This window comes from Haliotis rubra, unplaced genomic scaffold, assembly GCF_003918875.1.
Source record: "Haliotis rubra isolate DU_JTF1 unplaced genomic scaffold, ASM391887v1 Scf8, whole genome shotgun sequence".
In the NCBI taxonomy this organism is placed as follows: Eukaryota; Metazoa; Mollusca; class Gastropoda; order Lepetellida; family Haliotidae; genus Haliotis; species Haliotis rubra.
This window is the reverse complement of record NW_025767523.1, coordinates 1976109-2264466: the sequence shown is the minus strand read 5'-3', so window position 1 is coordinate 2264466 and position 288358 is coordinate 1976109. Positions and strand designations below refer to the sequence as shown.

The 288358-nt window shown below is 40.9% G+C and overlaps 4 protein-coding genes across 7 annotated transcripts; 2 read left to right on the top strand and 2 right to left on the bottom strand.

Moving 5' to 3' along the window:
• The first annotated feature begins 53440 nt into the window (after positions 1-53440).
• Positions 53441-87181, top strand: LOC124261468 (guanylate cyclase 32E-like). Its single transcript, XM_046695785.1, is given in 22 exon segments — positions 53441-53870; positions 59761-60064; positions 61110-61262; positions 62140-62333; positions 63045-63180; positions 63841-63989; positions 64861-64957; positions 65263-65341; positions 65894-66008; positions 67855-68013; positions 68500-68604; positions 69847-69918; positions 71367-71532; positions 72082-72207; positions 72210-72230; positions 77018-77201; positions 78509-78649; positions 79839-79962; positions 81709-81952; positions 83390-83488; positions 84636-84727; positions 85481-87181. Coding segments are annotated over 22 exon segments (3819 nt in total). The 5' UTR covers positions 53441-53504; the 3' UTR covers positions 86174-87181.
• Positions 87182-92276: 5095 nt separating this feature from the next.
• LOC124261469 (guanylate cyclase 32E-like) lies at positions 92277-240838 on the bottom strand. 3 transcript variants are annotated; one of them, XM_046695786.1, is made up of 22 exons: positions 240477-240838; positions 146029-146467; positions 139453-139756; positions 135092-135253; positions 133780-133958; positions 129483-129624; positions 128808-128959; positions 126890-126989; positions 125901-125970; positions 121457-121559; positions 118652-118923; positions 118596-118620; positions 112682-112753; positions 110723-110885; positions 108357-108506; positions 105809-105986; positions 103563-103703; positions 102514-102637; positions 99596-99839; positions 98059-98157; positions 96651-96742; positions 92277-94671 (listed from the first exon to the last, which is right to left on the bottom strand). In XM_046695786.1, exons 2-22 carry the CDS (start codon positions 146440-146442, stop codon positions 94210-94212), a joined length of 3648 nt encoding a protein of 1215 aa, XP_046551742.1. In that variant the 5' UTR covers positions 146443-146467; positions 240477-240838; the 3' UTR covers positions 92277-94209. The 3 variants fall into 3 exon arrangements, with proteins under 3 accessions (XP_046551742.1, XP_046551744.1, XP_046551743.1); XM_046695788.1 differs by lacking the exon at positions 240477-240838 and adding an exon at positions 173305-173511; XM_046695787.1 differs by lacking the exon at positions 240477-240838 and adding an exon at positions 153227-153348.
• Positions 240839-241567: 729 nt separating this feature from the next.
• On the top strand, positions 241568-254747 carry LOC124261472 (nucleolar protein 12-like). Of its 2 annotated transcripts, XM_046695790.1 has the most exons (7): positions 241568-241662; positions 246399-246582; positions 248965-249072; positions 251576-251681; positions 252983-253156; positions 253819-253910; positions 254589-254747. In XM_046695790.1, the coding sequence occupies exons 3-7, from the start codon at positions 248990-248992 to the stop codon at positions 254710-254712; spliced, it is 579 nt and encodes a 192-aa protein (XP_046551746.1). In that variant the 5' UTR covers positions 241568-241662; positions 246399-246582; positions 248965-248989; the 3' UTR covers positions 254713-254747. The 2 variants fall into 2 exon arrangements, with proteins under 2 accessions (XP_046551746.1, XP_046551747.1); XM_046695791.1 differs by lacking the exon at positions 248965-249072.
• Positions 254748-264180: 9433 nt separating this feature from the next.
• LOC124261471 (growth factor receptor-bound protein 2-like) lies at positions 264181-282215 on the bottom strand. Its single transcript, XM_046695789.1, has 5 exons — positions 282132-282215; positions 275482-275579; positions 272501-272626; positions 269939-270113; positions 264181-269449 (listed from the first exon to the last, which is right to left on the bottom strand). The coding sequence occupies exons 1-5, from the start codon at positions 282207-282209 to the stop codon at positions 269324-269326; spliced, it is 603 nt and encodes a 200-aa protein (XP_046551745.1). The 5' UTR covers positions 282210-282215; the 3' UTR covers positions 264181-269323.
• Positions 282216-288358: the final 6143 nt, after the last annotated feature.

Here is a 288358-nt window from a genome sequence, read left to right as displayed (position 1 = left end):
TAGTTTTACGCCGCACTCAGCAATATTCCAGCTATATGGTGGCGGTCTGTAAATAATTGGGTCTGGACCAGGCAATCCAGTGATCAACAGCATGAGCATCGATCTGCGCAATTTGGAACCGATGACATGTGTCAACCAAGTCAGCGAGCCTGACCACCCGATCCCGTTAGTCGCCTTTTACGACAAGCATAGTCGCCTTTTGTGGCAAGCATGGGTTGCTGAGGACCTATTCTACCTCGGAACTTCACGGGTCTCAACTGTTAAGTAGCGGCGGTGACGTAACCTAGTGGTTAAAGTGTTCGCTCGTCACGCCGAAAACCCGGGTTCGATTCCCAAAACGGATACAACATATGAAGCCAATATGGTGTCCCCCGCCGTAATATTGCTGGAATATTGCTAAAACGGCGTAAAACTGAAGTCACTCACTCAACTGTTAAGTCAGCTTACTCACTTACACGTCGGCGTGATATACAAACGGGGACCATTTAAACATCTGAACAGCTAATTTACCCTATCGAACCTGATGACGCAGAATATCCATGTAAGGAATAGAACCCGGGACGAAAGAACGTGTTAACCACTGGACTACCCTACCGTCCCCATCGACCCTAACAAAATACGACATCTGAATGGGACAATGTGGCCTAATGCCCCGGATAAACGATGTCGATTTGCCGTGATATTTATGTTTGTTGTGATCAATATACACGCCAAGTGGTAACAGTCTACTTTTTCTGAATCCATATATTTTCCTTGATGTCATCTGCGCTGAAGTTAACGATGTAAAAACAAAACAATTTGAAGTTCAAACGCATACAACCTCCAAACAAGTTTGTAACCTGATTTTCCGTTAAGTGTTAAATTATGTCACTCAATCAAAAAATAACAAACCGAAGTGAAAGGGCATCACTTCTATGTTTGTTTTGGTTTAAAGCCAGCGGCAATATCGACGGTCGTTATTCAGTGGTTACTCAAGTGTGTTGTGTAGTCAGGCCATGCGCTCACATATACATGTAAGCGCGATGGTGCCCGCATCTACAGCAACATCATAGCGACGTTACGTGGAGGCAATTTGTCCACGTGTTGTCGTTGCTCACACAGCGACGTGGACGACGGTGGTGTAGCAACGAGCCCGAGTAATGGGAGATGTTTGTTTGGTCGGCAATTGATTTACGACTTAACCTGAGATCTGTGGTATGGCTGAATCGAGGTTTGATCCACCTTGACGTGTTGCGGAGACGTGATCAAAGATGATATAGTGTGTGGTTACTGATGTTATCGGGGATAGAGATGTTTGTGTTGTGTGTTGAAGAGTGCTGACAACGTTGTGGGAGAGTTGAGAGGGAAATGACTCGGCGGTAGGAGGTTGGTGAGGAATTAGAGGGAGAGTGGTCATACAGAGTTGGGAAGTGGAATAGTTGTGGGAGACTGGTGTTTGAGCGGCGTAGAGAGTGGATGAGTGATGGAAGCGGCGGTGGAAGAGTGGTGGAGAGCGGCGGCGAGTAGAGAGAGGTGGAAGAGAGGTGAGGTCAGTAGAGTGGCGGAAGTGAGGTGATAGAGAAGTGGGAGAGCGGCGGTAGAGAAGTAGGAAGGGAGAGTGGTGAGAGAGTTGGGCAAGAGCGGCGGTAGAGAAGTGGGAGAGAGGTGATAGAGAAGTGGAGTAGAGGTGGTAGAGAAGTGATAGGAGAGGTGATAGAGAAGTGGAGAGGAGCGGTAGAGAAGTGGGAGAGCGGCGGTAGAGAAGTGGGAGAAGCGGGAGAGTGGGAGAGGTGATAGATGCGGTGAAGATAGGTGCAGAGAAGGTGGGTGGGATAGAGAGAGTGGTGGGAGGCAGTTGCGCGATGGGAAAGTGATGGGAAGGCGGTTGGATAGCTGTGTTGGAGAGTGGAGGCGGCGGCAGAGAACCAGGTGGGAAAAGCGATACAGAAGAGCGGGAGAAGCTGTGGGAGAGTCAGGATGGTGGGAAGGCAGAGAGAATGCGTTGGGGAAAGTGATGGAACGGTTGGATAACTGCTGGAGAGTGGGTGGGAAGGCCGTGAAAGCGGTGGGAAAGTGACGCGGGAAGGCGGTGATAGCTGTCGGAGAGTGGTGGGTAGTCAGGAGAGAATGCGCGGTGGGAAAGTGATGGTAAGGCGTTGATAGCCATTGATGGAAGGCAAGGCGGTGGAAAGTGACGGGAAGATGGTGAGAAAGCTGATGGAGAAGGTTGAAGGGCAGTGAGATCGCTGTCGGAAGGTGGTAAATTGAGAGTGGTGGAAGGCAGTGAGAAAGCGGTGGGGAAAGCGATGGGAAGGCGGTTGGATGGCCGTCGGAGAGTGGTGGGCCGGGCAGTGAGAAAGCGGTGGGGAAAGTGATGGGAAGGCGTGGATAAGCTGTCGGAGAACGGTGGAAGGCAGTAAAAGAGCGGAGTGGGAAGCGGTGGAAAGTGGGTGGGAAGGCGTTTGAAGAAGTGCAGTCGGAGAGTGATGGAATGGTGGGATAGCTGTTTGAAAGCGGGTATGTGTTGGAAGTGGCGGGAAGGCAGCTTGAAAGCCGTGGAAAGTGATGGAAGGGTGGTGGGATAGCTGTTGGAAGTAGAAGGCGGTGGGAAGCGCCGGGAAAGTGCGATAGCAGGTGGTGGAAGAGTTGGATGGTGGAAGGCGTTGTGAGAAGCGGTGGAAAGTGAGAAGGCGTTTGAAAGGTCGGATAGCGGGCCGGTGGAGGCAGTGGAAGGTGTTGGAAGTGGTGGGAAGGCAGTTTGAAAGCTGTGGGAAAGTGATGGGAAGGCGGTGGAGAACTGTTGGAGTGGTGGGAAGGCGGGTAGAGAGTGATGGGCTAAGAGAGCGGCCGTTGGGTAACGCGGTGGGAAAGTGAAGCGTTGGAAAAGCTGTTGGAGAGTGGTGAAGGCACAGATAGCGGTGCGGAAAGTGAGAGGCGGTTTGGAAAGCCGTTGGATGGTGGGGAAGGCATAGAGAAAGCGGTGGAAAGTGATGGGAAGGAGAGGATAGCGGAGAGTGAATAGGGAGAGAATGCAGTGAGAGAACGCGGGGAGAGTGACGTGTGGGAAAGTGATGGGAAGATGGTGAGAAAGCTGTCGGAGAGTGGTTGGAAGGCAGTGAGAATGCGGTGGGAAAGTGATGGGAAGGTGGTGGGATAGCTGTTGGAGAGTGGTGGGAAGGCAGTGAGAAAGCGGTGGGAAAGTGATGGGAAGGCGGTGGGATAGCTGTTGGAGAGTGGTGGGAAGGCAGTGAGAAAGCTGTGGGAAAGTGATGGGAAGGCGGTTGGATAACTGTTGGAGAGTGGTGGGAAGGCAGTGAGAAAGCGGTGGGAAAGTGATGGGAAGGCGTTTGGAAAGCTGTCGGAGAGTGGTTGGAAGGCAGTAAGAAGGCAGTGGGAAGGTGTTGAGAAGGCGATGGGAAAGCAGTCAGAGAGTGGTGGGAAGGCGGTGAGAAAGCTGTGGGACTGTGGCGGGTGACCGGTGGGACTGTAGTTGTAAAGATCTAGGAGACGCGTTAAATGGGAGTAGAGTTCTGGGATAGTGGTTGTAAAGTTCTGGGATAGTGGTAGTAGAGATCTCGGATAGTGGTAATGGAGAGGTTGGTGGGAGAGTAGTGGGAGCTTGATATCAGAGTCATGGAAGAGTAGGGTGAGTAATGAGAAACTTAGGTAGAGAATTGGCTGGTCGGTCTTGGAGAAGGGGAGTGTGTGTGGGTGGGGGTGGGGCGGGGTAGAGGGAGCTTGGCGTGTGTATGTGTGTCTGTGCGTGTAGGGAAATGTGTGGCTTAACAGGGGTGTATATTTGGGTCAAGGACATATCTAATGAGGTCATAGCTTAATAGCATTTGAAGTCAAGGAACTCCTACCAAAAGAGCTCTATTTATGACATTCAGCATACCCTCTTGAGTTCCACGATAGTGCTTCGGTGACTTTACAATATTAATCAAAAACGATCTTCTGAAAACATCATTTGGGTGTAATAAACAATAATAGCAGAGCGTGAATATAAAACTTGTGATTGACTGTTTAGTAGCAGGAGCAATGATTAAAACGTCAAGTGACACAAAAACGCCATTACTTGTCATTAACGTAAACGTATTTCAGTTCTATTTCAGTGTCAATCAATGCAGCTATTTCCAGCAACAAGACCACGCCGTTGTCAAACGCCGCACACTTCATTGCCCGAAAACATTAACCCAGTACATTAAAAACAAAACAGCCGTAACATTAGAACATAATTATAAATCATGGCCTACCTGAGCTTGGTCACGACTGACACCAATGTCCAGCGACAGCCCGGCGTGTTGACCGGTGTCCGTTGGTATGCGTTACCCCGAGACTGCGCTGACGGTGTGTTTTGCCTACAGCTCAGACATACCAAGACATGCCTTGTCAGTGATCGTCTCAATAATTACCGTTATCTGTTGATCGTTACCTAGATTATTATCATAATCCCAAAGGAACATGTCAGCCTGACACACAGTCTTTGTTTCGTCAACCTCTGTCACGGTCTTTACCCATGGATATACAACCTATTATTGATTTACCTACATGCATGGAAACACAGATCGTGTAACTGTTGCATTGTGACCAGACAGCGGGAGATGGCCTTCACAAACTGGCTCTTCGAACCTTGAACAACCCCAGCCCTAGCAGGATGTGTCCTTGTTGCATTCACACATAGTTTCCATGTGTAATACAATTCCAAATCACGACATAAACCCGTGTGTGCAACTGTATCAAAGTTAACAAGCAGGACAGTCTTCTTAAAGGGGTCCTTCCTCGAACTCGGTCAATTTTTAATCGTTTAGTGTCTAGTGTCCCGCTTACAAATCTATGAGATATATTATCATTATATTATTATGTGCCACATTTCTATAGCGCCATAATTGAACTACTTCTAGATCACTCTAAGGCGCTTCACAAGTTGTTTATCCCTCGATCATTGGATGGCAATCTCAAACGGCACATTGTGTTATCACTCTCAACTCCCTGGGGATTATGCAACTCGTGCAGCAACTGGGCTCACCGAGTTAACGTGCCTTTCCCATCCTTGCGAAGATATATATCACAGCAGCTATGAACGAACGAATTTACAAGTTTAACGTCGGCTTCTGGCTGTAGCCAATGTCGCCGAAGCAGCTATGAGATATCCTGTTGGTATATGTATAATATTTTACGTATTAATACACATCGATCACTCTCACCTTGGAAAGAGCCCTGTACTTTATGACATTATGTAAACGCAATTAAAATGTCATTTAAACAGATGTTGTTTTCTCACTGTTAGGGCGTTTTCAATAACAAACATCTTTAGTGAAGACGAATCAATTCCATGGGACTATTGAGGACATTGTGTTGTACTCTGGAATTGATTACCTGAAAATGTCAGAAAATCGGAAAATATCAACAGTTTCCGATCTTGTCTCAAAACCATCCTCTTCAAACGAGCATTCGACTAAGGGCACATGAGCAGGACTCTGGATATGTAGCGCTATACAAATGTCTAATTTGATTTGATTTTGATTTGATTGTGCGATACACTTAATGCGAGATCTTGCCCTCTTGACATTTATACACCGGGCACATCAAAACAAAATTAAACTCATCGTGTTGCCAAATTAAATATTAATTACACAGGACACATTAGGGCTGATTTTAATTACACCAGCATAGCTAAGTATCTTGTCCCACAGTTTAGACTTACCTGCACGGAACGTTGTCAATATAGACCAAACGAGGAATAATATAAACTCAGCTTCTAACTTAAATGTTAACGTATAAAACATAATTACTAGGAGAATGTAGACGACGTAAGCAACCTTGCGTCAACATATCTTCAAATGTTTGTTGTTTGTGTAACCTTATGATGTATTCAATGCATCCGTCATTCCCATCGGTGCATCGGGAGATATGCTTTCAGGTTCCACTACACTAAATCAGAATCACATGCTCCCTGAGCGAGCACCGTAAACAACTGAAGAGACAGAGATTTCTGACAGCTGTAATTGGATGAAATAGTGTAAGATGTTAATGCTTTTTAAAAGCACATCCATCTAGTAATTAAAACTGACCACAATTTTAAGTATTTAGTGCTGTCATTTGTATCACCATGGCTTATGCATGTTGTGTGCACAGATATTTTCCAGTAGGTGACATTTGGTGCGGAACTGGGGTTGATGTGTTCCGCTTCCTGTGCTCGGAAAATGAGCCGGACAATTTGGTCAGAAATTGTGTTTTATTGTAGTTTAAAGGACTGACTGTACCCATGTGTATATGGAATGGCTGTTGACAGCCTGGATGATTTTAAAAAAAATATAAGGTTACTATAGAAGTCTATGGGAAAACATTTGGTGCTGTGTAACCTTCATGCATACATCACTCCCATCATTCCTGTACTAAGATCACTTTAATATAGTGCATTCATGCATTTAGCATACCTAACCAAAGGTTTACAATAGTAAATATTAATACATATAGCCATATTTACAGGGATCCCCATACATTCAGTATGAAATATGCACTTAAGGAGTAATGGGTTTTGACATATACATGTAGATAACTCTCCAGACAACATCAAATACACGTTGCATACCCACGATGAATTTCATCCGATACACGCTATCCAGAGAGTTCGGGTGATTCATCCAATACACAAATCACCCTAGATACCAATATCAGTGAGTGAGTTTAGTTTAGTTTTACGCCGCTTTCAGCAATATTCCAGCAATATCACGATGGGGGACACCAGAAATGGGCTTCACACATTGTACCCACGTGGGGAATCGAACCCGGCGTGACGAGCGAACGCCTTAACTGCTAGGTTACCCCACCGCCCCGAATCAATATCAAAAGTGTAACTCATCGCTGAAGGGGTACCTGGTACCTGGTAACTGCGAATTTGACTGTTAACCTTCTAGCGCCTCTCAGCTTGGCACGTATACCTTTCAGGGAGTTGAGAATGAAAATCGAGCAATCACTGATCTACTGGCCTGGGTAATAATCAAACGGTTGAGCATGAGTGACGTTCGTAGATTATGCGCATTGTACACATCATCATCATCATCATCATCATCATCATCATCATCATAACCACAAACCACCACCGTTACTACTACCTACGTTTAGTAATAGCAGGAGCAACAACAATTGTTGTGGTAGTCGTAGTAGTGGGTGGTAGTTACATCGTCGTCATTATCATCCGGAAATATTTCTTTCTGTGTGGTAGCCTTTCTGAATGCCACGACAATTGACAATCAGTTCGTGCAAAGCAAAAAGACGTACAGTGTTTCAAAGGCGTAACACATGCATTGTGTAGAGGGGGTAATCATATCGTGAAGCTAATAACAAGGTATGCAGCATTGTTCGCCGTGCTTGCATCAATCTGACAGCGGGCTCATTGATACATCTATCCATGTGAATTACGTCTTCGAAATGTCACCCAATCCTCAGGACGAAGTGTTCTGTCGTATGCACTGGACGTGTGATATCTTTGTACTTTAATTTTTATTGTCGTGAATATATGCATGAGCTAAGCGGTAATGAAACATTCCCTTTCCTGCGCGTTGAATATCAGGAAGTGTTTCGATTAACTTGCTGAGCATTTGGAGTGTGTTGAAGGAAGTTGTAACCTTGCATATACATCATTGCTCGACGAGTAGCTCATCTGCAGATTACAAATATGAGCAAGTGGTGAAGCGACCACCGAAAGAGCAGCTCACTGAATCATCGCCCAGCCTCATCCCATGACGGAGGCTATCAAAGCTATATACTATATGGTGATGTTTTGAGAATGTGAAATCTATTGTGTATAGGGACGCAGGAGACAGAATATGAAACAATGGAGATTCAGAGAGAGTGAATGAGAATAGCCGCCACACGCACATTCTCAAGGACGAATAGATGGACAAGGAACAGACACAGAAAGACCTATAGAAAGAAATATAAACTTAGTAAGATTCCAAGTTAAAGAAGAGAAATGGATTGGGAGTATGTTTGATATACAAGACTGTCCTGCTTGGTCAATGATACAGTTGAATAGCTTCTGTGATGTTATATTTAGTTTCAAATGAATGACACCTGTAGAGAATATTATTCATTAATGAAGACATTGAAGACACATCATACAAGTTCTGGTGTGTGTTTAACGCTAGGAGAACCATTTGTGAATGTCATCTCCCACTGTCTGACCATAATGAAACAGTTACATGAATGTTACTGTGTTTCCGAGCATGTACCTAAATCGTGAGTGAGTGAGTTTAATTTTACGCCGCACTCAGCAATATTCGAGTTATATGGCGGCGGTCTGTAAATAATCGAGACTGGACCAGACAATCCAGTGATCAACATCATGAGCATCGATCTGCGCAATTGGGAACCGGTGACATGTGTCAACCAAGTCAGCAAGCCTGACCACCCGATTCCGTTAGTCGCCTCTTACGACAAGCATAGGTTACTGAAGGTTCATTCTAACCCGGACCTTCATGGGTCTGTGCCTAAATCATTAAGGTGGACATAGGAGAATTACGCCCCTTGGTTATGATAGGATCGGCACCAGAGGTCAGATTATGACCGGAGTATCGATCGCGTTTGCGTGTGAGACTATGAGAGAGAGAGAGAGAGAGAGAGAGAGAGAGAGAGAGAGAGAGAGAGAGAGGGAGACAGAAATATGTATATATATATATAGCTATACATACATAATGGTATTACATAAGGAGAGAGAGGAGGAGAGAGAAGTGGTGGCGATGAGTGATAATTATTTAATATAACGTAAGGATGATACAGCTCGAAATAGTCAGTTCATTGCACACTGTTAACAGTTGAGAGAGTCTTTTATTTTGATAGAGTATGCAGATACCCCCTGTGGTTTTCCTTGTAAAGCAGTGTTCAATATGTTACCTGGATATATTGACCAAGCAACACCTGCAGCGTCCGCTCCGTTACTATTGGTATGTATGATTATTGTATTTCCTTTATCACCGTCATTGTCATGTTTGCAAAACCGATGTGCCACTTTGATTAAATCCACGAGCATAGGTATGGTGAACTTCAATTCGAGCCATCAAACACTGCCCAGATAGCATTCGGACGTTGGCCGAACGTTGGCAATGTTGGCAAAACCATTGCCAACGTTAGACTAACGTCAGCTATCTGGTGTGATTCCCGGCGTGCACCAAGGGCAGCAACTCTGCACTGCAAATTAGACGACGTGACCACCCTTGTTCCATGTTCTTCTTATCCCCAAATGCACGGAATATTACATGGCACCTTCCCTCATGAAACAAATAGTATGCAGAAATTGATTATTTGATCCCCTCTCCCATTTACGAGCTTTACTTAGTTTATTACACTAAATATAAAATAAAGCATTAAATTTAACAATGTGCCTGTTTTGCTACGCTGTGTCTGACGTGACTCGGATTCTAGGCGTTTAACATTTCGGACCCGTTCATCAATGCAATCTGTGGTTAGAGAACAACGAAAGAATGAAGAAAGAGCGGTGGGAGAACAACGACAGAGCAACGAAAGAGTAACGATTTAGTGTAAAGGCAGCCACAGTTAAGCGGTGAAAGCATAAAGAAGGAATGTTGGGAAAGCAGCTGTTAGAGGTGAAAGACTGAAGGTAGATTGGCGAAAGAGTAACAGAGCTGAGGAGGTCACTTGAGCAGTAAAAGAGTGAAGAAAGAGCTGTGGTAGAGCAACAGTGAAGCAGTAAAAGTGTGAAGAAAGAGCTGTGGTAGAGCAACAGTGAAGCAGTAAAAGTGTGAAGAAAGAACGGTGGTAGAACACCAGTGAAGCAGTAAAAGAGTGAAGAAAGAGCTGTGGTAGAGCAACGGTGAAGCAGTAAAAATGTGAAGAAAGAGCTGTGGTAGAGCAACAGTGAAGCAGTAAAATTGTGAAGAAAGAGCTGAGGTAGAGCAACAGTGAAGCAGTAAAAGAGTGAAGAAAGAGCTGTGGTAGAGCAACAGTGAAGCAGTAAAAGTGTGAAGAAAGAGCTGTGGTAGAGCAACAGTGAAGCAGTAAAAGTGTGAAGAAAGAACGGTGGTAGAACACCAGTGAAGCAGTAAAAGTGTGAAGAAAGAGTTGTGGTAGAGCAACAGTGAAGCAGTAAAAGTGTGAAGAAATGAGTTGTGGTAGAGCAACAGTGAAGCAGTAAAAGTGTGAAGAAAGAACGGTTGTGGTAGAGAAACAGTGAAGCAGTAAAAGTGTGAAGAAAGAGTTGTGGTAGAAAGGTAAAGTGTGAAGAAAGCAGTAAAAAGTAGTGAAAGATAAAAGAAAGGTGTGGTAGAGCAACAGTGGAAGCAGTAAAAGTGTGAAGAAAGAACGGTGGTAGAGAAACAGTGAAGCAGTAAAAGTGTGAAGAAAGAACGGTGGTAGAACACCAGTGAAGCAGTAAAAGTGTGAAGAAAGAACGGTGGTAGAACACCAGTGAAGCAGTAAAAGTGTGAAGAAAGAACGGTGGTAGAACAACAGTGAAGCAGTAAAAGTGTGAAGAAAGAACGGTGGTAGAAAACACAGTGAAGCGGTAAAAAGTGTGAAGAAGAAAGAGTGGTAGAGACACCAGTGAAGCAGTAAAACGTGTGAAGAAAGAACTGTGATAGAGCAACAGTGAAGCGAAGTAAGAGTGTGAAGAAAGAACGGTGGTAGAGAACACCAGTGAAGCAGTAAAAGTGTGAAGAAGAAAGAGTTGTGATAGAGCAACAGTGTGAAACAGAAAAAGTGTGAAGAAAGAACGGTGGTGAAAGGTGAGAAGAACAACAGTGAAGCAGTAAAAGTGTGAAAAAGAACGGTGGTAGAACAACAGTGAAGCAGTGAAAGAGTAAAAGTGTGAAGAAAGAGTTGTGGTAGAGAAACGGTGGAAAGCAGTAAAAGTGTGAAGAAAGAACGGTTGTGGTAGAAAGAAACGGTAAACGGTGAAAGTGAAGTTAAAAAAGTGTGAAGAAATGAAGTTGTGTGGAAAGGTGAAGAAACGGTGGAAACAGTGAAATGAGCAGTAAAAGTGTGAAGAAAGAGTTGTGGTAGAGAAACAGTGAAGCAGTAAAAGTGTGAAGAAAGAACGGTGGTAGAGCAACGGTGAAGCAGTAAAAGTGTGAAGAATGAGTTGTGGTAGAGAAACAGTGAAGCAGTAAAAGTGTGAAGAATGAGTTGTGGTAGAGAAACAGTGAAGCAGTAAAAGTGTGAAGAATGAGTTGTGGTAGAGAAACAGTGAAGCAGTAAAAGTGTGAAGAAAGAGTTGTGGTAGAGCAACGGTAGAGCAGTAAATGAGTGATGAAAGAGAGACGGCAGATGAACAATTGAGCTTTACGAGGGTGGAGAAAAAAGGATGGCAGAGCAATGGTGAAGCAGTAAAAAGTGAAGAAAGAGCCATGGTACAACAACAGTTGAACAGTCAAACTTGGTTGAGAAAAGAAAGGGTAAAAAAAGAGCGGCTGAAGACCAGCAGTTGAGCAGTGAAAGCGTAAAAAGAGATCAGTGGAAGAGCAACGGTTCAACGGTGATAGAGTAAAGAGTGATTAGTGGAGAACAGCGGTTGAGTAGTGAAACAGTGGAGAAAGAATGGTTGGAGAATTACGGTTGAGAATTAAATGAGTGAAGAAAGATTGGTGGAAGAACGGAAAGAACGGAACGGTGAAAGAGTAACGAAAGAACGGTGAAGAAGCAGAATTGAAGAAAGAGCCGTGGGAGAGCTGCGGTTGAGCAGTAAAAGAGTGACGAAAGAATGGTAGGAGAACAACGGTTGAGCAGTAAAGGAGTGAAGAAAGAATGGTAGGAGAACAACGGTTGAGCAGTAAAGGAGTGAGGAAAGATTGGTGGAAGAACAGCGGTTGAGCAGTGAAAGACCTAAGAAGGAATGGTAGGAGAACAACGGTTGAGCAGTGAAAGAGTGAAGAAAGAGCAGCGGGTCAGCACTGGTTGAACAGTGAAAGGGTAAACAGAAGGGCGGGGACGAGCACCGGTTGAGTAGTGAAAGGGTCGATAAAAGAGCAGTGGGAGAGCAATGGTTGAGCAGTAAAAGAGTGAAAAAAGACCGGTTGGAGAACAAGGGTTGAGAAAAGATGACAGAGCGGCTGAAGGGCAAAAGGGTGAAGACAAAATATTGGGAAAACGGTTAATGATCATTGAGGCTGGTTGACCGAGTATTTGATGTCAGACTGATCAGAGTGAAGTGTTAAGTGTTCAAACCAACCTATTTTTCAATCACCTAAGACAGAAACGCATTCATCATATCTCCAGACACGATATTCCTGTTATATCCCATCACACATGGAACCACTGACCGACAATCCGCCATCATGGTCTGTTGTTTGTGTTGCACATTCACTGCCACCCTGTAACCCAAGCCACAGTCTGACTGCAGCGTTTGCTGGCTCTATTAAATAACTATTAGATGTCTATCGGAACCTTGACTGGACCCAAACAAGCAATTGATATACAAAGCTGACATCCTCACGAGACATTGACGTACAGTAACCTCATTGATTTGCTGTCATCGAACTTCGATTTATGGTTAAGGTACACGCGACCTGTCCAGTTGAGTTCTGGACTGACAGGATTGAACGAGCATGATGATCATCGATCATCATCATCATCATCATCGTCGTCGTCGTCGTCGTCGTCGTCGTCATCGTCACGGTCGTCGTCGTCATCACTTTACCTTTTAGCCCCAAATAACATATTATTTTGGATAATCGATTCTGGGGTTGACTATTTGAATGATGTTCTTTTGGGTTAATTTTCTGAATGACTAGGGGCGGTGGGTTAGCCAAGTGGGTAAAGCGTTGGCTCGTCACGCCGAAGACCCGGTTTCGATTCCCCACATGGGTACAATGTGTGCAGCCCATTTCTGGTGTCCCCCTCCTTGATATTGCTGGAATATTGCTAAAAGCGGCGTAAAACCAAACTCGCTCGCTCTGAATGACTAACCGACTGTTACCGATGTGTGCCGAGTGTTTCTTCCGCTAAAATCAGTCGATCAAACAATTCCCGTTAAAATGTTAAGTGCCAGAGGTCATGAGTATGGAGGTGTGAACACGCCAAATAAAGGGTCGAGAATAGGAGAGCGCATCATGTTGACATGTGACGTGTTTCATTAAGTAGATCCCTCTGAAAGCCTGCAATACAAACCCTTGATTCACCTCAGGGCCTTTGATGGTGAAACCTTGATTGATAAGCTCAGTTGTAAGCAAAATGCGCTGAGGTATCTAATCAGCCGGGAAATGTGGACACCGTTAAGAATGGGCTTATAGCATATAGCTTGACATGAAGGGGAAATACATGATTGGAAAATCGAAATAATCCCTCATGTTGTAGAGTTGGGAAACGTCGCCACATTTTGCATTACTATGCATTATCCAGATAAAACACTGAATACGGTTTGTCAGCTGTTTCTTTGATTGTCAACGCTGGTGGATAGATGAGGTGACGAGACTCATTTATCTTGACGTTGTTGAAAGACATGAGGTCACTCATATGATTGAAATTGTCTTTGGAATTTCTATGAGCCAAAACAGGCTCGTTGTAACGCTCGTTAAATCTCGATCTTCACCTTCATCAGCCTGTTGGATTCAGCCGAGTGTTGAAAAAGAAGAGCCATTTGTTTTCTGACAATTCCACAAAAGCAAGAAAGGGTGGTGTCACATTCATTCATTCGTTCGTTCGTTCGTTCCTTCCTTCCTTCCTTCCTTTCTCCATTCATTCATTCATTCCTCAATTCATTCATTCATTCATTCACTCAACTCTGTTCAAGCAGACAACAGTGTATGTATACACATGATCTTACTAACGGGACGGTATGATTTAAAGAAACCTGACAGTAACTTTCTTTATGTGCAAACTGCCATTAACACGTTAAATTTCTGTTGAATATTTCGAAATATATCATAAAAAGACGATGCATTGATGCAAGTCCTAAAGTAATCAACACTGAAATTATTTTCACATCCATTTTCACGATGAAAAGCACTCCAGCTCCTTCGCGCTAAATGACATCAAAAGAAAAGATTAAAATAGTTTATATTTTATGGAGTGTCGTTGTAAATATCACACTAACTATTTTCTTATCGCATCCCTTCAGTACATACATACGTTACACTTTGTTCAAATTATCAATTAAAATTAAACAAAATGCCCCATGAGCACAGAGGAAATCACAAGTTTTACTGTCAAGCAATAAAATGATAAAAGCTTCTGGTTTGTCATGACCACCGCTTACCCAATGTGTATATTATTCTGTAGTTTCTGACATACATTTCTCGTACAAGCCTGATAATATTCCAGCTTTGCAAGTGTTGGCGAGGTAAATGTTCTGAGCAAAAAACTAATTCAGTCCAAAAATGTAAATTTATCCAGTAAAATTGGCAAATTTTATCTAACACTTCATCTCTGTTCATTTCTCCCAGTTTGTTCCATTCGTGTGTGCTGTACAGATCTGTACTGCAACAGCCCTGAATCCATAGCGTACGTCAGTGATGTACGTCAGCGGTGTACACCAATAGGTTAGGGTGTGTTCCAGCGTGCTGAGACACATGACTTTGGACAAAGGCTCCTTCGGGAAATAAGTGTAGATGTATTTGTCAAGGTGCTAACGATTCTTCAGATTGTTTGTACTGAGATCAATCTGCAGATCATTAACTTGCTGTCGTGACTTCAAGATTGCGATTGTGTTTGATCAACACACTTTATTAGGAAACATCAACATATTATCGATATCGGCCACACAAGACATACAAATATGTGAAACATGCACTAGGTTGAACATAAAAGAAATGCCATCAATCTGAATCGTCTAACAAAAACAAATAATATCAATACTGGATTCTATTTTGCTTTAAAAATCCATCGTGCCCTATTGATTGTCTGTGTTTCAAGTCTATTTTTGTGTTTTCTTTATGTTCTATTCATATTGATATTACTTTTAAGGACATTTTTATTTGACAAAAATCGAGGTATAGATCACTGGATGTGTATTTGAGTGCGAGTGTTCAATACGTTTTTTTGTTTTCATAGAGGACACACATATTTATACACCATTAAGAGTGGATTGACTGCTTGCAAAGAGAAGCACGTTCAGATCTCTTTCCGATTTGATGTCTCACGATCAGTTTGTTCTTAGGCGCATGGTAGGGACAGACTATATGAATCCTTGTTACTTCGGACCCTGTTCTTCCAGAAACCGCCATTTTCAGACGGTACTGCGCTGGAATTAAGTGGGACTATGCGCCATGTACGCAGTATATCATCTCTATAGCTCCAGGTCCACCTTTAAAAAACCTAAGTCATCCCTGTCCCTTCAACGCCTCTGACAATGTAGTGGTTAAAGCATTTGCTCCACAAGCAGATGGTGAGACGAGCGGACGTGTGTCCACTAGGCTACCCAACCGCACACCCCGCACGCAACCTCAACCTTAATTTCTGTATGGGAGATCCACCCGAGTTCAACGGTTTCTATTCCGTAAAAATGATTCATTAATCCGTATAATTAATGTATATTTCGATATCTTAAGGATCTATATCTTCGTACTTGAACACATTTAATGGACAAAGTATTTTCAGAACGGATAAAAAGGTTATTCAAAGGAACTTGTGCCTAAATATTTTGAAAATAGGCGCCAAACAATTCTTTCACAAATGCATTTTGTGGAATGCCCCGTTTGCCACGCAGTCAAGTACTTTCAGGGGTAAGAACCTGGGTAAAGTTACATTTTCCCCAGTATTCTTCAACCCACCCTGTCAAACTGTTCGTAATGTACAACAGATATAGATGGGCCAGATGAAACGTTCTGATTCAGAAAACAATAATGGACGACGTTAATGGAGCTGGTTGAGAAATCTTTCAACAAAATGTCATCCTAGGTCCTCACAATTCTACCAAAATATGCGAGTGCGAGTATGGTTTAACGCCGCTTGTAGCAATATTCCAGCAATTCCATGGCGGGGGACACCAGATATACCAAAATATGCTGAAGTGCCTAAGATCCCAATTACGAAGAAGGCATCCTCCTGGTGCTATGAAGGTCATGACTTCATAACCATTGGCATAAAGTTTCGCAAAAGGTTTATTGTTCAAGTGTCGGCACAGATGGAAATCTGATGGTGCAAAACTGGCCATTACGAAGGATGTTCTAAAGGTTCAAAGCCACTGTCATGCATTGCAGTTATGTCGACAACAGACTTTTGCACATGTATATTGCCCTTATGGAACCACACCACGATGTTTAACCATCATTCAATATTCATCAAGCAGTTGCCTTTCGGATGACGTTGCCAGAAAACCGAACCAGCATTGTGTCAGCTGACAATCTTTGCTTTTTTCGAAGAAGCCCAAATTTATGTATGGTGCCGGCCAAAATAATTATACAATGAGTGAGTGAGTTTTTTTAAAGTCAAACCGACATTGTTTCAGCCAAAGTATATTGATTAAGTTGTACAGTTAAACAACAATTTTAAATAATATATTTCAAACTAAAACCTCTCAACAAAGGACGGTAAAATAACCAGATGAACACAGATAAAGAATTAGCACTTATGGCATGTATCAATGAAACATATCGTCATTTTTATTAATATCATACAATGAAACATGTATAATGATGTGAATATAAATGGCTATATAGGGGTTAAAACGCATACTTTTTGTGTACATATGAAAACGTTTTTATGCCGTATTGTAAACCCTTCATGGTTGGTCTCACGACCAGACTTCTTCCTTACCTTGTAAAGAGAAGCTAGCATGCATCGATTATTGGCTTACAACAAATACAGGCCAATTGGTCCAGGTATCGGTCAGGACAAGTGTTAGGTCAACCGCCAAGTGACCAGACAACAATCATTGGGTCTGAACCAAATGACTACCATTGGTATTTGGGTCGCGAAGAAGCGAACAGATTAATAGAATACAAATCTGTAAATAACATCCCCGAAGCGCACAGACAGTCATGAATAAACCAGAGGGTAATTTTGCTCAAACGGTAAACGGTTGCGACAAAGATTCGTTCCGTCTCGCAATTGGAACGGTTGGAAGTTATGTATGAGTAAAATAATCCCCAAACAACGCACCAATTTGTGCCGAGATTATCTCGATCACTGTAGATATGAGAAACTGTCATTTAGACAGTTAGCGGAACAGATTCCTTAAGATAACTGATACATATATATATTATACATTGTGCATGTATATAATATATATATATATATATAATACAGTAACTCCAAACCCTTCTTAACTAGCCCAGAGGACATTACCCCCAGGCCCATATCCTTTCTATAATTATACCTCCAGGTATATGCCTTCTTCTTCACATATACCCAAGGCACACACTCTACACCACACGAACACCCATGGCAGACCTTTGCTCGGCGGTTCTATGTATTACGTGTGCACAGACGAGGTCACAGGGATATATTTCTTTGCGGGAAACAGTCGTAAGTCACGCCAGTCCCCAGGACTGTCACGAAGGGTCATGATACATATAGTGTTTCTCGCCAGGCCCTGTCCGCACTGTGTTGTGTTCTGAACACACCTATATCAATCCCAACCTGGCTTTGTTTCATAACATGATCTGATTGATAGCAGAAGGTGATTGTTGTCTGTCGCCATTATCTCCCACAAGGGTAACTCCATCTCTTCTTATTAAGTCATTTGGATTAATATCAAAATAATTCACAGGAAAGGTGTTTAAGTTGACATTAATGAAAAATCAATAGAAATGGTTGACATTTGAGGAATATAATTTTTAATGGATTTCATACTTGATATCTTAACACGTTATAGTTTATGGTGCACTTGTGACTGAAGTTTCTCTCCGTTATATTACACGCACGGACAATGCGTGATGCAACCTAGCTGTGTGAGTCGTTTGTCACTCGTGTGGAACTCGTGCGCTTCGTGTGGTGCACGTGTGTAACACGTTAAACACAGGTATGCTCCACGTCACACACGCATTTCGGTGGTACACCCTTTGGAACGAAGTTGAACCCATGGTGATTTGAAGTAGGAGGTCAACCTGTTTCCTGTTTACAAATGTTAAAACGCATTTTATGCTTATAGATCAAGATATGTTCCTTTTTCATATTTCATTGTGTGATTTTGGAGGAAACTATGAACACTGTTTTCACCAAATAGATCCATATCATTCTTAAGACCATGTTCTTTTACATGATATTTCTCGAGGGTGTAAATGATATCCGGGAAACTGTTGTTGTTTTTAGAGATTGGCGTGATTTACATTAACAGGCTCAGAACGACTTCCAGTAAATATGTTGAAGATGTTTGGCGGGCCGAGTATATTGGACGCTGCTTACTTTATGATGGCCTTGGCGACTCTGTCGCAGATACGTGTCGCCTGGAAAGTCAGCATTTAATAAATGAGATCAGGTTATACCATGGGTGTTTCAATAGAGAAGATGCCTCTACTTTGACCATAGGAAGAGTCCAACTGACGTGAGTGCGGGGTGGCATAGTGGCGAGTCCCACTAAAGATATTTAAAATTAAACTTTCAGGGACATGTTGAGTAAAGTTCAATCGCCCCTGTCAATATATTTTCTACTCGGTTTATATGAAACATCAGTTCAAAATCATAACATCTTTGACATTTCAGTGTATATTTCTTCTACCGTCATGTGTTTCCGAGACCAGCTATTGTGCGAAGATCACTTTCACCCAAGATTCCACGCCTAGGCCTGTTTTGGAAGCTTGGACGCTGTTGCAGGATGGGGAATATCACGGTCTCTGTCGCTCTAATGACTGCATTTTTGTATGATATTTCCATTGTATTTTGTAATGTCTTTGAGTTTATACTGTGACTTACTTTTGTTCTGTTACTGTTATTCCTTGGAAGCAATTTGTATTTGTGTTGTTTGTTGCTTTCCCATCTCATTCTTTTAACTGATGATCACGAAATTTGTTCTTTCAGCAAACACCGGACATGATCACGCAGACAGGTTCTGTTTGAGGTAAATCCAACCCACACACCCCATACCATTATCTCCTCCTTCCATCACCCAAAAGCAGCTCAACGAAACTTTCTTAAATGCATATCGGCACAGAGTATCATGGAACGCCGTAGCTCCAATATACGTGTATGTTGATGCTCGGTAAGAAAGCAACCATTCCCGGTCGCCTGTACATGCAGTTTGAAGATGTGGGGAGGTTCGCGAATAGGTTGCTTATTTTTCTGTCATATTCGTACATGATGTCGCAGAATATTACTAATGGTAACTGCTTCATCATAATAGTGTCATTCTAAACATAGAGTATAAGCTGAGGTATTATATTTTCAATTACCGGGAATGACTCATATTGGCAAACACTGGAACTAGACTGTCGGCACTCAACAAACAGAATCGCTTGATTAATATAAAATAGTGGTCATTTGCGTATAAGTCGAACGAGTGAAAACTAATTAAGACGGGTCGACCTTGGGTTTATGGGCACAGGTCAGTGACCTCTCACGAACTCAAAATTCTCATCTTGTTGTTTTCCTTCAGCTCACTATTAATTTGATCTTGTTGTCAAATTCAACTGGTTACATGCAAGACACACGCTTGCTTAACGGTTCCACACTCCTGCCACTCGCTGTTGTCGCCGTGACCTTGGGTTTATGGCCACAGGTCAATGACCTCTCACGAACTCAAAATTCTCATCTTGTTGTTTTCTTTTAGCTCACTATTAATTTGATCTTATTGTCAAATTCAACTGGTTACATGCAAGACACACGCTTGCTCAACGGTTCCACACTCTGTCCACTCGCTGTTGTCGCCGTGACGGTGTTGTTTCCGCTTTCCCGAATTTCCGACGAAACTGGTTCCACAAAACCGTTCCATAGCAACCAAATGACAACCAAACTTAGCTGTTATATTTCCGTATCTACGACTAGATGTGTACATTCTGGGTTCTCTTTTAATTACCATCTGATAACACAACACTGCCACAAGAAACAGACGTTCATTATTGGGTTAACCCAAGTGTACACATTTTTACCATCTAATCAGGGACGACGGTAACAACATCAACAAATGTCAGTACAGCAATCAACGTCTTCAGACCGTCAGCAATGCACCGGAATCTGATTTATCCACTGAACCCGCGATGCCTCTGAGAATGTCAAAGAGGTAATTAAATATCACTTGCTGATCATATGCATTAATTACAGCTATATATAAGCACGAGATTAATTTGACCGATATCGAGAAAGGTTAAAGTTAACTCGGTGTATGCGTGCTGTTGTCAGTGCCATTACGCATGGCCACACACATGCCGATCGTAAAATCAGCTTCAGAGAGAAGATCGCCACCATTATCCGACGAAGATGATTAATCTTCTCAGAGTTCTGCCACTAATTTGATAACGAGATGGACATGTGTTATACTGCGGAACTGTCAAGTGTACGGTTGTCTCACTGGTGGTATCGGGGCGGTGGGGTAGCCTAGTGGTTGAAGCGTTCACTCGTCTGGCCGAAGACCCGGGTTCGATTCTCTACATGGGTACAATGTGTAAAGCCCATTTCTGGTGTCCCCCACCGTGATAATGTTGGAATATTGCTGAAAGTGGCAAAACTAAACTCACTCACTACCTTACAATAGAATTTGTTTCGGAGGATAATGGAGACTGGTTATTCTCTGGCGTTGACATCCACTACTGTTGAACCAGGTTGTCGAGACGGTCTGGCATCGAGTGTACATCGCTTATTCTCGAGTCAGGTTATGAACCACACGTCCCCAGACAAATCATGTGGCATCATTTGGAAGACATTTATCAAAACTAAATATCACTTGTCAGTATTGGTTTATCTATTACAAACTAATATCCCTGATCGAGAAGAGAATAAACGCGAAGAAACGAAACGCTGCCAAACAGAACGTAGGTTCAACGTGTACGTTTACAAACTGAATATTATACATCTTCTTAACGCATTTATTCATCTTCCACTTGCCTAAGCTGACATTGATCGATTGATTATTGTTTAACGTCGCACTCAGCAATATTCCAGCTATATGGCGGCGGTCTGTAAAAAATCGAATCTGGACCAGACAATCTGGTGATCAACATAATGAGCATCAATCTACGCAATTGGGATACAATGGCATGTGTCAACCAAGTCAGCCAGCCTGACCACCCGATCCCGTTAGTCGCCTCTAACACGCGTTGGTTTATGAAGACCAATTCTAACCCGGATCTTCACGTGTCTCCCAAGGTGACACCACGTGTGCTGACACCGTTGTTTTGTTCGAGTAATCGTATTCGTGGTATCCCCATTTTGAAGCGGATAAGCTATTAGTTTTCATGTCAGTAAATAAGGTCTTCTTTGTCACCGTTGCACAATGCTGTTAGCAGTGGGTTCGAATCCTGATTGCTACCACGTATTTGTTGTGAATTTGTTTATTGTCCAGGTTTGTTTAACACCACGCTGAGCAGTTTTCTAGCTGATGGCGACTGTCTGTAAATAATCGAGTCTGCGCCTGACAATCCAGTGATTGGCATCGCAACATCGATCTACACGAGAAGCGTGGTTTTCTGAAAACCAATTCTAACATTCTAGATGAAGAGTGTTAAAGCCTGGTTCGACTCGATTCACATTACCATCACAGTATTATGTGTAATTTTCTTCAAGCAAGAAAAGAATATTTCATAAATTCTTGTACAAATTTTCAGTTTTATACCTCAGGACCGCTGGCATTATCCTTGGAGTTCTTTTTGTATGTTAGTCAACACGTGAATTGTCCCCTCATGTCGTGCTTGAGACCTGAGCCTAAAGTTGATTTCATTTCAGCAGTTAAGTCAAACCTAAGGCATATCATAACCAAACGCAATGGAACCAAATTTTGTACGCAATGCTTACCAGAACGTAACAAAATGTGTGCTGTGTTGATTGTGGCGCATCGCATATAGAATCGCGTAGGTAAATCCATTCCTAACCAGGTAAACCAAGGATGTCGATGGTAATGTATGTGAACGCATGTATCAGTGTACGCATCGAAGTATGCATCTTTGCTAATCCCTCGCTATATGGAGATGCTTACTGTCCTTAATGTTTCAGTACTTTTTTTCAGTGTACTTTTAATTGATGATACCATGTTCTTGTCCGTATATTATTTCTACTACATAAGCACTTGAATATTTATGGATAAAGCTCCTTTTTGTCCCCCTCCGCAACGCGGAACGGGGAACTATGTACTCAGCGGCGTCCGTACGTACGTCTGGATGCTTGTTAACGCGATATCTCATGAACCGCGTTGTACCCAATGTCTTCAAATTTGGTGGCAGCCTATACTGGGAGATTACGCAGACACCAGTTGATTTTGGTGGCCTTGACCTTAATTTCAAGGTCACCACATCACTTTGACCATTTTTCAAACTCTTGTTAATGCGATATCTCATGAACTGTTGTGCCCAATGTCTTCAAATTTGGTAACAGCCTACATTGGGGGATTACACAGACACCAGTCGGTATTGTTGACCTTGACCATAATTTCAAGGTCACCACGACACTTTGACCACTTTTCAACCTCTTCTTAACGCAATATCTCATGAACTAGTGTGTCAAATGTGTCTAAAATTGGTGACAGTCTACACTGGAGTATTAAGCAGACTCCAGTCGATGTTGGTGACCTTGGCCTTATTTCTTATGTTCAAGGTCACCACGACACTTTGACCACTTTTCAAACTCTTGTTAACGCAATATCTCATGCACTGTTGTACCCAATATCTTCAAATTTGGTGACAGCCTACATAGGGGGATTACACAGACACCATTGGATTCGGGTGACCTTGACCTTATCTTCAAGGTCACCACGACACTTTGACCACTTTTCAAACTTATGTAAACGCGATATCTCATAAAACATTGCTCCCAATGTCTTCAATTATGTCGACAGCCTACAGCATTATGCAGACACCAGTCATTTCTTGTATGTGACCAAAAATAAGAAGTAGTAAATATGTTATAAATATTTTACTCTTCTTTAGCGGCCGGGGACATTGCAATATTAGTGGCAAACACTTGTTATTCTTTATAAGGCGTTTCAAGCTAATTCTTGATCCTTCGTCGTATAAAGTATAAAAAGAAGTTATTATCCATAGAAACGTGTCATCTATTCATGTTCATCCAGCATCTATATGTCTTTCAAGAACTATATATGCACGTCCTTTTAAAAGAACAGAATATTCCATTTGTTTGTCTGTGTTCTTATGTCAAAGTCGCCGAACATGTTGACCACATCGCATATAGTGTGCTCCTGTAGTCCACTTTGCAGCACACTAAATTAAGGGTCAGTCAGATTAAGTAGTCTTAAGTAGGCAGGAGATGATACCACTTTTCGCTAACATCTGTTGTCATCACTGTGACTCAGTAATTCATTCCTGTAATTCTCACCCTTATTTCGCCTATTACGCACCGTGGAATCGATTTTGTCGGATACTCAAGGTTCTTCTCTGACGTTTTATATTTACATGGAAAAACTTTCTTTCTTGCCGCGTGAGATTGGTCTAAGAAATAAATTCATCTGTCTATAACGTCTTTTAAAACAAAATGAAAAAATATTGATCGATCTGGAGAACAGCACTTAGGCTGTTCTCATCGACCTAAAATAGGAATCGTTTTACAACATACCATTGTCTGGAATTGCTCAGTGGGAAATGGTATATATCACTTCAGAATGGCTATGTTTTCTTGATCAGACAGTTATTCAATTTTCAGAAGTTGTTTCCAAGGTCACGCATTCTCGATCCATATCCCACATAGTGTTTTTTGTGATGTTTTCAAAGTATTTATGTTTTGGTAAAGTGTTCGTGTTCACTTCATGTCAGTTCAGATTATCAGCATCACTGGACAGACATAGGCCTTGGGTCGAAGAGCACAGAGCAGACTTCTTTGACATTGATGGTTGTTGTAAAATGATGTCTTTTTAGTCACGGGTCGTAAGTAAAGCCATGGCGTTTGTGGCATTGGTCAATGTTTCTCCTGGTGGGCTGAAGACCCCGACTTTGATCATCAGATCTGTAGTGATCATCAGATCTGAAACATAAAATTATCAGATCTGTAGCAGTTATCATTTATGCCGGGTAACACGCAAAGGAAATGTTTGGGCTGAAACATACAAATTACCACCAACCAAAACTCGCCACACCTCAAAGACCACCACAGAGCTGAAAAACGAACATGCGTGGAAACCGTTTTAAATCGTGTTCCTGAACTTCCATCACTTGATTGTCCGGTTAGTTTCATCGCTCTCTTGCCTTTTGTGCCCGAAAGAATCTGTTTCGTCGGATGTATTAATATCTATGACTGATGTAGTGGTCCTGTATCCTGTGTTGTCTTATTGTTATTGGAGACTGTCCACGGGTAAAGACACATTGCAGTTTGAATGTGAATCGTTTCTGTTGTCTATTTGTATGTTTCCGGTAGTTTGCCTCTTGGCAATATTCATTATCCCCACCTTTCCGTACACATTTTGCATAACTGGAGACGTTTTTGAAACGGAGACCTCTTGAACAAATTTTGGGATTTTTTGACAAAAAGAAAACTATTTTGGTGTGTTGAACAGAACATTAGCGTGCATGGAATGTGTGTTCCTTGCAGTCTCACGCTTCGATTCGCAGACTATAATATTTTTAGACCATTCACAGAAGGTCGGGTAGCGTTAGTGTCCCAGTCGTCCGTGTTTTGAGTTATGCCTCTTTGCCATGCCAGGAACCTGTGATCGAATTTTTCAGATCAGTATGATTGTGATTTTGATTTGTCAGAATGTTATCCATGACTATGCCCGTTGGATTCAAACAAGCGTCACGTCACACCTTCCTCTCACAGAAAGCAGACTCGAAATGATATATCTGAAGTACTATAATCAAAGCTCAAGACACAACTACCTCACTCATCCATCAAGCTTGACAGTTACACCCGCACTATTACGACATAATTTACCTGTAGGTCTCCTCAACCTTCTGAGTTGTGCACTCACTTACTTTGTCTGTTAGTAATAACATGTACCGTGATGTTATTACCTAGTTAAAACCTAATGGGTAGCTAAATATCTTGCCGCATCCCCAGACAAGGGGAATTCACGCGCCAACGTAATGTCCATTATGACGTTAGGATAACTATTACGTCTGAGATAAGCTGCCATTATCGTATAATAATGAACCCTTGGCGCCTGTGATCTCTGTATTATGGGGTAACAAACGAGGAGAGGACCGGACTATGTCCCGAGTGAATGTGTAGTTTAAACCCTGAACCGTTGATGAGTACGTTGACAACGTTCCTTCCGGAGTGACTGATAGTCAACATTTATGTTACTGCCGATGTTTCAGTACATAAATCGTTAAAGAAAGAAAGTTAACATCTGTTCCATCATCGTTTTGTGGCAGAACGCATTATTTCAATTTTTAATGACACAAACATTATTTCATACATGCCAATCAAAATGCAGATTGTCATATAGTTAGTTTTCAGTTAACATTTTACCTGCAGGTAGCAATGTAATATTAAAAACTGATGTACTTCCGCTAAGTCAACATTGAAGGAATTATACTACTTCAATTCGTTTTTGTGTATTTCGTAAATAATTTTATTGACATGTTTAATTCATACTAAGAAAGTATCATTATGCACAACTGCTTAAGGGAATTTTAAATAGGACACTCAATTTCCTTTTACGGTACAGTTTAGAACATTAAAAACATTGTAGTTGTAATGCAGTTGCGAATTCACTTCTTGTCCAATCGGCATTGAGCCTATGTATTTATACTCAGAATAAACCAATTGTTTAAAGTTAAATAACATTTTTTTAAAACTCGGTATACTTTCTTTTTCTCCTCAAGTTAATTGAAATTCCACCGAAGGCGACATCAAACAGCTCTGATTACAGGGTTGAATTGATTTGAGAAATGTAGTTGGATTATTTCAAAAGAATTTATGCATCACTTTCATGTTGACAAACAATTTATTGTATGATGAAATGGAACAATCTTCTTCAGAGGAGGCGATTGTGTGGCGGTAGTATTGCTGGATGTCGCGAATAGATTATTAAAGTCCCTCATACTTTGAGACACACGACACTTAATTCCACGACGGCTATTCAATATTGAGTAAATGGGATATGTTAGGTACGAAAATAGCCGAGAAATGGGTAATCGAATTGCTAAGTTTGATAAACCTCGGAAATATGATCGTATTTACTGGTGGTAGTATTCGATGTGAGTGACCCAGTTAGACTCGCCTTGGCTGATAACTGTGTTGGGGTAGGACTTACCTGGGGTTGGGAGATGAAGGGGGGGGGATGATGGCAGTGGAGGGATCTGTGGGAGAATAATGTGAGATCTAATGGGAGGTAGAAAAGCAGGGAAGAGGGTAGGGATGGGGATTCGGGTGGATGGAGTTCGTAAATAAGTGTGTATGTATGAATGTATGTATGTATGTGTGTGCGTGCGTATGTATGTATGTCCTATCAGAATAAAACTTAACAAAAACATGATTTATCTGTATTTAAGTATAACATACCAGTAACGAGCATGCGGCGTATGGCTTTATTTCCCTGTAACGTGTCTGTAACTTTGAGTAAAATGCATGTAACTAATCTCTGTAATTAAGTGTAACATGTAAATGACGTATCACTGTAATTATATGTGACATGTATGGGATGTATCAAAAGCTGACCTCAATGTGACGTTTCTGTGTAATTGGGTGTGTAGGAACATGTGACATTTCGCTGGAAATTGGTGAACCTTTCAAACAAACTTTGAGTTTCACAACTCAATTAATTTTCGTTGGTTTCCTTAAATACAGTAAAACATATTGAAATATCTAAGAAGATCCCGCCTGTGAAACCTGTCGCCATTTACAAAACGACATCGCTGTCCCAAACAGCACGAAGAAAAAGCACACGACGTCACGATGAAGCCCCGCATGCTCCGACCTGGTGAAGTGTCGGACCGAAGGGCTTCTCTCCTCAAGGCTGGCCAACATCCGGGTTACAACATGCATGAAGCCCGTGTTGCCATGATTCCATGTCATACACAACAGATGCGTTGTGCGTCGATGTCGTACTGTTGTTGTTTTGTGAGAATCTCATCAACACGATGAGAGCATGGTAATTTAACTCTGACGAACACATGTTTGACAAAAACATGCCATGTACTTGAAGAAACTATTTGTTTACATCATTTGAACGAACCGACCAGTTCTTTAAACCAGAGAAACCCTGATAATCCAGACCCTGATTTTACAGGACCTTATCCTAAGGGACGTTAGTAAGGCAGGGTCCCGTTTCACTGGACTCCCGACACACTGAACGATACGGAACCTTAGTAAAACAAACACGTATTACTTCCTTCCTGGGCAAGAACCGTTACGTGAGAAGTGTGAGCGTGAGTGACTTTGGTTTTACGCAACCTTTAGCAATATTTCCGCAATATCAGCGGTGGACACTCGAAATGGGCTTTACACATTGTACCACCCATGAGGGGAATGGAACCCGGGTCTTCAGAGTGACGAGCGAACGCCTCAACCACTAGGCTACCCCACTGCACTTGTTACCTGGGAAAAAGCATGTAGAGGTGTGTATTAGGACGATTTTACCGTTACAATCCATACACTCTGAACTCGTTTGTCCGGAAACCTGTCTTTCGAGCGATTAGTGGCGGGTACGTCAGGGCTATTATAGAAGTAGGAGAATACATGACACGTGAATATGGATATCAACTTCTTTTTATTCTTTTAATGACGACAGAGCAAGAATTAGCTCTGAAACGTCGTATACAGAATGAAAAAAGTTGGTCATCTATTGGACCAACTTCTACATGTCTTTAAAGAACTATATAAGTACGTCTTTCTTTTTACGATCAAAATATTCTATTGGTTTGTCTGTGTTCTTATGTTAAAGTCGCCGAACATATCGCATATAGTGTGCTCCTGTAGTCCAATATGCACCACACTAAATTAACGGTCAGATTGTAGTCTTAAGCAGAGCAGAAAATGGTAACCCTTTTCGCAAACATCTGTTGTCATCACTGAGACTTAGTAATCCATTCCTGTAATTCTCACTCCTATTTCGCCTATTTCCCCAAATGGAATCGATTTTGTCGGATACCCGAGGTTTATTCTCTGACGTTTTGCATTTACATGGAAGGTTTTTTTCTTGCCGCGTGAGACCCGTATGAGGAATTATTCCATTTGTCTGTTACGTCTTTAAAAAACTGAAAACATATTGATCGATCTGAGAACACCACTTAGGCTGTTGTAATATTAGTGATTGGTTTGAGCAATCAATTCATCGACCTAAAATAGGAATCGCTTTCTACGTACCTATTGTCTAGAATTGCTCAGTGGGCAATGGTATGTATCACGTCAGAATGGCTGTGTTTGCTTGATCAGACAGGGTATTTAATTTTGAGAAGTTGTTTCCAAGGTCACGCATTCTCCATCCATATCCCACATAGTGCTTTTTTGGTGGTATTTTCAAAGTATTTATGTTTTGGTAAAGTGTTCGTGTTCACTTCATGTCAGTGCGGATTATCAGCATCACTGGACAGACATAGGCCTTGGGTCGAAGAGCACAGAGCAGACTTCTTTGACATTGATGGTTGTTGCAAAATAATGACTTTTTTTGTCATGGGTCGTTTGTAAAACCATGGAAAAAGTACAAACAACCAAAACTCCCCGAAAGACCACCACCGAGCTGCAAATTGAACACCTGCAGAAAACTTTCTATATCGTGTTCCTGAACTTCCATCACTTCATTGTCTGGTTAGTTTTCAAGAATTTGTTTCGTTGGATGACTGTTTATTCTTTCCAGTTGATGTATCAATGTCTATGGCTGATGTATTGGTTCTATACATTGTAGTGTGTTATTGTTTTTGGGGCCAGTAATAAAAATCCATCACCGATTGAATGTGATTCACACATTAACACCACGCCCATACTCATTCCCATGTCCACGACCACGACCACGACTTTGACCACCACCACCACGCGAACACTTATACCCCCCCAGCAACCGGCTCCACACCAATCTCCAGCAACACCTTCCACCCCTCCACCAAATTGTGCCGATCCCATATATGATAACCGACATGGGATGCCTTAAATATCTTGTGATACGAAAACAAGCACCTGCCTTAATATCAACACTGGTGTCAAACGATTTCCCTGATCGTTCAAAACAGCTGTAATTACCCTTCGGCTAAGACAGACACGGTCAGCTCTCTGACCAGGATGTAACCGTGTTTGCAGAATGGAACCAATGTCACAAGAAGACGTACAACGGTCAATTGTTCCCGTCATATCACAACACGAAGACATCGATGTACTAAACTCTATGCTGAATAACTTGCAAGGGAAATGTGTGGGCTAAAGTTACCACCAATCAAAACTCCCCACACCTCCAAGACCGCCACAGAGCTGAAAAACAAACATGTGTAGAAACCGTTTTTCGCTGTGTTCCTGAAATTCCATCACTCGATCGTTTGGTTAGTTTTCATCGCTCTCTTGCCTTTTGCGCCCTAAAGAATCTGTTTCGTCAGATTACCGGGACTGGTTATTGTTTCCAGTTGATGTATTAATGTCGAAGACTGATGTATTGATCCTGTATCTTGTATTGTGTTGTTGTTATTGAAGTCTGTCCACGCGTAAAGATCCATCGCCGTTTGAATGTGATCATGTTCTGGTGTGTATTTCCATGCTTCTGGTAGTTTGCCTCTTGGCAATAAATCGTTTATCGTCCACCATTCCGGACACATTTTCTATTACCGGAGACGTGTTTGGCCGGATTTTGGGATGTTTTACAAGAGAAAACTATTTGGTGTGTTCTCACTGGGAAGTGTGTTTTCACTCTTCCATTTCCAAACATCGATAAAGTATCTTTATTCAAATTACAGCGAATCATGATGGCACTGGTGTCCCAGTCGTCGGTGTTTGGAGTTATGTCCCTTTGTCATGACAGGATCCCTTGTTTCGGATTACTATGATCAAAAACTTTACTCGTGGTTATGTCCGTTGGATTCAGATACGTGTTAAACACCTGGAACAAGAGTCACGCCACACCTTCCTCCCACAGGAAGCAGACTCGATATGATATATCTGAAGTACTATAACCAAAGCACAAGACACAGCTACCTCACTCACCCATCTAGCGTGGCCGTTACTCCCACGCTATTGCGTCGTAATTTTACCTGTAGGTCTCCTCAACCTTCTGAGTTGTGCACTCACTTACTTTGTCTGTTAGTAATAACATGTACCGTGATGTTATTACCTATTACCTAGTTAAAACCGAAAGGGTAACTAAATAGCTTGCCGTATCCCCAGACAAGGGAATTCACGCGCCAACGTAATGCCCATTATGACGTTAAGATAACTATGACGTCTGAGATAAGCGGCCATTATCGTATAATAATGAACCCTTGGCGCCTGTGATCTCTGTATTATAGGGTAACAAACGAGGAGAGGACCGGACCATGTCCCGAGTGAATGTGTAGTGTAAACCCTGAACCGTTGATGAGTACGTTGACAACGTTCCTTCCGACGTGACTGATAGTCAACATTTATGTTACTGCCGATATTTCTGTACATAAATCATTAAAGAAAGAAAGTTCACATCAGTTCCATCATCTTTTGCAGCAGAACCCAATATCTCAATTTATAATGACACTAGGGGCGGAGGGGAAGCCTTGTGGGTGAAGCGTTCGCCCGTCATGCTGTAAGCTCGGGTTCGATTTCCCACATGGGCACAATGTGTGAAGCTCATTTCCGGTGTCCCCTGCCGTGATATTGCTGGAATATTGCGGTGTCTCCGCCTTGATATTGCTGGAAATAAAGCCAACAGTCGCGCAAACTAAATTCACTCACTCACTATAATGACACAAATATTTATTTCATACATGTCAATCAAAATACAGACTGATGTCTTATATGGAGCAACATGTCTCTGAAATGAACATATTTTAGAGAGAATTTCTTCGTTTTGAAACTGTGGTAATCTAGACTTGCCAGATACTCTAGATCTGCATGGGCTGCACTGTGTATATTTGATCCTGGATCTGTCTGAGAGACAAGATGTCCTACTTTGATATGATACATGGTGCCACTGGTAACTTATTATCATCAGAAAGAGAATATTAATCCCTTTCAACGCAACGTTTTATGCAACATGAGCGTCACAGGTGCATCACCTCTATGTTCACTGCAGACTTCAACGTCATTGACAATATTGGACATCTGTCTCCATAGAGCCACAATGGCCACAATAACAAAGTAACTTCACAATAGTACACAATAGTTGTTGTAACGAATTTTTTTGTGCAAAAGATTTGATGACATATAACGTTTTAGTAAAATGATCTTAAAAAATCTAAATTGTTATTGCCTCCTATTCATGTTATACGTATACTCTAGCAAACACGTCTCTCTCTGTGGCTCTCTCTCTCTCTCTCATACACATACTCTCTCTCTCTCACACACACACACACACACTCTCTCTCTCTGTCTATCTCTCTCATACACATACTCTCTCTCATACTCACACACATACTCTCTCTCTCACACACACGCACTGTCTCTCTCTCTGTGTCTATCTCTCTCATACACATACTCTTTCTCTCACTCTCTCTCTCTCTGTGTCTATCTCTCTCTCATGCACATACTCTCTCTCTCACTCTCAAACACACTCTCACTCTCTCTCATACGCACACTCGCTGTCTCTCACTCTCAAACACACTCTCTCTCATACACACACTCGCTGTCTCTCTCCCTCATTCACACACACTCTCTCTCTCACTCTCATACACACACACACACTCTCTCTCTCTCTCTCTCTCTCTCTCATACACAAACGCGATCATCTGCTCATTATGGTTTCCATCCTATTATAATTAAAAGACGTGATTCCCAACAAGGGACCTTCGACTTTTTAACGGAAGTATTTCGAGTTAATTTTAAACATGTTATTGTAGATATATACAAACAATCGATCATGGGGACACTGTAACACCAATATTACGCCGATGGACATCTCAACAGGCATTACACATGTTGGGAATCGAACCAGGGCATCGAAACTAGCGAACGCTTTAACCACTACACTACCCCACCGCCACAGTACACTACATAGGTGACATGGGAACATGACAATGACGGAAACACAATAATCATACATACCAATGGTAACGGAGCAGACGCTACAGGTGTAGCTTGATCAAGATATCAGGTAACATATTGACACTTCACAAGTAAGACCCCAGGCGGTATATGAATACTCTATCAAAACAAAAGACTGTCAACTGTCAACAGTGTGCAATAAGCAAATAACTGTGGAGAGTTATATCATCATAACACTATATCGCATAATTATTAGACAGTATATGACGAAGGTGAGACCTGTGAAACGACTCAATCTGCTGAATCTCTCACAACTTGATTTCGGAGTGAATATGGCCATGGAACCAAACATTCGAAAGAACATATGCGTTTGCAATCACGGAGTTCAGCAGAATTTCACAGATGTACACTGAATTTATGGGATACATCGTGTTTGCTTCTATCATGTACTAAACATATGCTGCTATGTTTAAGTGTGAAGTCCCATGCATCTGTTTATCTGACAGCATTCTCAAAACTAACGATCTACACGGAAAGATATATGATGAAAAAAAGAATGAATGCAATAAAATGTGATTTCTAAAAGAAATGCCTTTAACTGAGATTTGAATGTTGAATGTTTTCAACATTCATTAGTCGCTCTTGAAGTTCTAGCAACTCATTGAAACCAGTTACCAGTTACTAGTTAAACAGATTTCTAAATCTTGGAACATCTAACAGTTTATTTGAGCCTAATCTGTCAAACATACCTGGCTGATGTTGGACACAGTCTCAAGCAGGTATAGCGGGGTTGTTCTATACATTTATACACTCGTAGGATGGACAAATATTCGTTCATCTACGCAGGCCATTGAGGACTTTCTTTGACTTAGAATATCAGCAAAGTGAGAAAGAAATGAAAAGGCAGGAGGGCGTGGGGAGAAAAAAGAAAAAAAGGCTTTCTTGCAAGGCAGGGGTTTAAGTGTTGTTTTCACAACTTGCGTGTTGCGGTAAACGTAAAAGCAGACTAACTGGGTTTTAAAAGGGATTTGAGTGCTCTTCAGAGGCCATGTACCTATATTTGATTATCAGAAAGACACTGGAACCAAAACAATCCATCACAAGAAGCTGGTAAAAATGTATGGCGTACCGTTGAGATTTTGAATTATTGTGGACGTAGGAGTAGTGAATTATTTGTGTGGAGATCTGTTGAGGTCTGCAGTGAGGGGCTTTAGTTTTATGTCGCTGTTAGCAATATTCTAGCAATTCAGCGAAATCACAGGGGAATAGACCCGTCATTTGTCATTTCAAAACAGGCAATCAATCTGCATATTGATTTACATGTATATAATACTCTATGTGTCTATCAGTATACAGCAATATAATATGTACTGCCATAAAATGCATTGCAATTAGATGTGCGTTGTCTTGTTTTTTCGCTGATGGAACTATATTGTCTCAAACCAATTTATTTTATTAATTATTAATATACCGAAACACTAACGAGTAAGTCGGATGCTGATTTTTAATCCATTATTATGATTCTGTCTGTGTACTAGAGGGGCTAGAGATACTGTTTAGTAAATTAACACCAGAATAGCTTTGTGATATGACGGGAACAATTTACCCTTGTAGTCTTCTTGTGACATGGATTATTTTAAGTTACATCCTGGTCAGAGAGCTGACCTGGTCTGTCAGTAGGGTAATTACAGCTGTTTTAAACTATGGTCGTCTTGTGCTGTCTGAGACCAGTGTTGGTGGTGTGCTTGTTTTCGTATCACAAGATATTTGGTCGGATCATATGAAGGATGGCACAGTTGGGTGGATGAAGAGTGTGGACGGTGTTGCTGGGTGGTGGATCGGGTGTAGGGATGGATATGATGGTCGTGGTCGAAGTCGTGGTGATTGAGGTGGTGGTGGTGGTGATCGAAGTTGTGATCGTGGTGGTGGTGGTGGTCGTCGTCGTGATGGTAGTCGTGGTGGTTGTTCGTGGTTGTGGTGGTGGTCGTGGTTGAGCTCGTGTACATGGGCATGAGTATGAGCATGGTGTTGTCAATTTCCTTTTACGGCACAGTTTAGAACATTAAAAACATTGTAGTTGTAATGCAGTTCATTTCTTATCCAGTCGTCATTGAGCCGATCTATTTTTACTCAGAATAAACTAGTTTTTAAAATTCAAATTACATTTTTTAAAACTCGGTATGATTTCTTTTTCTCCTTAGGTTAATTGAAAATCCACCGAAAGCTGCATCAAACACAGCTCTAATTACAGGGTTGAATTGATTTGAGAAATGTAGTTGGATTAATTCAAAAGAATTTATGCATCACTTTCATGTGGACAAACAATTTATAGAATGATGAAATGGAACAATGTTCTTCAGAGGAGGCGATTGTGTGGCGGTAGTATTGCTGGATGTCGCGGATAGATTATTAAAGTCCCTCATACTTTGAGACACACGACACTTAATTCCACGACAGCTATTCAATATTGAGTAAATGGGATATGTTAGGTACGAAAATAGCTGAGAAACGGGTAATCGAATTGCTAAGTTTGATAAACCTCGGAAATATGATCGTATTTACTGGTGGTAGTGTTCGATGTGAGTGACACGGTGGACTCGCCTTGGCTGATAACTGTGTCGGGGTAGGAATGGGAGATGAAGGGAGCGGTGATGGCAGTTGGGGGATGATGTGTTGTGTGGGATAATAATGGAAGGTAGGAAAGCAGGGAAGAGGGCAGGGATGCGGGTTTGGGTGGATGGAGTTTGTAAATAAGTGTGTATGTGGTTGAAATGACTTCTCGGGGGAGAAATGAAACAATATCGGGATGTGAGAGGAGAGCACGGGGTGGTGTGGGCAGAGGATGTATGTGTACATATTTACAAAGTCCACGTAATTAATTCAAACATATTCCGTGTTTCTCTCTGCAAGGGCGGATGCAGCGTAACTTGTAGGGCAAAAAAAATGGGGGAGGTGCATAACTTTCAGGGCTAAAAAAAAGGGGGGGACTGCGCACTCCTGCACCCCCCTCTGGATCCGCCTATGCTCTGTAATTGAGCGCCCTGTGACAAACACATGATTTATCTATTTAAGTATAACATACGAGTAACGAGCATGCGGCGTATCTCTTTAATTCCCTGTAACATGTCTGTAACTGAGTGTAACATGCATGTAACTAAAGTTTGTAATTAAATGTAGCATGTATATGACGTATCACTGTAATAAAATGTGACATGCATGGGGTGTGTATCTGTAAGGAAAGCTGACATTATCGTGACGTTTCTGTGTAATTGGGTGTGAACTTTTCAAACAAGCTTTGAGTTTCACAACTCAATTAATTTTCTTTGGTTTCCTTAAATACAGCAAAACATATTGAAATGTCTAAGAAGATCCCGCCTGTGAAACCTGTCGCCATTTACAAAACGACATCGCTGTCCCAAACAGCACGAAGAAAAAGCACATGACGTCACGATGAAGCCCCGCATGCTCCGACCTGGTGAAGTGTCGGACCGAAGGGCTTCTCTCCTCAAGGCTGGCCATCTTCCGGGTTACAACACACATGAAGCCCGTGTTGCCATGATTCCATGCCATACACAACAGATGCGTTGTGCGTCGATGTCGTACTGTTGTTGTTTTGTGAGAATCTCATCAACACGATGAGAGCATGGTAATTTAACTCTGACGAACACATGTTTGACAAAAACATGCCATGTACTTGAAGAAACTAATTGTTTACACCACGTGAACGACCTGATGCGTTGCTGGAGACGTTTCTTTAAACCAGAGAAACTCTGATTTTACAGGACATCATCGTACAGGGCGACACGGGTTGTTAATAATACAAACGTGTATTTCCTGCTAGTGGATCAATAGTCAGGGCTACTATATTAGCACGTGAATACATGACACGTTTTTATGAATAACAACTTTTATTTATTCTTTTTACCACGTTTCAGAGCTAATAAAGAATAAAAAGAAATTGTTATCCATAAAAGACGTGCTACGTATTCATGTTCGTACAAATTCTAAATGCCTTTCAAGAACTATATAAGCACGTGTTTCTTTTTAACATCAACATATTCAGTTGTTTGTCAGTGTCCTTATGTTAAAGTCGCCGAACATGAAGACTGCATTGCATATAGTGCGCTCTTGTCGCTGTCCAATATGTACCACACTAAATTAAGGGTCAGATTGTAGTATTAAGTAAGGCAGGACATGGTAACCCTTTTCGCAAACATCTGCAGTCATGACTGAGACTCAGTAATCCATTTATGTAATTCTCAGCACTAGTTCGCCTATTACGCAGCATGGAATCGATTTTGTCGGATACTCGAGGTAATTCTCTGACGTTTAATATTTACATGGAAAAACGTTCTTTCTTGCCGCGTGAGATTGGTCTAAGAAATCATGAATCTGTCTATTACGTCTTTTAAAAAAATGAAAAAATATTGATTGATCTGGTGAACAGCACTTAGGCTGATCTAGTATTAGTGATTGGTCTGAGTAATCAATTCATCGATCCTAAAATAGGAATCGCTTTCTACGTACCTATTGTCTAGAATTGCTCAGTGGGCAATGGTATATATCACGTCAGAATGGCTGTGTTTGCTTGATCAGACAGGGTATTCAATTTTGAAAAGTTGTTTCCAAGGTCACGCATTCTCGATCCACATCCCACATAGTGCTTTTTTGGTGGTATTTTCAAAGTATTTATGTTTTGGTAAAGTGTTCGTGTTCACTTCATGTCAGTTCGGATTATCAGCATCACTGGACAGACATAGGCCTTGGGTCGAAGAGCACAGAGCAGACTTCTTTGACATTGATGGTTGTTGCAAAATGATGTCTTTTTTGTCATGGGTCGTTTGTAAAACCATGGCGTTTGTGACATCGGTCAATGTTTCTTCTGGTAGGCTAAAGACCCCGAATTTGATCATTAGATCTTTAGCAGTTATCAATTATGCTTAGTAACCTGCAGAAGAAATGTTTGGACTGAAACATAAAATTCATCACCAATCAAACTCCCCACACCTACAAGACCATCAAAGAGCTGAAAAATGAACATGTGTGGAAACCTTTTTCCTGAACTTCCATCACTTGATTGTCTGGTTAGTTTTCATCGCTCTTTTGGCTTTTGCACCCGAAAAAATGTATTTCGTCGGATGACTGGTTATTCTTTCCAGTTGATGTATCAATGTCGAAGACTGATGTATTGGTCCTGTATCTTGTATTGTGTTATTGTTATTGGAGTCTGTCCACGAGTAAAGATTTATCGCCGTCTGAATGTGATTCTGTTCTGGTGTGTATTTGTATGTTTCCGGTAGTTTGCCTCTTGGCAATAAATCGTTTATCGTCCACCATATACCGGACACATTTTGTATTACTGGAGACGTTTTTGAATAGATTATGGGATGTTTTTACAAGAAAAAACTATTTGTTGTTTTCTCTCTTCGATTTCCAAACATCGATGAAGTATCTTTATTCAATTTACAGCGAATCATGATGGCACTGATGCCCCAGTCGTCAGTGTTTAGAGTTATGTCCCTTTGTCATGACAGGATCCCTTCGTTTCGGATTACCATAATTATGATTTTAGGTTTGCAAGAACTATACTCATGGTTATGTCCATTGGATTCAGATACGTGTTAAACGTCTGGGACAAGTGTCACGTCGGATCGTCCTCCCATAGTATATATCTGAAGTACTATAATCAAAGCACAAGACACAACTACCTCACTCACCCATCTAGCGTGGCAGTTACTACCACACAACTTCTGAATACCAGTCCGCCTCCTTGGTGTAGTGGTTAGAGCGTCCGCCCGGAGAGCGGAAGGTCGCGGGTTCGATCCCCGATCGCGTCATACCAAAAGACGTTAAAATACGGTACTTGTTGGTCCCTTCCTGGCTCTCGGCATTAATGGGTACAACAAGGACTGGTCGGCTCGGAGTCAGTATAATGTGTCTGAGTGGGGTATTCATGCTTCACTGCGGCATGGTATCTCAGTGGGCTAGCACTATAAAACCAGCTTAAGTCTGGGCTAGTACAAGCAGCCGCACATACACATACACACGCATGCACGTCGTCATATGAGCGAAATATTCTCAAGCACGACGTAAAACCCAATTTCACCTCACCTCACCTCTGAATACCTAACTGACTGAAGGTCTCGTCAACCTTCTCATTAGTGCACTCACTTCCTTTGTGTGTTAGTAATAACATATACCGTGATGTTATTACTTAATGGATAACAAAAAATATCTTGCCACATCCCCAGACAAGGGGAATTCACGCGCCATCGTACTGTCCATTATGACGTTAGGATAACTATGACGTCTGAGATAAGCGGCCATTATCGTGTATTAATGAACCCTTGGCGCCTGTGATCTCTGTATTATAGGGTAACAAACGAGGAGAGGACCGGACTATGTCCCGAGTGAATGTGTAGTGTAAACCCTGAACCGTTGATGAGTACGTTGACAACGTTCCTTCCGGAGTGACTGATAGTCAACATTTATGTTACTGCCGATGATTCTGTACATAAATCATTGATGAAAGAAAGTTCACATCAGTTCCATCATTGTTTGTGGCAGAACCCATTATTTCAATTTATAATACTTTAGTATTTATTTTGTACATGTCAATCAAAATGCAGATTGATGTCCTATATGGAAAAATATATCTTTGAAATGAACATATTTTAGAAATAAAACAAATGTCACAAAAACTGAAAAACTGTGGTTATCTAGACTTGTCAGATGTCCTACTTTGATATGATACATGGTGCCACCGATAATTTATTATCAGCATACAAAGGGAATATTATTCCTTTTCAACACAATGTTTTATGCAACATGAGCGTCACAGGTGCATCACCTCTATGTTCACTGCAGACTTCAACGTCATTGACAACACAAAACATTTGAAAAAACATATGCGTTTGCAATTATGGAGTTCAGCAGAATTTCACAGACGTACACTGAATTTTTGGGATCCATCTGTTTGCTTCTATCATGTACTGAACATATGCTGCTATGTTTAAGTGTGAAGTCATATATCGCATAATTATTACACAGTATATGACGAAGGGGAGACCTGTGAAACGACTCAATCTGCTGAATCTCTCACAACTTGATTTCGGAGTGAATATGACCATGGAACCAAACATTCGAAAGAACATATGCGTTTTCAATTACGGAGTTCAGCAGAATTTCACAGATGTACACTGAATTTATCGGAAACATCGTGTTTGCTTCTATCATGTACTAAACATATGCTGCTATGTTTAAGTTTGGGTCCCATGCATCTGTTTATCTGCCAGCATTCTCAAAACTAACGATCTACACGGAAAGATATATGATGAAAAAAAGAATGAATGCAATACAATATGATTTCTAAAAGGAATGCCTTTAACTGAGATTTGAATGTCAAATGTTTTCAACATTCATTAGTCGCTCTTGAAGTTCAAGCAACTCATTGAAACCAGTTACTAGTTAAACATATTTTTAAATCTTGGAACATCTAACAGTTTATTTGAGCCTAATCTGTGACACATCCCTGGCTGATGTTTGACACAGTCTCAAGCAGGTATAGCGGGGTTGTTCTATACATTTATACACTCGTAGGATGGACAAATATTCGTTCATCTACGCAGGCCATTGAGGACTTTCTTTGACTTAGAATATCAGCAAAGTGAGAGAGAAATGAAAAGGCAGGAGGGCGTGGGGAGAAAAAAGAACCTTGCATGTTGCGGTAAACGTAAAAGAAGACTAATTGGGTTTTAAAAGGGATTTGAGTGCTCTTCAGAGGCCATGTACCTATATTTGATTATCAGAAGGACACTGGAACCAAAACAATCCATAACAAGAAGCTGGTAAAAATATATGACGTACCATTGAGATTTTGCATTATTGTGGACGTAGGAGTAGTGAATTATTTGTGTGGAGATCTGTTGAGGTCTACAGTGAGGGGCTCTAGTTTTACGTCGCTGTTAGCAATATTCTAGCAATTCAGCGAAATCACAGGGGAATAGACCCGCCATTTGTCATTTCAAAACAGGCAATCAATCTGCATATTGATTTACATGTACATAATACTCTATGTGTCTATCAGTATACAGCAATATAATATGTACTGCCATAAAATGCATTGCCATTAAATGTGCGTTGTATTGTTTTTTCGCTGATGGAACTATATTGTCTCAAACCAATTTATTTTATTAATTATTAATATACCGAAACACTAACGAGTAAGTCGGATGATGATTTTTAATCCATTATTATGATTGCTGTCTGTGTACTCGTCAAGGGCTCGGGAGAGATACTGTTTAGTACATTAACACCAGAATAGCTTTGTGATATGACGGGAACAATTTACCCTTGTACGTCTTCTTGTGACATTGATTCCATTTTGCCAACACGGTTACATCCTGGTCAGAGAGCTGACCGGGTCTGTCCAAGCAGTAGGGTAATTACAGCTGTTTAGAACGACCAGGGATATCGTCTTGACGCAAAGCTGTCTGAGACCAGTGTTGATATTAAAGCAGGTGCTTGTTTTCGTATCACAAGATATTTAAGGTATCTCATGTCGGTTATCATATGTGGGATCGGCACAGATGGGTGGAGCTGGTTGTGGAGGGTTGAGGGTGTTCCTGGAGATAGGACTGGATCGGGTTGTAGGGATGGATATAAGTTTTGGCGTGGTCGTGGTCGAAGTAGTGGTGGTGGAGGTGGTGGTGGTGATCGAAGTTGTGATCGTGGTGGTGGTGGTCGTCGTCGTGATGTCGAAGTCGTGGTGGTTTTCGTGGTTGTGATGGTCGTGGTGGTGGTTTTTGTGGTTGTGATGGTCGTCGTTGTGGTGGTCGCTGTTGAGCTCGTGCACATGGGCCTGAGTATGCGCATGGTGTTGTCAATTTCCTTTTACGGCACAGTTTAGAACATTAAAAACATTGTAGTCGTAATGCAGTTCATTTCTTATCCAGTCGTCATTGAGCCGATCTATTTGATCTATTTATACTCAGAATAAACTAGTTTTTAAAATTCAAATTACATTTTTTAAAACTCAGTATGATTTCTTTTTCTCCTCAGGTTAATTGAAATTCCACCGAAAGCGGCATCAAACACAGCTCTAATTACAGGGTTGAATTGATTTGAGAAATGTAGTTGGATTAATTCAAAAGAATTTATGCAGCACTTTCATGTTGACAAACAATTTATATTTAAATATGAAATGGAACAATCTTCTTCAGAGGAGGCGATTGTGTGGCACAAATATGCTGGATGTCGCGGATTGATTATTAAAGTCCCTCATACTTTGAGACACACGACACTTAATTCCACGACGGCTATTCAATATTGAGTAAATGGGATATGTTAGGTACGAAAATAGCTGAGAAACGGGTAATCGAATTGGTAAGTTTGATAAACCTCGGAAATATGATCGTATTTACTGGTGGTAGTGTTCGATGTAAGTGACACGGTGGACTCGCCTTGGCTGATAACTGTGTTGGGGAGGGGTGATGGCAGTGGGGGGATGATGTGTGGTGTGTGGGAGAATAATGGAAGGTAGGAAAGCGGGGAAGAGGTCAGGGATGCGGGTTCGGATGGATGGAATGTAAATAAGTGTGTATGTGGTTGAAATGACTTCTAGGGGAGAAATAAAACAAGATCGGGATGTGAGAGGAGAGCATGGGGGTGGTCAGGGCAGAGGATGTATGTGCGTGCGTGCGTGCTGCGTGTATATGTAGACGTACTGATCCGTGTTTCTCTCTGCAGGGGCGGATGCAGCTTTTTGAGAAGGGGGTGGGGGTGCACATTTCATTTTCACCCGAGTTTCAATGGTCATTTAGTAAACCTTCAGGGCAAAAATAAAGAAGGGGGCGGGGGTTGTGTGCGCATATATACTTCCTGCTAACGGATCAATAGTCAGGGACCCGTTCACCCCTTCCTTGCCAAGAACCGTTACCTGGGAAGAAGCATGTTCAGGTGTGTAAATTAGGACAACTTTACTGTTACAATTCATCCACTCTGACCTCGTTAACCCGGAAAACCGCCTTTCGATGTATGGTTTTAAGTCGCTTTCAACAGTACTTTCTCAACATCACAGAGGATAGCATAAAAAAATAGCTTCCCGACCTTCTGTGTAAGTAATAGCAGCTGTACCCACGAGCCTTATTACGATTACCGCTGTGTTACGATTATTGTGAACATCTAGGAAGACCATTCCTTTTGTCTGGATTTGTCTGGATTCCGCGTTATATCCGGTTTTCTCAACGCCTTATGATGATTTTATAGAAAAAAGAAATAAGAAAAACACAATCATATTAGACTTTCGTTGTTGTATGTGATAGCAATACACATGGCGGTTGTGTTTTTCCTTCTTTATACCTAATCTTTATACTTAAGCTCGCACCTTACACACACAAATGACCATTTACATACCACGTACAAATAATACAATAATTGGTTGGAATATATTCAAAGATGTCAGTTGTATATTTAATATAAAAACATTCTGGAAGTCATAAAAAATCATTGGAACAATAAATGACATAAAAAACCTGAATGTCACAAAGGATGTGTGTTTGCAAATCGTTTGTAGAGTCAAATCTATCCAAACTCTGCAGTTATCATTTTGAATGTTTAATGTGAGGTTGTTTCCTAACCGGGTCTTCAGTACATCATTCCTTTTGTCTAACTTTCGAAATCTCATTATCTTAGCCTTATCCACTTTGAATTGCGTGGGACCCGTGAAGGTCCGGGTTAGAATTGCTCTTCAGTAACCCATGCTTGTCGTAAGAGGCGACTAACAGGATCGGGTGTTCAGGCTCGCTGACTTGGTTGACACATGTCATCGTATCCAAATTGCGTACATCGATGTTCATGCTGTTGATCACTGGATTGTCTTGTACAGACTCGATTATTTACAGACCGCCGCCATATAGCTGGAATATTGCTGGGCGCAGCGTAAAACTAAACTCACTCACTCGAATTGCGTTGGTGTTTTCTCGGGTTGAATCTTGTGAAGCCTGGTCGCCAGACGTGGTAACCTCGGTTGACTGTATTCACTGAAATGCTAAAATACCAAATAGCTCAAGGACAAATTCCAGACAACAAACCTTCAGTGATGGGTAGACTACTGCTCTAAACATCTGAAGGAAACATTATCAAAGACCTGATTTTCTGCTAATCTTGAGTTTTAAGACAGGCAAATTGTTGTCATACCAACCAAATATATGAAGCGATTGTTCGGGAAAACTTACGCAAAATAGAATCCTCCTCCATACTTCTTGCCTGTCAATCACTGAGGCAATTACATCAAATGATCTAACATTTTGAAAACCAATTACGGCAGTCAGATGTGAAGTCAAGCCTTTCTCCAGTCTGCTATTTGGTACAAGTCTCTTTGAGACCTGTTTCCTGGCTCTAACCCTGGTACAATAACCGATTGATTGATCAATAGCACTAACCTCGTACTAGTAATGTTGAGAGTAATATATTTTTTTATTGCTCCTTGAATAATTTACGTTTTTAATTCAACAATAACTGAAAGAATTTATTTTTAGAAAAACTTTTAGTACTGGCTGAGACGTTTGTAGATATTTTTAAAAACGTTCTTTACAAACAAATTGCAGTAATGAAGAGAAATGCTTAAATCAGCTTAAATCACTAGAGGATGGGTTATGGGAGGAATGAAATGAAGTGAGTGAGGGGAGTATGTTTTCACGCCGCTTTTAGCAACATTCAAGCAATATCACGACGGGGGACACGAGAAATGGACTTCACACCGGAGTACCCATGTGGGGAATCGAACCCGGGTCTTCGGAGTGACGAGGGAACACTATAACCACTAGGCTACCCCACCACCCCTGAATGGGGAGCTGGAAACGGGAGCGTAAAGCGTAAAGTAATTTCTAAATGAATCAGTATCAACCATAATAAACCTTAGCATTAATGATCACTAACATTGTTAAATGTACAACTTTAATGAGACACAAGCTTTAAGGTACCACAGCCCCATGGTAATTTCAGTGGAGGTCTAGACAGTGTAATTGGTGCCTTGTCTGAAACTGAGAATTTGTCTCATGATAATTACAGTATTTATGTATTGCAAGATTGAACCTGATCACATACCTGACATCCCAGGCGATGTGGGTGTTGAGTGACCTACAATCGACGTGCTCGGACCTGGGTACAGCATATGGTTCCCTTTGAAGTTCAGATCAATTCATCAAACAGATTGGAAACAATCCCCGGTTTAAAACATAAATATAAATGTGACATTAAACGTCGAGATATATTTTTTCTCGCCCCTCATTTGTTCTGAATGCATAATGCCTTATGAGTGAGTGAGTGAATGAGTAAGTTTAGTTTTACGCCGCACTCAGCAATATTCCAGCTGTATGTCGGCGGTCTGTAAATAATGGAGTCTGGGCAAGACAATCCAGGGATCAACATCATGAGCATCGATCTGCGCAATTGGGAACCGATGACATGTGTCAACCAAGTCAGCGAGCCTCAACACCCGATCCCGTTAGTCGCCCCTTTCGACAAGCATGGGTTACTGAAGATCAGTATTCTAACCCGGACCTTCACGGGTTTAACACCTTATGAAGTAGAGACGCTGTTTTATGAAGTTATGTGTAACCAGTCGTACATGTATGTATACATCTCAGGGTATTGCAGATGAACAACTGTGACAGTTGTACGCAGTAGTCGACTCTAGAGCGGATATATTTTCAGCGTATTCTCATATTAACGTACATCCATCAGTGCAGATCGAAATAATGACATACTGATTCATCTTGGATAGGTATATTCTGCATGGACTAGCAGTTGACGGAAGTGACAAATATCATGCAGAAATTATCATATCCTTCAATCCAACCTTTGAAACATACTTCAACTCACCCTTGAACACATCCTTCGATCCATTTGTGACACAACCCTCTACTTACCTTTTAACCTCATCCTTCCATCCATCATTTGACGCATATTTCAGCTCACCCTTTAACAAATCCTTCAATTCATTTATCGACACATACTTCTATACGCACACTTTAACACATATTTTGATTCATCATTTGGCCCATACTTCAACTCACCTTTTAATACATCCTTCAACCATCCATTGACACTTACTTCAACTCACCCTTCACCCTTCAGCAAATCATTCAATTAAGTTTTTGACACATAATTTAACTCACTCTTTCACACATCCTTCAATCCATCTTTCAGCACGTACTTAAGCTCACCCGTTAACACATCCTTTGAGACATACTTCAACTCACCTTTTAACAAATCCTTCAATTCATTTTTGACACATAATTTAACTCACTCTTTCACACATCCTCCAATCCATCTTTTGGCATGTACTTAAGCTTACCCGTTAACACATCCTTTAACACATCCTTCGATACATACTTTAACTCAATCTTTAACACATTTTTCAATTCATTTTTGACACGCACTTAAGCTCACCCTTTAACACATCCTTTAATTAATCCTTTAATACATCAACTCACCCTTTAACACACCTTTTTGCTAAAAGCGGCGTAAAACCAAGCTCAGTCAGTTTAACACACCTTTTAATCCACCTTTTTAAACATTGAAATTAAACGTTTAACATTGTGGCTGTTACGGCTTACTCGCTACATCCAAAAGGTATCAACCTCATCTATGGTGTAGTGGCTTCAGCGTTTGTCTGAAGAGCGGAATGGCAGTGGTTCGATCCCAAGTCTGAAACACCATATTCACCCTGCATAACGCTCAGGGTAGAAGATAAAACAAGGGCTTCAGTATCTCAGAACTACCAAACCCGTATAATTCCGGACTACTCCAAACGCACATACACACACGCACGCACGCACGCACACACAGAGAGTGAAAGATTCTTATACGCGACGTAAAGACAAATTCCACTACTCCTCGCCTTTTAGACGGACTTTATTTTATGAACGCTTCAAATAACATTACAAGACAAATCGTATGGATAACAACTTCTTGATTTATTTTTCACAACGTTTCCGGGCTAGTTCTTGTCCCTTCTTCAGGTGAACTAGCCCAGAAACGTTGTGAAAAATAAATCAAGAAGTCGTTATCCATACGATTTGTCTTGTATTACTACACCAACTTCTAAATGCCTTTGAACAATTTCAAATAACAAGTAATCAAAAACACATATACATTTATATTTTTATCTATTGTTTTCAACCCGCCCGATCTCCTTCTGGCTAAGGATGGAGACCAGAAACACACATAAACACTCGAAGAGACTAAACGTATCCATGCACAAACGTCGTGGGTAACAGTGGAATGGCATTTCTACATGCCATGTCTTCAGCAGCTGTTCCCTCAGTTGATTCCTTGTAATAATCACCTTAACTGTCAAAGTCCTGGGAACTATATAGATAAAAATTATCTCGATTCTCGTTCTTTTACTGCATATTTAATTACTTATCTCCAAGAATATAAAGGGCGGTCGAATAACCGAATGGTCAAAGTGTTCGCGACTCTTAATCCTCAAGATCGAGGTCTGCATCCCAACATGGGCACAAGGCGTGAAGCGTCGTTTTTAAAAAAGTGGAAGAAAAATTGCCAAAAGTGGCTTAAATCAACACTCACTCACTCACATATGTACAATGTGTGAAGCCCATTTCTGGTGTCGCCCGCCGTGATATTGCATGAATATTGATAAAAGCGGGGTAAAACTAAACTCACTCATATCCCTGAAAGTAGACATTGAACGATTCACGAATTGTTTGAACTGTTCACAAACTGAACAAAGCGCACATACAATCATCTCGATCGTCTTGTTCCAGCCTATCCATCACACGTCAGTACAGGCTTTTCCAAAGAATATTCTCGTCTTGAAGACCAAGCTGTTTAGGTTTCATTACATCTTTTCTGTTTCTGATGAACTGATTTATTCATCATCTTTGTCAAGACGTTTTTATAGAAGTGATCAATCAGCCTGGCTCCGACTTTAATCAATTTATACGATTGATTCAGATAAAACCTGGACGTTTCTCATTCTGGGAATTGGAAAACATTCCAAAATCGGTAAACCTGTTTTCTTCCTTTACCTGAAAACGACACACAAATATGGGCCTGAGAGCATTTTATTTAGATTAATCACTGTATTTTTAGACACATTAACCAAGAAGGATGAAAAACGCCTTTGTGTGTGAATGTTTTAGACATACTCTTTTCCCAGGCAAAGAACCATGTTTCACTGCAACTTGGGAATAGTCTTTAGCCTTCAAGAAAGAAGTTGATTGGTGGCATTTGGTACAGTGTATTCCATCCTCGCCGAATTCCCTACTGTACAATAGATTCCGTCGTTGTTTAATAGGATCTTTAATTTGAATAGAAAACGTTTCGTTAAAAGCATGGCCGATAGGGGTTGAGTTCCCGTTGATGTGTCAGTCAACTTCAGGCGTGAAAACTTCTTTTTCTAAAATTTCTATTTATTGGTTCTGCAAAGGGAAATGGCTTTGCTGGGAGTCTCAAAGCTACTATGATATGCCATACAAGACATGTCCCTCCTAATTCTCATCTACCACCTGACCCGTCTGTTCCGGCTTCCCCGACCCACATTTGTCTCTCCATTCCACTAACAAAGACCTCCCCACCTCGTCCTCTTTATCCCTACCCATTTGTCACATTTACTCGAACTGTATATCTTCCAGATCAAATTGCCCTTGTCACTAATACATTCTGCTAATCAACATATGAAACGCTCTCATCGATATCAGTTCCATCTTGACCAACCAGTGTCCCTTTTCCAAGGATCGAGGGCGTCATTAACGGGTCCGCAAGTTTTCATAGGTTACTGGCGTTCAAAAGGGAGGTAACTCACGCAGAAAATCGCAGTGCCTCAATCGACTGAGCACGCAAGGCCGATATTTTTAAATCAACATTATCACTGGTGAGAGAAATAAGGTATACTAGGTATTACGAGTATAAATACAAACAAGGTAAATGCTAAAACATGATGTAAATGTAAAAACAATGTGGATTGGTATTAATTTTCAAAGAAAGTTTTTTGGGGAGTAAACGAGAAAAACATTTATCCAGCAAAGAACTTTCAAGGGCTCCCTTGTTCATCGATTGTGACGAAAAGCACACAGAAATAATCATGCAAAATAAATATTTCACTTTGATGTTGATAACAGTACAGGCGCACAACTAGCCGACTTAGGTAGTTCACGTTATATAGATACACAAGATGTCAAAGGAGTATGTCACATACTATCAAAGGGACGTCACTGCTGAAAGAACAATAACAATGATTTTGCCACATTCGACTGGCGACGTCCCGGGCGTGAGACGAGGGACAGTTAATGAAGCGGGAAATTATGGGCGAAATAGGTAGCACAGGTGAGTCCCGACCTCATTTGTTGGAGATAAACAGTTTGTTTATTGCTCACAAATCCTGTGTTAATACTGCCTAGATATACATATACCTATGTCTACATACCCACATATACTACCTATATTCACGACTACCCTTGTTACAACAATAACAACAAAACAGCAATAATAATAATAATAATAATAATAATAATGTGTCCATTTATATAGCGCCAAACTCCACACTATGTATGCTCATAGCGCTAACAATCAAGGCCATAACATGATAACGATGATAATAATGACTTCGATGATTATGATGATGATGATGATGATGATGATGATGATGATGATGATGATGATGATGAAATAATAGTGTTGTGATATCATTTTAATCATTAAACTTTCACGAATATTCGCATCTTCACCAATTTGAACACTACATCCGAGGTTATATTTGTTTTGATAATAAATGGTGTATTTTCTATTTACGTCAGGATAAGCACTGCTTATTTATTCCTTCTGCTTTCTTCGTACAGTCACCATCAGTGACTCCCTGCAGTTGCTTCCGTTGGTGTTTTGTTGTTGTCTTATGTTTTTTGTAGGGTTTTTCATCTTTGTGAATACATGGTCACTGACAGACATCTTCCAGTATTTCGAGGAAGCTGTAAACCCCCTTAACCCCCTTAATTCGTGTTTATCCATAGCATCCATCTGTTTCACCATCTCACGTTCCATTAACATTATAAACATGATTAGCCAAGCACGCGAAAGCAAGAGGGGTCATGTGGCTTGTGAGTCAGTGGATGCAATGTCCGACAGCCTTGACCCGCGGACAGTCCGGGGAGCGACTCGTCCACACAAACTATGATTTTCTGAAGCTGGTGGATCGGGTTGCCAAACTCGTGTCAAGGTTTGATTCCTGAAATACAACAGAACATACAGAATCCTTTATGTTGCCAGCATATATAATCCTTCATATCGCCAGCATGTAAGATTCTTCAGGTTGCCAGCGTACAGGATCCTTTACGTTTCCAGCATATGGAATCCATCACGTTGCCAGCATATTATAATCCTTCAAGTTGCCAGCATACAGTAGCATTCATGTTGCCAGCATTCAGAAACATTCATGTTGCCAGTATGCAGAATCCTTTATGTTGCCAACATACAGATTATTTTATCTTGCCAGCATACAGAATTCTTTATGTTGCCAACATATAGAATCATATATGTTGCCAGCATACAGAATCCTATAGATTACCTGCATTCAGAATCCTTTATGATGTCAGCATTCAGAATCTTTCATGTTGCCAGCATACAGAATCTTTCACGTTGACAGCATTTAGAATCCTTTATATTGTCAGCAGTCAGAATCCTTTGTGATGTCAGCATTCAGAAACATTCATGTTGCCAGCATACAGAATCTTTCATGTTGCAAGCATTCAGAATACCTCACGTTGCCAGCATACAGAATCCTTCAAGTTGTCAGCATACATAATCTTTCATGTTGCAAGCATTCAGAATACCTCACGTTGCCAGCATACAGAATCCTTCATGTTGCAATCATATGTGATCCGTCACGTTGCCAGCATAATATACAATCAGTCACGTTGCCAGCATATTATAATCCTTCACGTTGCAAGATATGTTGTTATCCTTTATATTGTCAGCATACAGAATTCTTCATGTAGCAAGTGTTACCTGCATTCAGAATCCTTCATGTTGCCAGCATACATAATCCTTTATGTTGCGATCTTACAGAAACACTCATGATGTCACACACACACACGCACGCACACACACGCACGCACACGCACGCACACACACACACACACACACACACACACACACACACGTTAGATGAATGTTTTGCGTGTTGTATTTAAGTGACTGAATTATGTACTCTGAGTCACAAGTATCTGAATCTGAAATCTCTATAAACTATGGTAGGACACTGTGATAGCCGAGTGGCTAAAGTGTTTACTCGTCCCGGTTCGATACCCACTCAGAACCATTCATGGTGATCTCCACCGTAACACCCTAGGTTGAAATAATGCTAACAAAACGCAAAACTATATTCAATCACTCATCTACAATCATTCTTTTAAAAGTAATGTTTTCATGAACAGTTAGTTGACCTTGAAGGTTCATATGAAAGTCTTGTGTCCACAAAATGAACCAAGGATTGAGCTGAGGGGACACCATTAAGCTAAGCCAGTACATATATAATCTTGATGGTTGTCCACCGTGATGGCGGGGAATACCGTTCTGTCTGTCCCCTTAGCACAAGGCCTGGGTATGTCCTTGGGCCTCGCGAAACACCAACAGTTATGGGACAACATTAATACGTAGAAAGTGAATGAAACTGAAAAGAAATCTCAAGGATCTTTGGTGTCTCATTCTGAGGCAGTCAACTGTGTCATCTGATGTCTGGGGTATTTTTAATTCATTTCATTCGCTTTTCCTGTCTTTTGTCACTGCAGGTGTTATGAAATGTGTTAGCGTGTCGAGATTTTGTGGGTATATTGCAAGATCGATATCATGCTTGTATGAAAAAACAGATCCTTAAGGGATGTCATCGGTTGTGGATAACAATAGCGCCGCTTGATGTTTTACCGGTTAGACTGAACATATGATACTCGCTATCCGGTGTCTGACCTCGACTACCCCTCCCTCGCCATGATACCATGCAACACTACCCCCTTCCCTCTGTTTCCTTTCATTCTAGTACAACACTCTGGCCACCGATCCTCAATAGCCAAATCCCATCACCTCCCTATAATCCTGTAACCCTTGTTACTACTGCCTTCTTTCACACCCCGCACCCCCTGCCAGTACTCGACCCCACACCCTTCCCTTGTAACGGTACTTAATTTCCAGCACCCTCCCTCAACCTTTACTCGGCATGCGCACTCACACACGCCCGCAGACCCGTCCCTTATCCTATTACTGATTTTCCACCCCACCGCCTTACCTAAACCCTTACCCCAGTACGTGATATCCACCCCCTTCCCTCAACACATACTCGACCCCCATACGCGCCTGTACACCCCTCTCTTACCCCAGTACCTGATATCCACCCCCTTCCCTCAACCCATACTCGACCCCCATACGCGGCTGTACACCCCTCCCTTACCCCAGTACTTGACATCCACCCCTCCTTCAACACATACTCGACCCCCAAACACACCTGTACACCCTCCCTCATCCCAGTACGTGATATCCATCCCCTCCCTCAACACATACTCGACTCCCCATACGCGCGGCTGTACACCCCTCTCTTACCCCAGTACTTGATATCCACCCCCTTCCCTCAACACATACTCGACCCCCATACGCGGCTGTACACCCCTCCCTTACCCCAGTACTTGACATCCACCCCTTCCTTCAACACATACTCGACCCCCAAACACACCTGTACACCCCTCCCTCATCCCAGTACGTGATATCCATCCCCTCCCTCAACACATACTCGACCCCCATACGCGGCTGTACACCCCTCCCTTACCCCAGTACCTGATATCCACCCCCTTCCCTCAACACATACTGACCCCCATACGCGGTTGTACACCCTCCCTTACCCCAGTACCTGATATCCACCCCTTCCCTCAACCCATACTCGACCCCCATACGCGGCTGTACACCCCTCTCTTACCCCAGTACTTGATATCCACCTGTTTCCCTCAACCCATACTCGACCCCCATACGCGGCTGTACACCCTATCTCTCTTACCCCAGTACGTGATATCCACCCCTTTCTCTCAACCCATACTGACCCCCATACGCGGCTGTACACCCTCTCTTACCCCAGTACTTGATATCAACCCATTTCTCTCAACACATACTCGACCTGACTCTTTCCCAGTAACTTGATATCAACCCCATTTCTCTCGAACCCATACTCGACCCCCATACGCGGCTGCACATATCTCTCTTACCCCAGTACTTGATATCAACCCATTTCTCTCAACCCATACTCGACCCCCATACGCGGCTGCACATATCTCTCCTACCCCAGTACTTGATATCAACCCATTTCTCTCAACCCATACTCGACCCCCATACGCGGCTGCACACCCCTCCATTATCCCCGGATCTGACCCCCACGTTCTTCCCTCATCTTATACCCAACACCTCACTCTTTACATCTTTACTCACCTGCACCCGACCCTCTCTCCATTCACCCCGTATTCAACCCGGACACTTCCCATACCCAGTGAATGCCCTATCACAAACCCCGAGTGGTAATTTCCTAGAGGCGGTAGAGAGGTAAGCGATACAATCAGTAACACGCCATCTCATGGTTGACTTGGCTCATTTCACCTGAAGGAACTTCGTCGTCGTATCTCACGTCTCCCTACGGGGCACGGCAGCGTTACAACACACTCCGAGTCCTACCTGTGTACACCCGAAACGTTGAAACACAACACCTCACCAACTTCCTCAACAGCACTGGTCACCACACGGATTATAGAGTACATACAGATTCTTGTGAGCTTCACGCGATGACACCGTTGGACACCAAGGACACCTGTGACACCATGGTGGATGTATCACAACAAATGATTCAATAATTACACCAGCCGAGTCATCCTGTACAGAGAGTCCGTCTCTTCTGACGACACTCCTATCACTCGGGTTCTAGCAAAGAAGTATGTACAGTGTTAATACTTTATATACCTGTATATGTTTTGTGGATTTTTTTGTGGACACACTTCACAACATGTTTATGATCCATTGACCGCATTTGTTAATTCATCTGTGTTGTCATGGTGATATTCGCTGATGGGTACGTGTATGCTAGAAGTGAACAATAAGCATTATTTAAGAAGGGTGTTAAGGAGTACGACGAGCATAAAGGCCTTTTTAAACACACTGAGGTCGGCGAAAACAGGCTATATTTGTTATACAACAACATGAAGGATTGTCAACGTGGTTATGTGTTTTGAGATTTCACGACAGCTGTTTTTTGGATACCGGAATACTCCTCTGGATTTACCATACATGGACGAAAAGGTCGTGTATCTGAACTAAACAAGCTGCATCTTAAGACAGACCTGTGTCATATAGATTAATAGATTTGATTAAACATGTGCATTTAGTAGCGTTGCCGACTGACAATGTATCCTCAGTGGAAGGGACTGTTGATACTGCTGACGGTGTTCGTCTACGGCTCTCTGGCCCAGGACGTCATCAAGGTCGGGTTCATCACCACCATTGACAGCCCCGAACCCAACAAAGCCGAGGGGAGGAGGATTGCTGGTGCCATGGCCCATGCCGTGAACACCGTCAACAACGACCCCGACATCCTCCCCAACCACACTCTTGAGTACGTCTTCGCCGACAACAAAGATAATGAGTTCGTCAGCATCAATGAACTGACCGAACAATGGCGGAATGGAGCGATCGCTTTCTTTGGACCGGAAGACTTTTGTGAAACCGAGGCTAAGGTGGCAGCGTCATGGAATCTTCCGGTTATATCCTATGTGAGTACCACCCTTAGAACGCAGTAGATAAAATAAGTGTATAAAATAAGCCCAAAACCCAGTCAGACATCTGGGCTGGTAGAGATTAAACCAGTCATTCTTAATACTAAACAGACAGTGCCAGTGGACACGTTATCTGAATATTTTTGTCACCCGTCCACCGGGCTGGTTAGCTGTAAAATTAGACCGTCGGGCAGAAATTTGGCCCGTCTCGGGCGGTCGGACGGGCCTTATTTCATACACTGATGTACCATCAAACTGGCCTACTGGTTCGGAAATTGTCAATCTCAATTTTTGTGCTACGTTAACATTTCTTAAAAGCGGAGTAGAACACTACTCGCTTTCATTAACATGTGTTTGTTTGCTGATTAACGCCAAACTTGTTATGATTTAATCTTAATATGATGAATAATAAGAAAGGCATGATGCTATATGGATGACGACTTCTTAACTGTATTATGATGAGACGTTTCGGTATAGATTCTACATATTATCGTAGTCAAGCAAAGGTTATCATCCATAAAGTATCACACCTTTCTCAAACATGAACATTTGGTTTGCTGGATTTTTTGTTGTTGTTTTTGTTGGTGGGGTTTTGTTTGTTTGGTTTTTTTTCGTTTTTTTCTGTTTTTTTGTTTGTTTGTTTTTTTGTGGTGTGTGTGTGTGTTTTTGTTTGTTTAATTTTTTGTTTTGTTATTTTGGTGCTTATATTGTTGTTTAACGCACTCCACTCAGCATTTTGCCAGCTATATGACGGCGATCTGTAAACTATCGAATCTAGACCAAACAATCAGTGATTGACATCATGAGCATCGATCTACCTGTGGATGACATGCATCACCCAAGTCAGTGAGCCTGACCACCCGATCCCGTTAGTCGCCTCACACCACAGCAACTGGTAGCTGAAGACCAGTTATAGCCCGGATCTTCACAGTTCGCATGTATGTGACGGGCATTAACTATAATGGGGGCCAAACCCTTACTAATCCCAAAGATATCCCTGCTAAAAGCAGTGTCGATTGTAAAATTCCGACGATGTCTGAGAGTGTTTGGTTGTTAAACGCTGCACTGAGTAGCATCCTTTGTTATCACCATTATCACATGAACAATTGTAAAACATGCCCCTAAACTATTAAAGTGAGTGAGTGAGTATGGTTTTACGCCGCTTTAAGCAATATTCCAGCAATATCACGACGGGGGACACCAGAAATGGGCTTCACACATTGTACCCATGTAGGGAATCGAACCCGGGCCTTCGGCGTGACGAGCGAACGCTTAATCACTAAGTTACCCCACCGCCCTAACCTATCAAAGTAAACTTTATCTTAAACACAAACCATCATCGTGGTATTTGCAATGTCTGTTTGACACAACCCGCCTCGTTATAGTGCGAATATACACTGCCGTGTGACGTCCGAAATTCTGTAATCTGACGATGCATAATGGGCGGCGAGGTGAGCTAGTGGTTAAAGCGTCTCGCCGGAGACCCAGGTTCGATTCCCCTCCTTGGTGAGATATGTAAAACCGATTACTAGCCTCACCAGCCATTGTATTGCTGGAATATTGCTGAAAGCGGCGTAAAACCACATTCATTCAAGCGGCGTAAAACCACATTCACTCATCACTCACTGTAATACAGAAAGCTAAATCTATCATGCAATATTTTAACCGCTACGTGGTAATATAAACTGAACGCCAAAAGAAATGTTACACCTCTGAACATTAGAATATCCAATGGGCATTTCTTTTGGCCTTCAGTTTATATTAGACATTGAGATTGCTTCGCCATCGTGAGTCAGCGCTATGGCCTCCCTAACAAACATAATGTGTGACTGATTCCAGTTACAATACCTATTGTCAATTAATTGTAACCGACGAATGAGGATTAAGTGGCCCAAATCTCCATCAGAGTGTGTGATTATACCCCGATGGCATCTGGTCGTTACTGTGCCACGTTACTGTGGCAGTCTGCAGAACAGAAATATCTTACATCACCATGCAACCCACCCCACCCCCCACCCCGCACCCACCCATCTCCCTTCTTCCTCAAACCCTACTCGACACACACAGTCATCACCCGGTGGTATCCAACCCCCACACTCCGACCGAGCCCGACCGTCACCTCCTTGCCCCACCTCCGTATATGACCCACACTCTTCTCTCGCCCTGTACCCACACCCCCACCCAGCCCCGACTGTCTCCGTACCTGACCCTAATGTAATTTCCCCGAAAACATTTATAACCTGTTTGGAACATAAAACAACATAAAGTCATTCATTTGACAAGGTAACACTTGAAAACAATTTTACATAAATGTCTCTCGCAAAACTGGTTAACTTGGTCTCCGGACCCAGCTCCACGCCTTAACATCCCACCACTCCCCTAAATCCAAAGCGTTCTTAAGGGGTAACTAGAAAAGATTCTGAATCAAATAACACAGCATGATGTCTCATGCATCCAGACGGCCGTTTGCCTTCCGTTAATATCAAAGCATTATTTTGTATCGCGCTGAACAATCAGAAGAAAAAAGAAAGATGAAAGTGAAACACTATAAATACACAGTACTTAAACCGTCGCACGGCTTAAGGGCAGATTTCCTCCTGATATAATATTATCACCTATTCAGATTTTTCACACTTCCTCAAATCAACTGAATATATAATCGCCGACATGGCTGATATTTTTTTACTGACGCGGAAGCGATTTAATGAGCTAAAAAATGGTTGATAGAAAAACTGAATGTAGGGTAAACTCTTAGTATACACGTAGTCATAAATAACTCTCTTGCAAAAGAGTAGGCAAAACCTGTAAGTCTGTGTACAGTACCTGGTGAAAGAAAGTACACCTTTGAAAGATTGATTCGACAAGACATACAAACTTTACTGAAAACAGTCCCCGAAACACTGCTCAGGCCGAAACCGAACTTTGATACCCTTTATCATTGAAGAACCATTTCCGGTAGTCACGAGGTGTTGAACGTCAGCTGGTGATCTAACAGAGTCGACACACATACCCTGAGGTAACGAGTTGTAGAGATAGTTGGACTGGCCTGTATCCAATACTGCCACAGATGCCAGTGGCAAACTCTCTGAGTGTTCATATCTTTATGGTGTTTTCTTACGGGACATTGGAGATTTTTCTCTGAAAAATATATCCATGCCCGTGGATACAAAACTCTCAGAAGTCGGTTTAATGGCATTGTAATATCTGATGAATGAATTGGCAAAATCCAGGAATCGCATCTCGACCTAGAATCTATTTTCAGAAAGTGTTTATACTTTTAAATTCACACCGCGAGTTGTGACAGAATCCTGGAAAGGCCACTGGTCTTATTGGAATATCCGGGTTTAGCGAACTATCTCGAAACATTCAAATCAACAACAAAAACAAACAAACAAACAAAACAAAACAATAATTTTTACAAATAAAAAACCAAAAAAAGCCCAACACTTTTTCATTCCAAAACCGCCGACTCGAACCTAAAACGTACCGCCTCGTTATATATAATGTTTATCTATCTAATATGTTTTAATAAGTCGCTGCCACAAGTCAAAAGAACGCGAGAAATTGTAATAAGAATTACAATAAATTAGAAGGAAGAACATTATTTGGATAAATTTGTCTCTATTAATTTATATTGTTTAGTTGTATTTCCCCGACCGACAGACCCATGTTCAGAATTTGGTGGCTAGGTGAAACACATAAAAAAATGATGCCCTGTGTTTCCGTCTTTCCGTTGACACAGATTGATGAGGGTCGCCTGCGGGTCACAAGGACGAGGGAAGATATGGGCCGTTATCAGATTGAGTCAAATATTAGAAAAACAATGTACCGTTACCCTTTTGTTTATGGTTTTCAAAATAAAATACTGTTGAACTGAATCAAGTCTTATTCTTTTTCATACCAGTTCATTTGAAACCTTTTTCTTGAATATTAATTATTTGTAATACACTTCTTAATTAGTTATACATGGTACCAGCAAGGCATATTTTTTACCTTGTCCTGATAAATTTAGGGAGAATGAGACGTGAGTTTGATAACATTAAAAGAAAGCGTTCAAAGAAATTTAAGTTTGTTTGTATCTAGCATGAGAATGTTTCATCAGATAAAATTCCAATTTAGCGGTATCTTCAAAATTGACGGAAAACGATTTCGAGGTTTTCAGGGAGCAAATTTAAGAACATTTCATTTTCTTAGAATGCTATACATGGATCAGGAACGCCATACAGCTGTAATATTGCTGAGTGCGGCGTTAAACAACAAACAAACAAACAAACATTATTTTGAAAGGAACTAAAGCTAGAGCGAACACCTCATCGATAAATTAGTATGATATTGTATACATATTATGTTTTGTTTGACAAATATGCAATTTATTTTCCGTATAGAAACGTCCAGCGTATGTCATATCAAAACTTATAACTGTTTGTCAGTAGAACAGTTTGTAATAAATATCATAACAATAGTAATATGTCAAATGTCCTTTCAACATAAAATTATCAAAATTAGAAGTCGTAAATGATAAACTATAGAGTTACGACAGGTCGTAACGTTACAAACACTTTGTTGATCGAAACCCTGGCACGTTACTTTTTCCCCATACTGATTCAATGAATACATATTGCGTCTTACAACGTAATTCAGACACCGTGTAAACACCCGCAGAATAATCCAGTGTCATGTCGTGAGCAGGGACCTAGTGAGGCAGTTTGGAAAAATATTACATCAAATATTACAATGGTGTGAGAACTCGTGACGTTTAAAGCCACCGTGATAGAGAAGATATGAACGTAAGTAGCCTGCAGATACCGAAGCTCATGAAGTGAAGCCTCGGGCAACGTGCTGTATTCTCACGAGATGTATGACTGATCGTCAATTACATTGTCCCCCCTCGTTATCCATGCTTTACTTACAGCTGTTGCGTTATCTATATCACCATCTTCATCCTGCGTAGGGAATGCGCTTTGATACATAATAAAAAAGTTTCCCTTTGATCATAGTGACGATCTTTCGAGAGCGAAGTGATTGTGCAAATATAGTGTTGGTGTATGCGGTCTCTAAGTGGATTTGATTGAATGCTTCCTACATCTTTGGTATGCGGTTTGTAGAGGGATATCATTCGTGGTTTGTGGTTGACGTAGAATACACCCTCGTATTGAATAAACATGTGTTGTAAACGTGATTGAGTTTAAGAAAATGTTATAAGTATAAAAACTTTATTATCCATATATTTTAAGATACCAGAGATAATATAAATCTTCACGAAGCGAATCATGGTTTTCGGAAATTGTTGACCACATCCTACTGTACCGAACATTGTTGACTCGTATTTGTTGTTGGTGCTTGTTGAACCTGTGGTACTCATTACAATTCCAGTTAAATGACGAAGATCTGTAATTGAGTCCGGCCAAACACATTCAGTGATTGACATAATTAGCATCAATCTACGCAATACGATGATACGATGACATACATCAACAGTCACCGAAACATGAAAATATATTTTAAATCATCTACGATACGATAGTAACACGAAAATATATTTTAAATCATCTACGATACGATAGTAACACGAGAATATATTTTAAATTATCTACGATACGATAGTAACACGAGAATATATTTTAAATCATCTACGATACGATAGTAACACGAAATTATATTTTAAATCATCTACGATACGATAGTAACACGAAAATATATTTTAAATTATCTCGGCGCCTCATAAGGCAGCTACGGATGTATACTCCCCAGGTGGCTGAGAAAAGCATGATCCTTCGACGATGATGATGATAGTCACCATCATCGTCGCCGTCATCGTCTTTGACATCTTAATGATCATTTTCATTGTTGTTATCGTTATTAGTTTTATAATCATTGTTTCATCCAGAAATGCGACGACGCAGTTGTGTCGGACAAGAAGGAGTTCCCCACGTTTGCGAGGACGCAGCCCCCTAGCTCGCATTCTGCTACTCAGGTGATGGCGCTCATGCGTTACTACGGCTGGAGCAAGTTCTCCATCGTTGTGGAGAAGATTGACCTCATGGTGCGGGCTGCCGAGAACCTCAAGTACCTTGCTGAGTTCAACAACATGACCGTCAACGACCTCGTCAACTTCACCGGCCCCTACAGCAGCAACAACAACATGCAGGAAATCAACGCAATAGTCATGAGGACGTATCTGAGGACACGGGGTAGGTATTCCTCCTATATGGAGCAGTTGTATTAGTAGTAGTAGTAGTAGTAGTAGTAGTAGAGGAGTAGGTGTAGGGGTAGAAGTAGTAGTAGCAGTAGTAGTAGAGACGTTGTGGCAGTAAATGTAGTTGTTTCAGTAGTTGTTGGGGTCGTTGAAGTAGTGACAACAGCAGCGACACTAGTCGTCGTCGTAGTAGTAGTAGTTGTAGTAGTAGTTGTAGTTTTCCTGATTCGTTCATTCGTAAACATCTGTGTTGTAGTAGGCACACTAGTTTATACAACATGCATTCGCTGAAATTGAACGGCAAACGGTTTATCATTACGTTTTTACTTGGTGAAGTCTCCTCTTTATGATGTGATATACGGATATTCGTCGAAATACACAACTTGTAATGGACGATAATCAAAATAAATACAACATTATTTGAGAAGAGTTATCGTCTAAGTGATTCCTAAAAACATTGGGTCGAGAGATTTTAATGAAAAATTGAACCGTTACGTAATTTTTAAAAATTTGTGTGTGTGTGTGTGTGTGTGTGATCGATTTCCTTTTTTCCCATCCTTTGGGCCTTACTTTGAAGTTGCTTTCATTCATAATTATAGTTCAACCCGGCGGAAAAGATTTCTTCTTCACTTTTTGTCTTGAATATCTTATAAAGACTCGTAGGGTAAAACTTAATACGACATATTTTATTAGTAGATTTGTAGACTCTGCTGTGTGGCGCTGTTGGATAGTATCAGTTATACCACCGGGTGTCAGCTTAATGTCGGAGGAAGCCATGAACTGATGCAGATTTAGTTAACCGGGTACCAAAAATACTGACGGACTATGGTTCATGATAAGGAAGAATTTGGAATTCGAACTGATGGTCATAGAATCCCGGCATGTCAAAGGGATGTCACTCTGTACAACCATCTCCAGTGTCCAAGGCGACTGGACTTTTAATTCAAATACTGAAAAATATTAAATAATCTTGATACTGTTGGTTTTATGTATATATATATATATATCATTTGTCTAATTCCGTCCTGACGTCATCTCAGTGTACGTGCTGTACTCCCGCATCCCCGCCTTCATCGACTTCGTCCGCTTCCTCAACCGCCTCGGACTCACGGACACCGGCGAATACGTTGTCATCGGCATCAGGGACGACGAAACTTACAACACCGACACCAACATCGACTTCATATTTAAAGGTTTGTCAAATTCATGAGCTCTTCGAATTCAGTTATCGTTCCTTGTATGCCCCTCCTTCTGACCAATCAGATTCCACTTCCCAGATCACGTGTCATTGCTTCAAACAAAATGGCTGCACCCAGTCAAGATCTGATGGGCAATCACGATCAGTACTGGACTGAAGCGAATTTCACCTCGCAATGTGTAACAATCACTACAGCGATTGATTAAACTATGAAAAGATGATCTTCGACGTTCAGATGAGGGTACCAGTGGTTTGCAATTCTTGCAAAATATGAAAAACAGTGACCATATTTTATGAACTTGATGTCAGTTTCTTTACACGATTTCGATTGGACAAAGCAGAGAATCGTCAGGCCGGGTAACTCAGAAATTCCACCCCAGCTCGGCAAGGATGGTAACTAGACTTCTGAAGTCTGCTAACTCCCATTCCTCGCCAAGATGTGCAGCTGCTGGAGAGCGTTCTCCAGTAATTACACGTTATTGAGTGAGTGAGTGGGTGAGTATGGCTTTATGCGACTCCGGGGGTGAATGATTGAAGGATGAGGGTATGGGAGGTGGTGGTGAAGGTGCCACAGACAGATCTGGTGTGGGTGAGACAAGCAGTGGGCCGGATCATTGATGGTGTAGTATTGGAGTGAGTGAGTATGGTTTTACGCCGCTTTAAGCAATACTCCAGCAATATCACGGCGGGGAACACCAGAAATGGGCTTCACACATTGTACCCATGTGAGGAATCCAACCCGGGTCTTCTAAATGACTCGCAACGCTTTAACCACTAGGCTACCCCACTGCCCCTACACGTAACTGTAATTAAAACCACCAGCATATAATAACGTCTAGACGTTTAGCCAACTTTGCGATGGAATCTTACAGAAACAGAGTACGAGTCTGAGAGAAGTGTTGATTCTGTTATGGCGTTCAAGCCGGTCCTCCAGCTTCAGTCTCGTTCCCCCACCAACCCCGACTACAAACAGTGGCGGGACAAGGTCCGGAGCCTCCTGTACCAACCTCCCATCAGCCTCCCCCCGCCGCCGCCACTACACGTGCTGCTTGACATCAAGGTCAAGGTGAGTTAGTAGGAATCCAGAAAGGAGGAAGTTGGGGATGTCATTTTTCAATATAAGAAAATCAGTGTTTCGGAGTATATTCTGACTCACCACCTTCATCGCCCGATGAGGGGCGGTGGGGTAGCCTTGTGGTCTAAGCGTTCGCTCAACCCAGGTTAGATTCCCCACATGGGTACAATATGTGAAGCCCATTTCTGGTGTTCCTCGCCATGATATTGCTGGAATATTTCTTAAAAGCAGCGTAAAAACATACTCACTCTCTCATCGCCCGATGAAGGAACACAATGTTTCAAGGGATGACGGAGTAAGAATGTACTCTGAAACGTTGTGTTCCTTAGAATAAAGAATTTGACATCCATCATTATAAAGTTAATTTTCCCTTTATATGATTGACTTCCAAATGTCATTCAAAGACATTAATAGGAGTCCAGCTAATGGATGCACCCGGTACTCAGACGGTCAGAACCTTTGCCAAGCATTGATTGCTCTTCTCGATACAATTGAACTTCAATATGTGTTTAATTATCGGTTGCGTCTAAGTCATTGTTCAATTCTGGACACGGAATCTGATAATTGGAATCAGATGTGTCAAATGACCCCTGAGGTCGAATCTATTTTGTAGTCGGGAATTCGATGGCAAATACAAGAACTAAATTGTCTTTGTTCTATCTTAGTGCTCGCTAATTGCTAATCTTCGTTCCGTGCTTCCAGGTCACCATTTTCGCTGCCTACCTGTATGACGCTGTCCTGGTGTACGCACGTGCTATACACGAACTGCTCAACGAAGGGGGTGATCCGAAAAATGGGACTGCTGTGTTTGAAAAGATCCGGAACAGGACTTACGAAAGTGCGTCAAATACGTTCGTACTATGTGCTGTGTATTATAAGTGGCATATAACCCATAAATATCAAGTATGATACAAGGATCAAGTAATTGACTCGGCACTGTCTTAAACACCAAGACTTTGGACCCGTGGAGATCTGGGTTAGAATTTGTCTATAGTAACTCATACTTATCATAATATTCGACAAATGGGATCGGCGGTCATTGTATCCCAGTTGCGTAGATCGATGCTCATGATGTTGATCACTGGATTGTCTTGTCCAGACTCGATTCTTTACAGACACCGCCATATAGATTGACTATTGCAGAGTGCGGCTTTAAACAACAGGTGATTGATTTGTGCATGTCATCGTGTACCTATTTTTGAGATCGATGGTCATGATATCAGTCACAGGACTGGCTGGTCCAGACTTGCTTGTTTACATACTGCCGTCGGTACGATTCGGTAGCCTAGTGGTTAAAGCGTTCGCTTGTCACGCCGAAGACCCAGGTTCCATTCCCCACATGGGTACAATGTGTGAAGACCATTTCTGGTGTCCCCCGAGGTGATTTTGCTGAAATATCGCTAAAAACTACACTCACTCATTACATACCGCCGTCATATAACACGAATAGTACTGAATGCGACGTTAAGCAGATAAAGAAACTACATATATGTCACAGGTATAGAGGGTCATCAGATTTACATTGACGAGAAGGGGGATGCCGAGGCCAACTACACCGTCCTGGCGTTACGGAGGGACAACAACACCTTCGGCTACGACCTGAAACCCGTGGGCTGGTTCTTCAGAGACTCGTCCAATAAATACATCGTAGGTTCTGTCTGTTTGTTTACGTGCATACGAAAGTGTATATTTGTGGTAAAAGTAAACCGAAAGGCAATGTATGAAATAAGGCGTCCTACCGCCCGATACGGGCTTGATTTCTGACGGACGGTCTAAATTTACAGCTTGCCAGCCGGATGGTGTGGTAATTTTTTAAAATGTTCCATACATCTGAGTAAATTCACCCGTGAAGGTCCGGGTCAGAATAAACCTTCAGTAATCCATGCTTGTCGTAAGAGGCGACTAACGGGATTGGGTGGTCAGGCTCGCTGGCTTGGTTGACACATGTCATCGGTTCCCAATTGCGCAGATCGATGCTCATGCTGTTGATCACTGGATTGTCTGGTCCAGACTCGATTATTTACAGATCGCCGCCATATAGCTGGAATATTGCTGAGTGCGGCGTAAAACTAACTCACTCACCGTATCTTGCTGTCTGGTCTGGTTAAATCCATTTTGGGCTAGTAACATTTTGAAGTTACCAGTGCTGAGGTCTGGCTGCGTTTTTGGCTTATTTCATACACTGCTGAAGGCAACGGATAGTGTGACATACAAGAAGCAGAGTTAAACTGTTACTGCCGCGAATGAAATATCATTACATGGAAAGGCAAACGTTTCAAGGTAACGATCAACAGTCCGTAAGAACAGCGCAAGTGGCATATGCAAATAAGCCAAAACACAGAACTAGGTTCACAAGCAAGTTCACACGATCAGTAGCGAGTGTGCCATCAGGTACCTTCTCATTGAGGCCACCAAACGTCACTCACTCACTCACTCACTCCCACTCACTCACTCACTCACTCACTCACTCACTCACTCACTCACCCACCCACACTTACTCACTCAATTGTCCATACAGGAGTTTGTTGAGGACCTCCCCGTCTACAACACCGGATCAGTCCCCCTTGATGAGCCACTGTGCGGGTACGGTGGAGAAAGGTGCAAACCTATAGATAGTGAGTTGATTCAATGTTTATAACGTATATAATACTTTATGTGTTCTCATGTTGTTGATCACTGGATTGTCTTATTCAGATCTGGGTTCGATTCCGCATGGGTATAATGTGTGAAGCCCATTTCTGATGTCAAATACCTTGATATTGCTGAAATATTGCTAAAAGCGGCGTAAAACTATACCCACTCACTTACTCATCCTCTGTTGACAAAATGGCGTCAACGGCCATGCATTATCTGAGAGATGCAATCAAAGCGTTTTGTCTGTTGTCTGTACAATTCAATACATATATTTGTGTCGTTGCAGATTATGTCGGATTTATTGTCGGCGGATGTTTGGGAAGTCTGACACTGATTGCCGCCATCATCCTGCTCGTCGTATACAGGTAGGTTCACGCTTACAGAATAACAAGGATGCTCAAGCAAAGATTTAATGTTCTCAGATTATTTTTAAACTTGCCATGCAGCAAGCCGTCTTCCTTAGACGGTAGAAACCCTGAAGCAAAATCGAGGAAAAAACGACTCTCATGTTAAGTTCCGGACAATGTATTCGTTCAGAAGCATGTGTTTAAGAGAACTCATTCATGAAAAAGACTAAACATTATTCATCGCCTTGAAAATATGACGATCAAGAGAACAATAACATTTCGAATTTGTCCATGTTTTCGTGAAAACCAAGATCACATATTATAATTCATAGCTGATAATTCAGCCCAATGAGAATTGTTGGATTTGCTTGTATGTTTATCAAAAATGTCGGATAGTTATTCAGTCCGGGACCTATTCAAATGTAAATGGTAAACCAAAAGTTAAACTCAATAAAACGAAAAAACGTCCGTTTTAAAGAGGAACTATTGCGTTATACAAGCAGTCAACAGCTGTCCCAGCCTATCGCTGTACTGACTGCGGCATAAAACATCATTCACTCTATTTGTAAGGAACTGGCGTTATGAGCAGGAGTTGGCGAGTCTCATCTGGAAGATAGACCTGAAGGACATTCAGCAGCAACCGGGGGCGGCTCTCTCCGTCCTCTCCTTCGTCAGCAACACCGTGGTAAGTGCCAACCTTGTACTATATGTTATAGGGTACAGTTGCGTCCCTTGATCGTGCTAGGATCCTATGGTCGTGTGTTCGATTCGAACTTTCGCCCTGATTTTGATCAAACATTTGTCTCAGCAGTAACTAATTTCGTGGGTTTCATCAGTGTAGAACGTTTCTAAAATCGTCATTACTGTGGGCTTCCACACGTGTTATAACTGAAGTACTGACTGTTCAAAGCAAAGTACAGTATTGTTTGACCTCATTCACTGTATGTAATTCTGAAATAAATCCCAATGTCTGCCGAGGATAGTGTGTATGGCCTACAACAACGACACGAATAACGATATTTACCTTTACTGTGTAATTTTTAATCTATGACATAAATCGTAGAGAGAGCAAGAACTTTTTTTACGATGAGTGAGTGAGTGAGTTTAGTTTTACGCCGCACTCAGCAGTATTCCAGCTATACGGCGGCGGTCTGTAAATAATCGAGTCTGGACCAGACAATTCAGTGATCAACAGCATGAGCATCGATCTACGCAATTGGGAATCGATGACATGTGTCAACCAAGTCAGCGAGCCTGACCACCCGAACCCGTCAGTCGCCTCTTACGACAAGCATGGCTTACTGATGATCAATATGTTTTTACAATATGTGGAGATATTGTAATTACAGCTGAAGAACAAACGTAAACACGGATCTTGATATATCTAACATGACCCTTACCTAAACAGTTAAATTATTAACATATACATCTCATCTGGAAGCTAGAGGATTATATGTATACGTGAGAAGTGTAAGGGCTGATTGGTCCTTTGTATACAGTTCATAAGTTACACGTGCGTGCGTGTGCGCGTGAGGTAGGAGTGAGTGAGTGATAGTACGTGACCCTAAATATGACGTTTGCCAATATTTGTACTGACGTTATGTATATCTGTTGAGATAATTGGATCAGAGCAAAATTCTCATTTTAGCAGCCCTAATGTCTGAACCACTAAACATGAAAGTGCTCATTGTATCACGTTTTCCTCTCATTCATATGAAAATAAGGGATAACTTAATGTTGTAGTATAACAGTGCCAAAATTTACCTTTTTGGCACTGTTATATAAGGTATAACATGGCATTCTAAATATATATATTTCTTAAAGTGATGCTTTGTGATACTTATACTTTAAGGGTTGATATTTATAACAAATATCCTAAACCACAAAGCCTTTGGCACCGTTTACGGGGAAATGAAACACCAATAAAATCATCGCGCCTTGGTTGTTTTAACGTGTAATCTATGTTGGATTTTTGCTTGTTGTTTAACGCCGGATTCAGCATTATAGCAGTTTTATGACGGCGGTCTGTAAGCAATCGAGGCTGGATCAGACAGTCCGGACGACTCCAGTGATTGATAGTAAGAACACAGGTCTACATTAACTAACGGTATTTAAGGTCTACACTAAACATGACCAGTCAATCCTGTGATTGGCTGCTATTGTGACTAATTTTGGATACGAAGGTATTTATCAACCATGCATGTGTGCGTGATCTACATGCCTATTGGAAAAGTCAGTGAAAAACACACCTATGATCTTAAGACTACTCCAGACCCGTGAAGATCCGGGTTAGAATTGATCTTCAGTAGCCCATGCTTGTCGTAAGAGGCGACTAACGGGATCGGGTGGTCAGGCTCGCTGGCTTAGATGACACATGTCAGCGGTTCCCAATTGCGTAGATCGATGCTCATGCTGTTGATCATTGGATTGTCTTGTCGAGACTCGGTTATTTACAGACCGCCGCCATATAGTTGGAATATTGCTGAGTGCGGCGGAAAACTAAACTCACTTTGCCACTATGACTACTCCAGGGTCTACAGAAGAGTCAGAAAAGTCTAAGCTTCGTGCAGGATCGCAGTGAGCAGAAGTTTACCAAGGCTGGCGTCTACAGAGGCACGTTGGTCGCCATGAAGCTGGTGAAGAAGCGACAGCCAGACCTCACAAGGGACGTCAAATTGGAGCTCAAGCAGGTCAGTACAGGTTATCATGGTGGCTCAAACAGGTCATTGATGGTCATCATGGTGGCTCAAACAGGTCATTGATGGTCATCGTGGTTAAAAAAATAAGTCAGTGTTGGTTATCGTAGTGGAAAAAACGGGAAGGGTGTGAGCGGAGAGTACACCTCTAATTTACTTGGTTGCGACAACAAATTCAATGATATGGGTGTTCCTTGATATTGAACCAACACGCCAGCGAGGGTGGTCTTGCCATCAATGGCGACATATATCGTTCTGCAGAATTGTCTCCCTTAGGTACACCAGAAACCTGTGATTGATGGTCCGAATCCCGATCTGTCCTGATGATGTTTCATGGTTTTGTCGTGTTTTTCACCAAAATGGTAAACGTTTATGATCTACACAATTATCCGCCCACAAGCTGACAATAACTCAAGTACAAATATAAGTAGTCAACCTGTAATAAAACTATTATATTCAACTCACTTTATCATGTCCTAGATGAGAGACCTGCGTCACGACAACATCGTGCAGTTCATTGGCGCATGCGTGGAACCCAGTGAGGTCTACGTCATCACGGAGTATTGTCCTAAAGGAAGTCTGGAGGTAACTGTTTCTCTACAAAATCAGCTTGAGCCAAGATGGAGATTTATAAGTTTAATTGTTAAATATACCATATTATGCATAGGTCAAATTTGATGTATAAACTCCTCAGTAACTTATTAATAGCATCAATGTTGGTGAATGCTAAGTTTTGAATACATAAGTGCAAAAATGCACAGTTTAAGTTTGTGACGATCCGCGGTTGTCTTATTCGGGATAAGAATAAATATATCCCATTATTCACATGACGTCATCACCGCTATGACACTATGTCATATGATGTCATCAAGACATGTTTAATCCACGTTTAATCCCGCTTTTATTACTTTGCGTGTATAATCCCAAGGGCCAGTAATCGTTTCAGTGTAGGGATAATGATATTTATTCTAAATTATTTTCACATTACCTGTGACCCGTGATTTCCGGGTTAGATTTGATCTTCAGTAACCCATGCTTGTCGTAAGAGGCGACTCACGGGATCGGGTGGTCAGGCTCGCTGACAGGGTTGGCACATGTCATCGGTTCCCAAATGCGCAGATCGATACTCATGCTGTTGATCCTAGGATTGTCTGGTCCAGACTCGATTATTTCAGACCGCCGCCATATAGCTGGAATACTGCTGAGTGCGGCCTCAAACTAAACTCACTCACTCACTCATGTTACCCGTGAGGCCGTGCCATAGAGAAATATCCACCATGCATAGTTAACATGGCAACGATTCGGAATCTGCCACTGAATCCAAAAGATTCCTGAGTATGACATCCATGATTTCTATTACTTGAATGTAACAACACACGTTCATTAATCCGAGTCGTTTGAAACGCCATTATAGTGTGTGAAGAGTTGCCTCCCTTAGACGTTTCCGACGTCAGTGACAGATTCACCCATGATTATGTTTGAGGTCTATTAGCACAGTATTTGTGAGTCAGTGAGTTTAGTTTTACGTCGCTTTTAGCAATATTTCAGCAAAATCACGGCGGGGGACACAAGGAATGGTCTTCACACATTGCACACATGTGGGGAATCGAATCCAGGTCTTCAGCGTGACGAGCGAACGCTTTAACCACTAGCCTATCCCACCGCCCTTGTGACTGAGGGTTTCACCAACATAGTAACGCCTAAGACCTAATCACTTTGTGCTTATACCGTCATTATGTTGACAGTTCGTGATATGACTGGAATCTCTCTAAATCACTGTAAAATGAAAACTGTTGAAGATGCTGAACCATTTTAATTCTTCTTTAGGACATTCTGGAGAACGACGACGTCAAACTCGACACCATGTTCATTGCCTCCATCGTCGCCGACATACTCAAGGTGATTGAACGTGTAGGATTATTTCGACAGCAGATAATCTCTTGCTCCCTATTAATTGATCAACCTAATTTTCACCATAACATAGAGTAATGCATTAGCTAATGGTTTTCCAAAAAACCTTGGATGAAGCAGGCGTGGTGCTTTAACAGGTCGTCTTACAGGCTGTGTTATAGACTTGGGAAAATAGTTCGGGTTTTCAGTAATGGTGTAATAACTGTCTGGGGATCATATGATTGGAACTTATGTGAGATGTCATTTTATATTTTAACAAGCCGTATTGCTTTGACTTTGGAAAATAGTGTAGTTCGGGTTTTCAATAATGGTGTTTTTTGTTTTAAAAATCAATAACTGTCTGGGGATCATATGATTGGAACTTATGTGAGATGTCATATTATATTTTAACAAGCCGTATTGCTTTGACTTTGGAAAATAGTGTAGTTCGGGTTTTCAATAATGGTGTTTTTTTAAAAAAAAAAATCAATAACTGTCTGGGGATCATATGATTGGAACTTATGTGAGATATCAATTATATTTTAACAAGCCGTATTGTTTTGCTGCATCAGGTTTGAACGTAAAAACTCAGTTGATACCATTTCTGTGTATGATACACACTAACGTTTCGTGCTTGTCACAGTTTACGAGCTAGTGATGTATATGTAACTCCACTGATCCCAAACACCTCACTGTTTTTATGTTTGTCTACGTATGTTTTTCAAACACTGCTATTTTATCTGTTATTACACATCAAGAACTCGATGTACCCTGTTGTTTTACTTGTCATAGTTTAGCAATATCTTATGTTAGTTTATTGGTAAGCAGCGCGGATGACAAAAAGCACAATGTACCTTATTAACGTGTTAGTGACAGCAGTGTTTCCCAAATAGTGCTAGTCTGTTGTACGCTGATAGTAAACACCTCAATGTACCCAGTTTTCGTGTTGTCAGGGCATGGTAGTGTTTCTCAAATAGTGCTAGTCTGTTGTACGCTGATAGTAAACACCTCAATGTACCCAGTTTTCGTGTTGTCAGGGCATGGTAGTGTTTCTCAAATAGTGCTAGTCTGTTGTACACCGATAGTAAACACCTCAATGTACCCAGTTTTCGTATTGTCAGGGCATGGTAGTGTTTCTCAAATAGTGCTAGTCTGTTGTACGCTGATAGTAAACACCTCAATGTACCCAGTTTTCGTATTGTCAGGGCATGGTAGTGTTTCTCAAATAGTGCTAGTCTGTTGTACACCGATAGTAAACACCTCAATGTACCCAGTTTTCGTGTTGTCAGGGCATGGTAGTGTTTCCCAAATAGTGCTAGTCTGTTGTACGCTGATAGTAAACACCTCAATGTACCCAGTTTTCGTATTGTCAGGGCATGGTAGTGTTTCTCAAATAGTGCTAGTCTGTTGTACGCTGATAGTAAACACCTCAATGTACCCAGTTTTCGTGTTGTCAGGGCATGGTATACGTACACCAGAGTGACGTGGGGAGCCATGGTGACCTCAAGTCCTCCAACTGCCTTGTGGACAGTCGGTGGGTGGTCAAGATCAGCGACTTTGGCCTGAACAAGTTCAAGAGTGGACAGGAGATACCGTATCATGGCGAGCATGCTCTATATAAACGTAAGTTGTGCTATCAGAGGAAGCGTACATATAATCATGCATTTCACGCTCTTCTGTTGGAATATTGAATGAGAAAAAAAGAACTATCACATAAACAAATATATGCAATATTCCAGAGATACCGTATTGAATAGCACTTTGGTCAGATTAGTGGTTAATATCATGAGCAACACGGCCTGTATTGAGCAGCACCTTGGTCAGACAACTGGTTAATAGCATGAGCATCAGTAGCACCTTGGTCAGACCAGTGTTTAATATCATGAGCATCGAGGCCCGTATTGAACATCACCTTGGTCAGACCAGTGGTTAATAGCATGAGCAACCATGAAGGTGCCAATATCATTTCATAATTTCGATTGAGAGCATTACATTTTATAAAAAAAAATCGACATACGGTTCGAACATATAACATAAACCGATTTTGTTTAAGTGAAAGGAATGTCTTTGGGAGTTTCTGTGAGTCCAGTACAGAGCCACGGTGTCAAATACTGCTCGTAATCCCCCCAAAACAGTAGATCGCGGGGTAACAATGCGTCACTTTATTGACAGGTAATCTGTGGATGGCTCCTGAACTCCTTCGTCTGTCTAAACCCCTCCGAGGGGGGACACAAAAAGGGGACGTCTATTCCTTTGGTATAGTCCTGTACGAGATCCTGCTCCGGTCCGGCCCATGGGGGAGTGTCATCTCACGCCAAAAGGTACGTGTTTGTTATAAGTCATACTAAATACAGTTGTAAGTGAGTGTCCTGTTACGCTGATTTAAGCACTATTTCAGCAATATCTCGGCAAGGAACACTGGTAACATTCTACACACTTCTGCGTGACAAGGGATGGATTCAACCGCTGGACAATTCCACCGCAACAAGGCAGCTTTTAACAGTCACAGAAATGTACCGTTTTGTTGAATCTCACAGGATGGTGCCAGACCAATTATTACTGAGGTAAACCTGTGATACGAACCCATGATCGGCGGATCCTGGAACGGCTAAGGGGCGGAACTCGGCAGAGTTCTTGCCCTCTTATACCACTTGGGCCTAATCTAAAGATGTTCTGAAACCAAAGTTTTAATGGATACTATATAACTTTATGGTGGATAAGGGACACAGTATGGCTGAGAGGTTTTCAAAAGATCTTTCTTTTAAATGTCTGTATAAGATATATAGGCCGTACATCGTACAGAACAATGGACATTGGTTTATATAACAGTATCACGGTTCTGTCATGACGTCATATCCGCATCTTCAAACATTCGCTCGCAACTTGAAGACTTTGTTAATTGGACGATATTGTCCTTAAGAAGGTAGTGGCTTGATCCCCACAGATGTGAGTGAGCCGTACGGATAAAGGCAGTGGCAGAACGGTTGGTTCTAAAGTAATCGAGATATGGCAATCGTTATAGGGAAGATAGGTAACGGTAATCACTGTGAGAATTGTGAGAATATTTACGGACATACCAGACTTAACACTCTATGCATAAAACTGAGCGTCTCATATTGTTGCAGTGTGATTGTCTTCATCGAGTCGACAATCTATAAATATGGGTTCTTATGTTTTAAAGTTACGTTTTATTAACATCTTTTAATAGGCTGTACATAATGTTGATATCTCATATACAAAATGAACGACTCTTGGTCTTTGTTTATCGTACAATAAAACGCTTCAGGGAGAGTAGAGCATTCGGGTCTGCGTCAGTCGTGGATTATTCTGTCTGCAGTATTTTATTGTACGATAAACAACTCCCCATTGTCGTTTTGTCTTAAATATACGGTCTTGAAGCAATAATGGTTATGTGTCTAACAGCTTAATGTTCTTCGGTTGAAAGCCCTGGTTCAAATCAATGTGATAAATTCTATTAAACTAGGAAAGGATATTCAAGTAAAAGTTGTCACAACTATTGATATTATATACAGTACACCCTGGTTATAATGACACCGTTTGTCCAGGAGAAAATATGGCATTATATCCAGGGTGACATTATAACCAGGTACGACCGTTGAGGCCCTATGCAATCAACGAGGTGATTGAGCTGATGTCTCCTGTAATGAGCCTTGAATGACGGGATAAACCCAGTGTCTAGGGACTGCGGGTGACTTGTTCAAGGTGACAGGAAATGTATTGTCACATGTGTTATCCTATCTGGCATTACAAGACTACTTAAAGCATTATACTGAGTTTTAGCAATTAATTCTAGTCATGTTAATTAACCAATTAAGATATGTATACTACATGCAGCCAGTGTAATTGGCATTATAACCAGGGGAAAATGACTTATTGTTCCAAAAAACCAATGGCAAATGGCATTACATCCAGTTTGGCATTATAACCAGGGTATCATATCGGCATCTTTTTAATAGTATATATGTAAAGGTAGCAATCTTTGAACAGTGGAAACAACATTTGAAGTCCATAAAGTACTAAAACTTATAAAATGGTGTTGCAAACAGAAGCTTCGTGCTATGTATACTTTTCTCAAATGGTGACAATGGTTTAAAATTATAACTAAATGATCTCATCTTCTGCAAAGCGTCCGCTCACCACGCCGAAGACCCGGGTTCGATTCCCCACATGGGTACAATTTGTGAAGCCCGTTTCTGGTGTCCCCCGCCGTGATATCACTCACTTTACTGAAGTTGTTCTGATACCTATATTAATCAATCTACGATTAGTGCGGTGTTCATATTGCCAAGTCCAATTCGATGCTTTGGAAATATGGGGTTCAAAAGAAACATCCTGATTCCTATCCCATTTTATAGCCCGTTAGATTAAATTGCTCATTTTTTCATTTGTACGAACCATTAAGATGGAGCGAAAGACCTCTTTGAAAGTCAGAAAACATATCTGTGTCAGGAATTCACGTCGAGATTAAACTTGAAATCCTTCATACTGTATTTCCAAAGCAGGCTGTGCTTCAATCTGAACGGTAAATTGCTCCTGTTTAAAAAATCATTATACAGTTAATTCTATATCAGTACGCGGATCTCGTCCTTTTTCTGCTGACCTATTGAACGAGGGTCATTTCATGAATAAATATCAAATCTGTCATTCATCCTCCCTGTGTCACAGAACAAAGACACGACTCGGGCCCCGTTTCGCTCAGATGCAATAATTACTGTCAGTCTTTGTGAATGGTGGTTTCGTATTAAAACATGACTAGATTTTCCTTTCGTTAAACTCCCCTCGTGAATACATGTACTGTGCGTGCATATGGTGCTGTGAATCAAGTAGTTTTTTAAGCGAAAATGAAGATTTTTTTCGCGTAAAGAACCGACTTTGATGTTTTTTTGACTGGAGAGATCCAGCGTTGCCTGGGTTTAGTATCTGTGGAACAGAGTGTAATCGGCTACTGTGGTGCACTGTGGTATTTATCTGGAAACCGAGTCCTCAGCATCAGACACACAGTCTCTAAAAGCCCTGTATTTAAAAAAACGTAACTTGTTTTTGCTTTGGGATATGCAGATCTATTTCAGTGGTTTACAGAATTTAAAGGAAGGTCTTTACGATGAACCTATACACTTTTTAATCGTTTCTCCTCTGTGTATTCCTGCAAGTTGTGCTGATTGTAAGAGTGATAGAGTGAATGTGGTTTTACGCCGTTTTTAGCAATATTCCAGCAATATCACGGCGGGGTACACCAGAAATGGGTTTTACACATTGTACCCATGTGGAGAATCGAACCCGGGTCTTCAGCGTGACGAGCGGACGCTTTAACCACTAGGCTACCCTTACCACCCCGCTGGTTGTAAGAGGTGACTTAACGGATCGTGTGGTCAGTCTCGGTGTGACTTGGTTGATACAACGTCGTCGTAATCTGACGGCATGGGTCGTTGCTTATGTCACAGCTTTGTCTCGCTTTTAACAGATTCCATTATGTACAGTGAGTGAGTTTAGTTTTACGCCGCACTCGGCAACATTACAGCTATATGGTGGCGGTCTGTAAATAATCGAATCTGGACCAGACAATCCAGTGATCAACAGCATGAACATCGATCTGCGTATTAGGGATACGATGACATGTGTCAACCGAGTCAGCGAGCCTGACCACCCGATCCCGTTAGTCGCCTGTTATGACAAGCATTGGTTACTGAAGATCAAATCTTACCCGGATCTTCACGGGTTCATTATGTACAGACCGCCTTCATATTCATGAATGTGTCATGAACATGAACATGAACATGAACATGAACAACATCAAATGCTACCCTGTGTTATAACTGTACGGGATGGGTAAACTGACAAACAAAAGAAAGTATACACCTGCAATTTTGATTTAATCCAAACATTCCAAAGCGTTATATGAAGCTTACTAACCGGAAAACTGCCAAAACACTGGAAAAGTAAGGTCCAAAACACAAGCATAAGAAATTAATCTCCATCAAATAACAATTTACTGGCAGTATAAAAATCGAAGATTAAGAATATCGTTACCCAGATGATTGTCGACATTTCGTTACTCGATGTGACAGGGCTCTGTAGGCTTATAATTGCAGTCAAAATCTGTAATTACAGTTGCATGCAGCAGAGCTTGGTGGTCGTGTGGTAAATGGACACGCTCGTCATGCCAAAGATACGGTTTCGATTACCCATATGGATATAATGTATAAGATGGATCCCCGCCTCAATAATGTTGGAATAATGCTGAAAACGGCGTTAAACCATTTTCACTCAATACACTGTCAGATTTCCTGTTAATGCCTTGTTTGTGTATTTGCTTCGTGTTCAGTAACGCACAGTCTGCAATGTTCAAGTTACATGACGACGACCTGTAAATAATTGAGTCTGGATCAGATAACGGATCAGTGATTGTAATACTAAGAGTGTGAGTGAGTTTTACGCTGCTTTTAGCAATATTACAGCAATATCACGGCGGGGACACCAGAAATGAGCTTGACATGATGTACTCATGTGGGGAATCGAACCTTGGTCTTCGGCGTGACGACCGAACGCTTTAACCACTAGGCTACCCCACCGCCCCCTCATCTGAGACTTAAAATGCTGTTCAAAGCCAAGACATTTACTCACACGTATGGGCGGCGGGGTAGCCTAGCCTACTCCAATTCCGGGGTTCGATCTTCACATGGTTACAATAAGAGAAGATCATACCTTGTCTTCACTGCAGTGATGTTGTTGGAATATTACTAAAAGCATTGTAGGACCCGTGAAGATCCGGGTTAGAATTGGTCTTCGGCAGCCCATGCTTGTAAGAGGCGACAAACGGATCGGGTGGTTAGGTTCGTTGAGTTGGTTGACACATGTCATCATATCCCAATTGCGTAGATCGATGCTCATGCTGTTGATCATTGGATTGTCTGGTCCCGCCATATAGTTTGAATATTGCTTAGTGCAGCGTAAATCTAAACTCACTCACTCACTCACTCACTCATTGTCACCCTTACGATCAACATTGGAATAAAATGGTTTTGTGTTGACATAGAATTTACCTGGTATCTGTCGTGAATGCACCTTGTGTTTACCTTGTGTTTACCAGAGATTGTGGCAAAGGTTAAAGTTGGCACTGACGAATCTGGCATCTACTTCCGTCCTAACCTGGCCCGCATTACATGGGACAGTTACGTCATCGACGTCATCAAAGACTGCTGGGACGAGGATCCGGAACAGCGACCCGACTTTAAGACGGTCAGGAAGATGCTCCGACCTATGCAGAAAGGGATGTGAGTTATTTATGTGTTTGCTGTGCAGCACTTATCAGTATACCGGCTGTGTTACGGGGCCTGTCCAAGCCTAAACTTGACAATCCAGTGACTGACATCAAGAGCAACAATCTACGCCGTCAATGTACGCTTCCAAAGCGACCGATCCGTGTTGTCGGCTCTTACGACATGTATAGGTTGGTGACGACATGATTGAACCCGGAATCCGCTCGAAGGTCTTGTATTTAGCAGACCAAAGGAAATGCTACCTCTGCTACTATCGGTGTATGTGGTCGCTCGTCCGAGTCGATTCCCGCTGTGGGTCGAGTGTGTGAGGCCCATTTGTGTAACCCCCTTCGTGATACTTTGGAATACTGCTAAAAGCGGTAGTAGACCCAACTGTGATACTTCCTAACCTATCACTCTCACATTGAATATTGTGCAATTGGATTCTTGTATTTCACAATTTGTTAAATTAACTGTTTCAATATATGCAGTTCTTTCAGTCTCAGTGGAAGGAGTTTCCTCCCTTTGTTGTTCAGGAATCGCGCCCTAATTGTGACCCGTATTTTGTCAGCACCATATCAGTGCTCTGTGGTTTTATTCAAATTGTAAACAGTCTGGGTCACAATGGGGGATCTTCACATTTAGCGGAATACGTGTAGGATAAAGCACGACTCCGAGGTTATGGTTGGGAAAGTAAGACCTGAGACCGGAGGGTGGGGAGAAGTAAGACCGGGAGCGCGTAGCGCTCGTGGTCTTACTTCTCTTCACCCGATGGTCGAGGGCTTACTTTCCCAACCATAACCGAGGAGGAGTGCTTTATTATACATATAAACCGTCAATGATGGATAATTAGATGATCATGTAATGAAGCTACATAACAGTAGCTGATGCGCTAGTAAGATCAATTTAATGACAGTAGACCTAACTATAAATAGATAATTCAACCCAAGCTTCTTTGTCGGCCCGGTGGCCGTGAGGTTGGGCGTCCGTTTAAGAACCTGATAGAAGCTGTTCCAATCATGCTAGGTAAACCATTTGCACATTAAAGTTGATCATTTACGATATATTTCAATTGATTTCAAACACTGACATATCATCTGAATTTGAATGATGATGTTAATTTAGAGTTAGGAAAAAGTAAAACCTGGGAAGAGGTCTTACTTGCAAAAAGTAAAACCTGGGAGCAAACAAAAACCTCAAATGCGGTTATTCCGGGAAAAGAAGCCATGTCAAATATACAGTGAGAAGCACCCTTCAGGTTTACAAAAGTCATGTTTGTCAGGGCGGAGTTTAACTAAACGTATTATTACGTTTTGAAACAGGAAGTCCAACATCTTCGACAACATGATGATCATCATGGAGAGGTACGCCAATAATCTGGAAGCAGTAGTCGCGGAGAGGACGGTGGAGTTGGCGGAGGAGAAGAAGAAGACGGATCTGTTGCTGTACAGGATGTTGCCGAAGTGAGTTAGGGGATCGTGGATTCTGGGGATTAGTGTTGGGAATTGGTTAAAATCTCATAATTGATGATTGGCTTATTACAACCGATCAATCATCGAAAAAAATTGGTTAGCGTCATTAATGAAATTTGTTAATGCACATAAAAATAAGGAATAAACATGTAGTTCTTTTGGGTGTTTTTGGCAAAATTTCACATCTTTAAAGGATGACTAGTATGTCAGGAACATAAATATCTTGGAGTCCTTAAGATAAATTCAATCATGACATGAAACGAGCTTGTAGTGCTTATGAAATGTAACAGACAAAACCAACCTTGTGAAAAATATTGTTTATGAAAACAAGTGTTCCAGAATTGTTTGTGTTCGAGTATGAGAAAACATGATCGATTGCTTGGTCGTTTAGTCACTGCGACCAATCTTCGATTATTTCAATTAATCGGATCACCACTACTGGGGATGAATATATTTGGCGGTTTAGGGACCTGTCATTTTCGATTTTGGCCGTGATGCGCTGCGTTGATGATTATGCTGGTTTGGGACGGGTAACAGTTAGGGATGCTTTGGGTGGGGACGGTTAGGGTTCGGGTGGTAAGGGGCAACGTTGGTTGAGAGGATGAGCGGACAGGGCTCGCTGTGTCGCTCGACTTTGTTGGTTGTATGGCGATTGATGAAGGTTTGGGGGTAACCTGCTGGTTACCGATTGGGCTGGTGATAACGGTTTGGGTGCGTGGGATTCGTGTAATTAGGGAAAGGATGTTTGAGGGATGACACGACCTGTCTTGCTTTGTTGGAAACCGTTAGTGTGCGCGGATTTGTGGGAAGGGTTTGAGAGGATGAGGATAGTAGAGATGGGAACATGTGGGCGAGCTGAGTGTAGTGTCACACGGGATGGGTGAGGCGAGAACGATCGGAGGTTCTGGCCGGGTTATGTTATTGGTAAAGAACTCACTCACTCACTCACTTAAATCCCACTTTCTCTCTAACTCACTCACTCACCCGCTCAACCACATACACACCTACAACCACCCACTCACTCACTTAAATCCCACTTTCTCTCTAACTCACTCACTCACCCGCTCAACCACATACACAACTTCAACCACCCACCCTCTCACTCATCCACTCACTCACTCACACGCTCACTCACCCACTCACTCACCCACTCACTCTCTCCAATGATATACCCCTCCAGGAGTGTAGCTGCCCAACTGGTCCGCGGACAACCTGTCATACCTGAGGCCTTCGACCTCGTCACCATCTACTTCAGCGACATCTGCGGCTTCACAGCGTTGTCGGCTGAGAGCACACCTTTACAGGTAAGTGTTGAGTCTATTTAATCTCTCAGTCGCTATTTCATATTTGTCCAAAACGGGCGCATTCAAAACCTCACCCTCGTTTTTTGTAGGAATATAGAAATCATCTTTTTACCGTTATAATAAAACCAACGCGATTTTACGATTATACTACTTTACATATCATTTAATCATCCGTTTTTATAGCTTTTACAATATTACAAATCATTTCTTATATCCTACCGTTAATAAAACCTTTATAAAAAGGAAATGTTGAAGCTGATGAAACTGAACGTTGTCGTCAATCATCATTTAAGGCTCACAGCTTGCTCAAAAATGTCAATACGACTTATACTCCTAAAAACTTTATATTCTATATTTCAAATGGCAAACACGTTTCGTCGTACAGCAATGATGATTGAGGGGACGTTTACATCCACGCTCTTATAATGCTGCTGAAATAATCATCGATTTCTGAAAATACCATATTCTTTGGAAAGGAAGTTTATGGATACAATTATGCACTATATCCAATGCGAAATGGGAATTTGATTTTTTTTAAATTGTACAACGTTGCAATTTCTGAGGTCTGCTTGACAATCTTGTAGCTGTGTCAGTCTGACCTCGTTCATTCCTTTGTGCAGCATCCTACAAAAACTGACCACGGAGATATGTTTTCAATCCCTTCAGTTTTTATTAATTTCTACGTGAAATCCATTACGCGTATAATTGAAAATTAAAATAAAATTATATCGCCTTTAAGCCGTTTCATATGAGGATTCGAACGTCATTGCAAATCTAGATCTTGGTTTCTAGATCACATTTGCGATTTGTTGTTTATTCAATTGCATATATTCGTTGTTATAACAGCAAGTATGCGTGTGGCATGCAATTTATGCGTGAATGACCAGTCGAAGAAATTACATTATGATCTCACATACACCACTTAAAAACTGAACGACCATCCGATTCTTTAATATTCCTGGCTACTGTAAATCTGTTTTAGCAAGTGAGTGAGTGAGTTTTGTTTTACGCCGCTTTTAGCAATATTCCAGCAATATCACGGCAGGGGACACCAGAAATGGCTTTCACATTGTACCCATGTGGGGAATCGAATACGGGTCTTCGGCGTGACGAGCGAACGCCTTAACCACTAGGCTACCCCACGGCCCCTTGTTGTAGCAAGACGTACATAATACTAACAGTCATGGTGCTAATTCATCTCTTTATGGGCCCATGGCCCATTTCTGCATGATGGTTGGTCTGTTGTTTAACGCCGGACTCAGAAATATTCCAGCTATATGGCGGCGGTCTGTAAATAATCGAGTCTGGACCAGACAATTCAGTGATCAACAGCATGAGCATCGATCTACGCAATTGGGATACGATGACATGTGTCAACCAAGTCGGCGAGCCTGACCACCCGATCCCGTTAGTCGCGTCTTACGACAAGCATTGGTTGCATAGGACCAATTCTTACCCGAATCTTCAAAGTATTTCTGCATTTACCCTTATATCAAATCTCTACATGCACCTATATAAAATATCTCTACTGCACTTTATATGAAATACCATAAAATACCACCGACTATCGCGTTACTTGGTAATAATAGATAGTGTCATTGTGAGTCATCGTTCCCTACTGGCAAGGGTTGATGCTCATGCTGTCAGTCACTTGTTGCCATACAGCTGGAAAATTGCTTACTGGGTAGTAAACAGCAAGTAACGCCGTGTTTAATCCTATTTAATCCTGTTGTGTGTTTGTGTCAGGTGGTCGACCTCCTGAACGACCTGTATACGTTGTTCGACTCCATCATCAAACACTACGACGTGTACAAGGTGGAGACTATCGGAGACGCCTACATGGTGGTCAGTGGACTGCCCAACAGGAACGGGGACAACCACGCAGGAGAGATCGCCTCTATGTCCCTCCATTTGCTGACCGCAATCAAACAGTTCAAGATGAGGCACAAACCGGATCATATTCTCAAACTCAGGATAGGACTTCACAGTGGTAAGTCGTTTTCACAGTTCTCACACACTGGACTTCACAGTGGTAAGTCGTTTTCACAGTTCTCACACATTGGCCTTTACAGTGGTACGTCGTTTCCACAGTTCTCAGACACTGACTTTACAGTGGTACGTCGTTTTCACAGTTCTCACACATGGGCCTTTACAGTGGTGCGTCGTTTTCACAGTTCTCACACACTGGCCTTTACAGTGGTACGTCGTTTTCACAGTTGTCACACACTGGCCTTTACAGCGGTACGTAGTTTTCACAGTTCTCACACACTGGTTATTACGGTAATACGTCGTTTTCACATTTCTCACACGCTGGCCTTTACAGCGGTACGTAGTTTTCACAGTTCTCACACACTGGTTATTACGGTAATACGTCGTTTTCACAGTTCTCACACATTGGCCTTTACAGTGGTACGTCGTTTTCATAGTTCTCACACAGTTGCAGGGGCCGTCCTATATTACAATAGATGAAGTTTATTTGTCTCACACAGTCCTCACACAGTCACACGTGTCTTCATAATTGTACGTCACTCTCACAGTTCCCATACAGTTCTCGCACAGTTACATGGGCCTTCATAGATGTTCAGTTGATGCACATTTGCCTTACCTCTCACAGTTAGAAGGGCTTTCGTGGTAGTACGTCGATCTCACATTTATCGTAGTTAGCATGCTGTTTTCGTACTCTTTCATAGCAATTCTCATACAACTCTCACAGTTCTCAACAGTTTTCACCCAAATTCACTTGTCAATCATCTCCTCACTCTCTCTCGCTTTCTCGCGCCCTCATATAATTACATAGACCTCCCCAGGAGTTGCTGGTTATATATCGTTCAGCATCTACATCTGATAGCTGAAAGATGGTTATGCCTTAATGTCGGGAATGTATGTCAGAGATTCTCCCAAACGCCAAACAAACTCACGAAGAAACCTTGATCAATTCCCCAAAACCTCGTGTGACTCTTTCTGTCTACCTATCCCAAAACACACATACAAACACTTCCCCTCCTCCGATACTACACGGAGCGGTGGGGTAGCCTAGTGGTTAAAGCGTCCGCTCGTCACGCTGAAGGCCCGGGTTCAATTCCCCACATGGGTACAATGTGTGAAGCCCATTCTGGTGTCCCCAGCCGTGATATTGCTGGAATATTGCTAAAAGCGGCGTAAAACCATACTCACTCCAGTACTACACCATCAATGATCCGGCCCACTGCTTGTCTCACCCACACCAGATCTGTCTGTGGCACCTTCACCACCATCTCCCCTACCCTCCTCCTTCAATCATTCACCTCCGGAATCGCATGTGACCTCTGGGTATGACGAAGTGTTGCTTGTTCGAAGACCCGGGATACCCCCGTTCTCTTCCTGTATCTCTACCCCCTGCCCCTCCCTCCCTCCTTCCTCACTTACCCACTACTTGTCTCACCCCCAGGTCCATGTGTCGCCGGTGTCGTGGGGCTGACCATGCCGAGGTACTGCCTGTTTGGAGACACGGTCAACACGTCGTCCAGGATGGAATCTAACGGTGAAGGTGAGCCTTATCTTATCATCTCTGCCAATGTCACCATGCCTTTCCTTCTGACATACACGCATAAATATCAACTGTTTTAAACATACCACCACGAGCCAAGTTCCTCATAATAAACTACATCAGTAGCAGTTGATTATATACGTGAACTTACTTAGCATAATACCCACCTGCCTACATACAGATGGTGCGCGCTTTTATGACATGAGTCATGCTGTTGCTTAATTGGAAAACAGAGATGTTTCCATACATTTAAAGAACCTGGAAAGGGCAACCATAGAAGGTGGTGATCGCAGCTTGACTGGCCTGTCTCACAGTCCCTGAACCATATTATTTTCCCTTCCGCCCAGCCCTATCTGTAACGCAAATGTACATAGTGAAGCAAGTCCAGATTTTTAACAGGTTCTCAATCTCCAATTTCGGTTGGGTTTCTTTTCATTATAAAAAGAGTTAATTGTTTCTATCAAAACAGAGCACATTGACTTGCGAAATAAGAGAGTGAATGAGGATAGTTTTACGCCTCCAGTACCAACATTCGTGCAGAGGGACACAAGAATTGGACTTCACACATTTCTGGGTGTTTTTTCGTTTTAAATAAATTAAGCGACAAACCCCTTTCCATGATCGAAAAACATATTTGTATAGTTCGATTTCTACCTTACTATTAAATAGTGACTATGATACCATGTGTTTTCGAGAAAGAGGGTCCTGTGCAATGTTGGTAGCGGGAACAAACACGTGGAAAGGCATGACAATCGTTCAATGGAACAAACATGTTGCATGCAAAAACAGAGACATTGCATTGGACAGACATTCCATGACGTGATAAGGAATTATAGGGAGTGAGTGAGTGAGCTATTACACCGCTTTGAACAGAATTTCACATTGTGTCAGCACAACGCGAACACTAGACGTTTAACAGTCACGAGTATCTTAATCTGAGAATCATCATCATCATCATTATCATTGTCGTCGTCATCATCACCACCAAATCACCACTTTATCCATCATTATTGTACATTAAGTCTTTATCCATCATTATTGTACCTGCAGTCTCTACATAACTGGATTGTGCTGTCTGCGACGGAAAATAACATTCTCTCACTCATTTAATTACACATACCCACTCACATGCTGCTCTCTGTCTCAGCCCTGAAGGTCCACGTGAGTCCAACTACCCGGGGGATATTGCAGAAGCTAGGCGGTTACTACTTGGAGGAACGGGGGCTTATCGCCATGAAGGTACCGTATTCCTGGGACATTTGATAAACACCAAGCTAAACAGAGGTTGGATGAGTTGTTTTCGAGCCGTAAATGTCATATATCAAATTATGCACGTTTTTTAATGAATTTACTTTTGGTTGTTTAATGTACACCATTGAACGTACAAAAATAGCTTAACGATGTTATTCATGTATATGTCTTGTGATACAATATTTACTTTGGAAACTATCTGTGAAGGAAAGTCGATTTCAGGGCAACCATAGGTTCAAACTAAATCAAATATCAAATATTTAATTACAAAGTACATGTACCATAGGTTTTTATCACCATTCTACCATGATGATATTCTTTTAACATTAGTATGTGTTATGAATATAGATTTCAGCATGTTAGGTAAGCTGTTTAAACAAAGTACTTAAGTGCAGTGCAGCAGCGTAAGACCAATCCATCGGATAATATTCTGTCATCAAATGGATGCAATTCGAACGGGTTATCGACAGGTAGTGTTTCAAACATCGATATGTGGGCTATCGGTAGGTCACATGTTCACGTGCAAGTCCTTTTGTGAAAAGCTTGTTACTGTTAAGGTATCTAACTGACCTAGATGCCTGATATGAATGTTTTTGAAACAATTAAAACAAGCATTCTTCAGTGTCTTGGTAAAACGCGTGTAACAATATTTGTCCTGAAGTACACCATACTTTACATGTCAACATGACATAATAAATTCTATAATATGAGGTGTCCCCATTATCCGGGTTCTGTTTACAGGGTAAAGGCGAGATGAGAACATACTGGCTGCACGGCGAAGACAAGAAGGTTCGGGAAAAGCGAACCCGGAATTCGGATGACAGTGGTGTTCACCTAGATGCCCCGGACACCTCCGACAGCCAGACCACCCCTCAGCCAGCCGAGAGCATTGCTGCTTTCAATACCAAGTCCTTCAACCCCTGTCTCAGACCGTCTCTCATATTCGAGAAGAAGAAACCCCAGTTCCCAACCCCTACCAACCTCCCAGGACAGGTGGACGGAGGGATGAGAAGCGAGCCTTCAGCGAAAGCCGAGGCGACCACTTCCGGTCGCAATCACCTCATAACTGTCTCAGAATATGATCCATATTTCGACCAAGCGGAAATCAAACCTGTTAACAAGCTTCTACCAATTTTGAGGACGAACGGTTCTAATTCCTCGAAAGAGTCTGGTAGTCTCAAAGCAAATGGTTCCAATAATTCCAGGGTTTCGTACCTCCTGAAAACAAACGGTTCCTCCCATTCGTCACGTGGTTCTTCGTCAGCGGACATCGGGAGCTCAGACCGGAAATGCACCGCAGTCCCCCTGGTTCAGATCGACATGGGAAGGTTTAAAGAGGAGGAGTCCTTGGATTCAAGCACGAATGGGGACACAAACTCCTCCGGGTCAAGGCAGCCGAACACGGTCAAATTTTCAGATGACGCAATTCTTTGATAAAATTCTATTTTAATGTTTGGTTATTTTTAAATCATGCGTGCAGGACTTTGTTGGCAGAGGTTGAGGCTGCTACGACAAAGAACTTAAACTTGATTCTATGTTCAACACATTCTTGGATTTTGTCTGTGGTTGTCTGCACGTTGAATGACAACATAACGTCACAGAAGACTTTCATGGATGTACAGTAGATGAATTCGATGCTTTCTATTTGTATTGGGGCCACAGTATGACTTGAACTGATGACCTGAGATTACACTGTGCCTGTCAGGCTTAGAAACTGACGTTAACTCCTCAACAAAAACACGAGGTCATACTGGAACTTCACGGATGTACGGAGGTTATACTGTATTTGTCTCAGATGAAATGAGGTCTTACTGTTTGTGTCACGGATGAACTGAGCTCGGCCTGAACTTGTCACGAATGAAATAGAACGCTTGCACTTGTCATGGATACAATGAGGACATACGGCATTTGTGAGCAGTGAACTGTGCTCATACTGTGTCTGTCACGGCTGAACAGTAATCATGCTTTATTAGTCACGGATGAACTAAAGTCGTACTGCATTTATCACGGATGAACTGAGCTCGTCCCGCATTTGTCACGGATTAAATATAATCTTACTGCATTTGTCACGGATACTCTGTGGGCATACTGCGTCTGTCACGGATGAAGTAAAGTCGTACTGCGGTTGTCACGGATTACATATAATCTTACTGCATTTGTCACGGATACTCTGTGGGCATACTGCGTCTGTCCCGGATGAAGTAAAGTCGTACTGCGGTTGTCACGGATTAACTGAGGTCATAATGCATTTGTCACCGATGAACTAAGTTCACACTGTGTTTGTCAAGAACGAACAGATATTATAAAATATTTAATATTACGGAAGGTCTGAGATTATAGTGTATTTGTCAGAAATACGCTGTTTGTGCAATGGATTAATGTTGGCCCCACTGCGTGACAGCAGTACTACTGTATGACCGCGGACAACCAATGCTTACGTTTTCTGTGTGTCAAACACCTGGTGTCACAACTGATTTTCAGCGGCCCAGTCATACAATTTTCACCGCTACTTTGTCGTTCACGTGGAATCTGTTACGGCGGGTAATAGATACAGTTATGGGTATGTTGAAGTTACATATCAACATATATCACGAAGTTACTCTGCAAATTACGGTTTGGGTAACATTGTAATGTATCTGTAAATATATATTATGTGTTTGCAATGTATTTTTGCGGATAAATTGAGATACAGATATGTTGCGGATAAGCAAAATAAGCCTGTCGAACAAACTGAGTTAACGATGGGATTGTTACGGATAAACAGTTGTGAAGTTACGTTGTCATTGTTCTCGTGGATCAGTGAGTGAGTGTTGTTTTACGCCGCCTTAAACAATATCCCAGCAATTTCAGGGCACCTCCTTCACACATCTGGGGAATCGAACCGGGTTTATCCGATTGGCCACTCCTATCGCCCCTTTAACATGGATCAATTGAGATAACGTTGCATAACGTCTGTTACGTTTGTACGGCTAATGCGTTATATGTTACGGGAGTTACGGTTACACTGAAGTGTCCTTGCTGACGTCACATATATATATCACGACTAATAAATCAGAAATAAGTGGCCATTGATGTCAGATGAATTTTGTTATCATCTTATATCATAAGTTACGATCCATGCCATGCCGTGTAATACCATACCGACCCGTGAAGATCCGGGTTAGAATTGGCCTTCAGTTACCCATGCTTGTCGTAAGAGGCGACTAAAGGGATCGGGTGCTCAGGCCTGGTTGACCCAAATCATTGTATCCCAGTTGCGTAGATCGATGCTCATGCTGTTGATCACTGGATTATCTGGTCCAGACTCGATTATTTACAGACCGCCGCCATATAGCTGGAATATTGCTTAGTGCGGCGTTAAACAAGCCAACCAACCATACCATATTAATACCAATGTCATTGCCATACCATACCATACCATACCATACCATACCATACCATACCATACCATACCATACCAAACCATACCAAACCATACCATACCAAACCAAACCATACCATACCATACCATACCATACCATACCATACCAATACCATACCAATACCATACCATACCATACCATACCAAACCATACCATACCATACCATACCCTAAACCATACCACCATACCATACCATACCATACCAAACCATACCATACCATACCATACCATACCATACCATACCAAACCATACCATACCATACCATACCATACCATACCATACCATACCATACCAAACCAAACCAAACCATACCAAACCATACCATACCATACCATACCATAAACCAAACCATACCATAAATACCATACTATACATACAAACCATACCATACTAAACCATACCATACCATACCATATACCATACCAATACCAACCATACCAAACCATGCCATACCAAACTATACCATACCATACCATAGCCAAACCATACCATACCATATACAATACCAAACCATAATACCAAACCAATACCAAACCATGCTAAAACCATGCCATACCATACCATACCATACCATACCATACCATATACCAAACCATACCCATAAATACCAATACCAATACCATACCAAGCCATACCATACTATACTACCATATACCAAACCATACCATATACCATATACCAAACCATACCATACCAAACCAACCATACCAAACTATACCAACCATACCATACCATACCATAACCATACCAAACCATACCATACACCATACCATACCATACCATACCAAACCATATACCATACCAAACCATACCATACCATACCATACCAAACCAAAAAACCATACCATACCATACCATAAACCATACCATACCATACCATACCATACCATACCATACCATACCATATACCAAACCATACCATACCATACCATACCATACCATACCAAACCATACCAAACCATACCATACCAAACCAAACCAAACCATACCAAACCATACCATACCATACCATACCATACCATACCATACCAAACTATACCATACCATACCAAGCCATACCAAACCAAAACCATACCACGCAATGCCATACCATACCATACCATACCACACCAAACCATATTAATACCATACCATACCAAACCATACTAATACCATACCAAACCATATTAATATCATACCAAACCATACCATACCATACCATACCACGCAATGCCATGCCATACTGACCCATACCATTCATACAAATCATACCATACTCAACCATACCTTACCATACCATGCTACAAAACGATAACATAAATGTCTCTTCGGCCGATCTCTTACACTGCTTCAATAAATCAGAGAAATGAGGCAGATTACCACTAATGATGCTGACGGCGACCACGGAATGGAAGGTTCCTGGCAAACGTACAATAGGTTCAAAGACCTCGCATACACTTCATTGTGATGTATGTAGAGTTCCTATATCGCCATACACAATACACCAGATGAATCACAGCTTAATGATAAAACGTAGGAACAAAATATCGGCTTGGGCGTCGATCAATACTCGAATTTGCTATCCCACGGGCGGAAACTGAGCAGTAATGTTGAAAATATGCAGACGCTACCCATTAAATACCCTGGCAGGCAATAGCGCTGCTGAACCCGATCCACATATTACGTTCTGTGGGATTTATACTACTTTGATAGGATGGTTTTATGAAACCCCCAAAACACGTCTTTGAGTATAAAGAGCAGATAACAATCATATGCGCTCCTAATGAGTTTTATAGGCAAAAAATGAGGAAATTTCACTTCTATTTAGTTGTAAACAGGAAACGGGAAGGACATAGATAATATTATCTCATTCCGTCACACGCACGCTCAAACTTTGTCTGTTTAGTGAAGAAAAATAGATAATGTTTTTATCTATTTGGCAAGTTTTTGTATGACCTAGTACCACCACTTTTTGATGGGGATTCTGAAACACATGCTATGATATAGACAGAATCATAGAATGGAATCTGATTTTAGCAGAGCTTTATTATTTGGAAAATAGGTTTTGCGGTTTTAATGTGGCGACCGTCCTGTAGACAATATGGCCAATAAGTACAGAAAGTCCACCCAGTATTTATGAGCTGATATAACTATAAAGCTGGTTTATACACGCCATGTCTGTCCTATATCATACAGCGGATACGTATATCTACTGTACACTGGGTTTCACAATATTCCGTCCCTGATGGTTGAGTGATGGTTGAGACGCCAGTCGTATAGACCTTGCAGAATAATGATGTCACATCACATAAAAGACTTTACCGATGAGATTCGTGGAAAGAACCGATGTCTGGTAGAAACAATCGATTCAATTGTTTCCAATCTGAAGGACGTAAAAGATGCTGACGGCACCGGAATTCGCAGTCCATTAGTTGGGCCATGACCCACCGATCTGATTCGTTCTGATTATTGTCCTTTGTTATTAAGCAACATAATAGACGCGCGCTTCGTCTCTGGAGATATATACTTTTGCAACATATGTTATATATGGGAATACACGTTCTTGGTAAAGCACTAATTCTGGTACCTTTCTGGGAATCGAGTAAGGCATCTAATCGCCAGGACACAAAGTCAAACTTCCATTCTCCTGGAACCTGCGCGGGCTGAGTGGGTTAGATCGCAGACTTACAGTGCTGGCGATTAGATGTCTTATTTTTGGAGTGAAGGTTCGGATCCAGGTTTGGACAACACAAAATCTACAATCTGACCCACACAGCCACCGCTAGTTCCCCGAGAATGGAAGTCGGACAGGCTAGATCAGGTACTTTAGAAAGTGTAATCAAAAATATATCATAACTTGTAACACTATTTATCTGACCACTTTCAAAAAGGCATTGTCTATCCATAGCTTCGGCAATGGGAGGCGTGCCAATTTACACTTATCAGAGGGGTGCACAAAGTAGGTAATCTCGACTACCAGTTGTCCGACTATATTCTCCTGGAAAGATGGCTGAGTGGGTTAGATGGCTGACTTTGGGTTATAGCGATCAGATGTCTTACTCGAATTCCGGACAGAACAACCATTAGTCGAACCTGAGAAAGGGGAATTCCCAAACATGTTGCATTTGACCACTTTATAAAACTAAGGAATTGTGTAATGATATAACTTCGATGGAAAAAGACCCCTTATTTAATGCTGAAATGGAGTCGCAGTGAGATTGGAAGTGAACCTGTGGAAAATCTAGACATGCTTCATTTAAGGCTATAGCAATAAAGTAAGGGGTTTGCGGACGGTATATTCATATGGTTTAAAGGCTGTGTTTTTATATCGTCACTGAACCAATATACTATATGTCTGCTGTGAGTTCTATTGGCTTTGCTCCCACGACAACCTAAAATGCCGTTACACGACCGAAATAATGTCCAACGTTGAAATACTGTTAAACCCAACTGAACGAACCAATGAAAGAGCCAAAAACTACCTCGAGTTATGAGGGAGATGAAGATGCATACATGTTTTAATTCGAGCAGCTATTTTGTTTAATCCAGATATTACAAAAGAATTATGTGGGCAGGAATTAAGACAGAGAAACTGCAATAAATCCTGAAAAAAGTAAACGGTGAGATATAGACATATAAACTAAAATAAATATTATCCCAGTCAGCCATATTGTTGTGAGATCAAAATAGATTATTTTGAATGAAACATTGACTCGTGCATATCGAGGATATATTAACAATTCGAATTTCGAGAGAAAAGGGATTTCAAATTAACAAGGTCACTGTCTCATGTGAGTGGGGGAGTATGAATTGACTCCGCTTTTAGCAATGTTCCAGCAACATCACTGTCTCAAGGATTAAGAGAAATGTATTTTGTGGTGATATCGAAATATCTGCAGGATTAGTGTGGATTATATCTAGACACTGGCAATGGGGATTATCAGTTGCCACAGATCAAGACTGTCATTCTATCGACCACTGTTTTTTTTCTTTTCATGGATTGTTACATTTCTCTTAAACATGTTTGTGTTTGGACGAAATACTGTGACCTTAGTGCTAATGCTGGTGCAATACCAGTGCGTTGATGAATATAGTTTAACGCCACGTCAGCAACAAAAGAAGAATAACACTTTCATGCAAGAAAATTATTTAATCTCAAAATATTTCAAATATCAACATCATAAAAGACTGAAACGCGAACAGTTGAAACATTGCAATACTTGATGTGAACACATAGGTAATTATGACTGAACACGTCGCCAAAATATACACACAGAACTTAGTTAAGCACCCCCTGACATATCTCACGATTGGAGTATAACTGAGACATGATTGGTCGTCGTGTGCAACAAAGGGATCCTCCTGTACAGAACCTGGCCCAATTAGAGGCTGCTTTACACGAGGAATGGCGTAGACTGCCCCTTCAGAGGATCAGGAGGCTGGCAGGGGGTATGAGGAGGAGTGTGCTGGCTGTCATACAGTCACACGGAGGATATTGACCTTGAACCGTGTAAGATACACAAAATGACATATTGAACGTTCACATTCACCAATAACTTAAACATTCCAGAGACATACTTGTACAGACATGTTTTTTGTATGAATAGTAGTGTTTTTTGTAAAATGAGCAATTATCATCTTAAAATCAACATGGATTCTAATCATTTTGTCGATCGTACGGGTCAGAAAAACTCATGTTTTTCCATCGTGGTCACCACGAGAAGTCTTTTGTACGTGTTGAAAACCTATCATTGCAAAAATACAGGGGGTGCTTAATTAATTTCTTTGTGTATACATCATCCTCGGTTGGCTGACGTTCAACGCATTTTAGTATCGCTAGAACACTGGATATTGTTATTCTAGAACACTGGATATTGTTATTCGACGTGTAACAGAAGCAATGATGGAGTAAACTTCCAGAACACGTCGCTCAAACCCACCATTCTGTCAGTCGGTATCCACTGTGGGTAATAGTGACTGTCGGCGTCCATCACGAGTTATAGTCGTGAACACCGTGAACACATCGCCAAAATACATCACCTGGTTTCTTGGCGTCAAACACTCGCAGTTACGACTAATATCTTGAAGATATCGTAAGAACACATCATCCTACTCGTCGGCCTCAAATAAAGGCTTACATCGTTAACACAGAACCAGAACCAACCATCCATATTTTTGCATTGCATAAAGACATTATGACAACAATCAAGAACACATCGCCAAAACGCATGATTGTCGTTTGGCGATACAGTACCATCCTATTTCTTCTCCGAAAACAACGTTCTCCGCACGATTTGTACAGTTTCATGTGACGTCGAGGAGACTCAAGTGAGATTAAAGAACCAGTTTGAAGGTCAATCTCTGGCACAGAATTAGTGTCTTCACTGGTGGGATTATCAATTATCTATCAGCACAGTATTCCAAGCTTCCAATGTCCTGGGATCATTTGTTATTGCAAGGGTCTGTAGGCAGTTCATACACGCATGCAGTCTTCAGGTGTACGTGGTATAAAGAGGTAGTGATGAGAATCAAAGACGTTATAGTTGGAGGAAATATATAAACAAATGTAACTGTCTTGTGATTCGTTTCAAGAAGACACAGCAAAAGATCTTGAAATTAAGCGTTCTCAGATTGATGAACTATGTACACATTACGTTCTGGGAACACCAACAGCAGACCTTTGTAGAAGGGAGTATATTAAACTTCGAGAAAATGGATGTTTCGAGATAAAGGCAGTGCTAGTGATATAACAGACTTGCTAACAGCAAAATCCTTAAGTACCACAACAAAAGCAGAGGGTACCTTTAATGGTTAAGATCTCTAAGTACAATCCTGCCCATAAGTTCTTTCCGCTTTGAGAATGTGTGGACCACCCATGTGGAGAGCTTCGCGGGTAATACACGAGATGAACACCCGTTGTGTATGGTAATGATCCTCTAGAAATGATTGACAGTGTGTATAATACCTTCAGTAAGTCATCAGCTTCGTCCTTTGAATAAGTATCAACATCCTCCCATAGGGAAGATTGCAGTATGGATAAGTGAACACAAACGATTGAAGGGTACAGATCACATTCGACTGTTGCTCCGTGAATATATGATGGGGCCCATGGAATGACCACTGGTGACCGACATGTCATGACAGCTCACGGACGACCGTCCGAGGCGTGTGTCCGTGCGTCCGCCGTTCTGATAAACAACGGTCATTTCCCTTGGGTCATGAGCGGACAGGAGGCCCAGCGTCTCATTTGGTTCCTCCAGTGAAGTGTCCGGATCGACCGGTGCGCTGTTCACTTCCTGTGTGGCCGGAAGTCGGTCGCCCTGACTTGAGTTCCGGTGTGTTTGGTTGGCGTTTGGGTTGAGATAGCTGTTCCGGTAAATGCTTTGCTCTGACAATGGCTTCTCCCCATAGTCTAAGTTTCCAACTGACACGCAGCGTCCGTCTCTACCCATGGCTTCTTCCGAGATCCGCCGAATCCGATGGGCTTGGTCTTCACCCGTAAGGAAGTAAGTCTGCTGCTCCCCTTTACCCTGAAACATAAAAATGGGTTAATGTGGCTCTACAATGATTTTGTTATTGTTTTGGGTTGGTTCTAGTTCAACGTCGCACTCAGCTACACTCCAGCTGTGATGACGGCGGGTCTGTAAATAATCGAGTCTGGACCAGACAATCCACTGATCAACAGCATGACCATCGATCTATGCAATTCGGATACGATGACATGTGTCAACCACGTCAGCAAGCCTGACCATCCGATCAGTTAGTGGCCTCTTACGACAAGCATGGGCTGCCGAAGACCAATTCTAACCCAGACCTCCACGGGTCCTACAATGCTTTTAGTAATATCCCAACAACATCTCTGCAGTGAACACAAGGACTGATCTTCTCTTATTGTAACCATGTGAAGATCGAACCCCGGAATTGGAATAGGCTAGGCTACCCCGCAGCCCATACGTGTGAGTAAATGTCGGCTTTGAGCAGCATTTTAAGTCTTACACGCAAGTCATCTTAGATGAGGGGGCGGCGGGATAGCCTTGTGGTTAAAGCGTTCGCTCGTCACGCCGAAGACCCAGGTTCGATTCCCCACATGGGTACAATGTGTGAGGCCTATTTTCAGGTGTCCCCCGCCGCGATTTTGCTGGAATGTTCCTAAAAGCGGCGTAAAACTAAACTCACTCACTCATCTCAGATGAGGCAAATTTTATGCCTCAGTAAATTGGCAGTCCCGGCAAATTTTAAAGCCATTACGTCTACCAAGTCACGTTTATGATTCACATTAATTTCCCAGACGCTCATTAACCTCATCAAACACAGACAAGGGCCCTGTTCATCACAAAGTACTAACACTGTGATATTTATTCTACAATTAGAGTTATCAAGTAAAGTGTTTCATTACCCACGGGATAATGGATGGTGTGTCATAACCTTCCCATATTTGCACATGTGCGATTATAAATGCCGATTGTTAGGTTGAATCCATACGGTGTCATGGTGCTTCATTGGTTAGAAAGTATTGTTATGACGTCATCCATTGTTCATGACGTCACGTACTGATTATACTACATATATGTCTCTTTTAAAATCGATAACAGACTTCTCACCATTTGCAAAGGACTACGACTATTTTTACCCTTAGCAAATGGTGAGTAATATATAAAGACTATCCTGCTTGGAACTAAGAGTTTTAGTTATTTATCTTTTGTGAATTAATTTTGTAAGTCCTTTGCACATAGCTCGGGATTATCAACATTCATTCACTTGATATAGATGATCTGTACTTCCATGTAGCACGGTGGTTGTTTTCTAAAATTGGACATGAAATAAACGTGTTCGATCTGCCAATTCATCTGAGCACAGACTGTTTTCATTTGTAAGAGTGGGCGTGTATGGTTGAACGCCGCAATTAACAGTGTTTCGGTTAAATCACGGCGTACAGCTTAGAAATGTGTGTTTGTTGTTTAAAGCCGTACTAAGGAATCGTTCAGCTATATTACGGCAGCCTGTAAATAAGCTGTATGAACCACACGATCCAGTGATTGCCATCGATCCACGCAATGTGGGTAGAATACCACGTATCAGCCAAGTCAGTGAACCTGACCACATGATCTCGTCAGTCGCCCTTACTACAAACATAGGTCACTGAAGATCTCTGGACCGGATCGTCAGGCGTCGTCAGTTTAATGTGGCAAGGGAAAAGTCACAAAGGTCGTAAACGTCGCCCATTTTAATGGTTTGGTTTGGTTGTTAAACGCCGCACTCAACAATATTCCAGCGGCGGTCTGTAAATAATCGAGTCTGGACCAGACAATACAGTGATCAATAGCATGAGCATCGATCTACGCAATGAACTACGAGTGCAGGTGAGATGCGGCAAACCAAACAACAATAACAAGGTGGATCTGAGATTCGAACTCACGATCATACATCATACGTAAGGGACGTAACTCCGTAAGCTAATTGCGGTGCCTTTGGCTTGTGTCCTCGCCATAACGTAAGTGTGAATATATACCTTCATGCTGACAATCCCCCTCTCCTGTAGACAGTACCCGCCGAGGTGGTCCAGCTTGTCCTTGCATTGCTGACTGCAGTGAATCCTCATCGCTGGCAAGAGACAATGGTCACAATGAAATATACACCTGGGCCTAGATTTTCGAAGCTCTCTTAGCGCTAAGATAGTCGTAAGTTAATGTTAATGTATGGCACTTACGACTATCTTAGCGCTAAGAGAGCTTCGAAAATCTAGGCCCTGAACACATCTCTTCACACGGAACACTTCCGACATGTACCGGAGATTACCGACAAAAAACATTCCACGTGACAATATATTTTGTTTGCGATGTCTATTCTACAATATCCGGAGGTCGTATTTTGGCATACTAATGATGTAATATCAGTGTAGAGTTTGGGTATATGACTGATATTTGATTAGATAATCCCTGGACGGATAATTGTTCTCGTTTGTATGTAAGGGCATTTTGAATGTTATAACTAATCAGAATATTTTATGTATTTTGCTATCAGATTAAGATCGGACTCATTTGACCCTGTATTGATGTCATTGTAAATGCAGCATAAAAATAATTTGGTGAGGGATTTCTATAAAACGTCAAAAGGGCGGTAGGTCTCTCTTCGATTTTCATCGACAAGAAAATGGATGAGGGAGGAACGCTTTTTAGTGAATAAGAACACCAATACTAATAGTCACAATACTTAACTCAGCTTTGTAATACAAGGTCAGTTGTCATGCATGCCCAACAGTCGGGATATATGAAAAATATGTTTATTGACGAAACGAAATTGACCGACACGCAGTATTTAAAGTAACACGCTGATGTCGAGTTGGCATTTCCCCGTTCTTAGAATAAAATGGGGACACAACAAATTAATTATAATATACTGAGTATTTTAAAACATGAAGTGTAAATAATTTTTATGTTTGTAAACCAGCTGTTCAAGAAAACATTCATTGCTCTCTCGCTAATGATATGACAAATGATAAACATCTCGCACATCAATGGCATCGTTGTCTAAAAGATCCAGCCATTATCAGAACATATACAACGTGTTTGTGACGCCATTACCTCTCGTTACAGTCCGAGTGCTCTCAAAGACCAAGACCGTCCGAAAATGTATGTCCAAAAAAATGACTTTGTACTTATAATCCGATTTTAGTAAAGTATAGCCCAACATGAAATCCGCTGTCCGCTATGCAAATCAGTGCAATGTATAGCGCTGGACAACCAGTCAGGTCCATCCCCTATACAGAACCTCTCAGAAAGTACTTTACAGACGCATCAATGACCAACGACTGACCACAGGTCATTATCTGTAATGCATGGTCTGATGGTGTTGGTGTGCTATACGTGCTAGTCACGAAGGCTTTTAAGGAACACCTAGTGCAATTCGTTTAGACGTACCTTCGCCCGTACTCTCCATCCTTGATGCAGTGTTCACTGTATCCCCGAACAGACAGTACCGCGGCATCTTCAGCCCCACCACTCCGGCACAACAGGACCCTGGAGATGTAGACGGTGATAATGAAACTATGACGACTCGGAGCGTGGGTTTAAGTTGAGTGCGTTTGGTTAAAAATCGCTTTTAGCAGTCTTCCAGCTTCGACAGCAGACATTGGTCTCACACATGGGAATCGAACTCAGACCTTAGGCGTATCGAGTCAGCACATTAACCTCAAGCCAAACACGTGGGTGAGGCGTTTGTTGTCTCACAAAAGGAAACCTCGCTACCTTGAAGTTCGATTTATTCGTATTTGATACAAGCGAACACGTAGCTCAAGCGTATCGATAAAATAATGCTTTCAAAACGTCACTGGCACAAAATAACAGTCTCGAATATCTGCTGAAACAGCTTACACTGGGCTTAAAGGGCAAACAAATTTTGACAATTATGCGAATGGGTCATTGATCGGTGACGGCACCAGGTGTTAACGTTTACTCTGCCACTATTCACACAATGTTGCTTTAAAATATAGGGTAGCCTAGTAGATAAAGTGTTTGCTCGTTACGCTTGGGACAAGGGTTTGATTCCCCACATGGGTACAATGTGTGAAACCCATTTCTGGTGTCCCTCACCGTCATATTGCTGGAATATTGCTAAAAGCGGTGTAAAACCATAGTCACTCACTCACACACAACAACAGTTGCCTGCGCAATGTGACCATAGAATTCACTTAATTCAACTAAATACTGATACATTTATATAAAAAGAAGTTATGAGTTTTATTTGAGAAATGTAACTTTTGACATCAGGCATTAAATAAATAAATTCATGCATCCCAACTTTTGAAAGGTAACTGCAGCGGGGTAGACTAGTTGCTTATCACACAGAGACCCGGGTTCGATTCCCCATATGGGTACAATGTGTGTCCTGGTGTCCCCCGCCGTCACATTGCTGGAATATTGCTAAAAGTGGCGTAAAACTAAACTCACTTATTCATTTGAAAGGTAAACACTTCATTTAAAATTTTTAACTTTTAAGAATCTTCGACAAAGGGACTGTCACACTTCTTTTTCGCGCATTTAAAAGGTTTAATCATCAAAGTATTACGTAACATGTCATTGCCAAAAACACATTTGAAAGAAGAAAATTATTCAAAACATGTAAAAGACATGGAAGTCTGTCTTATGATACGACTCCATCACAAAAACACGAGGACCAGTTGTCAAGACAAAGACAACACTCAAAGATGGCCTTTCATTTTATTAAATCAAAGAAACGCTCTCTTCCATAAATGGCGTCACGCTGAGTCTAAATGGGGACGGCACTACAGAAGGATTAACGTGTTTATTACATTAGCTCTGTTTAAACTTACTGACGGCATGGGCTATGTTCTGGGCTCGTGAGAGGAAGTAATCAGAAGAAAGAGAAACTGATTGTTTCATGTGACAGAAGCACTGTGATTCCGACCAAGAATTTAAAACAAAAACAGGGTTTTACCTGAGTGAAGACCGATACGAATTTTGATAGAAGCTTCTGGCATGTGGTTGATCCGGAAGGACTTTATCCGGCTGAGCAGGTGAAGCGAAAGCGAGGCTACTTCCCCCGCGTGTCTGTCCTCGTTTCTGATTGGTAGACCGCTGACCACCATATATGCATCGCCGATTGTCTCTACCTTGTAGACATCGTAGTGTTCGATCACGGAGTCGAAGACGATGTAGAGGTCATTGAGGAGATGCACCACCTGTGTTGTGAAGGATTAATTTCTGAGATTTAATATATTCAGCCACAAGGGCTTGCATAGCAAAACTTAGCATGAAAGTATGAGGTCTATAGTACCGGGTATATATACTGAGAGAAACAAAAAAGGGAACACCACTTCATCGCAGCGTTCCTCTATATATTCTCATCCACAGTGCGATACAAAGGTTGTGAAGAAACCTGGAAAAGAATAAAGGAACTCTTGTGCTTTCATGTGGTCCTTTATTTGTTTCCTTCAGTATAAGGATGCCTGTGTTTACGAAATCCCTGTGTTTTCAACAAACCATTACAGTCTTGACGGTGTTTGATTGCGATAAACGTTCTGTCATCATGGGTTTGAATCCTACATTCGCAAAGATCATGACTATTTTTGGTCCGAAATATACCCGGTCTAGGGGATTTACTAGTCATACGCATCCCTTGGGATTTTCGGACCCGTGAAGGTCCGGGTTAGAATATTGATCTTCAGTTACCCATGCTTGTCGTAAGATAGACTAACGGGATCGGGTGGTCAGGCTCGCTGACTTGGTTGACACATGGCATCGGTTCCCAATTGCGCAGATCGATGTTCATGCTGTTGATCATTGGATTGTCTGGTCCAGACTCGATTATTTACAGACCGCCGCCATATAGCTGGAATATTGCTGAGTGTGGCGTAAAACTAAACTCACTCACTCACTCACTTGGGATTTTCCACCAAAATGAATTGATATGCAGGAACTCCAGTACTTATCCAGTCGGCGCTGAAAACCTGTACCTCTTACTAGTACTCTGTTTTGAGTAACACGTGCAGTAGACTACATTTAGATGGAACACGCTTATAAGGAACAGACGAATATAATGAACTGTTTTTTGGTCCCGGTTTCTTTATAATTTAGTCGAAATGTGTACTCCGGTTATAACGAACAAAATTAGTGGTCCCTTGGAGTTCGATATAAACGTAGTTTACAGTAGCTACAAATGAGTCTACAGTGAATCATTACATGTATTTCTTGTCTTATTTCATGAAACAATGAATATATTGTATAGAGTTAAGCGCCGTTAATCTACAGTTTGGGACTTTCTTCTACCAGAAGATAAGAACACCGATTTATTCATATGAGTATAGTTATTCTGTGGGTAATGCGACACATTGCCTTCCAACAGTGAATGTTCTTCAACATATTTTGAGTCGTGAGTAGCCCTGTGATCATGACTACATGCCAATGTTAATGGCAATCACGATGCCCTACCGAATGGTTCGCCTTGAAGATCAATGCTTTTACTGCAGTGTACGTGTATTTTAGAATATATTTAGGAATATATAAACAATATGTCCTGTCTCTAAAGAAAATGTATAAAATATTTCACAACTACTTCACCATTGTACCCGTGAAGATGCGGGTTAGAATTGATCTTCAGCAACCCATGCTTGTCGTAAAAGGCGACTAACGGGATCGGGTGGTCAGGCTCGCTGACTGGCTAGACACATGTCATCGTATCCCAGTTGCGCAGATCAATGTTCTTGCTGTTGATCCTAGGATTGTCTGGTCCAGACCCGATTATTTACAGACGGCCTCCATATAGCTGGAATATTGCTGAGTGCGGCGTAAAACTAAACTCGCTCACTCACTCAATTCACCATTGTATGACTTCATACAATCAGTTTGAAGCGTATAATATAATACGTTTGTACATGTATGCATATTCAATCTTTAAAAGAAATGTTAGCAACATTTAACAAATATTAGTTTCTAAAACACTTTTTGGCTTTCAATTGAAGTTCCACAGTGACTTTAATCAAATGATCAAATTCAACCCAATTTATGTTTGATTATGCCTCAAAGGTAGAATGCGATTTGATTAAACACTTGGAACAAACATGTTATTGTGCACCACTGAACTCCTCGTACTAATTACATCGATATTAGTGTAGCCTAGTTTCAACCCGGGTCAGACTATGCGACTCAAACACAATCCTAAAACAGTATCTGTGACTGCGCACGATAACCTCTTACGAAATTTACACCACGCTTCAATTACACTTTGTAGTCTTGAAATCACTCTTTGGCTTCCATTGCATTACATTAATGAACATGATTGCCTCATCTTGAACGAAGAACAAATGACTGAAACGATAGTACAAGTGAGCCAGAAATCAGTAATTAAGAATGGCTTCCTTCCAATGACTTATGCTCTAGAACTATCCATTTAACAATTGGATGTTTGTGTGACTCAATATATTTCAGCCAGCCTTCATGAAATAAATTAATTTCTATGAAAGAAGTGGCACAGCTATTTTATTCACATTTTGTTACAAAACAAACGATTTCTCTTGTTGCATAACCAAGGCACAAAATTTTCAAAACAAATCGGGAAGAGAGTTTTTTTATATAAATTTATTATTTTGCATTATCCCTAAATATAAAACGGTCGACCCCGTACACAAACCACCAATACACTATGAATCTAGAAAGGTTTCATGCGAATGCTTATACTCAAACCAACGGGCTGTAAAGCATTGATATTGATGGCTTCATATAGATGAGGTTCCCTGCCACTTAAACTATGGCGATATCGTGTTCATTTCTTGCCTGATCCCTCGACACAAAAGAACGTGAAACAATTAGTTGTGGATTCCGTCAAGGTATTGTTTGAAGGCAAAGGTTGTGCTATACCTGAATCGGAGTACTTTGAGCGGCGATTGAGGTGAAGCCGACGATATCACTAAAGTAGATTGATACACACTCGTACTGCTCGGGAATGACTGGTTCGTTCTGCTTGAGACTCTCCGCTACAGACCTGGAATACACAATGAAGAATCGATTACGTTCTCAGACGGAAACAAGTCGCGGCCATCTTTTTTAACAATTACTAGCAAGGGGAGTGGGATAAGCCCCACGTGATTATCGTTGTTTCTTCACGTTCCGGTGTTTTTACCAATTTGTGTTGGAGCCTTTCTTTGCACCTTTTGTTGATCCAAATTTAACTAGGTTTTAATGAATGAGTTATGGTTGAGGTTCAATGTTAATCGAATGGTCAAAATGGTTGTTGAAACTGGGCCTAGATTTTTTGAACGCCCTAGCGGTAAGGTGAGGTGAGGTGAAATTGGGTTTTACGTCGTACTTGAGAATATTTCGCTCATGTGACGACGTGCATGCGTGTGTATGTGTATGTGCGGCTGCTTGTACTAGCCCAGACTGAAGCTGGTTTTATAGTGCTAGCCCACTGAGATACCATGCTGCAGTGAAGCATGAATACCCCACTCAGACACATTATACCGACTCCGAGCCGACCAGTCCTTGTTGTACCCATTAATGCCGAGCGCCAGGCAGGGACCAATAAGTACCATATTTTAACGTCTTTTGGTATGATGCGGTCTGGTATCGAACCCGCGACCTTCCGCTCTGGCGGACCTTAGCGCTCAGACAGTCGTAAGTTACTGTATGGCACTTTTACGACCATCTTAACACTAGCAGAGCTTCGAAAATCTAGGTTCTGGAAAGTAGTACTTGGATTAAGGATCACAAAAACAAATCCTCATCAGTGAGATGGCTGAATACCATCAGCCAGACTGTGTCTGGTGTGGTAGAGTAGCTTAATGGTCCACGCATTCGCTCGTCACGGCCACTGTTTGGGTTCGATTCCCTACTGTTTCACGTCTCTTGCTACAACTCCATAAAACCCAACTCCTTCGCCAGGACCAACACTCCCTCACTCTACACACCTTGGCAACATCCTCAACAGCAGGTTCTCGGTCAGCTTCTTCTCCATCGACAACTCTACCGTCCTCTCTGCGACCTGTTTCTCCAACGTCGTTGCATACTTTTCCATCAACGCCAACATGTTGTCAAATATGTTGTTCTTTCTGTGAAGATATATACGGTACATACATCGCTGACAAAAGACAGCACAACCAATTACCCAATATGTCACCACCAAGACACAATTATTTCAGGCAACAACTACTACTACTACTACCACGACGACGACTTTTGTTTGTTTGTTGTTTAACGCCACACAATATTTCAGCTATATGCCGGCGGTCAGCAAATAATCGAGTCTGGACCAGACAATCTAGTGATCAACATCGTGAGCATCGATCTACACAATTGGGGTACGATGACATGTGTCAACCAAGTCAGAGAGCCTGGCCACTCGATTCCACTAGTCGCCTTTTACGACGACGTCTGCTGCTACAACGACCTCTACTACTGCATCCCATACGGTTACCACAACCACTACGACTACCACAACCACTACAACTACTACTCCTACTGATACAATTACTACTACTGCTACTGCTGCGACGATGACGACGTCAGCTACAAGGACAGCTTGTATAGTTGCGACAATGGTAACTACAACACCTACTGCTACTTCTACTACTACTACCACTACTACTACTAAGACGACGACGACGACGACTACAACTCCCAACGACTGCTATGCCACTTTATCATCTACGACAATGCACTACACGGTTCCTGCTTACATTTAATTTCTGATATATGAAGCTAACGCTGTGATCTGAATACTGATCATGAATATGATTGCCACATGTCCATCAAGTATTGTCAATCTGTATAATAATCATACAATTAGTTGTTTGTTTGACGCGTTCCAGATGCGCGTAAACATATTTGGCAGCATTGCTTCTTCGACTGATCGTGTCAAAGCATCAATTATAAACAGCCAGCACGACATCTTACTTGATTTACTGTAATGTATAATTACACCTATAGCATTGTTCCGACAATAGGAAATGAGACATAAAACTGCCAACTTTTTAAATTCCTCGCAGTAAAGGAATATGTTTGAATACAATAACCATTTCTTATTGTAATGGTTGATGCCACAACGTACAGCTCGTCAGGTCAGCGATACCTGTGCAATTAAGGCGTTGGTAATTTGAAATGGTTGTAACGTTCTGCAGCTTTAAAATTTACTGCACTACCTTTACTGACTATAAACCGTGTTCATGTACGTACTACTACTATCATTACTACTACTACTACTACTACTACTACTACTACTACTACTACTTCTGCTACTACTACTACTACTACTACTACTACTACTACTACTACTACTACTACTACTGCTGCTACTACTATTACTGCTACTACTACTACTGCTACTACTACTACTGCTACTACTACTACTAATCACAACTACAACCACCGCTACTACTACTACTCCTATTCTAGGATGACCAAAGTCTACGGATATCACTGCAGTTACCGCTACTTCTGCCACTCCTCTGCTACTTGTGTTTCCCCTAAACAAAGGAATATACTTCTACTATTGTCTCGTCTTCATCTCCTCAAGGTACTACTACTAACACCTAGAGCAACTATGTCAGCAACTGCTTCAAGAACAACAGATGATACAACTTAACACTACGACTATGCATACGACACAAGTAGTAAACCCGTGTACACCACGATAGCTCTTGTCACTTCTGTTAACTGAGATATAACAGAGACTGCTCATGTGCACAGTCTACTACTACAATTAGGGACCGTTCATAATTTATGGCATGGGGGGTGATGATGATTTTTATGGAGAAGCATGTACAATGTTACAATGTGAGTGCCATCCCCCCCCCACTAAAATTTATGTACAAAGTCAGTGACCAGCATGTCATATACAAAATCAATTTTTTAAAGCATATTTGTTTAATATTTTGTGTAAAAAAATGCTCCCCCACATGTGTACAGAATTGATGACCCCCACCCACCAGAACAAAATTGGTGAACCCCCTAAAAAATCATCATCACACCCTCTCCCCCAAGCCATAGATTGTGAACGGTCCCTTTATACTCCTTCAACACCAATCACTATTAACACTTCTAATATCTAACTTTTACTGCACCAACAACTACTTCTACTACTACCAAATCTTTCTTCTAAAACAAGAACTACTACCACGACTGATTCTACAACAACGACGATGTATTGTCAACTTACAGCCCGTGATGCATGATCCGGAGCTTCTGTTTGATCATCTTGAAGTCCGGCCTGGCGTCCGGGGACTCGGCCCAGCAGTCTCGCATACATTCAATGATATAGGGCTGGCACTTGAGGGTGTCTGTGGGGGGACGGAATAGCTTGTGGGGAATGCGCTGCCGCACACGTTGCACGATCTCTGTCGGTAGAAAAAAAAACATGAGCACCTGGGACGATGTAACTCATTGTTATTATGCCACCTCGAATGCTTCTTTGTGTCAGGACGATAACGTAGCATTCAAGTATTAAAGTATTCCATTGTAGAACATTTCCTCCTTTCAAAATATGGCGCATTAGTGACACTAAGAAGCAGTCTAAGTAAACTTAGTGTCAGTATTATTCGTTGTACTGCTATAGCAAACTTAGTGTCAGTATTATTCGTTGTGCTGCTATAGCAAACTTAGTCCCAGTATTATTCGTTGCACTGCTATAGCAAACTTAGTCCCAGTATTATTCGTTGTACTGCTATAGCAAACTTAGTCTCAGTATTATTCGTTGCACTGCTATAGCAAACTTAGTCCCAGTATTATTCATTGCACTGCTATAGCAAACTTAGTCCCAGCATTATTCGTTGTACTTCTATAGCAAACCTAGTCTCAGTATTATTTGTTGCACTGATATAGCAAACTTAGTCCCAGTATTATTCGTTGCACTGCTATAGCAAACCTAGTCTCAGTATTATTCGTTGTACTGCTATAGCAAACTTAGTCCCAGTATTATTCGTTGTACTGCTATAGCAAACCTAGTCTCAGTATTATTCGTTGCACTGATATAGCAAATTTAGTCCCAGTATTATTCGTTGCACTGCTATAGCAAACTTAGTCCCACTATTAAACCCAGTCTCACTATTATTCGTTGTACTGCTATAGCAAACTTAGTCCCAGTATTATTCGTTGCACTTCTATAGCAAACCTTAGTCTCAGTCATTATTCGTTAAACTTCTATAGCAAACCTAGTCTCAGCACTGCTATAGCAAATTTAGTCTCAGTATTATTCGTTGCACTGCTATAGCAAACCTAGTCTCACTATTATCTCAGTATTATTTGTTGCTGATATAGCAAACCTAGTCTCAGTATTATTCGTTGCACTGCTATAGCAAACCTTAGTCTCTCACCTATTATTCGTTGTACTGCTATAGCAAATTTGTTTTAGTCTCAGTATTATTCGTTGCACTGCTATAGCAAACCTAGTCTCAGTATTATCGTTGCACTGCCATAGTAGTCTCACTATTATTCGTTGTACTGCTATAGCAAACTTAGTCCCAGTATTATTCGTTGCACTTCTATAGCAAATTTAGTCTCAGTATTATTCGTTGCACTGCTATAGCAAACCTAGTCTCAGTATTATTCGTTGTACTGCTATAGCAAACTTAGTCTCAGTATTATTCGTTGCACTGCTATAGCAAACCTAGTCTCAGTATTATTCGTTGCACTGCCATAGCAAACCTAGTCTCACTATTATTCGTTGTACTGCTATAGCAAACCTAGTCCCAGTATTATTCGTTTCACTGCTATAGCTTACAGGGGTTTTAGGTGCTATCAAAAAGTTTTGATCCTGAAATTCTTCTGATATCTGGCAAAAATAACTGTATGATATTAAAGAATAACACCAGTACGAGTACCCACCGGACGTTTTTGTGAATGGTATAATCCATTCTTCAATATCATGCAGATATCAGAAGTTTTTTAGTCTCCAAACGTTTTGATAGCCCCCCGTTCTGCGTTAGTGAGTCTGATATGCTAAATGACGTAATGTTCTTCAAAACGTGAAATGGTCTCCAACGTATGGTCTTGGTCTGCATGTTGGGTCTGTGGATGTGCATAGAGCTCTTTTACACCGGACATAGTCCTGAAGCAAATGTTCTCGCAAGCCCTTTCGCCCGGTCCTGTTTTTTAAACCCCCTGACTTCAAATTGAGGCAAACATGAGACTTCGTCCCAAACTGGCAGTTGGATTTCTCTGCCACTAAGACAGGAGGCAGAAAAGAAAATACAGCTGTATTTGTTCATTCCACCGAAAGAAAACTTGCGTGTTCACCATAAATGTTTATTCATATGACATGTCACAAAGCAGAATCGATGGAAAAAGCTTACATTGCACTTTACATCTAGATTTTACATCTTTATATTCAAATAACGGTTGGAAGAACAAACTAACAATCTGGAATGGATTCGTGTGTTTCCATCTCTGGTCCAGATTTGTCAAAGATAAGAAAAAATGAATTTCAAAGTAGTCTAAGCCGTTTCGTTTTAAAAGCAACACTCGTCAATATTCCAACAGTGTGGCGGTCTGTAAATAATAGATTATCGACCAAAGAATCCAGTGGGTGACATTATGAACATCGATCTACGCAACTGGGATACGATGACGTGCATCAACCAAGTCACCTAGCTTAACTAGTCGATCCCACTATTTTCGTTCTTTCAAGAACAGTTCTAGATTTCAGAAGACCCAAGAACGTTTTGACCACAAGGCTACCCAAAGCTCCGATATTTGTTATTAGTATTTACCTTTTGCTGTCAGGTCTGTGTCTCCCCACGGACCGTTCCGACCATGGATGTCATACAGGATGAGGGAGAAGGAATATACATCCCCCTTCTGGGTACCCCGGGGCTCGTGAACCCCGTCCTGGAGCAACTCAGGGGCCTTCCACTTTAACCCTAAAAACAGCAACCTTTCATCAGTTGGTTCCATATTTAGTATTTAAATATACTATTCACACTTTGCTAAGGATCACAAAAATATTTTTATTCGCAACTTTACTTAAAGGTAGATTTATAATTTGAAATTGTATCCATTTGAAATTGGAAACAGAATAATATGGTAACCCCTCTTTAGACCAACATTCACTTTAATCTAACCTTAATTATATTATGCACTTGATACATGAATAACCATAGAAATGGTTTTCATGGCACCAATCAACCATTTTGCAAATCATGGAACGGGTCATTGACAAGTACACAACACCTGTCAATAGCAGGTATGGGATCCACAAGATGCAATGACATACTGAAACCTAGGATCCATTCTTACAATAGGCTTAGATATTTCACCAAACTTGACCCCACAACATAGTTTTCTATTGAATCCATGATTTGATCCTTAGCAAAGTGTGAATAGTACACAAGGGTACCTATTGGACAAATGACGGCACAGCATCGCCAATCATGTCACAGACCTTCTTCTGCTATTCCATCTCTCACTCGGTGAAACTGAAATATTGAGTTACGCCGGCAATATTTAGCCATATTACATGTTTAGATTTCAAATGTATTCCGTTTTATTATCAATTTCTGCCGACAATGGTCGGTAACACGACGAGCAATAAAGCAGAAAATATTTTAAAAGACTTAAAAAACGTTCGAAACTATGCAGTGGCGTATTTAATGAGCTCTGCTTCTACAGCAGCACCTATTTTTACCAATGATTCCAGCAGGTCTGGGTAACAAATGTCGCACCAGTTAGCAGCAAGATCATTTGTAATTCTATAATTTCAAGACAAATTGGATGTGTTCAAGCAGTAGTTTCAACTGCCCTGAGGCACAAAAGACGGGTTATTGATATAACGCAGATATAAATATAGAACCATATCTCGTAGTAATGATTGAGTTTTGAATTCAATGACAGAAACTGTCACCAATGTGGATACATCTGTAAATAACGATTTGAAAGTATCATACGTGCTTCTTAACTGATTTTATTTTGATCGTGGCAACCTCTTGATTTCTTTCAGCTGGTGTTATAAAGTCTGTTTCTAAAAAGAGCGAGGAGGGAGTGTCAATGTCCTTTTAAGTGAAATATTAGCGGCAATATACTGCTGGATTCTGAATTTATGGTGCAGGATAATTGATTACTTCTTATTGTGGAGGACATCATAAAGAGGACTACACACGCAGATGTATGATGGATGGCACTCGTTAGAATAGGAGGCCATGTTTTACAAGAATGATGTCTCTATGTGCCGCTGAGTTGGTTCATCAGCCTCATTGTACTACTACTACTACTACCATCACCACTACTACTACTACCACCACAGCTACTACTACTACTACCATCACCACTACTACTACCACCACCACAGCTACTACTACTACTACTACTACCACCACCATAACTACTACTACTGCGTCTACTACCACCACCACCACAGCTACTACTACTACCACCACTACTACTACCACCACCATAACTACTACTACTGCGTCTGCTACTACCACCACCACCACAGCTACTACTTAGTGAGTGAGTGAGTTGAGTTTTACGCCGCTCTCAGCAATATTCCAGCTATATGGCGGCGGTCTGTAAATAATCGAGTCTGGACCTGACAATCCAGTGATCAACAACAGGAGCATCGATCTGCGCAATTGTGAACCGATGACATGTGTCAACCAAGTCAGCGAGCCTTACCACCCGATCCCGTTAGTCGCCTCTTACGACAAGCATAGTCGCCTTTGTGGCAAGCCTGACAGCTACTACTACTACTACTACTACTACTACTACTACTACTACTACTACTACTACTACTACTACTACGTACGACTACTATTATCACTACCATTACTTCTGCTGTTGTTGCTGCTACTGTAACATGTATTGCTACTGCTCTCTTGCTACTACAGCTACTACTACAACTACTACAGCTACTACTACAACTACTACAGCTACTACTACAACTTCTACTGCTTCTGCATTTGCTGTTACTGTTAACATATTGCCTCTACGGAAAACCCAACATGTCCATCCTACATCAAATAAGCGTACAGCAACAACAACAACACCTACTACTACTACTATTACTACATCGTTGCCAGCTCAAACAACAACAACACCAACAACTACAACGCCCACCACCACCACGACACCGACGACTTACTATTGTAATACTTGTTCTCGTGTTTGCTGGACTGACTTGAGGTGTACAGGGAGTAAAGACCGAAATCCGTTATCTGCAGCACCCACCGACTGTCCACGAGGCAGTTGCTGGACTTGAGGTTGCCGTGGGAGACGATGCGGCTGTCGTGGATGAACGTCATACCCTGATTTGAAAAAGTTTTAATTTATTTCACACATGTATTCGATAGTTATTAAATCAAGGAATAGTATTAAAATGTATCGATATGGGGCAATTGACAAAATTTGGTTTTGCATCGTTCCAGTTCCGTTTTAGTTATAATTCTGTATTTATAATCCTATTTCATAACGTTATACATGTTAGTTTGGGGGCGTTGGCCTCCCACCCGACACTTTCTTCAGTCACCTTAAATGACAACGGCGGGTTTGGCAACTGGGTAACATGTGCATGCGCCTCGTCAATGGAATCGTCGGTATGGAATCGTCAATCGCTCGTGGGTTTGTATATGTTACAACGTCCTTCTTTCAACGTCTGTGTGGGGCAATGGCGTAGCATATTGGTTAAAGCGTTCGCTCGTCACGCCGAAAACCCGGGTTCGATTCCCCACATGGTTAAAATTTGTGAAGCCCATTTCTGGTGTCCGCCAACATTGCTGGAATATTGCAAAATGCGGCGTAAAATCGTACTCACTCACTCCAACGTCCATGATTACACGAGTTTCAGTGTAGAAGCTACTTTTAATTTAACCGATGGATGAAGCAACGCTCTGGATCAGATCAATGACAGTTCAGATTACATTGACAGTCACAGCCCTACGACCTTTATGCTGCATCTGAACAGGGTTCACAAAAGATTTATGCACGGGGTTGGGCTAATGTGTCATTTCTATACCACGAAGGAAAACCAAGTTCTATGGATAGTCAACGTCTTTATTGCAATGAGTGCAACGTTTAGGTGTAGGTACTAACACCGTTACCATCACTTGCTATCCATAGAACTCGGTTTTCCTTCATCTAAACAACTTCTAAATGCCTCTCAAAGAAATGTCTATACGACCACTGAGAGAGTATGGCTTTAAAGCATTATTCCAGCAATATTGGGGGACACTGTAAATGTGCTCCACTTATTGTATCCATGGTGAAATGTGAACCCGGGTCTTCGGTGTACCGAGTGAACGCTTTAACCACTTGGCTACCCAACCTCCCCATTACCAACAAACTCCACTATTATATCTCACAAACGGCGTCAATATTCGGTACTTGTAATGGGGTTCCAACCCCATCAATAAACACCGGGCATAGCATCTAGTTAAGAGCTTCTCTTAAAATCCAGTGAAGATCTTGTGTACGTGTACACAGCTAGTTAAGTAAATTAGACTGGTCTTTTCGCATAGTGCGTATGACTTGCTCCAAAGCTTAGGGCGAAATATGTTGTTATGTATCTCTCTGTATGAAAAAGAATCGAAAAATCTGTTTGAACATTGAAACATTATCACCTTCGTACCCGGCAAATATTACATATAACAGCTTTCGGCGCACTGTTCTGTGGTATCCGGAATACAGCTTAATTAACAGGGCAGGTTAACCGGTGTACTAAAAGATGGTGGCACACAATACGGTCACGTTTAATTAAAAAGCCTGTGAAGGATTAACGGTGCCACTTGCACATTCGCCGTTAATGTGATGAAAACCATTAAGTTTGTTCCACGATATAATCACCCAGGTGATGTTTATGGGACATTATTACACATAACAGCTTTTGTATTTCATCATTAACATTACAATAGTGACTGAGTGGGTTTAGTTTTACGCCGCTTTGAGCAATATTCCAGCAATATCATGGCGGGGGACACCAGAAATGGGCTTCACACATTGTACCCATGTGGGGAATCAAACCCGGGTCTTCGGCGTGATGAGCGAACGCTTTAACCACTAGGCTACCATATCATCCCTTAACACAAAAATAACCGAAGATAATCACCCTGATGAGGTCGGCGAGTAGGGAGGAGACAAACATGTCGTCGAGAGGAGGATCTTTGTTCTGTATTATGTCCTGAAACACAAAACGTCGAGTTAGGGCATAAATTGAATTAAATGTACATCCTAGAACACACAACGACAGCTTGTGAGTTAGATCCGCTTCCTGCATGCATACCGTCACGACAGGAGGAAACTAAATACAGCCCTGTACACCTTCCAAGAATTTCCTTATAGTTAATAACCGTGCGAGCGACAGTGCAATGCAGTTACTAGCGACTCCTTACGTTAATTATAGCACAGATTAAGCGAGGCACCGTTTGGGAGGAATGTTGGCCGCCATCAGGGGGTGTAGCGTTGAAAGATGAGGACCATTATCATAACCTACATATATGAAGCATCATCCCCTCCTGACACAGGTGCGTGGTTCCATCTTACATTATTCATCATGAGATACATGTGGAATTTTAAAATTATCAAATTGTTTGCCAGGCAAAAAATGACAAAATAATATTATCATACACCCATGGTTGATAGAGGCTAAATTCTGGACAAGAAATGGTTATTCGGAGTGAGTGCGTGAGTAAGAGTCAGTGAGTTTTTACGCCGCTTTTAGCAATATTCCAACAATATCACGGCGGGGGACACCAGAAATAAGCTTCACACATACTTTCCATATGGCGAATCGAACCCGGGTCTGCGGCGTGACGAGCGAACGCTTTAACCACTAGGCTACCCCGCCGCCCCTGACGCTGGTGTGTATCAGAGTAACTTAAAGATACGTATATCACAGTATGTCAAGTTTACACTCATTTGACATCTGTTTTAAAATTTCAGTCTTGCTATAGCTAGCGTAAGCAATGTTTTGGTCAACTCCAGTTTCCAAGGTGTACCCTCTTTCGCCCGACAGAGTAGTACGTGATCAAGTTAATGCTGCACGTTGAAAACAATGAATCACGTAATATTGTTTTTTTGCTTAATCGCATTGACTCCCAGTATGACACATCAAGGACTGTGATTGTGTTATTTGCAAAAAAGAAGGATTCGGTGTGGAAGATGAAAAGCGATGAATCAATATTGACATGAGAGTCCAATTTTGTTACAGCGTGTTAAAAAAACTGACACTGGTTACCGAATATCCTCAAATAAGAGACGGCTAAAAGAGTCGAGTGCTAAGGCTCGCTGACATGGTTCATGCATATCAGAGTATCCAAATGGTTAGATACATGCTCATGATGTCAACCACTGGATTGTCTAGTCTAGACGAGGTTTACAGACTCCCGCCAAGTAGTTTAAATATTGTTTTGCGGCGTTAAACATCAAACAACCCATACAGGTAAAGACAGAAGCTGGTTTATGTCAAGCAATGACTTGTGATACCTCTACATCCACTACTTTAGAGAGGGATCGATATGGTGGTGATCTTTTTAACCGCTATGTTGCTTTTTACGGCAAACTGAATCGGTGGATACTCTGGAGGGTTTTATAGGTTAATGTTTCATATTTCAAGGTAATACTGTTAAAATTGGTTTGCTTAATACAATGAAAAATATAGTGATGTGAACAAAAATGTTACCTAATTATTAAAGAAATTCTGAAGATCACAAAGCAGAGTACAAAAACATAATACGAAGAAAATACCAGGCTAGCAGACCATTAAATGGTCCCAAATACCAAAAATATTAACATGCTGCGATAGAAACCCAAGAAAACCCAGACCCTGGAGAATAAATTATATGATAAATCTAACTCAAGTCTAGAATGATTTGGCAAATCTAGATTGCCTCACCCCTAGGTATTGCTCTTTGCCTAATTTGGAATATGTTTATTTAATGTTTGTTGTTAACAAGTCACAATTTAATTCTGGACTCACATAAGTCCAGAAACTCTCTGCACTGTCGGCATGGACGAGCGAGTTTAAATTTAAAGTTTTCGAAAAAAATCTTTTCATTTTTTCATCCTAAGCATTTGTTCATAACAACACCCTTGTCAGAAAGAGCCCGCAGTGCGGAGAGTTTCTGGACTTTTGTGAGTCCAGAATTAAATTGTGATGTGTTTGTTGTTTTTCTGTGTGAGGTATTGAACGAACAAAGACGTGCTCATGATATTGTCGGAATTGTATAACAGACTCAGAGAGCCTGCTTTTATCATACATTTCTACATTTTATCATACATTTCTACATCTTATCATACATTGCATCTGGAAAGGGTTTTGTAGCTTTTATTTGTATGAATGAATGGATGGATGGGTGGGTCGAAGGATGGATTGGTGGATGGATGGTTGGACGAGTGGATGGATGGATGGATATCATTACCAGATGCATATAATTTATTACAAGAGCAATCCTCCATCTCTATACAAATAATAGTGACACGTAGCAACTACTATTGTTGAAACTAGCGAACGTACGATCTTTATAACAGGTAATAAGGTAATCTCTAACATGCTGACATGGTTCCAAACATCCTCGTGTAACACTGATATGCCCAGTATCACTGTAGTGTATCAATTACAGCGTTATCTTAAGACGTTAATCAGCAAATGGGGCAGGGACGCTAAAGAACTCGTTGTAACAGGGGCTATGACTTCATTTGTTATCAACCGTTATACTGCCAGTTATTGACTGGAGACGGGACTATTTTGGGTAGATTGGACGGTGCACTGACCGCCCAGTACGCCTAGATGAGAGGTCCTCTGACATACTGAAACGCGACACCGATCCTGCACGTGAGGCGGTCAGGAAATGTAAGCTAAACGGAACTAAACAGACTATTAACCTAATTACGACATGTTTCGTAAACATACCTTACCAATTAGAAACTGTTGCGTTATCGTGACACAAACCCCGTAATGATAAAAGTGCTTCCTCATTCTATTATGTGTAGTACTGACAGAGTGAGTGAGTGAGTTTAGTTTTACGCCGCTTTTAGCAATATTCCGGCGGGGACACCAGAAATGGGCTTCACACACATTGCACCCATGTGGGGAATCGAACCCGGGTTTTCGGCGTGACGAGCGAACGCTTTAACCACTAGGCTACCCCACCGCCCCAGTACTGACATAGTGTTTAGTGTACGTATTACACGTTGTAAGTGTGTGTGAGAGAGAGAGAGAGAGAGAGAGAGAGAGAGAGAGAGGGGGGAGAGAGGGGAAGGGAGGGAGAGAGAGTTAGAGAGAGAGAGAGTGGGGGGTCGTTCAATCGAGGCTGATACGCTGGCAAAATGAGTACCCCCCTCACACACACATACTAACACACACACACCCCTAACCCTCTCCCCACAATTACACCCACACCCACACACTTCTACAGTTTTCAGCGGACAAGGCCATGGCAGTTACAACACGAAGTATGTAGCCTGGATGTTGTTTTACATAATGGACACCCACTACGTGTTTGATGCCTTCCATTTCTACCTGACTGGATGTTTGATGTACCTTTTCCCACATTGTACATGATGGCGTATTAAACACCACATGCGCGCATCTTCAGCCAGTTCAACGAGACATGATTGCTATCCTCAAACCTGAATGTCTCCTTATAATATCCAAGACACGACAATACCTCCAGTATTGATCAAACACTTTTGTCTGCAGGTATAAAATTAAACGCCATGGCTTTCCAAATGAAACCCAAGACTACGTGAATACATAAAGTGTCGGTATACGATTGTATGTCGTTGGTCGGGTTTAACGCTGACTTTGAACAGTAGTTCAGTTATATCACGGTTTGTCTGCTAGACGTTGGAGGAAAGCCCGGAGTAATGCAGGGTTTTGTAGTGTACCGCTTTGGTTTAACAAAGAGGAATCATGTAAAGCTGTTTCTCACACAGCTAGAATTAGTGAATGCATAAAGTGTTGGTATGCAGCATGAATACCAAGCCCACAGGTCATATACACAAGTGAGAACCAGGAGTAAAGGCCGCTTTCAACAGTATTCCAGTTACATCATGGCGTGGAGCTTCATGAAGGAGGACAGACCAAAGCGATGCAGGTCTTTGACGTTTGGGGAAACCCAGGAACCGGGGTATGGCGCTGGCAAACCTTTGAACATAATCTGGTCCGGAATTGAACTGATTTTTGTTTTCTGGCGTGGCCATCGCGCAGCTGTGCACAGAAAAGTCTGGTTCTCTGGACATAAGTAATGATTCCTGAACGCGAGAAAGTGGGTATTATTCTGTAAGTGTTGCTTGAGATAGCTTGTGCATAGGCGGATCCATAGTCTCTATATCACGTCACGAGTAAGGTACGTAGGTACGATATAGATTTGGACAGTCTCCTTTTCATCTGGGGTACGTTGTAGATTTGGGAGTCTCTTTATCAACTGGGGTACGATGTAGATTACGGGAGTCTCTCGATCAACTTGGGCACGATGTAGATTTGGGGAATCTCTTTATCGACTGGGGTACGATGTAGATTTGGTGAGTCTCTTTGTCAACTGGGGTACGATGTAGATTTGGGGAGTCTCTTTATCAACTGGGGTACGATGTAGATTTGGGGAGTCTCTTTATCAACTGGGGTACGATGTAGATTTGGGGAATCTCTTTATCACCTGGGGTACGATGTAGATTTGGGAATCTCTTTATCAACTACTGGATTTTGATGTAGATCTTATCAACTGGGGTACGATGTAGATTTGGGAATCTCTCTATCAACTGGGGTCTCTTTACGATGTAGATTTGGGGAATCTCTTTATCAACTGGGGTACGATGTAGATTTGGGGAGTCTCTTTATCAACTGGGGTACGATGTAGATTTGGGGAGTCTCTTTATCAACTGGGGTACGATGTAGATTTGGGGAATCTCTTTATCAACTGGGGTACGATGTAGATTTGGGGAGTCTCTTTATCAACTGGGGTACGATGTAGATTTGGGGAATCTCTTTATCAACCTGGGGTAGATACGATGTAGATTTGGGGAATCTCTCTCTTATCAACTGGGGTACGATGTAGATTTGGGGAGTCTCTTTATCAACTGGGGGTACGATGTAGATTTGGGGAGTCTCTTTATCAACTTGGGTACGATGTAGATTTGGGGAGTCTCTTTATCAACTACGATGTAGATTTGGGGAATCTCTTTATCAACTGGGGTACGATGTAGATTTGGGGAATCTCTTTATCAACTTGGGTACGATGTAGATTTGGGGAGTCTCTTTATCAACTGGGGTACGATGTAGATTTGGGGAGTCTCTTTATCAACTGGGGTACGATGTAGATTTGGGGAGTCTCTTTATCAACTTGGGTACGATGTAGATTTGGGGAATCTCTTTATCAACTGGGGTACGATGTAGATTTGGGGAGTCTCTGTAGATTTAGATGGAATTTGGGAACCTCTTTATCATCTAGGGTACGATGTAGATTTGGGAGTCTCTCTTTATCGAACTGGGGTACGATGTAGATTTTGGGAAGTCTCTTTATCAACTGGGGTACGATGTAGATTTTGGGAATCTCTTTATCAACTTGGGGTACGATGTAGATTTGGGGAATCTCTTTATCAACTGGGGTACGATGTAGATTTGGGGAGTCTCTTTATCAACTTGGGTACGATGTCGATTTGGGGAACCTCTTTATCATCTAGGGTACGATGTAGATTTGGGGAGTCTCTTTATCAACTTGGGTACGATGGTACGATGTAGATTTGGGGATTTGGTAAGTCTCTTTATCATCTAGGGTACGATGTAGATTTGGGGAGTCTCTTTATCAACTTGGGTACGATGTAGATTTTGGGAATCTCTTTATCAACTGGGGTACGATGTAGATTTTGGGAATCTCTTTATCAACTTGGGTACGATGTAGATTTTGGGAATCTCTTTATCAACTTGGGTACGATGTAGATTTTGGGAATCTCTTTATCAACTTGGGTACGATGTAGATTTTGGGAATCTCTTTATCAACTTGGGTACGATGTAGATTTGAACTCACGTGTAGGCTATGGCGAGGGCAGTATTTGAACTCACGATGTAGATTTGGGGCAGTATTGGGACACGATGTAGATTTGGGGAGTCTCGATACACACTCCGATAAAGCGGCAGATGTTGTCGTGGTTCAACTCCTTCCTCAGCAACAACTGCTTCTTCATCGGCCTCGTCACCTCCAGGGCCTTCTTCGTCATCTGTTTGCTGACCACCTGAGTTCCTCGGAACATCCCTACCGACAGCTCGTGCTCTGCCCGGGGGGTGGGTTCACACAGGTCCTCCATCTCCGAGTCTTTAGACATTAGAAGGCTGATCCAGCGGTGGTAGTGCTTGCTCTGAATAAACAAAGTTTGTTTGAATTGAGAGTGAGTGAGTGAGTGAGTTGGGTTTTACGCCGCTTTAAGCAATATTCTAGCAATATCACGTCGGGGGACACCAGAAATGGGCTTCACACATTGTACCCATGAGAGGAATCGAACCCATAGCGCTAATGCTGGGAGCGAAGGAGTTCACAACGTGCCTATTTTACTACCCTACAGGACCAACCACGACCGGCGGAGGGATCAGTGTGTCAGTACATATTGTCTTACGCCGCAGTCAGTAGTATTCCAGCCATACCTGGGCGGCCCGTAAATGATCGAGTCTTGACCAGTGGTTGATAGCATGAACACCGTTCCAAGCTAATGGTTGCCAAGACACACATCACCCAGCCTCTGTAACCAACGACTTCAGTCGATTCTTACTACTATTCCTGGGACCAAAGCTGACCAGGTGGCTCTGGGTAAAACATGTGCGAAAAGCAGCCTTAGGGATAAACACGATTCACATTTCATGTAACTTCTGGCACGCCAGCTTTTTCGTACTTTTCACATTCTTGGAACAGGGGGTAATGGGGGGTGTCTAAACAAAGCGTTCTGTTAAACTTTTGTGATTTATCTGACATACAATATGCGATCAGTGAAACGTTTGTCTAAGACGGAACACCGCATGGGCAGCAGGTGTCATATAGTTGGACCTCGATCAAGCATGCGAGGAACTTTCATCCAAACTCTATGTAAACATCCGCTAAAGTTAGTTGCCTTCCGTGTTATGCTTGTAGGCTGCTTTACATGCACCAGAGCTTCATTATAATAATGGGGGCGGTGGGGTAGCCAAGTGGATAAAGCGTTGGCTCGTCACGCCGAAGACCCGGGTTCGATTCCCCACATGGGTACAATGTGTGAAGCCCATTTCTGGTGTCCCTCGCCGTGATGTTGCTGGAATATTGCTAAAAGCGGCGTAAAACCAAACTCGCTCATTATAATAATGATAATAATAATAAGGGCATTTGTAATGCGCTGAATTCCGCACCACGGAGAGGCACGCTCTAAGTATAGTTACCCCTGATAACCGGGAGGTGCTAGAAGGTTAATAGTCACATGAGTTATCCCACCCATTTTATTATGGGTGAATAGACTGACTTGCCTAAACTCACTTGCTTCGTTGTGGGGCAGGACTGAAGTTCCAGAAACTCTCAGGAGTCAAGCTGCCAAACACGGTCACCCATCCCAAGGATTCTCTGCGCCCAACGTTTCTTAACTTCAACTGGTTTGTGGCCTGAGCTCTAGGCTGAGGACCACACAATACTCTACTTGACTTGAAATCGGTGAAAGAATAGTCTTTTGAAAGATTGCATCTTGCAGAGTGTATTATACATACAGCATTATATCTTCATTTCTTTGATAAATACCATGGACTCATTCGCCACCCTGATTGTTTGATCCGGAAGTGACGTCACCCACACCAACGCTCAATAATTAAGCACTTAATTTCTTTCGCTTATCTGGGGAATTTGATTGGATGTCCAACATTGCGACATGTGAAGCCATGGTAACGAATGGATTCAGGCTCTTTATAAGAATAGAATGGAGACATAATGGTGAATAATGGCATCTGTGCAGCTAGTCTAAAAATGACCATTTGGAGAAATTCCATATTTGCAGTCCATGTTCCGCTTTCACAGACTAATGGATATTTGACAACCGAGAAGATGTTCAAAACGTATTTAAGTACATGGAATTTCTTTTCTGACAAAATTCCATCAGCATTAGAATCAAAGTAGTTACATCAATTACACCTTCGTGCGTTTTTACATATATTTTTATAAGCCCTTGCTCTTGAATTCCAATACAAAAAACCTGGTTATGTTTTAGCAAAGTACATTGGTGACAACACTCTGGTACGCTACAGTTTCTATCATACTGTATTAATATTGCGCTGGGTTTTATGGGATTGGTATGTCAATTCTAAAGTATTTGTGTCTCTTCTACTCTTAGATATGATTTTATCCAGATTAGTTTGTTAATTCTCAGTCACGGCACTTTGAAAAAGTGGAACTACCTTTGGTGCGAAATTGTTCCATGACTGAAAGAGGAAATAAGATGGACCATATGACGCTTTCGCTCCTCAAATACCAGATTTATTTATTCGTTTCATAAAATGAATATCATATCGTTTAGCATTTCTAAGAATGTATCACCTCTAACACCTTATCCTCTCGTAAATACCTTGGACACATTTATCTCAACCCCTTTGTTCATTTGCTTTTGGGAATTCAGACCTTCCATGAAATTATAGTCGGATAGTAAATTATAGTCGCATATTAATTTTATGGAGATGTACATTTTACCATCAACCGTACTGTTGTAGAAACACTGACTGCCAATTGTCTAGACCTTGTCGACCTTAACGACATACCCATGCAAACCGACCAGTTTGTTTTTACACCCACCCAAAGGTCGGAATTACGGAACCCTGACGTGAAGGAAACTGCAACGTCCTTTCCCACACGGAATACTAGCTGTAGATCGTGACCATAGTGTTACTCACTGGCTTTCTGGTATTGACAATGCTTGGTTCAGAACTGAACTGGATTTCTGCCCGGTCAATCTTCCACAGGAGTCGGGCTAGCTTCTGCTCGTACAGGTAATATCTGAAACAAACATCACTTGTTATATACGAACTGACTACCAATAAATTTGTGTCGTAAGTTTTAAATTTTTTTTAAATCAGACAGGCAGTTCTGAGAAAGTGTTCTTCGCAGCACGGCTGTCGTAATATTCAGTTTACACTAGTTCTCGGTCATCTTCCACAATCATCTTCTTGCTTCCGACTTTTTTACCTAAAATCAGATGCTGTTCATCTAGTGCATCATGCTGCATTCAGGTGGTTAAATGATAACTGCGTCGCCTAATATACCTGTTATTGGCAGCAGATCATTTTTGTCTTTAAAGTATTACTTTAGTATTAATTTAATGTACTTTATCAAACACTTCGTTCGATACTGTCAGAAAACTACGTTTATATCGAAAACTCTTACCATTTTTGTCTTTAAAGTTTTTATCACGTTTATGCATTTTATCAAACACTTCGTTCTATAATGTCAGTAAACTACTTTTATCTCGAACACTCTTATAACAAACTGACTGACAAACATGGAACATTTTTTGGCACCTAGAACTTGCTGTACACTTTAGTGCAAATGTGTAAAGCGAGTTATGGTTATAAAGTTTTGTAGCAAGTGGTCCATTTGGTGTAATCGTAGTTTACGCTACATTGATTTCGACAACTATACTATGCCGCTACAGCCATACTTGCTTCAGTAGTCTGTCTCACAGTCCCTGAACAACGTTATTTTCCCTACTGCCTAGCCCTCTCTGCAGTGCTAAAGCCCTAAAAAAGCAAGTCTAGATTTCCTCAGGTTAGGGCTCCTTTTCAATATAAATGGGCTTGTTTGTTACTATCCAAATTATATATATTCAGAGACTAAGCCTTAGTCTATTGCTTCAGCTGTGATGGGCTCTGGGACTCGTTTCAGAAAGAGCTCTCTTGGCTGCAAGTGTTGTAACTGAAGCACCCTTGAATGTGTCGAAGTACGCATTCGCTACGGCACTCGTGAGGTAGGTTTTGGATATAAACCACACTCGGTTGCATTAGCCAGATTTTCTTCTTTCCTTCCATAGACACTGTGTTTAAAACATCCCTTTCGATGATATCTAACTTGCGAATACATACTAATTTCCTTTTCTACTTAAATGACAACAATGCTAAAAGCTCTATGACAAAATTTACGAATGGTGTAAGTATAGGGTTACTAGTCTGTAAAACAAACCCCGAAACAAATATACCCCACTCAGCCCATGCAAGTCTATAATTTGTGACAAGTCTAGATTCCAGGTTTGAAAATGAACACAGACTTCGGCTCCTTTCTATTTTGATACTCATTGAAACGAATAAGGGAACACATGAAAGGTGTTCCAAGACTTTTTTCAAGGTTTCTCCACAAGGTATGTATTGCATTCTGGGAATAAATAAAGGACCACTTGTACTTTCATGTGTTCCCTTATTCGTTTCTATAAATAAAGGACCACTTGTACTTTCATGTGTTCCCTTTTTCGTTTCTATAAATAAAGGACCACTTGTACTTTCATGTGTTCCCTTATTCGTTTCTATAAATAAAGGACCACTTGTACTTTCATGTGTTCCCTTATTCGTTTCTATAAATAAAGGACCACTTGTACTTTCATGTGTTCCCTTATTCGTTTCTATAAATAAAGGACCACTTGTACTTTCATGTGTTCCCTTATTCGTTTCTATAAATAAAGGACCACTTGTACTTTCATGTGTTCCCTTATTCGTTTCTATAAATAAAGGACCACTTGTACTTTCATGTGTTCCCTTATTCGTTTCTATGAGTATATTTTATTAACATTTTTAGGAACCGGTTTTTCTTTAACATATGTTCATTTCGGAGACTAACTGTTAATCTAACATCATAAGAGAAAGAACATGTCGGTTTAAACCGCGACTGGGAGTCAAACTGTTGAATCCAACAATAGTCCGGGCGTCTACAAGGTACTGGCACTTTGAATCCAACAATAGTCCGGGCGTCTACAAGGTACTGGCACTTTGAATCCAACAATACTGGCACTTTGAATCCAACAATAGTCCGGGCGTCTACAAGGTACTGGCACTTTGAATCCAACAATAGTCCGGGCGTCTACAAGGTACTGGCACTTTGAATCCAACAATAGTCCGGGCGTCTACAAGGTACACAAATGCACGAATTGCATGTCGCTGAATACGTTCAAAATCGGGAACGTCACGTCAAACTCTGTTTAATCTCTACCACTAAAACCCGTGAAGATCCGGGTTAGAATTGATCTTCACCAACCGATGCTTGTCGAATAACGGGATCTGGTGGTCAGGCTCGCTGACTTGGTTGACACTAGTCATCGTATCCTAATTGCGTAGATCGATGCTCATGCTGTTGATCACTAGATTGTCAGGTCCAGACGCGATTATTTACAGACAGCCGCGATTTAGCTGGAATATTGCTGAGTGCGGCGTAAAACTAATAGATTCATTGACCTATATTAAAATGGTTTTGTGAAACCTACCCCGTGCCCTCACGTTAAGTATAGAAACGCCTAAGCGTAATGATGGATGTAAATCCTGGTTTTAGAACAGCTTATCCGATTACCACTGCTGAAACGTACTCGTAAAGCCCGTGTTAACACTAACATGACTTTCTGAAACGGGTCCTTGGATATATATGGCGTTTGACGCGGAGACATAACTCGGCAACAACCGCTAACAGCCTACATCGGGACATCATCAACCAAAACATACATCCAATTTCAAACACCAGCTTCCAGGCTTATCCAATAGACAAGGTCCATCTTGAAATACGCATAACAAGTACGTATTCCACGCCACAGCTGTGTCATCAAGGTCGTCTATTGACGGATCTGTCTCTCGATCTGGACACGTGGGATATGCAGTGATATTTCCAGAGAGGTGTTAGGAGGTGATGTACTTCGACACAATCCGGTTACTGAAGAGCCGCCGATGTGGGCGGAACGACATCAACGCAATCACGCGACGGATTTGCTTGTAAATGGACGTTTGAGAACCTGGCTACGATACAGCCATGGCGATGCTAATATCTGATATTTGAAAAAAGTGTTTTATCCCGTCACCACAAAGGCTACATGCATACGTCATGTGTCATTTTCAAGTGTTTTCAGACACATATTGTATATTTGTTTTCAGCCAGCTCACAGAAGCATCAGAACGTCAATGATCACGCAAAGATTTCTTCTCGTTGACTGACTGAGTTTAGTTTTACGCCGCTTTTAGCAATATTCCAGCAACATCACCGCGCGGACACCAGAAATGGGCTTCACACATTCTACCCACGTGGGGATTCGAACCCGGGTCTTCGGCGTGAGGAGCCAACACTTTAACCACTAGGCTACCCCACCGCCCTCTTGTCGTTGAAGCGAGTGAGTGAGTAAATAATGTTTGACGACGTAGATAGGACCATTCCATCAATATCAAGATGCAAATGATCACATGATCTCTTTGAAATGGGGCGGTGGGGTAGCCTAGTGGTTAAAGCGTTGGCTCGTCACGCCGAAGGCCCGGGTTCTATTCCCCACATGGGTACAAGGTGTGAAGCCCATTTCTGGTGTCCCGCGCTGTAATATTGCTGGAATATTGCTAAAAGCGGCGTAAAACCCAACTCACTCACTCTTTGAAATGATCTTACCTGGGTGATTAACGGTAATGCTGACTTCAAAGTTCTGTGTACAGTCTTTAAGTGTCTCAACAATTGCAACCTTGCCCCTACACATCTCTCATCTCTCCTAACCCAGTATGTGCCTCCCAGAACTCTACGTTCCCAGGATAAACAGCTCCTCAAAGTACCTCAAGCTCGGCTCCCCTCTTTTAGAAAGAAGAGTTTTCAGCATGCCGAACATTAAGGCATCAATATGGACGCAGGGTCAGATTGCCCTATTGTCCAAAATAGAATCTGATGGAGAGACTAATTATGAACAAAACAAACACTTTGTTTTCAATGGTTATGTTTTGCCGAGAGAATATTGTTGGCTAATCATAAATATTGTACATTGGTACATCCCCGCGCCTTTGTGCTCTTGTTTGTACTGAATTGGAAAAGGAAGCCGCTAAAACTAAAACTGCTAAATGAGATCGGGTTCCGCTCATAACATCAACCACGTGTTTGTCTATGCAAGACTCGGTGCTATAGTGTTGGAATAGTGCTGATTAACAGTGAGAGAGTGAGTATGGTTTTACGCCGCTTTTAGCAATATTCCAGCAATATCATGGCGGGGGACACCAGAAATGGGCTTAACACATTGTGCTCATATGGGATTCAATCCTGGTCTTCAGCGCGACGAGCGGACATTTTAACCTATAGATTACCCTACTGCCCCCTGACTAACAGACAAGCAAAATATAGCCTCACCTTGCAATCAGCACAATCAGGATTAACACGATCCCTGCGGTAACGCTGCAACCGATGATGATGGCGTAGTCTGAAAAAGATGAAGCAGAAATTCAGAATTCAAATACTCGTACGAAACGAGTCAACCATATCAAACGCGCCTGGCCACCAGGGTGCCGTTGTACAAAGCGATCTAAGCACTAAGGTAACCGTAACTCCCATACCTTAACATAGACTAAAGGTACAATTAGCGCTAAGGTTGTTTTGTACAACGGCACCCAGATCCCTTTAATCGCGTTTTACAAGCATGGGTTGATGAAGATTTAATGTTATATATTACAAGGACACTGACAGAATACATATTGCACAATTCAGGGCCGAGTTCCAAAAGCGATTCCGCCGCTAAGCCTCTCCTAAACCTGTGGTAAAGTATGGATACGATCACGGCGCTGGGACGGCTTTGTACAAACAAACGAGTGATACGGCATAAGGTAAACACTAAACAGGGTTTAACTTACATTTACTTATGACACGTGTGAATGTGTCTGCGTCTTTGAGAAATCAAAGCAACAAAAACATTATCTTAATCATCGGAAATCTATACTAAAAGCAGACTCGATTAGTCCGACATTGTCATGAGCAAATACTGATGCCGGGGATAAACTGGACTTATATCGGATCTTCATTGGCTTAGAGAATAAGCCAACGACAACTTAACATGAATAGCCAGCTCAGACAAATGACACAGAACTAACCAAGTTGCTTTATTTCCCAAATACTGAGCGCCAGGCAAGGCAACATCAAGTACCATCATTACTGTATTTTGGTATTGCGCGAACAGGGGATCGAACCAAAGACTTTCGACCCTCCAGCCAGACACATTATACAAAACTCCTCGTTACGGAGATACCACCCAGAATGTTTTCGATCGTAGAAATGTTCGTCAAGGGCCCACTGAACCAAACAAGAATACCCCTTCGACCCTTTCAACCAGGAAACAAAGGACTTACTTTTTCCTGAACATTTGTCGCCGCGGAATCCACATTTAGGCTCGCTTGGAGGCGGTTTACCAAGTGTCCATCCTATTTTGTTTTCAGAGGGACGGAAAATCTGAAAAATCCAGACTCCACTTATGAAGAAATTCAAGGATGACCCAGTTACTTCCAAGATTACTTCCAGTCAAGGTTAACACAGACTATTTGGCCCATCTGTAGATAGCGATCTTTAGCATGACTATATTTACACATTTTTTGCTTGTACGGCTTAAAAGACCGAGGTGTGGTTACTTTAGCGTTGTTTAACCTTGTATGGTGGACATAGATTTGCTGGGTAGAACACGGCGTTTGTATGGAACATATACTACCCAAAAGAAGTTAGGGGCTGATGGATTATATCATTGTAGTTTTTACTATCGTTAATCTGTTATGTCAAGAAGAAAATGCTGTAATTTGGAAAAATCGCACTACAGCTTTATTAAGTAGTAGGACAGATTAATCATTGTAATAAAAAAAATGTCGCTTTGAAGAAATGAGTGAGTGAGTTTAGTTTTATGCCGCAATATTCCAGCTATATGGCGACGGTCTGTAAATAATCGAGGCTGGACCAGACAATCCAGCGATCAACAGCATGAGTATCGATCTACGCAATTGGGAACCGATGACATGTGTTAACCAAGTCAGCGAGCCCCGTTAGTTGCCCCTTACAACAAGCATGGGTTACTGAAGATCAATATTCTAACCCGGATCTTCAGGGGTATTGATGAATTGAACCATGGGCCATTAGTTAAATGAGCGACAACTCACTCGACCCAGCTGTCTTTCACAAACATGAGTTCAAACGAAACCATAAAATTAATTTACACGGATATTTGCTGAACCAGAAATTATGCACTAGGATTCAAAACTACGAAGCTGGAGTCATCTACAATTCACAGATTCATCATAAGATTCATATTGATCGCCAAATGGTTAATCAGTAATATCCATCCCTGACAAATGCGGAATCCATGTGTACATCTATTATCCATTATCTACATCGATTTGGCTTCAGAAGCTGGTAGAGATATATGATCAGAAACATGTTTGGACAAATTGAATTGCCGAATTTCATCAGTAAGCGTGAACTTAAATTTTGAATCTCAAGAAGATATGACTGACATTTTCTTTTTCAACACAGGCGGTCGATTGACAGATCCACCATGAAATTCAGAGTTCTGTCTAATATATGTCATATATTTTTTACAAAAGGAATGTCAGTTGTCGATCATTTGGACATGTTTGATATTGTTGACAATCGCTGAAATTGAAATGCGATTAACTGGCGTCTCTCTTAACTTTTCAACTGAAGTGAAATCCTGTTAAAACAGACGATGTCGTTCTCAGTGAAATCATATGCCGGGCAGAGCAAAGCGAGTGGGTGAGTGAGTTTAGTTTTACACCGCTTTTAGCAATATTCCAGCAATATCACGACGGGGGGCACCAGAAATGGGCTTCACACATTGTACCCATGTGGGGAATCGAACCCGGGTCTTCAGCGTGACGAGCGAACGATTTAACCACCAGGCTACCCCACCGCCGGGCGGAAGAAAATATTCACCCATGACTTACAATGAAACAAATATGAATTAGATCCTCGTCGGCGATGTATTTGATTCGCATGTCCTGTATGTTTAAATTTGCAGTGCCCGTGAATTCTTTTTAAACCAATTAATGTTTTAATGGCGGTTTATTTGATGCAGGTCTCACTGTTATGTTTTGAAGTGTACAATGTTTCTCGACTGTGTTCAGCCGATTTATGTTTTGATAATGTTTTGAAATGTCTAGAAAAATATTTTCTTTTGCCCGATAGTTTGATTTCGAGGGTACACCTCCAGAATGCAAAGGGTCCCGATAAACGGGATTTCAGTGTATAAGTAATGTAGACGCGTACCACTTCGTTCGAGTTGTTGGCTTTCCTTATGAACATCCCTACGTTCTTCATCCTTGGTTCCGCCCCGTTCTCGCCGACTTCCACGCTCATGAGACTGTAATTGCCGAAGTTGTCGCCCTTCTCATCGATGTGCATTTCATACCCATAGCTGGCTGTGGGGTCACATTGAAACATATTTGACGTTAACGTTTGGCCATTAATAAAAGTCTGTTTCATGAGGAGGGAAGCCCGAAGTCATGGAAATCTTACACATTTACTATTCTGGTGAAACCAATTAGTAGGAATTATGGTATTGACAAAACCACAAACGTAATTGGGCGAACAGGAATTCGAACACAAAATCTCAGGTTTCTCCCCCAACAAACACCCCATCCCTCCACCATCACCAAGGTTGCGTGTGAATTTGTTAGGGAAGGTAACTCTGATTTTTTACTGATGTGAAAGCATGAATGTGTTAAGAATGAATATGAACATGCGCCTTCGTATGTTTTGGATCAACAATCTTGGAAAAACATACATTTGATAATATCTGTTCGTGTTACTACGGCTATCAAATAAACAGAATTAAGAAAAATATAGAATAAACACAGTACTACAATAATATTCAATATTTTTTTCTGAACGCTGCTGAAGTTGAAGCTCTGAGTTATTCAACTGTTTCACAAGTGATCTTACAATTGTATGATTTGTCCCTCATCTGCTCTACGATGGCAGTCGCGTTGAGGACGTCACCGTCAGCTTTGGCTTGTCCCTCAACAGCTTTGATATACAGATGGACAGCGTCGTACAAGTAAGCGGCTTTCAGTGGTGATGGGGACTGTGTAGGAAAAAAATACATTAATTTGTTAACATACTCTCACTCTCTCCCTCTCTCTTCCTCTTTCACACTCACTCACTCTGTCTCACTCACTCTCTCTCTCTCTCCCTCGCTCTAGCTCCCTCTCTCACTCCCTCCCTCCTCTCTCTCTCTCGCTCTATCTCTCTCTCACTCTCTCTCACACTCTCTCATTCACTCTCTATCTCCCTCTCCTCTCTCTCTCTCTCTCCCTCTGTCTCACCCACTCCCTCTCTCTCCCTCTTTCACACTCACTAACTCTTTCTCACTCACTCTCTCTCTCTCCCTCGCTCTGTCTCGCTCTAGCTCCCCCTCTCACTCCCGCCCTCTCTCTCTCTCTCTCTCTCTCTCTCTCTCTCTCACACACTCTCTCATTCACTCTCTATCTCCCTCTCCTCTCACTCTCTCTCTCTCTCTCACTCCACTCCCTCTCTCTCTCTCTCTCTCTCGCTCTCATTCTATCTCTCTCTCACGTCTCAGATAAACATAAACAACCACTCTGACACAGTCATCAGTGACGCTACCCTTATAGGAACACATTAAGGACTGGTCCGAACTTAGGACATTAAATTTCGCATTGTAGCAATATGCATGCTTATCATAAAATAGATCGGCTAAGAGTTTTAATTGCGAAAACACAGTCCGATAAACTTGGTATCTTCTTCCGAGAATGATGCACATGAGATCTCTAAACAGGGAATATGATCGTTATGCATGATAAATCAATGCAACGTATAATTGAATAAAATAATATTGTGTGCCGTTACCAATACATCGAGACATCAGTTTCCTGTGTATAGGTGATTCGGTGAACACACACACAGCGGCAAATCATTGGGCAAAATATGATAAATGAAGCAGTAAACCCGATCAATGTATTCATGTGTGGGTTCTTAGTTACTTCAGTAAGTGAAAGTAGATCTTTATCATGAATTACTCTGATAAGAACATTATACACTACTGGACAAAAGATAGTGTTCCCCCATAATTGATGGTAACTTGATGGTGATTTATTTAATACGTGTATTACTGTTGTGTTTTGAACGTGAAGTGCGCAATGCTTCTCAGCCAAGTAAAGTTTGGATAACGTTTGTAATTTCTATTATTATTATTATTATTATACGATATTTCTATAGCGCACATATCCAGGCAACTAGTGCTTGCTCAAGGCGCTGGTATTTTTCCCTCGATCATTGGATGTCAGTCTCAACGGCACAACGTGTTATCAATCTCAACTCCTAGGGGAGTATACAATTTCTAAGACAAATCTAATTTTCCAAAGTGAAAAATGTCTTTTGCCCGGGAGTTTAAGATAAACGGGATCATAAGCCAAAGGCTCGCAAAATACTTTTTTCTTTATCACTAATATAAATTATTGATAATATAATCAACCGACAATAACCTCCACGTCGGGAAAAGGAACGACAGCGACATCAGGTAAAACTGGAAAAGATTAATTATAGTGACAGAAAATATTAAAGAAACTGATTAATTCCAAACATATCACTTTATAGTGTCTATGTTCCTGGTATTCTGTGAGCGAATAGTATGAACCAAACTAGCACACCTACGTGGTTGTATAAACTACAGTGTACAGTTGAGATAAATGTCGCGTCGAACCGGTCAGTCGGTGAATTGTTTTTTCGTTCATAAATACATATTACCTAGACGCTTATTTGAACTGCAGTACATGTACATTCTTGGATATCGTTGGCAACAAATAGACATTTTTTATACTTTCTCTCTCTAGCAATAATCGCGAACCGGTTGGAGTTTCAGTTTTGTCTGAGATTAATCAGAATGCCCCTGAAATTCCCTACGAAATTCCCTGTGGTGTTCCTCGTTATTATGTTAGGGTTATAGGGGATTCAATGTTCCATTGCACAAACTTCACGGCAGGCCGGATAAACGAAGTTTAGCTTGTACGCTGAAGCTCTGGGTCATCGAATGAGACATTTCTCAGTGGATTGATTCCACATCAGCAACTGTAGATGACTGTACACTAACCGAATATATTTACATTCTCCCCCTTGCGAAAGTCAAAAATAAAATTATCTCCAAACAAATGGTGGAAGGTTGATTTAGCGGGTTCAGCAAGGTCACGTAACTTCCACACATTAACACAGGCTTACGGTCGTCGTGGCGCTAAGGTCGCTTTGTGGAACCGGGTTCTGGGTCCCGTTTCACAAAGGTAGCGCTACGACTGCCGTACCTCCTACACTGTAACACAGACTTACGACAGGCGTAGCGCTACGACAGCTTTGTGAAACGGGGCTCTGGGCCTAGATTTTCGAATTTCGAAGCTCGAAGAGTTTATACAGTCGTCAGTTAATGTTAATATATGGCACTTATCGACCATCTTAACACCAGGAGAGCTTCGAAAATCTATCTCCTGGGACCCGTTCCTCAAAGCGACCGTAGCGCTACGACTGCCGTAAGTCTATGTTAAAGTATGGGAGTTACGATCATCTTAGCGCTACGATCGCTTTGAGGAACGGTGCCCTGGTTCGTACGACCGAACATTGTGACGTAACAGGGCCCTGTTCCACACAGCGATCGCAGGACTAAGGTGATCGTAACACCCATACTCTCTGCAAAGACTTACGACAGTCGTACCGCTGCGATCGCAAGTGAGTCATTGAGTGAGTGAGCTTAGTTTTACGCCACTTTTAGAAATATTCAGGGCCGGGGACACCAGAAATGAGCTTCACACATTGTACCCATGTAGGGAACGAACCCGGGCCTTCGGCATGACGAGCGAACGCTTTAACCACTAGGCTACCCCACCGCCCCTGTTTATTATGATGTCATTATTTGTACTCCATATTAGGAATTTTTAGTAATCGTTAGTATCAGTGTTGCAAACTAGGATATATTCGCATGTTATGCGAAATTTGCGCTGTGTGAGCTACACTTAAGTGTGTATCTGCTAATTGAATCCTTAATGTGTTACCTTGGTTTGTTTGGTGTTCAACGCACCCCTCTTTTCCTTTATATAACGACGGTCAGTAAATAATCGGGTCTGGACTCGACAATCCAGTTATTGACATCACAAACAGAGATCTAAGCAATGAACTCAGCTTGGACCCGATGACATGTGTCAACCAAGACAGCGACCCTGGCCGGACCATCTGATAGCGATAGTCGCCTCTCGCGACAAGACCAATTGTAACCCGGATGTTCCAGGGTAACCTGGTTAATTACAAGTGTTTATAAGTCTTTAAACTATGGTTTCTCTTTGACAACGCGCCTTAATACAATTGTCTGCCTGTATATCGACCACGTCACTGTGTGTAATTGTGCATACGCTTCTGAACTCTTTTAACAATTACGAGTCGTTTCCTCTGTGAGTGAGGCGTGACTTAAGCATAGACGGTGTAATCGTTAGTGTCACCGTGGCAAAGTTGTCTCGAAGTTAAAAGCACCAACTTAAAGATGAATACGTCGACATTCTATCAACAGATATAGCCGAACCTCTTCGTGCCCAAATCTGATAAGTCGAATATTTGGTGTAACGAACTTATAACTATCTATGGTGAGTCGAATCGGATGTGGCGATGTTTTTTCAATCTTGAACATATTTCGTTGTTACGCCGACAAAAAGAAGTACAGGGTTGCCATGATAGGTTACATAAATCTCGGAATAACACAACACTTTACTGTTCATTTAACATTTCTGTTTTCGAATGATTTGTCAAGTACGTTAGCATTCTTTTGGTGTTAAATAGTGTAAATGACGTAAAAAAATCGCATTAGGTTTAGGTCACTTTGAGTTTGACACAAAGGTGTTCAACTGTAAAACGTTGCAAATATAAAACCCTTTATTTATTGTTTTATTTGTTTTTTTTGGCGCCACACTCGGCAATAGTCCAGGGCCCCGTTCTTCAAAGTGATCGTAACGCTACGACAGTCGTAAGTCTATGTTAAAGTATGGGAGTTATGATCATCTTAGCGCTACGATCGTTTTGAGGAACGAGGCCCAGCTGCATGACGGCAGGCTGTTAATTGAGTTTAGACCAAACAATCCCGTGATTGACATCATGAGCATCAATCTACGCAACGGGGATACGATAACATTCATAAACTGTTTGTTTCAATGTGATGATAGTGTACACGAAGCAATTGATATAACCATACCGCAAAGTCTTTAAATCGTTTGAAATTAATGGGGTCTTTCAAGTTTCTGTCGCCGATTCTCTCATCCATTTGTTTCCACTCTGTACTTCCGTTAGTTATGCGCATGAGCACAACGACGTTCCGGAAGGCATTCAGCCGTTCCTTTGGGGTTGATTTGTTCTTTAACTTCAGGTCATGTTCTGAAACGCAAAATGTGTAAAATTAATAATAATTTGTTTGTTTGTTGCTTAACACCGCACTCAGCAATATTTCAGCTTTTTGGCAGCGGTCTGTAAATAATCGAGTCTGAACCAGTCAATCCAGTGATCGACAGCATGAGCATCGATCTACGAAATTAGGATACGATGACATTTGTCAACCAAGTCAGCGACTCTGACCACCCGATACCGTTAATCGCCTCATGGGTAACAAGCATGGGTTACTGAGGACCAATTCTATGACGGATCTTCACGGGTTGTTAAATAGTTCAATGAATAGCGTAATAAATATTAATATTGATTTATGAACACCGTGGGTATATAGCAGATATTGACAAAGTTGTATTTCATCCAACCAATCAGAGCGTCTGACTACGGAAGTGACAGTCGGAATTGTTTTTTTCCATTCATAACATGTGGTGTTCCAAGCGCAAGCTACGCGGTTTAGGACGGATTTGTTAAATCATCTCTTGTCTCGCTCTCTTCAGCTTGATTGATGTTTGAGTAAGTGAATATATTTTACGCCGCTTTTAGCAATATTCCAGCAATATTACGGCGGGGGACACCAGAAATGAGCTTCACATATTGTGCCAATGTGGGGAATCGAACCCGGGCCCTCGACGTGACGAGCGAACGCCTTAACCACTAGGCTATCCTTCCGTCTCCCCCGACTGACGTTTGAAATGGAACAGACTTTCCACAGCGAATTTGTAGTACTACCATACAATCGCGGCCGTCTTGAATCTTCTTTTGTTAAACTTTTAAAATTTTGAATATTGAACTTTTAAATATTTTTTTAAACTTTGAAGTGGAAGTCAATAGATTGAAACTACGTCTACAGTGCCGTGAAAATCAAGATAGTACTTTCTGACTTCTGGCTAATGACTGCTTTATGTTAGTCATTTCAATGGCCGTTCAAAGTTCGCCAAATGTTGTTCTTACATTGGCATGACTTCAGATCTTTACTCAGCGGTTTCGAGAACTACGATGTGATTTCAATGAGATTGGTCATGACAATACGTGCTTAACAACACAAAACAACGCCGGTCAGTTTTCCTGTTCCAATCCTCTTTCTCGTTTTTGAAACCATGCTTGACTTTGACACGATTTCTTACCTTCCTTTAATGTATGGAAGTACTTTGTCGGTCTGTCCGAGACCGTCTTCCTGTCGATGTCCGTTGCTATGACTGCGTACTCCCCTTTGTCCGTCAGCCCAAGCCTTTGCATGGCCATGACGAACTGAATCAGACTTGCGTAGTCCCCCAGAAAGACGTATACTGAAAATGTATGGATATATTCATTGCGATACATTGACATGTGCATAGTGTTGTTAAGGAGAGTCCCCGACGGAAGGAGTGCACGAACGTCCAGTTTGAAATATCTTATAGATCCATGTGCTCAACCGTGTGTATTCATCAATACAAGTTGACGTGACAATGACGTCATTGTTTGATTGTTTGTTGTATTACGCCGCACTCAGCAATATTCCAGTTACATGGCGGCAGTCTGTAAATAACTGAGTCTGGACCAGACACTCCAGAGACTAATATCATGAGACAATGGGATACGATGATGTGAGCGAGCCGGACCAAACCATCCGGTTAGTCGCCCCTTACGAAAAGCATAGGCTACGGAAGATCAGTTCTAACCCGGATCTTCACGGACTGACGTCACGTCAATAGTTATGAGAATCAGAAGAAGAAGGTAGAAAAGGAAGGAGAATGCAAACAATAGTCATAATAATAATAATAATAATATCGGGTGGCAAGTGTAACGAGATACACAAAGCTAATTTTACAAAGCCTGCCATCTTCTTATCGGTGTGTAAAAGGTCGACACAATTGGACAGAATTTGAAGAAAAAAGCTTATATGTACTAAACATATCAAAGTTTTATTGGGATCGGTAGGTGAACGGGTAGTGCCTCCAAGATATTGTACTGCTCTGGGCTACATATACTGATACATTGACCGTGTAATGATGTCATATTGAAAGTATGGTGGGCCGTTCACACATATTGAAAGTATGGTGGGCCGTTCACACATATTGAAAGTTAGGTTGGTTGTACACACATGTTGAAAGTATGGTTTGCCGTTCACACATATTGAAAGTATGGTGGGCTGTACACACATATTGAAAGTTAGGTGGGCTGTACACACATAATGAAAGTTAGTTTGGCTGTACAAACATATTGAAAGTATGGTGGGCCGTTCATGGTGGGCCGTTCACACATATTGAAAGTATGGTGGGCCGTTCACACATATTGAAAGTATGGTGGGCCGTTCACACACATTGAAAGTATGGTGGGCCGTTCACATATATTGAAAGTTAGGTTGGTTGTACACACATGTTGAAAGTATGGTTTGCCGTTCACACATATTGAAAGTATGGTGGGCTGTACACACATATTGAAAGTTAGGTGGGCTGTACACACATAATGAAAGTTAGTTTGGCTGTACACACATATTGAAAGTTAGGTGGGCTGTACACACATGATGAAAGTATGGTGGGCCTTTCACACGTATTGAAAGCTTGGTAGGCCGTTCACAGATATTGAAAGTATGATGGGCCGTTCACGCGTATTGAAAGTATGGTGGGCCTTTCACACGTATTGAAAGTATGGTGGGCCTTTCACACGTATTGAAAGCTTGGTAGGCCGTTCACACATATTGAAAGTATGGTGGGCCTTTCACGCGTATTCAAAGGATGGTGGGCTGTACACACATATTGAAAGTATGGTGGGCCGTTCACACATATTGAAAGTATGGTGGGCCGTTCACATATATTGAAAGTTAGGTTGGTTGTACACACATGTTGAAAGTATGGTGTGCCGTTCACACATATTGAAAGTATGGTGGGCTGTACACACATATTGAAATTTAGTTTGGCTGTACACACGTATTGAAAGTTAGGTGGGCTGTACACACATGATGAAAGTATGGCGGGCCTTTCACACATATTGAAAGCTTGGTAGGCCGTTCACAGATATTGAAAGTATGGTGGGCCGTTCACGCGTATTGAAAGTATGGTGGGCCTTTCACACGCATTGAAAGTATGGTGGGCCTTTCACACGTATTGAAAGCTTGGTAGGCCGTTCACACATATTGAAAGTATGGTGGGCCTTTCACACATATTGAAAATATGATGGGCCTTTCACACATATTGAAAGTTTGGTGGGCCTTTCACACGTATTGAAAGTTAGGTGGGCTGAAAACACATATTGAAAGTATGGTGGGCCGTTCACACATATTGAAAGTTAGGTGGGATGTACACACATATTGAAAGTATGGTGGGCCTTTCACACATATTGAAAGTATGGTGGGCTATACACACATATTGAAAGTATGGTGGGCCTTTCACACGTATTGAAAGTATGGTGGGCCGTACACACATATTGAAAGTTTGGTGGGCCTTTCACACATATTGAAAGTATGGTGGGCCTTTCACACGTATTGAAAGTATGGTGGGCTGTACACACATATTGAAAGTTTGGTGGGCCTGTCACACATATTGAAAGTATGGTGGGCCTTTCACACGTATTGAAAGTATGGTGGGCCTTTCACACGTATTGAAAGTATGGTGGGCCTTTCACACGCACAGTGAAAGTATGGTGGGCCGTTCACACGTATTGAAAGTATGGTGGGCCTTTCACACGTATTGAAAGTTAGGTGGGCTGTACACACATATTGAAAGTATGGTGGGCCGTTCACACATATTGAAAGTATGGTAGGCCGTTCACACATATTGAAAGTATGGTGGGCTGTACACACATATTATTGAAAGTATGGTGGGCTGTTCACACATATTGAAGTATGGTGGGCCTTTCACGTATGAAAGTATGGTGGGCCGTTCACACATATTGAAAGTATGGTGGGCCGTTCACACGTATTGAAAGTATGGTGGGCCTTTCACACATATTGAAAGTATGGTGGGCCTTCACACATATTGAAATATTATGGTGGGCCGTTCACACATATTGAAAGTATGGTGGGCCGTTCACACATATTGAAAGTATGGTGGGCCGTTCACACATATTGAAAGTATGGTGGGCCGTTCACACATATTGAAAGTATGGTGGGCCTTTCACACATATTGAAAGTATGGTGGGCCTTTCACACGTATTGAAAGTATGGTGGGCCTTCACACACGTGGGCCGTTCACACATATTGTTGAAAGTATTGGTGTACACATGGGCCTTTCACACACATTGAAAGTATTGAAAGTATGGTGGGCCGTTCACACGTATTGAAAGTATGGTGGGCCTTTCACACGTATTGAAAGTATGGTGGGCCTTGCACACGTATTGAAAGTTAGGTGGGCTGTACACACATATTGAAAGTATGGTGGGCCGTTCACACATATTGAAAGTTAGGTGGGCTGTACACACATATTGAAAGTATGGTGGGCTGTACACACATATTGAAAGTTTGGTTGGCTGTACACACATATTGAAAGTTTGGTGGGCCGGTCACACATATTGAAAGTATGGTGGGCCTTTCACACGTATTGAAAGTATGGTGGGCCTTTCACACATATTGAAAGTATGGTGGGACTTTCACACATATTGAAAGTATGGTGGGCCGTTCACACGTATTGAAAGTATGGTGGGCCTTTCACACGTATTGAAAGTTAGGTGGGCTGTACACACATATTGAAAGTATGGTGGGCCGTTCACACATATTGAAAGTTAGGTGGGCTGTACACACATATTGAAAGTATGGTGGGCTGTACACACATATTGAAAGTATGGTGGGCCTTTCACACATATTGAAAGTATGGTCGGCCTTTCACACATATTGAAAGTTTGGTGGGCCGTTCATACATATTAAACGTTTGATGCACCGTACACACATATTGTAAGTTTGATGGGCTGTACACACTTAATAAAAGTTGGATGGTCCGTAACACATATTAAAAGTTTGGTGGTTCGTACACACATATTAAACGTTTGATTGACCGTACACACATATTGAAAGTATGGTGGGCTGTACACACATATTGAAAGTATGGTGGGCCTTTCACACATATTGAAAGTATGGTCGGCCTTTCACACATATTGAAAGTTTGGTGGGCCGTTCATACATATTAAACGTTTGATGCACCGTACACACATATTGTAAGTTTGATGGGCTGTACACACTTAATAAAAGTTGGATGGTCCGTAACACATATTAAAAGTTTGGTGGTTCGTACACACATATTAAACGTTTGATTGACCGTACACACATATTGTAAGTTTGATGGGCTGTACACACTTAATAAAAGTTTGATGGTCCGTAACACATATTAAAAGTTTGGTGGTTCGTACACACATATTAAACGTTTGATGGACCGTATACACATATTGAAAGTCTGATCGGCTGTACACACACATTGTTAGTTTGATGGGTTGGAGTCTTGATTGTCCGCCGAAACAGATACATTGACAAAATAGCTGTGATAAGTGTAAGAAGGGATCACTTGAACAAGCTACGTACTTCTCGTCCTTTCGTAAGTGCTGAGAATCATTTTCTCAAAGATGGTCTGGTTGACGCCCGGGAAGTATCTGTCGTTGAATTCATGCTCCTTGACGTCGGTGATGTGGATGTCGCTGGTGAGGTTCCCAAGGACACGGGTCGTCTCCTTCCAGCGGTCGGTGAGCCCACTGATAATGGTGTAGGACGTCCAGTTGTTGTACTTGAGGAAGGCGATGATGAAGGACGCGACCTTGACGTCGGAGGGCTGGGTGCTGACCACGTGGTACTTCTTCATGTTGCTATCGCTGGGGGTGTATACGCAGTCCTGACAAGGAATAAGAAAATGATGATAATTGTGATAATGATATGATTATGGTGGTTATGGTTCTTATACTACCTTAGCAAACAGCAACGAAAATAATAGTTATAATAACTATGATGCAGCTTCTAGTGCTGACAATGATGACGGTGACGATGAGTGAGTGAGTTAATTGGGTTTTACGCCGCTCTTAGCAATATCCCAGCAAAATCATGGCGACGACACCAGAAAAGGGTTTCACACATTATACCCATGTGGGGAATCGAACCCGGGTCTTCGGCGTGACGAGCGAACGCTTTAACCACTAGGCTAGCCCACCGCCCGTGATGATGATGATGATGATGATGATGATGATGATGATGATGATGATGGTGATGATGATGATGATGATGATGATGATGATGATGAAAAGGGTTTCACACATTATACCCATGTGGGGAATCGAACCCGGGTCTTCGGCGTGACGAGCGAACGCTTTAACCACTAGGCTAGCCCACCGCCCGTGATGATGATGATGATGATGATGATGATGATGATAATGATGATGATGACGCAACAACCATGAGGAGAAGCAGAGAAGGGGTGGAAGTGGAAGATCATTTCATCAAGTGTTATCATAAATTAAAGGTTTCGTGGTTTTATATTCGTCAACTCTCTATATACAAATTCCTATCAAAGACCGGTTGGGCTGAAGTTACACGAGAGTGTCAATATGATGGACAAACTGAAATATGACAGGAATCGTAGTAATAGTAGAATGACAACTAACTGTTTCTGTGTCAGTATTTTGGAATTTTTGTGCCGTTCTTCACTGACCAGTGAAATGTTCATGTTCATTCTGTTTTGTTTTATTAATATATAGACCCAAGGTCCATTTGCCACAAAAGTTTCGCTTCGGAAATGACGTCACCACAAACGTCTTGACATCAACAACCTATTAAAATCTTCTGAATCAGAGTTCGATTTATCTCTAATATCGAAATTAAGGTCCTGGACATGTTTAATCGAATTACTACACGTATAAATTCTGAATATATTACTGAGTATTAGGATAATGAAAGGTGAGGTCCTATTTCTACGAGCCATTCCGCGTTATACAGATGATGCTAGACAATTACACTGTCAAGCAATGAAGAAATCGTCGTTGTAGCGGTCATGAAATGATGTAACTACATTTACCGTTATTTCTCGTCATCAGTCGCACCTCATACCGAAGCCAATGTAACTACTGCTTCCAAAGTATTAGTTGAAATAGAATTGAGATATGATACCCATGAAAACCCAGGGTGGTTTAGGACTTCAATCGATGACAAAGTGACTATTTAAAATGTAAAGGCCTTTTTTCAAAACTTCAGTGGACAGTTAACAACTTACAAATCCGTGACGCAAAAACCTTCTCACGCATGTGAAAGACAAATAATCCTGTGAACCTATAAAACATTATGATAAAGTGTAATTAATTTTTCCTAATTTCCCGTTGTATGAATTCCAAATACTTCATGGCAGTTTCTAAAATATTTCTTTTTATGTGAAATATTTCGATTTAGTAGGCGCAAACGGATTGCTATATAGCCTTGCCCTTTCCAAACCAAGCATACCTCATAAACTGTACTTCAACAATTCAATGTGACTCTAACCCAGCAGGACAAATCTTCCCCAGTTTTAAGTTCACCAAACCCTATCCAACATACCAAGACCCTCTGCTCCTTGCAATGTGCTGATATTAAGTCAGTATCGTACAAATCAGCTCTTGTGCGACATACAGTCTCAAACTACTGACACGTCTATAATGACAGGCTACAGATTCCCGTACAACATTCCACTTAGCCTTGCTCCAAGGCTGTACTGAGTGCTAAGCCCATGGATGTACTGTACACCAATTCTATCCTTTAAAGAGGCAATTCTAGAACAGCGGACAGTACAGGGACACCGGTCATTTTATATATATATTTTAAAAATTATCATTTAAACTATTAATTATTACCTTGGAGACTTGTGCAAGTCTACATTCTACTGTTTTGTTTATTGTGTTCATTAAACCACGGGAAGCAATAAAGGAGATATTGCTGTACTGTAGTGTAAGTCGCATTTCACCCGAAACATCTGCATTTTGAGTATATTCGTCGTAAATAATCACGATTTTGAGAAAGATTTTGAGCTGATTTACCTCCCTTGTTAATGATGAAATGGTTGTGGATGCATTGACTACCAGATATGTCACCATTTCTTCATGACGTTGATCCTTATTAGTTTGCCTGGATACTAATTTGCACATAAAATATATTTAACTGATTTTTGTTATTATTAATTGATTTAATGTTGAGCAACACTGATCTAGGGGTAGCGGCCGGAGCGTAATTGTGTTGGGTAATGTTACACTCACGTGAACGTGAGAAACTAGTGGGTCCGGTTACCATAGGGATCCCTTAGTGCCGATGAGCATCTTCAGTAATTCACAATTACACACCGTTCTTCTGTCACTCTGGACTGCATCACTCTTTTAATGCAGTCACTATCTTGTACTAACGAATCAACTGGTTTTAGCGAGAGAGAAACCAGCGAGTACTCGGGCCAATGAGAGTCAATATCGTGCAACACGTGCCATTTGAAGCCTGACCATAAGGCAGTGTTTGTTTGTTTGTTTGTTTGTTATTTCACGCCGCACTCTCCAATATTCAAGCTATATGATGGCGGTATGTAAGTAATGGAGTCTGGACCAAACAATCCAGTGATCAACAACATGAGCATCGATCTACGCAAATGGGATACGATGACATGTGTCAACCAATGCAGCGAGCCTGACAACCCGATTCCGTTAGTCGCTTCTTAAGCCAATGATTGTAAGTATGTGACCCACTTCAAACAGCGTGTCAGCTTCATGGAGGATGCAGGCAGTGGTGTAGCCGTTTCTCTCTGTGTGGAAACTGACCAGCACGTATAGGTCAAGGATCATAATCGGAACGAATGTCGGATTCGCTATTAATGTCCGGCAAAGTCCGGCAAAGTCCGACAGCCTGTACTGGTAGGTATCGCAGACAGTGTAGACATTTAATAAATAACCAGTCCCACATTGTACACTGACTGAATGTTATACTCTTGGAATACTTCTAATCATCACGAATCCCCACATGGGTAAAATGTTAAAGCCCATTTCTGGTGTCCCCTGCCGTGACGTTGCTGGAATATTGCTAAAAGAGGCGTAAAACCAAACTCAGTCAGTCAGTCTAATCATCAATATTGATAATGATCACAATAGTGCTTTCCATTTGCTCTCAGGTTCTTAATGCTTGGACCTACTTCGGACAAGTAACATGAGACGTGAAGAGTCGTGACTACTGGAACTTATGGACTGTTGAAGGACTTGAGCAGGAAGTCTAAAGATGGTAATGGTCTCGATGACCGTGTTTGGTTATAGTCGCAGTTTCTCATCTAAGATATGTACTCGACAAACCGGTAACCGTCATGGTTGACAATGTTGAAGGTCGTGATGTTTCATTAGGTTTCATTAGGCGGCTAAGTATTCATATTAAATAAAGGCCTTATTACTTAGCAAGGTCTTTTTTTTCTTACTAAGTAAATACAATGGTGATAAAGTGTTGTGGCAACATTGTTAGAATTACGACTTTTAGTAAGGAACCATAAGATTGTTAAGAATTGGGTTATTTTACTGTCGTAGCTACTTGCTGCAGGATTAATCAATATGATATTATGGAAGTGTCATGGGCGCGATAATTTTAGTCCAATGAAGCTCCGTAGTTAGACACACACGAGGGCAAACAAAGCCACATGCACGCACGCACACAGACACATACGCATACACACTCGCACACACACACATGCACGCTATATACTTGCAATAGTCCTAAACCCTATATCACCTCACTTCACCTCACCATTTTTCCAGGAACTGTCTTTAGGGCAGAAATTATATTTTTTGTGTTTCTCATCGCCCGACCGACCCTAATTTTATTGCCGACCAAAAAATATTTTAAAAAAATTGTTTTCTTTCCAACACCGCCGACCCGAACCTAGAACGTACCGACTCGTCATATAAAATGTTACCACACAAAACATAAAATCAGAGTTATGACTCTTGACAACAGACCGACCATGATGTCTGCTACTCGCACAGCAGACGAAAACGAAAACAAACATCTGGTCTATTTTGAAGTATCACCTTCATATCCCTTTTGAAGTAGCAGTACTGTCATCTTAATTTGATAACCTTTTAACATTTATGAACTCTATAAACTCATTCAAACTCTCACAATATATTTGTGTTAGATACACTGGTCTCTAATTTGTCTTTATATAAGGGCAGACTATACTGTTGTTTCGTTGATCTTAAAGGTACATTGGATTCCATCAATAGAACAGGTTTGATGTATAAACTTTGGACTGGCAATGTCAAAGGTATTATTTTAGATTAAGTAAAAATATGTACACAAATGTTCAATCATGTATATCATTGCAAGGTGGCTACACACAACTGTTTGACTATTTGAGCGGAATAAAACAGGGCTGCCAACTATCACCAGTGCTATTGTCATTGTATGTTAATGATATTACTGAATTGCTTGGTGTTGATGAAGATAGGGATGTATTGACCTTGGTGTCTGTCGACTTTTCATGTTATTCTTCGCCGATGATATGTTATTGCTTGATAGCACTGTCCGAGGTTTACAAAACACATTGAATAATCTATCAATATATTGTAAAAAGTGATCTTTAACCGTCAATATTAATAAAACTAAATGTATGGTTTTCAGGAAAGGTGGTAGACTAAAGAAATACGAAAAACATTATTTCAGTGATACCCAAATAGAAATTGTGTCTTCTTACAAATATTTGAGCGTTCATTTCTCATGCAGTGGGTCATGGCATATAACACAAAAAACCTTGTCATATCCAGAAAGTGTTAAATAATTTACGTTCCCAGCTATCAGATTTCAGAAAAATAACATTCTTCTCAACATCTTTGACCACAAAGTATTCCCAACTTTAGTTTGCGGCTCAGAAATATGGGGATTTCATCCCTCACTTGATGCAGACAGAGTATACAATAATGTCTTACAGCAAATTCCTTTTCTTGGTAGAAATGCACCGAACTTTATGGATGTTTATGTTTTAAAACTAGACAATATTATAAGACAATTGTAAAATATTGGCCACGGTTATTATTCCAAAAGTATGATGGAATATTATACCACACATGCCGTTATCAATATAGATTATCAGAAGCTGGCAGACAATGTTGAAAGTGCCCTTAATGTAAAACAATTGTTAAATAAATTTGGTTTTAGTTATGTGTGGCACAATCAGGCTGTAAAGTGTACTTATTTGATTTTAAACAAAGTTAAATATCAACCGACATGGTTTGAATTAAAATGTTCGTTTCCGATTGTATATCAATTGTATATCAATCTAAAAAAGAAGGAATACTGTTGTGAAGAATATTTGTCAGTAGTGAATGTTACTTCATATAGAATAACCCTTACTAAATGTAGGTGTTCAAATCACAGAATAATGACAGAGGAAGACAACTTTATATTGCTAAAGATCAACGACTTTGTCATCTATGCATTCTTCCCTGTTTGGAACAGGGTACCATTTCTGCTTAATATGTACTTTTTTTGTCAGACCTGAGAAAATAGTTACCTGAATATTATATTATAAATCCAACATAGCCTACATTTTATCAGCTATTATCATCCAAAACCCAGATGTAATTGTCTAGCAAAGTATGTATTTCTTGCCATGAAAAAAAGAAATAAAAAATAGAAGAATATGCATGGCACCCTCTATACATGGTACATACATGTTGTACTACTAGTATAATGAACCGGTGGCCACCTTACTGAAATAATGTCTATCTCTCTCTTGATATAGATTGATCTACAAAGATTTCATTATTTAATATTTTACTAATAGATTAATAGGTGTTATCTAAGATAGTTAGGGTGAGTTTATCATTAAAAAATTGTTTACCTTCCTCTCAGTCGTTGCCACAAGTTTGAAGTCCAGAGTACGCAAGAAATTACAATAACAAGTACAACAAATGAGAATTAAGAGCACTATTCAGAAAATTTTGTCTTTATTAATTTGTTTTTGTTTTTTGGTTTTAGGGTTTTTTCCCCAACCGACCGACCCATGTTCAGAATTTAGTGGCGGCGTGAAACACATAAAGAAAATGATGCCCTTAGTGGCGGCGTGAAACACATAATGAAAATGATGCCCTCATCAACGTTTTGTATGTTTTAAGCAACGAATTTACTTACATAGGCAACATAGGGGATTTCAAGAGCCGTAGCTACGCTGGCTATACAGGAACAGTAACGGTCAGGTCCGAAGAAGGCAGTGACATTGTGTGAAGCTGCTACATCCATCATTTGCTTGTAACCAACGACATCACTCCCCTTGGTGTCTCGAAGCACATATTTCATCTCAATTCCGTATGAGGACAACATCTCTTTGTGGTCGTCCATAGCTAAGAAAAACGCCCCGCCGACGTGTTTAAAACCGCTGTTGTGTTCAGTAAGATAGGCCAGAGTGATGGTGGTGTTCGCTGTGGCGGGTGGTGACAGGACCCCCACCGCCATGACGGTCAACCAGAAGATGACCGATGGTGACCACATTGCTGTGGTGTGTACGTTGTTTACTTTGACCATTGGTTGTCCTCCTCTTCCCCCCATAACGGTATCCGAGTGGACTGAGGTTCTGGAATAGAACAACATTTCATGTGAATTCGAGTCATTTCAAATGTTCAAGCGTCTCTGTTCTGGGCTCTGTTTGGACGTTACAATGCACAACATTCCCAGTTTATCGTGTATTTGTGTGCGATTAATGGCCTATACAGCTCTTTAAAGTTTGAACAATAGAGATAACATTATCCATTCAATTCCCTCAGGTGCAATTGCAAGTGCACTATTTAACCGTCATGGAGACGATAAAACAAAAGTTTTATCACGTCACTTTGAGCGTGAATAAACAGTAATGACCTTGAACCTAACAACTCTATTTCTCGCCATTAGTTCTAAACGTCGATCTTGTAAACATGTTGACTTAAAATATGGATGAATGAGGGATCGAATTATTGCTCAAATTATACATCAACCATCAATATAATATAATAATAATATAATATATGAAAACATCAACTTGATCAATATTGATCGATGTCAGAGAACAGTGTTTTGTGTGAAAGTCACATGTCATTGCAAGATGGTTATCCTTTCAATTATGGTCAATATAATAAGTATTTCGGAGGCATTTTTGCCAACAAGGCCCTATTACTGTTCATGTTTTCAACGTTGATTGGATTGGATTGGTTGGTTGGTTATTCCAGTATATGGATGAGGTCTGTAAATAATCAAGTCTCGACCAGATAATCCAGTGATCAACATCATGAGCATCGATCTACCAACTGGGATACGATGACATATGTCAACCAACTCAGCGAGCCTGACCACCCAATTTCCTTTAGTCTCCTCTTACGACAAGCATGGGTTGCTGAAGACCAATTCTAACACCGATCTTCACGGGTCAACGTTGATTGAATATACATGTATAACACTCAAATGTCAATATCTGACTGACTGCTCTGGGCCAGAGTATCGCTTCTGTTCCAAGGTGGGACGAAAGATTTTCGGATGACATGACTATCAGGTGGACATTTTTTCAAACTGACTCTGACTCATAGTCATGCATCAGTGTGACTTGCTTCTCATGAAACAGCAAAACCGTGATGTAACTGAAATACTTTTAACTGTTACGGTTGACTGATGAATAGTAATACAAACGAAAGTACACATTCGCAAGCTAGAAGTGTCCCCACAATTTATCTATTTGTGTGCGTTAGAAGGAGGGAGGAGTCCAAAACATGAGGCTGAATTAATAACTTTGTCTTACAAAAGAATACTTAAACTATGTTGCGTGGAAGAAAATTTTATGAGATGTTATATTCATGTTTTCAGTCAGTGACGGAAAATATTCTCTCAATAACAAAAGTCATCCAACACATCCTCACCCCCATCCCCCAACACCACCCCACACTACCAATTCCACCCCTTACCCGCGTACTCACTCTCTCCTTGGTTGTCGACTTCACGAAATGTCTCGGTATCCCTATCGACATGTGAGTACTGTATATAACTGATTCACATGTACTCTTAATAAGCAAATCAAGTCTGATAGAGACGGTCGACTCAGGCCTCGGTATCTGATATAAGACAACGCCGCCTAACGGTCCCGCCGGATTCAGTTGGTTACGGATCATGACATGATCCTGATTGCTCCACATCGGAGAAGAGCAGATGAGACAATGTGTTTTTCTCCTATGCTTCAGCATACATGGTAATTTGACCTCGTCGGGTCGATATGCCCATCACTATTCGACGACTATGATAATTGATACCCTATCGGATTACCTACGCTGCTAATGATGAAATGATTGCTTTGTAGTTGCACTGACGACCAGATATGTCACCATTTTTTCATGACGTTGGGGCTTATTAGTTTGCCTGGATACTAATTCTCACATAACATATATTTCACTGAATTCTTTATTACCACACCATGTCATTCTATGAGAACCCTGCTGTGTCTTAATTAAAATGGTTGTACTGCAGAATTGTCCAACATTTACAAGGATTCACAAATGTGTCACATTCCAAACGTAAAAGAAAGTAGATTCAGAAAATTTTATAGCTGAAAGCTATTTTTCTCAGAAACAGAAACTTTCAAAACCTTGCTTCCAAGGTTCCAAAATATGGCTTCCCAATGTTTTAGAACCTGGCTTCCCAATAGTTCACAAAATAGAAGCAATATTTCCCAAACTTAATATTCAGTGTTTCACAAGCTAGATTCCCCGTGTTTCAGAAGGCAGAAGCTCAATGATTCAGAAGAAGACGTTTTGCAACTTTTCAGAGGCACAATTCCAAGTGTTCAGGAGCTAGAATCAAACTGTTCAAGAACCCTGGAACCCGATGGTTCAGTAGCTACGTGACCAATGTTTCAAGTGCTACATTCCAAAAGCTGAAAAAGTCTTATTATATTTAAGCATGTTCATAACCAAGTACAAATGGATAAACTGCTCTTTTCTCGAATTTAATTGTCATATTGTATAGAGCCCTACTCCCGCCAGTGTGTCCCCGTTTATACCGAACTCTAAGTAAGGTGACTGAAACCACAGTGGTGCTAGATCAACCGATCAATTGGAAGACCAGTCGTACATATCAATATTACCCTTTCTTCCAGAGACACGTGTTGTGAACAAACCTATCTGTAATTCACCAGACATTCCACAGCCCACATTGACTTCATGTTCACTACAGTTGTAACACGATGCCATTAACTAAAAGGTAAACGTCAACCAACGGCAAGTCTTAAACCGAGGGTGCTTCCGAAAACACATTCTAGTGATTATATTGAAGCCTCCCTAGACATCCCCTTAGGGACCTGAACTTTAGAGTAGATCCAAGTGTCTTCAGACTAAACAGTACTTTTCAATTAGAAACTCTTAAACCGTTGACATTGCTATGAAAGGGTTGAGTTCTTGATCACAGGTCCGAGACGTGACCAAGCTTAACCCCCATTCCCGAAGACCCCAGGGCCCCTCCCCCTTGCACCTGCTCCTGTCCCCAGGGTCTAGCACAAGGTAAACAAGCAGGACCAATCTCACCCAGACGGACGCGACCAAACAAGGTTAATGTGTGTAATGGTCCAAGTCTGACCTGCAATTTCCCGACCATCTTGTACTCTAGCCACTTACTGTCGTACAAACGATATTGTTGAGGTGATTTCCATTGTAATTGGAGGCACTTCACCTTACGTCTACATTAACCCAGCCCAGGGGCAGAGCTTTTCTATGTAGGAATGCATTGATACACTTCTCTACAAGCACAAATTGCTTTCAAAGAGGTTCTCGCGGATATGTACAGTTTGTGTGCTGGCGTCTTTATTTGATTGATGTCGGTGGTGATAGGTGGGGAAGCAGCATGATCTGTAGTGGTAAGGAAAAGTCATGGGCAAATATTCACCATGGTCAGTTAATAATTATGGTCGGAAATTCGTGTTTGGGTGAGACCAAAACTAAGGTTAATATTTGCTCATTCAAGATGAAATGCTTTTGACGATTTGGTTTATAAATAAATTTCTTTGAATTCCTTATATTATATTTACTATTTTGTCTTTAACGCGGTTTCGAAACTGGTGAATTACCTTGGTTGGTGATTTTTATTAAAGATGCAAGATGCCAAATTTCCAGATGACAAATTGCGGACGCTCAAATACTAAATCTGAAGTTAGAGATCCGGTGGTTAAAATGCTATACTACCTGATACTGCTATCTGAACGTTTCAGAATTTACAGTCCAAAGTTTCAGTGAACCAATGTTTCTACAGCCCTCAAACACACACACCCAACACCCCCCAACCCCCGGTCAACTGACCTTTCTCGCCCTATTCTGTATTGAACAATGTACAAATCGCGAATATGTATTCAACGTAAAAGAGTTTGGACTTTTGGCTGTTAATAATTTTGTTCTTCGCATGGGTAGATGGTACAGCTGTCATTCGAACTTTAACGTGAAAACACCATGAGAAAAAGGAAACTTAGATGGAGGCGATTTCGACAAACAAATAATGTGTTTTCCTTAGCTGTAGGTTATATTCTACACGACCTACTCTCCCCATAGAACATATTGCAACAGAAACAGCAGGTAATCTATTAGAGAACACCCGTGAAGATCCGGGTTAGAACTGGTCTTCAGTAACCCTTGTCGTAGGAGGCGACTTACGGGATCGGATGGTCAGGTTCGCTGACTTGGTTGACGTCATCGTATCTCAGTTGGAAGATCGACCGTAACATGGTACAGTTAAAAGTATTTCAGTTACATCACGGTTTTGCTGTTTCATGAGAAGCAAGTCACACTGATGCATGACTATGAGTCAGAGTCAGTTTGAAAAAATGTCCACCTGATAGTCATGTCCATCCGAAAATCTTTCGTCCCACCTTGGAACAGAAGCGATACTCTGGCCCAGAGCAGTCAGTCAGATATTGACATTTGAATGTTATATATATTCAATCAACGTTGACCCGTGAAGAGCGGTGTTAGAATTGGTCTTCAGCAACCCATGCTTGTCGTAAGAGGAGACTAAAGGAATCGGGTGGTCAGGCTCGCTGAGTTGGTTGACATATGTCATCGTATCCCAGTTGGTGGATCGATGCTCATGATGTTCATCACTGGATTGTCTGGTCTAGACTCGAGTATTTACAGACCGCCGCCATATAGCTAGGATATTGCTGAGTGTGGCGTTAAAGAACAAACCAACCACTGGAGCATCTACGTGATAGCCAGTGAGAAACAATAAATACTATTGTTTGCTTGATGTTAAATTGGAACAGTAAAGGAAGTAGGCTTTCGTCTACATTATACTGGCGCCTAGTCAGCCAAACGTTCATCGATATGGATGACCTTTTACAAATATAACTGGAATTAAAACTTTTTAATCTTAAAACAAATTTATCACATTGGGGCATGCGGTTGCGAATTCATTTTTACCCAAGTCGTATTTGAATTTTTTTTATTTTACATTAAATTACCCAGCCACATTACTTTTTACAAACTGTTGCAGGAATGAGTGATGGTTGAAAAAACATAAAATTTCAATTTTCAACTACATTAAAAACAAATTTGGAATACTTTCGTTTGCCTTTCAGTTGAAATATCCTCCCAAGGGACATTATTAACAATAATCAGGTTCGTTGGGTTTAAGAATAGCGTATGGGACTTTTGTGACAGAATATTTTGGGTCATTGTCTTAGGACATGAAATGAATCATCTCGAAAAGGAACCCGAAGAGTATATTTTAGCTCTTTTTCATGACATCCAGCATGTTTAACAATTATCTTTTCGTCGATGTATTAAAAAAATAATTTTGCGAAATCATTCGATTAAATTCTCATATACACCACCTCACCTAGTGTATCAAATGGTTGATCCCTAATAAAAGCAGAGTAAAAATGACCCAATGTTACTGTAGGCTTCCCGAGGCCCAATTGGCTGTGATGACCGCCAATGTGTGCATGATGACGGTAGTCGATTGCTGTTGCCCCGCTACGATTTATCTGCATGATCGTAAAATAGGGGTTATGACTCCACCTCATCACCTGGTTTCTTCTTGTGCCTGCGTACCATGGACGATTAAATACCGTCAATCTGCTTTTTAGCAATTTAGGCTTGCGCGCGTTAATAGGACCATCATTGCCGTGTGGTACGGGCATCTGGTTGTGACGCGGGTGCTTTGATGCAATTGATTTTAGCTTCGCGTGAAGCATATCGGTTTTGACACCGTAAAACCTCAAGTGTCTAACGTGATTTTTGACTCCCAGCGCGTCGGTGTAATTGGGCAGGGAAGTGCCCCTTCGTTGCAGCATCGTCTTGAGCGTTGTCAGAATGGTGGATTGGGACGGCGACAAGGGTATTCTTATGGCACAAGACCCACTGATGTAAGGTGATTAAAAAGAGAAGCCAACATACATTTGATGAAAATGTGAGGTTATATGTATACATATTTTGTACAGTGAAACCTCTTATATCCGAAACCTGCTAATCCGAACACATTGATCTGTCAGCGATGGTTTGGAATATAACAATCACTCTCTTAGATTCTCTTTTGAACAACACTGTGAAACCTTGTTAATCCAGAACGTGTTAAACCGAACAGCTCTATCTATCTATCTTTATTATCCATATGGTGAAACATAGCCAGTGGCATATATATCATATGTGCACATGTGTACATATCACTTTTGCCTAGCAACCATTGTTTCTGTATTTCGTCGTCTATCTATCTATCTTTATGCATTTCATTATTTTTATACATCAGCACAGATATAAGTTACTTCACAAACTAATCACACACCACCAAGGGGTCGAGCGATCTTTGTTTGAGGCTAAAGTCTCTCTGACCTTTGAACAGTACAGGGAAACCTGGTGAATCCGGAAACATCACCCTGTGGACGATCTTGTGGGAATTTGTCCAGAATGTATGTGTCCAGATCCACAGTACCTCTGTTGTGAGTGGACTTGTCACGTAACGTGTATACATACTAGAAATAATTATATTTTAAAATTGTAATATTAAAAATAATGGCAGTTACGACTTAATTAGGTCAAGGAAACTATGCTTAGGATTTTACTTCCAGTTTCTATGTCCTTGTTTTGCACATGTATGATAAAGGAAGTCAATCTGACTGAGATACTTATAAAAGGCGCATAAAGAAATTCAATTGATCAGCTAACATGAAAGAGATACAAAACATACGCATACAACTCTGGATTCCGAAATTGAGTTCACCCTTTTGGTTGTTTTTGTGCTCGAATCCATATCCGGTGATATACTTTTGTATTTACCCCAAATAGGTTTCTAATTGTGGATGTAACCAGGGCCACGAAAATATAAGTACAAAACTTACCGGCTGGAAAGGAATTTCAAGTGTGTGCATAAAACACTGCGGATAAGACAATCCACATTGAGCTTTGTCTGCAAACTGCCACTATGTGTAGCTAAGTTACTTCACAATACTATCACGGTTTAGTGGAAGCCATCACACTTCCGGATTCTGTATTTACACTTCCGGTTTCTGTGAACCGCCGTCATATATGGTAGTTTCCTGCTGACGGGGCGTGTAAACACGCCTTTGTGTTTATCAAGCTGCGTAAACACGCCTCTGTGTTTATCAAGCTACATTTCTAATAAAATAAAACTTAGAAAAATGACCTTGATGCAGCGACGTTTAAGATTTATTTCTCTCCTCGTTGTTGTCATTTTAAATTATGCGATCTTGGAATTTCGATAATGGTTTTAAAATGTTTATTTTTTTTCTATGAAAATACAATAAGATATCTCCTTGATCACAATGCCATTGATACAATGTCCTCCCTGTTGTAGCAACCCAATGGTCTGAAGTCTTCCAGTGCGTTTGAAAATGCATTTCAAACATGTCTGTGTGGTAATGATGCTTCTATTCTCGCCCGTTAAGGACTATTAATGTAATTAGTACAAATTATTTTCTCACCTAATTAATACGTATGGCTCCCAAGAAACAGTGAGTGCAGTAATGATTTCTCCCAAAAGCCACTGCATCGTCATTAGTCAAATGTACACAGTCAGATAATACACCGGCTAATATATTTCTGCCATTGAGAAGAGTTGATATTTATAAAGATAAAGAAAGAATTGATAACAAAATCGCTTTGCTGGATATAGTAGGCCTACTGTCCCCTTGTAGTGCCAGGATCCGTGGTCGTATGTTAAAACGCCAAACTGACCCCGAATAACATTCTTTGACAGTCTATACAACATTCTCGTTCATACTCCCAAGGAAGATGAGAAATAAACTTGAAAGCACACCTGCTGAGACATAATTAAAGGTCTATAGCTATGATAATACACGAACCCCTGGAATATGATGGTATAATGATGTGCTCAGTAACATTACCATTCTCATTATTCACCGAAGTTGCAAACATTTCCGACGTACGTGACACAGATCTCCCTTTTACACAAAGATCACATGTTCTGAGACAATAGAGACATTGTTTAAACCGGCGTTCACCTCACCTCATTCACCTATTCTGTCATAAACGTGACTTCCGTTTAACTGAGGGTCTGTCAAATTGCAATATTCACTCCGCATCACCGGAAGTGCTTTTTCACCTCACCTCACCTCACTCACCTGTTACTCAGGAAAACGTGACTTCCGGTGCTATATTTAACAATAAACTGAACTTACGCTTACTAGCTTCGCTCTCCATATACCAAACTAATCGTAAAGGTTAAAATTGTCTTCAGCAATCCATGCTTGTCGCACAAGGTGACTAACGGGATCAGCCGGTCAGGCTCGCTGACTTGGTTGACGCATGTCTGTATTCCTATTACTTTGATCAACGGATTATCTGGTCCAGACTCGATTATTTACAGACTGCTGGAATATTGCTGAGTGCGTCGTTAAACAACAAACACACCAAAAATTATTTACTTCGGAGTCACCGCAATTACTAATTCTCCTTTAAGAAGTACCGTTAAATGAGTAAAATGTTTGGGGGAACTGATAAAATGTGATTGTCGGGGAATTGTGGCATTTGACGTACCAAACACCGCACACTGTAGTCATTAAGTGTCAAAATACGTGCCGCTATAGGTCACAAGTAATTTCTGGTGATAACGCTGTCACTTCTAAATGCAAATAACATATTTCCATTTCTCAGTGACAGTGTTCTCACCAATTCTATTACAGTGGGCAAACATACTGACCGCGGTTCCAAATGTCGAGCCTCCTTAAGTAAGAGGTCAACCCCAGCTGAAGGGCCTGGAGCCTTCTGTGATAGACACTATAGTTAGTGGAGGGATCAGAAGGGGGAGCGATTATGGGGGCATCTTGACCTTTCAGATGATGAGCTACAACGGTAAAAGTTGACAGGCGAAGATGAGAGAGTGATTACGCAGAAATACTCTCACTACCACTTGTGTTTGTTCGGATTGTATAGTATAAATGAACCGTGAATAAAAACATTCTCTCTCCCTTAATACATTCTTTATCCTAATTTTTGTACGGGGTGATCGTAACGCCATACTTTAAGCATATACTTACAATAATCTGGTACGAGATGATCGTTACTGCATACTTTTAGCATAAACATATACTTAGGATAATCTTGTACGAGGTGATCGTAACGCCATACTTTAAGCATATATTTACGATAATTTTGTACGCGGTGATCGTAACGCCATACTTTAAGCAGATACTTACGATAATCGTAGCACTAAGGTTGCTCTGTACAGCGGCGCCATGATGTACATGATGTACTCTCCTCCTCTCTCTCTCTCTCTCTCTCTCTCTCTCTCTCTCTCTCTCTCTCTCTCTCTCTCTCTCTCTCTCTCTCTCTCTCTCTCTCTCTCTCTCTCTCTCTCTCTCTCTCGATCACTACTGCTTGTTTTGTTCGGATTGTATAGTATACATGAACCGTGAAAAAAAACATTCTCTCTCCCTTAATACCCTTCACAGCAGTTGTTAGTCATCAGCTCTATGTTCATCCAACTTAACCTGGTTAGTGTTAAATCTGAAGCGTTTAAAAGCATGTGTCTTTATGATCCCTAACTACATCATGTTTGAGATCTTGCCCGCTTAGGGTCAGATAGAAACTGAACAGTGGAACACACTTAAGGTTGCAACTTCAAACTAACGTGTCCAGCAATTACCGATAACTGCTTCAGGGAGGCGGAAGAGCACTTTATTCAATAATTATGATTCCGCGAGAAGCAAATTCTGTTGAGATATGAGAGTCTCCAATTATTGACATATATTTGGAAAATAAGCCCGATGAAGGTGTTTTTTAACTTAAACGTTGTTTGGTCGAAATGTCGAAATGACGTTATTCAGAGTTGTGTCTCTTTAACACGCCAAAAAAAACAGGATTCCTGTAGCCTGGTTCCCGGGGTCTGTTGCGTTTGCGGTAACGCTCCGACACTGACCTCAGCCTGGTTCCCGGGGTCTGTTGCGCCTGCGCTGACGCTCCGACCGGGGTCTGTTGCGCCTGCAACAGTGTCGGAGCGTCAGCGCAGGCGCAATAGACCCGGGAACCAGACTGGGATTCCGGTTCGTCCTGAAAATGTATCTCGGATTGTAACTTTCCTATTAAATTACGCTGACACACTGTGATTTGATATAACCAAAATGCTAACAGTAAAGCCCAATTCACTCATACATTCATGAACATTGAAAACAGATTCAACTCTGTCTTTCTTGGGTAATACCATATAACAGTCACCCATTAAAAAGTGGGATGCGGAACAGGTTCCCGGTCCACAAAGCATTCGTAACGTTACGACCTGTCGTAACTCTACAGTTTACCATAGACTTACGAATGTCGTAGCTACGAACGCTTTGTGGGTCGGGACCCAGCTTGCAAACAAACTCACAAGGTTGACAGGGATTATGAGACGTCGCCTGTATACACCAGGTGAGTGGCAGGTACTACCGGTAGAGAGCGAGTAAGTATGGTTTTGCACTTTTAGCCATATTCCAGCAATATCATGGCGGAGGACACCAGCAAAGGGCTTCACACATTGGGGTACAACCGGTAAGGGTATGACGTGTTTTACTCTGTTCATGAACACCTGGTGTCATCACTGATTTCCAGTGATTGGTCCATACGGTGTTCACTGCTGCATCGCCCTTTACGCCCAAATGAATCTGTTTCGTCGGATAATCGAGACTGGTTAGTCTCTGGCTTTGACTTTTCTACCGATAAACCCTTCTAGGTGTGACATACAAATGCTTCTAAACCTTCAGATTACCATTTTCATGATAATAAGAAGTAAAAGAGGAAGATGAAGAAGAAAAGAAAACAGAAGAAATGGAAGGAAGAAGATGAGTGGCTAGTTTCACGAGATGGAAAAAAAACGAGTTTTGCAGGGTTTTTTTCTAATATAGCTGCCATCTTTGTATCAATGTATGAAAGGCCGACAATACATACTGGAACCAACTAGACAAACGGTAGTGGCTTTCCGTCTCCATTGTAAATATATCTGACCACTGTCCGAACGCTCAGTAAACACAATGTGTTTACGCTCGCAACCTTGGCACACACTTTCAGATACATCCTGACATAATTGCCGCTAGCTAAATGCATTCCATTCACATTCAAATGTACACAACCGTTGTCACATTTGCGTGATAATAACACTTACTAGTTGTTATAAACATCATAAATATCTGTGTTTATGTAAATTATTCGGAGCGTCTGCCAGTTTGGTAAATGCGGGCAAGATTTATGTTCTGTAAAACAATATTGAGGATACAATTAGAGTGTTATTTCGTTCGAAGGAAATATGCATACATTTTTGTTTTATTATATTAGTCAAAGAATACTCATAAACCCCCTATATAATAACTGATATACTGTTTATTAAGCGCTTAAAGAAAAAGGAATACGCCGGTGGAAAAATATTCCAGCAGAAATTGACAAACATCCAAAACCGACGATGTTTATGGCGAGTTAAGATAACTGGCGGTAGAGGGTCTGAGGTTAAGATTGGAGGTTGAGATTTTATGTATTGATCTAGGTGTCGTTGTACAAAGCGATCTTGTACGAGGTGATCGTAACGTATACTTTAAGCATATACTTACGATAATCTTGTACGAGGTGATCGTAACGCCATACTTTAAGCATATACTTGCGATAATTTTGTACGAGGTGATCGTAACGCCATACTTTAAGCATGTACTTACGATAATCTTGTACGAGGGGATCGTAACGCGATACTTTAAGCATATACTTACGATAATCTTGTACGAGGTGATCGTAACGCTATACTTTAAGCATATACTTACGATGATCGTAGCGCTAAGGTTGCTCTGTACAGCGGCGCCATGATGAACATGGGGAGTAATATAAATACGGCATTTTCTATTATAAAGTGACGGATGTTGGGGTAAATGTTGGTAAGGTTTATCAAATGGGGTGACGCGGAGAGAGGAGACAGTGTGTTGTAGAATAGGTCAGCGTGTCAGCAGGGTTTCAAATAGCAATATTCGACCAATATCGCTGCGGGGGACAAGGGAAATTAGATTCACACATTGTACCAATGTGGAGAATCGAACCCAGGAATTTTTCTCGGAACGACAAGATCCTTAACCACTAGGCTACCACACAGCATGGAAGATCATATGTCACCAGATTCCTACGTTTGTCACCTTCAATAGTTTCAAGTATTCGCATTTTTGTCCAGTGTTATTTAACATGAGGATGGTTGCTATTTCGGTATGCATATCAACGCTCATCATGTGGGTGATTTGTGCTCGTACTATCGACCTCCAGGTCAGACGATTATTTACACGCTGTCGTGACATAACTGTTTCACTGCTGACTTAGAAGTGACCCTCCATCTGTTTGTTTTCTTTGTTGTCCAACGACGCACTTTCACGCAATATCACGGCGGTATGTAAATAATCGAGTCTGGAACAGACAATCCAGTGGTCAACAGCATGAGCATCGATCTACACAAGTGGGATACGATAACATGCATCATACCTACACAGCGAGTTTGACCACCCGATCCCGTCAGTCGCCTCGTATAACAAGCATATGTTGCTGAAGACCAATTCTAACCCGGATCTCCGCCTTCCTTCTTCATCTAACATTATGTCTCACTTTATCACAATGTACGTGACACCTCACCATGTCATAACGAACATTATTACTCACCTTATCATAAATAACATATTACCCACCGGTATTTCTTGCGAGACCTTGACGGAGAGAACATAAGCTACTTCCTCTGATATTATATTACGAAAACGTTTTCCTTGTCAGATGCGATAACTGCGACTGTGTAAATATAAGCGACAAACATCTTTCCATATTCATAAGATATCTCTGCTAATAGCACGGTCGTTAATACGATTCTGCCCGTATCGTCAGCATCCGTTTATGATTCACTATCGAAATAGTGATTATAACAGACGTTCACGAAAAGGTTAGCGTATCCTGCCCCACCGATGGCACCCAACACCAGTAGCATCATTAGGAATTAAAAATGCACTTTTCCAAATAATAGCTTTCCAAATAACTGGTTTCGGTGGATCGGAAACATGGACACATATACATACAAGCTGAGATTTTGTATAGCTGAGTGGTGAGACATGTGTCTATTCCTGGATCTGTTTACACTGACAATATCTGATATATTATTTCATATTTACAAGTGGGATATCTAATATATATTTTCCTATCGTTATACATCATGATTGCTGCATTCCATGAACAACTGAATATGTGAAGACTATTTATAAACATAACCTAAACGAAACACTTACGGCCTGTCATTTTTGAATATTACACTTTGCCTAGTCTGTCGTACAGACCCTGAAGTAAATATATCCAAGAAAGCCCACGCAAGTCTAGAAAATGTGGCAAGTCTAGATTTCCACAGCTTCTGAAAATGAAGAAAGTCTCAGGGCTCCTTTTCATTATATGTTATTTTTTTCACTTTGAGCTCTCTTTCTGTAAAATATGTTGACGAGTTGTTAGTCTACGCTTTGCCTGAAACCTCCTATTATTTTTTCCTATTTCTATCATTTATATTAACTTAACATTATTGTAATTGACATCATCTCCCACCTCGATCATAAAGGACATGGTACCTCACAATGTCACAATTAACATAATTAACAAGATTGAATGTATTACTCCACTTAAGGGCATGAATATCACACCGGAAATGATCATATGTGAAATCTTGCTCCAAGTGACTCAAATAACATTGTACCCCACTTGTATCTGATGACTATATACCTCACCTGTATCAAATTACATTTGAACTCACCTGTGTTAAATGACGTTATACGTTACTTGCATCAACTGATATAAAACTTCGCCTTATCCGATGAAATAAAATATTTCACTTATATCAGATGACATTATAACCCCTGTATCAGATGACATAATGCCTCAGCTGTATCATATGACATTATAACCCACCCACCCCATGTATCAGATGACATAATACCTCCCTGTATCAGAGGACATAATGCCTCAGCTGTATCAGATGACATTATAACCTCCCTGTATCAGATGACATAATACCTCAGCTGTATCAGATGGCATTATAACCTCCCTGTATCAGATGACATAATACCTCAGCTGTATGACATAATACCTCAGCTGTATTAGATGACATTATAACCCACCCATCCCATGTATCAGATGACATAATGCCTCAGCTGTATCATATAACATTATAACCTCCCTGTATCAGATGACATAATGCCTCAGCTGTATCAGATGACATTATAACCTCCCTGTATCAGATGACATAATACCTCAGCTGTATCATATGACATTATAACCCACCCACCCCATGTATCAGATGACATAATACCTCCCTGTATCAGAGGACATAATGCCTCAGCTGTATCAGATGACATTATAACCTCGCTGTATCAGATGACATAATACCTCAGCTGTATCAGATGGCATTATAACCTCCCTGTATCAGATGACATAATACCTCAGCTGTATGACATAATACCTCAGCTGTATTAGATGACATTATAACCCACCCATCCCATGTATCAGATGACATAATGCCTCAGCTGTATCATATAACATTATAACCTCCCTGTATCAGATGACATAATGCCTCAGCTGTATCAGATGACATTATAACCTCCCTGTATCAGATGACATAATACCTCAGCTGTATCAGATGACATTATAACCTCCCTGTATCAGATGACATTATCAGATGACATTATAACCTCCCTGTATCAGATGACATTATCAGATGACATTATAACCTCCCTGTATCAGATGACATTATCAGATGACATTATAACCCATCCACCCCATGAATCAGATGACATAGGACCTCAACCGTATCAGATACCCCCTGTATCAGATGACATAATGCCTCAGCTGTATCAGATGACATTTTAACCCACCCACCCCATGTATCAGATGACATAAGACCTCAGCTGTATCAGATGACTTTATAACCCCCCTGTATCAGATGACATAATGCCTCAGCTGTATCAGATGACATTATAACCCACTCAACCCATGTATCAGAAGACATAATGCCACAGCTGTATCATATGACATTATAACCCACCCACCCCATGTATCAGATGACATAATACATCCGCTGTATCAGATGACATTTTAACCCACCCACCCCATGTATCAGATGACATAATACCTCAGCTGTATCAGATGACATAATAACCCCCCTGTATCATATGACATAATGTCTCAGCTGTATCAGATGACATTATAACCCACCCACCCCATGTATCAGATGACATAATACCTCAGCTGTATCAAATGACATTATAATCCCCCTGTATCAGATGACATAATGCCTCAGCTGTATCAGATGACATTATAACCCACCCACCCCATGTATCAGATGACATAATACCTCAGCTGTATCAGATGACTTTTATAACCTCCCTGTATCAGATGACATAATACCTCAGCTGCATCAGATGACATTATAACCCCCCTGTATCAGATGACATAATGCCTCAGCTGTATCAGATGACATTATACCTTATCCGATGAAATGATATAAGTCACCTATAGCAGCTGACATTATACACCACCTGTGTGACATGACATTATAGGACACCTGTTTGAGATGACATTACAACTCACTTGCTTCACATGCAATCAAACCTCACCTACATCAGTCGATATTATACCTCACCAGGTCCTGTATCAGATGAGAAAAAAACTCACCTGTATAAGATGACATAATACCTCTCTTTTACTAGATGACAATACCTCGCCTGTATCTCATGACATAATATATAACCTGTATCACATGACATTATACCTCACCTGCTTCAGCTGACATTAAATACAAGTAATACAATCCAAATAATACAATTGCCATTGCCGCCATCTACCACCATATCAAATATCTAGCCTCATCCTTAACAGAGACTGACACTACAATATCTTCTCTGTCTCGGAAATTCTGACATTCCACCTCATCAGCATTGCAGCTGACTCATGATAAGTTCCTTGCGTCATAATTGTTATTTCCATCACCTCAAAGAAGACAGGCGTTCTCTAAAGACCAACATCAGCTGTGGAAATGCTCTACTTACAGTAAAAGCACCTAATCAAGGAAACACTCCTCAAATCAGCATTAGGGTAAAGAGCACCACCATTAAACAACTCAACGACCCACAAAGGAATGCAAGAAGCCAAGAGAGGCCAACTAACCCTTCAGCGTTTCTGGAGAGATTGTACGCGTGATCTGATGAACTATCTGCCATTGGGGTTCGTAGTTCAGGGAGGGGTTGTTTGGGCGTAGGTTGGAGATGAGGGAGGGGGTGGAGTATGTCAGTCACATCTCATCCCGTAAGGGAGATAACCCTAGGCCTTCTTGATCCAGATATATCTTGGGCTACGGGATCAGCAATAAATTGTCAGGGTGTTCAGCAAATGCAATGATAAAAGAAGCCATGTCATAGTTTTAGTATTAACTGTACATCAGTTCTTATCCGTCTAGTTTATCCGCATCTGTGTCACTGATTGCACAAATAGACAAGATGATATTATGAATGCAGCACGACCAGTCAGTTTTTTCTTTGAATAAACGACATCGAATTATTAAGACACATATCGAACTAAAGCAGCTAGGTTGCGTTTTGCGACGTCTTTAAGTACAAGAAAAACATGAATATATGAGTGAGTGAGTTTAGTTTTACGCCGTACTCAGCAATATTTCAGCTATATGGCAGTGGTCTGTAAATAATCGAGTCTGGACCAGACAATCTAGTGGTCAACAGCATGAGCATCGATCTGCGCAATTGGGAACCGATGACATGTGTCAACCATTCAGCGAGCCTGGCCACCCGATCCCGTTAGTCGCCTCTTACGACAAGCATGGGTTACTGAAGGTTCATTCTAACCCGGACCTTCACGGGTCATGAATATATGACACATATATCTTCTTTTATGCATGGAAACATGGCAAGTGTTCATGTTCTTCGTAATTCAAAATACCAATCAAACCTACAAGCAAATCGGTTGATTTAAGAACACCTGGTGTCATTACAATGTGATGTGGTCCATAAATAATACACAGTAGTAATAGTACAATCGTTTCCCTTAAGACCATCCTTGACCCTATGTGGCGTCATGGGGTAGCCTAGTGGTTAAAGCGTTTGCTCTTCACGCCGAAGACCCGGGCTCGATTCCCCACATGGGTACAATGCGTGAAGCCTATTTCTGGTGTCCCTCTCTGTGATAATGCTGGAATGTTGCTAAAAGCGGCGTAAAACTAAACTCATTCTTGTGGCTAAGGACAAGGGTTTTGCTGCTTGTATTTACGTTAACTGTAATGAGTGTTACGGTCAAATTTCAAAACATAACAAACGGATTTATACATGCATATGTACGTCTTTATTATATTTCCGTGTCTTTCCCTATCACCCTTCTTGAACGTTGTATAAAGTACAGGGCTTACAAACATCCTGTCTAAACTTCCTCATACGCACAGGAACCATCCCACCTCATGCAACAGATCATGCAACTAAACACAGATCAGCTGGTGGATCATTCACCTGCCTCGTTACACTCTATTCCTGAATCAGTTACACATTTCAAGCCACGGTTATTTCAAATCAGTTTCTATGATGCCGAGTTTTTCATTCGGAAATCTAACCACAGCTCGGCGCCAGCAATATTATAGCACTGCCGTTGTTCCAGGAAGCTGACGTTGATGCCAGCGGACCTCATATATTGAGGACAAATGAGGTATCATGAAGGCGCTAGCCAGGCTTGTGCTTCTCCTAGAGGAATCCACCTGGTCTAATTGTACGTAAAAACAATGTTTATCAACAATGGCACATGATTACTTTAGCATAGGGAGGCTTTCCCCGAAGTACCGTTAATGCCCGCACGAGTCTCTGGTAATTGGTATTCATTCTAGTTGCTGGACATATGGTGATATATCTCTGGACAGCGATGCATGGAGGAATCAGTAGGATTTGTTTGACATGTAAACGTGCAATCATTTGTCTTTGAATATTGGTATTAAGGCACCAGAGATAAATCCAGACTATGTACCTCGTTCTGGAACCACCAATATATCAACCAATTAAACTGAGGGTATAAACAATGCTATATTTGTCAACAGCAACGCACTGGGTGAAAAATTATCAGTTCCATGGCGTATCGAAATATGTTGCTCTATAATATAGTAATTGATTTGAAATACTTGCACAACAAAAACATATTTGATTTGCTGAGACAGGACTACCCTTATCACGACTATTTGATTCCGGACTGAGTTTACAGTGATCCTTTCATATCGTTTCGCTGCTGGTTTGCCTTTTGCGCTATTAATGGTAAAATTAATTTGTTCCGGCAGACGATCGAGACTGTTCTGTCGTTGCCGTTTTATGTTTTTTAAATGGGTAAAGAAGAATATTTATGTAACCTGCGGCTGCCTTGGGTCTGTGGCATGTTTTGGCTTTGTAATGACAGATTTAATAGTCTCCTCGGAGGAAGCAATAACAAATGTTTAGTCTTTAATGAGAACTTCGGATAAAGTACCACACGTTAATTAAGTAATTTGATTAGTGCTAACATGTGAGCACCATAAGCCTATTTATAACCATTTATCGTCACAAGGACAACAAAGACAGGAAAATGGATGATAACGGATCCATCTAAACCCGATACTTGATGCCAGTAATGACGTAACGTTTCGCGAAAAGGGTTTTCATCACATTGGCGAAGATAGAGTCGGCAGGTGTATGTATTTCCTCCGATACATTTATTATCTGGATGATTGGGGGTATCAAATACTGATAATACTCCTGTAAATGACCAGGCTTGTTTAACACCACTTTAAAGTGTATTAGAGCTGTGCCATGGCTTGTAAGCTTACTGCGGACGTGGTGTGTGATTAGATGTTTAACCGTTTTGATGAAACCACGGTACAGAGGTCAGGTGAAACCAGGGATTATAAACCGGGCAAATCTCAGATTCAAACTCACGGTTAGTGAAACTGGACAGAAGCAAGTATTGTAACTATGCACATCTACCCATATGTACCAACAGGATCGGATTTAATTTTGGGTTAAAGAACTAAAGTCTTCATTAACCGATCCATGCAATCTGTTACGTCGGAAAATCGAGATTGGCTGCTTGTATTGGTGGAAGTGTTCTTTTATGTGAATGCCGTGAATACAGTTAAACAAAACCATGTCTTGAAGAAGGCGAACACCCAGTGACATTATACACCACCTGTATGACATGACATTACAAGTCACCTGTATGAGATGACATTGTAACTCACCTGCGTCAGATGAAGACAAACCTTTCCTATATCAGATGATATTAAACCCCACCTGTTTCAGATGACATTACCGCCGCCATATAGCTGGAATACTGCTGAGTGCGGCGTAAACCTCAACTCACTCACTCACTCACTCAGATGACATTACACCTCATGTCGGTGATGAGTAAGTTTTAGTTTTACGACGCTTTTAGAAATATTCCAGCAATATCACGGCGGGGGACACCACAAATGGGATTCCGACATTGTACCCATATGGGGAATTGAACCCGGATCTTTGGCGGGATGAGATAACGCTTTAACCACTAGGCTACAACGCCGCCCCATGTCGGCGAAGAAGACGAACAGCGTGTATGCATCTCTCTAATGGAGGTTTAGTGATGTGGGATGTAAAATAGGATATAACATATGTCTGTGTATGCACCTGCTTGCGTCAGCGTGCGTGCGTGCGTACGTGCGTGTGTCTGTGTGTGTGTGTGTGTCTGTCTGTCTCTGTGTGTTTGTGTGTACGTGCGTGCGTGCGTGTGTTGTGTGTGTGTGTGTGTGTGTGTGTGTGTGTGTGTGTGTGTGTGTGTGTGTGTGTGTGTGTGTGTGTGTGTGTGTGTGTGTGTGTGTGTTTTATAGTCATATCCCACTGAGGTACAATGCCTCAGTTAACAGACTGTTAACCCACACCAACACAGTAGACTGATTCTGCCCGGGTCTTGTTTTATTGCCGAGTACCAGCCAAGGTATGTATAGGTTAATCACCCCTACAAGGTAATTATTTAAATAAACTCTGCGAGGCTTACACCACGAGAGTATACTTACTTAATACGCGTGTAATGTATTAATGAGTAATGTAATGAGTACAATATTATTGTTTCTAAATAGAAAAGAATGCCCTAGGGCAGTTTTTCAGTTATGCTAATAAAACACTTCCAAGAACAATGGAAAATAACTTTCCCTACTGGTTTAACCCCAGATATTGACCCGATAATCAACCCACGTGGTATATTAAGTACCATCTGTTAACGTCTTCTGTATGACGCAGAAGAGGATGGAACCACCGACCTTCCACTCTCCGGGCAGATGCTGTATCTACTAGACCAAGAACACGATCACCTCCAATGAAAGTAAATTGGTTTATCTGTGTGGCTGGTGAAACTGTCTTTTCGGCTGTCATGTTTCAGGACGTTCAAATCTGAAAGACAGCTTAACGTCTTCTCGAAAGAAGAAGGAATAACATAGTTTTAGCCCTCAAAGTTCACGGCGGTAAGAACTACATTATACTACAAGAAAGTAATGAAGGGATTTGATTGACATGTTAGCACCATAAATAACTCATCACATTGAAAGACAGCTGTGTTTTTGTGTGTATGTGTGGGTTTGTTAGTATGTGTGTGTTTTCATTGCTCATCCTGCAAATATTCCGGCTATAAATGCCGGCAGCTTGGAATAATCGAATCTCTCAACCTGTTGATCCGGTGATCAACGTTGAGAACTACAACCAGTAGCGCTGGGGTGACGGTAGGTGACGGGAGGTAGCAGAATGAATTAAGCGTTCTCTAGTCACGCCAAACGTCACGTTTTGGTATTTCACCTGAGTGGAATGTTTAAGAACATGTCTGGTGTTTCAACCCGTTCTACTGGTGGGATATTTGCAAAAACGACATAAATCTCACGCACTCGAATGGATACGTATAAGGAACATGTTTTGCCTATGAATACAAAATGGAAAATCGTCAAAACATTCATCTTTCTGGTATTTTAAGAACATACCTATTTTATAAACAGCTATTAAAATGCACCATGATTTCTTAGATTAGGAATCTTCCGAGCCCAAATGTAGAAAATATATAAAGAAATGAATAATTAGCATTCTACTCGGTTTGTTCATGAATATTTTCCCGATTAAATAAATTCTCCGATCTTTAAGATGGGTTGATTTTACTTAATGATAAACATATTTCTAATTTCTAATTTCATTTATTCCGTATCTATCGAAAACGCCTTAAAATTCAAAAGCCGTTATCTAAAGGATCACTGAAGATCTGTGATGACACCAGGTGTTTCACGATAAGCTGAACATGGGCGCCCTACCTGTAGCAACCGTCCACCACGCCACATGCACAAAGTAAAAAACGCTTGTTTTTCTTGAAAACTAGATTCTATCCTAATTCCGGTGTTGACCTGTCTTAAAATCCATTAAAAGGAACATCACAGCATGATACGTCTTTAGACACCGCGCGACTACTTCGCCGCTGCTCTGGGCACTTCCAAACAGGTCTCACCCAGATGAATGGCTCTTGCCATTCAGTAACTGCAAGATGAAAGATAAGGACCTGTTCTGTCAACTGCATCAAGCACCATCTTGTATAATATACCAGAACCGCTATTCTCAAACAAACAAACTTGGCTGTTTTTTAAGTATTTACGAGATCATAAGCCATGCTGTTATTGCCGATTACATCACAGAGTAAATACAAGGGCAGGTGCGCCTGTCGACACGAGAACACGTGGCGGAGTCTGGGTAAGCATCAGAGTGGAAAAGGATGCGAGAAACATGCGTGTGTTTACCATACTCTGTACGAATGTTTTATGTAAGATGCAACGAACTTCTTAAGTTCAAAGTCTTGTTAATGGGAATATTTGAGTCTCGAGTGAATTAATAATTCTGCTTCACTGCCTAAGCTCTAATCAAGCGCGGTTAAATCTATGAGGAAGATGTTTGAAGTTGGTGTGAACAAAACAATTTGACTCAGACATAGTTGATGAAGGAAGGTTAAACATCACATCGTATGTGGTTTGTGTTTGCGTGTGTGTGTGCGCACGTACGTACGTACTACTTACCTAACTACATACATACATACATGAGAGAGAGAGAGAGAGAGAGAGAGAGAGAGAGAGAGAGAGAGAGAGAGAGAGAGAGAGAGAGAGAGAGAGAGAGAGAGAGAGAGAGAGAGAATCAGAAGATCCGGGGTTAGGTATGGTCTTCAGCAACCCATGCTTGTCGTAAGAGGCAACTAACGGGATCAGATGGTCAAGCTCGCTCACTTGTTTGACACATGTCATCGTATCCCAGTTGCGTAGATTGATGCTCATGCTGTTGATCCCTGGATTGTCTGGTCCAGACTCGATTATCTACAGACCGCCGCCATAATGCTGGAATATTGCTGAGTGCGGCGTAAAACAACAAACCAAACCAAACCATACACACACACCGACACACTCACCCATTTCGAAAACACCTGGTGTCATCCCAGTATTTCGGTGAACCAGTCAGATATATTCATGACTATTTCGCCTTTTACAACTATTTCTTCAGATAATAGACTGGCTTACTCCAGAAGTGGCCTAATCCAACAGATTACATTGATTAACGCCGGATTAACGGAGCCAACATTCACCTCCAGTCCCCCAGGTGACGCACGACAAGTCAACCACACGTTTTATACATGATGGAGATGAACTACACATACGAACAATACAAACCGGATTGTCGATATCGATTTTTGTTATCCGCAAATACTTGTTGCAGATCGATGGTTGGTGATTAAGTATGTATATATGTATGAATATACATATATATGACCCTGGCTCGTGGTAGTGCTTTGTAGATGGCCCTTGTAAATGACTGATGAGTGTATTTATACTCTCCTTTAAAAATAACGCCTACGTTCTGTTTCCTCTTGTATAGTATACTATCTGCAATGGTAGAAGCATCGGGAGTAGGAGGACAACGCCGTGCTTAATTGTATGTTCGTGCCATTACTGCGTATTGAATTGTTATTCAGAGATAAACGACTGTACATTACCATATGCGTGCTATTGAATGGATGTGTATTATATTCGTATGGTCTATTCATCACATTTATCACGGAGCTGCACTATTTGTCCTATTCCGAAGTATGGTTTCACGTTACCGCGTGGAGATCGTAGATATATGTTGTTAAGGTTTATATGTAAGATAAAGTCAAACACGTTTGTGTCGAAGCTAAAAGGGGCCTATCGAAATACTTCGAGCCATACAAGGTTTGATATAATAGCAAAATGATGGCTAAACAGGGAATAGGCAGGGGAAGCTTTTACTTCGAGACAGTCATAGGTTCGATACAACACTGTTTGGCTGTATATATTGAATGAATGATAATAGTCCATATTGAGGCGCATGATAATAGTCCATTCGAAGCGCCCAACCAATATGTGCATTACTATTACCCCGGATAACCCAAGCTGCCTGTCAGGCTCTAGAAGGTTATAGACACATGACTTAATCCCACCGGGTACCCATTATCTGCTGGGTGAACAGAGGCAATTTTGAACAAAGTAACTTGCCTCAGGTGAGACCACATGTATCACATGTGCTTCGTTGTGGAGCAGGAATGAAGTCCTAGAAACTCTCAGGAGTCACGCTGCCAAACACGGTCACCCATCTAAGACCCCTCCGCGCCCAACGTTGCTTAACTTCATTTGATTTGTGACCTGAGTTCTATGCACAGAACCACACGCCACCACGCCAACTTAGACCTCTCTTCCGCACAGCATGACGTCGTCAGAAGTTGTCATCTTTGCATACATACCGTTACACACTTCTTACAGAAATCAATTGATACATTCATGGAATAATTTACGTATCTATGACAACTTACTTTAACCACAAAGGGAGTTTGTGAAATATTCAAGACATTTTCCGCTGAAAATCGTTATCATACGTTGACTTCCAACTGACAGAAACGTTTGAAAGACCGACAATGAATTGATTTCTAACCATTGAAACCAACTTCGATATACAAAACATATTCAGAACATAACGTGCTTCGCGAGAACCGTTGATCGAGACCGTTATAAATAATTGTTCTGTATTCGTGACAAACCCATGCTATGGCTGACTGTAACAAGTCTTGGATTCAAATGACGATTAAACATTCGAATTACACAATCTGTCAACTGGGGATATCACGGAGTCGGATGAAGCGATTCGCAACAATCAGCTTTTATACGATTAACGTCTCAATGTAAATATGCCTGCGTGAATAGCAAACTTATCATACAACTTTGTGTGTAACGAATGAACTTCCGGATATAACGAATGTACTTCCGGATATAACGAATGTACTTCCGGATATAACGAATGTACTTCTGACGAAAGGATTGAACATCAGATTACATCTATTACGAATTTTCTTCGGCTTTTATCGAACGAACTTCGGGTTCATATGAAATTCGGATAAAACATATTGACCTTAGAATTATCATGAATTAATTTTAGAGTAATTCAATTAAATTCTGATTTGAAGAAATTTGTTTTGGTTGAAACAAACCAACATCAGATGATACGAAAGAACTAGGGATTATAATAATGAACTGCGACTTACAACGATCGATCTTCGGATTATGACAAATCAATTTAGAACAAAAGGAACCGACGTGCTAGGGTCCTTTGAGTTCGTCTTATTGTAGATTACTATAAATACGACCTTGTGTAAAAAAAACATATACGACACGACCTTTGTAGCACAAATGATAATGATGCTGTTTGTACATGGCATATAAAAGCATACTTGACAGTGTCAGCCAGTATTGATGCCTCAAGTGCGGCTGATTGTGTAAATACTGTGACATACTGCCGCCTCTGTTCATCCCACCATAACCTTACGGCTTAAATGGTGCAATTATCTAAATAACTTTCTGAACCAATAAATGCCAAAGGGCCCGTATATTCACAAAATCACCACAATGTACATCGATTTCGGGACATTACGGCCTATTTTATGAATATTATCGTATTTCCAGTATGTCTGCCATACATTAAGTCTGAACAGTGTGTTTGAACTGTTGGTGTTTAAATCGATGATACTGGAGTCACATGACCTACACGGTTATGGACGATCCCATACAACAGCCACAACTTGCTTCTTTACGTTAGCCTCTGCAACATGTACGAAATCCAATATTGTACAAGAAAGTTTTGTCTAAAAATATAAAAAAGTATAACACAAATATTTTACCAGACTGAACAACATTATGAGTAACTGACAGTCGTGTTATATTGCTATATGCCTGCAAACAGCCCGTTTACGCTTGGGAGGTACTAAGTATGAAAAAATTTCAGTTCGGCATGTTCCGCCATGCCCCAAGTGGTTTCGACGTATCCCGCATGTCCCGAGTGATTTCGACGTGTCCCGGCATGCCCCGAGTGGTTTCGACGTGTCCCGACATGACCCGAGTGGTTTCGACGTGTCCCGAAATGACCCGAGTGGTTCCGACGTGTCCCGAAATGACCCGAGTGGTCACTTATGTACAAAAACATCTTCCATGTATCAACATATATATCTGAACGTAACCAGCTGTTGTAGTGTCTGGTTCTATTGTCACTGTGTATATTAACAGCTATATTAAACGTACAGGCAAGCCCGATCCGTGTACTATGAATGGGACCCGCTGCGGTTATGAATAGATATTGCTGTGCTAATCGCAAAACATCGATCCACAAATACTGGATGGCAATGAAATACAACTGTCAAGATGAACATCGTCATCATCATACAGCGAAGTAAGAAAAAACAAAGGAGTAGTCATCGTCAAAATTATCATCATTGTACTGGAAATCATAAGAGTGAGTGAGTGTGGTTTTACGCCACTTCTGCAACATTCCAGCAATATCACGGCGGGGGACACCAAAAATAGGCTTTACACATTGTACCCATGTGGGGAATAGAGCCCGGGTCTTCGGCGTGACGAGCGAACGCTTTAACCACTAGGCTACCCCACTTCCTCGGAAATTATAAGAAGAATTTCATCAACATCGTAAACATTATAATGTTATTGATAGCCACTTTTCACATCAAATCCTCATCATTAACATCAACAACACCATCACTATCATCATCGAATTCGTCATCATCTTGAAAGAATACTTATAACATGAGAAGGAAAATATTAAGTGTTATTCACAACCACCATCACCCTCATCGACACAAACCTCGTCATCGCCATGCTACATCTCTGAGTCGGTTGAAGTACGGATCAATACTGTCATGTATTTAGTTTCATAGCCAACACAACACCGTCATCGTAAACAACTAGTTTATGCAGTCTACCTTATAAACAGTACACTCCTCTTCCAACATCCCGATATGGAAAGACCTCGACATTTAACCAGAAGCAAACACATTCGAAAGCCGCTTGACAATAGTCTGGCGTTTGTGATACGTGTGATCCTTTCAGCAAATAATTAGATGAAGCGATGTTGTCGGCAATTACACACAATGATACGTGTTACAAATATCATCAGTCCGCAATACAACCTTATTACATGTCACTATAAGTATATTATAGACTAATAAGTACATATTACTCTCGTTAAGTACATATTACTCTCAAGCCGGAATAAAGCCATGCCTGTCATAACACTAAATGTCGTTATAAGGTTGTAAACATTACCCCACACCCAACAAACCCCATTCCTAACACCTAGTGGGGTATACGGGTTTGGACAGAACCCCGAAAACTTATTTTAGTCGTAAGAAGAAACCAAATGCATCGTGTGGGTAGACTCGGTTGATCGCTTCTCATTGTGTCCAGACTCAATCATGTCAGGGCCTGTGTCATATACATGTAGTCTGTATGTTGATTAGTGTGGCGTGAAACAACAAACAAACATGTTAAACCAACTCGAGCGCTTACCTTACAAGTTAATAAGAACCATCTCCCGGAGACTGTGCTGGGTCATGTCAACGCACGTATATAGGTCTGATTATCGATCTCCTGTTCACTGGCCGTGATCACAGACATGAACATACATCACGAGATGCCGTTGCGGGACTCGTGGAGACAGAACCGTAAAGTGTTCTGTCAACGACTCTCCGGCATATTAAGGCTGGTTGTGTCTTTATGATGAGTCTACAATACGGCAGCTGTTATGCCATATTATTGCGTTGTATGCAGCGCAGTAGAATATGCGCTATTGGGTTGTTCCAGTTGGGTGACAGGCCCATCCAGCTGGAGCTTGTGCTCGATGCGGCATGAAGTGGTTATCGTTTGGATATATACCGTCAACGAGGTAATTGATGTAATTGTTTCGGTTACCTTCATTTGATGTTTTAGAAGACAAAGACGGTGAGATCACTTACACAGTATGCAAAGGTGTCAAAGAGTGTTTCAATGCTGGAATCGGAGTGGTCGGTTAATATTTGTTTATATCACTTTGGTTACATCCATACCTCAACCACTTCCCATCATCCATCATTAAATCTTCCCTTCAACCAACACCACCACCTTCCCGTTACACATCTTCCCCTTGAACAAACAACCTAAACTTCCAGTTACCATTCTTCCCATCATCCAACATTACATCTTCCCCTTCATCCAACAACCCCCTCGTGTCACTTTCCCTTTACCAGTCTTCCCCTTCAACCAGCCTCAACTTCCAGTTACCCATCTTCCCTTTAACCAACACCCCAAACATCCCGTTACCCATCTTCCCATCATCCATCATTACATCTTCCCCTTCATCCAACAACGCCACCTTCCTTTTACCATCTTCCCCTTCACCCAACAACCTCACTTTCCCTTTACCAGTCTTCCCCTTCAACCAGACTCAACTTCCCTTTACCCATCTTCCCATCATCCACCTTCCCCACCTTCCAACAACTTCCACCTTCCCACTGTTCCATTTCCCCACAACTCCATCTTCCCACTCCCCCAACTTTCCATCATCCAAAAAAGCAGTCTTCCATCTACCCAACTTTGAAACCACCATACCACCCTACTTTCCGAATCCCCTTCCGAACATCCCCATTTCAATCACCATCCCATCGTCACACTTACCTACCTTCCCGTAAGCAAAGAATAACTGAGACACATATGCCAAATATTGTTTGTTTTTTAACGAAGCAGCATTCAAGCCTTTGACGGCGGTCTGTAAATGTGCACCAGACAGTTAATAATCGACAAAGACACTGTGTCTGTGCCCCCGAAACATCTGGTCGCTTCTTCCAACATCACAGGTAGCTGAGGACCTAGTCTAATCCTGAATCCCAGGGGCCAGAGATATAAGCAGAAATTATTACAGACACACTTACCGTGAAGGTCAGCTGATCTGCCTTGAGGTGAGGTGAAAGGATTTTGCGTGGCGTTGTAAGTTATTATACTTACAAAGCCGATTTCACTGAAAAAACATGTCCCAGGTTACTTACTGACTGACTGAGTATGGTTTTACGCCGCTTTTAGCAATATTCCAGCAACATCACGGCGGGGAACACCAGAAATGGGCTTCACACATTGTACCCATGTGGGGATTCGAACCCGGGTCTTCGGCGTGACGAGCCAACGCTTTAACCACTAGGCTACCCCACCGCCCCTGTCCCAGGTTAACATGGATAGTGGAAGAGGTCACCGTATACTGACGTCGAACTGTAAGTTTTATGCCCTAAATGGCCATCACCTGTACCATCTTTTTATGTCTTTTGGTATGACGTACCCGGGTATCGGAAGAACGGCCTTTCGGGTTTACCTTAGGAGAGTATGAATGTGCACAGGTATCCATTTGAGGAACAGAACCGGACCGCCGTATTGACGAGCCATAGCTTTAACCACCTGACTATTCCACAGCTGCCCAAACTTATGGACATCAAAGTGCGTCAATCATCCGAGAAAGCCGAGAATTACATAAGTTATTATATGACGTACAACTGCAATCACGTCTTGACTGTGTTGTAATTCGGCTGGGCTTGCTTGCACAGTAAAGACTGTGATGACGCGATGACGTACAAACGTGATGACATCAAAGATGTTTCAAATACGTCAAGAAATTATTTCAGGGAATATGGCTAAAACTTTAGTCTATTATTCTGAAAGTTTCATTGACTATGCATAATCATTGAGTGAATTAGACATTATACATAATCACTGAAAATTTCAGGGATTATACATAATCCCTGGTTTTACATATTCACTGTAACATATATACTTCAAGAAGCTTTTGCCGCTATATGGCTGAAATAATGCCGATGCCACGGCAAATTTGACTTCACTCACTCACTGTGCATGTAGATATTTCAAGAAGTTTCTGAACATATAAATACTTCAAGAAGCCTCTTATATACATCAAGATGCGTCTCGAAGCGATTGGTAGGTCAAGAAGCCCCTTGTCATATGGATATATCAAGAAGCTTCTGTGTATGGTGCACCAAGATTTGTACATGAAAACACAATTCTGGTCATATCCTTGTTTCCATATAGACAGGAAGAATATGGTCTCACAAATACGTGAAGTAAATTCTGTACATAAATATAGGTCAAGACATTTCTTAAATAATGATAATAATAAAACAAATATATACCCGTGAAGGTCCGGGTTAGAATATTGGCCTTCGGCAACCCATGCTTGTCGTAAGAGGCGACTAACGGGATCGGGTGGTCAGGCTCGCTGACTTGGTTTTACATGTCATCGGTTCCCAATTGCGCAGATCGATGCGCTTGTTGTTGATCACTGGATTGTCTGGTCCAGACTCGATTATTTACAGACCGCCGCCATATAGCTGGAATATTGATGAGTGCGGGTTAAAACTAAACTCACTCACTCACTTAAATAAAAATACGTCAAGATATGTCTGCCCATATCTAGACGTCAAGACGCTTCATTAGCTATAGATACGCCAAGAAGCTCCATTAGCTATAGATACGTCCAGAAGCTTCATTAGCTATAAATACGTCAAGAAGCTTCATTAGCTATAGATACATGCAAGAGCTTCATTAGCTATAGATACATCTAGAAGCTTCGGGGCGGTGGGGTAGCCTAGTGGTTAAAGCGTTCGCTCTTCACGCCGAAGGCCCGGGTTCTATTCCCCACATGGGTACAATGTGTGGAGTCCATTTCTGGTGTCCCCCATTGGTGGAATATTGCTAAAAACGGCGTATAACCATACTCAGTCAGTCCAGAACCTTTATTAGCTATAGATACATCAAGAAGCTTCAGTATCCATACGCACGTCAAAAAGTTTCCTACATGTAGAAAACTGCAGAAACTTCTGTGCATGACATTACCTCAATAAACGTCTGTACCTAAAGACACTTCGAGAAGCTGTTCTTCACACAGGAACCTTTCCACCATTAAATTTCTTAATTTGCCATTGGTTCTTATATTCTCTCCTGATCAGATTCCGTGGCATTAAGGGATACATTGCAAACAGAATCACTGGTTCAAACATCATCACTTGAACCTTTTCCGAAATATCAACAGTCATAACGCCTACATCGCCTATTAAAAGCAAAGTCTAACGATCTCACTAAGTCGACTGCAATATTATATAAAAGGCGTCTCTGAGATGGTCTGAGAATGACGTCAGCAGTTATATGTCAAACTGATCACCCTCGTTCAACGAAATAATTGCATGGAATGTTTTTCTAAGATTACCAAATACCAAATACTTGATATGAAGAATATCTTTATCACATGTTTTATTTCTTGGGTTTTTTTGTTTGTTTGTCTGTTTGGGTTTATTCTGGAAGGACGAAGCCCTGTACGAAATTGCACACACTTAGAATGCAGACTTATCCGTCCATCAACTCGAGGAAAGTCAGTTTGAGTGTCACATGGAGACGTGTGGTGGCGATAAAGTCAATACCTCGTGTTACCACCGTGGGCATCCAAAACTGCACGGCCTCCCCTCGGCATCGAACGAATAAGTCTCAGAATCTCGTGTTGCCCAATCGCAGCCCACTCTGCCTGTAGTGCCTGTGCGAGTTGTTGAAGTGTCTGGGGCTGAGGGTTACGGCGTCGCACCCGTCTGTCCAGGGCATCCAACATATGTTCGATCGGGTTTAAGTCCGGTGATCTTGAGGGCCAGGGACCACATTGATGTTGTGGTTCTGGAGGAAGTCTCTAGTGTGACGTGCTGTGTGGGGCCTGGCATTGTCCTGTTGAAACAACTCCCTCTGGCAATCAATGATTGGAAGGAGGTGTGGGCGTAGGATTTAGTCACAGTACCGTTGAGCTGTCAGGTTGCCCTGGATCATCACCAAATTACTTCTCCTACCGCAGGTGATCGCTCCCCACATCATAACACTTTCCCGGCCGAATCTGTCCACCTGGGGAACGCAAGCGTCGGCGAAACGTTCACGTCGACGTCTGTACATCCGCATTCTTCCATCGCGTCGTTCCAATAGAAATCGTGATTCATCACTGAACCAGATTCTACGCCAATTCGGTAGGTTCCAGGCCTGAACGTTGGTGCACCATTGAACTCGATGTCGACGATGTTGTTGTCGAAACACAGGGCCAAAATAAGGTCTACTGGCACGTAAACCAGCCTCTCTGAACCTGTTCCTGACGGTCTGTGCAGAAAGCCTCCTCAATCCGGGTATTTGTCGAGCGGTACTGGTCGCCGTAGCTGTTCGATGACGCAGGTGATGTACCCGGATGTAGAGATCCTGCGCCGCAGTGGTCGCTTGAGGTCGCCCACTACGAGGGGCATCTGCTACCACATTCTGCCGGCGATAGCTCTCCCAGAGCCGTGACATGGTGCTTTGGTGAACATTCATGCGTCGGGCAACTGCACGTTGAGACTGGCCAGCTTCAAGCAAACCAATGGCGATATGACGGTTGGCTTCACTTAGACGTGGCATTTTGCGTTCGTCAACAATATTCCAAATACAGTGAATAATCGACAGACAGCGACCAACCTATCATACCCATCACTGAGACTACCTGATCCCCAACTTCCACGTGCATTGCATGTGAATTGTGTATTCTGTGACACGCCGAAATTGAAAATCATGCTGTTAAATACGGGTATTTTACGGATGGTGCGTTTTGTTGTGATGTTTCAAAACATAAACACCATAGGACTCATAAACAGAGCAAAACCTCTTGTAAAATGAATCACGTTTTAATTCATTGCTACATGAAACTGCTATTTTCATGATGCGTTCTTTTTGGGAGAGTATATCAGAACAGAACATGGTTGCACGCACAGAATAGCCACATCGAGCAATACTGCAAAACTTGTATTATTTAAAACTACTTATTAGATGTCACACTAATATCCCACATTTCATTTTATAAACAAGCATAATGGAGTTTACAGTCGGACATCCTAAATAAAAGACAGCGAAAACAATAATCACATTCTTTTTTCTTGATAATTTTATTAGTGGAAAGATGGTATGTTATTACTAGGCTCAGCTAATTGATAAGATACAAGACAGAGCCTCTGCAATCTTTAGAGACACGTCATCTTGTCCTAAACTAAACTGACGTAAAGAAGAAAGTACACACTTGGTGCTTTTGGATTACTTTCCAAAGAGCGACGTAAATGTTTTGAAAAGAGTTTTGACAGTGATATATAAGTCACAGACTTTCCTAATATGTTGCCAAAACACCAGACCAATTGCGAAGTTGCCAGTCAAAATCACAACACTTTCCAAATAATCCCCAAGCACCAGGTGTATACTTTCTTTTGTGCGTCAGTTTATAAAACCTCCTACCAAGAAAAGAGAGCGTGATAAAGATTTTATGATTGGAATAATGAACAAAAATAAGGAATCAGCATCAAGAAAGCGATCGGGAGTAAAGGTAATAGCCCCAACTTCTCTGAGTATCAATATCAAAATTAAAGCCTTATCCAGATAGCATTGTGAGCGAATAAAATAACATCAGCTGTACTTATAAAATATCAAAAGGTTTATCAGACTTGAGTATCAGGAATAGACATCGCTGATTAATACTTGCAGACTACCTATCTCGCCGATATGTATATGTTAAAGTCACAGGATATACAGTTCCAAAGGCCCGGAGGATTAACGAGCCGTATAGACAACTTTGAAACATTGTATTAATGAACATATGACTAGCTTAACTTTATATCAAATATTTCCCTTCAGGGTGGTTCAGCTCCCCAGACATTTCTCTGTTACAGTATGACAGAAACTGTAGGACAAATCACGTCCATAAACTTATAATATAACCGAAATCGTAAGGAGAAATCGTCAGCAGAGATTTCTGTTATGTTTGTTTTTGTGATATATTTTCAGGTGACCACTTGACTTGCCTTTGCGTGTGTTTGCAACTAGTGTCGCAGATTTTCACGAACACTTGGCATCATCTGATTGACTATTGGATTCTGAAACACAGTCTTATTAATGGTAGATTTATTAACTTTCAGTAGATACTTATTATGATTCTGAAAATCTTAAAGGTTTTTGTTGCTTTCTATTGTTTGGGACTCGATTGTTTACCAGCCGCCTGCGTACGGCACCAGTACCTTAGTCTGTCTCACAGTCCCTGAACCACATTATTTTTCATACTGCCCAGCCCTCCCTGCAATGCTAAAGCCATAAATGAAGCAAGTCTAGATTTCCCCAGGTTCTGAATTTCTCATCTCACTGGGGCTCTTTTTCAAATTAAACGTTATTATCAAAATTATATACATTCAGAGACTAAGCGTTAGTCTACCAGAACCCGTGTGCTGTGATATACAACAGAGAAATGTTTGTTTATGCAAGTGGCGTGTGGGGGTATCAGTAGAACAGCTTGTTTGTTTGTCGTTGTTTGTTATCAATAATTGTTTGTTTATTTGTTGTTTAACGCCACACCCAGCAATATTCCGTCTATATGGAAGCGGTCTGTAAATAATCGAGTCTGGACCAGATAATCCAGTGATCAACAGCATGAGCATCGATCTACGCTACTGGGATACGATGCAATGTGTCAGCCAAGTCAGCGAGTCTGACCACCCGATCCCGTTAGTCGCCTCTTACGACAAGCATGGGTTGCTGAAGACCAATTCTAACCCGGATCTTCACGGGTCAGTAGGACAGGACATACTTATTGTCACGCCCTTTTCGGTAACACGTTGTAATATCACGGACAGTGTTGTGGTTTTCACAACTATTTAGTCTGTTTACGCCCTATCTGTTTCGGTGGATATTCCAGACTGACTGTCTCTCGTGTTAACGTTCTATTTTTATGACAAAGAGTTTTGTCGTTTATATATAGAGAGCTACTGAAGAGATATTAACGGGGTTGAAACAAATGTCTATGAATATTTAATCATTTACAGTTTCGAGCGTACGTAAACCCCGTTGAATTATTTTTTGTTTATTACTGAGAAGTTCATTGACGGTTTCACGTAAAGGTAAACCCCGTTAATCTGGATAGTACCTTCCTATGTAAGTTCGTCCGGGTTTTAAAATGTCTGTATTAGTGAATACTTTGTAGTGCACAATGATGTTCTTAAAAGCGGAGATTGCCGTATAAACAGGGTCCGTTCTAACGGGATTTCCCAACACAAAGGATATTATGCAAACCACGGATCCGTTAAAATGTACACTCCAAGCAGTTGCCAGTAATACCATGAAACCGTGTTAATCCGAACAACTCCGTTATCAGAGTCATCGCCAGAGTTATTTCAATTCCGGATTAACAAGTCATGCACATTTTCATTGGAGAGTGAGTGAGTTTAGTTAAGCAATATTCCAGCAATATCACGGCAGGGGACACCAGAAATGGGCTTCACACATCGTACCCATTTGGGAATCGAACTGGGTGTTCAGCGTGACGAGCGAACGCTTTAACCACTAGACCACCCCACCATCCCTTTTCATTAAAGACCTTGCCAAAGTTTCAGACCTGAGAGCGTGGTTTTCGTTTTAATTATGACCGGATTAAAGAGGTTTCACTGTATATGCAAACGGTGGATCGTTACTCGTTTTACAAAGCACTGGTTTGCCTATCCAAACATGATAATTTTCAGACCGTTTCAAGCAGTTTGCACATTACGGCGTAAAGCAATATTCACTCATTCATGAATAACGCAGGGTCGTGTTTTCGTGTTATAAATTAGGAAAGCTCAAAGACATTTTCTTACCTCATAGAAAGAGCGAGGATTGAACACTGATGCAGTACTGTTCGATTATTATTTTTTTTTTCAAAATGAAATATTCTTTCTGGGGAAATAACGTATTTTTAACATAGACGATGAGTCCATTAATAACATTGTAAAGAACTGGGTTTGCCGATGGGTAAACATACGTCAGCAGTGATAAATCAAACTGACGCTTCATTATCATTCTTTGTTTTGAAACGCAGTGGTGCTGTTAGGTCAAACAATTAAAGAATTTAGATTGATTTCGGTGTTTTAGTGCTCATAGGAAACAGAAGGTCTTACGAGTCGGAATGGGATAACGAAATAAACCCATAATGGGATAATATGACAAGTAAGGTTCATAATATACGCTGTTCAATATGAGTGATAATATTAATAATAAGAATAAAAATGTTAATAATTTGAAACGTGATGAAGAGGAAGACGAGGAGGAAGATAGTAATCCAAGGCGATGGTCTCAGTCGCTGCCACAATTCCAACGGCAAAAAGCGTCACCGATACCAATAAAGTAACGATGACGACATCAACATCATCATCATCATCATTCTCTTTGGAATGAAATTTCATACAAAAACACTGACATGGATAGAACAAAACGGACACATCAACCTAACAAATTTTGAATTTTGAGATACTGCGTCCGTAGCTTTGGAGTTCGTATCCCAGGAACCGTAGATTCATCCCAGTCGTACGGCTGTTGATTACCTCAGTGTCGGTTATTGCGACAGAACAACGAGGAGAGACCTGGTCGAACGGCTTTGTTGATGTCGTAAGGCGCGAGAGGAAGTTACATTACTTAATTACAGCAGAATTAGATTATGGTAACTTTGGAGAGGCGTAGTGACTGATTGCAACATCTGGATCGTTCCGAAACCTCGGGCAACAACTATGAGGAAACATGAGAACAAAATGGATTATACTCATGGACATAAATCATGGAACACACAACAATACTTATGAGTAACTTAACAATTGCGTTCATATCAATTTGGTTGGCAAAAGAAAGCATATATACATACTATGATATAAATAAAACAAACAGGAAACGGTCAACGGTGATTCATTTGACATAGTTTCATGAATACACAATGCCATTTAGAAAGAGGTCAAATGTAACATATGTTATATTTGGGATTACACTTTCTTAGTAAAATACAGGTTCTAGTACGTTTGTTGGGTTGAGTCCCATCCGGGATTCAAACCCACACCCTCAGAGTCAGCCGCCTAACCCGCTCAGCCACCGCGACTTCCTCAACTTCAGCTGTGGACTTCAAGTTTGCTGTGCGTCAGTTTTCACATTTCGGCGTCAGTTTTCACATTTCGGCGTCTGTTTTCACATTTCGGCGTCTGTTTTCACATTTGAATACACTGGAAGTGGTGCTTTGTAATTGTAATTGTCTTTAGAAATATTACAGACGAGTAAATGTTTTCGCAAATGTTTCTTGAAAGATTCATAATGTCAAAAGGTCACTCTCGTCAAGAATGATTCAGAACAGCGGAAACTTCAACATCCGACCTATCAGCTTTCCCTTTGTGTACATAAATATTCCAGTAGCTCTTTCTGTGAAAAATCTAACTGCGTCATACAATTGTTGCATGTTTGAACAGGTTTATGACATTCAAAGATTCAGTAAAGCTTCTAAAATCCTTAAACGTTTTATAGTAGACACGCGGAGGAAAGTTCCAAATCTGACACATCAGTCACAAAAATCCTGTCATTCAATTCCCTTATCTCACCTGTCTCATATGTCCCCGTACTTCATATTTTCAGGTTGAGTTGCCCTTGCATGTATTTGTGACGGGAACAACCTTGGTGCAGGACACCCTCACTTATGTGAAAACCCCTTCCATCAACAACATTTGAAGGGGGTTTAGAAACAAATACATATGACAAATGCTTAGGAACAGTACAACGGTTTAGTTTAGTTTACATCTGGAATATCGAAATGGTGTTTGTGGCTAGTATTTGCACGACTGTCTGAGGCATTTCCAGTTACTTCAAGGCAGACTGTTCAACATCTGACCTGATTCACGTAACTATTGAGACTGACAACTTGATCAGTTATCCATACCGTCATGATCATTAAATCTATGAAATAAGACATACTCGCGATCTCGCACCATTGACACATTCATCTAGTGGACAAAGGTCGAGATAGCGAGAATGCAAGAACACGAGCCTATCCCTTACAGTATTCCATACAAGCTACACGCGCTGGCTATTTTCTCCAAACTATCCGTTGTCTACCATAGCCATGATTCTGTTTCGAATTTCCCTCAGGGATCTGCTGAGACAAAAAAAAATGTGAAATATAAAATTACCATTTCTGGACCTTTGGAGCCGATGAGCTAGGAACGGCCATTAATCAGCACCAAAGCAACGACATCAAATTAATCAACTTCCCTAACCTTACACGGACGTCCTCGTGGATAGTACAAGAAAAAAACCGTTCAAAGTAGTAGCTGTGATTTGATAGTGTTATGTCCTTCAGAGTTGGACAGATTAAGACAGACACTTAGGTACCAAAGTTGACGAATCAAATCGCTATAATTGTGTCTTCAATGCATCAAAACAGTTAATGGCACTGAAGGTTTCTAGCGAACTACATCAAACAATATCGATTTAATAACCATGTTGTACAGTCAGTTTTATTCGTTTTCGTATGGAACTGTTGATAAGTCATTCAATTACACTATACACGATGTGCGAGTGTTTGCCTAAGGGATTATGTTAAATATGGGATTAAATAAAAGCGACAAAACAGTTTCATAATCACATCAAATGTCAACTCAAAGCACAGTCGATTATATCATGATTATATGTTTATGGGTCAATAGTGATGATGTAAGGTGTTTGCGAGTTCCTGCCCAGCAAGGGGCGGTGGGGTAGCCCAGTGGTTAAAGCGTTCACTCGTCACGCCGAAGACCCGGGTTCGATTCCCTACATGTGTAAAGCCTATTCCTGGTGTCCCCGCCGGGATATTGCTGGAGTATTGCTAAAGCGGCTCAAAACTCAATTCACTCACTCACTCGTACCCAACCGGTCTCAGCCGTCACTAACACATGCAAGGCAAGCCATATTTCCCCCTCACAGGAACATATGATACACGACAGGACAGGGATTTGTATCGGACACCATTTTGGTCATTGTTGCGTCAGAGAGAATCACTATTAAGTAGGCAGCCCACGGAAAGGTGAGCTAGTTCTGCTCCACCGCAGGCACCTATCATAAACACATGCAAAGGCAGTTCAAATATTCACCCAGAAGAACACGGAACATGTGGTACTAGCGAAAATAGGGAAACGCATCGGGCATCATTTTGTTTGTTGTTAGTTGTTTAACGCCCACGTCAGCAATATTCCAGCTATATGGCGACGGTCTGTCAATAATCGAGTCTGGACCAGACAATCCAGTGATCAACAGCATGAGCATCGATCTATGCAGTGGTTTCAACAAAGTCAGCGACCCTGACCACCCGATCGCGTTAGTAGCCTCTTACGACAAGCATGGGTTGCTGAAGACCAATTCTAACCCGGATCTTCACAGGTGTTCGCGAAAGGTGTGGGGATTGAGACTTTCGATAGCAAAGGAAACCTTGATGCAGTATCTACTAATCGACGGAAATGTATATTTGTCAACATTTCACAAGACCCAATACGGTTGCACACAGGTCTGTTTCGTTACATTCACACGAATTACGTCAATATATTGGCATATGTGCATCAACGTGACTGTGTTGTGCATCCAGTTACCATAGCTATATGAGTAGCTTGGGTGTTTCCGACTCGGGCGGTCTGGGATATAAGCATTAGTTGCATGTCGTTTCAAATAAAGCCTCAGGGCTTTCACATAATAATCAATAACACGACAATACCAAACCGACTGAATGGGCTGGTTTAGGAATGGAACAAAATGTATTTGACACTGTCCATTACACGGAAACCAACACTTTGTATTAGAATAGTTTTCCAAACAAACGAAACACCTAATTTTTGTAGTTCACTTAAAAGCTAAAGAGTGAGTTTAGTTTTACGCCGCTTTTAGCAATATTCCAACAATATCACGACGGGGGACACCAGAAATGGGCTTCACATATCGGACCCATGTGGGGATTCGAACCCGGGTCTTCGGCGTGACGAGCGAACGCTTTAACCACTAGGCTACCCCACCGCCACTAAAGACTTAAGAAGTGTTATTTGTAACTAGCGCAAAGAATTACAAACTAGAAAAGGAAGCGAGTTAAAGCTGGCCGACGTAGTGACCGTTCTTTGAATCATCGGACGGATTGGGTGGATTGAGTGGATTGAGGATATGTCTCGTCGCTGTTGTTGTATGAGTGAGTTGCATTATCATCCCTTCGAAATATATACAAATATACTGCCGTGCTAAAGTATGGTGTACACTTCAAAATTGAAGTTTCCCCCCAAACAAACCAAACACAAACGTTATTAAAGCTTTTCTTGGCTGAAAATATTTCACCTAAGCACAGTAAACTGACTCAGATAGTAGGCGTTTATAACTTTAGTGAAACCGGGAACTGTAATTGTACTAACCTCGGTGTGAAAAAACAAACCAAATAAATGGTCTCTTTTCTACACACAGGTCTGTAAATGGTTTGGATGAAAAGATAGTAACTGGAGGAAGGGAGAAAGAGGGAGAGTGACAAGTGAGGAGTAGAGAAGGGGGAGTTGGAGGAAGAGATATAGTAACGTGGAGGGAGGAAGGGAGAGACAGACAGACGTGATGGAAAGGAGTCGGACAGAAACAAGCAACAGAGAGAGAGAGAGAGAGAGAGAGGGATAGAGAGAAAGAGATAGAGAGGAGATAGAGAAAAGAAGAGAGAAACAGGCCACAGAGAGAGAGAGAAAGAGAGAGGAGAGAGAAACAGAGAGAACAGAGAGAGAGAGGAGGAAGAGAGGAAGAGAGTGAGTGAGTGAGAGAGACGCCGCTTTTAGCAATATTCCAGCAATATCACGGCGGGGGACACCAGAAATGGGCTTAACACAATGTACCCATGTGGGGAATCGAACCCGGGTCTTCGGCGTGACGAGCGAACGCCTTAACCACTAGGCTACCCCACCGCCCCAGGAGAGGAAGAGAAAAGAGAGAGAGAGAGAGAGAGAGAGAGAGAGAGAGAGAGACTGTGTAAATGTTGGGCTATGGTCTCCCATGTAATATACATGCACACGCTCTAGTGCCAAAGCAGCAATACATCGTCATAGCTAGGTACGTCCAACAAAACACCAGTTATGTTCCACTATCTGTTGAGTGACGTTAAGCATACGACTTCTCCATCAACAGGTATAACAGAATCTAGTCTTACATCGAGTGAGTGACGGGAGAATGTTCAGGAAGCGATAGATCGATCTTGAAGCAATTACCTAGCGTATGGGCCTCACTTCATCACGTCGTCAGATAGAAGAGGGAGCACAAGCACTCAGTACTACAAACACGAAGGAAGGAGGAAGAGCATGTAGACTTCATCACGCCTCAACAAGGGATGGCCACTGATGCCTGCATCGCCCTGTCCCACCACCCATTGTCTCAATCAAAATGAATGATCGCCAATGTAATTAAGGATCGATATCGATTGAAGCTAATCTCTTTTGTTGGTCGTTGGTCCGAAAACCATCAGTTTAGGTTTAAATTCACTCAGATTTTGACCTTTGAATGGTTTTGAATAAGCCTGACTTTCTTTTAACACTGCTATTTTCAATTCGACCTCGAGGTCATTAGGGTTTTTTTAAAGTTTTTGTTTTTTGTGTATATCTGTCTATCTCTGTCTCGATTTTTCCGTAAACACCAAATAACCTTAGTTCATGTGTACTTTGAAAGCTACCGTATACGTTTGGCCAAATACACGTCAAGATCTACGATAAACTGGCTTGTTGGACATACAACGTGTATACTGTTTCACAATAGTCATGTTTCAGTTAATGGAATTACATAAAGACATGACAGCAATCGGCAAAAGATACATTTTCAATATGGCTGTCAAGTCGGCCATGTTTATATTGGAATGCTCTAACTGCACCATTTCTGTGATGAATATTACACGCGCAAGTTAATGAGGAATATCAAATGAACGCCCCTTAACAGTGTGTTTGATTCATACCCATCGCGGTCTGGAAGAAAAACTTGATGCGATGTAGGTCATGGATGTGAAACCCAATAGCACCGCGAAATATTGGTACTGACAAATTTGGATTCACAGATGTATTATGTGAAAATCTGAGGAAAGTGATCAATCAGTAGGATTGTTTACCAAAACTGATTAAAACACATATATCTTCCTTGAGAGTAGTAACTAGATTATGGTATATTGGTTGTCGTAGATCAAAAGGTTTCAGCTTTCTCAAAAAAAATATATTCTATGTTTTTTTCTAGAATTATACGTTCCATTTTTTCTAAATGTCTAAATTACCCCGTAAGAGTTCCGTTAAAAAATGTCCTTCAGGGAAAATAACCCAGAATTCTGTCTATTATATTCAGATGTTTATACCCAAGCGTCTACTGAAAAAATAATAATTTCGGAACATTGGCTTCGACGGCGAAAGTTAATTGTTTATAATGATACGGCAGTGTAGCAGCATAATCTGATCAGTATGTCTTGGGTACATAAAAAGTGGAAATACAGCAGAACAGTTTGGAATTTGGGTCAGTCGTCGTTCTGCTGCTTGTTGTTTAACGCAGTGTATACGCTAGATGATGACTGTCGGTAAACAAGAAAAGCCTTTCATAAAGGACGTTGGAGGCACCTAGGTATATAAAGAACTTTAGTCAGACAGACATGGGATGATGATTTGGAGGGGGGGTGAAGCTGATTTCAAGATATCAAGATGACCATACCTCCGTCTATTAGAGACTTGCTCCTATTAGAGATCGGTACTCTCATCTCCAGTCTATGACATTTCATAGCATTGGTCTTTGTTATGTCTGCCCTTGTCTTAGCTTATTACATAGCGCTCACATACACGAACGCTACGAAGCACCTCTATAGGCCGCAGTGGAGGAAATCCTTTGTGACACTTTCGCGCACCCTTTACGATTATTACGCACGAAAAACATATATGAATGACTTCTTTGTATTTATACCTACAAGTGCGCCCTATTATCTTTATCAAAATATGTACAGGTTAATATTTGCCAGCCATCAAACATCTCCATCGATCTCTCGCATGTGAGCCGCGTCATTTTGAATCACGTGACCTGTGACGAGTTGAGATCCAAAAAAAAATATTAAAAAATTAAAAATAGTAGCACACATGAGCACTATGTAACCCATGTATTTGAGCGCTATGTGTCCCTGAAAAGCTAACGGGTGCCACTAAAATGGACTGGATTTTCTGATTCTGCAACTCGAAATTATGCACTAAACCAGTACAAGTGTGATCTATAACGTGTAAAATGGTTTTGAATTGAAAGTGTATCAGTTTATTAACGTTTTTTGATCAGTAAAAACACAGAATGTGTTTAAATTGGAGATTTACAGAAAACTCGATTTCCGCATTAAAGTGGGACAATCATTTTGGATTATGCACATGGTCACGTGGTTCCTAATTTGCTACAGCTACGTTCATTGGTCATTTGGAATTGCCAAAATACAAAGGGACCAAGTATCATTGGCCAAGTTCATTTTGACTATTCCAAGTGTATATAGAAAGAGAATTTCACCTGAGAGACAAATTCAGGTTGATAATAAGGTTGGAGGTGTTTCCTACCAATAATCAACCCGGGGCCAGACAAACCAGAAGATGATACAACATGATACTGCCAACCCGTCGGGGTATGGCGCCACACAATCCACAGAGTCACCGTGCCTTGCCATTCGATCCACTGAGTAACCTCTTAAAACTAGCGGGGCGCTGGGAGAGCCTGGTGGCTGAAGCGTTGGCTCCTCGCGCCGAAGACCCGGGTTCGATTCATCACATTTCTGGTGTCCCCTGTTGGGATAGTGCGGGAATATTGATAAAAGCGGCGTAAAACCATATTCACTCGCTCTTACAACATGATGGGATGGAAAATCTGCCCCAGATAACCAAGGAAGTTCATCAATGGCACGTTCCGTCACCCAGTATCAGGGAAAAGTGATCAAAACTTATTTCCTTGCTTGTTAATTATTTTCAAGAACGTCTATTTGTAATGGAACCACCGAAAACCACTGTCACTGTCCCAATTACTTAAGTGTTACGTTTCATCGAAATTCTAAATTTAAACATTGTGTGGAAACCCTTGTTAAAAAGGGTCAAAGAGCATACTATGTTCTCTCTCCTAACTTGTTTGGAGATGATTTAGATCCAACAGTCTGCTGCAAAATTTTCAAGGCAATTGTTGAACCCGTTGTTCTGTATAACAGTGAAGTATGGGGAATTGATTTTGTTCTGCAGAGACATATAGATTCTTTCCCACCTGAAAAATTACAAACGAAATTCTGTAAACGTACTCTGGGAGTTTCTCAGCAAACGCATAACTGGGCATGCAGAGCAGAACTTGGTTTGTTTCCCCTATTATTCTGAGTACAGTGAAGCCTCGTTAATCCGGACGGTTGCGTTTCTCAGTAAATTCGTCCGGATAGCGAATAGTCCGGACTACTGAATCAAGACCCAAGTTGCTTCCCTAACTATTACAAAAACGACACGCATCCATTGGTTGTATATGAGACGTGGTATTTGGTCACATTTCGCAAAGTTAGCGAAGCACACTTGTGACTTGCAGCATTGTCGTAAAGCAAAATCACTTTAAGTCCACGTGACCGCATCTGTCTGTCAAAGTACATTAACCAATCACAAAACAGCTCACTTGTCATCCACGCCTTTGTATTGTGGTGTCAATCAAAGTGTAAATGTACAGCATCTTCAGTCGGGAGCTTTTAATGTCTAATTAAAACAACAACCCAGTTGGCCAGTTAATTAAGTAAACATCGCCGGGAGGTGTTGTTACGGTTCGTGAACACGACTTACAGCGTCCGGACTGTGAAGCAATTTACTGTTTATTTTACTGATTGGTGACAGCTACTTACCGTCCGGTTCCGGAAACCGAATTTCCGGATTATCGGGGCAAATTATATAGGCATAGATTGGTAACAAGCTGAAATCATCCGGGAGGCGAGACATCCGGATTATCGGAGTCCGGACTAACGGGGCTTCACTGTAATTAAATCAATTGTTCAATTCTACAATCATATTTTACAATCTCCAAATACCATTTTAAAACATGCCTTTAATGAATCAATAAAGATTGCCAAACACAAAATTGGATGGTACTATAAACTCAGTTGCCTCTTAGATAAGTTTAACATCAAGGAAAGTAATCTTACTTCCTCCTCTATACTGAAGGACCTCCAATTGAAATTTACAGACATGTTCCACTCATCTCTTCAAGATAATCCAAACACATTAATTTCAAGGAACAAACTTCGAACATATAGAAAATTTAAATCTGAAATCAACTTTGAACCGTACCTGCAACACTGCAAAATAAAAAAACACCGTATCCACTTCACAAAACTAAGACTGAGTGACCATAGACTAAAAATTGAACTGGGTAGGAGAACAAGACCACCTACACCTTTGGAGGACCGTCTGTGCGACAAATGCTCTGTCCTTGAGGATGAACAACACCATTTCATGTGTTGCACTAAATATTCAGATGCACGAAAGTCCTTATTTAACTCCCTTTCCTCTAGAATTAATAACTTTCTCAGACTTACTACCACTGAAAAATTTAACCTCCTTTTTAGAAATAATGATCCAAATACTATAGAAATTATTTGCTACCACATGTACAACTTTAAACAAATATAGAAGATCTGATTGTGCTAGGCCATTATTATTATTATACACATTTGTATTATTATATGTTTTATTGCTCATCATATATATGTGATTCTATATATCTTGTTTATGTAGTTTATAGAATATTGTCACTGTTTCTGTATGGAACGTTTGCACAATAAATATTTGATTTGATGATTTGATTTGGTAGGAGCTTACATGCCAATCTGAGCTCACTTTGATGTATATGTAAGTATTTAAATGTCTTGTAAATATATCAGTTGATAACTTTATGTACTTGTAACAAATGGGTACCTATGTCTTTATCTTTGGCCGTAAAGTACGTGCCAATATCAACCGGGTCAGCTTAATATTCCCCAAAGAAGAAAAATAATTCTGGTCTTTACTTCTGAAGAACACTACTTGTGCTTTCCTGTACCAAGTATTACGTGACGTGCCTTGAGGCATATCATTGCAACCATGAAAGTTATTTCTCAAGGAAACCCATTTCACGACTGGTGATAAATGTCAGTTTCGGATGCGCAAACATACTTTTTTCTAAATTTACCCTTTCTGGAGCGACATTAGACTGACCCTCTTCCGAGAGCGCGAAAGAAGTATGCCGAACATCCCCACACCTCGGAGGCTGTGGAGAACACGCTACTCCCAGCACCTGTGCAGTGTAAGGAGCTTATACGATTCCTGTCAGAGTGATGCGCATACTTGCTTTAAGAGATAACAGACGTTTTGACTGACAACAGCACAATGCTGTTTTTTACAGTGAGATTTTTGTCTATTTGAAAGGGACTTTTACAGACCTGTTAAAATTTATTTTTATGGCTTAAGGAGTTGTAATTAAGATCCTTTGCTCTGGAATGTTGCAGACAAGCACATGAACGATTTGGGAATATTCTGTTCCAGTGTAACGGTAAAAATAGCGGTACCATGTTGGAACAGTAAAAAACTCTTCCTCTTCTCGGTGAACAGCATTGCTTTTTATAGACGAAGCAGGGTCGCGTTGTAAAACTGTTGTGGAACTCATATGTTTTATGCATAACGTTCTTCGGACAACGTTGTATGACTGTGTAGCCGGGGTAATAGTGTCCATCATGTTGTATGCGCTTAGAGTTCAGAGCTATGTAAGTGGCCTTATTATTACACCTGTGTAAGGTTTCAAGTGAGTGAATATGGTTTTACGCCGCTTTCAGCAATATTTCAGCAATATCACGTCGAAGGACACATGAAACTGGATTGTATCCATGTATGGAATCGAACCCGGGTCCTCGGCGTGACGTTAGACTTTGAATCAGCAGTAAGGAGTTGTTGGAATCGAGTTACGCCACTTTGTACATTGTTTCAGTTAACTACTGAGTGAGTGAGTTTAATTTTACGCCGCATTCAGCAATATTCCAGCTATATGGTGGCGGTTTGTAAATAATCGAGTCTGGACCAGACAATCCAATGATCAACAGCATGAGCATCGATCTGCGCAATTGGGAACCGATGACATGTGTCAACCAAGTCAGCAAGCCTGACCACCCGATCCCGTTAGTCGCCTCTTACGACAAGCACGGGTTGCTGAACATCAATTCTAACACTGACCACCACGGGTGGGTAAGTTAACTACTGTGTATGGATGAAAACCCAACGCAATCCAGACCATGACTGAAACACACGAGATGATATGGACACACCAAGGAACAGTATCAACACCATATTGGGATTCGAATCCAAGATCTGCGTTTTCTGGATCAGCAAAGTCGACGCAACTCTGCATAACCAATTGCTACGCCTTTAACCTCAATACCCTGTTCTCTGTTAAATAAAAGTTACACAGAATGTGTTGACATTGCGTGTGGTTTTTGTTTTCAGCTGAGAATTTGATTTGGCTTTAAATCACTTTTGAACATCAGCAGTATGTTAGCTTATTGGACAGTAAACTGACTAACTCACCTGTTCCTTTTCGTGTACATGAGTGAGTGAGGTTTACGACGCTCTTACCAATATACAGAACTCATCGTCTTCATACATTGTAGGGGCGGTAGGGTAGCCCAGTGGTTAAAGCGTTCACTCGTCACGCTGAAGACCCGAGTTCGAATCCCCACATGGATACAATGTGTGAAGTCGATTTCTGGTGTCCCCGGCCGTGATACTTCTGGAATATTGCTAAAAACGGCGTAAAACCAAACTCACTCACTCAATCACTTATACATACGTGGGAAATCGAACGCGAGATTTCGAAATGAAGAGCAAGGTCCAACCCAGCGCTTTCTATCTTGAACAACACGGTTCAAGTAATTTTACAGATTTCCCTATAATCAAGAGACTAGCCCCAGGACGAGGGACTCGTTGACCTCGACCGAACGAGGATTGTTATACAAAACAGGTTACAGCTGATTGGAGAGATTGGTGGCAATGAAATCGTGCAAGAAATGTCAGCTTTGAACGGTCGCTATATTATTAAGTCTTTGTGGGATATGAGACCTAATCAGATTTGTCCTGTTTTCGAGCATGTCGTCCCCTTTCCATTCTGTATAAATCAGTTAGCGACCTGCCAGAGGGTGATATTGTAATGAACATTGGCCCCTTATCAACAAATCCCGAGGGAGCTAACCCACACCGAACCTGACGCCGCATCTGTTGAGAATAGTAATGCTCAAACATTGTTTCTGTGCGAGTTGTCTCAGCCATGTTCTCATTTAAAGGAGACCTTTCACTCTGATCAAACTGAGACAGATTCTGAGGACACCCCTTTAAAATGAGTGAGTGTGTGAGTTTAGTTTTACGCCGCCTTTAGCAATATTCCAGCAATATCACGGCGGGGGACACCAGAAATGGGCTTCACACAATGTGCCCATGTGGAGAGAATCGAACCTGGGTCTTCGGTGTGACAGGGCGAACGCTTTAACCACTAGGCTATCCCGTCGGCCCCCCCCTCCCCCTCCCCCTTTTAAAGGATGTGTCTTGTGAATCATCCAATCAGAGCCGCGGTTTGCATATTCTTTGTACGATAGACAGAATTTTCAGACCCAAATATATTTTTCTTATCTCGAAAACGAACTAAAACGACAAGTTGTGAAAGTAGAGCAAAATATATACAGTCAAATCCCGATGAGTCGAATGCCGGTGTCTCGAATATTATGCATAACACGAAGTACCTGTCGGTCCCGAACATTCCCTGCTATTGTATTGTGAATATTTACATCCAGTCGTTTCTGAGCGCCATGTAAGCACAAAATAGGGTGCTGTCGAGTGTACACCTGTCTTCCTTTGCTAAGATTGAAATTTCCCAATGAGTATGACAATGAAATGAAGCCGAATTGCTTCAGAAACTTGACATTTGATTGACTCCAGAGGCCACACAACCTCCATTTAGACAGGTACGTCAAGGGTCGCTCAAAGTTCACTTGAGCCGTTCGCCTTTAAAGGCGTTCTCAGATGTGACTGTTGACAGTACTCGTATCGGATAGACTCACACAAGCCTCTAAGGTAACAATTAGTTGTTTCAATATTAATTTCTAAAAATATGAATAATAAGAATACATTGTACTGTCCACTTATCTAGACTGGCCTCTTTAAAGGATAGAATTACAATACATCCATGGCTTTAGCATTCAATACAGCTTTGGAGCAAGGCTACGTATCGGACTAAAATATCCGATCTTACAGAGATTAACATAGACTTGCACAAGTCTCTAAGGTAATAATTAATAGTTTGAATGAAAGTTTCTAAAAAAAAAATATACAAATAACAGACTAGGGTCCTGATCGCATATCTAGACTTGCCTCTTAAAATGATAGAATTACTATAGTCTGTTTGCAGTGAAAACGTACCGATGAATGTCACTTTAAACAAAAAAGTAAAACAAATGAAGTGAAATTAAGACTGTGAATCCTCATGATTTTACCTTGCCAATTGAACATTTAAATCTCAGGGTTTTATTCGACTTAGGATAAAATTTGTTGAACAAACGATCATAGATTCAGATCGCTATTACTGGTTTGTATTACAAGGGGGTAAGCGCAGTAGTTGGAACAGTGAAACAAATGCACGTGCGGTACGTGAAGAGCGTTAACTTATAACAACCCTTGTCGTTTTCGGTATTTCATTTGATGTGCATACCCCCTTGTAATACAAACCAATAATAGCCATGTGAAACTATGATCGTTTGTTCAACAACTTTTATCCTAAGTCGAATAAAATCCTGAGATTTAAATGTTCAATTGCGCTTACCCCCTTGTAATACAAACCAGTAATTGCGATTTGAATCTATGATCGTTTGGTAAACAACTTTTATCCTAATTTGAATAAAATTTTGAGATTTAAATGTTCAATTGGCAAGGTAAAATCATGAGCATTCGCAATCTTAATTTCACTTTATTTGATTTACTTTTTTTGTTTAAAGTGAAATTCATCGGTACGTTTTCACTGCAAACAGACTATATACATCCATTGGCTTAGCATTCAGTACAGCCTTGGAGAAAGGCTAAGATTACCATAGCCCCGAGATTCGTAACAATAAATGTGTACAATATAACTATGCAAATAGTTATGTAACCAGTTGTGCGACAACCTAAAGCGGGGCACAGTTGTGGGTTAGACATAAACGTTAATGATGTTTGTGATACACAATGTTTACATCTTGTCGTTTCTGAGCGCAAATACTTGTGATACAATTACTTGCTTATTTTAAACCTTAGGCTGACCAAAGGTTTATTGCACCTGTTTGAGTCAACTGTTGTGGATTTGGGATCGGACTAGGTATTTACTGAGGTGAGGTGAAATGGGGTTTAACGTAGTACTTAAAGAATATTGCGCTCCTATGACGACGTGCATGCGTGTGTATGTGTATGTGTGGCTGCTTGTACTAGTCCAGACTGAAGCTGGTTTTATAGTACTAGCTCACTGAGATACCATGCCGCAGTGAAGTATGAATACCCCACCCAGACACATTATACTGACTTCGAGACGACCAGTCCTTGTTGTATCCATTAATGCCGAGCGCCAGGCAGGGACCAACAAGTACCCTATTTTAACGTCTTTTGGTGTGACGCGGCCGGGAATCGAACCCGCGACCATCCACTTTCCGACTTACTTAATACATGCACTTCAAACGTATAGTAAGAGCGTTGTATTATAAGGCAGGGACATTGTGCTGAGGACGTGAAAATAAAAGTTCGAATGTATTTTCAGCAGCCCATGCTTGTCATAAGAGGCGATACACGATGGAACGTAGACTAACGCTTAGTCTCTGAATAAATATAATTTTGATAGTTACAAACAAACAGGTTTAAATTGAAAAGAATCTCAGAGATTCCTGAACCTGAGGAAACCCGTGAAGATCCGGGGTAGAACAGGTCTTCAGCAACCTATGCTTGCCACAAAAAGGCGATTATGCTTGTCGTAAGAGGCGACTAACGGGATCGGGTGGTCAGGCTTACTGACTTGGTTGACACATGTCATCGGTTCCCAGTTGCGCAGATCGATACTCATACTGTTGATCACTGGATTGTCTGGTCCAGACACCATATAGCTGGAATATTGTTGAATGCAGCGTAAAACTGAACTCACTCACTCACTGAACCTGAGGAAATTTGGACTTGCTTCATTTAGAGCTTTAGCATTGGAGTGTGGGCTGGGCAGTAGGGAACATAATATGGTTCCGGGACTGAGATCGACTAGATGGAACGCTTAAGCTCTCTGATGAAAACATGCCATCACAACCCAATTGTATAGATCCGTGCTCATGATGTCAATCACTGATTTGCATGTTCGAACATTTACAGACTGTCATCACATAGCTGGACTAGTTAAAAAGACCAATATGAAAAATGAAACACTTCTAAAGCCACACTTATCAGCACTGTCATAATCTTACAAGACATGAACATTTTACTACCCCTCTTACGCAAAAATAATACCAGCACAATCACGTGGGGGGATTTATTTTTCAGTCAGTTGACAATCAATTTTGTTCGTAGAATTTGAGGACAAAATATTCCTTCGATATTTTCTTTAACAATTTGTGTCTCTCAAAAAACCTAGCCGCCAATACTCCGTAATTAATGGCGAGACCCAGATATACATATAGTCTATATATACAAGAAAGTCCATGCACGTTTATAACATGTGCCTAGTCAACATTACTGCAATTTCAGAATAAAGAAAATATCTTGGTTCCCATTTAATTGATGTTATTAGGCTAATTTAAGAACTGTGAGTTTCTGTAAAATATGTACATATAAAATGTACATATGTTAGTCTGGGACCTCCAAGACGACGACCTTTTGATTTGCGCCGATTTATCACGTGTGTCTTCATCTTCCTCCAGAGATATCTCCTACTACTTATACAGTCATCAACACGGCTCTCTTATCACCAGTTCGTGTCGCACACTTCCCTGCGCAGGTAACCGCGCCTCTGGTATCTGTTTCCGGTTCCGGTCGACATCGACCGGACTTCTGCCACAATATTCATCAGTCATGTCCGATACACAATCAGATGGTGTGGCAATGTCCGTCGTCGAAAACAAGTCTGATTTTATCATCATCTACTTTGCTTCAAGTGTTTTGACTGCCTCCATGGTGTTTTGGAAAGAGCATTTGTCTGAGAGGCGGAAGGTCGGTGGTCCGATGCCGCCCAGTCAAACAAAAATATGTTACTTGTTGTTTCCGTGGCTGTGTAACAACCATGCTCGGAATTAGGGGTTTAATAGAAGTAGTAGTCAGCTCGGACTCATTTTACGATATCAGAGAGAGATATAGAGAGAGAGAGCACGAGAGAGAGAGAGAGAGATAGAGAGAGCTCGAGATAGAGAGAGAGAGAGAGAGAGAGAGAGAGAGAGAGAGAGAGAGTGAGAGAGAGAGAGAGAGAGCGAGAGAGAGAGAGATAGAGAGAGAGAGAGAGAGAGAGAGAGAGAGAGAGAGAGAGAGAGAGAGAGAGAGAGAGAGAGAGAGAGAGAGAGAGAGAGAGAGAGAGAGAGAGAGAGAGAGCGCGAGAGAGAGAGAGAGAGAGAGAGAGAGAGAGAGCGAGATAGAGAGAGAGAGAGAGAGAGAGCGCGCGAGAGAGAGAGAGAAGAGAGAGAGAGAGAGAGCGCGAGAGAGAGAGAGAGAGAGGAGAGAGAGAGAGAGAGAGAGAGAGAGAGAGAGAGAGAGAGAGAGAGAGAGAGCGAGAGAGAGAGAGCGAGAGAGAGAGAGAGATAGAGAGAGAGAGAGCGCGAGAGAGAGAGAGCAAACCATACATTTATGTATGCAATCTTTATTACTGCTGGTTGCGGCATAAAATAAATACCAACGCATTACGTCATGGAACACTGTGTGAATTAGTAATGCTATTCCAACTTTTAAACTACTAAAATATGTTTAACACATTGTAACCACGCGATGAGCTGAACTCGGCGAAACGCAATTCATCTGGGCAACATCAACCTTTGTGTATGATTACAGTATCATAAAGTGTGGGGTCTTTTGCCTGGCCTCGCAAAGCCGAGCTGGGTCGAAAAAATACACTGAATATGTTAAAGGGAATGTTTAAACACTTAAACAAAGGCCTTGGGGTTTATTCCGCTTGGTAAACTCACCTTGCAAATATCTTGTATGCATTCTAAAGGGAATGAAAATATCAGAAGACTGGTTCATAAATTAGCAGATGTCAATGTAATTAAAATTCATGAAACCAAATGTTAATCTAATTTACTGAACACTATGGAATCTTAATTACATAAAGCATAAAAGGTTAGTTCGCGGAACTAAGAGCTTATATTTTATGGTAGATCAAAGTCGGTATAATTGCAATATTGTAAAAAGTTCAAATTGCCGGAAGTAATGAGTAAATTAGATCATTGCATCATTTTGATTGCTGGAGTACGTCATACAATTAACAGTTCTATTCCTTCAGGCTTGATCTTCTGCAAAAAAGATATCAACAGACCAAATAATGAATTTAGATACTGTCTTCCGTTAATTTCCGTTCCAATGAAAAACAAACATGTGTCACTAAGGTGACATATCCCCCGCCGCTAATTATCAAATCAAACTCAAAACGTAATGAAAGTGAAGGTCGTAGCTTAAGATGAAGTTAAATGTCAACAAAAACATGACCAGTCAACCTCACTTGATATCTTGCTCTCTAGTTGTTCAAACACACAAATATTTTCAGGACATACTTTGGTCTTGACATGAATGTCATGGTGTATGAAATATGCAAAAATAGTAATAAAGCAATTGCTTATCAAAAAACATTCAGGAGAAGTCTGGAAAGTCTATGAAGAAAATCCAGTGAACAGTTCTTGAGATATCTTGCTGCAGACAATCTTAACATGCAGGTTAACATGCTGAAATCTTCAAAGTGTCGCCGTGACATCGAAAATGACGCGAAGGTCACCAAAATCGCCTTACCTAGATCTGAAACTTGGTGTCAAATATGAAAACAATCCAATGAACAGTTCTTGAGATATCTCGCTGACAAAGGTAAAACGTTAAAGTCCCCCTGTGACCTTGAAATGAAGGTCAAGGTCACAAACCTGACCTGTCTCTTACTGTGATGAACCTAGGTACCAAATATGAACAGAATCAACGGTTCTTAAGATATTCCAATTCGTACGTGCGGTCGGTCGGACGGACGGACGGGGCCTCATACTATATAAGTGAGTGAGGTTTGTTGAAACGTTGCTATTAAGATTATATATATCATCACGGATGAGGAGACCAGTAATGGAATCGAACCCGGGTCTTCGGCGTGACAAGCCAACGCTTTAACCACTTGGCTACCGGACCGCCCCAATTCTGGTAGGAAATTGGACGTGCAGCTCTTTATACACATTAGAGCTTGTCAACCACTCACTCTCAAAATCCACGTGCATAACGTTCATTGCATATTTCATAAAAGGTCAATCTTCACAATATCCCTTACGATATATACCCATCGAAGTTCCTATCAGATCGGACGATGGTAGCCTGGTGGTAAAAGCGTTCGCTCGTTACGCCAAAAAAATACGGGTTTGATTCTCCACATTGATACAGTGAAGCCCATTTCTGGTATCCCTCGTAATATTGCTGCAGGCGACCCTAAACCATACTCTCTCACTCCAGATAATTTCAACCGCCAGTAGTTCATGTAGACATGACCTATAACATGCGGGTTAGAATTGGTCTTTAGCAACAGGTGCCAGAGACGACAAATGGAATCGGGTAGTCAGGCTCGCTGACTTGGGTCATACATTTCATCGTACTCAATTTGTGAGATCGTTGCTCATGATGTCAATCACTGGTTTGAGTGGTCGAGATTTATAGCTTACGAACCACCATCGTAAAACTGGAATACAACGTCAAACGTTAAACAACTACAAATATGTGCTCGTCTTACACTCCTGTTTTCTTCTTGGACATAACAATGTTCATTTCACATTTCAGTAAAATGGCCCACCAACGGCTACAGAACATATTCCCACATTCTTCAGTAAGCGAATATAATCTGCCCTCGTGAGTTATTGCCGCGATGACTGATTGACGCACTTACTCGCAAGAAGGTGTTATTCGATCGGGGAGGGAGATTCGGGGGTAAATGGATTTCCCTCCACAGCCAATGTTCAAGCTTCATTGTGCCCCAAGGAAATTAAGACTTCTACAGACCTTGTCAATTGCTTGTCAAATGCTTGGCAGACAAAAGCGCTTATATCATTTTACATCATTGTTTGCAAGTGGCAAGCCATCGCAGATTTTGCTAATAGTCTACGTTGACCGAGTCACACAGAATCCATATTATTTCTGAATCTAGGATCTTGGCTGGATTCCTCATAACGTAGTTATATTAAGAACTGCGAGTATTGATGCAGGATCCTGTTCGTTTCTAAATACAGCTCAAGATATTAGTCTCATGTTCTTGTACATAACACAAGAGTAACCCAGAATTGTATTGGCTTACTAATGGTCACTCAATGGGGAACGTTGGCGCATATCTGCATACCGTTCAGCTGTCGAGGACATCGGTTGCAACTTCCCCTGCCGTCCCCGGTCGGAATATATATCGGTGAGGACGTGGACGGGGCACGACGTCATGGATTTCCTGATGTGTTGGATACAACATCTCCAATAATTTGCCAGTTTGTATTTCTGGCATTCTGAGAAAATGGCGAATTTGGTATTGCGGCTTTGATGGCACAGTTTCGTGTATTTCAGGAAACAGTACCCCGCAATATCCTCCCCGTCAGGTTAACTCATACCTACTTCCGTATCTTGCCATATTCCTTCCCCCAAAACTGTCACTTTCACTCTCTCCCATTTTCCTGCTTCCCTTGCTTCCTGTAACTATTTCTCTTTCTCCACGTCGCTCTCTCTCTCTCCCTCCCTACTTGTCACTATTCCTTATTCCTCCCTCCCTACCTGTCACTATTCCCTATTCCTACCTCCCTAACTGTCACTATGCTCTATTCCTCCCTCCCTACTTGTCACTATTCCCTATTCCGCCCTTCCTACTTGTCACTATTCTCTATTCCTCCCTCCCTACTTGTCACTATTCTCTATTCTTCCTCCCTACTTGTCACTATTCTCTATTCCTATTCCTACCTCCCTACCTGTCACTATATTCTCTATTCATCCCTCCCTACCTGTCACTATTCCCTATTCCTTCCTCTCCTACTTGTCACTATTCTCTATTCCTACCTCCCTACCTGTCACTATTCCCTATCCCTACCTGTCACTATTTCCTATTTACCTCCCTACCTGTCACTATGTTCTATTCATATCCCCTACCTGTCACTATTCCCTATTCCTTACCCTCCTCCCTACCTGTCACTATTCTCTATTCCTCCCTCCCTACCTGTCACTATTCCCTCTCCGTCACTATTCTCTCCCCCCCTTCTTGTCACTATTCTCTATCCCTCCCTCCCTACCTGTCACTATTCTCTATCCCTCCCTCCCTTCTTGTCACTATTTCTCTATTAATCCCTCCCTCCCTGTGTCTATGCTCTATTCTTCTCTCCCTACTTGTCACGATTCTCTATAACGCCGTTCCTACTTGTCACTATTCTCTATCCCTCCCTCCCTACTTGTCACTATTCCCTATTCCTCCCTCCCTACTTGTCACTATTCCCTATTCCTCCCTCCCTACCTGTCACGATTCTCTATTCCTCCCTCCCTACTTGTCACTATTCCTTATTCCTCCCTCCCTACGTGTCACTATTCCCTATTCCTCCCTCCCTGTCACTATTCTCTATTCCGCCCTCCCTCCCTGTCACTATTCCCTATTAATCCCTCCCTCCCTGTCACCATTCTCTATTCCTCCCGCCCTATCTGGCATAATTCTCTTTTCCTCAACACAAATTACAATTGATATTGATAATTGATATTGATTCTCATATGTCCTTACATATACAGTATTTCATTGAAAAATATAGGTGATTCAAATATTGAACACGTTGAAAACCATTTTGCAAGTCTACCCATTCATGTCCCAGGGGAACCCTATGAGCCCAGGTGTAAGGTACAGATGGTAAGAAACAGACAGCAAAGAACATGGCAACACAAACGTTGTGGCTGTTACTTGATATCTGGGCCGCTATTCATAGACTAGGCACACGTCTATTCACGGGCATTATCACCAACTCGTATATCACACACAATCTAGAATAGTCGTTAACAGCGTAACGAATGGTGATACCCAGTCAATAAAGCTATTCAAAAGAAATATGACGTATTGTCGTGAGGGCTGATTACAGTGCTACTTGCATGTTCACTACGACTGTCTACTCGGAATCGATTGTATCAATAAATCAGGCAAGCCAAGCCTTCGTGAAAATCCAAAATCGGTAATTAAATATCTTTAAGAGTTATATGTTTTTAGAAACGTTCAGTTAAATGTTTTATCTAAATATGTCCAGTTTGTTGTTATTTTTGTCCAGTTTAAGAGTAACATTATGTTTTTGTATTTAATATATATTAGAAAAGAGGGAAGAGGATCGCCTCTTTCAGAAGGGAAGGAATCTAGACTTGACCTTCGGGTATTCTCGTGCATATTTTATGCATAATCCGGTGACGTCATGGAGAGGACATAAAGACATGGCTTCGTAAATCGTACCTATGTTGAGAATCAAACCCGGAAATTCGGTTTCACGAATGAACATACTAGCCACTGTGCTAACCCATCGCCAAACACATTTGAAAATATATACTACCAATATATTTATTGAGTTTTAGGTTTTAAAACAATATTTAAATAGTTATCGCTATTTTCAACAACAAATGGAACAATAATAACGTGACAATGCAGTGAACACATAATTATTGTGCAACCCCACCGTAAAACACATTGTGAAATACCACGTTTTTCAATATTACGAATATAATTATCTCGTTTACGGTTTTAAAGCATTTTTTTTTCATTTCATTTTTATCCTATTTTCAAAGACAGATGGGACAATATTAACGCGATTCCGCAAATGGGAGCCTTTTACTTTGTTTGAGTTCTTAAGTACGTTTAAAAACGGACATCACTGCTGAAATCGATAGAATACATCCGCAGTATCCATAATAGCTGTTTCATTAATTTCATGACGGTGTAACGAACACCCTCATCAGGTCCTTAAGGCGCCTCCTCATCCCTTAGCAGAGAAGAGTCTGGAGTGGTGGGTGCGTGCTGTCTCGGTAACAGACAACGTGAACGGCGTTGGAACATCCCTGGAGAATCCGCGACGCTGCTACACGTGAAAGCTTTTACGTTCCCTAGGCTGCAGATAGTGAGAAATTACTTCCTAGGGTTTGTCGGCGATGCTGCTGACGATGTAGGTGTTACTGCTGACAATGAGCACTGAGAGAGGGGGTGTTCTGTTGACCTAGTTGACGAATAGCGTGAAACAATGTTCTCTCGCTCCGTTGACCTAATAAAACATTCAGCTTACACGGACATACATGAAAACTATATGCTCTGTGGAGCAGTGATTTTACGATGACTGATTTAAGAGTCAATGTAAATTTTATATATCAATATTACCGAGCATATCATATACATTAAGCATTACTGAGTTATAATGTGTCTTCATTATCAGAGCATTTAGCAAAGGACCGTGAAGATCCGGGTTTGAATTGATCTTCAGTAAGCCATGCTTGTAAGAGGCGAGTAACAGGATCGGGTGGTCAGGCTCGCTGACTTGGTTGACACGTGTCATCGTATCCCAATTGCGTAGATCGATGCTCATGCTGTTGATCACTGGGTGTCTGGTCCAGACTCGATTATTTACAAACCACCACCATATAGCTGGAATATTGCTGAGTGTGGCGTAAAATTAAACTCAGTCATTCATTTTGTAAAAAACTGCGAACGATAGGAAGGGAGGTAAAAGGTATGACTGACCAGCTATCGTACATGACACTTCTATGTATTTCATCTTTATACTGCATGCAATATGTAAAGAAACTGAATAAAATATTTAACCAGGTCCTGTATCCAAAATACGAGAAAGCTTACTAAGGAATCTTAAACTCTATAATACACAGAGATAAGAATTATCATAATCAATAACTTTGATTGATCCAAGCTTAATCAGATGTGAAGAGTTTGCATTAAGTAATGAAAATCAATTTCTAGTCCGGATTTTGCGAGTTACAATCTGTTATTTAAAGAATGATGAAATGATCGCAGAGCGTTGTATTGTATTGTGACTTTCCTTGTGTTAATACCCATTCTTGTCATCACTGTTGATACTGATTAATAAAGACATGTGTATGACATTGTCGGAATTGTACTGCACTCCGATTTTAGCAGATCTCTTATGATTATTAAAATTCTTTCGCTGTTTATATTTATCAATATTATCCGAACACTCTTCCCGTCCCTTCCGAAACAAAAAGAACACAATCAATAACGCTTTGAAATTGACAAATCAAACCGTCTCCACATAGAGACTGTGAGCTCTGATATCAAGTCTGTTAAATGTGAAAGGTTACGTTCTTTAAATGTTTTATCAGAGAGCTCAGTGCACAACTCACGGAAGAATTGTATTGAAGTTGCTGAAGTTGTATTTTATTCAGAATTCCAAAACTACCAAAAGGCACCAATACACCACCAGATCTATCTATGTGCCAAGTTTGGTGAAGAAATATTGAACGGTTTTAGAGTTCTGCTCGGAAAAGAGCACTACCACCAATTTCAGTCTAAGTGGAACTTGTTGCCACGGAAACGCCAAAAATATTTTATTCAGAATTCCAAAACTACCAAAAGGCACCAGTACACCACCAGATCCATGTATGTGCCAAGTTTGGTGAAGAAATATTGAACGGTTTTAGAGTTCTGTTCGGAAAAAGAACACAATCAATAACGCTTTGAAATTGACAAATCAAACCGTCTCCACATAGAGACTGTGAGCTCTGATATCAAGTCTGTTAAATGTGAAAGGTTACGTTCTTTAAATGTTTTATCAGAGAGCTCAGTGCACAACTCACGGAAGAATTGTATTGAAGTTGCTGTTCAGATTCGACTTTCATAGTGTTACGATGTCACTCACATTGATCCAATCGAGCTGTTACGACTGTTACAAGCGTACCTACGACTGTCAAAGTCTTATCATAGCAGTTACGTCTGTCAACGTGTTGCTACCGCAGTTACGAATGAAAGTGTTACGGGAGAGCAGTTACGACTGTGAACTTATTACGGACGCCGTTACGACTCGCATTGTTTACGGCACAGTAGTTACGTACGACTCTCGTGGTGACACGATAGAGCAGTGATGATTGACTGGTATTGTCATGGAGCGATTCCGACACTCATAGGATACAGCCGTCAGAGCTAATGTGGCAGTAGGTACGTATCCCACAGTTTTAGTATAACGCTGTTACGACTCTCGTATCAATATGAAGCAGTTACGACTCTCGTATCAGTATGAAGCAGTCACGACTCTCGTATCCGTATGAAGCAGTTGTGACTCTCGTATCAGTATGAAGCAGTTGTGACTCTCGTATCAATATAAAGCAGTTACAACTCTCGTATCAATATGAAGCAGTTACGACTCTCGTATCAATATGAAGCAGTTACGACTCTCGTATCAATATGAAGCAGTTACGACTCTCGTATCAATATGAAGCAGTTACGACTCTCGTATCAATATGAAGCAGTTACGACTCTCGTATCAATATGAAGCAGTTACGACTCTCGTATCAGTATGAAGCAGTTACGACTCTCGTATCAATATGAAGCAGTTACGACAACTCTCTAGTATCAGTATGAAGCAGTTACGACTCTCGTATCGATATGAAGCAGTTACGACTCTCGTATCAATATGAAGCAGTTACGACTCTCGTATCAATATGAAGCAGTTACGACTCTCGTATCAATATGAAGCAGTTGCGACTCTCGTATCAATATAAAGCAGTTACAACTCTCGTATCAGTATGAAGCAGTTACGACTCTCGTATCAATATGATGCAGTTACGACTCTCGTATCAATATGAAGCAGTTACGACTCTCGTATCAATATGAAGCAGTTACGACTCTCGTATCAATATGAAGCAGTTACGACTCTCGTATCAATATGATGCAGTTACGACTCTCGTAGTGTTGGCATGGAGCATGTACGACCCGAACCGTATTACGAGAGAGCGGTTACGAATATCACAGTATCGAGAAAGAGCAGTTTCTGCTGCCAGAACTATTACAACTGATCGTTGAAGCATAATATTATTTTTTACGTATAACAATATAACGAAACGATTTGGGGACTAATCACTACCTAACAAACAGCTTCATTCGTGCAGAAAGGGGGTTACATGTACGACCAGAGTTGAGATACAGCGACGACTGGGGTAGGGTGAAAGGTCTCATATCATCACTTCGGTGAGCCCCAATAACCACGGGCTGGTATTGATAAACCTACAAAAATAGTCGGGTCATTCGAACCCACACTCACTGGTTTTGGCGTGCGCAATAGGGGTGAAACGGTACGCTCTTACCACGGTACGGTACGTATTGCGGTACAAGGCCTTCGGTTCGGTCCGTTTCGGTTCGGTATATGAGATATAATCATAATGCAGAAAATTGACAAAAGCCATACCTTTCATTGTTTGATAACATCGGAAACAATAACCATAATATTTGTTATTTTTAATGAACAAAACTGTCATTTCATGACAAGATGGAACAACTTAAGTATCACTGGAACCTTGGAGCTCACAGCTGTGAGGCAAAATAGCAAGTAGCCAAGTATGATTAAAAGTCACTAACATCTCATCAGCATTTACTGCAGTGAAATCACCACGTCCTAGATATGTTAATGTTTTAAAAAACAAAACAAAAATAATCCAATAAAAAATAAACAAGAAGACAAAGTCATCAATATCCCCCGCAATGGCAAAATACTCTTCATGATTATGTCTACGAGTTATGATTATGTCAAATATTTAGGTGTGTATATAGAAATATTTAGGTGTGTATATAGAAAAGTGGAAGGAGAGTATTGAAAGGTTTTTAAAGTTCTGCTCCAGAAAGCAGCACTATCACCAATTTCAGTCAAACTTGTTGCCATGGAAATGCCAAAAATATTTTATTCAAAATTCCAAAACTACCAAAAGGCACCAGTACACCACTAGACCAATCTATGTGCCAAGTTTGGTGAAGAAATATTGAACAGTTTTAGAGTTCTGCTCCGGAAAAGAGCACTACTACAATTTCAGGCTAAGTCAAACTTGTTGCCACGGAAACGCCAAAAATATTTTATTCAGAATTCCAAAACTACCAAAAGGCACCAGTACACCACCAGATCTATCTATGTGCCAAGTTTGGTGAAGAAATAGTGAACAGTTTTAGAGTTCTGCTCCGGAAAAGAGCACTACTACAATTTCAGGCTAAGTCAAACTTGTTGCCATGGAAACGCCAAAAATATTTTATTCAGAATTCCAAAACTACCAAAAGGCACCAGTACACCACCAGATCTATCTATGTGCCAAGTTTGGTGAAGAAATATTGAACGGTTTTAGAGTTCTGCTCCGGAAAAGAGCACTACCACCAATTTCAGTCTAAGTGGAACTTGTTGCCACGGAAACGCCAAAAATATTTTATTCAGAATTCCAAAACTACCAAAAGGCACCAGTACACCACCAGATCCATGTATGTGCCAAGTTTGGTGAAGAAATATTGAACGGTTTTAGAGTTCTGTTCCGGAAAAGACAAATGTGCACGGACGGACGGACTGACGGACGGACGCACGGACGGAGTCCATTTTAATACCCCCCGCAAAACGCGTTGCGGGGGATAAAAATATAAAAAAAAGATCTTGTCGAATGTGACGGTTAAATATAAATAAATCAGATAAATAAATTAAATAAATTAACTCAACACAGTTGTCATAAGACAGTTACAGTCTGTGTGACAGATCATTGTCCGTGCTCTAAATCATTGTCTATCTCAGTCGGTTAAACATTTACAGACTTTGCTACACAATATTGGCACATTCCAGAATTTTGTTTTATTCAGTTTTCATTCAAAATATCTTTTAAAGTTCACTCAGAAATGTATTTCTCCTTTCTGAAACAAACGTGTTTTAGCTTGAGAAAGTTGCTTTCTCTTTTTATTGGTCATTAAATGTTCATTGCTCTGATATAGCTTTAATGAGATGGTAGCGACAACAAACAAACATAAGGCATAAGAACTGCATGTGATGGGAAAGCCCCCAGATCCATACCCCTAATTGCAGTCATCTCTCGCCATAACGCCAGTCTTGGGGTCCATGGATGACCCCACATGAGACACATCCGCGTTATACATAACCCGGAACAAACTATAAAGGCCAATTTAAAACAATTACGTATAACAGAACTGCTATTTCGTGTATTGTGCCCAGTCAAAACTATATCGTATCGTCGAAGGTGGAAAAACAAACTTTGTACATGAAAATAAATATGTGTATAGGAAACCTGCAATCAAATTAAACATCACTAGACATGATTACCTGTTATTCAACTAAGCCGGAAATAACAATCAGCTGCGTAGGGGAGACCGGGGTCAATTGTAACTCTTTTTACTTAACGTCTTGTAATTCGATACTAGTCGACCGCTCACGAAGTTAATCGGTACTAACTAGTACATTGGCATCTTGGTTTTAAACCTCAGTATCATTTAAAGTTCACTATCATGTCGTTACAAAGTTATTACGTATCAAATGCAATGACTGCAAGTGTTACAATTGACTCCTAGCACGGGGCAATTGTAACAGGCGGATGGGGCAATTGTAACAAAGAAGGTTCAAATGTAACAATCTGTTTATTTTCCAAATAAAATCAAAATAAAATGTGGAAAGATGTTATCTTGATCAATTGAGGTGGAAGTGGATTAACATTAAACATTTATCACTATCGACATTTAAAATGTTTTTGGTTTAAAATTCTTGTATTGGTACGCCTAAAATATAATACAAAGACTAACACCAAAATGTGTCACCCGAGGGCTGATACTATCAACACAACACTGAACACGTTCTACTATGATAAACCTAGTAAAGAACTAACATAAAACCTTCATCATAATTTGCTTAATTATCCTAACACAAGGGAAAATTACATGGGGGCAATTGTAACACAGTGTTACAATTGCCCCCGATGGTAGTAGCCATGTTTCATGCCACGTCACACGTTAACAACTTTGGGCTTCTCAAATATTTCTACTTCAAAATATGTCGTAATACCTCAAATTTACACTTGTTAATTAGTTTCATACCAAGCAACATTTACTGCATTAAGAACCTTTTATTACGTTTTGTGAAAAATTTACTTTCCCATGTGAAAAACGATTCTTCGTTATGTATCTCGCCATGAGCGAGCAGCTGAAAAACGCCTGGATGTGTACCGTAGGAAAGTAAAGGGAAATAACTCTACTCACCTACACTATGCTTGAGCGAAAACCTTTAGAGTAATCGCCCTTGTTACAATTGCCCGTGTTACAATTGACCCCGGTCTCCCCTACTCATGTTTTGTTCCAATCTACCGGTGATTCAGTTAAAAACGATCTGAAAATATAACATCCAAGGATATCTATTCCATTAGAAGAATAATTTATATCCCAAGTAGTTATTTTAACAGAGATAATATACATCACTATGGTATTAGTATTATGCATGTTTTCTACGAACATATTTAACATAACAATTAACATATGTTCAGCACTTTGGGTTACGTAGCTGGATACATTTTACGTAGGAGACAGTTTGACAAGTCACCGTTAACTCTCCGCGGTACCTGCCACTTTGATTGTGAAGTATGACTTCAATGAGTCAATAACGCGGGTCTAGGGGTCCGTGGATGACGAGGCGGTAATCTGTTCGTGATTGCTGAGATTAATGTGAAATTGGTGCTATCGCGGTCGGCACGAAAAGCGGACCCTTATGAACAAGGTAAGCGGAAGTGGTACGCGTATAGAATGAGGAGGTGTCATTTCACACGTTTTCTCCGATATTACTGTAAATAGTTTTAATAAATGAAAATGGGATTAAATTTAATCAAATAAAAAGAAATAGAGGAAGATCGTTTTATTATGAGTTTTCTGACATCATACGTTTTCGGATGGCAGTGTTCACCCACACTATAACGCGGTATGTTGCATCACAGCAAACATCGTAAGTACTCGGCTGATGGCTTGTACTTATGGTAAAATTGACTTTACTAAGTTATTACGATGTTTCGCTGTTCGTCTGATTTGAAATACCCTGAAAATGAAACAGAACTCCGCTACTGATCTGGTATCTGCCGATGCTGTCTTGCTGACTTTGTAGACGACTTGAGGCGATCTCGAACTTACTTTCAGCAAAATAACGGCCGTCAAGCAAAGAAATGCATAGATTTTGACCAAATTATTCGATTTGTAGACATTTTAGAAAGGGTTTAAAATGATTAATGAAATGACGGTACGAAAACCGAAAATACCGAATTTTTGGATTGCAGTACGGTATACCGAACCGAAGGCAAAATACCGCGGTTCTACTAATACCGCGGTATACCGTTTCACCCCTAGTGCGCAAGGGGCAGGACCGAGAATGAGGCAGTCTCACAAAACGATCAGAGCAGAGCATTCCACAGATGTGTGGCGGTCGTAAGATCTCATTTTATCGCAATAAAGCAGTTGTGATGTCAAAAGGTTATTCTATGACGTTACGACTTATCTTGTCAAGATAAAAACAACAACTTAAATCACACACATTTAAATTCAAAGTTTTAAAGTATGGAATGTTGGTATTTTCTGTCCGATGCGCGCCGGGGTGTGCTCCGTGCCCGTGTGCGTCAAGAGGCTATATAACGATAAGGAGTGAGTGAGTTGGGTTTTACGCCGCTTTTAGCAATATTCCAGCAATATCACGGCAGGGTACACCATAAATGGGCTTCACACATTGTGCCCATGTGGGGATTCGAACCTGGGTCGTCATCGTGACGAGCGAACGCTTTAACCATTAGGCTACCCCACCGCCGCTATACCGATAAGTAACTGGTGGGGTGGACTAACGCTTAGTCTCTGAATATATAATTTTGACTGTTACAAATAAACTCATTTAAATTGAAAAGGAGCCCAAGGCAGACCAGAGATTTAGAGCCTGGGGAAATCTAGACTTGCTTCATTAGGGCTTTAGCACTGCAGGGAGGGCTAGGCTGTAGGGGAAATAGTATGGATCAGGGACTGAGACAGACTACTGATGGGGCACCGAACTGCATTGGCTGACTCCGTGAGAACCCATACCGTTCGTATTTTTGCATGTTATTGCTATAATTGTGTTAGGTTGTTTATTGTCGCTGGTGTTTTTAGTGTGTGTTTGTTTTGTTTTGTTTTTTATCTATTTCTAATTATTGATTGCGTGGGTGCGTGGTGTTTTGGTTATTGGGGTGTTTTTTGTTGATTGGGTTTTTTGGGAGGGGTGGGGGTTTTATCTGAGGGAGTGTGTGATTTTGTTGGGAGAGGTTGTTTTGTTTGGAGTTGTTTTTGTGTTGTTGTTTTGTTTGGTGGGTTTTTTTGGTGTTTTTCGGGGAGGGGCGATGGGGGGGGGGTGCATACTGTAGACATATTTTTAAATTATTTTAAGACGTAGACCTCTTCCCACTTACTCAACTCACAATGTACACACAAAATACCCCCGTAATAAATCCGTCTCCATCAAAGGGGTAAGGCAACCACATTTGTCGTTAGATAACGCGCCTTGCGTAATTCGTGTAAGGTACAAGTTCGTTACACATCAAACATCCCTGATATGAAGGGCACACCCCATCCTGATAAAGAACTAATTTCAGGGGGGCGAGTTCTACATTTTTTAATTGAAGGAACAGCTAAAGGTTCTTAAACAGCAGTCATCGAATTTGTGTAGACGCATTCATGCTTCATTTAAACTCTCGTTAGTGGGTGTGGCCTAATTCATTTTGGTGTTTTTAATCAATTGCAATCTGTTAAGTATTTTTACAAATGTAGCATTATTAAGACTTAGTTTGAAAGTGTTTGGCATGTTTAAGTTAATCATTGTGCAAACTGTGCGATCCACGTTTTATTTTTGAAAAAAAAAAAAAATGTATTGAAATCAACTCTTATGAATAAATATGTCAACAAGAATATAACAGCACAGACTGTAATTATTAACTGTACATTACGATACCAAATAACGAGTAAAGACAAAACCAGCCCCGCCCATTCTAGTATCAGCCAATGAGAAGTTCGCTGGAGGGTGTGGCTCATTTTTTCACATATTTATGAAAACATATTCGCAAAATATACTGCTTGGTTAGCCAATCATATGTAGTATATTTATTATGAAATAGCTAACCAATGTCCTTAAAACTGACGGTTTGTCTGCCAGCGAGCGAATCCAGTTAGCCATTTGGCTAAAGCTGTGGTTAAGCACAATTCGTTGTCAGTAGGGACAGTTAATCCGTTAGTTCTTGAGGCTTGGGGTTAATTGCCCAGTCTCCTCCATCCACATATCTTCTATATACACAAACATGTATGAAAATAGCGTGCAAGGAGTAAACGAAGCGTGCGTGTATTCAATAACATATGTGCCACCACTGTATGCGTTATACATTATCAAAGTAAAACACGTCTCTGCACCATTCCCTTCAGATTCCGTCGGACGCTTTACAGAATATAATTACAGCGTGTAGACGCACATTCATAAATATTTAATTTAACCACTGAAATCTGTGTAGAATCGACAAAATCACATACGGCTGATTCAATTAGCATTTATAAACATGAAACGGACATAGACCCAAATGATGGTGTTGACACTGTAGGGCTCTCTATACCATGTGGCATCCGGATGGCAGAGATTACATCCATGGCCACCATGATAAGGAAAGTTGATGACAAGATCGAATGAGGTCAGTCATGGCGGAACGTGCGATCTCAGTTGCGATAAAGAGTTCTAATATAAACATATATTTTAACATTTAGGGGTAAACAAATTTGGGAGGAAATATCAATGTGGTCGGTTTGCCAAATGATTTGATAATGCATCTTCCGCGTAAGAGGGCTTGTTTCGCTATGTTAGGGTATGGGCGGTAAGGAAGCTTGTAGAGTTGCGTCCCTTTGTTGAAAGGATCGTCGGTAGTTCGAATCTAGATTCATTCGCAAATGAATCTCTCTCTCTCTCTCTCTCTCTCTCTCTCTCTCTCTCTCTCTCTCTCTCTCTCTCTCTCTCTCTCTCTCTCTCTCTCTCTCTCTCTCTCTCTCTCTCTCTCCCCTCTCTCTCCCTCCCTCTCTCTCTCTCACCGTGAATAAAACATAACATTTTGCATTTGAAACGTGAGCGTGTAAGCAAGCTATTGTTGGAGTTCATTCTCATATATCATGAAATATACAGTGACGCATTCGCTTGTAAAACATGACTCAACATCAGTCGTTTTGTTCACTGATCATGAACATATATACTACAGGTTTGCTGTAACCTCCTAATACACGGTGTAGTATATCAGCTGCAGCCTGTCAGTGGTCCCAAAGGTCAATATGTATTACTGTCAAAACCACCTTGCTCAATTATATATTTTTTCTGCTACATATCAATTTTATGGAGAAGCTATACATAGATACATATATGTGTCTGAGTTGGATGTATTTCTGGCTTAACACAACCCCTTATATAAATACTTGTGTCACTTTCTAGCTGATTGATCGACTGATTAATTGATTGGTTTGTGTGGTTTGTGAGTGAGGGAGTGAGTGAGTGAGTGTGTGGTGTGTGTGTGTGGTCGAGTGAGTGAGTGAGTGTCACTTTCTAGCTGATTGATCGATTGATTAATTGATTGGTTTGTGTGGTTTGTGAGTGAGTGAGTGAGTGGGTGTGTGGGTGTGGTCGAGTGAGTGAGTGAGTGTCACTTTCTAGCTGATTGATCGATTGATTAATTGATTGGTTTGTGTGGTTTGTGAGTGGCTGGGTGTGTGGTCGAGTGAGTGAGTGGTTAAGTGAGTGAGTGAGTGTCACTTTCTAGCTGATTGATCGATTGATTAATTGATTGGTTTGTGTGGTTTGTGAGTGAGTGGTTGAGTGGTTGAGTGGTTGAGTGAGTGAGTGAGTGAGCGATCAATCGAGCGAGTGAGCGATCGAATGAGTGTAAGGTTTAAAAGGTAAACTGGATTACACGACTGACCACTATAGATCGGAGAACGGGTAACGCGATACGGACCTGCAAAGTTCCCACTTTAGTAAAGCCCATGAGTGCAGATATATGGTGCTGATTAGTGGTCGGTGCGTTTACAGGAGGGCAGGAGCCGTCCCAAATGGTCTCCAAGGTAATCAGCGCTTGGCACTAACGAGATCCACAGAACACTGTTTACTTGTCCCCGAAATTGGGGAGTAGTGTTACTCAAACCCAGCTATAAGTGGATCACATTGATCATGTTGTGATATGTGATCAGTGTCACCTTCACATACAACAACCAAGTTCAGCTGTAGTGCAATGTACACACCCTTGTTGTTAAGGACTCCATCACGATGAGAGGCAGGACAGGGTCGACTGACATTTAACCCCAGACGCATAATTACATAATTATTAACTATATATCGACAAAATAGAAATGTAATATTAACCCAGAACAATGTCTATTTCAGGGCTAAGGTAATCTATAGCCAGATTTGCAGAGTCTTTCAAGACGGTAGGGTATAATTTTAAATAAATTACCGGGGTCTTGAGACTAAGGTCAAGGCCGCCGATCCAAACCATGAATATTATTCTGCTTCCGTAAATTTACTTTCACAGTTTTTCTATCACTGGAAAAAGCATTGCTGGAATATTGCTAAAAGCGGCGTAAAGCCCAACTCACCCACTAGAATATGTGGCAAGTCAAGAGGAAAGTCACCGGGCTCCTTTTCACTATTTTATTCTACTAATATAATTTAGGAACAGTTTTCCTGTAAATTTCAGTTAATTTGAGAGTGCGAGTGAGTATGGGTTTACGCCGCTTTTAGAAATAATCCAGCAATATCACGGCGGCGGACACCAAAAATGGGCTTCACAAAATGTGCCCATGTGGGGAGTCGAACCCGGGTCTACAGCGTGACGAGCGAACGCATTAACCACTAGGCTACCCCACCGCCCCTGTCGATGTAAGAGATAGATGTTACTGTAGCATGGAAAAATGGCCAAAAAATTTTTTAGCTGCAGCGAACAGTCAGCTGCATGTTTACATTCATGTTCAGGTGTTATTAAAATGAAAAAATGCCCCCCAAAATGTAACGGTTACCCCAGAGCTATAATCGCGGCACTGAAGATACAATCACTACACGAGATTCATGAATGCTATAAGCTGTGTGAAATACCACGCCGTTTCCCGAGGCTGAAGAGCGCACAGTTACACTGCTATTGCGAGGATACTAATGGCGATATGCTGATAGCATGGATGTAATATTCAATTGATAAGGCTCAATACGTGCAGGTTTACAACAGACTACTTTGTATGCTGGCGGGAGCGTTTCGGATTACTATCTGGATCCTATGGCGTATTCATCGCATAGTGTAGCCATAACCAGTTTTCCACACACATTACCAAGTTCCACAGTTTCGTTGCTTGATCAGCCGTGGTACATTCAGCGTCATCCATGATCAGGTTTCATTTATTGAAAGACAACATGGTATTCAACCATCACTGACATTAGTATACATAATTGCTTAGCAAATGTGAGTTGTAATTTGGGTGTTTCAAACCGTGGTCTCAGTGGTCTGGATTGTCCATGGTTTTCAGTGAAAATTGTTTTTTTATTGTGTAACGAACGGTGATTCTTAAACACATGCTCAGGATATCGTCGAAATCGTACAATTGACCCGACGTCTAACAGAGATTTCTTATGAATATGATGGTGGTGGTGGAATTGGGTTTAACGTCGTGCTTGAGAATATTTCGCTCATATGACGACGACGTGCGTGTGTATGTGTATGTGCAGCTGCTTGTACTAGCCCAGACTGAAGCTGGTTTTATAGTGCTAGCCCACTGAGATACCATGGCGCAGTGAAGCATGAATACCCCACTCAGACACATTATACTGACCCCGAGCCGACCAGTCCTTGTTGTACCCATTAATGCCGAGCGCCAGGCAGGGACCAACAAGTACCATATTTTAACGTCTTTTGGTATGACGCGGTCGGGGAACTTATGAATATGAACAGGATTGTGTAACTTATATTGAACTGGATTTGAATGGATTGCTTTCTTTCTTGTCTAACGCTTTTCTTCAACATTGCTTCGGTTTGAAGGCTAAAACCTCCTTGAACAAAGTGACAGCTGTTTTGTTAGGAATAAAGGATTTGAATTGTTTCCGTGCGGAAACGGAAACAAACATGGCGTTTAGCATGGGTGCATGAATTATCTATTCACCGTGTCTCGGTTATCATTTGCTGGTGTCAGCAAAAGTCCGATTTGTTTGTCTATCCAGGGTGGTGTGGTGACAAACGAATATATTTGAAATTTAACAAAATGTGACGAATTCATAAAATAAACTTCTCCAGCGAATTATTACAAAACAACAGATGTCTCAAAAGCTTGAGCTTGCAAAATCAGGAGTGGCTCCTTCATCTCCATTTCATCAAAGTTGAAAGTGTTAATGCACAATCGTGTATTTTGAATACAAACACTATCTCTGGACCTTGACATTTATCGAGACAGCCTCCTAAGAACCAAGTCTCAGGACTGTACACGTGAAGGTAAAACACTAACTTGCAATAAACGAAACACCCATTTCACAATAATCTCAAAGATTACCTTGTCCTCGGACTGACATAGTGCCAACATCAGGAGTGGAGGAAATTGTAACGATGCAAAACTTAAAAATGACAATCATGTAACTTTGTTTAATACAAAAATGAACACTGATCTTGACCTTTGACCAATCGTGGCCAAAACGTGTCTGAAGCAAGTACCACCCGTGTCACGTTGAATGGTCTCATATTTCGCTTTAATACATTACGAGAAACTGAAACTACAAACCATTTTGTGAGTTCTTTCTCTTTTCGACCTATTGGTCTTTTCATGACTTGTGCCAAAGAAATTCCCAAAGGATATTCCGAAGAGCACGTGTTAGAATAATCTTGGATTTCAATAATATTTGTGTCGTAATTATGGCAGATATCATGGACGGCTGCTGACAAATTCCAACAAAAATATAAAAGGGCTGTTGGTTACAATGGCAGCCCACGCTCCACGGCCCATCTTGTGCCTCGTTCTTGAAATTATAATTAGAGAAACTAATAGTCTTCGAGTAATTAGGGTAGTCGTTTTACCCCTGAATTAATATCCATCATGGTATGTCAATTAGCAGACACAGTATGTGGCGTTTTATGAACTGAACCTAAATTGATGGGGCTGCAGATCTGCCTGTCCATAGCTCCCCGTTAAAGTACCCCTCGGTTTTATGGCATTAAAATCAAATTAAGTTACTTACGATGCCCTTTCCACTAATGCATACCGTTATACACACAACGGACAACAGACAAAATAGTAATTCGGTGGGTGTAGCTCTGGATGAAAAGAAGATGAAGAAAAAGATGAAGAAAACACGTTCCGACTCAGTACAAGAGATCTGACATGCTACCCGCAGACTGAGATGTTAAGGAAGCATGATAGCATAACAGATGACCAAAATGAGTTGAGTCCTCAGACCTTTGGACCTGGTTTTGCATGAAAGATCCAGCAATGGGAATTTCCTTTGAAAAAGACTTGCCGAAAATGGAACGGCGTTCGCCATGATACTTTTGGACGACTTGTCAAACATGAAGATAGGTTGTCCTTTTTTTGAGAAAATGAGTGACCACTGAATAAACTGGTGAGCAAAAGAACACATCCGCCCATGCTTAATGATCAGTAAAAATTAAACAAAAAATATTCGATGGTGACACGGGTCACAGTTGTCGTTTGTCCTTGCCCTTGCTGCGTTTCGGCGATTGTTTTCATCCTAGTAACGTTTTACTAACGTTTTGCAATCCTTTGGTCAAAACCAGTTTTCAAGTGTATACTTTCGTTTACGAATTGTTTTAATATCTCGACGCGGCAGCTGTACGTGGGAAAAAATCCCAAAGAGATGCAGATCTTTGATGTTCGGAGAAACCAGGGAAGGGAATGGCGATAATCAACCAAGGTTTGTGATGGAGGATAATCTGATATTAGAACTGACGATCAGCGGATCCTGGCACACTAAAGGGAAGCAATCTTTTCATACATTTGTCCAACATTACAGAATGATTGAAGGAACAGATGTTCGAACACACAAAAGACATGATCTAACTGTATATATACGCGCGTTGTAACCCATACGTTCAATAACAAGGTTTGTAATTATATCGATAACAAAATGTTTTGAACATTAATCCTGGGAGTTCACCAATGAGAACCTATCGAAAAGATTGCAGAAATATGTCAGGGATCGATGGGCGTGTACTTCATCTACTATTGATGTATGGTAGCGGTAGCCTAATGGTTAAAGCGTTGGCTCGTCACGCCGAAGACCCGGGTTCGAATCCCCACATGGGTACAATGTGTGAAGCCCATTTCTGGTGTCCCCCGCCGTGATATTGCTGGAATATTGCTAAAAGCGGCGTAAAACCAAACTCAGTCAGTCAGTCAGTATGTTCTAAACCCGTCTTACGCATCAATGTTTCAGTACAGAAGTCTGAAATGAACATTTCACAGTCGCTTGCTAGCCCCACATATACTATTACCAATTAACAAACATCTGTCACTGAAGCAAAGTATCTAATTCGACTAGAAGCTTAATGCAACTTATCTAAACAGACCAAGCATGAGTTTGACATGGAGTTTTGAACACATGCATATTAACGATCAACATGGAACCTTGTGTGCCCCAAGCTGTGTTTACTGGCGAATATGACATATAAAGCTAATGTTGAAAGTAGATTAGCAGCTGCCACGGAACTGGGTTGAGTGACGAATACGATACATAAAAACTGTACGTTGGGCGGAGATAAGAAATTGCCACAAAGCTGGATTGAGTGACAAATACGATATATAAAAACTGTACGTTGAGCGGAGAAAAGAAATTGCCACAAAGCTGGGTTGAATGACGAATACAATACATACATACAGTACGTTGAGCGAAGAAAAGAAATTGCCACAAAGCTGGGTTGAGTGACGAGTACGATACATAAAAACTGTACGTTGAGCGAAGATAAGAAATTACCACAAAACTGGGTTGAGTGACGAATACGATACATAAAAACTGTAAAACTGAAATTACCACAAAACTGGGTTGAGCGGAGATAAGAAATTACCACATAGCCGGGTTGAGTGACGAATACGATACATAAACACTGTACGTTGAGCGGAGATAAGAAATTACCACAAAACTGGGTTGAGTGACGAGTACGATACATAAAAACTGTACGTGGAGCGAAGATAAGAAATTACCACAAAGATACATAAAAACCGGGTTGAGTGACGAACGTTACGATACATAAACACTGTACGTTGGGCGGAGATAGGAAATTACCACAAAACTGGGTTGAGTGACGAGTACGATACATAAAAACTGTACGTGGAGCGAAGATAAGAAATTACCACAAAGTTGGGTTGAGTGACGAGTACGATACATAAAAACTGTACGTTGAGCGAATATAAGAAATTACCACAAAACTGGGTTGAGTGACGAATACGATACATAAAAACTGTACGTCGAGCGGAGATAGGAAATTACCACAAAGCTGGGTTGAGTGACGAATACGATACATAAAAACTGTACGTTGAGCGGAGATAAGAAATTACCACAAAGCTGGGTTGAGTGACGAATACGATATATAAAACTGTACGTCGAACGGAGATAGGAAATTGCCACAAAGCTAGGTGGAGTGACGAATACGATGAATGAAAACTGTACATTAAGCGGGGATTAGAAACTGCCACGAAACTGGATTGAGTGACGAATGTGATGCATAAAAATGTACCATACAACAATGAATGAAAATGTAGCAAACTCCAGTCTAAATGACTATGGTTTACGCCTTTATAGCAATATCCCAGCAATATCACGTCGAGGAACACCAGAAATTGGAATAACACAAAGTACCCATATTAGGAATCAAACCCGGTTCTTCGGCGTGACGAGCGAACGCTTTAACCATTAGGCTACCCCACTGCCCTAGCTCCTGGTTGAACCAGACTAGCAGCTGTCGGGCAGATGGAGTAAGTGGAATTGCCGTTGTAGAACGAAGAATATAAAGCAATTGCCTAGCAGTTTGGTTCAGTAAATAACACACATGCAGCTTTATTGCCACACTTTGGCAATATCAGCTGTCCTGCTACACTGGCATTCTAATGATCTCTGTTGCTGTAGGCTAATGCATTTCTCATTCCAAACTTGATGTGGTGCAGTATTACTCTAGAAGTGCAAATCTCACATTCTTCCAAGGGAATGTTATACCACGCTCTTAAACAACTTAATGACAACATCAATCTGAACTGTGGTAGATTATTCTACGTGTATTACTATTTAATTCTCTCCACATTCTCTGGAACTATTCTACCTTGTATTTACCAGTGAGTGAGTGAGTGTGGTTTTACGCCGCTTATAGCAATATTCCAGCAATATCACGGCGGGCTTCACACATTGTACCCATGTGGGAAATCGAGCCCGGATCTTCGACGTGACGAGCGAACGCTTTAACCACTAGGCTACCCCACCGCCCCTGTTTACCCCTGTCAGCTGAGGCAAAGCTCGACATTCGCATGCCAACACAACACTTCCTGTTTTGTTCCTGATTACATATCCGATAATCTTAAATATAAGGAACGATGAAAAAGGTTAATCATATTCGTTTAGGAGAGTTGACTTGGGAATTATTTTTATAAAGTTGCGACATGAGATTTAATTTGATGAAAAAATACCAAGTAAGGTCAACTAAATTCGAAATAAAATTATGAACTATGAGTTGGGGTAAAATTGCATTTTACTGACATCAAACCTATTTAAGATTGAATTAATTATATGGTGGAAACCGTAGAACTACACTGGGTTATATACTTGATATCACTATTGACCTTGATATACATCAACAGAAATTAATCATTGACTTTCCCTAAAATGGTGAAACCTGTAGACCTACATTGACTTATGTACGTGGTTTCACCACTGACTATCAACAGCCTTAATCGCAATTTCAGATTCTTAGTTTTTGGGTTGTTCATACATTTTCAAATGGATAACAGACAACTTACAGAAAAACGGGTATTGATTCCGGGAACAAGTCTGCAGCCATTCAGTGAACCGATTTTGATTAAATATACATTTTCCAACAGAGCTTATTCAATAAAAGAGTTATACTTAATACTAGGGCTGCGCAATAGAACCGGTTTACCGGTATTTACCGGTTCAGACATGAAAACGATACGTATTGCGATACGCTGATCGAAAACCGGTATCTTGGCATGCATTCGGAAAACTTCGTAACACTCGGAAATCTTCGGATATTGCATTGTTTCATTCATGCCAAATATTATTTACATTTTTATTTTGTCAGGATTAAAAGTTTTTATTAAAGCTTAATCAAACATGATGATTTTGTTTTGTTTTTGCTTTATAAATCAAGCATTAACTCGAGTATAAGTAGGTTTTTTTGTTGAAAAAACTTCTTGCAATATATTGCAATACATATCGCAATATATGCTTTCGCATCGCAATATATCGCAATATGAAAATTCTCTGCAATACCCACCCCTACTTAATACTACCTGAAACGTGGTGAAAACCAAAACCACATTGGGTTATATTCGTGATATCACCACTGACTTTAATGTTCATTTTCTAGCACTTACCGGATATAGACGTCAAGGGGTTTCAACGTTAGAATGCAGGTACCCAGCAACCCATAAATGCCATACAGGGTCAGGCTATCTGTGAATAGCGTTTGTAAAAAGAATAAACAAAACTCTGTCTATAATCATTGTCGCTAGTAAAAATAATGTTCATTATACGATTTCAAGCATATTATGATCATATGTTTCTGAATCACTACCAAAGCGTAAACAGTCCCAGCTGTTCGCGGGGCGATGTGCGTATCATCTTTGACACCCATAACAAACACATGCAGAGGCAAGTCAATGAAAAAACCATTGAAGATGGTACAACTCAAAATAAGGAACATTTTGGTCACTGATACGTCAAATTAGATGTGTATCCAACATGTTAGTCTGTCTCACAGTCACTGAACCACATTATTTTGCCTACTGCCTTGCCCTCCCTGCCATGCTAAAGCCCTAAATGAAGCAAGTCTAGATTTCCCATGAAAATCTGGTCTCGGTGGGACTCATTTTCAATTTAAATGGGTTTATTTGTTACAATAAATTATATATATTCAGAGACTGGGCGTTAGTCTACCCACAGGTCTGACATAAAACATTTTGAAAGCTTTACTGTGGCCTTGAATGGTGTAACCCCGATCAAACATGTTTTTCAGCACGAGTCATATAACGCTCTTTAAATTCTTCACACCTCAAACGTTTGAAATATGGCGACCAAAGACTAGATCTACTGGAATATTGCTTCCTGGAGTGAGAAATATGCATTTCGTCTTTCAATCTTAGAAGTATTTTGATGTTTTTATGTTACTTTAAATCTTTATACATATATCTAAATATGAAACACAAGCAAACAAAACACTGGTCTCTTTGAATTCCAGCTTAGGTGGGTACAAAATTTGAATGGACTAGGAAATGATGTTAAAGTGATGATATGGTAAACTATGGACTTGGAGGAAAGGTGGAGTAGCCTAGTGGTTAAAACGTTCGCTCGTCACGCCAAGGGCCGGGGTTCGATTCCCAACAAGGGTACAATGTGTGAAGCCCATTTCTTGTAACCCCCGCCGTGATATTGCTGGAATACTGCTAAAGGCGGCGTAAGACTAAACTTACTCACTGTTCTAAGTCTTGTCTTAGAAGTGGTCCCAGAAAGCTATGCTTGTCGTAAGATGCATCAAGTCAAAACATTGATTACACAACAGTCTTGTTTCCTGCTGACTGGGTTTCGTCCTATTGCGCAACACAGTACAATAACCAGTCCAGAAGACCAATTCATTCAACTGGATACATAAATATTAATCAGTATTATGTGATACATCTGAGCACTTGTATACTGCAACACTACGCTCCTTCTGATCCTTACAAACACGTCGCGCAACGTGCTGTCGTACAACGTGCTCTGACAGACGGAAATCTGGAAATCGTGGAAATCTCAAAACGAGGCTCTGCCGCTAGAAAAGTTTGGCGGTCTGGTACGGACTTGATAATATAGCAATCACATTGTGCGTTACAAATCTACACTGAATAAGCGCAAAGAACACATAACAGGTGTAACCAGTGAGACAGATTAATGAATGTGAATCATTTTACGACCTCATCAAACAGGGTCAGTCTGTGACGTCTTAGTTAAGGTCATGCTGCCTACACCTCGCCATAAAATATAGAAATACGATGTTATTAAAGTTTAAAATCGAATTTAACTTATAAATACCATTTTCTTATGAAACAAGGAATTGGAATTCAGTGTAACCATAGTTGTTTGTGGTGTCTCTTTTCACTTTCACACGAGGAAATTCGGATCGGCTGAAAGTAGGTCATTGTCTGAATAGGTTAATGAGACTCATGTTTCGGTTTGCAAATTTGGTTGAATGGTAAGGTACTGTAACGCAGTTGAATGTATGTATCCCATTTGAGAGACTCGTGATGTACATCACCACATTGTCTATATATACCCAGTTGTTTACAGACCGCGTCATATAGTTGGAACATTGATAGACGTCGATAAACAATATTCAAAACAAAAATAAATAAATAAACCAAAATACATATCTGATAACTGAGACCGAAAAATCTCGAAAAATCGTTAAGGCTATATTTATATTGAACAGTTCTGCGTTGATAATACTATGGTTTCAATGTCAATTATCATATAGATCTCTTAAACCCAACAAACACACTGATATTCTAAACAAGGTGATAGCAACAGCTGAACCTTCATACTACATGATAATATAATTGTACATGGCTATAGCAGTAGAACAAGCCAACGCTATAGTATCAATCACTTATTCATACAATTGTACACAATGCTACAAGATAATGTTACCACCGACTCCCCGATCCGATACGGTGTCAAAAGCAGCGTTTAAACCTAGGTCACTCTTCAATAACATCAACAACACTGTGTTTATATCCATTATTAAACCATGCACGATATAATGTTAATGTACCGATCATGTTACCAAGTCTCACGCATTTTATAAATAAATTTCAAGCAGCTGACGGTCCGCAGCCCCTTCTCATAGGAAATGATCATGTATTTACATACAGGTCAACTGACCTGGCGGGAGATATAGGTTCGTTCACTGAGAGTAGTGGAGTCAGTGAGTATGATTATGCGCCGCTTTTAGCCCTATTCCAGCAATATCACGTTGGGGGACGCCAGAAATGGGCTTCACACATTTTACCCATGTGGGGAATCGAACCCGGGTCTTTGGTGTGACGAGCGAACGCTGTAACCACGTGCACTAGACTGCCCCCGAGAGAGTCGTGGAACGTAGATCTGAACAGTAGACTATACGCTCAGTCCCTGAATATATATATATATATATAATTTAAATTGTAACAAATATACCCATTTAAATTGAAAAGGGCCCCAGGGAGACCAGAGCATGGAAAATCTAGACTTGCTTCATTTAGAGCTTTAGCATTGCAGGGAAAGGTAGGCAGTAGGGAAAATAATATGATTCAGGAGCTGTGAGACAGAATACCCTGAACAACTCCAGGTGTAACTGAAAACAGCAACATCGTTTGAACAAAACGACAATGTATTCAGCTATGTGTCGTTTCAGTTGTTATAGAAACAGAAAGCTTTCCAACGCTTTGAATATGTATGACCTCTTTACAAAATACATAATAGTCAGTATTTTTAAATTCGTAGATACTGAATAATAAATAAATAAAACATTAGCAATATATACATGCACATGAATCCAACTGTTATGGAATGCAAGAGTGATTTAGACGATACATATATTAACAATTTTCCATTTTGAACAACGTTTGAAGTGTTTTTCTGGGGAGGTTTGATTATATTTTGAACAATAAAATACAACCCAGAGCACTTTGTTCTACTAAATAAACTGAAGCTCGTTAAAAAGGCAATTATGTAATATCGGACGATCCAACAGCACTGAATACATCACATTGTCATAAACTAACGGTCAAAAGAAACGTTACCATAGAGTAGATGCTTGATAGGCATTAACCTGATGAAGGGGCAAGAAGTAGCCCAGAAACGTCGTATTGTAAATAATAAAGAAGTTGTAAATCCATACCATACGTTGTTATGTTACCATAGTTTTAAATCAATCTAATTACAAAACAGCAACAGATTGATGCAAGAAGTAAAATGTATAGACACGATCAAATTCGTAACGCAATCAACATTTAAGATGACAGTCATACCGCAGTCGGTACTGACATGACACTTGCCCGAAATGAGCTGGGTTAGCAACGACAAGCTTTCAACGTCATGGGCACGTAACATTACTGCGTGTATAACAAGGCCCTCCAACAGCAGAGTCTCCTGCCCACAGTCGTCTGATGACGTCCCGTCTCGTACGTCGCCATTTTTCTTTGAGGGCCACGGCCTACATTTTCGAAGCTCCCTTAGCGCTAACATAGTCGTAAGTGCTATACATTAACATTAACTTACGATTAGGTTAAGATAGCTTCGAAAATCTAGGCCCTGGGCCCCATTTCACAAAGCGATCGTAGCGCTACGAGAGTCGTAAGGTTATGTTAAAGGATGGGAGTTACGATCATCTTAGCCCTACGATCGTTTTGAGGAAAGGGGCCCTGAATCATTTCTTGTCGGTTGGCTAGATGATATTGTCGCTGTCGTACACGACGATCCATGACTTCCTAGAGGAGTTCTATAGGGACATGACTGGGGATGTCCAGCCCACGGCAACAGGCTGACCGTTTTGGCCGCAAGGAAATCCTGTACACTTCGGGTTGTATGGGATCTGGCGTTGATAGGACAATTGGACGGAGAATCCATGTAACGGTGAGCTGTCAAATTGCCGTTAACGACAACTAGTGATGTTCTCCTGCCCACAAAGTCTTCACAATACCAGTCCGAAAACACGTCAATTTCTGCCGACAATATTTCGCTGTCTTTTGTAAGGTCTGCTATCTCTATTTCCTTGAGCCCTGAATTGCCTGGACACTGTCTGTCGACCAAATAGATGACCCAAGGCATTCATCGGTAATGTCAGGAATTGATTCCGGAGACGCAAAGAACCGGTCTTCTTTGGGCGCAGTTATACTGGGTTTGCCTGTTCTTGACCTACCGGATGTCTACACGGCCTCTCTGTAACGTTGCATCGGCTTAGTTCCAGGAACGCTGGAGCAACCAAAAGGTTTGGCAATATTGGCAATGGTGGATCCCATCTGTATACCCGTGGTCAGTCGTCTTTTGTGGCGCTTTTTTGTTTTTTGCTTATCAGTGCGAGTGTCTTGCATACCGTCCATATCACTTATATACCCTGATTGCACGTGTAGTGTTGGCTGTCCAAGGGGCAGGTGTTTTTCACTTTTTCGCATTTTCTTCATAAAAGTGCCTTTCCTTTCTGCATAAGCATTTATCATGTTTGAACTTGTATTCGCCATTTTGTTTTATAGTAGTAAAGTTTCTTTTGGACTTCAGTCTATCAACCTCAGATATGCATGTTTGGCCTCGCCCCAAAAGCACAACAACGCGCTGTTCAGAGTTGCATCCCTTAGCAGTGTAACGATCCGCAGGTTGTGGTCAAATCGAAGAATCACCCTCATTATGATGCTCATAGGCTCTAGGTGTCACCAAATGATAAACCAACCATGTCCTCATTTTGTGCATTCCACCTAAAGTGATACACTGAATGAATGAGTATAATTTTACGCCGCTTTCAGCAACATTCGCGAAGGAAATAGGCTTCACATATTGTACCCATTTGAGAACTCGTGAAGCGTTTTAAACCGATCCACGTGCTGATGCATCTGAAACGTTGTCATAAGACGCCTTAAACTCATTTCACTCATTCTCCTGTGATCAAATATGGTCATTTGACTGCGGGCTAAACCAATTTCAAGATCAGAAAAGGTCTCCTCTAATAGCTATGCATAAATAACTTAAAGGGTATGGTAGCACTCAGCCAGGATCAGTGTACAGAATGTGGACAGATACGATCGACTTTGGCGTATAATGCAAATCGCTTTGGCAATATCCAGTCATACAGATCAGAGGCGATCACACTAATATGACATGAATATTCACATGACACAAGCGCTCGTTGTAAGTGTTATTCTAAACATAACGGACCCGTGAAGATCTGGGTTAGAATTGATCTTCAGTAACCCATGCTTGTCGTAAGAGGCGACTAACGGGTGGTCAGGCTCGCTGGCTTGGTTGACACATGTCATCGGTTCCCAATTGCGTAGATCGATGCTCATGCTGTTGATCACTGGATTGTCTGGTCGAGACTCGATTATTTAGCTGGATAGCTGGAATATTGCTGAGTGCGGCTTAAAACTAAAATCACTCACTCACTCTAACCACAACGTAACAGTCAGGTGACATGTGGTATCGTATTTCAAATCATCAGCAGATATGAATATGAAGATGGATTTCGGAAAAAATATACAATTTCATGTGTATATGTTTGCTGATTTAAACGCATTTTTCAAAAGAGGTTGAAATAAAATATATTATGCTAGCTGCTATTATCGCAACACCGCATCCATTCATGTTGAATAAGAGTAATAACTATATATATACGCAGAGTCAAACGTCATTGGGATGTTTACATTGGTAAAGTTGTGAATGATATTCTGGATTTGAACCAGAGAAGGGTGTGTTAAAACGGAAGAAGGAACGCAACCAACAGTTGTTCAAATCGTACTAGATTTGCAAGAAGCTTGAATATTTGAGACAAAATGCCCAGCATAGTCTCAGGGGGCGGTGGGGTAGCCTAGTGGTTAAAGCGTTCGCTCCTCACGCCAAAGACAGGGTTCGATTCTCCACATGGTACAATGTGTGAAGCCCATTCCTGGTCCTGATTTCTCGAAACAAACTTAAGTTTTTACTCAAATTTCAAACTGAGTTTGACAATTTGAAACAACTGAAGTTTTAACTCAACTGCATTTTTAAAATAAAAAAGCCCAAACACCTTAAGTAATCTATCCACTAAACTCTAATTGCGTACTATGTTTGAGTTTAATATCGATTTTTGGTTCTTTCTGGGAAATGCATTCTCCTGCCTTTTCTCAAATTTGAGTAAAAACTCTAACTCTAAGTCAGAATTCAGACTTAAGTTTGTTTCGAGAAATCGGGGCCAGGTGTCCCCGCCGTGGTATTGCTGGAATATTGCTAAAAGCGGTGTAAAACTAAACTCACTCACTATTTAAAAGGCTAGACAACCACTTAGCTATCATGACTTAATGCTGAATATACAGAACTTCTCCTGAAACAATAAGACATGAGCTCTGCCAAAAAGCGATCTTAGACCTAAGGTTGTCATAAATCAATGATAAAGGATGGGGGATTACGGTCATCTAAAGTTAAGATCGTTAAGAACGGCCCTTCAACTTTCTAAAATCAAATTTCATCATTCACGCAAGCCAAAACCCTCATGCCACTTTGGACGATTTTATATTATCAACAGCCTTAATCACAATTTCAGATTCTTAGTTTTTTGGGTGTTCTTACATTTTCAAATGGACAACCGACAACTTTCATTAAAAAACGGATATTGATTACAAATCTGAGGCAATTCAATTAACCGATTTTGATTGATGGCAATGCCGATTTCAGCCATTGGTGGTCAGGCGGGTATAGTTCAACATGCATTCACACAGAATATCAGGACACAGAATATCAGGACACAGAATATCAGGACACAGAAGATCAGGACACAGAAGATCAGGACACAGAAGATTAGGTTACAAGCACATAATTTTATAGGATTTGTATATTCTCCAGAGATCTTCACACCATGGCTCGAGTTCACCATATTTAACAAGTTCCACTTTTCAGATTTAGCAATATGAATCCCATTAATGGTAAGGGTAGGAGGTCAACTGACAAAATTGAGGATTATTATAAAAATCGGACATAAAGATTGATATTGGAGCACATGATGCGTTTCCAGCTCTCTGCCACACGCAATATAGACCGTATCTGCCATGATTAAACCACAGCGCTGTAGCAACGATAAGAAGCCTACAGGCGAGTGGCAATATCATCTATCAGAAAAATAGCAAAAACTTCATGAAGCTATTAGGCAGCAATACCGCAATACAAATGGTTGTTTATGATTGTTATAAACCGTATATAATTACAAACTTTGCGAGCAGGGGCAGCACTTTACGAGAGGTTTTAGATCGTAATGGTCGAGGTATTAACTGTATATGTGGATGGAGAGTAAGCCCTGTGTGAGCTGGTTACAGAAGGTGGGATGGCGAGTTGTGGTGGTGGACATTTGCAGGGAGCCTGTCACTTTGATGGAGTGCGGGTAATGGGCCGTTCTCACTACAAAGTGGACGCGATGTGATAGAAGTGTTTGCTGTACAGTTTATGTGTCTGGCAATAGGCCTGGTGATCTAGTGTTGTCTTTATTATGGCCTTTTTAATAGAAAGTGGCAATGGTGTATTTTGAGACACCTTTTAAGCTATCGTGTTGGTGTTTAGCAATGAATTATACAGACATGGAATAAGTATTTCAAACCTTGCATTGCACGGGCGTATGGGCGTGTCAAACATAAAAATATAGCTGATGTTCCAAAGCACATATATCCTTAAAGCTATCCAATGGTCAACACCGCCTCCGTGGTGTAGTGGTTAGAGCGTCCGCCCGGAGAGCGGAAGGTCGCGGGTTCGATCCCCGACCGCGTCATACCAAACGACGTTAAAATATGGTACTTGTTGGTCCCTGCCTGGCGCTCGGCATTAATGGGTACATCAAGGACTGGTCGGCTCGGAGTCAGTATAATGTGTCTGAGTGGGGTATTCCTGCTTCACTGCAGAATGGTATCTCAGTGGGCTAGCACTATAAAACCAGCTTAAGTCTGGGCTAGTACAAGCAGCCGCACATACACATACACACGCATGCACGTCGTCATATGAGCGAAATATTCTCAAGCACGACGTTAAACCCAATTTCACCTCACCTCACATGGTCAACGTTAATTGCCACCCTTGTGACGACATGTGTAACTACAGGGTGAACAAGAGGGGGTCTTTTGGGGTGGGGTAAGTTGAATTTTTTAAAATATTTCAGGATCTGAAAGTGTAAAACATTTCTTTAATATGATTGCACTAAACAAAATGAAAATGTTAGCCTTGACATGGAGCAGTTGCAATTAGATTATGAGTGAGTGAGTGAGTACAATTTTGCGCCGCTATTAGCAATATTCCAGCAATATCACAGCGGGAACACCAGAAATGGGCTTCACACATTGTACCCATGTGGGGAATTGAACCCGGGTCTTCAGCGTGACGAGCGGACGCTTTAACCATTAGGCTACCCCATCCTCCCGCAATTAGATTATGGGTCCTGTTTTACGCCGCTTTTTGCAATATTCCAACAATATCGCAGAATATCACAGAATATAGGCATAACACAGTGGTCAGGCTTGCTGTGGTCAGACCATGCTTGTCGTAAGAGGCGACTAACTGGATCGGGTGGTCAGGCTCGTTGACGTGGTTGACACATGTCATCGGTTACCAATTGCGTAGATCGATGCTCATGCTCTGGATTGTCTGGTCCAGACTCGATTATTAACAGACCGCCGCCATATAGCTGGAATATTGCTGAGTGCTGCGTAAAACTCACTCACTCACTTGTACCCATATGGGGAATAGAACCCAGGCCTTCGGCGTAACGGGCGAACGCTTTAACCACTTGGCTACCCCGCCGCCAATAATATATTCTGATGATTATATAGTAGAGGTTTGTTCATCCTTGTATATTCATCAAGCCTTGTCGAAAAATATTTGTCTAACTGGGAAAATATATTTGATTTCTGAAGAACGGTCATCCGTTCTCATATAAAAGTACTGAGGAAACATCGGTTTTGAAGATCCCTTGATGGTGTGTGTTTTCATGCTGCAGTCAGCGAGGTTTTTAATGGCGGCATGTAAATAATGGCGTCTGGGCCAGAAAGCAAGCTGTTGACAGCATAATCGGTGTGGCATGCCGTTGAGGTATGAGTTAGTTAAAGTTGAGTTTAATGTTGCTTTGAGCTGTGTTTCAGTCATATCAACAGAATCGGCGACAATATCACAGCTTCCAACGTTGTACCCTCACCGGGAATCGAACCCATGTGATGTTTTTCACCACTGGTTATTAACCCAACGCCCCAATATCAAGTACATGAAACGGGGATGGGGATATGTTGAAAAACACAGAAACGTACTCAGGGAAAGTCTGGGTTCGAACTCAACGGGGCGCTGGAATAGCCTAGTGGTTCAGTTCCCCACATGGGTACAATGTGTGAAGCCAATTACTGGCGTCCACCTGCGATATTGCTGGATTAATGGTAAAAGCGGCGAAAAACCAAACACACTCACTGGTCATATCTTTCCGGCACTTCTAAGGCAGAGACCCGTGAAGATCAGGGTTAGAATTGATCTTCAGTAACCCATGCTTGTCGTAAGGGCCGACTAACGGGATCGGGTGGTCAGGCTCGCTGACGAGGTTGACAGATGTCATCGTATCCCAACTGCATAGATCGATGCTCATGCTGTTGATCCCTGGATTGTCTGTACCAGACTCGATTATTTACAGATCGCCGCCATACTGCTGGAATATGACTGAGTGTGGCGTTAAACGCCAACTATACTAAGACAGAGCGAATTGCGGCGCCTTATACGACTGTGAAACCCGTGCGACTTTGCAAGAGAAGTCTTATGACATTATATCAGTACTTTGACGTCTGACATTAGAAACTATTGATTTTTTGACAACTTTACTCTTCTGGACACGCAGTGAGTCCCCTGGTCAACATCACACCTCATTAAAGAGGCGTAAAGTATCACAGTGTGGCACACAACCAGTTGAACTGTTTGAAAGATAGAACAGCGGCCCGGTCAATATGGCATGTGCCTGCTCACCGACCTTTAGAGAGTGTGGATGGATGTTGTTTATCAGCATCATCGGTTATCCCATGTTTAATATCTCCATCCTATAACGATTAACACCCTAAACCGATATGTCATCATATCTTTCGAAAACGACATCGACATCTTCATCGCTCCAATTTCTAACAGAACGACTCGGTTGTACAGCCTTGTCGTCAAAGCGTTCTTTCGCCAAGCCGAAGTACGGGTTCGATTCCCAACGACTTCAGTAACTGAAACCGATTTCTGGTGTCCTCGTGGCATCTTGGGGATACGAAACGGTAGCTTGTAAATAACCGAGTCCCAAACTAGAGGATGAAGTCATGAGCAACAATCCACGCTATGTGGTCAAACGGTGACCCTGAACTCAGCAGTCACCTAGCTTGGCAATCCGATTGAATTTAGTCGACTTTTAAAAATGGTTCCCCGGGACCTATTATAACCATCTGGGTCCCCATTTGGGCCTCTCTTGGAGCCAGACCCGTGAAGATCCGGGTTAGAATTGGTCTCCAGCAACCCATGCTTGTCGTAAGTGGCGGCTAACGGGATCGGGTGGTCAGGCTCGCTGACTGGGTTGATCCCTGGATTGTCTGTTCCAGACTTGATCATTTACAGACCGCCGCCATATAGCTGGAATATTGCTGAGTGCTGTGTAAAACTAAACTCACTCACACACTCACCCACTCTCTCCATTTTCTACTGGCAGTCATTTATCGCAGGCGAGATTTTGAAAGAGTATAGACAATCGGTTTAAATCGAGGATGAAATATAATACACTAGCGTCTTTCATAAAGTTTATCTGTTTGTCAGTCACAGGTAATTCATATTAACTGATGTTTGATAGCGATTCACGTACATATGACATATAAATATTATTTTGTCAGGTGGTGACACACTTGGGTATGCTAGGCCAGGATTCACTATCAGGGCAAACCGGCAGTTATTTTTAAATCTGTAATTAGCAGGTTACCAGCAAGATGAAAGTAAATGTTATCAGTGATGATTAACGACTGTGTTAAACACAGGTTATCATGCCCAGCCTACAGGATAGTTGGACGACGTATTGTGACGTGTGCAGTCCAAAGAGATTGGGGGTAGTCTGTGGTTAGCCTCGAATAGCCAAATGAAATGAAGTGAGGTTATACTGTGTCGGGATCCAAACCAGGTCTTCGATATGGCGAGCGAACGCACTAGTAGTTCGGCTAGGAGTTGGCCCTTTGCAAAATATAACCATTGTGTAATTGGCTTAAACTCCAGTTTCACACTGACGTCCAAGAGTACGACTGATTAACACTGACGTTAGTACACTGACGTCCACGAGTACAAATTGTTTAACACTGACGTCCACGTACAAGTACAACCGTGTCACACTGACGTCCACGAGTACAACTGTTTCACACTGACGTCTACGAGTACAACTGATTCACACTGACGTCTACGAGTACAACTGATTCACACTGACGTCCACGAGTACAACTGTTTCACACTGACGTCTACGAGTACAACTGATGCACACTGACGTCCACGAGTACAACACACTGTACCACGTGTACAACTGTTTCACACTGACGTCCACGAGTACAACTGACTGACGTCCACGAGTACAACTGTTTCACACTGACGTCCACGAGTACAACTGTTTCACACTGACGTCCACGAGTACAACACTGACGTCCACGAGTACAACTGTGTGACACTGACGTTCACGAGTACAACTGTTTCACACTGACGTCCACGAGTACAACTGATTTCACACTGACGTCCACGAGTACAACTGATGGACACTGACGTCCACGAGTACAACTGTTTCACACTGACGTCTACGAGTACAACTGATGCACACTGACGTCTACGAGTACAACTGATTCACACTGACGTCCACTGATTACACACTGATGCACGAGTACAACTGTTTCACACTGACGTCCACGAGTACAACTGTTTCACACTGACGTCCACGAGTACAACTGATGCACACTGACGTCCACGAGTACAACTGATGCACACTGACGTCCACGAGTACAACTGTTTCACACTGACGTCCACGAGTACAACTGTTTCACACTGACGTCTACGAGTACAACTGATGGACACTGCGAAAACAACGTACACTGCACACTGACATCTTTGAATTCAACTGGTACACTTATTTCCTCGGCTACAACCGATTCGTACTGATTTCCTCGAGTACAAGTGATTCATACTGATTTCTTAGGATGCAAGTGATTCATACTGATTTCCTCAAGTACAACAGATGCATACTGATTTCTTCGGATGCAACTGGTACATACTGACATCATCGTTTACAAGTGATTCACACTGACATCCTCGAGTACAACAGATGCATACTGATTTCTTCGGATGCAACTGGTACATACTGACATCATCGCTTGCAAGTGATGCACACTGATATCCTCGAGTACAACAGATGCACATTGGCGTTTAAGAATACAACTGGTATAAACTGACGTGATTGGTACAACTTCTACAGCGAGGCACCCTCATCTGATGCACTATCCATGCCACACATGTACAGTATCTGTTCCAATGTCGGTAGTCACCCTATACACCATCAATCAGAGTGTGCAGAGAATATCACACGATCTGCCTTCACCTTCACCCGACCCTTGGCTAGCCGTAAACACGGTATAAATAAACGTCATTAATCGTGAACGAAAACGCTGACATCTACAATGTTGATACATGTATATGGACATTTGATGAATCAGGTATCCCAAACAGTGCCACTTAGAAGTGTATACTGCTGACTTAGGATTGCCAAAGGGTAAGCAAAAACACGGGGTTTGAATGGGACCCTGTGTGTTGTGCCCAGTGCTGGCTACACTCCATACTGAGACGCTTCAATCAGTTGGCAAGGGCGCTGTTGTCATTATTCTACAGTGAGGTGAGGTGAGGTGAGGTGAGGTGAAATTGGGTTTAACGTCGTGCTTGAGAATATTTCGCTCATATGACGACGTGCATGCGTGTGTATGTGTATGTGCGGCTGCTTGTACTAGCCCAGACTGAAGCTGGTTTTATAGTGCTAGCCCACTGAGATACCATTCTGCAGTGAAGCAGGAATACCCCATTCAGACACATTATACTGACTCCGAGCCGACCAGTCCTTGTTGTACCCATTAATGCCGAGCGCCAGGCAGGGACCAACAAGTACCATATTTTAACGTCTTTTGGTATGACGCGGATCGAACTCGCGACCTTCCGCTCTCCGGGCGGACGCTCTAACCACTACACCACGGATGCGGTTTAATCTACAGTACTGACATGGGTAATCATTAACAGCACCAATCATTAACGCTGTGTTCCGGAATCTACGGTACCAGCATCAGTCTTCAATACATGTTCCAAGAATCTATAATGCTAACACACATAGTCATTAATGTTTGTTTGTTTGTTTTGTAACGTCGCACTCTGCAATATTCCAACTATATAACGGTGGTCTGTAAACAATCGAGTCTGGACCAGACAATCCAGTGATCATAAGCATTCATCTATGCAATTGGGACACGATGACATGTGTCAACCACGTCAGCGAGGACCACCCGATCCCGTTAGTCACCTCTTATGGTAAGCATGGCGGCTAAAGACCACTTGTAACCGGGTCTTCACGGGTAGTCATTAATGCAATCGTCAAGAATCTAAAGTATAGACAAGGCGAATCATTAACAGCACTATTCATTAAAGATGACATCGTGAACATACTGAAGAGTAGTTGTCATTAACACGGTCTCCAAGGATCTATCATACAAATACAATGGCTTTCAATGCAGTCTTCAATAATTTACGTCACTAAGGTTTCTAATCATCAATGCATCAAGAATCTAGGGTACAAACCACATCAGTCATTAAGGAATTCTTCAGGAATCTACAGTACTAAGACCACAATTCATTATCCATTCTTCTCTGAAGTACTACTTAAGATAACAAACGCATTCTTCAAGAATCTGCAGCTAAGTAGCCCATTCTTCAAGAATCTGCAGCTAACCAAACCATTCTTCAAGAATCTGCTGCGTTACCAACTTTTTCTTCAAGCATCTTCAGTACTTCTAACTAAACCCACAACGCATTCTGCTAAAGAATCTGCAGAACTACTGACAACACTAATCAACACCTTCATCAAGAATCTGCAGTACTACTGACAACACTATCTAACCCAGTCTTGGAGAATCTGCAGGTCTGCTAGGAGAACTAACCAACCCATTCTTCAAGAATTTACAGCGCTAATATACGTTATCAATCAAGCCAACAATCTTCAAGATCTACGGTACTGATTCCTCTCTCAGGCTGGAACCTTTCCACGGGCCATCAGCAATCAAGATCACAAGGAGGGGGAGTGCATGACGTTGGTACCTGGAGAGGTTGACATTGCCATCTACTGTTCTCCTTTAATTAATGACCCGACCATTGAGGACCTTAATTGAACACGTATTTACTTCAGACCGGAATGAATTCCACTATCGACCAACTCACATCGGGGAAGCTATAAAAGTACCTTCCCTGTATATATGAGATCGTTGAGTCACATGAAGACGTATTGCTGAATGACATAACCATTAGAACTAGCCGCTGGTATACACAGCCATGTGATGCATTTCATGTGATGTATCTCGTCAAGTAGTGGTAAGGATTCGAGACTGTTTTTAGAGCTAATTTCAAATATTCAAAAAGGAAGGTGTCAAATATTCAAAAAGGAAGGTGTCGTTCCGGGACCTTCGGGAATATATCGGAAATGCGTTTTGAATTTCTGGGAATATCGGAAATATGTTGTGAATACGATTTATAATCCACAGTTTAGGAAATATATCGGAAATGCTTTCTCTGTCGTGCGAAATAAGCAGTGCCGACATTATATTATGGGACTGCCCGGGTTATTGCATCTATTAAGCCACATCGGTTAGATGAATTCGTGTTAAATAGTGTACCATTTAAAGCTGTTTATGTTAATGAAATATTTCGAGCTGTTTCGACTTTAGGTGGCGTTTTGAGATATTGAATTGAGACTGTGGTGGATGGGGGTGAGGGGGTAGTTCCTTTCAGAAAGTTGCCCCATCACCCTAAACTACCACCCAGTCCTTATCCAACCCTAACTAACACATAGTCAATCGCATAGTCATTGTAAAGGTTCGAGTTTTATTGTGTATATAATACCCGCAATGTTTACATTAGCGTCGTATATGCAACAAATTCATGTTCATTTCATCTTCAGTCCCCAAACAGGTGTTTTCCAAGTAGTTTACTAAATGGTTACAAGACTCACCTTGATGTCAGTTTGTAAATATATATACATATGATACATATATGCATATGAGATATGCATTGGGTCAGTTTAGGTGAATAGAAATGCTATTTTATGTAACGTGTAAGATTGGCTATGTGGAGGACGAGTTTCGTTTTGTTCCGGTCTGTCAATCACATAGGGATCCAAGGCTACAACATATACCTTGTAATTAGTATACATTTCCAACCAAGTCTAAGTTCAATATCTTAATGTCGGCTTCTAACTGTGAATTATTAAGAAACATATCTTTGTACATCTATAAAGCTATGATGCTAAAAAAAGTATCTCTACTAAGTATTGATTGTTAAATCAACTTAAACATACATATATCAAATCATCTCTATATATGCATTGCTAACACGTTTAGACAATTGATTATTGCATGTAGTCATGGGCCGATGGCCTACACTATCTTCGTAATAAAGAATTGAATTTGTAAATGTAAAACATACCATTTATGCCAAATAGTTCATCAGAGCCTATCAAAGTTTCATAAACTTCTGCTATTTTAATACGTTAGCTTTTTCGGGTCATTTATATCTTGAAAATTCAAGTTAGTATAACGTAATTTTAACTACAATTATTTATCTTGTAATTTCAAAGAATGAAACTAAAACTGGAAATGGCCCTAAAAGTATTTCGTATTTGAGTTTAATATCTCAAACAATTAAGATTCTTTCCCTAACGTACTAAGGTGAACTAAACGGCAAACGTGATAAAACACGCAGTTGCATTTACGAATATTTCAACTGCATGGTTTTGAACATGGAAAGTTTAAATGAGTACGAGAAAATAATTGAGCTAGTCAACAGTGTAAAGGTATAAACGATCAAATAATTTCACGGTCTGAGTAAGACTCGCAATGATCACACAGATGATTGTATTTGACTCATTGACTGCCATAAAGTAGGATCTGTACACGTCAATACTCAATTGATATCAGGGACGTGTCGAACTATTGTGGAATCGCGATTGATAATGGCCTGATGGCAGAATGTTTAAACATCAACAGGTATCATATATATATTACTCTAGATTATTGACTGATTAGAATAACGCGATCAATGAAAAAAGGACACAGAAGACTTTGTTTGAAGGGTAGTGGAGGCCACATTATGGATTTCAACATTTAATGTAAGGAGGATTGTGTGTTTGTGTGTGTGCGTGCGTGCGTGCGTGCGTGCGTGCGTGGTTGCAAATTCTGCAAGTGGTATACAGGGGTTGGGGTGCGAAAGACCTTTAGGGAGGGGAAAGGGGGGGAGAGTGATGGGTATTTACAATGGTAACATTTACTGTGTTTGTACGTATGGTGGGGGGAGTGTGTGGCGGGGTGACAGTGTTACCCACCTTTATTTTATGTGTCTCTGGGTGTGGAGTATCTCAATATACACGAGTTAACCGTTCCCAAAGATGTTTATTTTTGTCATTATGGTCATCACCGTATTTAAAAGGGGAAGGTGGATACTTCCAATCCCATAATACACACACCACCCCTTGCATCCTCACCCCACCCCCATCTAACCTCAACCTCTTCAGGATTCCTCATAACTATGAACTAACAGGCATTGAAATCAACAACTTCTGAAACAAGGAACTGACGGCCATTTAAAGTCGGTACATTAATGACCCCAGTAAATCTACATTGTGTGACGATATACCTACTTAACGTACAAACACCACGCCATCTACACTATAAAATGCGTAGAATAAATTATGTCATATCAACTTTGACATACATTTCCTTGAGGCTCTAAAACTATAGATTCGTTTTAAAGTCCGTGGGTAAATTTAGCTCATTTCAAATAGCTCCTAGATTGGATTAATCAATGGTATGCAAAACAACAGCCATCCTTGAAATGAGAATGTGGACGTACCATAAACATGTACGTCAATACGTTTTCACTTGACTCATATGTTTTGAGTTAACATCCCAACGCTATCCCATTGTACGATTCAGCTGCAATGCAAGCTGTGAGACACGTGGTTGTAAAGCTCTCCGATCAGCTGTTCGTTGAAATATACATCACCCTATTAACGGTATTCTCCGTTTGCTTGCCTTAACTTTGCCATAACATGTATAGACAGGGAAGTCAAGGAAGCTGATATTGCGAAAGCTACATGGTCTAGTTAATTTGGCGACCCAAGATCACATTACACTAGTGCAAGAGGCGGAGAGTCCTCGCCGATTAACTTTGTTGACATTGCGAGATAGATGTATATATGTGTCAATGTACTTTGAATTGAGTCATGGTGACAGTGAGCGAAATAAATACAAAAACTTACAGTTGGTCCTATCTTGAAATGTATCCAATGAACGAATATCCTCCTCCAGAGCAGTACAGAACAACACTAGTCACTGAGAATAGGGTGTTGACATCACGATATTCAAACACACATAGTCAGGACGACTCCACAAAAGCTTGACACAAAGGATGTAACCGACAGCGTTACTGCGAGTTCTGTGTGTGTGCTTGTGAGTAGTCGGGGGTAGAGAGGAATCCGCTAGCCAGGGTGATGGCTGGAGTTTCAAGTGGACCCTATACCAGGAAACGGCTGGGCGCTGTGATACCGATTGCTGCCTGTCGGGGAGAAACTCGCAGTCTCAATCTCAGTTTAACACTCAGGGTGGACCGGCGGAGTGTGTTGTAGGGGGCGTGTGGGAGCGGGTAGACTGGGAGGGGGGTACTGACGGGATATGGTTGTTAACAGACGAGGTATTTAATACACCACTGCGAGATTTAATAGGTGAAGAGTTGGGAAGAGAACCATGTTGTAAACTTTCCAGATGAATGAACGGAGATTTCGCATTTCCACAACGTCAGAGGTTTGACAATGCAATATTTACACGCAGCTAGTCATAGCAGTTCAATATCAATCTTTCGTGGTTAAATTTTAAACTTTATAGTATATTTGTTTTCAGAAATCAATATGTATCTGTTTGAAAGTCTCTTCATTCAAGTTTCATCTGACAATATATGTATAATCCCAAATAAACATTTTAGCACTGACCACGTCGATGCTAATATTCGATGTGACCACGTTAAGACGACAATTACATTTTTGATACCAATAATCAAATATTTACTACATGTGGCTATCTTGGAGACAGCAATATTTTAACTGCATACATAATTATGTTGTCACAGTGCAATGGGGAATCATATACAGGGTCTAAAGAGTCAACATCTGAGAGTGCGCGTGACAAGAGAGCAGACGACAACAACACCTTCCCCGGGACTGCATCGGGCGGGGGCAACGAGCCTCACCGGAAGATGTGAGTCCGGATCGGTGCGCCGCGCTCCAATTCCCCGTTGAAGCTAATCATAGCTAATGTACATACCTAAACAAGGTAGTCTGACCCGACCAGGTTGACAACAGAGGTGCGAGCACCTGCATACACCATTCATACTTCGTTACATTTGGCTGATTACCTTTACCAAACAGCGTGAATGTGTAATGTCGGATACAGGTGAATAATGTTGGGTTTAATAGTGAGCAGACGGCAAAGATAATGGAGGGATTATTTCCTACTCGTAGGTTTGTTTATTTGTTTGTTATTTTGTTTGATTCAGCGTAAGTTGCTGGGGACATCGTCCAACCCGGAAACCATATCATCGGTCATCTTCGATCCTTATCATGTCATCGTTTATGTTCCTTCATCTTTTAGTATGGCATCATTTGTGTTCTTACATCCTTACCATGTCATCACTTGTGTTCTTACATCCGTAATTACTATGCCATCACTTGTTCTTACATCCTTACCGTGCCATCACTTGTGTTCTTCCATCCTTACCATGTCATCACTTGTGTTCCTGCCTCCTTACCATGTCATCACTTATGTTCATGTCTCCTTACTATGTCATCACTTGTGTTCCTGTCTCCTTACCATGTCATCACTTGTGTTCCTATCTCCTTACCATGTCACCACTTGTTATTACATTCTTACCATGTCATCACATGTGTTCCTGTCTCCTTACCATGTCATCACTTGTGTTCCTGTCTCCTTACCATGTCATCACTTGTGTTCTTACATCCTTACCATGTCATCACTTGTTCTTACATCCTTACCATGTCATCACATGTGTTTCTGCCTCCTTACTATGTCATCACATGTTCTTACATCCTTACCATGTCATCACTTGTGTTCTTCCATCTTTACCTTGTCATCACTTGTGTTCCTGTCTTCTTACCATGTCATCACTTGTGTTCTTACATCCTTACCATGTCATCACTTGTGTTCCTGTCTCCTTACCATGTCATCACTTGTTCTTACATCCTTACCATGTCATCACTTGTGTTCCTGCCTCCTTACCATGTCATCACTTGTTATTACATCCTTACCATGTCATCACATGTGTTCCTGCCTCCTAACCATGTCATCACTTGTGTTCCTGTCTCCTAACCATGTCATCACTTGTGTTCCTGTCTCCTTACCATGTCATCACTTGTGTTCCTGCCTCCTAACCATGTCATCACTTGTGTTCCTGTCTCCTTACCATGTCATCACTTGTGTTCCTGCCTCCTAACCATGTCATCACTTGTGTTCCTGCCTCCTAACCATGTTATCACTTGTGTTCCTGTCTCCTTACCATGTCATCACTTGTGTTCCTGCCTCATAACCATGTCATCACTTGTGTTCCTGTCTCCTAACCATGTCATCACTTGTGTTCCTGTCTCCTAACCATGTCATCACTTGTGTTCCTGCCTCCTTACCATGTCATCACATGTGTTCCTGCCTCCTTACCATGTCATCACATGTGTTCCTGCCTCCTTACTATGTCATCACTTGTTATTACATCCTTACCATGTCACCACATGTGTTCCTGTCTCCTTACCATGTCATCACTTGTGTTCCTGCCTCCTTACCATGTCATCACTTGTGTTCCTGTCTCCTTACCATGTCATCACATGTGTTCCTGCCTCCTTACTATGTCATCACTTGTTATTACATTCTTACCATGTCATCACTTGTGTTCCTGTCTCCTTACCATGTCATCACATGTGTTCCTGCCTTCTTACTATGTCATCACTTGTTCTTACATCCTTACCATGTCATCACTTGTGTTCCTGTCTCCTTACCATGTCATCACATGTGTTCCTGCCTCCTTACCATGTCATCACTTGTGTTCTTACATCCTTACCATGTCATCACTTGTTCTTACATCCTAACCATGTCATCACATGTGTTCCTGCCTCCTTACTATGTCATCACATGTTCTTACATCCTTACCATGTCATCACTTGTGTTCTTCCATCTTTACCTTGTCATCACTTGTGTTCCTGTCTTCTTACCATGTCATCACTTGTGTTCTTACATCCTTACCATGTCATCACTTGTGTTCCTGCCTCCTTACCATGTCATCACTTGTTCTTACATCCTTACCATGTCATCACTTGTGTTCATGTCTCCCTACCATGTCATCACTTGTGTTCCTGTATCCTTACCATGTCATCACTTGTGTTCATGTCTCCTTACCATGTCATCACTTGTGTTCCTGTCTCCTTACCATGTCATCACATGTGTTCCTGCCTCCTTACCATGTCATCACTTGTTCTTACATCCTTACCATGTCATCACTTGTGTTCCTGTCTCCTTACCATGTCATCACATGTGTTCCTGCCTCCTTACCTATGTCATCAGTTGTTCTTACATCCTTACCATGTCATCACTTGTGTTCCTGTCTCCTTACCATGTCATCACTTGTGTTCTTACATCCTTACCATGTCATCACTTGTTCTTTCATCCTTACCATGTCATCACTTGTGTTCTTACATCCTTACCATGTCATCACTTGTTCTTTCATCCTTACTGTGGCATCACTTGTGTTCCTGCCTCCTTGCCATGTCATCATCTTTACCATGCCAGAACTTGTGTCCCTGTTTCCATGCATTTACTTTCCCAACATATACTGACCAAACCATCCTTTATATTCAGGCATCATTTACATGTCATGGAAACATTTGATCTTTGCAGGTGATATCCATTAAGGTGCTACCTCTCTTGGAGATCTATTATTTATCTGAAAATAGTTTAGACGTGTCGCGTGCGTGACTGTCTGTGGCTACTAAGCCCTTAATGGTGAACCGTCTCTTGCATCTGGAAGACACGAGGTATGACTTTGTTGCAATTAGTTCTGTAAGGACCAGTATACTAGTTCGTGGGATGTTTTAAAAGCCTGAAACGAGAGGAGGTGAGTTGTTTTAAGTCACTTTAAACAGTCATATGACAGCGTGTCAGATTAGTGGGAGGAAAGCACGACGAGAGGAAGATCCCAAATGCGTGCCCATGAACTTGGCTGTTGGGTAGCCCAGTGGTTACAGCGTTCTCTCTACATGCTGAGGACACGGGGTCGATTCCCCACATGGGTACATTGTGCGAAGCCCATGCCTGGTGCCCCCCGCCGTGATATTGCTAAGTATTCGATGCTTAACATTTCAAAATGCCGTGTGACTTGTAAACATGTTTGGAAAGCGGAGCTCCTTTGTAATATAATGTGTATTTAATAGTTGCGTTGACGACTATATATAACTCATTTTAATAGCCACATGAATCGCCAAGTGCGGATGCTCGGTGCTGTGAAGTGTGGAGTATCAGCATAACATTACTGTTGGGGGCTATGCTGTTCAGAACACCACGCATTGAAATCGTCCAGATTCACAAATGTCCGTAGTGACGTCACACTGAAGTTCTTTATGTTTACATTTATCTTGTCTTTTTCTTCTTCTTTCTTTTAGGGTTGTATTTTGTTTGCTTGTTTTGTTATCTTGGTTTCTTTTGTTTAGTTTGGTCTGTTTTAGGTCTCACCCGTACTAATCTGTCGGTGTGAGATTGTACATAATCGAATCTGAACTTGACAAACCAGTGATCGATGTGATGAGCAATGCAACCGAACCTGTCCGCCAAATCCAATAAGTCGACCCATTCAACAAAATATACAATGCATCCGATTCTGCGAGGAAAGCTCCAGAGGTCCACAGCATCGACACGATGATTTTTGTCTCGGATCGTTTACAGTTTTGTTATCAGTCTATCAACAATAAATATGTCTATGGCAAAACATTCCGCCATCTTGGATGAAGATTAAAATAAACAGGTATCTGTCCTAATCTGAGTTAGTGAGTGAGTTTAGTGTTACGGCGCTTTTAGCAATATTACAGCAATATCAAGGCGGGGGACACCAGAAATGGGCTTCAAACATCGTACCCATGTAGGGAATCGAACGTTCGGCGTAACGAGCGGCGCTTTAACCACTAGGCTACCCCACCGTCCCTGTCCTATGATAAACGAAATTCTTAGTTTCAGTAACCATAACCTCAGCCCTATGTACCAAAAACTCAAAATTTGGACAAAATCATAGCCCTGAGGTTAGACGTTCCTACAAAATATGCATCTGGAGGGTGTCCAGATTATCGGGGTTCTGTTCAGGACGATGTTTCATTGGTAACATTTGTGGGAAACAATGTCGTTGGAACCAATACAGCGACTGACACTTCGAGAGTCCAGACCGAATACTTTAAATAACAGTAAATCATACTATTATAAATAGACACATATGGTAGACACTAATATATATGTCTATAGAACAGCTGGCACGGGAAGCCAGACCTATTGGTAAGTATATAAACTCCCGGTGTCACATCGTCAAAGGCCATGACCTATCCATGATATATTTATAGTGTGTGGAGACAGAGAGAGATGGCATTATTCACTGTGACGATGACTTCCTGGTTGCTCGGACGTCCGGCTATTGTGAGAAACAGTGTGTACGGGGTGAGGGACCTTGGACAGAGGGAGCGAGGCTGCTGAAATCGACATGATACAGAGTGTGGTACTTGACACGTTGAACGATGTGCTATGTTAGCAAGATGCAAGGTCGCATTTTAATTATTAATATTTTTTAGTTTTGTTAAAAGTGGATAAAGAAATATAAATATTGCATTTTTGACCTGCGATAGTTTGGTGGATTATAGTGGGTGAGTGAGTTTAGTTTTACGCCGCTTTTAGCAATATTCCAGCAATATCACGGCGGGGACACCAGAGATGGGCTTCACACGTTGTACCCATGTCGGGAATCGAGCCCGTGTCTTCGGCGTGACGAGCGAACGCTTTAACCACTGGGCTACCCCATCGTCCCGGTGAATTTTAGATTCCTTCTTATTTATGTATTTACCGACACACTCAGCAATATTCTGATTATATAACAGAGGGCTGTACAGAATAGAGTCTGGGCCAGAAAATCAGGTGATTGATGAAACAAGCAACAAAGGACCACGTGATCAACCAAGGCCAGGCACGGGTTTGCACGGGCTGCTGTGGGCCTATTCTACACTGGAACCACCAAGGGGACGCCCAGAACATAGATTCTACAGAATAGGGAGAGTTAACTTGGTATGTACCGGTGTGGCACCACCCGTGACTCTTTCGCGAGTTCAATAAAATACTTCACCAATATGACACTGCACAACTGAAGTAAATAAAAAAACTATCGAGCCGCATTTGAAGCAGAAGGTTCTTGATTCGCAAAGGAAAATATACTAAATTAGCTTAATACTGACTTCCTTGCACCTAACTAGACATGAAATCCCTTTGTAATCACTAAACGTGAATTTCCCTTTTATATGTAATGAGAAATGTCAAATACAGGACATGATTAAATTTAAACTTTAAATGAAGACGCTGTTTGTCTAGTAAATGTTCAATGTCAGTACATTGTATATAATTCACTCAAATATTGTATCCATAGTTTTCTAGTTTGATATCTGTCATTAGCGGAGATCAATCCACAAACAACCTGTGTCACGAGCGCCTAAACCCTAAACTGACCCTAATTTCTGTTGATCATACACACAGTTTAAATAACTTTGCACAGAATCTGGTGCAGCTTGAAAACTTTGTACCGTCCGCGAAGCTATTGTATTTGTGCTTATCAACCACTGTGTCCGAGAACAGCAGTTCTTCACGGACCCTCGAGAACAGTAAAACACCATGGGATATCTTATCGAGGTCCTATCTTCTGATATACTAGGGGCGGGGGCAGGAATAGGCGGCTTGCGCTTTGGCATGCGGCTTTCTTGTTCCAGAAAACTATTGAGATGTCTGCGTCCGTTTTTGTTCTTCTCGGAATGTCATCCAAATGATTGCTTGTCATGAAACAAAGACAAAGAAACTGACAGACGACATTAAAGATAGTGATGGCCGACCTTTAGCACGTATATTGGAATAGCAACGAAATCAACATCAAACAACGCCGTCATCATCAACAACGCTCTGCGTTATTAGTCCAGCAGACTGTCGCTAATGACGTTTTTACATCTTTGAAAGGTCTGACGGAGGAGGAAGGTAGTAATTGATTATTAACACCGAATCAAAGAAACAGAAGCAAACATAATCAAATTAGTTTGATATATTAGGAACACAATCAACAGAACTTCATATTTCGATTCAGATGTTTGTCTTTCGCAACCATGTACTTTAAATCAACACCTCATATTTCACTCTCCTACCCAGAGTTCCATGCGGCAAGCCAGCATAGTACCTCTGCCACGGGCCAGAAAAATGTGACGATTCGTCACATCTTGCAATGTCCATTCAATATAATGTACAGATTTCTTTTACTCTTTTATTTTTTACGAGTCTACACATCTAACTAAACATCTTTAATAGAATGGTTTAGTTTCACTGAGAAAATATCCAAAAACATGTAACACTATTTCGATTTGCGTAGCGATCCTTTGTTTACATAGGTTGTAGGGCTCCACGTGCTGTCATCGAAGCTGATGGAGTGCAAACGTTGCAGCCAGTTTGATATCTAAATATGTACTGTCATAGACCTTACTGTCGCAGTTGTGGCAGAATATATATGTAACAATGTAAAACATTATGAAGAGAGCGCCGAAAAGCTTTCGTGAGTCCAGTCTCTTCTTATTATGAATATGCGCGTTTGATTACAAACAAGAGAAAAGTCCGGTCACGTGGTATGCAAATTAGCCTGTGGCAGTGATGTTATGTTAAGTCATCGCTGTGCCGGAGTGTGCTCATATTTGCGTGTTCGGTTTTTAAAGGATTTGCGGTTTGGGGTGTCTCATGACACACATGGTGTACTCTTAAGATATATGGTGTGCTCTGATGACTGTGTGTCCTCTGAAGGCGAAGGTAGATAGGATGCGTTCTCTGACGACACACAGGTGTACTGCGATGGTAAATATGTTGTGCTCCATGACGACACACAGGTGTACTCTGATAACACGCAGGGGTACTCGATCTCTGTTGACTGGTATAATTTACTCTGATGACTGGGTGTACTCAGAGACCATATAATAAAAGCAGACAAGCAGAGTACAATGGCATAAAAGCAACCAGCTCCACAAGACTGACTATGCACTTGGTCCATATTATAGCCTCTGAATTATTATTATTATAGGATATTTATATAGCGCACATATCCACGCAACTAGCGCTTGCTCAAGGCGCTGAAATGAAACAAAACAATTAATACTATAAGAATTGGCCTTTTCTATACAGAAAAGTGGGTAAAATTAAGTTGTAATTCTAATCATCTCGCTTATCAAAAAATCATTTGTCAAATAATACTACTGATCTACGTGCACAAGCTTTTAATTGTTTCAAATTTCATTTTATATAAGTTGCAAAAAGTGCCAGTCTAATGCACATGTTGATACGAACACACAAATACCACTAAGCATTTACAACCGATGCGCTCACAAAAGACATGTTAGCAACGGAAGGTACAAGAGTTGTCTCCCTTCACAGACTTCCGGAACAAACAACCACCAGCATGGGTTTCACGAAGAAGAAAATCAAAGCGCCAAAGAATCGAAAAACTAAGCACTTTCTAGTATTTGACGAAAAGGCAAGGGCGTAAGTAAATAAGTGAAGAAATGACGAGTGACCGTCCATTATTTTTCGAGGGCGGATTATGTAGTCCATTGATAATTGTACCCGGGAGGCGTGAGATGGTCCTATAGTCTAGACTACTGTCAACACTTTGCTTCGCGGCAGCAAGCTAGGGAAATTGGATTCATGTTTCTGGGCCATTTGCTTGAAGTAAAGAAGTAGAGTCACACCCTCGTTTCATGTTCGATGAATATTATCGGATCATCTCCCAATTTCCGCGTCAAGTGAATTTAAAGAGCTTGAGAATATTTGTTCTGAATATGCATGGAATTCAATTACCGTATTTAAGTGAAGATAAGTACCAAAGTCATAGGGGCTTGTAATGTAAAACAAAACGCTGGCATCAAGATATATATTGTCCCTGACGGGGTCTTAGCACTATATTAAAGGATGGTCTTGGACTGCTGTAGGATACAGATGCGTCAGTAGTGTGTGAGTGAGTATTTGATTATTGCTCATTAATATTTGTGTTAGAAAGCCAGTTTAAGTAAACTTGGGCTCAGTTTTATTCGTTAAACTGCTATACTGAGTCTAACAAACTCTAGTAAAAGGTCGCATCAGATTACCTTTGAGTGAGCTATGACCGTCCAATCAAACGCGAAACCGTCAGACGGATTTAACCAATCAGACAACGACTACCTGTTCCTGTTCCTGTTCAGCAGGACTTACAAAACAGTTTTTGGATTTTCTCTTACCTGGTTGCTGACACTGATCTATCAACAAATGGAAATCTGCATTAAACACAGATATTTGACCTGCAGTATATACGCTTAGGGGTTTCTAATGACACGGTTACTATTAGCTTATATTTCCACAAGATGACATCCTTGAATATTGACAAAACCCCTATTTTCAGCGACTGTTTACTCATTGCGTCCTCCATGTGTATAACTCGGAAGCGAACGTGCAGAAAATAGCATTCGGAATCATTCGAGTTTTTTAGGTAAGGGTTAAAATGGTATTTGCAAATGTTTACTCTCGCGATTTGGTGAGCTGTGTTCTGACTGGTCAGTCCAAAAGGTTATCTGACGCGACCTTCTACTAGGGTTGTTAGACTTAGTATAGCAGTGTAATGAAAAATACTGAGCCTAAGTTCACTAAGACTGGTTAGAAAGCACTAATTGGATCTACAAGATGGTTGTGCAGTGAAGACACATTCATGAAGATATTCTAGGTGAGGGAGTTTAGTTTTTACGCCACACTCAGCAATATTCCAGCTATATGGCAGCGGTCTGTAAATAATCGAGTCTGGACCAGACAATCCAGTGATCAACAGCACGAGCATCGATCTGCGCAATTGGGAACCGATGACATGTGTCAACCAAGTCAGCAAGCCTGACCACCCGATCCCGTTAGTCGCCTCTTACGACAAGCATGAGTTGCTGAAGGCTCAATCTGACCCGGATCTTCACAGGGAGATAGTTTAGGCTGCTGAGTGGTTATTGTGTTGATGTGTTTGCTCTGCATATTCCAAGCAACCCTTTGTAGCAAGACATGGAGTTATCTCACCGGTGGCAAACTAAGTTAACTTGTCGAATGATTACAGGGTAAACTTCTTGAGCCTTGTGGACCAAGTGTTTGACTTTGGATGAGGCCAGTTGATCAAATCCTGTTATGGCTCCTACACCTACATTAGTAAAGTCTATGTGATGCACTTGGAACAACTACCACTGTCTGAAACTCAAACCTGGCAGAGGGTAATCACTCTCTACTTGCAAGTAGTTAACCATAGCCGTTACGGAAAACACAGTGGGTGACCCGCTGTCACCTACCAGTAGGGTTGTTACTTAGTGAATTACCTAAGCCATACTTACTGCTATTCTAAATTTACAGAATTTTGTGTGAAATTATGCATGTCAAATACAGCTTAACTGACTAGAGTGTAAGATTTATTGATATGTTTTAAGGTTACAAATGCCCAAATATATATTGACGATACTGATTAATCAATATTCATATAAAATTAAACATCCAGTATAACATTAGTAAGTATGTCTTATATTGTTATGTTTGTTTAAGACATAAACGACTGATGCAGGTTCCTGTCTCGTAAAACTGCAATGTAAAGAACAACATGCTCATTTGCCTGTCTCGACAGGAAGTACCCTCGATCATCTTGATCGTAGTATTAAACAGTGTCCGTTTGATTTGCACAGTGTCACTGTTATTATTATGTCCCGTAACTGCCCATGTGAGGTTTGTGGTGGGGTTTATGTTTACAACCAATTATTCAACAATTACTGAACTGATTATCAATCTGCATGTTGAGAACAATAACCAGCAGTATTATTAATGTAAGCTATTGAAAACATTTTAATAGAACCTTTTGGAAATTAATACTCAATTAAGATGTGATTGAATAAATAGGTAAGAGCATCATTATAGTCATGGCTTTAGGGGTGATCTACTATGCATCAATATATCATGAATCCTGAACAATTAATGATATTACCTATATTCCTCACAGAGACTACCTGACAGGATTCAGAAAGAGGAAAGCTGAGAGAAAGAAATATTATGAAGAGAAAGTGAAGAAAAGGATGGTAGAAGAAAGGAAGGCACTCAGGAAGCAGGTGTGTTCTTGGTGCAGGACGGGGAGAAAAGGAGTGGATGGGTTTTGTTCTTCAGAAGAATGTTTCGTTTTAATAACATGATCAAATGTATTATTGATAGCTTTTTCTTCTTGAGCATTTCACCGCCTCAGTGGTTTAGTGGTTAGAGGTCCGCCCGGAGAGCGGAAGGTCGCGGGTTCAATCCCCGACCGCGTCATACCAAAAGACGTTAAAATATGGTACTTGTTGGTCCCTGCCTGGTGCTCGGCATTCATGGGTACAACAAGGACTGGTCGGCTCGGAGTCAGTATAATGTGTCTGAGTGGGGTATTCATGCTTCACTGCGGCATGGTATCTCAGTGGGCTAGCACTATAAAACCAGCTTAAGTCTGGGCTAGTACAAGCAGCCGCACATACACGTACACACGCATGCACGTCGTCATATGAGCGAAATGTTCTCAAGTACGACGTTAAACCCAATTTCACCTCACCTCTTGAGCATTTCAGAGATGTATATCACCATCTGGTAGGGGGCAAATGTGGCCCACAATTTACTGTGGGTGTGAGTTGTGTCCCTTCAGCATGAAGGAAGCCTTTGATCATGTTGACCGTTGGCTCCAATTCAACATGATTATGTATACGTAGAGATAGGGTTGTTCATATTTCTTTCAAAACACACAGAATGGAGCCGAATATAAGTGGGGATGTGGTGGTCAGACTTGGTGTCATAACTGGTAGACTAAGCGTCATGCTTGTCATAAGAACTGACGATATGTGGTAATTGGGTGGTAATTTCCAACAAGTTAATTGCTCACTTCAGACAATTGGTGATTTGAAATAATTAGTTCATCTAGATATTTACTTGTCTGGACAAACACATAGCCATGTGTATCCCATGTCACTACATGTAAATGACATGCTGGGTTAATCATGCAATCTCAGCTGCTAGTTCGTGAGATCTCGATTTGACTGTTCGTGGTGTTGTCAGGGGTGGAAAGAACCCATTGCCCGACGTCTGAGACCAGTGTTTTTTCTGTCGAGCAAGCAAATTTGTATATCACACTGTACCGGTATCCAGTTGACTTTCCAATGTTAATTATGTTGTTTATTTAAACAGTCAACAAGAAAACGGCCGGTGTAGTGGAAATATTATCAGGGCAAGTGGTGTTACATGTGCCACTGTACCGGAGTACACTAGCAATTTTAAAGTTATTTCCACCCCTGAAGTTGTTATGATTGATATAGCTTGAATATAGCTGATTGTTACGCAACAGATATGGATATATACTCACAGTAACCATGGAAACCTCATGTTCATATAGACACGAGAGATTATGAAGAAGCGGATGAATCAGCAGCAGGTGTTCACTGTGCCAGAGGTGGAGCACTTGGTGGACGCCACAGAGTTTGATCTCCCCAACCACACAGTCACCATCACAGACATCGCTGATGTCGACTTTTCCTCAGAGGGTGGACTTCGTCTTGGACAGAATATGGTACGATTGACAAACTAGTATTTCTTGCAGGAGAAAGTAAAATATCTAGTTTTGCTCATGTGGCTGGTTCAAAGTTGTTAGTTCAAGGACAAGCTTTGAGTACGAAACTAATCAATAAATTGAGGACTTTCTCCAACTGAAAATGAAGTCAACAATATATTCACTTGCTTGAATATTGTCAGAGTTAGTTGCAGACTGTACTGAAAATATGGCAGATTACCATGCAGATTTTACTGGGATTGTCTTGTTTGTAATTTATGTGGCTATTTCTGTTTAAAATATATTTGTAATTTATTTAGCTCTTTCTGTTTACACTAAGTCATAATTTGGTTGCCCTGTCCTGGTTTCTGTGGTAGGCCTGTGGTATTTGCCCAGTTATCAAAGGCAGTACAGTTTCCAGTGCGGAGTTGTGTCCCTTTGACATGACGGAGCTATGTCCCTTTTGATGTGCCACTTCTGTATCCCTCCAAAATTTAGCTGACTTGATACGGTAGCAATGTAATTGTAACTGAAATGCTGTTCAGAGTGGCATTCAACCAAACTTACTCTACATATTGCCTACATTACTGCAGGACCTTTGAAAGTGAGTACATGTTGCCATTTAAGAGAGATGGTCCAACAGTGTATGGGTCTGATATCTATTCTGAATCTCAACGTTGCAGGCTGCAGATGATATTGATGAAGATGAAGAAACAGAAACAAAACAACCTGACATAAAGAAGATGGATAAAAGTCTGGCTCGTCTCAAAAAGAAGTTAGTGTTTATGATGTGTTCAGTGTTTTTCCATGTCTTTTTATTTATAAACAATGGATTGGTTTCAGTTTGTAACAGTAGAATCAATTATAAAATCAGTGATCAATTATTTCCATATTTTTATACCAAATTTGAGTTTTAGAGATTTAAGTATGACATGCGCAATGGCTGACAACAGACCGGGTTTCAAGGTTTTTAAGTATTTCAATGTTGCCCAGTTTTATACATATTTGATGTAGGGTGTTCATGATTTCAGTTTTGAATCTTTTTTTTTTTCATCTTCACTTTTAAATAATCCCAAACTAGTATTTAAATTTTTGAGTGCTATTGGGGCCCTTGAGGTCTTCTAAGCTTTTGGATCAAGAAATCCCTAAAACAAGGACTGCCATGAATTCACAAATGATTTGTTGGCCACAATAGTTACTCATTATCTCTTGGCTGGGGTCTTGCTGATCATGTCATTATAAACTCAAGGATATGATTTGGTGTTCACACTGTCAACCATAGGCTTGTTCATATCTTAGAAAGATAACATCAATATGATGTATGGAAATTGAATGGAAAATTTTGTATTATGTTGTGACATTATTGATGCACTTTGTTTTACCCTTCCTCTTGTTTTGAAAATGATGATACCCTTGTACATATATATTCAGTTGTGCTTCATTGTTGTTACAGACTTCAAAAGTGTGGGAATGCTGATAAGAAAAAGAAAAGATCTGGAAGCTCCAAAATGAAGTCAAAAGGTGTTAAGCCCAAAGGAAAGAACAAATCTAAAAAGAAACCAAAACGGAAAAAGTGAACTTGTAAATTATGTAGATAAAAACTTCCATTTTCCTTGTGAGTGCCTTTGTAATCTGTTGTGTGCTTGACCCCTAAGAGGACACTGAGTAAGAGTGAGTGAGTATGGTTTAACGCTGCTTTTAGCAATATTCCCGCAATATCACGGCAGGGCTTAACACATTGTACCCATGTGGGGAATCAAACCCGGGTCTTTGGCGTGACAAGCCAACGCTTTAACCACCAGGCTACCCCACTGCCCCCACTGAAGAAGTGTCCCCAGCACCATGTTGGTTGTTGTTAGAGGCAACTAAATTGATGACCTGTGAGAAATCATGATTAAAATTCATCCCTAGCATCCCATGCTGGTTGTTCAAGGCAACTTAACGTATTGGGTGGTCAGTCTGTGACTTGGTTGATGGCGAATCATTGTAAACGTACCTTGAAGGTGAGGTGTGGTTGTCTAGTCCAGACCTGATTATTTACTGACTGGATCTGTGAAGATCCAGGTTAGAACTGGCCTACAGCAACCCATGCTTGCAGTAAGAGGTGAACAACAGGACAGGCTCACTGACTGGGCTGATATCTTATTGCATCCCAAATGTGTAGATTAATGCTCATCATGTCAATCACAGGATTGTTTGGTCTCGACACGATTATTCACAGACCACAGTCATATAGCTGGAATAAGGGACCGTTCATAATTTATGGCTGTGTGTGTGTGTGTGTATGTGTGTGATGATGATGATTTTAAGTGGGGGTAAGCAATTTTGTTCTGGGGAGCTAGGGGTCAGCAATTTTGTAGTACTGGGGGTTGTTTGTCCAGCAATTTTGTAGTAGGGGTGGGGTGTCCAGCAATTTTGTTCATAAAAATATGTATCAAATTATACTTAGAAATGGGGGGGGTCCACTGATTTTGTACATGACATGGGGGGTCACCTTTTTTGTACATAAATTACAGGTCACTGTGGGTGGCCCAATGGACCATATGCAAGATTGGTTCCTTCTGGATCTGCTCATCTTCAGTTTCAGTCTACAATTTGAGTATGATTCTACATCTGTGAAAACTATATATTTGCTTGTGTTCAACAGAGGTCCCACAAAATTGAAATCACAGATTTGCCCCGGATACAATATTGATGACGTTGAAAGATTTCATAAATCTACAATAGGTTTATATTAAGTGGACTATCAATTAGCATCAAGGCTTGCAAGTTCTGTAGATGTCCCAAATCAACAAACAGGCAGTTCTGAATGAAATCTAACATACATTGTCAGGATGACAAGTGAACATTTGAACCACTCTGCAAACCCCTACCCAATTTGTATCAGAATGTTTCCCACACTTGCATGTCCTACTTCATCCTGACTTTAATCAATCTTTATAATAAACACACTTATAACAAATTGACAAATACAACAAAGTATGTTTGTGGTCCTGGACATCTGCAGTATATTTTAGTCTAAATGCGTACAATGAACTCCAGTCATTATGTTCCTTTGTTGTTTGATGAAGCATTCAGCAATTTTCTTGCTATACGATGGCAGTCTGTCAATAATTGAGTCTGGACCCAGCAATCCAGTGAATGAATACTAGAACTGTAACGATGCATCCAACTATTGATGGATTGCAATTGTTGAGTCTCCGATAGTAATTAGTCGATGGCAGAAACGAAAAACTATCCATGCATCGATAGCATGTGTGACTATCGATAGTTTTTTGTACAATGTAATTGACTTCTGTTGATAAATGCGCAGCACAAAATACAGGAAGAACAAGATTCATTTACTTTGACTTAGAGTTATCCACCCCTGTTACCTCCTAAACAAACTTGATATGGGTTTCAGGTTTCTTGTCAGTTATTAAAAGAGACATCAGCTTGTTTTTATTCCATATAAACTATACATTCATTGGGAAATTCAAAGAGAAAAAACCTATTGCAATAGTTAGTCGCAATAGTGAGTGAGTGAGTTAAGATTTAACGTCACATTGGCAATATCTCAGCCATATCGTGACGAGTCGCAATAGTTGTTTCACCCTCAATAGTCACCTCTATTGCATAAAGCCATTTAGAAAGTGGTCCAGTCTAACATGTAATATTTTAGATTACACCAATCAGCACTCTGCCCACTCAGCCAATGTTGCTTCTGCTGGCGATTATGTGCCCGACTGTGGGAGTGGTGGTTCAAAACCTGGATAGGACTTATCTCAACAAGTACTCCCATCTGTACTATAAGAAACTGTAATTCCAAATATAACATGTTCAATTCAGTTACTGACATCATGAGCATCAATCTATGCAATTGATGCCAAAAAATGTGTCAACCATGTCAGCAAACATGCATGACCACCCAATACGATGTGATGCATCGGAAGTTGGAGAGTCTGACCACCCGATCCTGTTAGTCGTCGTTTACGACAAGCATGATGTGCTGAAGATTAGTTCTAGCCCGTATCTTCACAGGTTTTGTCATAATGAACCAAACTGAAATGTCGTGCTGATTTTGTCAATACCATAGTTTACTGTATGTACCAGTATAAGGTTTCTTCATCATGCATATGCGAGTTGGTATGTAGTTGTATCACATGGGTGATGAAAAACAAAACATATACACCAATGTTCAATATCAACACCTTTAATTGAAGAAAAAGCTTCATCAATATACATGACACTGGCGAAGAAAGTAAGGATGAGTGAGACAGAAACACTGGGTGAAAGTTCTGTACAGTACAAAAGGGAGGGAACAGGGGGACTAGCTACAGCATGAGGAATGACATCTCCAGGCCCGCTGAAGTCGTCACAACTCAAAGCTGGAGATGCAGGTTACAGCTGAGTGGACAGCGTCTAGGCACTTTCAGCCACCTCTGTCCAGTCAAAACCATGTGTTTGACGAGCCACAGCCTCAGTCATTCTGAAAATTTACCAGCAAGTTTTACCTGTCAGTAATGAAAGGTACATCAAATAACAGGGCATGCTTATCGCTCGAGTTCAAACACAAAAATGACGGTTTGACATTTAGAAGTGCTGCTGTTCTGCCATCATCATATACTGATTGCAATGTTGCATACAAAATCTGAGTGTATCATATCAAAACACAGCTAATACCAGTCTCTTTTCCAATGTTTTTGTTAAAAAAGAAAAGAAAATTATTTTTTTTGTCATTATAATTGAGTATTTTAGGTAATATTTAATATGAATCCTCTCAATCAATTTATACTTGTAATAAACTTTAAATGATTTTTGTCTGAATAATGCTATTTCGTATCACTGAAATTTTTTATTTGTATTCAAACGACCCATTACTTAATCCCAAATCTTCAAAGATAACTTATTACTGGAAATGATACAATCTTGATGTATACAACATTGGAAATCAGTTGGACTTTTCACAAGAGTTAAGAAACACTAGAATCTAATGAAAACATTGTACAGAAGCTAACTAAATGAGTAATATAATGTATACTGTTTTGTATATTGGACATAAAAAATCACTGCCAAATGCTCACAACACTGACTTACTTTAAACAAAAGTGAACAGTCTTCTCCTAGGTTGGCCATTTTCAGCAGTAGTAGGATATAGGCAGATTACCAACACTGACTGTACTATGTCAACATACACAGTTCCTTCAACGACTAGACGGCTTTGATTTAGTAGCATATCTTTCGAACCTGGCAGCATCTGAAGTGCTGCGCAATAATTTCCATATACATGTCTTTCCACTTATTGCAGATGTTCATAGTAAATGCATTGGTAACCTGCAAGTCACACAATGAATAGAGCACAATTTGTTTTAGGCTTTACTATACCAGTAGCCATCCTCAATACATACTGTAGTCGACATAATTAGCACCCAGTCCACCATCCTTATAATGACCACAAACTTAACAAGGAGAACCCCACAAGCACAAGTAATGGTGCCGACTGACAGAAGAACAGAATCAGGAAAAAACTGGCACTCAAACCCATGATGTTAGGTTTCAGCCTTGAAACATTTTGACAACCACTGGAGGTGCCCTTCACTTCACTACAACTTCCATCCACTACCCAAAATAACGTACTTTTCTAGTTACATGAGTGAAGTCTCCAACTGGAAAAATGGGAAGTCTTTTTGAATTTGGCAGACTTTGCCTACCACTCCATTTTGATTCTTTACCAAGGAGATGACTAAGGAAATCACTCAACATATTTTGCATAAAAATATCATTAATGGTAATCAAATTACCCACATATGGATAAAACCTGGGGTAATGTCAGTACTGGAAATGAGGTGACACATCATCACAGTATAAAGACTGTCTCTTGCAGCACTATTTTCTTTCCCTGTTGCAAAAGCAGAATCTCCTAAAACTGGCATTTGTGTATATTTGAGACCTGTTTGATTGGCATTTTAGAAGTTGATGGATAATAGAAACGTATAATACTTTATGGATAACAACTTCTATATTTCTTATGATGCGACGTTTCGGTATAGCTTCAAGCATGACAACGGTAAAAGAGGTTATTCCGAAAATAGAAGTTGTTATCCATAAAGTATTATACTTTTCTATATTTGAGACATAATGCTCTATCTTTGTTGACATAACTTTCAGTATGGGATTTATAATGAAACATTTGTTTCAATAGATTTCAAATAAGTTAATAAGGGACAAATTACATTCAGCACAATCCCACGATCCAACCTCCTTCACACTGGGTAGTAATTAAATCGACTACGGTAACTGTTTTGACAAGAAAACTTATTTGGCAAATACATATTGGACAAGTGGACCACTCTTCTAAAGGACCAACACGTTGCAACGACAATGTTAGTGGCGATTATTACACCTCATATACAAAGAATGATTGTTTCTATATCAAACATTTCAATGACTGACTGTTGATACACTAAAACATCAGAAAGGCTTGGGCAGGACACATCCTCCTATAGGCAACCTACCGTGGCTTACAACCATTGAATTTCATATCCATATGAAAAAAAACATATGCATATGATTAAAAATATCATCTGTGCCATTAAATAGAAGCCAGCATGTATAATATATCTGAGCACAGGCATTCCTGGGCATCCATAGACCCATCCAGGGTGTTTTATCTCCAATATATGATAAATACCATGGGCCCATCCACCACTGTTCCTTCAGGAAATGGCGTAATCATCTCCATCACCACTATCTCTTGACCAGGATATCTCTTTCATGAGAAAAATTTGACTGGATAGCCAATTTTAGCGATGTGTCTATTGAATTAGTCTTAAAGCAATGGTAGCGAATAGTCCAGGATAAATATCAAAACATTATGATCAAATCCACTGGATAATCAAGCATACTGTAAACCTAACAGCCTAAGCATTCATCACATTTGTTGGTACACGTATCAGAGATAAAACACAAGATAAAAACACTCAACTTATAACTTTGGCTTCATTATGTCTGTGTTCCAGCCTTTACTGGGTGTTCCCCAGAATCCTGCCATAATCATGCAGCTCTGCACCATACAGAACCGCTTCTGTACCCGAGGCATAACAATGTGTAAAACCTTCTGTAACAACCTAAAAATCAGGGAGTAATCAAGCACAAGCTGAGAAACACAAATACTGATTTATAACGGTGGGAAACGAGGCCTGTTTTGTTCAGACTTTATAGAATCAGGTGAGGTGAGGTGAAATTAGGTTTAACGTCGTGCTTGAGAATATTTCGCTCATATGACAACGTTTATAGAATCAGGGAAGTGGGACAATGTCAGTACTTCACAGGTTTGTATTCACTATGTCCCTTCATCAAAATTATATTGAAAAAGTTATCTCCCATTTGACAGACACCCAATTGACAGACACTGAACTAGAAGGTTAATTAGGGTAAAACCTACGGGTATAATGGAACAGTCCACTGTCTAGTGAGTAGAGCAGGGTGAGCCTGAAACAGGTTCGTTACTGAGAAGTTTGATTGTGTGTAAATAGAACTTTGTTGTGATTAAATGATAAATGATTTCTCTTCTCAAAATTGATCTTACTATCAATTACTATCGAATATAAAAACAGGTTTGTCACTGAGAGGTTTGATTGTGTTTATTGATAGAAAAGACCCCTCCCAATAATAGCATACAGTGAAACCTCTCTAAACCGGCAACCCATGGCACCAAAATAAAATCCCGGTTTAGGCAGGGTGCCGGATTAGACAGTGACGATCATTTTCGAACATGGCTGCCATTTACACTCGCTAATCTCTTTATTCCTGATTATCTAGCGTGCCGAGAGGAGTGTATTGGATTAAGGGACCTTGATTGGACTGCTCATACCCATACCGGCTTTAGAGCGTTTGATTCACTGTGCAATCACTACTTCCTGATTATCTTGCGTGACAAGAGGATTAATAGTGTATTGGATTATGGGTCCTTGATTGCTCATACCCATGCCGGTTCAGACAATGTTAATTACAGTTAGATACAATACTTTCTAAAGATTGTAACAGTTTATGTCTTTGAGTAGTATACAATGGACATTCAAGGAAATAATGAAAAACATTCTCACATCCATGGCCACATTGACATGATGCGTCATATTTTAAATATTCATTCTAAATAAATTGTAATTAAGTGCACTCGTCATATATCTTAATATATTGTGTGCAAAACATAAAAATTCTTTATTCCATATGAATAATATTTAGGTTCACATTTGTCTTTATTTGATTTATATGATACAACAGTGTCGCAATTTCTAATAGCTAAGCTAATGTTTAATGAAAATAAACTTTTTATATTGCAGCAATAAAAATTCAAATAACTGTCTGTTCGTCCATCTTTCAAAATAAATAATATAGCTTCAGCTTGTTCCTGTGTTTTCATTTGGACTATTCCATTATAATGTGCAGGTAACAGGTAGTAGTTAATCTGTTCACTGAACCGTAAATGTTGTTTTAAGGTGTCTGCGAACTGGCTGTCTGCGTAATGGGAGGACACCATTGAAAATTGCCATCCCTTCCCTGTATAAAGAGTGAGTGAGGGAGTTTAGTTTAAGCAATATTCCAGTAATATCACGGAAGGAAACACCAGAACTGGGTTTCACACATTGTACCCAGAGCGTTTGTGATGCAACAAACCCAGAAACACAATCTGGACAAATGGATTCAAACATACGCATCATATGTTCCATATAACCAGGGCACTTGTTCGCAGCAATAACTGGTTTCCTATTGTATGCATTCACAGCTGATGAAAGAACATTGTGTATATAAAACCTGAGAAGTATTGACAACGGAACAAAATATTTCACTGTTTCTTCCATGAAAACTTGTATAAAGTCTTGTTCGGACAGAAGTCAGTGAAGGCCTCCTGATTATCAAGGTTTGACACATAAGAAAGCATGGACATGCAGTAATGTCCCTTTGACAATGCAGTTATATATGAAAATGTTGGATGGTGGTGTTTCAGAATACACAGTATCCAGAATAACAGGGTTAAACTATACTCATGACAATTATTACATCCATCACTTATAAGGGACACTAATAAATGTGTCTGGTCAACCATAACGTTCACAGTTACACCTTAAAAATGAATCAATGTATATCTCGAACAGTAATAGATGAGGCCATTTTAAAACATTCAGTCTGTATTTTCCTTACTTAAAATGAAAATACTTCTTAGCCAAGATAATCTTGTTCCCCTTCCCTGAGTCTAACTAGTCTAACTTCTCTTTTATAACAATGATTCAATATTGGTTGGACAGTTGTAACAAAATGGCACTCACACAAGGTTTCAAGTTCAATAAACTGATGTAGATTTAACATGTTGACCCGGTCATGATGGATATTTCTTAATACATTTAAGTTAAGAACTGAAAGTGATGTTTACAAACACCATGGTATACAGCAGGCAAAACAATGCACCAAAATTCAAAATATAAGCCAGCCTTGATTAAACACTCTGTCAAGCTATGATCCCTAAAATGCAAACATTTCTAAGTTAATAAAGAAAAAAAACAAACAGAAAAAAATGATAATCTCGGAAAAATGCAATGCCTGCCTGCAATTAAATGTCTGACATTCAGATATATAGACCGTGGGGTTATTCAGGGATATATAGTATTCCAGACAGCAACACATGAAGAGGAAACAGATTTCAAATGCACAGCATATTGAAAACGAGCACACAAAGCATATGTATACAATAACCATATACACGTAACCAGCGGTAACAAGATACACACAGGGCACAGTCCAGCACCTGCATGTTCACAATACATAGTCAAGCAACAAGCCTTTCGTGTCATGTTAGACTGAATGGTGTAAGATCATCTACAATGACAACCACTCGAGCTAAACTTTCCCCCATTTCAAAGCCAAAGGCTAAGATTTTCTTCTTGAACATCAGAAGATGCTATACACCTGCATCATGTCTAATTATTGCAAAATGTTACCAAATGGTTCAATATTTTACAGTATACACTCACTGAACAGTCAGATTCATCATCAGTAGAACAAATAATTCCATACTATTCCCGCAAGTGAACAGTTTAAAAGTTTAGTGTGAACACCCATCCTAAAGAACTTGGTGAAAATGTTGATATCCAAAAGATACTTGTCAAACAAATTCTCTGCAATAATTTACATGTTGGTGAGGTAAAGCTTTTGAGAACAAGCAAGTTGCCTGCATTTATACCATACTGCATTTTACACCTGTGATGGGATGACAAGAAGAGTTGTCTTACATAAATTCAAATGTATACCCCTTTAAAATTAAGATTTATTTTGGGCATGAAAAGCATCCACATCTAACATGGTTAACCACTCAAAATTAAGGAATTTAGATTTTATCCAGCATAAAACTTTTGAAATGCTCCCTTGCAGAGTTATTATGTACATATTGGTCTTAAAGATCACACTGTTGGTCGGCGTGGATCACACCAGTACTTTGATTTGCACCTGCTTGATGTCAGACTCTGCACAAAACCTCACAAACTTCAAATAATGGAAGAGTACTGATTTGCACACAATACACAAAACAGTGTAAGTAAACTTAGGCTCGGTATTATTCCTTACACTGCCGTTCTGAGTCTAACAAACCTTAGTAGAAGGTCGCGTCAGGTAACCTTTGACCGTCCAATCAAATGCAAGACGTCCGAAAGGATTTAACCAATCAGACAATGGCTACTATTTAGGGTTCGGCGGGATTTTCTCTTCCCTGGTCGCTGACACTGATCTCTCAACAAACAAAAACCTGCATAAAACACATATTTGACCTGCAGTATATATGCTTGGGGGTTTCTGATGACATGGTTACTATTAGCTTATATGTCTGCAAGATGACATCCTTGAATATTGACAAAAACACTGTTGTCAGCAACTGTTTACTCATTGTTGTGAATAATGGCGTCCTCCATGTGTATCACTCGTGATCATGTGGAAAATAGCATTCAGAACGGTTCAAGTTTTCGAGGTAAAGGTTCAAACGGTATGTGCTAATAATAACTTTCACGATTTGGTAAGCTGTGTTCTGACCGGTCAATTCAAATGGTTAGCTGACGCGACCTTTCTACTAGGGTTTGTTAGACTCGGTATAGAAGTGTAACGAATAATACTGAGCAATAGGTCACTTAGACTGTACACAAAATGGCTGCATATCAAGTCATTGCCTTAAATGTCATATCTTGATGATATATTTTGATTATACCCAATGTAGAACAAATTACAAACATTTGGCACTTCCTCCTTGGTCTGCTTCAGAACCATACAGCAGTATTTCAGCTCTGAGATAGATGTACTGTGTTAGGGTTAGAGTGTCCTTGGGTACTGGAAGATTCCTGCAGCAGTATTTGAATCTGACATAACATCGGAATCATTAACATCAGATATAGATACACAGACTTACCTACCCCTTTTAAAAGAAAATGGTAAGATCAGCTCAAAACAATAGTAAGGCAGGTGCATTTGATAGTAAGGCATGTTAATGTCAAGAAATAAAGGAAAAACATTGCTGGTTGAAATCTTAATATAGTGTTTAATAGTAAAATGTGGTGTCGATCTAATTAACGTTTTTGATAGTCTTTCACTTTGAAATAAACTTTACCAGCACTGTAAGATGCAAAGATTATTCATTTATAATGTTTATGATGCGACTTCTGTTTTCCCGTACTTTATGTACCGTAAATGACTCTATAAATAGCATGGTCACGCCTATATCTAGTATTCTACCATTTATTTGTAGAAGTTGTAAGGAATTTCAGTATGATCGTAAGGTCATAATTTAGCACCAAAAATAGTACGACTTACACCAAAATCGTAAGGATAGGCAAGTCTGGATATATTAGATATAATAGTGCCACAGAAGACCTCTGTGTGATAATACGAGGACATCTCTATCTGTGGTTCCAATCAGCGATTAAGCTTCAACATGAGTGAGCAAAGCATTTCTCTACCTTGAAAATGAAGTTAATCCAATATAATTGATAAATGCTAAGCAATCATATTGCTGTTGGTATATTTTTCACCCAGTCCTATCAGAGCATCAATGTCAACATGGGAGAACAATTGAAGAGATATACGTGTTCTTTCAGGATTTTCTTCTATCAAAATTTCTGAAACAAGATGGTAAAGAAATGATGCCAATTTATTATACAAATGTGACATCTGATTGGCTCGATGACCAACCCTTCCTCCATGTAGACTGGGCAGTCAAAGTTTCAACAGACTTCAACATACACAACCGTCCATGGAAGAGTCCTCCAAATCCTGATGCAGAGAGCTATCAAATCGGAGTAAAAGATCAAATCTACGATTGACATTTTGTGATAAAGTTAATGACAAGAACCCCTTGACTAACACTCCTTATTTCAAACAAAGGAGCATGTACAAAATGAGGATTTAATCAACCACCATAATACAGTCTTAATTCCTGCACACAATACAAGTGAGAGGGAGACAGCAAATCTGAGATCCTGCAATATTACTACAATGGACAAAGGAGATGCTGTGTCCTTTGTTTGGGCATACCGGAGGTGGACACAGCAATATATATTCAGATTGGTTTGACCAAGGAAAGCAGTTCTATCTATACTAACTATCTACACATAATACTGAATGACAATAATCCGTGCCAACCATTATGAAATCACCAGCCATCATTTCATGACACTGGTACCACACCACCATCGGTTGGTTGCATCATCATGCAATGTTTATATTCATCACCATTTGTTCAGCTTTTCTTGATGCTTAAAGCTTATTGTTGCAAGACAGTGTGAAAAAGTTTTATTTGTGGCAGGAGATCTTCAACATCTGTCCAATGCTCAATACATTCGCAAAATAAAAAACTTAATCTACTTGCAAAGGCAATGACAAGCAAAAAGCATTTGTAAATAGGAAATGCATTAAACCTATTGAACAGTTTGCATTGCCGTCCAAAAGCGACAGCAACAACTTCCATTCCGTTGAAACCACTTGGGCAATAAGAAATATATCTAGGTCATCGCCTGAATAGATGACCTTCACAGAGAATTTTACATCATGCAAGGTCATTTGAAAAAAACATCAGCTTCAAGACTAGACTGCCAGGATGGCATGGACCGAATTTATTTGCCTAGTCATTGCCCTTAAGGTATGTGAACAACCTTATTTTTGACCTTATGACCTTGAGACTAACCTTGACCCATGATCTAAAAATGTTGATAAGTTTTGTTGATAAGTTTTACTGAAGAAGCTCATGCCAAGAGGGTGTTAAATAGAAAGGACCAAAATTAAATCAGTAAATGGGGAATTCCTAAAAGTCCAACCCTAACAGTCAGGCAAAATTTAGAACATTGATAAAAGTTACTGAATTGTTCCGGAAACACATGTAACAAGTATGCACACATGTTCACCACCTTCCCAAGTCAATGACCAGTGGTGTTAAAATCAAAATCTGTATCATGTGAAACTGTTGCAAAGTTTAATACTGATACTTTATCAAAGCTCCCTCCCACAAGTTCAAGGACATGCAAATTATACACTGGAATCTTACAGAAGCAGACTATCATTGGAAGGGAGATAACTATGATTTTAAAAATTAGTTTCTACAAAGTTTTACATACACATTTCATAAAGAAAAGTCAAGGCCTTTTCAAGGCACACTATCAGAATTTTTAAGGCATATTAAAGGCAGACTTTTAATTCTACAATTTTTTCAAGATGAGCCTCAAAATAAGACCATTTCTTGCTTATGTGAACCCTATGAAAAACATTATCGCTGAACGAGTTCATGCAGTATAAACCCTGAAAGCAAAGAAAATCAGGAAAATTCTTTGCATAAATCATGGCAATTTATTCTTTTTGCCAAGCAACCATATCTTCACGACAATGCTGATAAAAAGCCTCACCCCATACAAACATTTACTCTAACTTCTCCTTTCTCACATTAAAATGTTTGGAAGCCATAGCCCACACTTTCTATGTTAAGTGATGGAATAGTTTATACATATCTAGCTACAGATTGCAGAAAATGTAAATAATACTAAATGCAGACCATTGCCAAACAGTTGCCATAGTTACAGTAGCTTTTAATCAAAAGTTACTGTAGCAACATGTTTAAACTACCCAGCCACCTTATTACAGGTTACCATAGTTTTGCTGCTTTCACGGAAACAGCATTCATAATCATACTTCCATTAACACAAATATACAGTTCGGCTGAAAAATTACTCCCTGTCAAATGCAGCCATATTAAGGAGATATATTGTGCAAGATTCAGAAGTCGCATATTTCTTTTTACAATGTACAATATTTACAGATATAAAGACATGGCAAATCAAAGTATGTAAAATATTTTGCATTGTAATAATAATATTTAAGTTGATAACAGGCTTATCAATCATAAGGATTATCAAGATAGAATCATTATTCAACACTGAATCATTTTGAGGTATAGTGTTCAACACCTGAAAAGTCTTTCCTTTCAATAATTAAAAAGAAGCTCTTAAATTATTCAAAATGATGCATTAAAGACAATCTTATTCATATCCCAATGGATACTATCAATTATGGCAAATTGAGAGATTGTTGGAGAATCAAGTGCTTCCTCCGTAGCATATTTGTGTTAAAATGATGGCACAAACCCACCTTAGCCGTGCCAAATAATCACACACATTCTATACTGAATCATTGAACAGTTTTCCTGACCACATACATATTCTTCCATGACTAAGTAGAACTTGCTATCAAATCAGAAGTTTCAATTCACCATAACACACCTCTAATTCAAAACATTCACGACAGCATCATTGTAAGAGCAAATAAGAAAAATCTAAACTATCAAATCTTATGTGAAGGCAGATTTTAAAATTGATAAGACTAGCATATTTTATTTAGCCAAATAACGTGTTGTGGTTCCTTGAACATTCAAACTCAATGGCTATCGATACTGGACCAACACTTGACATTAAACAAATGTGTGAGTATGTTATCCATTTCTAGGGCCTGAAATTTGACCCTTTTGTGTTACTGACTCCAAGTTCATTCTTACTTCCTCAACTGAGTGATGTTTTGTAATGTATGTATGGAAAAACCTGTCAATAATGCAACATCTGCTTCACTATTTTAAGGTATGGGCATCTGCTTTTTCTCTCAATACAGCACTCCTACATTGTTTGATTTTGACATTGTGAGTGAAGTGTATCACTGGAAATGTACACTTAAAGTAAGTACATGGCATACCTCCCTCATGGGCATCTAGTTAGAAGCACTGACTGAACTTCAACAACCCACTCGCAAACTTAGCCAAATACCATATCATCAATGAGTGAGTGAGTGAATGTTGCTTTAAGCCACATCAGCAATATTGCAGGCAATCAAAGACTGTCACTTTTCATTTTGCAGTTGATTTTGTCATGGTAGAAAAGATAAACCTGTTACGTTTTGAATCTTGAGGTATGTTATTGGTTTGATACCTCCATATTACATTTGAAACCTCAGTTTAATGAAACCATTTTACTCTGCAAAGAAACTCACATCCAGGTTTGAGTTATCAATCAATATCATACCTTCAAATTCAAATCACAGGTTCATCAGAATATAGACATTAAGATTTCTAACTAAAGATAAATGAGCATATTTAGTTATAAAAAAGAATGTAAATCGACCAAAGTTATCATGCATCATTTTCACATGTCCTGTTCATGGGTTAGTACAAAGATCAATGCATCCTACAGGACACAAAAGCTTCTGCTGCACCCAAGAAAGTAATTATTGCTCTAGTTAGATATAGCTTGTACTACAATCACACTAATCCCATACACTAACATAACACTGTCCAAGAAATATCTCAATACTCAAAGACTGGTGGGGTGATCAGATAATCCATAAAATTGCTTCCAAGCAAATCCGCAAACAAAAACAACACATAAAACTTGGTTTGATAAAATGAAGTTGGCACTTGGTGTACAAGCTAAATTACAAACACAAGTTTGCAAATAACTGTATCATGATACTCGATGAGAATACCTAATGTATGAATTAAATATGACTTTAAATTCACAATCTCGTCTGGCTCTGCCACTGAAGCGAATACTTGTGCAGCAGGTGCTTGTCACTAAGCTCGTCACTGTGGCGCTGTTCTGTCCTGGTGTTATTTCATCTTGACATATTTGGCTGGGAAGACACCTATCACCCCTTGAGTTCACCCTTCCACCAGTTCTCGTCCACCTTGTCGATGAGTTTGATCACTTCCTTTTTCTTGAATGCCAACTCATCACAGCTTTCAGGACAAAAGTCATACATGGCTTCCACATACTGAAAGAGATATATTCAGAGATAATTAGTTTCCAGGGAGCAACAGTAGGTTCAACACACAGAAGTTGCTCCCCAAATCTGAAAACAATCCTAAAAGTCATTTTGAAAAAAAACTGGGACATCAGTAACTTTGCACTGCACTTCTCCATTAAGTGAGTGAGTGAGTTGGGTTTGACACAGCTTTTAACAATATTCCAGGAATATCACGACAGGGACAACCAGAAACGGGCTTCACATATTGTACCCATGTGGGGAATCAAACCCAGGCCTCAGCCTGAAAAGCAAATGATTTAATCGCTGGGCTACCCACTGCTCCACCTCTCCTATAAACAAAGAAGCCATTACCCAAATAAACAAACAACCAATAATATGATTCTAAAGTCAGTTTAACAAAATTTGTTGTGGGAATTCTTCCCCGAATTCAAGATATTCAAATTTTGATAATTCTTGATACTGTGGTCATTAGCAGATTCACTTCAGCTCTATTACCTGGACCTGAGGTTCCATGTCCTTCAAATATATTGGCTTAGGTTGTTGACGACTGACGGAGGACGTCCGATGGTACTCGATGAGTTCATTCAGGGAATTAAACTTCACTACCCAAAGGAAGTACTTGCCATTTCCATCTCGTAATACTTTAAAATGCTGAACACCATTTTGATATCTGAAAGTGCAAAAAATGTACCAACTGAAATATACTTATCAGATGTATCAGAATAACATCTGTAGTCTATGTATTATACAGCAAACAGTGATTACATGAATGAGTATGGGTTTACACCGCTTTTAGCAATATTCAAACAATATCATGGCTGGGGACACCAGAAATGGGCTTCAAAGATTGTACCCATGAGGAGAATAGAACCCGGGACTTTCGGGGTAACGAGTGAACGCTTTAACCACTAGGCTTCCCAACCCCTCCTCTACAGCAAACAGGGCTTCAATCTCATCTTCAGCATGTGAGGTGAGGTGAAATTGGGTTTAACGTCGTGATTGAGATTATTTCGCTCATATGACGACGTGCATGCGTATGTGTATGTGCTGCTGCTTGTACTAGCCTAGACTGAAGCTGGTTTTATAGTGCTAGCCCACTGAGATACCATACCGCAGTGAAGCATGACTACCCCACTCAGACACATTATACTGACTCCGAGCCGACCAGTCCTTGTTGTACCCATTAATGCCGAGCACCAGGCAGGGACCAACAAGTACCATATTTTAACGTCTTTTGGTATGACGCGGTCGGGGATCGAACCGCCACCTTCCGCTCTCCGGGCGGACGCTCTAACCACTACACCACGGAGGCGGTCTATCTTCAGCATGTGTTCAGTATTGAGTTTCCATCTTGCCCAACAGTCCAAACAATGAAATACACAATGCCATTTTAGAAAGTGGTCAAATGTAACATATGTTATATTTGGGATTACATTTGTCCAAACAACTTTTGAAAATGAAAATATTTCACTATTGGTCCAAAATTTGCAGACATAATTTATCACAAGTTACACTAACTTTGTTCCGAACGAGCTAGGAAGAAGGCCATTGTAAACAATAGGATTGTTCTATCACAGCATGTCTGTTCATTGATGGAAGAAAGCATGATGTGGTGCAGGTCTCGGACAGTCTTACACTGTTACAGTCCGAGTCTAAAATATTGCTAAGCAACAGCACTGAAACAAGCTTACACTACATCTTTCTAGACAGGAATGGATAAATGAAAATATGGAAAGAAGAAACAAACTTACTTATTATTAGCAGGAAATGCTGAGTAAATAAGACATGCAAAAGAAATTTGGTGCTGAAGCGGCTACCACTGCACCAATTGAACCATGAATCCTTTTATCTTGTGCCTGTCCCAATCCCCATGTGTAGTTTACACACATCATAAGTTATGCATTAAGTTGGTTGGTTGTTATTTAATGCCGCACTCAGCAGTATTCCAGCTATATGGTGGTGGTCTGTAAATAATCAAGTCTGGGCCAAACAATCCTGTGATCAACAGCATGAGCATCAATTGGGATACGATGACATACATGTGTCAACTAAGTCAGTGAGCCTGACCGATTCTGTTAGTTGCCGCTTGGTTACTTTGACATATGTTACTAACCATTATCTTTCATCAAATAATAAGTGAGGACATAGATAAATATATTTCTGTTTCATCAAAACGATACATTGGGTAGAATATGGATCAGACAATTCTGTGATGACTTGATGGCCTGCTATATTTACAAGGGCTGTTGAAATATTCTCCCATTTCTTAATCTTTTTTTTGAAGAATAGTTTTACTTTTTAAGCACACATGTTCTGTAAACTTGAACATTAATATCCCAGTGAGTCCGGTTTTTACGCTGCATTTATCAATATACCAGCAATCTACCTGAATATCTGAAAAACGATTAAACAGGTTCCCAGACAGAAGAAAATTTTAGCACCTTATAAGAACACCACCTATTTTCATATTGAAATATGAGGCCTGTGTAAACCCTACAAAACAGAATATATACCATTAAAGGAAGAAGGAAGACTCAGATTCCACACCTTTTAATCTTGACAACTAAAGGGCATAACTCTGCTCGATGCATCAATAGTGTGTGTGACTATCGATAGTTTAGTAACTGACTTATGTTGATAAATGTGCAGCGCAAAATACGGGAGGTACCAGATTCGTTCACTTTGATTTAGAGTTATCCGCCCCTGTTACCTCTTGAACAAACACGACGGCAAACACAACATGCGAGTTTGAGTGTTAATAACAATAAGTACGTTTTAACTGTTTACTTGATCTGGCTATCGCAATAGTTATTTCCCCTCAATACTCACCCCTATCAAGAGAGGTGAAATTTGGGTTGGGTGCATTATCACAAGAGCCCATATACATGTAATACCAATAAAATTGAAGAAAATCCCCCAATGAGTCAAATTCAAGCCATCACAGCATTTGTCACGGACTACTGGATTCGACACAAACGGTAATGAGGACTTAGTCTGTATATTCTGCAGATACACAGCTGCTCCGGGGGGAGCACTGTAAGGGGTTGCACCACCTACTTGACTGATATAGAAAACTCCCCCGGTGTGCTCTCACTGTTCCGCACAAGGAAGGCCCCATCTTGATGGTTTCCATTCAGTAACATCTCCTCCGCCTTCATCCGTGATATAGAACCAACATACCACCTGCAACAAACAACATGGCACATAAAAACGAGGAACACAGAATGATTCCAAACAGACTAAGTAGCATGCTGTCTACAGGCCTGTCTACAGTGTATCTTTATTTCTAATTTGCCAGATATAAAGCCTACAGACTTTCAGCAGTGTTGTGTGTTTCCTGGAATTTTGCATTGCAATAATAGGGTACTGTACATTACCGTAGATAAGCCGATCTCATAGATAACCCGAGGTCCTGACCCTTAAAATCAGTATCAAAATGGTATGTCCCGTAGGTAAGCCAAACCATCAACCTTCACTCATCATTTCGTCGTGATCAGTCATTGGAAATAGAGTGTCAACAAATCCATATTGATTTTACATGATATTATCACTACATCAATGTATTGAGGTTCATCCTTTCCACAATGTTTCAAAAAATTATTTTTGAATACTCTACATTATCGGATGATTTCAAACAGACCTTTTATCATGTGTTTAATGTTATACACTTGCCAAATGTTTCTGTGATTCCACAATGCATGTCTGCAAAAGTAAGCTGTGAATTTACAGTTACCTCCCTTATCAGGGTTTCAGATTGTCATCGGCCTTCGGTCATAGTCCAATAACATTTTCAAATGACCGACTACTTTCTTATTAATTAGGACACTCGGGCCGATCGTTAATTTCGATGTTATTTTCACACAAGAACCTAATAAATTACGAACATTATCATTTACAAATTCATCAAAAACTAACCACGAAATCTTGATCATGTTTCCGTGGCGTGTATGTGTTTACGCATCCAAGTCTCTAAGATAGCAAGGTACAGTCAGTTTGTGACAAAATGATACCGATGAATTGCAATCTAACACAAAAACAAACAGACATAAAAGAATCAAACCAACGCGGACTGCAATAAAAAACACATGAGATGCATGTGCATTAGTGACGTCAGAGACATGTGATTACTGCCGATTGACAAAGTGAGAGAAAATGAAAGTCTATAATTTACTAACTCTATGATTTCTTCAAGGATGAAAATGACAGGGGGTGACCCAAGTATGCAATTACGAAGTACATACAGCGCACTGCCTGTGCAGCTGGGGTACATGTCATCTCGCCAGCTCAAAAATTTGTTGAGAACCTGTTAACACACGTGCATCACGCTTTTCGGGCTGTTCCTTTAGTTGCCAATGCGTCCTTGTAACAAACTCGGAAAATGCACAAATAAATTATGACAGTTTCTTAAACAACTTTTTTATTTTTTGACACAAATTATGCAATTTTGTTCTAGAGTTGGTCTGTTGTTTTATTGCAGTCCGCGTTGGTTTGATTCTTTTATGTCTATTTGTTTTTGTGTTTCATTGGTATCATTTTGTCTCAAATGGACTGTAGTCAGTTCTTTCAAAGATAAAAGGCAGGGCCTAAGTGTGGAAACACTTGGCCCTATACAGATGGCTAAATTGAGGAGTGAGTGAGTGAGTTTAGTTTTACTCCGAACTCAGCAATATTCCAGCTATATGGCGGCGGTCTGTAAATAATCGAGTCTGGGCCATACAATCCAGGGATCAACAGCATGAACATCTATCTATGCAACTGGGATACGATTATATGTGTCAACCCAGTCAGCAAGCCTGACCACCCGATCCTGTTGCCTCTTAGTCTTACGACAAGCATGGGTTACTGAAGATCAATTCTAACCCGGACCTTTACGGGTCCTAAATTGAGGAACGATATGAATTAAGATTGAGAAAACATTATCACCATCATATTGTTTTGTTCTTGTTATAATCTTCAATTCATGTAATGATGTTTCAGATAGCATCTGAATTATACGATATATTGTGGTATATATGGCAATTGTGATACACTTTAAACCTCCAACATCCATCCCTATTGCAATATATTCATTATTGTGATCCTGTTTGGAGATATGTATTGCAATAAGTTTTCATTAAAGGTTGACTTTCCTCCATTGTTTGTCTTGTTTTCTCATAGTTGACAAGCTTACCTGCCTACCTACCTTACCTGATGAATCCCAAAATCATATCATTATAGACATAACCCAAAGACACATTCTTTGGTATTTTCTTAACATTGTATTCATTTTATTCCTTGTATTCCATTATTTGTGTTGCATATGATGCTGCAGGATTTTATCACGGAAATCACAGTTTTAAATTTCTGTAGTCATACATAGATACAAGACTGTTCCATGACAACGAAAAGCAGGAACTTTCTGCTAATACTAAATATGTGCCTGGTGTAATGATATCATGGTCAGAGTATACTTAGTTACATTGTTGAGATATATCAACAACATGCATGCCCATTCATTGGGCTGACACCATCTGCAACTCCTGCTCGAACAGATATTTTAACAGAAAACAGAAATAATTCAGTCTTAAAATCATCACATTTTTCTACTATAACTACACTTATGTTCTGTGACATACTGCCTCTTTTTCTCGACTCCTAACAACTTATAATAAATAAATCTACACACTTTGTGGCAATACCTAAGATTGGTTTGTTGTTTATCGTGGCACTCAGCAATATTCCAGCTATATGACAGTGGTCTGTACATAATCGAGTCTGGACCAGACAATCCAGTGATCAATAGCATGACCATCGTTCTATGCAACTGGGATACGATGACATATGTCAACCAAGTCAGTGAGTCTGACCACCCGATCCTGCTAGTCAAATCTTGCGACAAGCATGGGTTACTGAAAACCAATTCTAACCCAGAACTTCAAGGGTTCAATACCTAAGAAACATTTGTACAATTAAACATGTTGCTCATTAAAGAAACTATCCTCTGTTGGGAATCAGTAAGCCATTCCTGGCGAAAGCACAAAGCAGATGAGGAAACTTACGGATGTGGCCTTAGTTCTACATAATTATTTGGTATGTATCCTTCCTTCCCACATTGTTCAGCTTTGTACCAGTTCTTGTCTTCATCTGTTCTAAGTATCTGAAACAGAACCAGAAATGTTTTCATATCAGGGGTGGAAATAACTTTAAAATTGCTAGTGTACTCCAGTACAGTGGCACATGTAAAATCACTTGCCCTGATAATTTTTCCACTATACCAGCTGTTTTCTTGTTGATCTTTTACATAAAGAACAGAATTAACATTGGAAAGTCAACTGGACACAGGTACAGAGTGATATACAAATTTGCTTGCCCGACAGAAAAAAACACTGGACTCGGGAGTCGGGCAATTGGTTATTTCCACCCCTGCATATAGCTGTCACATAAGCATAAAAGACATACATTTCTGTTATTTAGCGAGAGAAGGTCCAAATGGACCAAATAGCCAAAATAAATAAGAAAAAGTGCTTGTTGTTTGGGGCCAATAGTTGTACTAGCAGTGCTAATCAGACAAGTGAAAGACAGGAAGTGTTGGTACCTATAATTTCTCTCCAAGATGACTTTTTCAATAAAACTCTTTGGACAACAAAAGTCGGTATATCAAACTTCAACCACCAGTTAGCTTGGTGTTGGTTGTATATTTGGTATAGAGTCATAATTGAATATTTCCAAGAAATGGGTAAGCCAGACCAGCTCACCATGCCCATGCTACGTGTTTTAAACAGCATTATTGTCTGTTTCACTTGCATCACGTGTGGTAATATCATTTTATAATTAAAAATCCGTTTCTGCTTCATTTTCATTTCACTTGAAGTCCACTTTTGTAATTGCTCAAATCCTAATTTTGGCATCATCCCCCACATGGCACAGAAAGTAAACAGTAGCTGAAAAACAGCCAACTTGTCTGTCATTTATTGACCTGTCACCCTTTAATGGTGTAACAGACAACATAACATCATGTGAAAAGATTTGTTAACCTTTAAGCGTAGCTGTCAAACATGTCTTATGATAATGTATGATAAAAATAAACAAATACTAAGGCTGATCATAACTATAATTGAAGACCCTCATGCTACAATGCTCACACAAGTGCTTGCTGTCCTGTAACCATGGTAATAGACCCTCATCATATAGGTACTACAAATTTTTTCAGGGTATTTGTCAGATTCTTTACTGTCATATTTGCACAGTTGTGTAGACGACAACTGTACAAAAGATGGCATACAGAAGTAAAGAGCTGTATGTGAATATCAACATCATCATCATCATCATAAAAGTCAGTATCTACACATCTAGTAAAACGGCTCATTGACAGTATAGCAGCACAAATGGCAAAAACATGATTAGAGATATCATTTTCAAACAAATATCAAACTCATTCATGAGCAGCAAGAAAAAGAATAGCAATTAAATGGCAATTATTATTTATGTGCACAGAATTAATCATTAAATTCAAATGATAATCATATGTACAAGGTGCAAATTTGACTTCCTGATTCCCATTCTACACATCAATATTAGGCAATATGTCAATTAATTAATCAATTAAAAATATTTAAAACATGCACAAAGGATACTCAAAGTGCACAATCTGATTATTATTACCCCAGATAACCCACGCTGCCTCTGAGGCTAGAAGGTTAATAGTCACAATCTCACATGACTTATCCCACTGGGTACCCATTTTCTGTTGGGTGATCAGGCAATTTTGAACAAACTCACTTGCCTAAGGTGAGACCACATGTATCACATGTGCTTGGCTGTGGGGCAGGACGTAAGTTCTAAAAATTCTCAAGAGTCAAGCTGCCAAACACGGTTACCCATCGAACAACACTCTATGCCCAACGTTGCTAAACTTCAACTGATTTGTGACCTGAGCTCTATGCACAGGACCACATATGTACAGGTACTAGTATGTTTGTTGTTTAACAAACAACTCTTAGCTATTTAAATTAGGGGACAGTGCCTGAAAATAACTGTGGACCAGTCAGACCAATGCTTGATACTATGAGAAACGATCCATTCCGTCTGCATATGGAGACATACAAATGATTAAACCACTGCGTCTGACCACCCAAACTAATTTAGTCACCTTCACTTGTTGTAAGCCAGAATCTACACTGTTGATTCAGTACTTCATTGAGTGGTGAATCAAGTATGTCTGAAAAACACATGACTTAATCGTGCATAGAGCTCAGGTAACAATTAGTTGAAGTCAAGTAACACTGGGTGCAGAAAGTCCTTGGATGGGTGACCTTGGCAGCTTGACTCCTGAGTTTTTAGGACTTTAGTCCTGCCCCACAACGAAGCACATGTGACATACGTGGTCTCACCTTAGGCAAGTGAGTTTTTTTCAAAATTGCCTCTGTTCACCCAGCAGAAAATGGGTACCCGGTGGGATAAGTCATGTGACTATTAACCTCCTAGCACCTCAAAGGCAGCTTGGGTTATCTGGGGTAATAATAATCAGATTGTGCGTTTTAAGCATGCTTATGCATGGAAATAGCGCCATAGAAATGCACTAATATTATTACTATTAATTGAAACGTGGATTATGTTCAGTGGTCAGGTGGAACTGGAAGACCAGTCAACAACAAGTGACAATACTGACATGTTTGGAATAAAACCATTCATGAGTTCTCAAGTAGCTGTTATTGGCGAAGTTTTGAAACAAAAACATCACCATCTTTTCTCAGCAAAACCCCACTTTAAAGAAATTATTCAATCTGAAACACTCATTTTGTCTTTCAATACCATTTCCCTCAGAGATTAATTTTTATTAGATATTATGAGCCGAAATACCTGTTAGATTTCAAAATCCCCACCTTTTCTAAATGAGTTTTCAATAAGCAGAAGCTACAGTTTATGTTTGGTAAAGAAACTATCGGTGGGCAGGGAACGGAAGGTGCTTGTAGGAAGTAATGAATTTAAATTTTTTAAAACAGTTTTAGCAAGTTAGCTGCTGCAGTTAAAATGGTAAATTTAACTGCTGCAAAATTGCAGCACTGCAGCTATTCACAATCAAATGACAACCCTGATGCTATAAAAGGTGTCAGTGACACTAATAAAAACATACATTAAGAAGCAGCAGGCTATTAGCCAGATTAGAGGGATAATAAATAGCTTCCACTGCTCCAGAAGTTCATCAGTTTCAGAATAACTCAAGATTTGTACCCGTCTTGCTGAAAGCAGTTAACCAATACATTACAGTCACAAGCTATATAGATATGTATGTACATGTATACACAAGTTAAGATATAAATATGTATTGAGCGAGCTTTCAGAAAATATTAAAATCAACGTTTCTGTGAAATTGGCACATGGGTGAAAATTGTCATCAAAACCAACTAATATAACAGCAAACTGAAAATTCGCTTGAAGGCATTTATTTTACACGGTAGAAGTGACCACCTCTCTTAGTCTTTTTTTCCAATGATTATACTTCCACCAAATAATATAGTCCGCATGAAAAAAAAATGTTATTAGTGAATGTGTATTAATTTATTATATCCTGTTTGTTGTAGCATAATAAAAATATCCCCATATATATATAATGCGCGTCGCTTCTGACAGTCCAAGTCACAAGGCGGATGTTTTGACAGAGCAATTTAGTCAGGCATCAGTTACCTCCCTTAATGACTCGCTTCCCCAGTCACTTCTAAGCTGAGGACGGTTGGCGCAGTTTTTTAAGAAAGTAAACATGTTTCAACACAATAACAAGCGGATTGTGCGTTGGTGTGCCTCGAAAGCTGCATATATATTTTGAATCTCGCGATGAATGAGCTTTCAGAAAATACTAAATGTAAGTTTCTGAAAATATGCACATAGGTGAAATTAAGCTGTTCAATATTGTCAAATTTTGCTTAAATTTTGCACATTTTTCTCAAAATTTGACTATCTAATGTTTTCTTTGAACGTTTTCATTCATGTCAATCAATAACTTGAACACCTATTAATGACTGTAGCAAATTTTGTTTCATTATTTTCATAAATAACACTTTTAGACGCATTTTTGTGTGACATGCAGAACTTCCCTGTCTGTGATCAGGCAGTCACGCGAATGAGTGACCCCCTCTCAGGTAGTCACTTGCGTACATGTTACGTCCTCTACTGATGATATGTGCTTCGCTGTGGGGCAGGACTTAAGTCCTAGAAATTCTCAAGAGTCAAGCTGCCAAACACGGTTACCCATCGAACAAATCTCCATGCCCAACGTTGCTAAACTTCAACTGATTTGTGACCTGAGCTCTATGCACAGGACCACATATGTACATGTATGTTTGTTGTTTAACAAACAACTCTTAGCTATTTAAATTAGGGGACAGTGCCTGAAAATAACTGTGGACCAGTCAGACCAATGCTTGATACTATGAGAAACGATCCATTCCATCTGCATATGGAGACATACAAATGATTAAACCACTGCGTCTGACCACCCAAACTAATTTAGTCACCTTCACTTGTTGTAAGCCAGAATCTACACTGTTGATTCAGTACTTCATTGAGTGGTGAATCAAGTATGTCTGAAAAACACATGACTTAATCGTGCATAGAGCTCAGGTCACAATCAGTTGAAGTCAAGTAACACTGGGTGCAGAAAGTCCTTGGATGGGTGACCTTGGCAGCGTGACTCCTGAGTTTTTAGGACTTTAGTCCTGCCCCACAACGAAGCACATGTGACATACGTGGTCTCACCTTAGGCAAGTGATTTTTTTTCAAAATTGCCTCTGTTCACCCAGCAGAAAATGGGTACCCGGTGGGATAAGTCATGTGACTATTAACCTTCTAGCACCTCAAAGGCAGCTTGGGTTATCTGGGGTAATAATAATCAGATTGTGCGTTTTAAGCATGCTTATGCATGGAAATAGCGCCATAGAAATGCACTATTATTATTACTATTAATTGAAACGTGGATTATGTTCAGTGGTCAGGTGGAACTGGAAGACCAGTCAACAACAGCGTGACAATACTGACATGTTTGGAATAAAACCATTCATGAGTTCTCAAGTAGCTGTTATTGGCGAGTTTTGAAACAAAAAACATCACCATCTTTTCTCAGCAAAACCCCACTTTAAAGAAATTATTCAATCTGAAACACTCATTTTGTCTTTCAATACCATTTCCCTCAGAGATTAATATTTTATTAGATATTATGAAGCGAAATACCTGTTAGATTTCAAAATCCCCACCTTTTCTAAATGAGTTTTCAATAAGCAGAAGCTACAGTTTATGTTTGGTAAAGAAACTATCGGTGGGCAGGGAACGGAAGGTGCTTGTAGGAAGTAATGAATTTAAATTTTTTAAAACAGTTTTAGCAAGTTAGCTGCTGCAGTTAAAATGGTAAATTTAACTGCTGCAAAATTGCAGGACTGCAGCTATCCACAATCAAATGACAACCCTGATGCTATAAAAGGTGTCAGTGACACTAATAAAAACATACATTAAGAAGCAGCAGGCTATTAGCCAGATTAGAGGGATAATAAATAGCTTCCACTGCTCCAGAAGTTCATCAGTTTCAGAATAACTCAAGATTTGTACCCGTCTTGCTGAAAGCAGTTAACCAATACATTACAGTCACAAGCTATATAGATATGTATGTACATGTATACACAAGTTAAGATATAAATATGTATAGTGCAAATGATAAACTGGCAACTAAATTCTATTAATCAACAATAATTCAAATGCAATATAGATACCGACTTGAAAGAAAAGTTCAACATGCAAATCAATAATCGTTCATGAAGTGCTCTTATTCGTGCAAAACAATAAAAGATAGCATTGATCATGTTTCTGACACTACTTATTCATGGAGGTACTCCAAGAGTATAATTATGAGTGGATAAATGTTTCTGATAGTAACAGTCTTCTCAAATTGCCTATAACAAATGAATAAAGACACTCACTCACTAGGCAAATTGTCATTGTGTAGGATCCAATATCTGTACTGACATCTTTAAATGGCAACCAAGGTGTATCTAATTTTACAATATCCCACTGAACAAACTGCTATGACTTTGATTACAATAGTTTACAATACATATTTAATGCTAAAATGGCCAACAGCAAAAATCCTCTATCAAGACTATTCATTAGAGCACCTCCCCAATCTTTCCCCAAACAAATATCAATAATATTCCCTTAGTTCAAATTATCAACATGAGCGAAATTAAAGTGCATTAATTCGCAAATAATGGTCGGAAACGAACAAGATTGAAAAGGTTGTTATAGGTTGTAATAGTAGAATTATCGCCCCACAAATAAATAACGTTTAGTTTGTCGTTTCCTGTTTGGTATCGATGACAGTCGATCGTCGAAGCCTCTCGATGAGTAATGCGGATTCGAGTTACATTTGTCATGGCAGCAGACAACTGCTCTTACTTGTTGCGTACATATAAAACGGTTCTGCGTGCAAAAGCAACTCGTGGCATACAAGTCAGAATAATCAGTTCAATGCTCAATAACATACTAACAAAATACGATTCATTGATAAGCTGGATGTCAAAGAATAGCCCAGTTTAAAATCAAAACAAGCATCAAAGCGATCAGAGCGCTCACAACAACAGGTGTCAGAACGAGCTTGCACGCTTAGTCTGGATGCTCAAATTTCCAAAATCACATGGAAGATGAATGTTTCAGTTGGTATTATTACCTTTAATATGGATCCTTTCTTAAAACTTAATTCGTCATCAGCTGTTTGAGTAAAGTCGTGCCTCGCACATGCTTCCATGTTGAAACATAGAGGCTTGTGGGTAGAAATCGATTCTTCCGCATCATCGCCATTTCTCATTTACATATTTCAGCTCAATGTATTACTATAAATATCATTGCAATATCATAATAACAATCGTATTATTCATACTATATCAAAGATATCTGCATCACCGGGATTATGTTATAGAACATCTTAGAAATCATTGGAACTATATGCTGCTTGTAAAAAGTTCCGTAGTTGTGTTTGCGCGAATTGTTCTCGCGAACAGAGGGCAAGAACATTTCAAACACGATACAGGTCAGGTAAAACCCATCCACGGTCTGTTTGTCTGGTTACGCAAGGATTTCACCACTGAATGAGCCCAGCATTAAACTAAGTCTGCTTGAATAGCATAAGAACTACCAATAATGGAGCTAGTTAACTGTATAAACATATATGCAAGCAGATTTAATGGCACCTTGAGATTTATGTCCCCCAGGAAGCTGAGAATGGAAAACGTAGTCAGATGTTATAAGAAACTTAGAAAGAAATGTTATAATCTTTTGTTGAACTTAACTTTATATGGGGATTCAGATAAATGGAGAAAAAAAACTTACAAGAAAATATGTATTCACAAAAATAAGAATTCAGTCGGTTAATATAATGATAAGATCTTAATTATGTAGTCATCATTAAAACAGATTGTAGGAATGAAAATGAATTACGATAGCCAAAACATCCCATAACACAGGTTAAGGATGTGTAATAATGGTTTCAATTATCATTATACAGCAAATATACCATAATTGTGTTGTGCTATCACGCACAATTCACACTCATTCGAGCTTCAATAATATGAGCTGCATGCATGGTGTGTCTACGGTGGACATGCTCAAGTCTCTGTGGTAATAACTAATACATGTAGTTTAAATGATAATTTCTGAAACAAATATGAATGAAACGAACACATTATCCCTCTAACAGACTGGCGTACTGCCCGCGGATCTAGACTTGCCTTTTTAAATGATAAAATTACTATACATCCATGGGCTTAGTACTCTGTGTAGCCTTGGAGCAAGGCTATGTCCACAGCTAAAATAGCATACCCGGTGATAAGTTTGTGTGTGAAATGTGTAGAGGAGTGAGTGAGTTTAGTTTTACGCCGCACTCAGTAATATTCCAGCTATATGGCGGCGGTCTGTAAATAATCGAGTCTAGACCAGACAATCCAGTGATTATCAGCATGAGCATCGATCTACGCAATTAGAATACGATGACATGTGTCAACCAAGTCAGCGAGCCGGACCACCCGATCCCGTTAGTCGCCTCTTACGACAAGCATGGGTTACTGAAGATCAATATTCTAACCCGGATCTTCACGGGTGAAAATGTGTAGAGGAATTAGTGGAGTGGGTTAATTTGAAAAAGTATAAAGAAACACCCAAATCCTGAAGAAAATAAGTGCAAGTGCACCCCACCATATTCGATTATCGATGTGGCTCACTCCATCGACTGCGGAGTACTAGTCTAGTGGTCAAAGCGTACGCTCGTCACGCCGAAGATCCGGGTTCGATTCCTCCATGTGTACAATGTGTAAAAGGCTGTTTCTGGTGTCCCCAGCCGTGATATTGCTAAAAGTGGCGTAAAACCATACTCTCTCACTCACTCAGTTTCCATGCAGACTCATTAACAATACTCCGATGCGATACCTCCCTGCGTTACTTCTGTAGGTGGCGAGGGGCGGTGGGGTAGCCTAGTGGTTAAAGCGTTGGCTCGTCACGCCGAAGACCCGGGTTCGATTCTCCACATGGGTACAATGTGTGAAGCCCATTTCTGGTGTCCCCCACCGTGATGTTGCTGGAATATTGCTAAAAGCGGCGTACAACCAAACTCAGTCAGTCAGTCTGTAGGAGGCGAACTTTCCAATCAGCCAGCTAGCTTTTAAACTCACGATTCAAATGAACGAAACATTCAGTCAAGTATATCGGATTTCTGTATCTGGGAAAGGATTGTGCGTCGTTCATTAGATACACCTTGTTACGTCCGTTAACTGAAATCTTTAGTCCTCGACGTCGGTCATTCAAAATGAAAGATTTTCTGATTATTGGACATTCTCCGTTTCACACAAGTCATTAATCGACACGCCTTGACGCCTCCATAGAAGAGACCGAAACTTTCGGTTCACCAAAATCTACTGTTTCCTTGCCATGCACATAATCCTTCAAATGAGTTTGGTTATTCACGGAATCAAACCTGGACCTTTGGAGGGACGAGTTAACGCTTTAATTATAGGGTTGCCTCTATGCCCATTTAATTCCTGTAAGCCTTGTTTTGAAACGTCTCTCTGTCGGGGTAAATAGTGCAATGTGCATTAGGATGCCCAGTCTCCTTCCCAGAGTTTCTCGAGGGGCTACCTGCATGGTACCTCTGTCACAGACATGTGAAGATTTGTCACATCTTTGATACTCAGTATTTCTGTCACATTCCAACGAACCAGTCCAACAAGATTCGTCAATCTTACCCAGTATTTCTGTCATAGGTCGACGACACAGACACGCATGTGCGCGCGCACGCACACACATACACAGAGGCACGCACGCACACGCACGCACACACACACACACACATGCTGAAGCTGTAATGTCACGCAGTTGTAGAAGCATATCTTTATAATTACAAAACTCTGTAAATCGGATTGAAAGCTCTGAGTAGACTTTTGCTTTTAGAATTACAGCATTTGAGTTCAAACATATAAAAAAATCCAAGTAACGTGATGTGCAAGTTTGGGGGAGTGGCGTAAGCCATTTCAGCACCCGAGTGTGAAAGAAATAATGTAGGATGTACTTTGATCAAGTCTTCGGGCGTTATAAGACGCTTAATCTAGGGTCTGTCTATGTACTCGACACATCAGGCAGTGTTTATTAATAGATAATGTCTATTGTACTGATTCTCCAATTTCGACTGTCCGCACAGTGGGCCTTTTGTGTAAAGAGTGCGTTTAAACTACGTCCTTAGGATTCTAGTCGAGATAATATCAGCATATATTTTTTGTTGGTTTTACGGAGCTCCTGCGTGAATGGTTGTCAGATTATGTTACTGGGGCAGTCTTTGTAATGTTGCATTTTGCAGGTCACTGTGAACTGAGTATGTATTTGAAAACGTGTTTTGTTTACAAAAATGACACCCAGTAAGCGAATGAATGTTATTTTATCATCGACGTGGTTCAAGACCAGCGGGTTAATTAAACTTCAAACGAACATAGCTAATAATATTTCTCTTGCATCCTCAACCCATCCTATCGAAGTCGTACGTTTTTCACTCTGTAGTTGCAGTGCATATTATTATAGAGTCATCTTAAGCTCTCTATAACACACACACACACACACACACACACTCACTCACTCACTCACTCATACACTCTCACCTCACCTCACCTCACCTCACCATTTTAGGGTGGCACCACATGGTATAACTGAAATATTGAAATACAGTTTAATACTGTTCAGGCTGCTGTGTTGAACTCCACTCAGTCTCACACTCACTCCCAGCTATTCCGCTAATGTATATGCAAAGAATATTCCAAGAATATGATACACTAACACTTGGTCTCTGCATTATTTAATTCTATTATAGGCAAATAACTCACATATAAATAAAATGTGCTGATATCTGAAAGTTATTTATACTATCATTCCGACCGTATGGAAAATGGGGCGTCACGACGAAGACCCGCGGGTTCAATAGTATTGATTCGTCTCTAATGTGTGTGTGATAATTAGGGCTGTGGGGGTAGCCCAGTGGCTAAAGCGTCACACCGAAGGCCCGGGTTCGATTCCACACATGGGTACAATGAGTGAAGCCCATTTCTGGTGTCCCCGCCGTGATATTGCTGGAATATTGCTAAAAGCGGCGTAAAACTAAATTCACTCACTCACCTAGTTTCAAAACAAAACAAAACAAAACAACAACCAGGAACTACTTAACTAGGGTAATCGAATTATACAAACTAAAAATACAATCGGCAACCGCGATTATCCATACAGTATATATAATATGTCCATTGTTAAATATTTATCATATTATGAAAGGTGAAACACACTTGATAACTGAGAATGGGGCACAGCATTTATGAATAGTCGTCGAATGAGACGCATTCACTGCACATGCCTGGCATCACGTGATATAAATACAAACATTCCCGTTCCACGTATACTGCATATCTGCGTGCTGGGATACATTGTTGTCGCCCATATAGTTATATATAGCAACAAGTATTATAGTTGGTGGTAATTGTTTTCACACCAAGCGTTCACTGTCACACCCCGCCAAGCATTGCGACGACATTCCTGAACGGATCCCATTCACAAGGGACACCTGACTAACATTTCCACATGTTCTTTGTGTTCTGGTTTTATACATAGTATAGTCGTGAACATATCTCGTGTTCTTGAGCTACTTTTGGGGGCGTTAGGGTAGCCATGTGGTTAAAGCGTTCGCTCGTCACGCTGAAGACCCGGATTCGATTCCCCACACGGGTACAATGTGTAAAGTCCATTTCTGGTGTCCCTCGCCATGATATTGCTGGAATATTGCTAAAAACGGCGTAAATATGTTCTTTAGTTCCTATGTTGTTCTTGATATCGACCACCAGTTTGTCTGGATCAGACTCGGTTAGGAACCCGGATTATCAACAATCCTTGAACTAAGGGTCTTTAAACCATCATGGTTTATCAAATTCTCAATGATGTATTAGTAAATGGCGGCACTAAAATTATACGTTGCTGAAGATTACCATTAACGTGGCAGTATAGGGTATTCCCCCATATTTTACCCACAATTCTGTATTAGCAAACAAGCACTTCCTCCTTCCTGTCGTCTGCCAGGTAGCGTGAGTAATGGATAGAAAATGGCTTACCGTCTTACCTTTCGCCTAAAGTCGCAACTGTCAAGTGAAATACTTCTGACGTTCTCGCTGTGATGTATTTTACGTATTTTGGAAGGTTTTGGAGCAAAAGGCAAAGTAATTTTGTAGGATCCGCGCATTATATCAACGTATTAGCGCAAATTATCGGGCATGTTTGGTTTAATGGAAGGTTAGTGGTACTCCGAACCGCAATTAAGTAAATGGCCGTTAATGTCAATATTGTATCATGAACAGTTTAAAACAGTCAAATCCATGGACTGTGAGACAGTCTGCGGTGACCCAGTCGGCGAACACGAAGCAATTTGTTGAACAGATTTACGTCCCTTTGGGCACGCCAGACACTTATGATTCGACTCCAGGTTCACCCCGAGTTTGTTTCTGGGTCCGTCAGACCAAACCAGTCCAGGTGTGGGTCACCTCGGGATGTTAGTCAAAAAGGTCACATATCATGATACAACTGGAATACTGTTCAAATATAGTCGTTAAACAAAATCTATTTACGCAAGTATCAACAAATTAATGTTTTCTAAAATTCGCTTAAATCTGCCTTGTCGTCACATTTTAGACATGCATATACATTAATAATGTAAGTCCTCAAAATATAAGTACTGAATGACCAAAGTATAGCTTGAACAAAGTCTGATTTTTAATCCATTCTTATGAAAGATTTGCCCATTTCTTAAATTTATTGCCTCGAGCAAAGAGATGGTTTCACAGTGCATGGAGTAAGACGCCGCAATACTCTGTCCGGAGTTACGTCCCTTAACAGTACCAGAATCAGCTTATCTCGACTGGAATCCGTGATGTTATCTGCAAAGTTCCCATGCTCGCGATATTTACCAAAGAGCTAAGCATCTCCAACATTCACCCAACACTGCGGTGCGCTCAACATAAACTGACTCACGATCGACCATTAACTGGTTTTCCTGTTGGTACACGCATCTAGTCTTCACATATATCGAAATACGGTATCCCAGTCCAAACCTTTACCTTCAACAAAAATAAACACCCAAGGCTGTAGTTTTATCTACACACACGTGCATGCATAACGCATTCCTGGGGAACAATGTACATACCTGACAGTACGAGATATGTATACCTACTGTTATATACATCTCCCGGGGATGTATCAGAGGTGCTGGTGATACAGACTGGAAACTCGGAAGCTGATGCTTTGAAAACACATGAAGCCTGTTGTTCTAGACTAACATCTAGTGTCTGAAATTAACATATTTTACAATAAAATGGTTCCTAAGTATGT

Excerpts from the sequence above, each read along its gene's own strand:
- LOC124261471 (XM_046695789.1), bottom strand. The coding sequence starts at position 282,209 with ATGGAAGCATGTGCGAGGCACGACTTTACTCAAACAGCTGATGACGAA. Across the intron at positions 275,580-282,131 it reads AGAAAGGATCCATATTAAAG|ATACTTAGAACAGATGAAGA; the intron begins GTAATAATACCA and ends GTTCTGTTTCAG. Across the intron at positions 270,114-272,500 it reads GAGTTTTCTATATCAGTCAA|ATATCAAAATGGTGTTCAGC; the intron begins GTAGGTGGTGCA and ends TTGCACTTTCAG.
- LOC124261469 (XM_046695786.1), bottom strand. The coding sequence starts at position 146,442 with ATGGGGGGAAGAGGAGGACAACCAATGGTCAAAGTAAACAACGTACAC. Across the intron at positions 118,621-118,651 it reads CAAATCTACATCGTGTCCCA|ATACTGCCCTCGCCATAGCC; the intron begins ATACTGCCCCAA and ends TCGTGAGTTCAA. Across the intron at positions 105,987-108,356 it reads CACAGACCTGACAGCAAAAG|AGATCGTGCAACGTGTGCGG; the intron begins GTAAATACTAAT and ends TTCTACCGACAG.
- LOC124261472 (XM_046695790.1), top strand. The coding sequence starts at position 248,990 with ATGGGTTTCACGAAGAAGAAAATCAAAGCGCCAAAGAATCGAAAAACT. Across the intron at positions 249,073-251,575 it reads TTTGACGAAAAGGCAAGGGC|AGACTACCTGACAGGATTCA; the intron begins GTAAGTAAATAA and ends TATTCCTCACAG. Across the intron at positions 251,682-252,982 it reads GGAAGGCACTCAGGAAGCAG|ACACGAGAGATTATGAAGAA; the intron begins GTGTGTTCTTGG and ends ATGTTCATATAG.